This window comes from Pinus tabuliformis, chromosome 6 (assembly GCF_031772625.1).
Source record: "Pinus tabuliformis cultivar Carrire ecotype Pingquan chromosome 6, CPIR1, whole genome shotgun sequence".
In the NCBI taxonomy this organism is placed as follows: Eukaryota; Viridiplantae; Streptophyta; class Pinopsida; order Pinales; family Pinaceae; genus Pinus; species Pinus tabuliformis.
Genome location: NC_142292.1, coordinates 1,338,400,511 through 1,338,688,868, shown reverse-complemented (window position 1 = coordinate 1,338,688,868; position 288,358 = coordinate 1,338,400,511). Strand labels below are relative to the sequence as shown.

The window sequence follows — 288,358 nt, the reverse complement described above, 5'->3', positions numbered from 1 at the left end:
CTTTTATCTTCAAAGTTCAACAGAGAGAGAGAGAGAGATAATACAATTACAACAGAAGTCAACACTTTGACTTGTCTAGATCTAAGCATAGATCATCTTCTATAACAATGAGATCAGTTGAAGACATTCTGCTTCAACTGATTCTCTAAGGTGACTCCCTCACCTATCATCGTGCTGCATCTAGTTCTCTTGCTGTACCACTCATACTGCACCATACTTCACTAATCACGTTGCTCATGTCCATGATCTTATCCATCATCATGCTGCCCTTCATTTCCATGGTATCATGCTACCCATTATGCTGCATCTTCCATCATCATGCAGCCCTCTTCATCATCATGAATAACATGCCCATCATGCTGCATCTTCCTTCATCATTCCTTTCGCTGAGATCATCATGAGGCACATTCATATTAGTGTCATCGAGATCAAGTTTGTGAGATCATCTTTTGTATCACAAGTCAGCAAATCATGGCTTCCACAGGCTACTCAATAATTTGATTCAAAACTGGTCAACACATTGACCCAATACACAACAACCTTGCCTCCAAATCTGTTGTCCACACTTCCCTTGATTGTTCTTCGTTAGGGCACTTTAGCACACTGCAACAACCCTCAAACAATCCATGAACAGTCCTCAAATAGCCTTCAATACCTGCGGCCCACCTTAGTGTGATCCCTCTACTTCTACATTGGAGATTAGGGCACAATACAGCGCCAAAACAGACCCACGCAAGTGTTTAGCTGTGGTGGTATGGCCTGCGGCCTACCACACAGCCTACCTGTAACTTACATTCTGCCCAAACAGAGTTCTCTTGCCCTTTCAACGTGCCACAATAGACCTGCCCTTCTCCTTACCTAACTCGGCCTCCCAGAAAGTGTGAACAGACTTCAATACAGCTCCAAAAGGCTCCCACGCTGCCTCTTTCCCACGCTGAAGTTTCCTCTGCCTGCAGCCCAATCTAAGTTAAGAATTTTGAGTTCCTTTTCTGTGGATTAGGCCTCTTCTTAACAAAGATATGACCTGCGTATAAGAGTCTTCAAGAACTGCGTATAAGGTCTCCATGATCAACGTATGAGGTCTCACCATAAATAGCGTATAAGGTCTCTGTTTGCTGCGTGGATCATCCTTATAAGCCTGCGGCTTACTGTGGTTAGGGCATCACTGCAGTTAGGGCATCACCTTTTGCTGCGTATTAGGGTCTCCTCAATGGCTGTGGATCTAGCCTTACCCAAGCCTTCCTTTGTTACGGATAGGGCCTTCCCTTTAGCTGCGTATGAGGCCTCCTTTACTGCGGCCAGATCTTCTTCAACTACGTACAGGTGTCTCTCCCTTCAACTGCGGCTAAGTGTCCTTAGTTGACTGCATCTAGGGCTCTCTTAGAAGACCCTTTCCACTACGTCCTCCTTGAGAGAGGACAACCCAAACAAGTGGAGAAGAGAGATCATATGAAGAGTGTTACCAAATGACTTCAAATCCTCCTCTATTTATACTAAAAATGAGGAGGTTGAATAGACACGTCGGCTGGGCTTCTAGAGCCTACATAAGAGCTGGTTGGCTTGACTATAATTACATAAACAAAATAAATTCATATCTCCATAAATACCTATCAGAATTGGATGATCTTTAGATCAATCCTACACCTCGCGATGAGAGGGATCCAATAAAAATATCAGCTGCCATAAATAAGCCAACCCACATGGAGTTTTTCCCTAGTTTCCAATTTAACACACATTCATACTTGGTGTTAGGTAAAATTAAGCTAGGGTTAGAGTCAATATTGACTAGCTGAAATAGTGGTGGTTTTGGGGCACGTGGTATTGTGTACCCATGCTTTTCTGCCCATGGTATTTCTTAAAATGGAGCCTATAAAAGTTTGTGAAGAATTCATTGTAATAGAGGATAGGGAGGTGATTGGTGAAGGCTCACTTGTCTAGGTTGGCCATGGTTTTGGCCAAGGCTAATGGAATTTCATTGGGTTAGGTTTCTCCCCAGATTTAGGGTTTTCCCAAGACAAATATTTTTACTTTATGTGTGTGTTATTATTGTTGTTCTTTTATTATTCCTCTAGGTAAATCTCTATAAATAATTTAATGCTCTAGTTAATTTTCTTGATCTTGTATCATAGCCAAATATTGGCTTAAGAGCGATGACTCTATTGTTGAGGGCTTATTTGAATCTATGGATAGATGCATAATATGTTCATAATTTTGGGTGCAAGGAGCTTGATGGTGTAGTGAGTGTGGATTACCATGTACAGTTAGATGTTTGCTCAAGTGATCATGATGCAATAGAATGGTTTGAAAGGCACTATGGCTTTGTGTTGTTGAGAAAGTTTCATATGGATACAGTGATCTGATTTAGAATATTATATTGCATTGCTAAGATCCTCATCATGTTACAAAGAAAATGCTTTCATTGTGCTTAAGGATTCATGAATTTTTTCAAGTGAAATGAAGAGATTTTATGTTAATTTTATGAGCAATTTAACATAAATAAGAGATTGAACAACAATATAAACATGTATAGAACATCATGAAAAACACATTAGAATAAGAACCTGATAAAGGAGTTCACTCCTCTTGGGCTACTTCTCCTTGGTCTAGCTTCTAATGGATTGGGCCTTTCTATTATGCTAAAAAGTGTAAAAATATGTGTTTACAATGCTCTAATGCTTTTCAAACCTGCTCCAATGAGTCCAAAATGTTCAAAAATGGCTATCAAGTCTCTTTTTTTATCCAACTTGGCAACAAACGGAAAAATTTATGACACCCCCCCCTTGTTTTCCCATTATTTGCTCCACAAATTGCCCCATTTCTAGCATGATCCTACAAATTAGCCCTAAAATGCGCTAATTGGGGGAAACTTTCATTGCACGGTGAACCATATTCTATCAGCCGACTATTCATCGCAAATCAAAATCGACAAGGACCGGTGGGCTTAAGGTTTGTGTACATGGTGTGTGATTATGCGATTATGACGTAAAAGACCCAATGACACTATAAATTGGAACTGATAAACATCTCACATTCGGGAATGTATCAAAAATTATAGTTCAATGGTGAATCGATGGGTAATCTTAACGCGAGACTCTATTTTCCTGTGGTGTGTGATTGAGATCAATGATTTTTTTTATTGCATTGTAACTCGGTACGTTGATGCTAATTTTCCATAATGTCTTCCCTTCGCCACTCTACGATTGCGATCCATCACATTGCGCCTCCAACTGATTCTTGAATGCCTTCTCGCTAGGCTTATTGCATAGCACCTTGGCTATTATGTGGTTGATTTTTAACACCGACCCACCTGCGATTGTGATTTGCGACATATGACGGCCAATGGAGGCTTGCCACTTGGCTCCTCTTCATTCACTAAAGGACCTTGCCACATCATCCAATCCTTCCATGTGTCCAAGTCAAGCTTGAACTTTGACTTGCTTTAACTTTTTCATATCATCTTGGATTTGAGTGTCATTCACACCATTGGAATCAAAATGACGAGCTCTTCGATCTAAAACTAATTTGATCAAGATTTTGACACTTTTATTTTTGAGCCTAATTTTGAGCACTTGATCACTCCTCCCCACTAGAAGTCTTTTGGACCCCAAAAGATCACTTTTAGTTGACCAACAGGTGAGGGTAAAGTTCCCCCACCTTTCTAATCTCGATCCATTGATCACTGAATTGGGACTTGTGATGTCCATGATTCTTGTCATGCCTTTCTGTGTACTTCCCTTCAACCTTTTCAAGTTGTTCTTAAATTTTTTGATGTACCATTTAGAGTTTTCCAATGAACTCTTTGGCTTGGTCTATGTTACTGTTGGTGGTAACATCCTTCTTACCAAGATGATACAATACATTATGATGAAAATGGTCAACAAATTCCTCCACTTGATTCCTTTGACTCAAGCATGAATATACATCTTGAAAGTATGTATTCTTCTTGATCTAGGTGGATGTTTGTGGCAACCCACCTATCGCACTTGGACCTCCACAATTGTCACTTTTATTTTTTCAATTTCCTTAATTGTAGCACAATTTACTATTCTTAGCAGTTTTTCCAGTCCTGAACTTCCAGAGCCATTTTGAGGCTCTAAACGACGTTCGTTTTGGAAATATGGGAGAAAAATCGACCCATGGCCCTACGTTTGTCTTCCCAAAGTTGTATTCCTTAGGTGTATCTTTATAACGAGCTATTGTGCATGTCAAACAGAGCTTGTATGCCAAAGTTATGACCCCGAGAATTTGATGTACCAATTTACCCCAAATGGGGCCCACAGTTTGACATTTCATCTCCTAGGGTTAGGTTTTTGGATGTTTAGGGTTTTCCATTATTTCTAAACCATAAATAGGCCTTCAAGCTTCATTGTAACACACTTCAAAGGCATGTAGCCGCCACATCTCTTCTCAAAGATAAATTACCATCACCCTAGCTAGTTTATTTCCATTTCTGTTTGTAAGCATATTTCAACATTTTACATCAATGAAATGAAGTATTATTTCTATTGCATCTCTATGTTTATGGTTATTTCTATACTTTAATGCATTCCTATATAAATCTAGATCAGTGGTATCAAAGTGGTATGTTCTTTCTCTTTTTTCTTTGCATGTCCCCAACGAGGTTGGGATATAAGGAATTAGGGCTTGAACTAGTCGAACCTTTGGAAGAACAATATCGTAAATCCCAACGGCCTCCCATGGCAGATGAAAAGAAAGGTAATGGGGCAGGAGATCCTATCAAAATCTTTCTCGAAGAAACCCTCGAGTGACAAAGGAATGTGATAATGGAAAACTTTTCCCAGATCCTTCAACGACTACCCAAAGGCGACGCATCGAATTCCAATAGCTACTCTGGAAATGCCACACCCTTTAAGGTACATGTTAATTTTGAAATCCCCATATTTGAGGGTCAAATAGACACAAATGTCGTAGATAAATGGTTAAATATGCTAGAAGTGTATTTTTCTGTTCATGATTTTTCCAGTCAGAAAAAGATTATTTTCGCTCTTCTCAAAGTAGCCCCCCACGTCAAGGACTGGTGGGAAACCTACCACGAGAAGAAGAATGAAACTACGAGCTCACTATTTTCAGCCGCACCCACTTGGAATTCATTCCGGGATGCCATCAAGGAGCAGTACTATCCTGTCAAAATCTATGAGGAAAAATACATAAAGTGGACCACGCTGCGGCAGGGAAGGGACCAATATGTGTTGGAGTTCACAAACATTTTTCATACCCTGTGCACACAATTGGGTATTGAGGATTCTGAGCTGGATTCGGTACTCAAATACCGTGGCTGCCTACACATATACATCCTAGATGAGATGGAGTTCTTGAACATTTCCTCGCTTGGCATGGCATACCGATACACCATCAAGATCGAGAAAAATTTTAAACAAACCAAGCGAGACTTTAGATCTGCGAATCCGAAGAATAAAGAACAAAGCAAAGATGGGGTGACCCACGACAACCCGTTGAAGCCACAGGAAAAGAAAAACACCACAAAATCAAAGAAGGACATAGGAAAGTGGTGTGAGTTCCATAAGAGAACCACTGACAACAAAAGTGAGTGTGGACAAAGCAGTCATTGGTGGCCAAGCTAAATCCTTCAAAATTAGATGCATGTTTAGACCCTAAGTTAGAACTCGACAAGGGGAATCACAAAGGGAGGAGATCATTGGCATGGAGCTGAGCACCACTGTTGCCACCACCAAGATCCAGAAGAATGAGCTGAAGAACCAAAGGAGGGGGAGCATCTTTTCCACTCACAAATGTGGGTGAAGGGTTCACCGCTGCAATTCATTGTCGATAGTGGCAGCCAAAAGAACCTGATTTCAGCAGAGATCATGAAGCAGTTGGGCCTATCGACTACACAACATCTATAGCTGTACAGTATCAGATGGCTTCAACGAGGAGATCTTTGAGTTTTCCAGTAATGCTTCCTTCCCTACAGTATCAAGCCCTTTGCAGATGAGGTATTGTGTGATGTTGCACATCTTGATGTTTGTGATGTACTATTAGGCCAACCATACTTATGGAGGTGACATGATGTGTATGAGCCAAGGCCTCACAATGTTATCATTACTTTGGGTAATTCATTATACAGGATACCGGAGGTAGCCTCACCTACCACCACCTCTTTAATCACTACTAAGAAATTCAACAAGATCATCTCCCAGACTAGAAAATTCATTTTCTGTCTGGTTTGCTCCCAAAGTAAGGGGAAGATCGTCGCCACATCCATGAACCCTGCGAAGGGTTCCTCCATGTAGCAGCAGAAGAAGAGGGATTCAGTCATGAAAGGACATAGGAAAAACTTCTCCTCACCCATAGGGGTACCACACAAGTTTTAGGTGGGCAACAAAGTCTAGTTGCATCTGTAGAAAGAACTCCTTACAAGATCCAATCAGAAGCTTCGGCCACTCCAACATGGTCCTTACACCATTACCAATGCTATGGGAAACAATGCTTTGGATCACATCATTCCACCATTCCTTCGCTTGCACCGAGTGTTCAATGTGGGGTATCATCGACCATGCTTCCCATCATTACTCGAAACAATAGAGGTTGCAGAATAGCTCACCCAGGACCAAGTTTAGTAGAAGTTTCCTCAACTCATGGAGGAACTCAATGCAATGGGGACCATTGCTTCCTAAGGGGGGAGCAATGATCTAGGTGGATGTTGGTGGCCACCCACCTATCGCACTTAGACCCCCACAAATGTCTCTTTCAGTTTTTCAGTTTCCTTAGTTGTAGCACAATTTACTATTTTTAGCAGTCTTTCGGGTCCTGAATTTCCGGAGCCATTTTGAGGCCCTGAACGACATTTTTTGGGAAATATGGAGGCAACATGGGTCCATGGACCAATGTTTCTCTTCCCAGAGTTGTAGTCCTTGGATATATCTTTGTAACAAGGTATTGTGCGCATCAAACGGAGATCGTATGCCAAAGTTATGACCCCGGGAAGTTGATGTACCAATTTACCTGAAATAGGGCCACAGTTTGGCGTTTCATCTCCTACGATTAGGTTTTTGGATTTTTAGCGTTTTCCATTGTTTCTAGATAACAAATAGGCCTTCAAGCCTCATTGTAACACAGTTCAGAGGCATGTAGTTGCCACATCTCTTCTCAGAGATAAGCTACCATCGCCCTAGCTAGTTTATTTCCATTTCCGTTTGTAAGCATATTTCAGCATTTTACATTAATGAAATGAATTACTATTTCCACTGAATCTCCATTTTTATGGTTATTTCTATAGTTTATTGCACTCCTATATCTGGACCACTTCTGAACATAACTTTCATGTAAAACAACATTATGCTTGAGGAATAGTACATCAACAAACTTGTTGTTTATACCTTTCTTATACCTTTTTTCTGAGTGGAAGAGCAGAAGGAAACCCATCCAATGGAAGTGCCTCTGTTGCTGCAACTTATACACTTTATCTTTGAAAATTTTTGAATGAAAAAATGGGCTTACCACATTGCAAAAAGATCGTGCACATGGTATAGTCACATACAACGACCTATAACTTAAATGAATGTGTCAAGTGTGGAAAATCAAGTACTGGAGCTTACTGATATTTTGTTTTAAAGCATCAAATACATCTAGTTGTTTGCCTTCCCACTGGAAGACCTTTTGCAGAACTTCCAACGAATAAAAATGAACTACAATAGAAGAAAAATTAACAAAATTTATCCTCCAACATTGGGCTACTCCCAAAACACCTCTTATCCAAATGACTATTTGAGCCTGCCTACGTAAATTACGAGTAGAGAAAAGAATCTGCGGCTTCACGGGGATATATAATTCCTTCATCTGTGTGTGCAGAAATGGAGTCAATACCACCATAGATTGTTATGAATTCAATATTAGAGAGGTATAACTTTATCTCACCTCCTCCACGTCCCATGTTGATTGCTAAAAATCCCTTGGAAACCTTAACGTGCTTGGAAGAACCAATTTCACAGCTCAACTACATCAAAGAATTTGTATTCAACATATACTTTGACACCTTTAGAAAAAAATGTTCTAGACATACATCACGTAGTTTTCCTCATACATGACATGTTCATAATGAACTTTTCTGAAAATGAAAATGTCATCCAAATAGACTATCCTATCTAGAAATGACTTCAACACATCTCTCTTCATATGCGTAAAAGTAGTAGGAGTATGGAAAAGACCGAATACAATAACAATCCATTCAAACGAACCTTGTCTGGTTTTGAATGTCGTCTTCCCTATATCTCCTTCAACAACTCTACCTTGATGAAAACCACTTCTTGAATCCCATTCAAGGAAATTCTTACCATTCTTCTCGAGCGCAAAAACAAGAGGTGCACCACAGAATAAAGGAGTAGGCTGAATGATCCTTTTATTCAACAATCCCTGGATTTGTCTCTTAATTTCTATGCTTTCCATCACTGACATCCTGTACATGCCAATGTTTGGAAGAATACACTTTTGTTGCAACTGTAACTCATGTTGGATTCCCCTCTTGGGAAGTAATTCTTTTGATTCCTGAAGCATTCCATCATATTGGTTAACAACATCAACCAAGTCAGTTTTCAGGTTTGAATTACAACCATCAAATGCTTCATAATCAATATCATTCTTGATCATGAGAAGCACAAGATTCTTGCTCGAACTCACTAGACTTTTCATCTACCCTGCATTAACAAGTGAAGGATTTCTTTTCTTGTTCTGAGCTCTCACAATGTATTCTACATTTTTTAATAAATGATATTTTTTTCATGTCTATGGAAGGTATCTTTTCTGTCATAAAGGTACGGGCTACCCAAAACGATACGATAGATAACTGATGTCACAAAATCAAGATCCACTTCATCTCTGAAATTTGTAGTGATCGTGAATTTCAGTTTAGACTTTCTCGTAACCTACAATTTCACATTGTCACATACCCATCCAAGTGGATATGGTTTATGATGTGGAACAATTTCCAAGTTTAAACTTTTGACAATGTTTTTTGAGATAAGATTGGCTTGAGAGCTGCTATCAAACATCATATCAACCTTGTTATGTTTTTATATCACCCTTATGTGAAACAATTATATTCTCCTCTTTACATTTAGAGTTTCATTATGCGAGTTTGAATAATTAGTGTTAGCATTGCATTCCTTTCCTTGAAACCCCATGGATGTGATTTTTTTTCATCACCCAATTCGGTTCCAAATCCTATTCTTGAGTGATCGAAATTGTTTTCTCTTTTCCTTTGTTGTTCAATTTCTTTGGTTTAATTTTAGGATGAAGCTTCCAATAGTGAGCTTCATCGTGACCCTCTCTAGAACAATGTTTACAGATTATTTTCTCTCCTTCATTTTTAATGGATGCATTTATCTTTCCCTTGAAACCCTTTTCTTTCTCCTTACCCTTAAATGGATTTTACTACCTTCTTTTGGGGTTTTTTTCCCTCTTACCTCAAGATGAGTGGCTTGCACACACACATCATCTAGATTATTGGGATTAAACATTAAGATATTATGCCTAAGGTAATTATGTAAAACCCTATGTACTTGAGCAATGTGTCTTGTGATTGAAAATCTACACCCAACATCAAAGACCTTTTTCTGAATTCTTGGGTGTAATCTTACATATTTTGAGCTTTAAGTTGTCTTAAGTTCTACCAATTCATGATCCCTTTTTGCATATATGCTAGAGGGTAGAATTGTATTTTTATTGCATCAATGAAATCATTCCAAGAAATAGAGATCTTAACATGTTTTTTAATCTCCTCTTGGGTGTTTGATTCCCACCATACAAGTGTTGCACCCTCCATTCTCAAGGAAGCTAATTGAATCTTTATGTCATCCTATTGAATGTTTTGAATCATGCAATATACCTCCAACTAACAAATCCAATTATCAATCTTCTCTGCATTCACTTCACCATTGTACATAGGCAACTTGAATTCAACATCAAGTTTTAAAAAAGGTGATTTCCAATTCCTTCTAAAGTATGATGATGAGTATGACTAAGGGTTGTGTTAGTGGAAGACGATGAAGACGCATGTGAAGAAGAATATGAAGAACATGGTGGAGATGGTGGAGTTTTTCCCCCATTTCTATTACCTCCTCCTGAAGAGCCTTCTCCTTTGGGAGTTTTGGAACATTCCCCTTGCAACCTGGTATTCCCCTCTTCATAGAGGACCTACAACATCTCTCTCATATCAAAGAAATCCCTTATGAAGGTCTTCTCATCTTCTATAATTTTTGTAGGTTCTCCTTCATGAGAGATTATCTCTAGAGTCTCAACTGCAACTTAAGGCTGAACTAGTGTTGGAGATTATGGCAACCTTGCTCTTCTTCCCGTTGACCCAACTTCAGGGCTTCCAACCTGCTTTCCTTCACCTATTTTGAGTTTTAACCTTGTAAGCATGACATAAACTTGCAAACAATTAAATCCTTCTTTCACAAAACAAAACCTAGTGCTCCAATACCAAATTGATTTGGTTTAAAATATTAGATTGTAGTGCTAAGATCCTCCTCAGAATATAAACAAAAAATTTCATCATGCTTAAGGATTCATGAATTTTTGCAAGTCAAATGAAGAGTTTTTATGTTAAGTTTATGAGCAATTTAACATAAATAAGAGACTAAAAAATAGCATAAACATGTACAAAACATCATCAAAAACAAATTACAATAGGAAAATGATAATAGGAAATGATAAAGAAATTCACCCCTGCTATGCTATGACTCCTTGGTCCAGCTTGCAATGGCTTGGGCCTCTCTATTATGCTCAAAAGTATACAATTTTGTGTTTACAATGCTCAAATGCTTCTGAAACCTGCTCCAATAACTCCAGAATGTCCAAAAATAGCTACCTAGCATCGTTGTTTTATCCAATTTGGTGAAAAATAGAAGAAGTTATGAATTCCCCACGTTTTTCCATTATTCGCTCCACAAATTGCCCCATTTCCAACATGATCCTACAAATTAGCCCCAAAAACGTGTTAACTGGGTGAAAATTTCGTCACGCGGTAGGCCATATTCAATCGGTCGACTGTTCATTGAAAATCACAATCAACAACGACTAGCAAGCTTAAGGTTTGTGTATGTGGCAGGTGATTGTGCGATTGCAGTATGTCAAACCTGACGACACTATAAACTAGAATCGATAAACATCTCACATTCGATAACTTATCGCAAATTGTAGTTCGATAGTGAATCACCGGGTAATCATAATGTGGGACTCTATTTTCCGGTGGTGCGTGATTGAAATATGCAATTGTGTTTATAGCATCACAACCTGGGTGTGATGGGTCCGAATTTCCATAATGCCTTCCCTTCTCCTATCTGCGATTGTGATCCATCGCATCGTGGCTCCGACCAATTCTTCGGTGCCTTCCGACCCGCCTTATCACATCGCACCTTGGTTGTTCTGGGGCCGATTTTAATGCTGACTTACCTGTGATTGCGATTTATGACATGCAGGGTAAATGGCAGGTTTTCACTTGGCACCTCCTCATTCACTGAAGGAACTTGCCACATCATCCAATCCTGACATGTGTTCAAGTCTAAACTTTAACTTGCTCTAGCTTCTGCATATGAGCTCAGATTTCAGTGTCGTTCACACCATTGGAATCAGAATGATGAGCTCTTCAATTTGAAGCTAAGTTTATCAAGATTCTCACACTTTGATTTGTGAGCATAATTTTGAGTACCTGATCATACAAAAATAAGTTCCCAAGAGAGATGAATGCAGATTCAATTGGTAGATTTTGGCACAAGGAGCATGGATTTTCTATGAATGAGGTTGAATGTGGATTGAGTGGTAGAGTGCATAAAATACAGATGTATTGAAAAATGTTGAGATTTTTTGCTTGTTGTTACAATTATTAGAAGAAGAGAAGCATAATGGATGAGTAGAATGTTTTGGTGTTTTGGTGAATGCAAACCCCCACACTTCTAACCCTTTATTGAAAAAATGCATAGGAAAATTTCGAGACCTTCAAGAAAATATTGAGTTGAACATAAGACAGGTCACTTGCCCATCAAAAGATGCACCTAAAAAATCTGAGGCAGTGGTAATGAAGGAAGAAGAGGGAGTTCAATGAAATTGGGGAATGCCACCGAGAGTGACTTGGCACTGGAGTTATTTACAAGGAAATTGTTGGCCCTAGGTCAACCACCATCACTCACACAAGTCGTGGTCTTGTTGTCGAAACTCTGTGTGCAGGAAATCACATTATGCAGAGAAGGCACGTATGAAATGCTCACACACATAAGAGTATGTGAATGTGGTGATCTCTCATCCTAAAATTGATATCTCTAGAGATATCTATTTCAAGAAAGGAAGTGACCGTCATTTCTTGTGATCAATGGCCACAAGGTGAATGAAATCAAAGTTTCCATCACTACAGTTGTCAAGGAATTAGTCGATGAGGGTAATGGATCAGAGAATCAATGAGAGAGGATGGAAATATTAGGGTAAGGGTGCATAAATGATGTGTAAGCTAGAGGTTTGTGAAGTTTTCAAGTTGATGAGCTCGTACAGTTATGGAAGCAAGAATAGTGTTTTGGTGGTTTGTGCAAAGGTCACACAACTCTAGATGAAATAAAAACATGATCCTTCTGTTTTTTAATGTTTTAACCATTAACAAGAAACAATATAAGTTTCACCATTAGATAGTCCTGCAGTCAGTCACACTGAGCATATGTTATCTTGTGGTTTGGGGTGTCCTGTTGTCGAGTCATGTTGAGTGTCTATTTGCAAGGTGATTTATACATGAGTTAACTTTCTCACACACTTAGCCACTTTTTCTGAAGGTCTGTCGACTGGATCACCCTTCATTAGCTGGACCTGCACTAAGCTGCATTTTGCAGTCTTAGCCCTCAATGACCAAGAACTGTTGCCTAGAATTGCACAGAGCTTGAGGTTGCCTCCCAGGTAGTCTACCCTGCACAATCCTAGAGACAACCTCGCTGAACATGACCCAAAAAAACACAAAAGTTTTCCAAGAAGCTATCTCAATTCACACTTCCTGCAAGCCTATCCATTAAGCCTCCCGCTAGTCAACCATAGGATTTGACTTGGCGGTGACCCCGGGCTTCACCCCTCCCAAAATATGCATAGAATTTGTTAACTTCCTACCTACACTAACTGAAAAAATTATGCAGACAAGAGAGATAGGAATCCACTACCTGTCACTACACTAGCTTTGAAAATTGCAAAGTTTTATCAGTCAGTTCCCCTGCCAGCATACTTGCTACTCTTCCTAAAAATTGTGTAATTTTTATGGATAGTCCACCTACTGTGCAACACCCCTCTCAGCCTAGAAACTACACAGACATGTCTGTCATGTATGCCTCCCATATTTTCACAGCGCTGAACAGTAAGATCCCAACGCCCATTCTGGCCTTGTCTGAAAATATGATCAATTTTCATTGCCAGTGCCTCCTACTTTCCACACTACCTTACCCGAAAAAAATATGCAGTTAAATAAGCTAGATGGCTAAGAGGTCATTGTTATCCCAGACTGATCAACCTAGCCTCCCAATGACCTCTACCTATTTTTTCATGACAGTTTCCCATAGCCTTGCATCCCGACTAGACATGTGGTATGTGTTGTTTCAGAGCCTTGTCCTCTCTCCCGGTCACCTGCACCTAGAAATAAAGACAACACATCATGGTAGACTAATGTACATCTGGATTTTATGTCATCTCTTCATGAGTGATTGTAGAAACAGGGACATGGGTGAGACATGGCATGGTGAAGAATGGGATGAAGAAGGAAGCCATGCTAGAAGACTTTCTTACGATTGAACGAATACATGAAGCATACCAAGTAGAAAGAAAACGAGACACGTGCACATGCATGAACCATCAAGTGCAAAGCAAGACCATTAAAGACTCCATGCACTTTTCCATGCAGAGGTGAAGCTATGGTACACCACGAGCACACTTATCACTTAGCAGCACAATAACTCAACACTAACAGCACTACCAACATTTGCATACGAAGAGCGTCATGTTGAGTTGTGTGATGACTCGCTCCACCACATCACTACTTTGGGTCATAACTATGTAGCCAATGTATTATAACATGGAAGTCTAAGAGACCCACAGATGAATTCATAGAGTCATGTAAGTCGAATAATCATGAGGGAAGTCGAACAATCACAAGGGTTAGTTTCACCCTTGGCTATATATACCCCTCATTTGTACATGCAAAGGACTTTTCACCTTGGCTCCTCCCACATAGCCTGTAGAGTATGTAGTCTTTTCTTTGAGGAGTGAGCAGTGGATCCAACGCCAAGCTATCAAGGTTAGTGATGGATGGTGTATGGATGTGTCTTTAAACTTTCGCTTAATTTAGAAGCCTGTTAACAGACCAACACGTTTGCACACATGTATTGTATTTTTTTGTAAGAGTATTCTTTGGACACTTGTAATCCATGTGGTTTTAACCTGTACTAAGATAGTTGAACTATTTCAATTGTTTTAGTGCATATTTTGTTGGAAATGTGTTGTATTAGTCGTTAACGTTGTCTCGCCCATTTGGACTATTCCACCGGACACTCGATATATTCATTCTTGTATACTTGTTATAATGACCATCGCACTCGTGTGGACTATTCTGTTAGGTGTTGTACATACTATCTATTCACCTTGTGTTTGTGACCTCCACATTCGTGTGGAATACTCCACCGGAAGCTATGCAGATCTTGCTATGTTGTATGTCTTTAACTGAGTTGCGACTATTCCCTTTCGATATGAGACTCACTTTCACCCTCTCCCTCTACAGTGAAAGAGCTTTGCCACAAGCGACACTAAGCACTCACCAGGCACATGGACCCATTGTTTGAAGACTAAGTATACCACTCTCATGTGCTAACAAGAAAGAGCTCAGGCATATCTTTAATATAATGGAAACCGAGCGATCGTACCGGATGGGACTCCTACACCAAACGATGTGAGGTCTAGTTGAGACTTGATATTTGGTAGATCCCCTGAATGTTGGCGGGTCCAGCACCATCAAAATTTCTATTGCTAGAAGGAAGGCCAGATGAAAATTTGAGTCCTCCCTATCTATTTTGAATCTTTGCATACTTATAATGACTAAGCATGGAATTTATCTTCCCAAGTGTATGTCCTATTGAAACGGATTTGAAATCTCAAAATGTCTCTAGAATTACTTGTCACATAATACATATGATGGTGAAGGTGGAGCATCGATGCTTAGGCACTCATTTGGCATCATGGGCTCCTGTGACATACATTAAATCCATGAAAATTACGCGGCCTACGTGATGTTCGCATGCACGCTTGGAGGGAATCCCCTGTTATGGTGTGCCTCACTACCCAAAAAATCTATTCACTCTTTCCATCATTTCTTCATAGAGATAACCCATGCTTTCAATCATTTTGACCATAAAGCACTCAATAAAGAAATTCTGGAATTACAAAAAGTACCTGATGAATCTATTGAACAATTTCACATGCGCTTTCTTAATCTTGCATATCAATTTCCTGGAGATGAAATTGATTAGGAATTCCTCGATGTAATATTTAATTATCTTCTTTACATCTCCGAAAATATGAAATTCTGGGAAGTATTCGAACCCCTCCCAGCATATCTTGGTGTTATAGCTGCCAAATCTAAGACGAACAAGGTCACTGTCACAAGTGACTATCCATCCTCTTCTCATCAAACAACTCTAGCTCCACAGTGCAAGGTGGGAAATGGTATGTTCACATATATTGAGCTATCACATCCTCCTACCCCACCATCTATTGAAATTTGTCTATATTTGGATTGCAATCTTGTTGGTTGTCATGTGGACTTGTTACCTCAACCTCTGTCCATGCATTCTATTGATCCCATGGATTGTACTATCTTGTGTTCTTATGTTCTGGACTCCACACTTGTTGTGAATAAGGATCATGTTGTCAACAGAGTTGATGATGTCCAGCCGACCTATACTATCATTCATGATGCGTATGTGCGAGAATCTAAAGAATAACCTGTGGTGAAGGATGACTCCCTTCAATCTGTGCCTCATCCACTTTATCCTGACATATCTCTTGATTCTACCAGTTTTGAATTTCCCTATGAAAACTCATCTCCGAACGTTTCTACTTTATATTAATAGGACACGCCTCATGTCAGCATGGCATTACATTATGGAGAGGACACATCTTCCTTTGAAAATCAATCCCATCTGTCATCTGTCATTTCTGAAAACACAGAGGGTGAGCATGCTTGTGTCTTATCTACCCCTCTGTATGATTCATCAAATCATGAGGATGTCGACAAAAATCCCAAATTTTATGATCACAATTGTCATGATCTCTGTACTTCTTCATTGGATCACGATGTTGATTCACTCGCTCTTAATATTTCTAAGCCACTAGTATCAGATGATCTATCTATTGACGAAGTGGAAAGCCCACAAGATGTCGAGGCACTTCAGTCTAAGCTGATGATTATGTCAGACCCTCACTATCCTGAGGTTAGTTCCATTTCTAATCAAAAAAATTGTGAAACACCAAAGGCTCCTCATCAATCATCTATACACACTGAAGACCAATCCAACACACATATTTCACTTCGTCCACCAAAATCACATGATCCCATCACTTATGCACTAGAGGAATCATACACAATAATAACACTTGCAAATCATAAGTTGTCTCTCTTTCTCATGTTTTCTTGTTTGTCATAGTCAAAAGAGTATGCAAGCTCATAATTTACACGTAGTGTGTCATAACACCATGTTAAGTACACAGAGTGCTTGTCTCAAGTGCTTTCACTCTTTTTCTTCTTTGGACGTGTTTAAACTCAAAGTGTGTTGGTGTTCATTATTAAATATTTCTTGTTCACTGGTTTACATGCATATCTTTCTTGTTTAACATGCCTTCGCCAACATGGGCTAGCCAATGCTCTGGTGGCTGCATTGGAAATATTACTTCACGTGAGTAGGCCCATTCACTTTTTAGCGTAGGAGTAGGAGTCGTCTTTTCTTTCTTCCTTTGATTTTCTTTCTATTTTACATGTTTGTTTGCTTTCTTAGTTGGTTTGGTTTTCATGCTTTCTTACTTTGATTACTTGTTTTCTTTCTCTTTACTTCTATTTTTTTCTTTTTTCTTTCTTTTCTTGCAGGTTAGCCTCTCATGAAACTGTGTTCGGCTCTCGAGACAAGCCGAGAAAATCTAAGAGGACTTGTACATCTATCAACATTTGGTTATTTGTTGTCATCTCTCTTTATGAAGTACTTGTTATCATCAATCAATGATTCCTTGATGGAAAATACATTATGTTCATAGTGAGCCTTGGTGAAAACACAACACTTGCACTATTAACTAGTACCGCCTACTCTATTAGGTCCTTTGGGTTAACCCTTGTCAACTCGGTCAATTAGAGTAAGGTGAGGGGGGGAAATTTAATAAGTATGTCAGGTTTATATATAACATACTTCTCTAAACAAACAACCTCTTATGCTCTCAATAAGTCGGGATCCCTCTTCCACTTCTGAAATAAATAAGTTCATATGCACAGTTCTTTGGAAAAAAACAAATTGATGAAAAAATGAAAACTGAATAAGGCAAAAGAAGGGAAAGTCTTCCTACGCAGAGAGGTGATGTAGGTAACTCCTCTGAGGTACTGACCAGGCTCACTGGCAGCAGAGCGATGCTTGTCTTCCTACTTGACTCTGTCGGGGTACTGTCGAGGCCTGCTGGCAGCAGAGCAACACCAGAGATGAAACTTAAACTTTGATAGTTATGTTACTTGTTGACTTGGCTTAGAATGTGCGCTGACCGATTAAGAGAATGGTAGGGATTACATCTTTCACATAATCTAGTGCAGAAGCCATCACGATCAATGAACCGAATAATACTTATGGAAGGTTGACTCACTTTTCATGAAACAAGGTCCATACAGAGAGATGGAGTTCTACGAGTGCCTCGACAATGTTGTAGCATCTACAACCACCCTCCAAAAGTTTAGCTTGCACATAAATTTCAGAGCCCACCTTGGATCCTGCGATTGATCATCCTTGCTCACTTTTTGGTAAGCTCATGATTTCAAGCTCCCCTCCTTGATCTTAAGAGTTGACCATGTCTCATCTTTATGCAACATGTCATATTTGGGCATAGGAGTTGTTGTTTGTCATGCAAAGGGAATGTTGTTTCACTTGAAGGGAAATCTTGTGTGTAGAAGTTTTCTTCATTACATAGATATGTTCCACACTCAGTTCATGTGCTCTTGTCATGAAGGCTTTTTCATCACGCAGAGTATGGCTTATATATTTTGGATGGTCTACGTTGTATCACTAAGCATTTGTGTGTGATCATAGTTGAGTCCTATCATTGTTTACATATGTTTCACTGGTCTTGCACTTAGCTCATGGCCTAAGCAACCTAGCCTCATCCAGCTTCAGGACCTATTTACTTTTCTTCTGCAACTCTCAAGATTTCTCCCTTGCCTACTGAAACCCTGCAGTGCACAGAGACCACAGCCAACACTTCTCTCCAAAAATGCATAGAGCAGTGAGGTAGCCAACACTTCTATCCAGAAATGCACAAAGGAGTTCAACTACCCTGCACTCAGAAACTATACAGAGGTGTCCTCCTAGGACCACCATCCCACAATAGTGTCATGTGCATAAAAATGCACAGTGTTGACCAAGTTATCGTCTCTATCTTGCATCCAAAAACTGTTCAGATGAGTCTCCGAGGGCCTTATCTCAGCAACAGTCACTACCCACTAAATCCACGTTGATCTACCTCTAATTGACTACAGGAAAAGGTGACATGCTAATATCACCCCCAAGGAGTTGAGGAGAAGGACCAAGAGACAAAGTGATCATAAATGTTAGGACTGTATGCAAACTTCATGGAAGGGTAAGTATGGTAAATAAATAAAACCTTTCAAAGTACATCTCTTAGTTGAGTTTGCAAGACCATTTGTCATTGTCATATTATCATGTCTTCAGTAACATGCTTGTGTGCAAACACCAAAAATTCATTTCATGTGTTTCCTCTACATGTCTTGCTTCCATTTCGCTTGTTTGACCAGCTGTCATCTTCAGCATATTGATTGTTATGTCATGCTTGTGATCCTGTTCTGATGATGTTGAAGTTTTGTGTATGAGTTGTGTTCGCTATGTAAACATATATCACACTCACACATGATGTTGTAAGGATTGTCATGTAGGTGCTGTCACGATCATCAAAAGTTCTATCTGAGTGTCGCACTTGTCACTTTCACCATTAGACAGTCATGCAGTCAGCCACAATGAGCATATGTTGTCTTGTGGTTTGGGGTGTCCTGTCCTCGAGTCATGTTGAGTGTGTGTTCGCAAGTTCATGTATACACGAGTTCACTCACTCACACACTTTTCTGTTTTTCCCGAAAGCCTGTCGACTAGACCACCCTCCATCAGCCGAACCTCCACTGAGTTGCACTACACAATCTCATCCCTTAGTGACCAAGCACTGTTGTCCAGAATTGCATAAAGCTTGAGGCCACCTCCCAGGGAGTCTTCACTAGACAATCCTGGAATCAACCTGTGTGACTGTCACCTAGATGAGCGTAGAAGTTTCCCAAGAAGCAATCTCAATCCGTGCTTCTCATAAGCCTACCCATCAAGCCTCTCATTGGTCAACCAAAGGATTTGACTAGGTAGTGACCTTGGGCTTCACTCCTCCCAAAAATTGCATAGAAGTTGTCAGCCTGCCTGCCTACACTAACTAAAGAGATTGCGCAGACAAGAGGGATAGGCACCCACTACCTATCACTACATTGTCTTTGAAAATTGAAAATTTCTATCACTAAGTCTCCCTGTCGTCCTGCTTGATACTCCTCCTGAAAATTGCGTAGTATTCGTGGACAGTCCACCTACTTCCTGACACCCTGCTCAACCCAGAAACTGTTCAGACATGTACTAAATGACTGCCTCCTAGATCTACAGAATTCTGTCTAGGAAGCCCCTATAGCCTAATCCATACCTCCTTTAAAACTCTACATAGTTTTCACTACGAGTGCCTCCTTTTGCCCACACTGCCTTCTGCAGAAAAATTATGAAGTTCTGCCTCCTAGCTAAGCCAAATCGCGCAGAGGTCACTATTGTCCCGGACTTCTCAACCCAGCCTCTCAATGACCTCTCCACAATTTTTCCCAATAGTGTCCCATAGCCTCGCATCCTACACTTACATGTGCTTTGAGTTGTTTTAGGACCTTGTCCTCTCTCTCGGTCACTTGCACCAGGAAATGAAAGACAATGCATCATGGTAGACTAGTGTATTTCCAAATTTTATGTTTTCTCTTCATGAGTGATTGTAGAATCATGTACATGGATGAGATATGGTGCAACGATGAATGGGATGAATAAGGAGTGCATGCTAGAAGAATTTCTCATGGTTGGACGAACACACACAGCATACCAAAGCAAGAAAAGGATACACATGAACATGCATGAACCATCAAGAGACCACCAAGACCATTGAACACTCCGCACACTTTTCCATGTGAAGGTGAAGCTATGGTACACCATGAGCACACTCATCGCTCAACAACACAACATCTCGACATGAACAACAAAACCAACATGTGCATACTAGCAACGTCCTGTCGAATTACCCATTAGTCGCCTCGGTCACATCACTACTTTGGGTCATAACTGTGTAATAATTATAATGTAACATGGAAGTCTAAGAAACCCATCGATGAAGTCAAAGAGTCATGTAAGTTGGACATTCATGAGGGAATTCAAACAGCCATAAGAGTCAGTTTCACCCTTGGCTATATATACCCCTCATTTGTACATGCAAAGGGTTTTCACCTTGGCTCCTCCCAAATAGCCTTAAGAGTCTATAGTCTTTTCTTTTATGAGCGATTAATGGCTCCAATGCCCCGCTATCAGGTTTAGTGATGTATGGTGTAAAAATGTATCTTGGAACTTTCAATTAATTCAGAAGACTGTTAATCGGCTAGTGCATTTTCACACATGTATTTTTCTGTTTGTAGGACTATTCTTTGGACACTTCTAATGCATGTGGTTTTAACCTGTACTAAGATAGTTGAACTATTTTGGTTGTTTTAGTATGTATATTGTTGGAAATGTGCTTTATTAGTTGTTAACATTGCCTTGCCCATGTGGACTATTGCGCTAGACTCTTGACATATATGTTCTTGTATACTTGTTATAATGACCATCACACTCGTGTGGACTATTCTGCATAGTGTTTCACGTGCAATTTGTTCACTTTGGTTTGTGACTATCCCATCCGTGTGGACTACTCTACCGAAAGCTGTGCAGATCCTGTTGTGGTGTATGTCTCTAGCTGAGTTGGGACTATTCCCTTTCAACATGAGACACACTTTCACCCTCTCCCTATTCAATGAAAGAACATTGACACAAGTGACACTAAGCAATCACCAACACACGAACCTCGTTGTCCAAAGACTAAGTATATCATTGTCATGTGCTGACAAGAAAGAAATAAGTCATATATTTCAGATAATGGAAATTGGGCCATCGTACTCGATGGGAATCCTACACCAAATCCCCTGAATGTTGGGGAGATCCCCTGAATGTTGGTAAGTCCAGCACCATCAACAGGCTCTTATAATTTTTTAATTGGAAAATGATTCTTTATTGAATGCATGACATAATATATGTTATTGGAGCTACTATGGGAGGGCATTATACCTTCTTGATGATTCTCAGGTAAGTATCATACCCTTATGTTCATTTATGCATTCATGACCTGTAGATTACATATTCAAAATGTGTTTGATGAAATGTTTATCAAGGTTAGGCCTTGTTAGGCCAATTTCTTGTATAAGTTTTGTATAAATAGATTTTTCCTTATGGCATATATCATTCTTGAAAGCTATATCAATTTTTGGGTAGAGATCTAGATGCTAACCCTAAAAAAGTTGTTTAGATCTTAGGGTTGCATGGACATAACTGAGTAATTTAGACTGCACTTGTTGGGAGGCATGGTTATATGTGCGACTAGAGAATTACATTCGCGGGCGTTCCCTGTTTTGTAGGGGACTAGGAGTCTAGGTTAGTGAAAAAGCAAGTTACCTCAAGGTTTGGGCACCTGGAGTGGTTGTTTGGCTCTGAGGGGGTCTTGTAGCTCCTTAGGAAGGTCAGTAAAGTTTGAAGTTGTCGATTCCACTTCCTTAATTGAACCTAGGAGGATGATTCATATCATAGTAAATCTTCATCACATATTTACCCGATTGACCGATGAACTTGCGTAAGTGTGGGAGGAGGGTATTTACAGAGGGAGGGAGGGAGGGAGGAATATGCCATACCAAACTAACAACCCACTCCACATGATTATCACTATGACAGGTACCAATTGGAAAAGTGGCGACCTCCTAAATAGACCCCCTGACGTAGGATCACCTGATATTCACCAACAAGTCATCACCACCTTTCCCTTTCTTCCTAATTCATGTCTTCACATGCCAACTAAACGAGGGTCAATCATACCCATAATTTTCATAAATATGCCCCACCACATCGCAAGAAAAACAAAAAAATGGAAGGTGCAGACAATTTACCTTTTGGTTCCATAGATCGTCCACCATAACCAACTCCAAATTTGTGATTTTCCTATCTCTTACATCCACTTCAATTTTAACCCATGCCCATGTTTCATCATGACTCAATTCCCTATAGCTCCAAAGAAACAAAGGTAGAAAGTTTTCTCCTAATTAGGGAAAATTTTAAGCATGGAAATTTCTCCTAATGTTTAGAAACCTATGAAAATATCAATAGTCATTAATATGAAAATTACACAAAAACTAGCGATATCTTTGTAGGAATACTCAAATTCCTAATGATTTTACATATATTCTCTATAAATTTGTGGCGATTTTCAAGGAAAAATAATTTTATGCTATGAAGTTTGGGTGAATTATGTTTAGAAAAAATGGAAATTGGTTAATGTTTTTTTGGAAAAAGCATGAACAAGTAACTTAACTACTAATACTAGCCCCTCATTTTTCCCCATTCCCATTGACATCCAAAACCCCCTTCCTCCATAGAATAAGAGGGAGCCCCAGAAGAATGGCCCAAAATTTGATTATGGCCACTAGCTTCCTAACTAGATCAAAATATATCAACCAACTATGAAGGACTAGCCCAAAGGGCCCCTAACTCAAATTTTTTTTGTCATAATGATGCAGTATACTTCACTCTTGAAAAAGGAACCATCTAGCCACTGACCAGAATATGAAATATCGGGATGTAAACCATCACTGATTTCCATAAAGGATTCAAACCTTCTAGATAACAAGGTTTCATTTATGTATTTTCTGCAAAAGCGTCCAACCATGAAAAGCCAAAAAGTATAGTAAGATAATGTCTTTTACCACCACCATGTCAACAAAGCCTTCGCATTCCTTAATACACTCTTTACTCTTTTGCAATCCCTTACCTTCAAAATTCTCCCTCAAATCAAATACCACCGAGGCCCTATCATGCTTCACCTCTACAAAGCGCGGCACCTGTCATGTCATGATGGTATCTCCTAATGTTGATAAATTTTATTAAGAAAAACATCAATATATACAATATGAAGGGTGACCCTTGGGATTCACATTCTGGGGTATTTTCCTATTCTACTTTATTTACTTATTTACATGAATTCTACCAAGTCCTAGAGGTGTCCAACATTCCCCCCCTTAGTATGAAGGAGTGTTTGTTATAGACATATCTGGGCACTGTAACCCCAAACTCGTATGTACATAAACCAAGGGCTCTTTAACCCCTAAAAGTGTTGTTTCATACCCTAAAGGATCATGGTCAACTGATCACATCATTTCCCAGAAGTTCCACCTGAAAAACCACTCAGAACTGGCCAAAACTGGACCATACTAACTGCTCCATGGTCAAGGTGCGATGCATATTGGCTGCTACACTAGCCAGGTGCAATGCATACTGAAAGAGCCTTCTGTGGGGTGTGATGAGCGAGAATAGACAAATGGCAGAGATAGTTTGCTAAGTGGAGGATCATAGAATCTTCCAAAAACTTCTCATATGACACTTGCCTCTCTAAATTTGCTCAGGGATGAGTAAGAGATCAATGAAATCTCCAAGTGGAACCAAGAACTATCAGTGTAATGACACTAATAAAAAACCCAGAGCTGACTCACACCCTTTCAAGACATCTTTAAATGGATCCCTCATCTGAGAGATCGAGAGGGTGGAATTTTGTAATTTGTAAGGAAGTGTTGTTGGTTTATCTGTGAGAAGAGACATTGTATTGTCGGGTGATCTTTCTTTTCATGAGGTGAAGAGTGCTTATATGCTGGGAGGATGATGCTAGATCAGACAGCTAGGTTGTAATCCTCTCTTCTACTATTAATAATTTTTTTTGATTTTTCCTCCATATAATCGTGTGTTTGTGAATCTTATTGTTTATGAATGAAATTGTATGGTCAATGTGTTTCTGATTCTGTATTTTTTATGATGCTTTAGTTAGAGATGCTCTGATGGTTTTCTATTACTTTGACTCTACAGGTACTCTTTTAAGTGGGACAAGTAGGAGAGGAGTGGAAAATTCTATCAAGGGAGAGAGAAATCAGGCAAGGATACAAGCGGAAGATCTAGGTTGGCCCTCTTTTCTTCCCTCTTATCTATTACCCTTAAAGGAAATCTCGAATTTCTTTGATTGTTTGTTTCTAAGATAGCTACCCATCTTAGTGGGACTAGAAGATCGAATAGACATTAGTTTTCCCAAAAACAAAATGGCGACTCCATTGGGGAGTGAATAGTTTGTTTGTTTGTTATTCTTGTTCGCATTATAAACTACAGTCGGAGCCTGAAGTTAGCCAGCTAGCCTTCGAACCACCTTTTCTATGCAATTGCGAAGTAGATGAATGTTGTTTCATTCAATCTCCGGGTTGGTTTATGAACTGAACATCTGACTTACAAGCATTCTAAGCGCCCTTGTAGTAGCTCATAACCTCATAATATCATACCCCTATACTTTGTTTTTGCTGTCCATCATAACTCAGTCTAAATCACTAAACCTAGCTGCAAATTTTGGGAAAAAACCAAACTCAGTTTCGCTCCATGGTCCATCGCACTATCTGTAACTGGGCAGCCTGTATGCATCACACCTCCCATATTTTGCAGGTGAGATGCATCCCTATTTCTCTTAAGGACAGGTGCGATGATTGAGTGATACTGTTTCTCTCATTGAAAGTTGGTTTTTCCTTCTAATTTTCAACTTTATTCAGCAGTTTTGTTGTTCATGATCAGTATCTCATTGTTGAAGCCTCCTTCCTTTACATTATTTAGCCTCCATTCATTAGGATTTGTAAATGTTTTTATGTATTTTTCCATCATTTACTATCCTCCTTTGTCGAAAGTAGCTTAATCGAACTGTAATTTTTGATGCAAAAAGTGTCGTTACTGTCATTTTTGGGTCAAAAAAGAAGGGTGTCGTAAAGTCTTCCTCCTCTAGATAGTCAATTTTACCTTTTTCATTGTATTTGATTTGAATTGTTAATATTTGAAGTGTCAAAAATAGTTTTCCATTCAAAATTTAAAGCGTCGTTTTAGTGTTCCTTTCGTTTTGAAAAGAAATTATTGAAATGTCGCTTTGAAGAAAATAGTTAAAAATCTGTATCTAGTTTTCCTTTTGAGCATTCTCACATTAAGGAAATGAAAAACAAACACATGCATTTGTATTTTCATTTATATTGTGTGCGAAAGATGATTTAGGAAAATTGCATTTAGTGTGTGCTCTTTGCTCTATGTTGAAAGAAATCATACTCTTCTTTCCTTAGTAGATAGGATTTCATTGCTAAAACAAAATAAATGACTGTTTATCATGTTATATTGCATATTTAGGAATTTTACATCTACATCAGACGGTGAACCTTGAAAGACAAAATTCTAAGCAAGATCAACTCTAAAATAAATCTCAAAGAACATAAAAATGCTTCAGAACCTAACGCAACACATCTAGAAGTCTAGGCTAGAGACGTGTTCCAGCGTCATAAAACCTGGTAACTATCATTTTCATCGAAGGTTGGGGATTCCTCCTCTTTGATATGACAAGTGTTAGTACAGACTTGTGCTCCCCGTACCGTCGAGTATATATTGGGAGACCATAATAGGATAATAATAGTTATCCTTAGGAAGCCATGTCTGCCACCTTATCGATCGCAATGCACTGAACACAGCGTTTGGGAAGATTGACTGCCATACGTAAAGTCCTTCGTAATTTCTCTTTAATTTACCACCAAGGTGTATATTGCAGTTTTGTGATTGATTTGGTAATCCCTCTGTCTAGATTTCCAAAGCAGTCACTTTTGTTCCTTTTTTACTCCTTAAAATAAAAGGTACATCTGAGCACTTGTCACTTCAGGCTCATTAAAAATTGAAGGCAACTAGAGTCACCTTTAGCTTTTTCTCGACTCTTAAAAATTGAAAAATTAAAGTTTCGTCAAAGTGTCTTAAAATTTATTTAAATCGGAATAACATCCCCATTCCTTTGTTGATCTTAGGTTGAGATAATGGAGTCCACCAATCAAGGAATCCCTCTTGGAGGGAATCCTAGTCCTTTCTCCTCTTGGGGAGATATTGGTGCTCTGTATATCACTACATTGTCCCTTTTGAGAATCACAATCGGCCTACCAGTATGGCTATTCTTGACCTCTGTCGTTCAAAACATTGTAATTCCCCAGAAATCAAATCAGCAACCAGATGATACTGAACTTGTCCCTTCACCTTCTACTTTTCTTGTTTCTCCCTCCCCTTCTTCCTCTTTGCTTGGTGAAACTAGTGATACTAAAAACCAAGTAGCTGAGAAGAAGAAGAAAGGGAAGGAGAAGAAGAAGAAGAAGCCAGTTAAGGAAGTGGGCAACAATGAATCATCTAATGAAAATCCGCACATTAAATCTCCGAGATATCCTTGTCTAACTTGCAAAGAAACCCATTTTCATTGAGATTGTCCTTGCATTCTGTGGATCTTGAGATAATGGTCTCCCCGTTCGTACCATCCGGTGTCATCAACCTCTGACAATCAGATTGGTAGCACACCGTCAACTAGTGAAAATGAAAGTCTTGGACAAGAAAGAAAGGTCAAACCTCCATGTCTACTATGTGAGGGAGACCATCACCTTGCCCATTGTCCTTTTCTAGATGAGGCTGAAAGAATCTTGCATAATCGTCCTGATTCACCGCAACGATTTCCGCCTTGATAGAAGAAACTCTTGCTATGTCCTTTGCTAGTTGAGAACCCGACTGACATACCTCAATTGTTGGTCAAAATGCCTATGGTTGAAAGTGAACCTTCTGAGTCCATACTAGACCACAACCAATAGGTCAAGATGGAAATCGACCTAGTCTTTCCTTCAGAAGGTCCACCTTCAGATGATACAATTTCCAAAGAGAATTAGAATGACACCGTTCAAATTCTTTTTGTCAATACAGAGTCTGGTAAACTTGGGGGCAATTCACCCATTCCTTTACAATATGAGGAAGGCCCTCTAGTTCATGAGATTTATCTGGCCATTTATCTGGTACCTCCTCCAAGCAGTCTAGTCATTTTCTTTGATTAGAATCAACTAGCAAGACCCCGCCTTCCATCTAATGTACCATTCTAGATCATAATACAAGTTTACAAAATGATCGTATCTGGAACTATCATAGATGAAGGAGCTTCAGTGAGTATCCTTTCCTCAACTGCTTGGAAAGTGCTTGGTTCAACATCGCTTCTGCCTGAAACACAAAATTTGTCAGGCTTCAACAAAGGAACTAGTCGACCATTAGGGATCCTTCCGAAGTTGCCGATAACTTTGAAAAGGAAAACCATTCATTTGAACATGATGGTAGTCCAAGGGCCACTAGATTACAATCTACTCCTTGGATGTGACTATATATATAACATCGAAGCTATTATTTCCACACTATTTCGAGTGATGTGTTTTCCACATGAAGGAAAACTAGTGCAATTTGTTGACCAGATTTCATTTCCGGGTTCAAACACAACTACAAATCAACAGTCGTTCCTAAATGGTATCTTTGCGTAAACAATGTCTTTTTTGCCTTCATTTCATCCGCCTAATTACTGCGAGTAGTCTAGTGAATATAATGAATTTTAGGGGGCATGCACCCTCGTCTACTTCAGCAGGTGAACCCAGATGAAAAGAGAGATTTCCTTGAAGGTTATATGATTGGACTGAAAAACCATTTCCTTGTAGGTTATGCGATCGGTCTAAAATAACTATTTCCTTGTAAGTTATGTGATTGGAAGCTCACACCATTCACCTTCGTCTATTTCGATGGACAAATGTAAGGAAGTGTTTTTGTCTACCGCTGACAGAAACAATCCTGCCTAACTGCAGGGACTTCCATATGGTGACCTAGGATCTCTCCTTTTCACAAATACCTAGGGGCATGCAAACCTTTGTATGTAAGTGAAAAAGGACCGATTTCATTTTTTAGCTTTTTAGTGTTTTTTAGCTTTTTAGCTTTTTAGTGTAGTTAGCTTTGTAGTTTGGTCGTTTCTAGTTTACATAAAAAGGTAATGAGCACATGTTATAGTAGATTTCAATCTCATTAAAAGATAAACCTACCAATAAGGGACATCTTCAAATGACTGGCGATGAGTAATTTTTTCGCAAGGTTCAAGCTCGTTAAAAATTAAACTTGCCAATGAGCAATGTTTCCACAAGGTTCAAGCTCGTTAAAAAATAAACCCACCTATGAGCAATGTTTCCGCAAGGTACAAGCTCGTTATGAAATAAACCTACCACTGAGCATAGTTTCTTCCGATTCAAGCTCATTAAAAAATGAATCCACCCTTGGTAAATAACCTTCGTGATTGACCTACTATCAACCTTTTGAGCTTTGGTTGTGTTCTTGCCATCACCTCCGTTCTTTTGGCCGATCATACGCTTCCACTTGACTGTTTACCCTTTTGAGGAACAGCTACGATGAGTGGTTCTATTAGCCACCCTCTTCACACTGCCATGTTTTGAGAATTTCCAAACTTACCTAGAACCAGTTGCTACCCAAGAACACCACTCGTTCCTCAGAAACAAGTCTCTTTTAAACTCCTTTTAGACTCGTTAAATATAAAAATATTGTCGAGCTATTGGCCTTTCCAGCTCGTTAAATTAAGGGTAAGCACCATCCCTCCTATATATTTTAATCTTTTTGGAACCGAGGGATTATCAAACAAAAATATTGAGCGCTTTTCTTTTTCGGCTTGGTAAAGTGATCGAAAAGTCATCCCTTTTGTATTATTTTATGCTTTTCAGACTCAGGGGACTATGCTACGAGAAAGGACTATTGGAGTTTTCCTTTTCATCCCTTTTCAAACTCTCTAAACATGAAAATGACCGAGTTATGTTTGTCATTAAGCTCATTAAAACAATAGTGACAAACTTGTCCACCCAGACAAGAACAAGTCTCACTGACACTAGGCTCGCTAAAACATAGCGATAGGTTTGCTCGAAGGGAAAATTATAGACCAAGCATATGTTATCCTCCTCAAACTTGAGAAAAATAAAGAGGTACTGGTTAGGAATGACTGGGGAAAAAGGGAAGAAAACTTGAAGAATTTTATTGGTAGCAGGTCGCTCTTGAACATGAAACTTTCACTCCATCACCATGATTGAGTCGGGTTGGGTTATTCTGTTCATAGGTCATATCACCATTGGTCCTCCGTTCCATCCATATTTGGGGTTAACGCTCCCAATCCATCTCAGTCTCGCTGAAATGTTCAAGAGAAGTCATTCAGAGATTTCACCATCCAGAAAACGCCTCATCCACTGCAATACCTCCACACTTCATTTTTCATGACCGCCATTCCTGAACCTTATATCACCAGATCATTTTCACCTCCAGAAGATATTTTTGTTCTGTTTCATGTCATAGATGTAGGATAAATTAAGGCCCTCCTATGACAAGTCACTTCTTGACGAAATTACCTCATTATTCAAGAAGTTGACTTAGAAACAACCCTTTCAGTACTTTGAAGCTTGCATGCCTCAATGGCAAGTTTCTCACTTCCGGCGACAGGTTTACATCAATGGCCATTGACCGAAAGATTTTGCATGGTGTTCAACATCAGATCATATATTCACACCACGTGAATTGTACTGTAGTACCTTGAAGGTCATTATCATTATCAGTTATTCCTCTCGCGCCTATTAACAGCTTACATTATTGGCTGGTAATCAGGCAATGTCTTTCCATGTTTGAATTCAAAACATCTTTCAACATGGATCAACTTGTACATCGGGCAAAGATTGAACGAGTTTGAAGACCCCGGATCTAGTTTCATCCATCCGAGTTGCGATATATTCAGGAAAATAGAAACATCAATTGTACATAGAAGATGCACAGATAGTCATCTAAGCCATGGAAGATGACTCTTCATGCAAAGAATCACAAGTCTGCAATAGCGGATGATTGTCTGTCCTATGTACATGAAAATTAATTTATAAAGTTGAGCATGGGAATGCCCGCCTCAGCTAGATCATGAAAATAATATGATGATGATGTATTATATTATATCTTATATAGGTCACCTTCCAGTTCGAATACCTCGGATCCTCATGATAAAGCATTTCACCAAACATCGAAAGATTTATGACCTCATGCTTTAGGGGACAACTGTTATAGACATATTTGGGCACTGCAACCCCAAACTCATATGTCCATAAACCAAGGGCTTTTTAACCCCTAAAAGTGTTGTTTCATACCCTAAAGGATCATGGTCAACTGGTTACATCATTTCCCAGAAGTTCCACCTGAGAAACCACTCAAAACTGGCCAAAAATGGACCATACTGACTGCTCCATGGTCAAGGTGTGATGCATACTGGCTACTACACTAGCCAAGTGCAATGCATACTAAAAGAGTCTTCTGTGGGGTGTGATGAGCGAGAATAGACAAATGGCAGAGACAATTTGTTAAGTGGAGGATCATAGAATCTTCCAAAAACTTCTCATATGACGCTTGCCTCTCTGAATTCACCCAGGGATGAGTAAGAGATCAATGAAATCTCCAAGTGGAACCAAGAAATACCTGTGGAATGACAATAATAAAAAACCCAGAGCTAACTCACACCCTTGCAAGACATCTATAAATGCATCCCTCATCTGAGGGATCAAGAGGCTAGAATTTTGTAGTTTGTAAGGAAGTGTTGTTGGTTTATCAGTGAGAAGAGACATTGTATTGTTGGGTGATCTTGCTTTTCATGAGGTGAAGAGGGCTTCTATGATGGGAGGATGATGTTGGATCAGATAGCTGGGTTGCAATCATCTCTTCTACTATTAATAAAGTTCTTTGAGTTTTCCTCCATATAACCATGTGTTTGTGAATCTTATTGTTTATGAATGAAATTGTATGGTCAATGTGTTTCTGATTCTGCATTTTTTATGATGTTTTGGTTAGAGATGCTTTGATCGTTTTCTGTTACTTTGACTCTACAGGTACTCTTTAAAGCAAGACAAGTAGGAAAGGAGTGGAAAATTCTATCAAGGGAGAGAAAAATCAAGCAAGGATCCAAGCAAAAGATCCAGGTTGGTCCTCTTTTCTTCCCTCTTATCTATTACACTTAAAGGAAATCCCGAATTGCTTTGATTGTTTGTTTCTAAGATAACTACCTGTCTTAGTGGGACTAGTAGATCAAATAGACACTAGTTTTCCTAGAAATAGTGTTTGTAAGTCCTAGCATCATTCTGAATCTTTCATAATTTTCTTTACCAAGTGTTTTTGGTGAAGATACCTATAATTTGCTCATTTTTGGAACAATGTCAATGGTGAATGGTCTTGGCCTCTACATGATGTCGAATAAAACAATACTTTTTATTGATAATTTTGGTTCAAGCATGGAATTTTTATTCTTCTTAAATTATTTTAGAACTATTTTCAATTAGAATAGGAGTAGAGTGCATTTGCTTCTCCTGCAAATCTTCAAGAATTTTCATTATCTACACAATCTCTTTAGTTTCCTCTACAACTGCCACATATTCACCTCTGTTATGGAATATTTTGGAAGGGATTTTTTGCATGATCTACAAGAGACAACTCTTGAGATAAGACTCATAATGTAACCTAAATTAAATACTCCAGTTTCCTTATCTCCATCAAAATTTGACTAGAATATCCAAAAACGTTGAAGTCAATAACTTGTGTATATTTGAGTCGAAAGAGTTATGTTGAAGTAATTTATAACTTTCTTTTAGCACATCAATGACCCTTACAAAGCCTTTGCATCCTCAAATTCATTTCCTTCTTTAGATGTGATCTTCAAATTTTGCTCCATTGAAGTTGAAAAACAATTGCATTCAGCCATGGAAAATTTGTTCAAAAAATATTCATTGTACTTCTTTTAACATAGGAATATATATTTTTGATGTTTAGTCACTTAAATACCTAAGTAGTAGTGAATATGTCCCAAATTTTTCATCTCAAATCCTTTTTTCAATTCTTTCTCTGTGGATGTAGTATATTTTTTTTTATTCCCTATCATCAATAGATCATTTACATATAACACAAGATAAAAGACAATGTTTCCAACTTTCTTGAGAAATAAAGTTGCATCATCAAAATTAAAGTGTTTCAAATTTTATTTTACAAGATGCTCAATCAATTTTTCATACCAGGCTCAAGGTGCTTGTTTTAGGCCACACAAGGATTTGATAAGTTTACATACTTTATCTTCTCATCCCTTCCCAAAAAAACCTTATGGTTGAGATAATAAACATTTTTTTTGAGGTCCCCATTCAAGAAAGTAGTTCTTATGTCCATTTGATGGAATTTCCATCCATTCTAAGCTACTAAAGAAAAAAGATTCTCGGTGGTGCCCCATTTTGTTATGGGGGAAATGGTCTCCTAATAATTAACCCATTCTTTATATGAATATCCTTTTTGGATGAGTGTTTATTTATGCTTTTCAAATGATCCATCCGATTTATACTTGTTCTTTAAGACCTACTTGTATCCAATTTGTTTCATTGCAAATGGAGGATCCACCAACTTCCATGTTCCATTATTTATGAGAACATCATACTCTTTCTGTATTGTCTCTTTCCATTCATAATGACAATCATCTTGTTTAAAGGAATTTGGTTCATAATTAGTAGACAAATTTAGTTCACAAACATAAGAAGAATCCATATCAACAAGTGAATCAGAATCATCTATTCTACCTCCATTTTCAATGGTTCGACTTATAGTTCCTATCTTTCCAACCTCATTGGGATGAATAGTTTCAAGTGTTTTAGTGCACCATTTTTTAGGACCTTTAGGATATTGTTGAGGATGTTTTGTTGAATGATATGAGGCTACATCAATATTTATCCTACCAATCCTCTCAATCACATCAGTAAAAGTGTCTTCTTGATGTAAAGAAGTGGTTCGAGCTTCATGAGAGGGAGAGAAAACTTTAGAAGGATATTGCGTAGATTGATCAAGGATAGGGATCCTACCTTTAAGGTGTGGAATATCACTATCAAATTCCTAAAAAAAAATTCATGACTAAATATGTCGAAGCAATCAATCTGTCACTCAACAAGATTGTTAGCCTGGGAAGATTCAAGGAAAATGACATCTCCAGATAGTATAAACTTTTTATTTACCTCATCATAGATATTATATGCTTTGAAGGAATGTGAGTACCCCGAGAAGGTACACTTTAGACTCCTTGCACCAAGTTTTTTTCATTGTTGCTTAGGAATCAAGGCATAACAAGTGGAACTAAAGATCCTGATATGCCTTAATATTAAAGGAATGTGGTCATACCACATTTCATGAGGAGTCTTGTTTCTAAGAGCATGAAATGGACATCTATTTTTAATAGATATTGTGCATAGAACTACATCATCCCAAAACATTAGCCTTACATTTTTTTAAAATGTTGTTGGAAGCTTGACTATACTAAGAGGGGGAATGAATCACTATAGTTCACTCATGGTCATCAATTTACCATTTTTTTGTTTTCTTTCTAAAGGTTATTTGAAATATTATATGAGCAACATTAAATCATATTAATAGAAAGTTTAACATATAAACAACAATAAATTACAACATAAGAATCAACATATAAAAGAAAAACATGTAGACACCAAATATAAGTGGAAATCCATAACAGGGACAAAACATGACTTTTCGTGTTGTGATGTAAATGCAAGCACCAACTCCATTTTTACATATAGTTTTGTAGGAACCCACCTACATGAGGCTTAAACCACTCTTCCATTTTGTGAGCTAGAACTTTCTCAAGGCACCAACTCCCATTTCTTATATCGGTTTTTGTATTCTGCTACCTATAGGAGGATTCCACCTCACTCTTCTTCTGCAAGATACAACTTGATAGAAGGACCCACTTCCATTTACAAACTCTAACCTTTTCTTTTTTAGGGTACTTCTTGAAAGGAGACACCAATCCCCTAATACATTAATGTTCTAATATGTTGACTTGCCTCATCTTTAATTCTGAATACCTCCATCACATTGTCTCTCTTTTATACTTTGTTTCTACTCCTTTATAGTTTTTTATCACCTACTCTGCCTCTTCAATTCTGCTTCACATCTACTCTTCTTCCTCTTTCTCTCTTTTCCATGCAATCTGTGAGCTAGGTCTCATGACAGCTCAATCAAATCCCCAACTAGTTTACCAAACCAAAGCATTTATTTTTAAATAAATAACTTGATGGTTGTTTCTATTCTAGTGTGGGATTTTCAAATGAAAGGTAACCTCTTTGTATTCTAGTGCTGCTCTCTTTGTCGTCCATATGTTTTTTCCCAAATTCTTTCAAATTTTCATTATAAAAAAAAACTTACTGGTCCACAAAAATATTATTTGAAATACTGACATAGCCAACTATAAAGATTTCATAAACCAAAACGATGCCAATACAATGTAACTTCATTTGGAAAATATGAGGTTTTAATTTTGCAAATACTTTGAAAACATGAGCATAATAATTTCTTCTTCTTTGTTCTTCATATACATCACAACATGTTCAAAACCTCTACAACATTTCTGGCAAGGCCATACATCTGGAAAGCATCTTACTCACTCACAACATTACAATATCAACAATACATACATAGGAATACTAGCAACAATACAAACTCAACCATATATATCAACACATGAAACCTTCAACACCATTTTCCATCAATGACAATATTTCTAGCAATCTCCCCCTTTGGCATTGATGGCAACAATTATTTGGTCCAATTTTTGTCTCGAGAATCATGTTTCATTATTTCTCCTTACCTCAATGAGAATCATTTCTCCTTACCTTCCCATTTGATATTAATGGCAAGGGGGTTTTTAATTAAACTCGTCAAAAATGAAGATTTGCAACTTCTCCATAGCTTTTTGAAGAGTCTCATCATGGTGGTCAACGTGTAATAACAAGAACAATACATTTATTTCCACAATTCTTTCAATTGACCACATCTACATATCACACAACTATGTCAATTTTTATTAACCAATGGAAATCATAACTGAGTTCTCAACACCATCAAGTTGGGTTTATAGATCTGAACCATGTCTAATATCAATATCATTTCCCCTTTAACATACCATGATAGATCACATGGATCCATGTGCAAATCATAATCTTTGTTTATCTTTAACAATTTTTTTTCACCCACAATTTTCCTTGAAGGTTTCATAAGGTTATTCAATAGTAAGATTGTCCAAAGAAGAAATTTTATGAATATAACATCTTCATTCAAAATTTGACACATAATTCACAACATTTTTATGATAGTCACTATCATCACCAAAAAATTTATCATCTAGCCTTAATTTACTAGATGGGTCGAAGTACACCATGTAAGGCCAATTTTACCATAGTAAAATTGCTTTCACTGTGAGAAATTACTTAATAAACCACATTTGTTAAGTAATTTATAATTAAACCCATGAAGAATAATTAATTAAATCATGATTTATTTAATTATCTTCTAGGAATAATTAATCGAACAATTGCTTAATTAATATTCCTTTTCATATTTGACCCAATTATTAAAATAAACAAATAAATTATTAATTATCATATTTTTCTCTAGAAATAATTAATTAATCACTAATTAATTATTATTCATTGTGAAATTTGACTAAATCCCTCAAGAGTAATTAAATAAATCATTATTTTTTTATTATTCCTTAACCAATTTCTTGATATGATAAATAAATCATTTATTTATTTATTATCTCTATATAAAAGTTTAAATATTTTTTCCCTCCTAACAAAATATAATAAAATATTCCAAGCGGTTATTCCAAGAATGGGGTTAATAATATTTTACTATTGCTCATTATTCGAGGATAAATCAATATTTTGTTATAAATAGAAGGGTTCTCCATTCACTATTCACTTTTGATTATTTTCATTGCAGCACTCACTACTGTAACTCTGATTATTATCACGACCGCACACCATTTTTCTTCCATTTGAGTTCTCATTGAGCTCAAACCTTTTATTCGTTGGGTTTACACATTATAGAGGAGAAAGACTCTACACAAGTTGAGGACATTTAAGGATAGCCAAGAACCCATCCCATAGAAGGGGACTAGTAACATTTATTTGTTCCCCGCACATGTGTTATAATAAAATCTATTCTTTGTATATCTGGTTTCCATTGGATTATTGGAGTTATTATTATTGTTTCATTTTGTTGTTTAACTATTATTGTGGCATAGATTAGGACTTTGGTAGGTTTTGTTTCTATCAATTTCTACATATATACAATGTTTATCAGCCATTTATAATGTTGAGACTATTTTTCATCCACGGTCTTAGGTGATTTCTCTTTGTACACCTTTCAGAAGAAAACACTATAACAAAATTGGCGACTCCACTGGTTTTTTACTTCAAATCCAGAAACCTGGGTGACCTTCCATTTTCAACTTAGGGTTTCTTCTTTTTTCAGTCCCTTAATGTTGTTTACTATCTTTCTAACCCTAGATCTGTAAAATTTCTAACTTCCAGAAGTTTTTTAGTCTTTTCTACAGGTCACGAGAACCAGTAGCGACAAAGACAACAATTTTTTCTAAGACTTGCCGAGAAATAACCAAGGAGAAGAAATCACACTTTTCTACCCAAAAAGTGCGACCTGTAGGTCCAGAGAGCACCTTTCATCCCAAAAAGTGTGATCCCCTAGAAATCAGGTCAGTACCTACAATTTTTAGGGTTTCCGAGTTTTTGTCAGATCTCTTTCTGGGTTTTGTTGATACTTGTCTGGTGGGTTGGTTGACCTCCGTCTCATCCTACTTAGGCATTGATATAATCTGATTTAGTCATTGAAGTGGAATTTAGCCCCTTATGGCTTCTAGTACACATCCACCTTTATTGGAGGAGTTTAGCTAAGTAAGAAGTCTGAATTTTTGTAGCACTTTCAGCCTTATTTTCTAGATATGTACCCTATTATTTCAGATCCTTAGATATACGTTGTTTCCATCAATAGTATCATATTAAACCTTGTTTTTTCATTGGCCTTAGGGTCCCATCTGTCACCCTAGGTCTTACACCCATCTCCCTATCTTTTTGCAACGATCTTCCTCTCTAGTTTTTTGTTGTTGCTGCACCACTTTCCAATAGCCTAGTGTCATTTGATCCCAGTCACACCAACACTTAGATCTATTTACCGCTTTAGTGTGCTTTTAGTTGATTTCTCCACTAACTAGCACACTGTTTGCAAACCCAGTTTGGTTGGGGTTCAGTTAATTCATTTGTTGTTCATTTTCTGTTTTTAATTTTAGTTTGTTTTAAGGAATCTTTTTTCTTTTTTCAAACACAGTCTGGGCTTAATTAATAAACACACTTGCACACACAAGCACACTTGGTTTACACCACCAAGCCATGACTTAACATAATAAATGTATCTCCCCACACACAGAAAAATGAATATTTTTTTATATCCCTTCACCTTTTTCGCGTCACTTGTGTCTTACAATAATTTTTCCACCAAGTCAAATGCCGCAAAGACTCTTAGGTCTTCATCCCTAGTTTCCACTTCGGCATATTACTCCTCCCTATAGGGTTTGAGTTCATAGTCGCCCAAGTCCCCATAACGAATCTTCTCCTGGTTCATCTAATTCCTCATTTGATTTTGAACCTCCTTCACCACATACCGTCACCATGTCTAGACCCACAGCTGGTGCAAGAACCTAACTTGGTGTTGGCTCCAGTTCAAATCCAATGGTAACATCTAGTGGAACCATCTCAGGAGCTATTGTAATAGCCCCCGTGCTCCCTTTTATAGCAGGGTTAGGTCTATCAGAGTTTATCTAGTTGATGAATGATCCTATACACCACGATGTTGGTTGGCTTGCTATGTCGACTAAGATTCTCTCCGACATCCAAAAGTTTGAGGCTAATTCTAGAGAGGAACCTACCCATCATGTCCTCTCCTTCCCCATGTGGTTTTCATCCAATTCAATTACCGATCACTCCATTCTTCTTAAGCTGTTCCAACGCACGCTCACTGGAGATGCTACAGAATGGTATCTAAACTAGCCTGCTGTATCTCATCCCATTTTCGCAACTCTTGCTGAAGTGTTCCTTTCATATTATTAGTTGCCTCTTTGATATGACATTGGTACAGAGCTATTGAACTCATTTTTTTTCCTTCAAAAATCATCTTTCTGATCATGTTCAAGAGTGGCGTAGGAGGAGGAGCACATGTCATCCCCCGCCCTTCAGAGACAGTGTCTATCTAGATTGGTTTCTTAGGAGGATTTTATCACCGATCAGAAAATATGTTGCATCCCATTTTCCTCAAACATAGGGAGGAGCTCTCCAAACCACTGTGAGATATTACCCGATTTATGCACAATCCTGTTACATCTATATTTTTATTCCAAACCTCCCCTGTCCTAGAAGTTTCAATGAACTGGGGGCATCTCATGTCGCCAACGCAACCGTTGGAACCCTTTCACATCCTTCGCCATATACTAATCAAATTTATGGCTATCAGCAAGGGGGCATGATTTCCTCCAATGCTTGTGCCCCTCCTTCTAGAAGCATGCTTTTAGGGCTAGCCAATGCTCAACCTATCTACCAAACAATTGCTCGTCCCTATGCATAGCCGAGTGTTGTTGGGATCACGATTGTCATTACACCAAAACCCGCAGGTGTTAGTAAACGGACGCATCACCAGAGTTAACGGATCCTCGAGAGGTAGTTATTCCATGTCATGAAACACACAGAGAGTGCTAGATTATACAATGCCCAACAATCTCCCCCCCAGCACGAGCTGGGTGTGATTCGAACTCGAGACCTTTGGCTCTGATACCAAATGTAGGTTTTAACCCCGTACAGAAATTACCTACATACGAATTCTAAAACACAAAAAATAAACAATGCGAGATCATAACACATAAAGCACATAAACACACATGTTTATCTAGGAAAACCCCAAATCTGAGGAAAAACCCAACCTAATGATATCTCATTAGCATTGGCCAAAACCCTAGCCAATCCGACCATGTGAGCCTTCACCACTCACTTCTAGGCCTACATTACAATGAAGTCCTTCCAATGTTTTATAAGCTCCATTACATATAATACCACAGGCAGAATACTATGGGTGCACAATACCATGTTCCCCAAAACCATCAATCATAAATAATTACCGAAAGGAATAAATATAAAAATAACCAGCAACAACCATAATCACAGAAGCACACATGTTTATCCCGGAAAACCCCAAATTTGGGGAAAAACCCAAACTAAGGATATCTCATTAGCATTGGCCAAAACCCTGGCCAATCCGACCAAGTGAGCCTTCACCGCTCACCTTCAGGCCTACATTACAATGAAGTCCTTCCAGCCTTTTATAAACTCCATTACATATAATACCATGGGTAGAATACTATGGGTGCACAATACCATGTGCCCCAAAACCATCAATTTTATCTCGTCAAATTTGACTCTATCCCGAGTCAAGTTTACCTAACAATTCCCCCTTTAAACTTGACTTGGGGTTCCTCAACTAACTCCAAGAAAGTTTCTATGTGAGACAATGCCCCTCACTCTAGCCCTTACCCCCCTCAAAGTTTTTACCTAGGGTATTATTAACCTGACATCCCCCTATCACCTAGTTCTAGCCCAAACTTTACCGATGATTACCCAGGGGTATACATGCCTTACCAGGTCTTACAGTAGTATGCCCATTTACATGCAATAATTTGGACTTCATTATTTTATTTGTTTTGTTTATTTCTACTGCTATTCTGACCCATCCTTTCTCAATTTGATTTGCTCAAAAACTTCTATCAAACTCCTTGAATTCCCATCCAACATTACTGTAGAATTATCATCTACCATGAATTCCTTCATTCATGTGTCAACTTTGACTCTCATATTCTGTGCACAACCCAACATCACATGCTCAAGGGACTCACCCCAACGTTGGTCTGGCCTTGCGACAACTAAGGCTTCCAAAACCCTGGGATGACCATACAACACATTCTCCACCTCCACGCTGCTCATATTCTCCCGCCAGAGATAATGATGTCCTTCGACCGGTCCTTGATTTTGATATACCCATCTAGGTGCTTTATTGCTAGGTCACCGAAGTGATACTACCCACCATAGAAGCTCTCAACAATACACTTTTCCTTATTTTCTCATTCCAATGCTCACTCCAAGCTAATCAAATCAAAGACCATGTCACACCATTCCCAACATTGTTTTCATTTTGTGGTGCCTCTACTGACTCCTTCACACAACATATGCATCGATGGTCTGCTCTCACTTTGAGCACCTTACTAACATATCCATGATCCAACCCTTCCATTTCCAGCCCATTTAAACATTCAACTATAGTATTTGTGTGCCGCATACACTTATGTAGGGTTTCCATGCTCTTTTGAACCAGTCAAACAAGCATTGTACGCCTTCTCATCGTCAGGTGGAATGATGAAAACAACCACGCACTTCTTTTTTCATGGGAATCACACTGCTTTCCCTACATAACACACTTAAAAAACAATTTGGTTCGATGACGTCCCAACTGCTCCATCACCTCGAAAGTATCCTCGCCTCCTCAATGTTACTCTGTTTCAAGCCAGAAGCCTAAAGAACCCAACATTTCCCACTTTAAATGGCATTGGTCTTGTTTCCTACCAAATGCCCTCGGACATTTGCAGACCACCAATGTCTCTGCTTGCACATCTAGGTTTCATTTATGACCCTCTCAGACCAACATCTTATTACTGTTGATCACTAGGTCTGGGCAGTGTCACTAGTTTTATTCTCTTTATTCATGCTCAACTCTATGTGGGTAGGGTGCGAAGGTGATTGGGACCTAAAGAAAATGAGAGATCTTGGACAGAAGGAGGAACCCCGCCGATCTAATCCACAGATCCACATTAGATCTGACCAGATTCAACTTTTTTTCATATGCAAATACGTTAACAATCAAACTCTACATAGCAGATCCGTTATCTTCTCACGCAAATTTATCTATCCACCAGGTCTTCGACCAACATCACTGATCCAAATCCATACCAAATCTAAACTCAATTATTTCTTTAACCATTTTCAATGGTGATCTCATGAGCAATAACAACAAAATTCTGCGCTGATCATTTTATCCATTGGGCTAAAATAAATCCTTTACTGAAGGAATACATTCGAAGCCCAAACACTCAACCATGGCTCTGATACCAGTTGTTGGGATCATGATTGTTGTTACACCAAAACTCGTATGTGTTAGTAAACGAATGCATCACCAGAGTTAAAGGATCCTCAAGAGGAGGTTAGTCCATGTCACGAAACACACGGGGAGCGCTAGATTATCCAATACCCAACAAGTGTTGTAGCCCCTCAAGAATTAGCGCCACAGCCTCCGATGCATCCTCAACTCCAACAGCCACTGCCCCTCAGGGTTAAGAGTTTGCACAACAGAGTGCGACCAATCCCCAAAATTTTAAGAAAAATAATAAGGGGAAAGGTATCGATGGTAACAAGGGTAATAAAGGTTTTCAACGTAGTGAACCCCATGGGAACCAGCCTAACACTAAAAACCAGCAACAGGGCAGCCAACGTAAGCAAAACAAGGTTATTCATACAAACAAGCCTTGTCCATGTTGTGGTGTACATGGCCATTATACACATGAGTGTCCTCTCTTACCCCAGATTCACCAAATGTCGGAAGCTCAAGCATCTTCTATAGCTCAAGAATCGCCTCAGAATCCTGCACCATCTCAATGGGAAGTGCTTACAAATCCTTTCCCGCAGCAATGATTTGTTGATGCTCAACCTCAACAACGTCAAGCCCATCCCCCCCAACCTTCTAGCCTTGGTTACTACTAGATCCTCATGATGAATTCCGATGAGGTTAATCCCTCTGATATCAACTTGCAAACTCGGTCGCATCAATATGGCAAGCCATCGACTTCGCCTGCCACTGAGTCCAAAACCAAGGCATCTATTGAGCCTCTTACATCAATAAATGGTCCACTACATATCCCTCAACCAAAATTTTAGTGAATTTCCAAGATCCCAAAGGGACCATTATGCGTAACGCGACTTCTAACCAAGCTTCCCATACATACAGTATAGTAGACGACTTGGTGAAATCACCTACTGCCATGTCGATTCTAGAAGTCCTCTAGTAATTCCTATTTAAAAAGAAATCTCCACTAACTACTTTGGGCACAGTAGATCCTTATGAAAATCATTTGATTGTCTTCCTAGTTGAAACATCAGAACATCCCCTGTTACCTTCATCCGTTGTTTTCCAGATACTAGTCTGTGTCTGTAATGCCATCATCTCCTAATGGATTATTGACAAAGGCGCATCCACTTGTGTGATGTCCACTGTCATTTGGAAAAAAATTAAGTCACCTCAATTGTCCCCATCCACCATCACTTTGTGTTCTTGGGACAGACACTCCTCCCAACCTCTTGGCATATATAAAAATTTTCCTGTGACTCTTGTGGGCAAGACTCTCCATGTAGACATCAAGGTTATTGATACCCGTTTACATTAAAACATTCTCTTGGTCCCTAGTTACAAGTATTCCATGTCAGCCATCACATCTATGGTTTTTCGCAAGATGTGCTTCCCCCAGGAAGGGAAGATCCTCACCATAGATCAGTTGACATATTATGAGTCGAAATTCATGACCTCCCTTGAGTCCATTAGATCGTCAATCTCAGATAATAAGTATTCAACTCTTCTCACCGGTGTTTCACCTGGATCCTACAAATATTCCTCATTGTTTGGTGCTTTCTTGGTTCTCCCCCTCTCATCTCATAGCCTAGATCTTTGAGTTTTTTCATGTTACAAGCATCACGGGCTGCTCTCAAGCAGTCTAGTACATTTTATCAACAGCTAGCTCCTCAAAACCCTATTGTTACCCTCTCAAAATATCCATCTGGATCAACCCCCCCAAAACCTCCTCCGTTTGTGGGTGCCTCTCCCATGTTCCCATGAGGAGCTATTCCTCCAGGTCTCCACTATCGAGGAGTTGTTTCATAGTGACATTACCTAGTAGGATAGATATCTTTCTTGTCTCCTCCTTAAAGAATATATTTTGTCCCTATCATGGCTTTGTTGGTCCTCCATGACATGTCTTTGTGGATCCCAATATGATACATTGATCCCATTGCAAACACTTCGCTTGGTCAGCTAAGACCGTATCATGTTTTGACCCCAGTTCAACTGGTCCACACGGCCCCTCCCGCTACTCCTGTTCCATCACAACCTCAACAAGAACTCGCTCCTATTGAAAAATTATCTGGATAGGGCAGAAAATCCAAGAGGATAGAACCTAAGGACAAGGTTCCCCAAGCTCCTCTAGCCCCCAAGGCCCCAAATTCATCACCTTTGTGTGCCTTATGTAGATTTGTTGGACAGGCCACCAATAATTGTCCTGAACTCCCTCATCTTAAACCTTTGGTTCATGAAATGTTCCCTGAGTCAAATAAAAATGAGGTCCATGTTTCCTTACCAGGTCCAGCCAAGAAACTCATAATGTTATGAACAAATCACCCTTGTGCCTTATGCTATCATCATGGTCACTATTCCCATTGTTGCCCTCATCTTGACAAATTTCACGATTTCCTTGAGGTGCTTCGTGAATACGATACCACTCGTAGTGGATCACCTACTCCTCTACCCATGGATTCTTGTACCACTAGTAAACCATAATAAAGGGAGTCTGGTCCCACCATCGTGATCCCTCTCCCCGATGTCGAGATGATGGAACCCACGAGTCATATCCTTTACCTCTCCTCATCCTTGAGTCCCTCGTAGAAATTTGAGGTTTTTGCACATGCTTCTATCAAACCTCTTTCAACAGAAGCCTAGGTCTCAATATCCATAGATCCTCAATCTATTGGATCGTCATCTACAATTCCAGATGATGTGTATGTGAACCTTCTCTCTCAGGTTGATGCACTAGGTACCACCGCCGCATCATGTAGTCAGTCTTCCTCCCGTCCTCCCATCTTCCATTCTTATAAATACATCATGGAAGCTATGTCTACCCCTGATTACCCTTGCACTTAGGCAAGGGGGCCTACTTTTTGTAGTATTCTGAAGGAAATCTCCTTCCTAATTCTCCCAATGCACTCTACCTTAAGAATCTTTTGTCATAGCATATCCCTTTGATTTGCGTGTTTTTATTTTTGTAATGACGTTAGGTAGGGTGCATCATCTCATTCATTGTCTTTTTCACCTTTCACATGGATCCATCATCCACCCCATATATTGGTCATGCTGACTTTGTTAGTCACTTATCGAGGAATCTAGCCTCGACAGCCTGGGGTATTTTTACCCCCTTTCATACGTTAGTCCTTTTGAATGACGTGTGCATTATATATGCCACCAACAACCAAGTCGAATATGATGTAGTGATAGGTTTTTTATTTGATTCCCTCGCTCATTGGATCCTTCATATAAATGTTCATTTAGATTCCTTGCTACTTGTCATGCAATTGAATGGTGTTTAACATGTGCATAACGAAGTCCTATTTAAAAAAATTGTATGAGTTAAGCTGTTGGTACATGAATTTAAAACCATTTCTTTCAGTAATGTTCCTAGAGCCCAAAATAACTATGTAGATACCATTGAAAATAACATTCTAGATTGGCATTTATCACATGTATACCACAAAAGACAACCATAAACACAACACGTAGAAAACCATGATTGTCATGTAAAACTGCATAATCATATTATGTATCACATAAAACATATAAGTATTTGGAGTCCACCACTCTAAATACATCCAGTATGCCCATAGGATACTGGGGGGCACATAGGCCCCTACATATCCTTTGGAGGATGTCGTTCCAAGTTGGTCCAAGATTCTTGAATCCCTTTTTCGAGCACTTGGACCATAATGTTGCTCCACAAACTCCTCATGCTAGGGGGCATCATTCCCACCTTTTGATACCAAATCAGCCCCCCCATCACATATGCTTGTGGATAGTATCCCATGCTTGGGGGCATGATGGTTTTCCCTGACCATTTTCTCAATTGATTAACATAATTCTCAGCCTAGATCCCAATGGATCTAGGTATGGTCGATTATCCTCTCATTCCTTGGATATTTTGTCCTACCGGCCTCTCCGGTGAGCCATGTGCACATCGCATATTGTGGACATTTGATACCATATCTTCAAATATTCTACTTTATGTCCACATTGTCCCCATGTTTTACTTCATGGTTGAGGATGATTCTAGACCTCATATAGTAGTTCATCCTCGTTTTCCTCTTCCCTTAATTCTTCACCAGGAACCATCGTTCTAAGAAGCATTAAGGCCATCTTTAAACAAGTAAGGCCACTTAATTGAATGTCATAGATCCTGATTATCATGTTTGGTTTGTCTGCTATGATCTCCACAAGGTTTAGGGCCTCTTCATCCTCTCCAAATTCACCACAACTCGCTTAGCAAATGAATTGAAATTGGAGGGAAAACGTCCTTTCATAGAAAAATCCATAATTATTATGTCACACATTATGGCTAGACTATAGCTCAGTTTGATAAGCCATTAGCACGGTTGGAAATCTCTCATTGGTTATTATACTGGGTCATTGTCAGTTTTTTATGATTTGACACTTGACCTGGAAGCCATTTTTCCAGGAAGGGTCACTTCGCTACCTCTCAAAATCAAATTTATTCATATATGATGCTTTTACCTTAGAAACCACCTTCCCTTAATACTTCTCATCTCATGTCTCAATATTGATCATGAGTAACCATCATTCGTTCATGTTTTCATGGTCCCCATTGGGCCTATTCTGTGTGGCAACGTCATCGGGTCGCCCTTGTTTAGAGCATCAGTGATGCATCACCTTTGCATCCATGGAGTCTATTTTAGGTCCGATTATATCATGTCACAGTATTCCATCCATCTTTTCATATTTCTCATCTTGTACTTCCCATTTTGGCCTCGAGGCATACTGTCCCCCATCCCCTCCGAAGTTGAGTCAATCGCTGCCAGGTCAACCATGCACATTATGCTCTGATAAGGGAAGTCATCTATTTGTCCCTAAGTCACATTTCCCCATTGTCCCTGGTGTCAATCCATTACTCGCATTACTATTTTCCCTCATACCTTAGTTGAGGATCCTCATTGGCTCATCTATGGCAGGCCCTTTTCTGTCGACAAAAACACATTTATTGTAGAAGAACGACCTAGAAGGTGGTGTATCTTGGTTCAAGCTTCCATTCTTGTTCGGTACCTTAGTTCGAGTAGCAGGACTCATTATTTCCCTTTGACTTGGTTGTTTCATTCTCCTGATTCATACACTTGATGGTCTAGTGATGCAACAAATTGTACCATCGATTTTTGGGTGTGTGTGAGATGTTTTAGCCCTCATGAGGGGGTGGCCCTTCAGGTAGTCCCCCACATGCCTGATACCTTCATACTATGCTATAGCCTCATATGCAGTTCCGCAAAGTTGATGGTTCAGTTCTTACCGATCATAGTGTTCCTAGCATGCACGTCTCCTTCATATGATCCATTCAGTTTTGGAGAGCACTTCCCTATTCAGAAGGGCTTCTTTGGTTGTTCTACCCTCCCTTCCACCCATTTTTTGAGTGAAGGGCCATTATATCTCATGTACTCAGATATTATTGTATTCAGTCCTAGCTCATGTTTTTTCCAGGTGCATTATGTATATGGGACACATTGTATTATTTTCTGGCTCAGTTATGCTATCATGGCATGTACCATTCATCATGTACTTCATTGCTCAGTTTTATGTTTCTGGGCGCATCATTATTCTTGTACTAAGTTATCTTAGTGGGTATAGGTATGCCTCCCCTACCTCAATGAGATCCGGTACCACAACATAAATGGAGACTTGCATTGGTCTTGCCCCCTTTGTCCCTATTCTCTTTCGCTTTAGCTCTATTAGTTTCTCTCTCTCTCTGACTCCACTTTGTTGTCAAGTGACTGTGTCTTTACAACATACTTCGGTCATATGTTTTTCTCATAACAGTCATACGTTGGGGGGCAATTTGTTATCACCAAAACATTGATAATCTAGCCTTAATTTACTAGATGGATTGAAGTACACCATGTAAGGCCAATTTAAACATAGTAAAATTAGTTTCATTGTGAAAAATTACTTAATAAACCACATTTGTTAAGTCATTTATAATTAAACCCATGAAGAATAATTAAATAAATCACTATTTATTTAATTATCTTCTAGGAATAATTAATCAAACCATTGTTTAATTAATATTCATTTTCATATTTGACTCAATTATGAAAAATAAAAATAAAAATAAATTATTAATTATTTTTTTTCTCTAGGAATAATTAATTATTATTCCTGTAAAATTTGACTAAATCCCTCAAGAATATTATAGAGTTGATGCATTTCGAACCAACTAGTGTGGTTCATCGTCAGGACAAGTTGAAGATCGAACCTGAGCGATATGTTAAATAGGGAATGCAGGTCATTCCAATAACTATATTTTACCAGGCAACAGATAAAAAAGACTTCTAATTATTATTTGTTTATTATTCGTTAACAAATTTCGTGAGATGATAAATAAATCATTTATTTATTTATTATTTCTAAATAAAAGTTTAAATACTTTTTCCCTCCTGACCAACTATAATAAAATATTCTAAGTGGTTATTCCAAGAATGGGGTTATAAAAATTTTATTATTTCTCATATTCGAGGTGAACTCAATATTTTGTTATAAATAGAAGGGTTTTCCATTCATTATTCACTTTTGATTATTTTCATTGTTGCACTCACTACTGTAACTTTCATTATTATCACTGCCACACACCATTTTTATTCCATTTGAGTTTCCATTGAGCTCAAACCTTTTATTTGCTAGGTTTATGCATTATACAGGAGAGAGACTCTACATAAGCTGAAGACGTTTGAGGATAGCCAAAAACCCATCCCATAGAGGGGGACATGTAACATTTATTTTTTCCATTCACAGGTGTTATAATAAAATTCCTTCTTTGTATATTTAGTTTCCATTGGATTATTGGAGTTATTAATATTATTTCATTTTGTTGTTTAACTATGATTGTGGCATATATTAAGACATTGGCAGGTTTTGTTTCTATAAATTGTTGTAGATTTACAGTGTTTAGAAACCATCTATATTGCTGAGAATCTTTATCATCCACAGTCTTAGGTGATTTTGTTTTGTACACATTTGAGAAGAAAACACTATAACAAAGTTGGTGACTCCACTAGTTTTTTAATTAATATCTAGAAAGTCAGGTGCCCTTCAGTTTTCAGCTTAGACTTTCTTCTTTTTTCAGTGTCTTAATGTTGTTTCCTAGATTTGTCAAATTTTTAACTTTCAGAAGTTTTCTGGTATTTTTTGCAGGTCAGAGGAACTAGTCGCAACAGAGATGGAAATGTTTTCTGATACTTTTCGACCGGGAAACAATCAGAATAAATCACACTTTTCTACCCAAAACATGCAATCTAGATGTCCACAGCGCACCTTTCAGCCCAAAAAGTGTGATCCCCCTGAAATCAGGTCACTACCTGCAATTTTAGGGTTTTTGGGGTTTTGTCAGATCTATTTTTATGGGTTTTTCCTAGAGCTTTATATTGGGTTGGTTGACCTCTATCTCATCCCTCTTAGGCCCTGATCTACTATTATTTACTCATCGAAGTGGAATTTAGCCCCTTAGGGCTTCTAGTACACTTCCACCTTTATAGGAGGAGTTTATCTGAGTAAGAAGTTTGAGTTTCTGTAGCACTTTCAACCATATTTTCCATATCTGTACCCTGCTATTTTAGATCTGAAAAGGTAGTTTTCTTCCATCCATAGTTTCATATTAAACCTTGTTTGTTCATTGGCCTTAGGGTCCCATCGGTCATCCTAGGTCTTACACCCATCTCCCTATCTTTTTGCAGTGATCTTCCTCTCTGGTTTTTGTTGTTGCTGCATAACTTTCTAGTAGTGTAGTGTCATTTGATCCCAGTCACAGTGACCCTTACATCTCTTGACCCTTTTACTGTGTTTTCAGTTGATTTCACTACCAACCAACACAATTTTTGTAAACCCAGTTTGGGTGGGATTTAGTTAATTGATTTGTTGTTCATTTTCTATTTTTAATTTTAGTTTATTTTCAGCAATATTTTTTCAATTTTTCAAACACAATCTCATCTTAATTAATAAACAGACTTGCACACACAGAGCACACATTAAGAGAAGGGTGCTTGTTTTACACTACCAAGCCAAGGTTTAACATAATAAATTTATCTCCGCACATAGAGACAAAGACATATTATTGGTCTTCCTTAACAATTTCCATGTCACTTGTGTCTTACCACCATTGTGCCACCAAGGCATTTGTCACGGAGACTCTTAGGCCTTCATCCCTAGTTTCCGCCTGGGCATATTACTACTCTCCGCAAGGTTAAAGTTCATAGTCCCCCAAGTCCCCATACCGACTCTTCTCTTAGTTCATATGATTCCTCATGTAATTTTGAGCCTCCTTCACCGCATATCGTCACCATATCTAGACCCACATATGGCTCAGGATCCCAACCTAGTGTTGTCTCTGATTCTACCATGGTCATCACATCTAGCAAGACCATCTCAGGAACTCTTCTGGTAGCCCCCATGCTCCCTTTTATGGCTGGGTTAAGTCTACGGGATTTTAGCTAGTTTATAAATGATCCTATACACCATGATGCTGGTTGGCCTGATATGCCAACTAAGCTTACCTCTGACATCCAATGTTTGAGGCTAATTCTGGAGAGGACCCTACCAGTCATGTCTTGTCCTTCCACATGTGGTGTTCATCCAATTCCAATAACAATGACTCCATTCGTCTTCGGCTGTTCCAACGCACGCTCACTTGAGATGCTGCAAAACAGTATCTAGACTGGCCTGACGCATCTCATTCCATTTTTGCGATTCTTACTAAAGCGTTCCTTTCAAATTTTCAGTTACCTCTCTGATACAACACTAGTACAGATCAATTGACCTCATTCCATTAGTCCTTTGTCACTCGTCTTTCCAATCATGCTCAAGAGTGGCACAGAAGGAGGAGCACATGTCATGTCCCACCCTCCGAAGATCGTGTCTATCAAGATTGGTTTCTTAGGAGCCTTTTATTACCCATTGGAAATGATGTCGCATCCCATTTTACTCAGACATAGGAAGGAGCTCTCCAAAACACTCTAAGAGATGACCTGATTTATTCACAATCTGGTTATGCCTATACCATCATTGCATGCCTCCCCCATCCTAGAGGTGCCAATATACTAGGGGAAGCTCATGTTGCCAATAATACTGTTGGAACCGTTTCACATCCTTCGCCATATACTCAGAAAATTTATGGCTATCCATTGGAGGCACCAGTTCCTCCAACACTTATGCCCCTCCTACTAGCAACATGTTTTTAGGGCCATCCAATGCTCAACCTATCTACCAAATTGCTTCTCCTCCCTATGCACATTCGAGTGCTTGAGCCACTCAAGCATTCATCTCTAGCAGCCACCTCCCCTTTAGGGTCACGTGTTTGCATAGGAGAGTGTGACGAATCCCCAAAATTCGAAGAAAAATATTAAGCGGAAAGTTAACAAGGGTAAGCAAGGTAATCAAGGTAATCAATCTAGTGAACCCCCGGGAACTAGCCTAACACTAACAACTAGCAACATAGCAACCAGCCCAAGCAAGACAAGGCTCTTCATATAAACAAGTCTTGTGCATGTTGTGGTGTACATGGACATTATACACATGAGTGTCCTCTCTTATGCCAGATGCACCAAATGTGGGAAGCTCAAGAAACTTCTAAAGGTAAACAATCACCTCAGAATCCTGCGCCATCTCAACCGACAGTGCTTATAAATCCTTTCCCTCAACAAGGCTTTGTTGTTGCTCAACCTTGAAAAGGTCAAGAAGCCCATCCCCCCCAATCTTCTACTTTTGGTGACTACCATACCCTCATGATGAATTCTAATGAGGTTAATCCCTCTGATATTAACCTGCAAACTCAGACGCGTCAATATGACAAGCCATCAACTTCATCTACCACTGAGTCCAAAACCAAAGCATCTACTAAGCCTTTTACAACACCAATTTGTTTGCTACAGATCCCTCAACAAAAATTAGAGGAAAATATCCCAAAGGGACCATTATGCCATAACACGACTTCTAACCAAGCTGCCCATACATACAATATAGTAGACGACTTGGCACAGTCACCTGCGTCAATGTCAACGTTGGAGGTCCTCTAGTTGTGCCCATATCAAAAAAAAGTTCTACTAACTTCTTTGGGCATAGTAGATCCTTCTGACAATCGTCTAATTGTCTTCCCAGTTGATCCATCAGAACATTCCCCATTATCTTCATCCGTTGCTTTCCAGATACTAGTTTGAGTCTGTAATGCCATCATCTCCCTAGTATGCATTATTGGCGAAGGTGCATCCATCTGTTTGATGTTCGCTACTATTTGGAAACAACTTAAGTCACCTGAGTTGTCCCCATCGACCATCACTTTATGTGCTTGAGATAGACACTCCTCCCACCCTCTTGGCATGTATTGCAATGGTCCTATGACACTTGCGAGCAAGACTGTCCATGTAGACATTGAGGTTATCGATGCCCCTTTAGATTACAACATTATTTTTAGTCATACATATCCTAAAACCATATAATATAAACCAATTAGTCTTCGTGTTCAAATAAAGTATGTTCCATTCATTGCGAACAATTTTACTTAGTGGCATAAGATCAAGATAATTTAAATTATTCCATTCATTCCATTAAGAACACTAGACTAAGTTCTCTTTAATTATGATATTTTGGCTACAAATGCATTCCCTAAAGGGTATCCAACTCTACTCCCTTGGACACATCGATCCATATGCAGAGAGATGTATATAGATTGATATTTGGAAACATTTTCCAATGACTTATGTTCATTCAATCACTTTGACCATTTTGAAGTATAAATGGGAGTCAACTACCATAGGATTTTTCTTGTATTAATAGAACGTAGTTTTTGATCATCATTTTCAATAGTTGAATTAGAATCTTAGTCTAAGGCATGTAAGTTGATGATATCCATCTAAGCCCACTAACTTTTTGTCTCTAATTACTATAACAAAAATGTGTTTCTCTCTGTTTGATCGTATGTGCCTGTGAGATACACTTTTTGACTTTATCGAGAGAGAACGTGTTTTTAACCCTAAGTTCCTATCTAATTCATTGGACTCCATAAGAATTCTTAGAAATTACTATTATCCCTATCAGAGCTGAGATTTTTTCCTTTGTATTGATATGCATGCATTAATATATTAAATGTTCTCAACATTAGGACTCTAACACTTTGAAAATTCTCATAGAAATTTTCCATCATCCCAATAATACCATTTTTTCTGAAATTCGTCATGGTTGCATTCATTGTCCACATAATGGGCTTACAATCTTGGTCTTCTAATATCTTTGAAATGGCATCTTCTAATATCTTGATAGACAAAATATAATTTAAGGTCCTGATCTAGATCAATCACTCCAAGTCCCATGTTTATCATTATTATCAAAACAGAAGGGACTCAAAGAACATCCCAATCCTTATGAGAAATTCACTACCCATACTTAAAGGGGACTTAAGGAAAATCAATGAAGCTTGTAAATAAAAATCTAATCAAAGAAAACAAAAAGACTATTTACACGGTAGAAGAATAAAACATGAAGAAATAGTATTCAAGTACAAATCTCTTTCACTAGATGAGGACTCATGGGTGATAGTTTCACATGGCCTATGTATAAGATTATTACCAAACATATGAAGTCGGTCCCTAGCCACACCACTCACCATATATGATTATAAATTTAAGGGTCATGCTATGAAATTTTCCTCACCTTGGGACCTTTTCTTTCACTGTCATTTGGGAGCACCTAAAGGAGGTATTTTATGACACTCCCATACTTAAATTTAGGAAACTACATAAATTCATGTGATCTATTGTGAAGTTTTAATATTATACCCAATGTGATTACTTACATGGATTTTATATTAAATATGACTCACTCTTTAAGTTACATTTAGGACATTGATCATACTTCTCTCATGCTTCATCGATGATATTGTATACCCTTTACATGGAATTGGACTTGATGATGGACATTGTTGTAGTCAATTTTCTTTTGTTTAGATAAAATAAAAAAATAAAATAAAAAAGTCATATATGTGATATATATATATATATATATATATATATATATATATATATATATATATATATATATATATATATATATATATAATAAATATAAAATAATATATAAAAAGGAAAAAAAGAGAAAAAGGAAAAATATATAAAAGGTCATGAGACTCTTGTATGTAATACTTTTGAAAAGTTTAATTTTTTGGTGAAAGATAGCACATACTTGCTATAAGGGAGGAAATATTTAAATTGGAAATATTGTTCAGAATATAGTTCATTCGCGAAAGTGCACCAATCCCATCATGGTGTAATGGAGAATTGATTAAATAATGTCCAAATTTCCTGGTGCATTGTCATCACATGCATTGGGACCTCGCTCACAGCAAACCTAACAACAAAAATAAATTGGTTATTATGGGGGAGAGTGCCCACATAGTAAATTTAAGGGAAAATTGTTTTCAAGGAAATCTATGGTTGAGATTAACCCCGAAAACACTCCCTTGGGACAATTTGTACCGCCAAGCATGCACCCAGGAGTGGTAAGTGGTTTTCGCTACATCCATGGCAAGTAAGAGGGAATTCATGAGAGTGCATGCCCCATCACCAACTCCTCGTCACCACCACATAACTTCCCATTATGCCACCTCACCCAACCTTTCCAAATCTTCTACTGTGATTCTCTACCATGTCATGCTTCTATAATTTTTTTCCATATTCACATAACTCTGTTTTTCGTGCCCTCCATCTACAAAAATCTAGTTTTCACCCAAGTTGCTCATTTTAACTGTTGTTCTCATGGTGACCGCTACTTCCTCCAACAATGTTGAATTCATCACCATATCCTGTGAAAATTCAATAGGTATTTAATTAGTCCCATTACTCTGTGAATTTTTTAAAAGAAACTCACAATGACAAAGAAAGTTGTTCTTTTTGGTTCCACAACACACATTCCTCTCATGGACACTAAATGTGACATTTTTTACTAAATTTGTCTTGTTAACTTAAGGGAATTTCATTAAACTATCCTTGTTAATCCAAATGAGTTAGAAGTTTCCTCTAGATTGGTCAAGTTAGGCTTGATTTTAGCTATTATTCGTCAGATGTATATCTTCCCATAATTTATCACTTAGTTGACTTCCTCTTTGTATCCTCAATGGTGTTATGTCCTGAATCCTTTAGGAGAGAATACTTTTCAAGTCACCTCACCATTAATTCACCAAGCTCTGGATGTTTCACTTTCAGACCATTATGCCTCTTTTTATGATGAAACCCTCTTGTCAACCTATCATAATCTACGAGCAAAGGACATTAACAAATTATATACTTATATTATGCCTCCAAATGAAATTATTCCTTTAGAATTGACCTGATTTCCTATAACTTGTTTCGCTGAGAGTGTTAGATCTATTTTGCAAATAATTATGAAAATTTTGGGAAAGGTAGTTGATCGGCTGAAGTTGGAGAGAGCCACCTCCTGAGCTCTTCACACCCAAAATGAATAATTTGAGAAACTGATCATTAACCTTGAGGTGAATCTAAATGATAAGATAATTATTTGAGCATTAGTCTAGAGTATAGAATCTGAGATCTAATCATTAAAAAGAAAATTAAAGCTGTCTACCATAGAACATGTTATAGCTCTAGAGCTAGCTCACACTAAGAAAGAAAAGGCGATTTTAACTCAAGAACTAGTGGAAATGAATAAGGAGGTAGCAGTACTCAAATATTTCACTACACAGTTGAAGCAAGGCGATATACAAACCAGCCTCTAAGGATCCCACTAAGAAACTCACCAGAGTTATGACATAGTTGAAAATTTCAGAGGATGAGTTGAAGAAGATGCAAAATAATGTATATGATACTAAGGAGCAGTTAAAGAATAGAGAGACATTTGAACATGGATAGAGAAAACACTACCCAACATCATAATAACTATCAATCGTCTTGTGATGATGTAAAGGAATTGAAAGAGAAATTAAAGGGAAATATGTCTCTTATTCTAGCAAGAGAGAAAATATGGAATGACATCATTCAATAAGTCAAAGTAGTTTGGGATCATGTGATAGTCATGGCTAAGGAGAAATCAATGGTCAGAGATATTGAAACTATTATCTTCACTAACGAATCTCAGTCACAACAGAGTGCACAACTAGCAAAAGGAATGATTATTTTTTTAAAGGCCAAGTCTTCTCTAGAGATGAGGGCAATTGATATTGTAAATAGAACATCGATTCTCTAAAAAATAAGTGAAATGGTACAAAAAAACATAGATAGAAAACATGCAGAGAGCATATTAGGATAAGTCAAGGCATCAATGTTGACTTTAAATTTCAACTTTGGCAAGAGAGTACGAGCAGGGTTACCTTCATGTTGGGATCAACGGGAAAATATACTCCCTTGGGAAACATATGAAACCTTGCTGGTCGATGCAAGAAGTAAAATTAATGCTTCTCATGAAAGAACTGCAATTTTGAAAGTAACAACAATTGTGAACTATTTACAGAGGGATTTTCAATTGTTGTGGTTAAATGAAACTTTGTTTTCTCAGAATTCAACCTACATCGGGATAACAAATGTAAGAATGTCCTACAACATTCTAGTAGACTCTTCAACCCCTGACTTGGCATTGTGGAATAAATGTCAAAATTTGATGTCCCAACCAAAAGTTCGAGTTGTGGAACCTAGAGCTTCATCAAGTGAATCTCCATAGGAGTGTCAAGTTATTGAGTGATAATAATGAAATTATTTTCAATTTTGAGGAAATATGACACTTTATAATTTTAAAGTTAAAATAGTTTAGTTTCTAAGTTTACTTTTTTAAGTCCTCATAAGGACCGAATAAGATAGAGATCATTCTGAATTAGTTTGATAGTTAGTAGTTTTTGTAACTGTCTTCAACGTAAAATTCCTTAAAAAATACATGAAGGGACTAGTTTTCTGGTTCCGAATTTTGGCCTCAAAGAGAGAATTTTGGTTGTGTAATGTACAATATTTCTTTGGAGAAGTAATAAGAGTTTTTCTAGATGATTAAAACTATCGAATCAATATGATATGTTCTTTCGTTAACTGCTAAGAATTACATTTGTTCTTCTTTTTAAAAATTGTAAAGAAATTGTTGGTTATTTTGGATAAAACAAATTTAATTCTACTATAATAGCTTATAGTACCTATATAATTTTGTTAAACAAACCTCAAACTACACTCCACATTTTCATCATTCAACACCTATAGTCTTTGATGTTTTCTTTTAAGTTTCAGTGTAAAATATTATGTCACTACAGACTTATAAATTGAGACTTCCTCTTTTTCTTTATTTCACCCTTACCGCAACTTCAAAAATTCATATTCATAGATGGCATGACCATCTTAAGAGGATCTGTCATTTCTTCAAGAGTTACCCACACATCACATTTCTATAGGAAAACTCTGGGCAGGCATGTATGGGAGGTCAAACAAAGACTTTTTATCTTTTTCTAAATAGATGTCCTAGGCACTAACACTTTTTCATCCAGAGTTTGTCTTTAGGGTTACAATATCTTTTGGCACCATTGTCGGGGATCGATGAAAAAAAATATTTTCCCTGAGTTTTCTTGTAACCATTTCTTTGCGTAGTGGGAAAAAAAAGTGTGTTGGCTAAACTTTGTCACCAAGTGGGAAATTAAAAGTAGCAATCATGGCTCCAAGAAGACCCCACACAAGGTCAGATACTTTGCAGCAAAATTCCCAGCCTTATCTGATCCTGAGAAGCTTGTTTCCAGAAGGCTTTGAAGAGAAAAAAATATGTGTTCTAGAACCTAGATTCGTACCTCATCTACTATTGGTTCTAGTGATTTTTCCCAGGTTATTAAAGAAAAATACCTAGAAGAAGTTTCAAGAAATTTGAATTTTTCTTAAGGGAATTTTCATCCTCATTTCCCCTTTCTTGAACCAAAAATTCAAGAAAGATCCTTTGAATATAGTTCTTTTTCTTTCCCAGTTGTCCTAGAAGTTGAAGAAATAAATAATGTTGACATTTCCACTACATATCATATTATTCTTGTAATTTCTCGGCTTGTCCCAATCTCTATAATTCCTCCACCCCCTTTATATTTGAAGCAGGAAATCTGCACCTCCCACTAATCAAAACATGGCGATTTTAGGATTTCTATTGAGCATATACTCTCCTTTGAACTTTACTTAGCCCATGAACACAATGACTCAAGATTACTTGAAGTTATTGCCAAGATTCAGAGGGGAGGATGAACTTAGAACTGAGAAACATGTGGCTATTTTTTGTGCTTTGCGTAAAATATTAATGTTGAATATTTCAATGTGGTAATAAGGTTGTTTGTGCATTATTTGGATGGAGAGTGTAGAAAGTTGTTTAAAACCCTCCCAGTCAATTCCATTAATACCTTCTAAGAGTTGGGTAATGTTTTCATACAAAGGTGGGGAGAGAAAAAAGATCATGTTTATTTGTTGACAAAATTTAATGTTATTAAAAGGAAGCCTAATGAAGAAGTTGTTGAATTTATTAAAATATTCAATAAACTCTATAACAATCTTCCAACATAAATTAAACCGCCACTTGTAGGTGCAAAGGTGGTTTTTTTAGGAGCTCTTGAATTAGAATTTGGATTCACCTTCAAGGAAAGCTTATTTGCTGCTAGAAAGCTAAAACCAAAAATTGATCAAGCATAGAATAAAAGGGAAAAGAACAAGTTGGACCCACAAATCAGCAGAGAGGTTATCAAGAACAAAAATTGGATGAAATGACTAAAGTCATTAGAAATTTATCTAATATATCAGTGAAAATGGAACTGGAAAATAAGAATTTACCTAGGAAGATTCAATAAGAAACGAATGGGAATTTCAATTGTTAGTTCAAGATAACTCCTATGAAATTTATGAATAGGGAGAATAAGGATCAAGATAAAGTGTATCCTCATATATATCTTGAGGATGAACCAGACGAGTCAATTGAGGAGTCTTTAAAATCTCAAGAAAATGAATATGTCACTTTATCAAAAGGAGAAGAAGGTGGGGAAGTGTGTGGGGAGAATATTGATTTATATCCCCATGTTTCTCTAGATAGGAGGGAATTGATGATTAAATGAATAAGTTTGCACATATGATGGATGGTGAGTTGCATGAAAAATGTGATCTCAAATCAAGGAAGAGATCTAAAACGTAGGACTAGGGAGAGGAGCAGTCTCAACAACTTGTCCAAAACGTTGATGATAAGGGGAAGAGGCCAATCCAAACTATCCCAATCCAACAATGACGATCTTCCAAAAGTCAACAGGTCAAGGTAAATGAGGAGAAATAAGAAAACCATCCTATTCCATGTAAGAAAAGGGCTCAAAAAGATAAATTAGCAAAGGAGGAAGAAGAAAAAGAAAATAAGAGTGTGGATTATTTCAATTTTCAAAAGGAATTGGAGAAAGTGAAGATTCGGATACCATTTGTTGAGGTTTCCAAGAAACCTATTTACAAGAAGCATATTTCAGATTTTATCAATGACCGTTATTGCAGATATAATGAATTTGTAAGAAGAAAGGAGAGTGGTCATGTTTGGGCCTCATTTGTAGGAAAAAGACTCAACAAAACCTCCTTTTAACATTACTCTTCTAGTGAATAATCTCATACTACATAATTGCATGCTTGGCTCAGGGCTTTCCCATCATTTGATGCCTCTTACTATTATGAACGAACTGAATTTGCAGATCACTAAGCCATACAAATACCTATATTAATTTCAGCTATTATTCCTCATATGTATATCTTCCCATAATTTATCACCTAGTTGACTTCGTCTTTGTATCCTCAATGGTGTTATGTCCTGAATTCTTTAGGAGAGAATATTCTTCAAGTCACCTCATCATTATTTCACCAAGCTCTGGATGTTTCATTTTCAGACCATTATGCCCCTTTTTCTGATGAAACCCTCTTGTGAAGCTATCAGAATCTATCGGCAAAGGACATTAACAAATTATATACTTATATTATGCCTCGAAATGAAATTATTCCTTTAGAATCGATCCAATTTCCTATAACATGTTTTGCTAAGAGTGTTAGATCTATTTTGCAAATAATTATGAAAATTTTGGGAAAGGTAATTGATCATATAAAGTTGGAGAGAGGAACCTCCCGAGCTCTTCACACCCAAAATGAATAATTCAAGAAACTGATCATTAAGCTTGCGGTGAGTCTAGAGGATAAGATAATTGTTTGAGCATTAGTCTAGAGTATAGAATCTGAGATCTAATCATTAAGAAGAAAATTAAAGTTGTCTACCATAGAACATGTTCTATCTCTAGAGCTAGATCACACAAAGAAAGAAAAATATATTTTAACTCAAGAACTAGTGGAAATTAATAAGTAGGTAGTAGTACTCAAATATCTCACTACACAGTTGAAGCAAAAGATAGACAAACATGTCTACACAATTGTAGTGCAACCAAACTCTAAGGATCCCACTAAGAAACTCACCAGAGTTATGACAGAGTTGAAAATTTCAGAGGATGAGTTGAAAAAGATACAAAATAATATAGATGATACTAAGGAGCAGTTAGAGAATAAGGAGATACATTTAAACATGGATAGAGAAAACACTACCCAACATCACAATAACTATCAATCATCTTGTGATGATGTAAAGGAATTGAAAGAGAAATTAAAGGGCAATATGTCTCGTATTCTAGCAAGAGAGAAAATATGGAATGACATCATTCAATAAGTCAAATTAGTTTGGGATCATGTGATAGTCATGGCTAAGGAGAAAGCAATGGTCAGAGATCTTGAATCTATTATCTTCACTAACGAATCTCAGTCACAACAGAGTGCACAACTGCCAAAAAGAATGATTTTTTTTTAAAGGCCAAGTCTTCTCTGGAGCTGAGGGCAATGGATAACGTAGATAGAACATAGATTGTCTCAAAAATAAGTGAAATGGTACAAAAGAAACATAGATAGAAAGAATGCAAAGGGCATATTAGGATAAGTGAAGGCATAAATGTTGACTTTAAATTCCAACTTTGAAAATAGAGTACGAGCAGAGTTACCTTCATGTTGGGACCAACAGGGAAATATCCTCCCTTGGGAAACATATGAAACCTTGCTGGTAGATGCATGAAGTAAAATTAATGCTTCTCATGAAAGAACAGTAATTTTGAAAGGAACAAAAATTTTGAACTATTTACAGAGGGATTTTCAATTGTTGTGATTAAATAAAACGTTGTTTTCTGAGGATAACAATTCTAAGAATGTCCTACAAAAGACTATTAGACTCTTCAACCCTTGACTTAGCAGTGTGGAATAAATGTCTAAATTTGATGTCCCCACCAAAAGTTCGAGTTGTGGAACCTAGAGCTTCATCAAGCGAGCCTCCATTATTAGGAATGTCAGGTTATTGAGTGATAATAATGAACTTATTATCAATTTTGAGGAAACATGACATTTTATAATTTTAAAGTTAAAATAGTTTAGTTTCTGAGTTTAGTTTTTTAAGTCCTCATAAGGACCGAATAAGCTAGAGATCTTTTTCAATTAGTTTGACAGTTAGCAGTTTTTGTAACTTTCTTCAATGTAAAATTTCTTAAAAAATACATGAAGGGACTAGTTTTGTGGTTCCCAATTTTGGCCTTAGAGAGAGAATTTTGTTTGTGTAATGTACAATATTTCTTTGGAGAAGTAATAAGAGTTTTTCTAAATGATTCCAACTATTGAATAAGTATGATATGTTCTTTCTTTCACTATTAAGAATTACATTTGTTCTTCTTTTCAAAAACTGTAAAGAAATTGTTGGTTCTTTTTTATAAAACAGATTTACTTCTACTATAATAGCTTATAGTACCTGTATATTTTTATTAATTCAACCTCAAACTACACTCCACATTTTCATCATTCAACACTTACAGTCTTTGATGTTTTATTTTAAATTTTGGTGTAAAATATCATGTCACTATAGACTTATAAATTGAGACTTTCTCTTTTTCTTTCTTTCACCCTTACCACAACTTCAAAAATTCATATTCACAAAAAGCATGACCATCTTGAAAGGATTTGTCATTTCTTCAAGACTTACCCACACATCATGTTTCTATATGAAATCTCTCGGTAGGCATATACGGGATGTCAAACAAAGACTTTTTATCTATTTCTAGATAGGCGTCCTAGGCACTAACATATTTTCATCCAAAGTTTGTCTTTAGGGTTACAATATCTTTTGGCACCATTTCTGGGGATCGATGAAAAAAATTATTTTCCCCGAGTTTCGTTGTAACCATTTCTTTGCCTAGTGAGCAAAGAAAGTGTGTTGGCTGAACTTTGCCACCAAGTGGGGAATCAAAAGTAGCAATCATGGCCCCAAGAAGACCCCACACAAGGTCGGATGCTTTGTAGCAAAATCCGTAGCCTTATCTGATCCTGAGAAGCTCGTTTCCATAAGGATTTGAAGACAAAAAATATGTCTTCTAAAACCGATATTCCTACCTTATCTACCCCTGGTTCTAGTTATTTTTCCCAGGTTATTAAAGAAAAACACCTAGAAGGAGTTTCAAGAAATTTGAATTTTTCTAAGGGGAGTTTTCATCCTCATTTCCCTTTTCTTGAACCAACTATTCCAGAGAGGTCCTTTGAATACAGTTGTTTTTCTTTCCTAGTTGTCCTAGAAGTTAAAGAAACAAATAATTTTGACATTTCCACTACATATGAGATTATTCTTGCAATTTCTCAGCTTGTCCCAATCTCTGTAATTGCTCCACCCCTGTTATATTTAAAGTAGGAAATATGCACCTCCCCCTAATAAAAACATGGTGATTTCAAGATTTCTATTGAACATATATGCTCCTTTGAACACAATGACTCAAGTTTACTTGAAGTTAATGCCAAGATTCAGAGGGGAGGATGAACTTACAACTGAGAAACATGTGGTTATTTTTTGTACTTTTGCGTAAAATATTAATGTTGAATATTTCGATGTGGTAATGAGGTTATTTGTGCATTACTTGGATGGAGATGGTAGAAAGTGTTTTAAAACCCTTCCATATAATTCCATTAATACCTAGGAAGAGTTGGATACTGTTTTCATACAAAGGTGGGGAGAGAAAAAAGATCATGGTTATTTTTTGACAAAATTTAATGTTATTAAAAGGAAACCTAATGAAGAAGTTGTTGAAATTATTAAAAGGTTCAATAAACTCTACAAAAATCTTCCAACATAAATTAAACTGCCTCTTGCAGGTGCAAAGGGGGTTTTTGTAGGATGAATTAGACTTTGGATTCACCTTCAAGGAATGAAGATCTCCTACACTAGATCATATTCAAACTGATGCCTTGGAGATTGAGGCAAACTTATTTGCTGCTGGAAAGATAAAACCAAAAATTGATCATACATAGAATAAAATGGAAAAGAAGAAGTTGGACCCACAAATTAGCAGGGAGGTTCTCAAGAATAAAAATTGGATGAAATGACTAAGGTCATTAGAAATGTATCTGATAAATCAGTGAAAATTGAAGTGGAAAATAAGAATTTACGTAGGAAGATTCAGCGGAAATCAAATAGGAATTTCAATCCTCAGTTCAAGAGACCTCCTATGAAAATTATGAATAGGGAGAATAAGGATCAAGATCAAGTGTAGCCTCATCTATATCTTGAGGATGAACCAGAGGGGTCAATGGAGGAGACTTTAAAATTTCAAGAAAACGAATATGTCGCTTTATCAAAAGGAGAAGAAGGTGGGGAAGTGTGTGGGGAGAATATTGATTTGTATCCCCAAGTTCTAATGGATGAGGAGGAAATTGATGATTAAAGGAAGAAGTTTGCACATATGATGGAGGGTGAGTTGCATAGAAAATATGATCTCAAATCAAGGAAGAGATCTAGAATGTAGGACTAGGGAGAGGAGCAGTCTCAACAACCTGTCCAAAACGTTGATGATAATAGGAAGAAGCCAATCCAAACTATCCCAATCCAACAATGAGGATCTTCCAAAAGTCAATAGGTTAAGGTAAATGAGGAGAAACAAGAAAACCATGCTATTCCAAGTAAGAAAAGGACTCAAACAGACAAATCAACAAAGGAGGAACAAGAAAAAGAAAATAAGAGTGTGGATTATTTAAATTTTGAAAAGGAATTGGAGAAAGGAAGATTCCAATCCCATTTGTTCAGGTGGCCAAGAAACCTATTTACAAGAAGCATATTTCAAATTTTATCAGTGACCATTACTACAGATACAATGAATTTGTAAGAAGAAAGAAGAGTTGTCATGAATGGGCCTCATTTGTAGGAAAAAGACTCAATAACACCTCCTTTTAACATTACTCTTCTAGTGCATAATCTCATACTACATAATTGCATGCTTGACTTAGGGCCTTCCCATCATTTGATGCCACTTTTTGTTATGAACGAACCGGATTTGAAGATCACTAAGCCATACAAATACCTTTATTAATTTGACTCCAAAAGAGTAAAGTGTATTGTCCTAATAAAGGATCTTATAGTTTCTTTTCTTCGGATTCCAGTTAGGAGCATTATCATGGACATAGTGGTTGCAGACATCACAACAAGATTTGGAGTGTTTCTTTCCAAATCATAGGGCTCAATGATGGGAAGAGTTTTAAAATTGGATTTTAGTTATGCTATAATTCTAGTATTCAGTGGAGAATAAAAAAGGTTATATCAGGAGTCGAGATTTTTCAAGACAATAAAAAAGGATGGAAGTTCTAGGAATTCCCCCATTTATAGCCAAGACAAAGATTTTTCAAGTTTTATGTTGGAACTGATTGATGAAATTGCTATGGATACTTAGGTGCAAGTTCCTCCAGCAATTCAAAAACAAGAAGTACATAATTGCATTTGGAAGTTATATTTTGATGGTGCATATTAGAAAGAGGGAAATGGAACGAGGGTTTTACTTCTTTCCTGGAAGGGTGAAATTATGCCTCTCCCTTACAAATTGGAATTTGATTCCACAAACAAGATTACAGAATATGAAGCTCTCATTATTGGTTTGTAGGCTCCAAGGAATATGAATATTGATTTCCTCTCTATGTTTGGGGATTCAGAATTGGTGGTAAAATGGATAAGAGGGTGATGTTAGGCAAAGGACCCAAGGCTCAAGACTTACCAGAATGAAGTGTGGGACTTGGTGGATAATTTATTTTTAGCATTTAATATTTAGTTTTTTCCAAGGGAAGGAAACATATTGGTTGATTCACTTGTTGTGGTAGCAATTACCTTTCAAACTCCACAAAATCCATAATTAAGGTATGAAGTAGAGATAAAAAGTAAGCCTTCTATACATGAAAATATAAAGTACTGGTAGGTATTTGAATATTAGGAGCAGATAAAAATAACTTTGAAGGTAGTTGGATAATTTTCCAATTCAAAAATTGATCAGTAAGAAGAAACTGAGAATGCTAAATAAGAAGAAGAAGAAATTGAAGATGATTTACCTTGGAGAGATTCTATTGCATACCATTGTAACAACCCTAGTGAAAATTTCATGTTATAAAAGTTAATAAAGGCAAAATAAGACCACAATTAAGGGACACTTATTCCTAGTTGAACGTTGGGCAAAGATATCCTAGTGGGCATCACTAGATGTGTGTTTTGTAATAAGGAAAATTGGAAAAGGCTAAGGCACAGCCATTAAAAGGGAAAAAGGAATTTTTGGCTCATCCATTTATGAAAATAATGGAAAATGAAGAAATTAGAGGCCTCATTAAAAAAAATACTTTTGAGGATCAGTCGGTAACCTTTTTTCAATTCAGGTTTGGAGCTCTCTCGTTATTCTCTATCTCTCTCACTCACTCTTGGTTAAATAGAGTTTTCTTGCAGCACTCTAGATTTGGATGAACGAAGGAAAAGCAAGCAAAGGGAAAGGAAGGAAAGAAAATATCAATGAAGTAGAGAAGGATCAAGCATCTTCAACAGGAATACTTTGTAGGTAACCTTTTGCATGTGTGATTTCCTAGCTGGTTTGGAGATGCATGGTTGTGCATGTTGTTGTATGGTTCTCTTGTTATCAATAGCATGGTTTTGCTGGGTTATGACAATGTTTTTCACCCTAGCCTTGCATTTTTCCAGATGCCATAGTGTTGGGATGTTTATTTCAGTTTTGAGCTTTGGCTTTCTTGATGGATTTTGAAATCTGGGGTGGAGATGGTCTCAAGATTCATTCCCAAAGGCCTAGGAATCCCTTGACCAGTTTTGGCAGGATACATAGTAAAGCCTGAGGGAGAAGTCTCGGCTTAGGGCCTATGGATCTGGGTTTGTATTGTGGTAATGCCTAAGACAGTGGTCTTAGTTTAGGGCCTAGTGATCTGGGATTAGATTGCGGTAAATACTGAGAGAAAAGGAGATAAAAAATTCCTCAAGGATAGTGATGAAATCCATATGGCATTCCATGTTTAGTTCGGTTGTTATCGAAACACTGGTTTTGGCGTAATGATAGTTTGGTGAGGGTGGAGGTGGTTTAACCTCTTGATTCATTTATTTTTTCTTGGATTGGTTGTTCTATAAGATCCCACATTCATTCTTGGAATATGCCATGGGCATGACTAGCTAAAAGAGAGATTTGGTTCAACCATGTTTATGGTCGACTGGTACGTGGATGTCCCGAACCTAGTCAGATTTTCCTATGATTAATAAAATCTAAGTTCTCTTATTTTTTAACTAATTTATATGTCGATTTAATTCATATCATATCTCTGATATCTATATGGTTTTATGTTGGTTATAAGCATGGTTATATGACTGGTTCATGCCATGGTTATTTCATGTATTTACTTGTAATTTTTAAATGGATGGATGCAAGACCTAATTGATGATATAATAGTTCAATGGAGAAGGAGGTGATCCTTATGGTTATGTTTCATAAGTTATTTCAGTCATTCATTCTTTGTCTTGTATCCTAGACCTATAGGTTTCATTATTTCCAAGTGTCTGAGATAACCTCAGCCTCAGTTGGGGATGCTCAGGCCTAGTCCTGAAGTTGGTTTTGAGTATTCAATATTGCTATCATATATTTGATGGATTATGAAGTTTGTAGCAAAGTTCCAGGAAGAGGTCGAGATTCTGATCTAGAAAAGTGACTCAAATCTCAAGGTCATTCGCACAGGTCCACTGAGAAAAGTCCATAGTTTTTGGGACAGAGGCCTATGAGAGTAAATTTGAGTTGATGACCATTGTCTTGCCTATAGCATGAGAGTGACTATGGGTTAAAAGGCTTAAATCATCAGTGGGACTCAGGGACAAGCTGTCTAAGTGGCTGACATGTATTTTTAGGGTGTTTTGTTGATGTGGATGTGTTTGTTTGATATGTTCCGTCGATTCCATTTTCTTAAGGTCACCTAGGAGATTGAATCCCTTATTAACCTCTCTCATCATATGTTTTCCCGATTGGTTAGATGCTTGGGTGGAACTAGGAGGAGGGGGTGTTACAGATTGGTATTAGAGCATGGTTGCGCTCTCCTTGGGTGAAGGTGCTTGGTTATGCATTCATGTTAGTTGCATGTGTGTCTCTTACACTTGTATGCCATGTGATTTTTTCATTGCATCATGTTGATCATGATTGTAGTGAGGTTGTCATGAGGAGCTTGATGTGATTTTGTGGGATGCATCATCAAAATTTTATGAGTGGTTGCATATGGTTATATTTCACTTACATGTTGATTATATGTCATTTGACTACATCCTTGTATGTTGGGTGCATTCTTGAATGTTTGGATTACATGTATCAGTTTTGTATGTTGATTACAAGAATTGATCAGTTATGCTCAACTACATACTTTCATACGTATCTATATTTGATTGGGAATTTCTTATGCATGTTGATAGTTGCATGTGGAAATGTGTGCAATGGAGTAATGGTTGTTATCATGCATGAGGTCACACAATGCATTTTATATATAGCCTTGCATTGATGAATTGACCCTAGCTAGAATGGAGGTTATGCGTTGATACACTTATTTTATATATGTCTATTTTTTGTTATGATTATGTTATATATGCATCACCATGATTTGGCGATCTTGCATACAAGGTATTCTCCCCGAATTATGCTAAGTTACATTGGTTTATTGGGATTTGGTTTAGCTGATATAGTATACCTTGCTGAAAATAGATCAGATGGCTAGAAAGGTGGTAGACTACATAGAATCTCCCTATGCATCAGACGGGTAGTGTGGTGTGGGGCACTCTTCTAACCTATAAGAAACATTGAGAATCCTGAAGGAAGAGATAAGAAGTTTCAAAGTAGAAAATGAAAAAATCATGCAGGCACAAGAGAAACAAGAAGAGGTGAATGTGATACTACTTCAAAGCTTGTCAAATTTGTAGTGGACATGAGGACGGAACTAATGGGGCATATGAAAGTAGGTCTCCTAGTAGACACAGGTCAGATAGATATGACATGATTAGAGATGGCAGGCTCTTGGACACTCCAGATAGGAGAGATGTTTGACACGGATACTATTCCAGTTATGGTTCTGATAGACATTCTGATTGTCATTGTCATCATCCTTATAAGAGGAGTGATAGGGGATAATTGTTGGATGAGTTTAAGAAGGCAAAGCCATCTACCTTTGATTGAGAAATGAAGAAATCACAGGATGAAGAAGCATGGTTGCTCAGTATGAAGAAACTATTTTGATTGCAGGATTATTCAGAAAACATGAAAGCAAAGGTAGCCACTTTCAGTCTCAAAGGTAAAGAAAATATTTGGTGGTAAGAGATGAAGGATGTCAAAGGTGTTATAGTGTCTTCTTCTCAAAGGTGTACGCAAATAAATCACGTAAGACTGTGGATGAAAAATGGTCTCAAAAATATAAATGGCTACTCAATATTGTAGATCTGCAACAAATGATAGAAACAAAACCCACCAAAGTCCTTATTTATGCCACAATCATAGTTAAACAAAAAAATGAAATAGCAATAAATGTCAGTAACTCCAATAATCCAATGGAAACTAGATATATAAAGAATAGATTTTATTAAATAAAACCTGTGAAGGGAAAAAATAAATTTTACCAATCCCCCTCTATGGGAAGGTTCTTGGCTAGCTTCAAATGTCTTCATCTTTTGTAGAGTCTCTCTCCTATATACTGTGTAAAACCAGAAAATAAAATGTTTGAGGTCAATGGGAACTCAAATGGAATAAAAATGGTGTGCGGAAGTGATAATAATCAGAGTTACAATAGTGAGTGCAACAATGAAAATAATCAAAAGTGAATAATGAATGGAAAACCCTTCTATTTGTTATTGAGTTATCCTCAAATGATGAAAAATAATAAAATATTATTAACCCCATTCTAGGACTAATCACTTGGAATATTTTACTATATTTTGTTAGGAGGGAAAAACTATTTAAACTTTAATTCAGAAACAATAAATAAATAAATGATTTATTTATTATCTCAAGAAATATGGTTAAGGAATAATAAACAAATAATTATTTATTTAATTATTATTGAGATATTTAGTCAAAATTAACAAGGAATAATAATTAATTAGTGATTAATTAATTATTCCTAGAGAAAAATAAGATAAATAATAATTTATTTGTTTATTTTTCATAACTAGGTCAAATATGACAAGGAATATTAATTACTCAATGGTTTAATTAATTATTCCTAGAAGAAAACTAAATAAATAGTGATTTATTTAATTATTCTTCATGGGTTTAATTATAAATTACTTAACAAATGTGGTTTATTAAGTAATTTCTCACAGTGAAAGAAATTTTACTATTGTAAAATTGGCCATACATGATGTACTTTGATCCATCTAGTAAATTAGGCTAGATGATCAATTTTTTGGTAATAACAAATTTCCCCCCAATGTACGATTGTTAGGAGCAAAACGTATGACCGAAGTACGTTGTAAAGACACAATCACTAGACAACAAAGTGGAGTCAAAGAGAGAGAGAGAGACCAATAGAGTTGAAGCAAAAGAGGATAGGGACAGAGGGGGTGAGACCAGTGCAACTCTCGTTTTATGTTGTGGTACCAGATCTGAGTGAGGTGGGGGAGGCATACCTATACCCACCGAGATAACTTAGTACAAAAATAATGATGCGCCCCAAAATATAAAATTAAGCAATGAAGTACATGCTCAATAGTACATGAAACCCTCACATAACTAAGCCAAAAAATAATACAATGCGTCCTATATACATAATACACCTGGAAAAAAATGAGCCAGGACTGAATACAATAATATCTGAGTACATGAGAAATAATGTACCTTCCGTCAAAAAATGTTTGGGAGGGAGGGTAGAAAAACTGAAGAAGCCTTGCTGAATAGGGAAGGGCTCTGCAAAACTAAAGGGATCATATGAAGGAGACATGCATGCTATGAACACTACGATCGGTAGGAACCGCACCCATCAAATATGTGGAAATGCATATGAGTATGTAGCATAATATGAAGCCATAAGGGCATGTGGGGGGCTACCTAAGGGGCCACCCCCTCATGAGGATAGAACCATCTCATACACACCCGGAAATCACTGGTACGATTTGCTACATCACAGTAACATCAACTGTATGAATCAAAACCATGAAAAAACCAAGTAAAATGAAAATGATGAGTCCTTTTGCTTGATCCGAGGCACCAAACAATGGTGGAAGATGGAACCAAGATACACCACCCTCTAGGCCATTCTTCTGGAATAATTGAGTTGATGTCGACAAAATAGGGCCCGTGATAGGTGAGGCGATGAGGACCCTCAACTAAGGCACGAGGGAAAAATAGTAATGTGGCTAATGGACTGGCACCAGGGAAAATGGAAAGTGTGGGACTCAAGAATAAATAGACGAATTTTTCTTATCAAAGCATCAAGTGCATGCTTGACCTCGCAACAATTGAATTGACTCTGGAGGGCATGGGGAATAGTATGACTGGAGGTGAAAATTGGCACCACAGAATGAACGATATGAAAAAATGGATGGAATAATGTGACATGATATAATGGGATGTGAAACAGACTCCATAGATGCAAAGGCGACTCATCGTGGATGGTCTGAACAAGGGTGACTCGATGATGTTGCCACACAAAATAGGCCTAGTGGGAACCATGAAGGCATGAGAAAATGATGGTTACTCATGATGAAAATTAACACATGAGACAACAAGCACTAAGGGGAGGTGGTCCAAAAATTACAAGCATCGGATATGAAGAAATTCGATTTTGAGTGTCGATGAAGTGACCTTTCGTGGAAAAATAACTTCCTTGTGAAGTATCAAATTGTCAAAAACTGAGAAAGACCCATTATAATACTCAATGAGAGATTTCCAACAGTGTTGACGGTTCATCAAACTGGGCTACGGTTTGATCATAATGGGCGACAAAAAATTTGTGGGTTTTTCTATGATATGTCATTTTCCCTCTAATTTGAATCCATTTTCTAAGTGAGTTGTGGTGAATTTGGAGAGGACGAAGAGGCCCTAAATCTTATGGAGATCGTAGTGGAAAAACCGACCATTGGAATCAGGATTTGCGAATTCCAGATAGGTGGTTTTACTTGTCTCTTCAAATTCAATGGTTTATTTCTTAGTTTTTTGGCACACTTGAGCTCCCTCAGAGTCTCGTTCTCCTCTTCACGCTCGCATCACATGTTTTGTGCCCAGAAATATGATCTCGCTTGTAGGAAATAGGTGAAAACTTGCTAGCTCGCACTTTCTGGGAAAAAAACTGTGATTTGGAGTAGGAAAGATGGGTGATCTCTTGGGCAGGTGGGGGTTGTAGGTTGATCAGTGTAGGCCAATGTTTTCTTCTCTAAACTGACAAGACATGTGGTGTTTTGTAGGCATGGTAGAGTTAAAAATAAACTAGCATGAGTGATACTTGGATGCCCTTTGATCTAAGATTCAGAGGGATCAGGGGGTTCGAGGGGCATTGGCTCGCTACGACGTTCTCAAGTTGGTAGAGAACCCATTGATGAGGGCAGTTGAGCCCCTACTATTGAGGATTGTGAGCTATTGGGATTTGGACCAAGAGGTCTTTGTAGTTTACGGGCACACAAATTGAGCTCACCTTATAGGATATTTATTCCTTGACCAGACTCCCTCCCCTAGGGGTGGTGGGGAATATACATCTGGTGTTGCCTCATGGGAGGAACATTATAGATTTTTTGGAGCGCTATTGTCCACGGGATGTTCGTGTGAAGGGAACCACCATCACAATTAGTGATCTAGATAGGATAGAGACATAGGTTGGTACTGCAACAGTGCTATGGGTCTTGGGCAGTCAGGGGTTCCACAGCATCACTGGTGGGCAGATGATGTTGGTTGAGAGTGTTTTGGCTGGAACCTACTATGGGTGGGCCCAAATTATGTTGTCATCGATGAAATGATAGTTAAGTCTATCAAGGAGGAAGGTGGACTGTGAATGTTCTTTTGGTACAGTGTTGTGTGCATTCTTCTTTGGGAAGATACCCACCAATCGTCCTCATGTGTAGATCCGAGATGGGGGCCGACATGAGACCAGGATGTGTCGTTGGAGGCAACTACTATGGAGAGGAGGAGGGGGGGTGAGTCAGAAAGGTTTTCCACCTCAAATGTTTCTCACATAGGGATCAGATGCCCCTCTACATTGACGATTATCCGCATAGCGGGATGAACTATGAAGGTGATCCCGACTTACCACTTCCACTGGAGCAAGCATGGGAACCAGACAGTAAGTGTTAAGTTTCTATTTTTATGGTGCATTTCATATTTTTATGACATGTATCTGTGACCTGGAATTGATCTAAGACAATTAATAAGGTATTATAGACTCATGTGCATGGATGTGCCTATGTTATTTTATGCAGCGGATCGATAAGATTGTGAAATACACAGGCAATGAAGTAGTTAAAGAAAACATAATAGGCAAACATATAAACACAACATGTTTAATAAGGATTTCACACAATACCCTTGGGCTACGTCTCCCGATCCATCATTCAGTGGTGGCCTCTCTATTATGTTTTCAAGGCAGAGTTTTTACAACAATGAACTCAATTTGAGTCTCACTCAGCAGATACAAATCAATAAGACTGTACTTGGATTCCCCAAGTCTCTGGAGTACATAGACTCTCCTCACTAAACTCTTAACCTCTATTGGTCACAGTCGTATGAGCCGAATCTGAGACTCATACATGACAAGCATTACAGAGGAGTGCACTTGAACCTCTCAAGCCTTCTCTGCAGTACACAGACTCTCTGACTCTCTCTGTCTCTGTCTTAACTCTGGCTCAATTCTGCCTTTTCTTTTGTAGGTCAGCTCAGCTTCTTCTCTCTGCTTTTCACTTACTGCCTACTGCTCTCTTACTACTTGCTTCTCTCTCAGTTAGTTTGTGGCTTTAAAGCCAATTTGCTTCCTGACTGTTCATTTCCGCTTCTCGGCATTCTAGTTCCCCTGTCTCTATCCATTTAAATACCTCTGTCCTGCGTAATCAGTCACTGTATAACGCCTCACAGGGAGGTGGCCACCTAGTTCATAACAGATGAGTGTCAGTTCTCTTCGACATGTTCAAAATGACCGTTTTTCCATTAACTCCAAGAATGCCTGCAAAACACGACCTTCTGCCAATGCATCATCCATATTAGACTTCAAATCCTATGTGACCTTGCTTCGTAACCTTTTCAAATCCATTCATCCATCGGAATGCGTCTCCACTGTTTATTTGGGGTCCCAGATCCTACGGTTGTCGTTCATATGAGGCAACTAAGTAGCATGACATTTACCTGTCTAATTTTAGCAGTTTTCTCTCTCTTCCCCAAGATGTGCAGCACTTGTTGTACGACATCGGGCGGAACTCCATTGAAAGTGCTTACCACTCGAAGCCCCTCCGATATTCTACCAGTTTTTTGGAATCCCGCTCTGACAAAACCGAAACATTATTTTCCGTGTTTTATAGTTATTTTGGGTCTGGGCGCTAGGGGCTTCTCTTCACTGAGAGTTTTGCCCTACGATATGTGATTAGCAATTTGTCACTAATCACATATCAGAAACTACCTCCGCTGATTAAATTTGCCCTTGCATTTGTTGTTTGGTGTCAGCATGCATTACCATGGTTCGCCACTCTGTGTGCTAGATCGACGACCCTCGTTGATCCATGCTGATTGCCATTACAACTATCTAAGGATTCCTTCTGATATCTTGTTCTTTATAAGACATTGAATCTTTGCCATGATTTTTAAAGAGTTCATGAAAACTTAGAGAATGTTCTAGGATCCATTTTGGACCGCCAAAAGTTGATTTTTTAAGCATTAATCAAGTGAGGATATAGATTCCTCGCTTGCCCAATTTCTATCCATCTTGCACTGCTTGGTTTTGAACCTTTGAGTCTAATCCCGAGGTACTCAACATCCCTTCTAAATGTAGTTCTGACCTTCATGTCCAGAACTTTATCTTCATGCAATTCATTGAGATATTTAGGCAACAAATCATTAATAGAAGGCAATTGACTCTGCTCTTCGGGCCTTCAATCAATGAAGGTTCAAACAGTCTCAAGCTTTCTGCATTAACTACTGAATAGATGTGCATGTAAGCTAGAAAATCAAGGAGAAAAATATTCTCATCAATTTTCTCAAGTATCTTGAAAGGTCCATACCTTATCAGCTTCAGCTTCTTACCTTGACCTTGCATTCTATCTTTCCTGATATACAGCTAGACTTTATCACCAACTTGGAAACTATGCTCAATCTGATGCTTATCATGCCTTGCCTTGTACTTGGCTTGGCTCCTTTCCAGCTATTCCTGTACTTCCTGGTGAGTCTCTTGGATTTGTTCAATGAACTTGGTTGCCTTGTCAACATCACTATGTCCATCAATTGCTATGTCTTTACCAAAGACAAAATCCAAGGTAGACCTTGGTATGAAACCAAAATAGGTCTCAAAAGGAGATCTATGTGTAGAAGAATGTTTAGCCCGGTTGTAAGCATGTTGCAAATAACACAAATGTTCATCCCAAAGCTTAGGATGCTTGTTGCAATAGCCTCTGAGCAACTAGATCACCGTCCTATTGACCACCTCTATTTGGCCATCTATTTGTGGATGAAAGGTTGTGCTCTTCTTCAGTATGGTGTCAATCAATTCCCACATACTTGACCAAAGCTTCACAACAAATAGGGAATCTCGATTAGATACAATGGAAGTGGGTAATCCAATGTGAACCCATACATGCTGAAAGAACAACTTTGTTGTTTGTTCAGTTGTAATCTATTTGTTACAAGGTATTAGAATACACATTTTGCTGAACCTATCCACAATAACATATAAATAGTCATGACATTTTCTAGATTTAGGCATTCCCCCAACAAATTCCATGGAAATACTTTCCCAAGGATGAGAAGGAACCAATAGTGGAGTGTACAAGCCTATTTTTCTATTGTTGGTCTTGCTTTTAGCACACATGGTACACCCTCTTATATATCTAGAGATTGTCTCATTCATTTTGGGCCAATAACAAAATATTTGCCGCTGTGCAACTATTTTACTTACACCAAAGTGACCTGATATTAGAGAAGTGTGTGCTTCTCCAATTATCTTTACTCTTTCAGTTTGAGGAATGCATAACTTTCCAAAATGATACAAGAGTTGGTCCTTAAAATCATAATCCAATTCTTCTACTTGCTTTCCATGACTTAAAGTTGCATATACATATTTAAAATCTATATATTGAGCATATTGTTCAATGTAGCTTTCATGCAATACTAAATTATGCTTAAGTATAGTAGATGCATTTATGATTGGTCTGGACAACATATATGCATCTTTATTGTGTATGCCCTTTTTATATCTGATGACAAGATGAAACTGTTGTAGAAAACCCATCCACCTAAAGTGTCTTGATTGCTTCAACTTAGTTTGTGAGTGTAAATGTTGAAGTGTTTGATGATCAGTATGTATAACTGTATCTTTTCCCATTAAATAATGTTTCCGCTTTTTCACACTCTGTACTAATGCATACAATTCTTTATCATATGTGGGATAATTAACTACTGCAGAATTAAATGTCTCAGAATGATAACATATGGGTTTACCGTGCTGCATCAACACTGCTCCCATGGCATAATCATTAGCATTCGTTTCAATCTCATAGGGTCTTTGAAGATCGGGCAGTGCTAGTACTGGTGATGTACTAATCTTTTCTTTGAAGGTGTTGAAGGCTTTCTACTATTCGCCTCCCCACTGAAACACTTTTCTCAACCATGTTAAATCATGTAAGGGAGTTGCAATCAAGGAAAAGTTAGAAATAAACTTTCTCCAATATTGTGCTACTCTTAGAAAGCTTCTAACTTCTATAGAAAATTTGGGTTTAGGCCAGTTTAAAATGACTACAACCTTAGAGGGATCTATCTTCAATTCACCACGCCCTACAATATGACCCAAATAATTCAAATATGTTTTGTCAAAATCACACTTTCATAGCTTAACATAAAGATTTTATCTTTTCAAAGCATCTAGAGTCTGCTTTACATGCTTCAAATGTTCTTCCCATGTTTTACTAAATACAAGAATGTCATCTAGATATACAATGACAAAATCATCAATCAAAGGCATGAGTACGTCATTCATTACTCTCATGAAAATAGCAGGAGCATTAGTTAAGCAAAAAGGCATAACTAACCACTCATACAATCCTTGCTTTGTTTTGAAAGCAGTCTTCCATGCATCTTGCTCTAAAACCTCTGACTTGATGGTAGCCACTATGCAATTCCAACTTGGAAAAGTAAACAACTTCTTTCAACTGATCTAATAGATCATCTATAAGAGGAAGAGGATGACAATTTTCTATCGTTATCTTATTCAGTGCTTGGTAATCAATGGACATTCTCCATGAGCCATATTTCTTTCTCAGCAAGACAATTGGAGACCCACATGGCAATGTGATAGGTCTTATGGACCCTTTCTCGAGAAGCTCTTTTACCTGCTTCTTGATTTTTGCATTCTCTAAAGTGGACAACCTGTACATTCCAATGTTAGGAAACGGAGCATCTTGTTGCAAATTAATATCATGTAATATTTCCTTTTTGGGTGGCAGACCTTTAGGTTCTTGAAATATTGTATCATATTCTGAAACAACTTTTTCTAAATAAGCTTGGTGTTTAGCATTACAGCCTTCAAATACATTGGTTTTATCAAGTTTTTTTTCCTTTACAACCATAAGCAAAAATTGTTTGCATGAATTTACAATTCTTTTCATCTACCATGAGTTTATGAGAGTATAATTATTCTTGAGTTGATGAGCTCATACAATATATTCAATTACGTCTTTAACGAGTTGATACTTGTTTTCACCTCTATAGAAAATGGCTTTTCTATCATACAAGTAAGGACTTCCTAAAACAGTTCCACATATATCCAAGGGAACGATATCTAACTCAACCTCATCTACAAATGCTGACCCAAAAGAAAACCTAAGTTTACATTGTCTAGTCACTTGTAGCTTTGCTTTATCACATAACCAACCTAATGGATATGGCTTCTTGTGAGGTGTGGTTAGTAACCCAGTTTCTTTACAATTACTTCAGAAATTAAGTTTACTTTTGAGCCACTATCAAGCAAAGTATCAATCTTTTGGTGCTTGGAAATAACTCTAATATGAAAAATCTCATGTATTTTCCTCTCATTTTCTTCATTATCAGTAGATTATGCAGAATTACTAGTAGATGCTTTAGAATTTTTACCTTTTATACCTGTGGATGTGACTGTTGTTTCATCCCCTGTGTTTCACCCCAAATCCTTCTAAATAGCTACAACAGTCTTCTTCTTTTTACCATCGTACTTCTTGGGTTTCAGCTCCAGATGTAGAATCCAGCAGTGTTCATCATCATGCCCATCCTTCTTGCAGTGAGTGCATGAAGGTTTGGTATTTTGTACATCATTTGCCTTCCTCTCTTTCCATTTCTTCTTTCTCTTATCCTTTTTCTTGTTTGCAGTGGGCTTTGATGATCCCCCAACTTTTGGGTTCACATTCTTGCCTCTAGCCTCTAGAAGTGTAGCATGAACAGATACATCATCTATTCTAGTGGGATTAAACATGAGAATGATATGTCTCAAATAACTATGTAGACCAGCTATATGCTTCAACAAAGTTTCAAGTGAGTGTAAAGAAATGCCTATAATCAAAGATCTTTTTCTAAATTCTTGGGTGTAAATTTGTACACTTTTCCCTTTCAATTGGCGGAGAGTTTGCCAACTCATCATAGCTTGTTGCGTATAAATTAGTGGATAGAATTGTTTTTTAATTGCAAAAAAATATTCATTCCAGGTAGAAAGGATTTCACCAAGTTTCTTCAAATCATCTTGTGTCCCGCCTTCCCACCATACCAGGGCGGTGCCTCCAAGGCGTAGGCTAGCCAACTGAATCTTTCTCCTTTCTGAATCGACGTTCTACACTCTACAATATACATCAATCTATCTAATCCAGTTATCTAGCTTTTCTGAATTCAATTCTCCTTCATAAACTGACAAATCAAACTTCACATCTAATTTAATCAAAGAAGGTTTCTTCTTTTTCTTTTCAGGGCTTTCTTTGTGTGAAGAAGATGATGATGAAGGTGATGATGGGGGAGATGGTGGAGAGGAATTCTCTACTTTTCCTTTGCCTTCTGGGTGGGCAACTAGAAGAGGTTCTTCTACAACTTTATCTTATTTGGAGTTTGATGACTCTTCCCCTCTACCCCTCTTAAATTCTCTATACATTTCTTCTACCATGGCTTTCATGGTCATGAAACTGTCCATGAATTGGGAGTCTGATTCCAAGGGAATTTCTTTTGACATTTTCCTCTTAGGATAGACTCTTCCAATTTTTCGGGTTAGCTTCAACCAACTCACCTTCTCCTAATTTAAGCTTTGATCTAGTTATCATTCACAAACAATCCAGCACAAGTTTTTCTAACCTTAGCAACCTAAAGCTCTGATACCACTTGATCTTGAATTGATCTAAGACAATTAATAAGGTATTATAGACTCATGTGCATGGATTTGAATATGTTATTTTATGCAATGGATCGATAAGATTACGAAATACACAGGCAATGAATCAGTTAAAGAAAACATAACAAGCAAACATATAAACACACCAAGTTTAATAAGGAGTTCACCCAATAATCCTGGGCTACGTCTCCTGGCCTAGCCTTGAGTGGTGGCCTCTCTATTATGTTTTCAAAGCAAAGTTTTTACAATAGTGAGCTCAATTTGAGTCTCACTCAAAAAATACAAATCAGTAAGACTGTACTTATATTCCCCCAGTCTGTGGAGTACACAGACTCGCCTCACTAAACTCTTGACCTCTATTGGTCACAGTAGTATGAGCCCAATCTGACACTGATATATGACACGCATTACAGAGGAGTGCTCTTGAACCTCTCAAGCCTTCTCTAGAGTTCATAGACTATCTGACTTTCTCTATCTCTGTCTTAACTCTAGCTCGATGTTGCATTTTCTTCTGTAGGTCTGCTCAGATTTTCCTCTCTGCATTAGCTTACTACCTATTGTTCTCTTACTGCTTGACTCTCTCTCTATCAGTTTGTGGCTTTAAAGCCAATCTACTTCTCGACTGTTCATTTCCACTTCCCAGCTTTCTGGTTCCCCCACCTCTCTATGTTTGAATCACTCTGTCCTGCGTAATTAGTCACTATATAACGCCTCATAGGGAGGTGGCCACCTAGTTAATAATGGATGAGTGTCAGTTCTCTTGGACATGTTTGAAACAACCGTTCTTTCTATTAACTCCAAGAATTCCCACGAAACATGACCTTCTACCAATGCATTATCCATATCAGACTTCAAATCCTATGTGACCTTTCTTCATAACCTTGTCAAATTTGGTCATCCATCGAAACACGTCTCTGCCATTGATCTGGGGGCCCCATATCCTATGGTTATCGTTCATATCGGGCGGCTAAGTAGCATGATGTTTACCCATCCGATGTGAGCGGTTTTCTCTCTCTTCCCTAGGACGTGTGGAACTCGCTGTATGGCATCGGGCAGAACTTGGTTGAAACCGATTACTACTCGAAGCCCCTCCGATATTCTACCAGTTTTGTGGAATCCCACTCCGATGGAACCGAAACATTATTTTTCATGTTTTATAGTTATTTCAGGTCTGGGTGATCGGGGCTTCTCTTCAATGAGAGGTTTTCCCTGCAATATGCGATTAGCGACTTGTCGCTATTCGCATATCAGAAACTACCTCTGCTGTTTAAATTTGTCCTTGCATTTGCTGGTTGGTGTCAACGCGCGTTACCATGGTTCAGTGCTCTATGTGCTAGGTCGACAACCCTCGTTGATCCGCGCTGATCGCCATTGTAACTGTCTGAGGATTCCTTCCGATAGCTTGATCTTTATAAGACTTTGAATATTTGGCATGATTTTTAAAGAGCTCATGAAAACTTAGAGAGTGTTCTAGGATCCATTTTGGATCAATATGGTACTTAGTGTAAAATATGTGGTATGTAGACATAGAACAGGTAAAATTGGTCGAATATGCAGGATGAGCCATAGCACCAGGGCCTGCAGATCAAGGAACATCATCATCACGTGAGGGTCCAGAGGATTGTGCATTACTCGCTGATCTACACCATAGGTGTGAGGTATTGTTGATTAGATTTTCGAAGCACAGATTTCATGAGTTATAAGATTGATACACAGAAGAGTGTATAGGCCTTCCCTCAGAGTGGTGAGGGATCATGCGTTGCATGGCGATGGTTGGTCAAGAAGTACATGATATACATGAAAGTGGAGTAGAACCTTTAGCGTGGGATCTTCCAGATAGTGACTAGATATGGGGACATGTGGGTCCCTTCGGTTTTGGTTTTTGGAAGAAGCCATGGGCATGTCTTATGTATTTAGAGCTATGGGCTCAAAACACTTGTATGTTTTATGTGATACATAATATGATTATGCATTTTATATGACGATGATGTTTCACCATGTGTTGTGTTTTATAGTTGCCTTCTTTGGTACACATGTGATAAGTGCCAATCAAGAATGTTATTTGCAATGGTATCTACATAGTTATTTTGGGCTCTAGGAACATGATTGAAAGTAATGGTTTAAAATTCACCTACCAACAACTTAACTTGTAGGTATTTTATAAATAGGACTTGGTTATGCACATGATACACACCATTCAATTGCATGACAAGTAGCAAGGAATCTGAATGAACATTAAGATGAAGGATGCGATGACAGAGGGCATCGACTAACAAACATATCACTGCATCATATTTGGCCTGGTTATCGGTGGGAGATACAATGGATGCGTCATTCAAAGAGACTAATGTATGAAAAGGGGGTAAACATGGCCTAGGCTACCAAGGCTAGATTCCTGGAGAATCGACTCACATCGTCGACATGACCGATATATTGTGTGGATGATGGATTCTCCTGAGAGGTGAAAAAGACAACGGATGAGATGGTGCAACCTACCTCACTTCATGACTGAAATAACAACACATAAAGCAAAGGGATATTCCATGAGAAAAAATTCTTAAGGTAGAGTGCACTAGGCTAATTAGGAAGGAAATGGCCTTCAGAATCCTCTAAAAAATATGCCCCCTTGCCTAAGTGCAAGGGTAATCAAGGGTAGACATAGTCTCCATGATGTCCTTATTAGAATGGAAGATGGGTGGACAGGAGGAAGATAACTACATGGTGCGATGGTGGTACCTTGTGCATAAAATTGAGAGAGGAGGTTCACATATCAATCATCTGGAATGGTAGACAACAAGATAGTAGATGGAGGATCTACAGATGTTGAGACCTAGGATTCTATCGAAAGGGGTTCGATAGAAGCGTGCGTAGAAACCTCAGAAAGGTTCTCGTCTCAGGAACTCAAGGATGACAACAAGTAAAGAATATGGCCCATGGAGTCCATCATCTCGACATCGGGGGGAGGGTTCACGATGGTGCTGCTAGAGTTCCCCTATTTTGGTTGACTAGTGGTACCAAAATCCACAGGTAGAGGCGTAGGTGATCCACTATGAGTGGTCTCATGTTATGAAACAACCTCACAAAAAGATAGAAAAGATAGATCAACGCCTTATAAATAAGCCTCTTTGAGGGGGAAACCTCCTTTACATTACACAAATGAACAATTCTTAGATGATACAAATGACAAGACCTCCTTTCTATATATAGGAGTCTAAGGGATCATAATATGACTAGAGCCGGCATAAAAATACTAATGTAATGGCACAATAATAACAATAGTGGGCTTGTATGGGGCACAATAATAACAATATGGGGACTACATGGGTAGAAAAATATAATAAGGGGGTTGTACTAATAACAATAAGGGGTTACACTATAGGGACCTAACATGCCCTCTCCTTCAAAAAGTGTTGTCCTCAACACTTGAGTACTTCTTTATGCTTCCGTGTAAGATTATTGTCCTCCCATGTGAAATCTTTAGCGGGTAAGTTCTTGCACTTGATGAGATACTCTGAAATTGATCTATTTCATAGCTGTCGGGTTCTTGTTTCTGTGACTGATCCAAGCTCCAATATGATTTTTCCTTCCTCGTCAAGTTCTGGCAATATTGTTTGAACTAGAATCTTTTGCAAATTTTTAATGAGTGTCCACACTTCTTCTTCCTTCTTCCATTCATCCCTTACTTCATTTATCCAATCTCATTGGATAATAGAAATAGCACAAAACAATGCTTCCACATCCTCATCCTTTCTTGATAGTGAATCTACCACAACATTTTGCTTCCCTTTTTTGTAAATGATTTCAAAGTCATAACCCAACATCTTTGTGACCCATTTTTGTTTCTCTTTAGAGGATAATATTTGTTCTAAAAAGTATTTAATACTATCATGATCTGGTCTTACCTTGAAGTGTCTTCCCATTAGGTAGGGTCACCATTTCTTAAGTGCATGTAGTATTGCCAACATTTCCTTCTCATAAATAGCTTTGTGTAAATACTTTCCTTTGATTGGACGACTTTTGAAAGAAATGGGTCTTTCATCTTGCATTAAAACAACACCAATTCAATTTCCTAAAGCATCACATTCCACAATAAAGGTTTTTGTGAAGTCCAACGTAGCTAAAACTGGTGCTTGGCACATTTCCTATTTAGGATGTTCGAAGGCCTTTGTTTCTTCTAGAATCCATGAAAATGCATCCTTCTTCAACAATGTTGTTAGAGGTGCTGCTATTCTCCCATAATTCTTAACAAACTTGCGATAATACCCTGTCAACCCGATAAACCCTCACATATGCTTTATGGATGTGGGGATTTTCCATTCCTTAACGACTTTAATTTTTCTAAGGTCTACCTTAACACCTTCATGAGATACAATACGACCCATATATTCCACCTCTTGTACTCCAAAGAAACATTTGGAGCTTTTTCCATATAATTGTTTCTCCTCCAATAGTTTGAGCGCCTTGTCAACATGTTGAACATGATCCTTCCAAGACTTGTTGTAGATTAGTATAACATCAAAAAATACTAGAACAGATTTTCTAAGGAAGGGTTTGAAAATGTAATTCATCAGACCTTGAAATGTAGAAGGTGCATTGGTAAGGCCAAAAGGCATGACCAAAAATTCATAATGGCCCTCATGAGTTCTAAATGTTGTTTTCAAAATGTCTTCAATCTTCATTTGGATTTGATGATATCCTGAACGAAGATACAACTTGGTGAAGTAAATTGATCCATGCAATTCATCCAATAATTCATCAATGACAAGAATGGGAAATTTATATTTAATAGAGAGCTTGTTGAGCTCCCTAAAATCCAGACACATGTGCCATGACCCATCCTTCTTATGCATCAATACTATTGGAGCAAAGAAAGAACTTTGACTAGGTGATTTATACTAGCCTCTAGCATTTCTACAACCATATGTTCAATTTCTCTCTTTTGGGCATAGGAATATTTGTAAGGCCTGATGTTTGGAGGAACACTTCCTGGAATGAAATTAATAGAGTGATCATAATCATGAATAGGTGGGACGCCTTCGTGAGTCTCCAATACCTTGGAATGATTGTCCAAGACTTTTTGGAGATCTGGACAAATAGATGATTTCAATGTGGGAACCTCTAGTGAACATAATTGTGCAATTACGCCTCGTTTTTATTTCTTTATAAGCTTTGTAATTCCCTTAGAGCTAATTATTTTTCCTATTTTCCCTGTGATACCCCTTAATTCAACTTCCTTTCCTTTCGAAGAAAAATTCATGACAAGTTCCCGAAAATTAAAAGCTATTGTACCCAGGGATTGCAGCCATTGGACTCCTAGTACAACATCAACACCACCAATTGGAATGGAAAGCATTGGGCTATTCAATACATATTCTCCCATCGAGAACTTGATATTATGGCACTTTCGAGAGAAATTTATGGTTCCTCCACTTGCAGCCATCACTTGACACTTTCGTGCTAGATATAGGAAGAAAGTCAATTCCTTGGCTATCTTACAATGAATAAAATTATGCGTACTGCCTGAATCAATCAAGACTATTACTGCTTTCTTCTTGATATGTCCTTCTATATTGATAGTTTGAGGCATGATAATTCCCGTCAATGCATTATAAGATATGGTTGGATTCATTTCTTCTTTCTCGATGTGATCTTTCACTTCTTGAACCTTTTTCTTCTTGATATGTCCTTCTACCTTAAGAGTTTGAAGAGTGGTAATTCTTTCCAATTCTTTACAAGATATGTTTGGATACATTTCTTCTTTCTCCGGGGTTGGTTCCTGGTGTATATACTCTTATTTTGATGTTTCTTGATCCTTTTCTTCCTCCTCCTCACAATATATGTAAAATAATTTCTTCTTAGCACACTTATGACCTTTAGTGTATTTTCTATCACAAATGTAACAAAGCCCTTTTTCTCTTTCTTCCTCCAATTGTTGTCATGTAAACATTGCAGGTTCTCGAAGGCTAGAAGAAAAAGCACTTCCATATTTGTAGTTGTGAGTGGTAGGATTCCTTGTTTCCATAATTCTGCTTTCAATTTTTCTTGCCAAGCTGAATGCCTTCTCCAATGAATCAGGTTCCCAAAGACGAACCTCATGTTGAATGTTATCCTTTAAAGTCCCTATGAAGACATCAATCCTTTTCTACTCTAAAATATCATTTACCCTTATATTCAATTTTTTTGAAATCCTTAATGTGCTCTACCATTGAACCCTTTTGTTTGAGATTTGTCAATTGGCTAAAGGAGGTGTTACTCTTTGTATACTCATAATGTGCTATCATTCCTTCAATGAAATTTGACCAATTGTCAAGTGCTTTACGAGAACACAACCCTTTATACCATAAAAATTGATCTGGTTCTAAATATGAAGATGCAATACATACCTCTTGTAACAGTTGCACCTCATGTAGATCAAAATATTTCTCTATCTGTAGTATCCAATTTACGAGATCCTTGCCATGAAAATTCCTCATATTTCCTTTTCTTGATTTTAGGAGCTTGATCTTGAAACGAATGTAAAGCTGTAATTTCAGATTTTTCATTTCTAAAATCATGGCTTACATCATCCCTCTGTGTCCTCTTTCCAATATCACCAGTTTGATTGACATTGGATTCTCCAAGAAAGAGTTATGCACAATCTCCCAAGATGACTTGATTATATACCTTTTAAAAAGAGCGAACTTGTATGAATTTCCATGTGTCACTATTTTGACCTTCACATTTGGAAAATATAAAAATAAAAACTACAATCTGTCCTATTACTTTGACTTTTGACAAAATTTCAATATGATGCTCAGAGAGAAAGTTATGATGATTTTCCCAAGGTCACCTATTTAAGATGTAATCCGGGAGTTTGCAAAAACCCTAACTTCCTCAGATCATATATCCAAAAATATTGTGTGCCAAGATCTGAAATTTGGGCTCGAGGTTCAGACCAATGTCTTATCAAATGTGTTTTTATTTTATTTTCTGAAACATCGTGGCGAACATGTTATAGCGAAACTTCCACGATGGCCTATTTTAGATGAAATTTTGGAGCTTGCAAAAACCCTGACTTCCTTAGATCATATCTCTGAAAATATAGCGAGACGAGATCTGAAATTCAGACCCAAGGTTCATCATGATTCAGTCTCAAATGATTTTTTTTTATCTTCTAAAATGTCTCAGAAAGAAAGTTATAGTGAAACTTCCACAATGACCTGTTTGGAGCAGCGAAACCCTAGAATCCAAAGCTCTAATACCAAATGTTATGAAACTAGCCCACAAAAAGATAGAAAAGATAGATCAATGCCTTAGAAATAAGCCTCTTCAAGAGGGCAACCTCCTTTACATTTCACAAATGAACAATTCTTAGATGATACAAATGACAAGACCTCCTTTCTACATATAGGAGTCTAAGGGGTCATAATATAATCAGAGCCCACATAACAATACCAATGTAAGGGCACAATAATAACAATAGTGGGTTTCTATGGGGCACAATAATAACATTATGGGGACTACATAGGCACAAAAATATTACAAGTGGGTTGTACTAATAACAATAAGGGGTTACACTAGTAGTATAGGGACCTAACATCTCATATTCATAAAGCACCTCAAGACAATCACGAAATTCATTGAAACGAGGGAAACAATGGGAATAGTGACCATGATGATCGCAAAAGGCGCAACGGTGATTTGTGCATAATGTTTTGAGTTTCTTGGCTAGACCTGGTATGTTAACACAAAGTGCACAAAGGTGATAGCTTTGGGCCTTAGGGACTGGAGGATCTTGGAGAGTGTTTTGTTAAAGTATGAAACCATATATGATAATAAGAAAACATATTCATTAAACTGTAATATACTAACATACATGTTTGGAAAAAAGAAACAGAATTCTCTCTTCCTACAAACAATGTTCCAAGTTTCAACAGTTGTGTTTGTCAAGGTTCTTAGAATACACTCTTTCATATGCTTCTATTAGTTTTGATAATATTCCACAACAAAGTTCTTTTAGGTGTTGATATTGACAACATACATGTTTGGAAAAAAGAAACATAATTTTCTCTTCCTACAAATAATGTTCCAAGTTTCAGCAGCCATGTTTGTCAAGGTTCCTACAATACACTCTTTCATATGCTTCTATTAGTTTTGATAATATTCCACAACAAAGTTATTGTAGGTGTTGATATTGACAACGAGTTCTGTCAAGGTAGGAGAGATTAATCTTTTCTCTACAACTTTTGTCAAGCTACCACTTTTTTCAAGTTATCAAATTTCTTTGTTATTCCATAGACTTCGACTACGAAATAAAAAGAAACACATCAAGTTCGTTTACCCCAACAGGCCAACAAGTAGCAAGCCCCAACTATATTATATAAGAAAGTATTAGGTATCCCAAAGGCTTGAAGGGGACCTAATTGAAAGAAGTGACCATTGTGAGAATCCTTCGAATCAATATATGAATATATAAATGTAGATTTATTATTATTTTAATTGGAAATCTTCAATTAAATAATAAAATTTAATTACATCTCTCCCAATCTAAATTTCTTACTAGCATAATTCACTACCCTCATAGGTCTCGCATTTTTTAACAGTGTTTTAACATGTAGGTTAATTTCCTTTTTGGTGAAGTCCACCTTTAAGGAAAATATGGTGCAGTGGCTCCAACCCCTACAGATCATTAGGAAAAACTAAGAATAGCACGGAAGATGAAAGATTGTACAAACCAACTTATTTTTCAAACAACTAATCCAACATCAGTATCTAAAATTTTACATAAATATATCATATTGAGAATGTTTGAAAAATGGTGAGAAATCTTCTGCGAGGGTGATGCGAAAAGAGTGATAAGGTTTCATTGTTTTGAATTTTTTTATTAAATTAGAAAAAGTTAAAAACCAATATTAATGGAGATATTGGTATTTTTTACTAAATTTTGTGAAGTGACTAAATGTAGCTTTAACCATTCACCTTAAGATGTTTTTACAATATAATTTCCCGAGTCTATTTAATATCTTCATTATCATAAAAACCAACCTATATTCATCTTAACTACACATCTACCACTAAATAAAATCTATTTATCCCTCTGGCACTTGGTAGACCTAGAATTAAGATGGATCTAAGATGATAGAATTTCCCAGGTGATGCGAAAAGAGTGATAAGGTTTCATTGTTTTGAATTTTTTTTTTTAAATTAGAAAAAGTTAAAAACCAATATTAATGGAGATATTGGTATTTTTTACTAAATTTTGTGAAGTGACTAAATGTAGCTTTAACCATTCACCTTAAGATGTTTTTACAATATAATTTCCTGAGTCTATTTAATATCTTCATTATCATAAAAACCAACCTATATTCATCTTAACTACACATCTACCACTGAATAAAATCTATTTATCCCTCTGGCACTTGGTAGACCTAGAATTAAGATGGATCTAAGATGATAGAATTTCCCCTTTAAATAGTCTATGCTCACATGAATACCATGGTATTACCATGGGTCAATACCATGGGTTATCATAAACCTGGAGCTTAAAAATTACTATTAGTAATTTATAAAAATTAATGAAATTAATAATTGATTTTTATTTTATTTTTTATTTTAACCAAGTTAAAAAGTTTAACATACATTAAATTACAACATCCATTTTTACTCTTGATCCACCAAGTCCCGAGAGGGATCAAATACTTTTTCACTCTATGTTAGTTTGCATATCACGATATTTGATCCCTCCAGAGTAAAGATGGATCTATGCTAGTTTAATTCCCCCATTTAAATAGGCTACATTCCACGTGAATACCATGGGTCAATACCATGTGCTATTTTTATTTTTATTAATACTAATATTAGGGTTAATAATGTATTAAGGTTAATAATGTTTTTTTGCATGGTATTAATAATAATCTAGCCCATGGTATTTGGCCCATGGTATTTTGCCAATAGGTTTCACCTAAATATAACACATTTTTTGAGTGTTCATAAATATAAGGTGACTTATGGAGTAAATATAAAAAATGTTTTATTTTTTACCATACCTCTCGTTTATTTATATTTTATTAATTTACCATACCTCTTTTACAAATATGGTATTTGGCCCATAGGATTCACTTAAATAAAACCTCTTTTTTGAGCCTTCATAAATAGAAAGAGGGTTATGGACTAAATATAAAAACAAGTTTTATTTATTTACCATATGTCTAGTTTATTTGTATTTTTATTTATTTACCATACCTTTTGAGTAAGTATAAAAAGAGGTTTTATTTATTTACCATACCTCCACTTTATTTATATTTTTATTTGTTTACACCCTTGCATGTATATAAGGTGACTTATGGAGTAAATATAAAAAATGTTTTATTTATTTACGACGCCTCTCATTTATTTATATTTTTATTAATTTACCATGCCTCTTTAATAAATATGGTATTTGGCCCATAGGATTCACTTAAATAAAACCTATTCTTGAAAATTAGGGCGAATGCAAGGTTATAACTCCTAATTTCAAGGGCTAAATTTACCTTTTTTACCCTCTCCCTTAAAATAAGGTGGGCTATTTGAGGTGATTTGTAAAAATGTACTATGATACAAAATATTTTCCCACTAAAAATTTAAAACCCCTTAATTTCGCCTAAGGGCGAACATTTGCCCCTAAAATTTTCCATGCAGGGAAGCAATGATAGGGTAAGAAAATATTCCTGCTGGAGAAAATAAGAAATGTATCTAGCCTCTAGGGTAATGTCTCGGCGGAACAACTCCTTGATGGTTGGGACCTAGAGGAACAATTCCCAGTGGGAACATAGGAGAGGCACCCACAAACGGAGGAGGTCCTGGGCGGGTGAATCTTGATGGCTTAGCTGAGAGGGTAACAACAGGGTGCTAATGAGCTAGTTGATAATCAAATGTACCAGGCTGCTTGTGAGCAGCCCATGAAACTTGTAACATGCAAACACTCAAGGAGTTAGGCTCTGAGATGAGAGGGGGAGGACAAGGGAAAGCACCCAACAATGAGGAATCTTTTTAGACTCCGGGTGAAACAACGGTGAGAGGATTTGAAGACTTCGTATCTTATATTGACGAGATAATGGACTTAGGGGAGGTCACGGATGTCGGCTCATATTATGTCAACTGATTGATGGTGATGATCTTCCCTTCATGAGGGAAGCACATCCTGAGGAAAATTTCATATGCGACGGATGACATGGCATATGTGTAGCTACGACCAAAGAGAATGTTCTCATCTAAAGGGGCATCAATAACCTCAATGTCTACATGGACATTCTTGCATGTAAGTGTCATGGGACAATTGCGATACATCCCAAGAGGTCGGGAGGAATGGTTGTCCCAAGCACGTAAAGTGATGGTGGATGGGGATAGCTCAGGTGACTTAAGTTGTTTCCAAACGGTAGTAGACATCACACAAGTGGATGCACCTTTCTCAATAATGAATCAGGATATGATGGCATTATGGACTCAGACTGGTATCTGGAAAGAAACGAATGAAGATAATGGGGGATATTCTAATGTATCAACTGGGAGGATAATCAAATTATCATTAGAAGGATCTACTGTGCCCAAAGAAGTTAGTATGTCCTTCCTCTAAGATTACCATGACTCGAGCACTTCCAGCATCGATATGGCGGCAGGTGATTGTGCCAAGTCATCTACTATACTGTATGTATTGGTATCTCAGTTAGAAGTCACGTTGTGGTGTAATGGTCCCTTTGGGACCTTGGGAATTGCCTCAACATTAGGCTGAGGAATTTGTAGTAGACGATTTGGTGTCGTAAGAAGCTTAGTAAATGCTTTGGTTTTGGACTCAATGGCAGACGAAGTCGATGGCTTGTCATATTGACGTGACCGCGTTTACTGGTTGAGATCAGAGGGATTAACCCCATCATAATTCATCATAAGGGTCTGGTAGTCACCAGGACTAGAAGGTTTGGGGGTGGGGGATGGGCTCCTTGACCTGGCTGAGGTTGAGAAACAACAAATCCTTGTTGAGGGAAAGGATTTGTAAGCACTACCAGTTGTGATGGCACAAGATTCTAAGGTGATTGATGGATGGGCGGTTGACTTGTAGAAGTTGCTTGAGCTTCCCACATTTGTTGCATCTGGGGTAAGATAGGACACTCATGTGTATAACGGCCACATACACCACAACATGCACAAGGCTTGTTTGTATGAATGGCCTTTTTCCGCTTGGGTTGATTTCCCGATTGTTGGTTGTTGGTGTTAGGCTGCTTCTTCTGGGGTTCACTAGGTTGATTACCTTGATTACCCTAGTTACCCTTGTTACCTTTCCCCTTATTATTTTTCTTCGAATTTTGGGGATTGGTCGCACTCTGCTACACAAACACTTGACCCTGAGGGGGTAGTGGCTATTGGGGCAGAGGATGCATGGGAGGCTATGGTGCTAATGCTTGAGAGGCTAGAGCGTTGGGCTGTGCATAGGGATAAGATGGTGGAGGAGCTACAGTTTGGTAGAGAGGTTGAGCAGTGGCTAGCCATGAAAATATTTTGCTAGCAGGAGGGGCATACGTGCGAGAGGAACTCGCACCCCCTTACATGTAGCCATAATTTCGTTGAGTATATGGCAAAGGATGTTGAAGGGTTCCAATGAGAGTGTCGGTGGCGTGAGGTTCCGTTGATGCATTGGAACCTCCAGAAAAGGGGAGGTCAGGAATGACAGTATAGACATAACCAGATTGCACATAAATAAGGTGATATCTCAGAGTGGTTTGGACAAATTCTTACTATGTCTGAGGAAAATACGACGCGAAACCTTTGCCAATGGGTGATAATATGCTCCTAAGAAACCAATTAAGATAGACACGTCTTCTAGGGGGGGAATGGCATGTGCTCCAACTTCTACACCACTCCTGAACATGATCGGAAAGAAAAGTGATAGAGGACTAATGGAATGAGGTCAAAAGCTTTGTAACAGTGTCATATCAGAGAGGTAACTGAAAATATGAGAGGAACTCTTTAGCAAGCATTGCGAAAATGGAATGATATGGGTTAGGCTAATCTACATACCATTTTGCAACGTCTCCAGTGAGCGTGCATTGAAACAGTCGAAGACGAATGGAGTCATCAAGTGATGGAACTGGATGAACACCACATGTGGAAGGAGCGCACATGATTGGTAGCGTCCTCTCCAGGATTACCCTCAAACTTTGCGATGTCATAGGGAAGCTTAGTCATCATAGTAGGCCAACCAACATCATGGTTTATAGGATCATTAATCAACTGGCTAAAATCCAAGAGACTTAACCCAACCATTAAAGGGAGCATGGGGGTTGTCGAAATGGTTCTTGAGATGGTTCCTCTAGATGTGATCATCGAAGTAGAACCAGAGCCAACAATAGGTTAGGTTCCTACACCAAATGCGAGTCCAGACATGGTGATGATATGCGGTGAAGGAGGGTCGAAATCAGTTGAGGAATCAGATGAACTAGGAGAAGAGTCCGTATGGGGATTCAAGGGACTATGAAATCAAACTTTGCGGGGAGGAGTAATATGCCTAAGCAGAAATTGGGGATGAAGGCCTAAGAGCCTCCACGACAAACGCCTTAGTGGCACAATGGTGGTAAGACACAAGTGCACAAAAATGGTGAAGGGTGATCAATAATATGATTTTGTCTCTGTGTGGGAAGATAAATTAATTACGTTAAATCTTTGTTGGTGGTGTAAACCAAGCACCCTTCACTTAAGGTGCGCTTGTGTGTGAAAGTGTGTTTATTGATTAAGCCTAGATTGTTTTAAAAAGAAAAGAAGAAATATTGCTAAAAATAAACTGAAATTGAAAACAGAAAATGAACAACAAATCAATTAACTAAATCCCACCCAAACTAGGTTTGCAAAAACTTTGCTAGTTGGTAGTGAAATCAACTGAAAACACACTAAAAAGCTCAGTAGATCTAACTCTCAGTGTGATTGGGATCATAGGACACTAGGCTGTTGGAAAGTGGTGCAACAACAACCAAAAACTATAGAGGAAGATCATTGCAAAAAGATAAGGAGATGGGTGTAAAACCTAGGGCAACCAATGGGACCGTAAGGCCAATGACCAAACAAGGTTTAAGATGGAACTTTGGACGGAAACAACCTATCCTTGAAGATTTGAAACAAAAGGGTAAAGATCTAGAAAATATGGTTGAAAGTGCTGCAAAAACTCAAACTTATTACTGATCTAAACTCCTATAAAGGTGGAATCGTACTAGAAGCCCTAAGGGGCTAAATGCCACGTCAAATAGTAAAGCATATTAGATCAAGGCCTAACCGGGATAGGAGAGTGGTCAACCAACCCATCACATAGCTCTCGGTAAAAACCCAAAAAAAGATTTGACAAAATCCCAGAACCCTAAAAGTTGCAGGGACTGACCTGATCTCAGGGGGGTCACACTTTTTGGGCTCAAAGGTGCGTTGTGGACCTCCAGATTTCACTTTTTGGGAAAAAAGGTGTGATTTCTTCTCCTTGATTCCTGGTCAGGAAGTCTTAGAAAAAAATTTGTCTCTATTGCGGCTGGTTCTTGTGAACTGTGAAAAAGACCAGAAAACTTCTGAAAGTTAGAAATTTGATAGATCTAGGGTTAGAAAGCTAGTAAACAACATTAAGAGACTAAAAAAAGAAGAAAATCTAAGCTGAAAATTGAACGTCACCCACGTTTCTAGATCTGAAGTAAAAACCCAGTGGAGTCACCAATTTTGTTATACTGTTTTCTTCTCAAAGGTGTACGAAAAGAAATCACCTAAGACTGTGGATGACAAACTGTCTCAACAATATAAATGGATGCAAAACATTGTAGATCGACAGAAAATGATAGAAACAGAACATGCCAAAGTCCTAATCTATGCCGCAATCATAGTTAAACAACAAAATGAAATAGTAATAAATGCAGGTAACTCCAATAATCCAATGGAAACCAGATATACAAAGAATATATTTTATTAAATAACACCTGTGAAGGGAACAAATAAATTTTACTGATCCCCCTCTATGAGATGGGTTCTTGGCTATCCTCAAACATCTTAAGATTTTGTAGAAATTCTCTCCTATATAATGTGTAGACCTAGCAAACAATATGTTTGACCTCAATGGGAACTGAAATGGAAGAAAAATGGTGTGCGACAATGATAATAATCATAGTTACAGCAGTGAGTACAACAATGAAAATACTAAAAAGTGAATAATGAAAGGAAAACCCTTATATTTATAAGAAAATATTGATTTATCCTTGAATAATGAGCAATAATAAAATATTATTAACCACATTATAGGACTAACCACTTGGAATATTTTATTATATTTGTATTTGAACTTTTATTTAGAAATAATAAATAAATAAATGATTTATTTATTATCTCAAGATATATGGTTAAGGAATAATAAACAAATGATGATTATTTAATTATTCCTGAGAGATCTACTCAAACTTGACAATGAATAATTATTAATTAGAGATTAATTAATTATTCCTAGAGAAAAATAAGATAATTAATAATTTATCTGTTTATTTTTCATAACTGGGTCAAATATGACAAGGAATATTAATTACTGATTGGTTTAATTAATTATTCATACAAGAAAATTAAATAAATAATGATTTATTTAATTATTCTTCATGGGTTTAATTATAAATTACTTAACAAATGTGGTTTATTAAATAATTTCTCATAGTGAAAGCAATTTTACTATGGTAAAATTGGCCTTACATGGTGTAATTCAATCCATCTAGTAAATTAGGCTAGATGATCAATTTTTTGGTGATAACAAAAGGTATAGATTAGAAGGATTTGACATGGCATGCATTTGAAAGGCTCTTCAAGAAGAAGTACTTGTCGGAGACGTACTATGATGATAGAGCTAAGGCATTTTATGAGTTGTGGATGGGTCTATGATAGATGATGAGTATACTAGCATATTTTTGGATTTGTTGAGCTATGTGCCTTACCTCAAGGAGGAAAAGGCCAAGGTTCAGAGATTCATCGGTGGATTTCCATTTGCATACAGAGACCGAATTGAGTTTGATGAGCCTTGATGGTTGGAGGAGGCCATCTGTAAGTTGAAGTATTGTTATGAGAAGTCGAAGCACAAAGTTGAGCCTAAGCATGACTTGAAAATAAATGAGAAACTGAAAGGAAAATGGCCACCAAGGAGAGGAAGACCTCGAGAAGTGATAAATAAAATGCAGCTCCTTATAAGAAATTCAATACAATTGAGAAAGGACGTGGAGAGTAGCAAGCAACAGCTGGTGGTAGGGAACCATTGTAGTGTTGGATATGCGGTAAGGATCATCATAAGAGGGATTTTCTATAGTATCAGAGTGGTGGTAGACCCCCGGTATACAGTGCTCAGGAGGCGCATATAGTGGGTCATGTTGGTCATAGAATTCCTCGGATATATGAAGTTGTGTACAACAAGCAGGCAGATCATCAGGCATCGATCATTGAGATGGACAGAAAGTTTTGTGATCAAGTTGTTTCTATTTTTACTGATCGTAGATCTAACTATAGTTATATTAACCCGGAATTGCTAGATAAGTGTGGTTTGATAAAAGAAGTGCATGAAGAATCTTGTTTGGTATAATTGGCTACATGTATAAATAAGCGAGTTCACCATTGGGTAAGAGCTTGTGCATTTGAGTTAAATGATATGCTTACAACAACAAATTTGGATGTATTTCCATTGGGTTTGTATAGTATGATTTTAGTTATGGATTGGCTATACCTTTATAGAACCAAACTGGGTTGCTTCAACAAGGCCATTAAGAGTTTGGATGATAGTGGGGAAAGGAGGACTTTGTAAGGGAAGAATAATCCTATATCTGTGAGGACGGTTACTGCTATGCAAGCTAAATGTAGTTCCAGAAAAGGTTATATGATGTTTGCAGTACACATTTCTAGTGACAAGGGTAGGGAGGTTGAGGATGCAGATGTGTTAAGAAGATACCCAATTTTTCAGAAATTTCAAGATGTATTCCCTTACCTCAGAGGGAGGTATAATATTCTATCGAGTTGGTCCCAGGGGCAGCCCCAACATCAAAGGAAACTTACAGGATTATCACACCAAGGTTGGTTGAGTTAAAGTTCTAGCTGAAGGAAATGTTCGACAAGGGGTAAATTATGATAAGTGTATTGCTTTAGGGTGCACTAGTGTTGTTCATGAAGAAGAAAGATGGTACTCTAAGATTGTGCATTGACTACAAGCAGCTGAAAAAAGTAACGATCAAGAACGGGTACCCTTTGTCGAGGATTGATGATTTCTTTGATCAATTGAAGGGAGCAATAGTGTTCTCTAAGATCGACTTGAGATCAGGATACCATCAACTATGCATCAAGGAAGAGGATATCTTCAAGACTGTGTTCAGGACTAGGTATGGGCATTATGAGTTTTTTTTTGTTCCATATGGTTTGACTAAAGATCCAACTACATTTATGTGTTTGATGAATAGTGTGTTTCATCCTTATCTAGATACATTTGTTGTTGTATTCATTGATGACATATTGGTATATTCTAAGAATGAGGAGGAACATGTCAAGCATTTAACGCCAACACTGAGATTTCTAAGAGAGCATTAATTGCATGTTAAACTTAGCAAGTGTAGCTTATTTGAGACTGACATATATTATTTGGGGCATGTTGTCTCCAAGGATGACATAGTAGTGGATCCAAAAAAAATAATGGCTATCATGCAGTGGGAAGCTCCTAAGAATGTCGATGAGGTGAGATCATTTATGGGATTGGCAGGTTACCACAACATGTTCATCAATAATTTCTCACTCATTGCATATACTATCACATCATTACAACAGAAAGGTAAGAAGTTTGAATGGACAAAAGAATGTGAGGATATTTTTGAGCAGGTAAAGGAGTTGTTGACACATGCATCAATGCTAAAGATTATGGATCTAGACAAGGAGTTTGTAGTGTGTATAAATTCTTGCAAGAGAGGACTTTGTGGAGTTATCATGCAACAAGGGAAGATAGTGTGCTATGAGTCATGACACTTGAATGAGCATCAGCAGAACTGTTGAATGCATGATCTTGAGCTAGTAGTGACTATACATGCTAGTAGTGACTATACATTCCTTGAAGATGTGGAGGCACTATCTTCTTTCCAGGAGGTCTACATTGATGAGAGGTCATAGTGGGTTGAGTTATTTATCTGGTCAATCAAATCTAAATGTCAGGAAATATAGATGGTTAGCTACCCTTAGTGAGTTCAAATTTGAGATCAGATACATCAAAGGGAAGGAGAACTGGGCAGAGGATTCTCTTAGCAAGAAGGTATAGGTAAATCATATAGCAACTATGAGTTCTTACGGGACAAAGTTACAGGATAGGATCTTGCAGGCAAGATAGTAGGATGACAAATACATGGAGATTATGTATAGGTTACAATAGAGCACATGTAAAGGTGCAGGTATAGGTACAGGTAATGAGGATGCGGACTATGATCTCACAACAAATGGTTTGGTGAAATTTAGAGACATGATCTATGTGCCAAATTACGGTAAGCTCAGGAATCTTATCTTGAAGGAATTTCATGCCTAGCCATACTCGGGTCATCTAGGATGTTAGAAGATGTTTACGATGGTAAAGAAGTCCTACTATTGGTCAAATATGAAGAGCGAAGTGGCAGACATTGTGGCTAAATGTTTATATTTTCTCTAGGTCAAGGTGGCATGTAAGAATCCAAGTGGTTTACTATAGCCTATAGCGATTCCAAAATGGAAATGGGAGGTCATTTCCATGGATTTCATCAAAGGTATTCCAAGGAATGTGTTATCACAAAATCATGCCCCTGATAGGCTGCTGATCAGGAAGACCTTATGTAACTCTTTCAAACCAACTTTTGGCTGAGGCTTAGCCTCCTCAACCTGAGAGGGCTCTCTCAAAGGTTAATGATTTTGATAAAGATTAGATGGCTAACTCTATGAAACAAGTGAAAAATATGAATGGTTGAACATGATCAGTAAAAATCCATTGGGCTTATGGAGTCAACAACACCTCAATATAACAATGAACTCAACCTTACATGGAAGTCAGGGCATTCAGCATTTAAACATTCAGAACATAAACTCATATGGGACCACACAGTTCATAAATGTATACAGGAAGTCAGAGCACATTCAGTGAATTCTAAGTGATTATACATCCATACCACTGTAAGAATTAAGAAAAGGACAACATCACATATTCTGAACATAAAAAATCCTTCATGAATCCTGAGAAGTAAAGTCAAGGATGTATTACTGAAATGAGTCTTACATAGGCCTAATACAAGCTTTTCCATAAAATTTCCAACCCCTTGTACATCAGCTCTTCTGCTATATATAGAGCTCTTTAAACTACTTAGATTCCTCTTCTAGGATGAGGAAAATTCGAATTCTACCTGACCTGACACCTAATGACACTCAAAACTAACTATTTAATGCAAATGACATCTAACTAGCAGTCCTAGAGACCTAATACAACTAGGAGTGTATCTCCTTATCATGATTACAACAACCTTATCTAAGCATTAAAAACTCCTTTTGACAAACAAAAATCTATGAAGTCGAATTTGATGAAGCCCATAACCTTCCAGCTGGCCCTTGATGACTCATCCTTTTGGTGTTCCTAGAAACTAGGAGACTGTCCCTTGCTCTGTTCTGGCTGAAAAATAGGTCTTGGGACAGAGCTCATAACTTCTCGTACAAAATGTATTTGGAAAAACTGAAGGAGGCTTTTGTAAATAAATCCATGATGAAAAAAAACCTCTCTTGGTGTTTTGAAAAACCTTCCCTACCTCCCAGAATGTGTCTTTGAAAAACCTGTGTCAAACAGAGAAATATGCCTGTGAAAAACTTGCACCTACAGCAGTTTCGTAGCGAAATTTTTAGTCACCCGTTTCTCCCACCTCATAATCAATTTAAAGAAAATGAAAGAGGTTTTTCTATTTCAATGTGTTAGTAATAAAAACCTCTTTCAATTTCCAAAAATATTCTTTCAGTTTCTCTAGAGACCTCCTGGAATTTAACCACATTGCAACTATTCTCGCTGAAACATAGGTCTTGGGACAGAGTTCATATCTTCTCATAAAAGCTGTATTTGGAAAAATTGAAGGAGGCTTTTGTGAAGAAATCCATTCTTAACAAAAACCTCTCTTGGTTTTTTGAAAAATATTTCCTACTGCCCAGAATGTGTCTTTGCAAAACAGGTATAAAACAGGAGATGAAAAACTGCACCTACAACAGTTTCGTAGCGCAACTTTGGTCATTAATTTCTCTCAAATCATAATTTATTTGGAGAAAATGGAAGAGGTTTTTGTACTTAAGTATCTTAGGAATGAAAACCTCTTTCACTTTTTAGGGATGAGTTTTTTGACTACTCAGAAACGCTCCTAGAAGTTGACTGGTTAAAAACAAGGAGAGAAAGTTCCCCCTTTTTATGCTTTTCATTCTTATGCTTGTCTTCGAATCCTTCTGCTGACCATGTTGTCTCCTTTGCTTGATGTTTATACCTTGTAAGTAATCCCTTTCCTTGAATTGGGCAATCTCAAGGTTGGTAGACATCAATTTCTTTTCTGACTTCCTCAAAGCTACATTCTTCTTCTTGAGTGCTAATTGCCTTACTTGAGTTTAAATGGAAAACTCTGATGTATGTTGAACCTGAGCTTTGCCATGTGCTTCTTATGCATGAAAGGAGCATGAGAATAAACAAGACCAATTCTCCCTTACCTTACCCTTTTCCTTTGAAATCTTTTCAGTGATAACAGAATGTAAAGAAGCATGACTATATTATGGTCGTGGTTGATAGATTGAGCAAGGTAGATCAGTTCATTCTAGTAAAGACTACATATTCAGCTAGTGAGGTAGCACAGGTGTTCATCCAAGAGATAGTGAGACTGCATGGTGTTCCAAAGAATATTCTGTTATAAAGGGATGAAAAGTTCACTTCCAAGATTTGGAAGGAGCTATTTATATGCTTGGGGACAGAGTTGGCCTTCAACACAACTTATCATCTGTAGAAAAATGGATAGACAGAGAGGGTCAACAAGATCTTAGAGGATATGTTGAGGATGTACACGGTGCACAAGCAAAGTAAATGGGAGGAGTATTTTCCATTTCTTGAGTTCGCATATAACAATGGGTATCAGGAATAAATGAAGACGAGTCCTTTTGAGGCATTGTATGGACGAAGTTATAACACTCCCATCAACTGGAGTGATCCAGTGAATAAGGTAGTTATTGGACCAGACATGGAGCAGGAAATGTATGTTATAAAGAAGAATCTAAAGGCAGCACAGGATAGAAAAAAGATTTATGTAGATCAACATAGGGTGTTCAAGAAGTTTCAAGTTGGATAGCATGTGCATTTGTGCATCAAGCCTAAGAAAATCTATTTGAGGATTGGTTCATGTGCGTGTACCACGATATTGTGGGCCTTTTGAGATCCTTGAGAGGATTAAACTAGTGGCATATTGACTTGCACTGCCTACAATAGTGAATTTCCATGATTTTTTCCATATTTCATTTCTTAAGAAGTATATAAAGGATGTTTATCATGTTATTGATTCGTCTATATTGCAGGTGGAGCAAGAAGGAGAGTTCCAACCAAAACCTTAGTGCATATCGTAGTGGAAACATCTCATCCTCACGAACAGAGCCATAGAGCAAGTTAAAGTGTAGTGGAATCACTTTAGACATGAAAAAACTACATGGGAGATGGAAGATGAGATGCAAGCCCTGTATCCTTCATTGTTTGTCAGTTGAGGCAAAGCAGTTTTGGTTTGATGTTGGTATATGTTTGGAATATGTCTTGCTGATGTTTAGGTATATGTATATATATATATGTATAAGGATGCAAATATTTCCTGGAGATAAGTTACAAAGCTCCAAAGAAGTATGGGTGACATATTATTATGGTTTTTATATTGTCATGTTGTCATGATGTTTTACTTTAAGTAGGTCTTCCATTGTAAATGCTGCAATGAGCTAAGTTATAAACCTTCATGGGTAGTATGTTTTCTTTTTAGCAGTTTTGTTGAGGTCATGGTGTGGTTTAACACTGAGGATGGTGTTCCCAAAGGGGGAGGGTTCTATAATAACCCTAGTGAAAATTTCATGTAATAAAAGCTAATAAAGGAAAAATAAGACCATGGTTAAGAGACACTTATTCGAAGCTGAATGTTGGGAAAAGATATCCTAGTGGGCATCACTAAATGTATGTTTTGGCTAAGGAAAATTGGCAAAGGCTAAGGCTAAGGAATTAAAAGGAAAAAAGGTATTTTCAGCCCATTTATTTATGAAAATAAATGAAATTAGGAGAAAGGTAAGGTGAAAGATCACAATTTTCATGTGAGGAGGAAATTAAAGGAAAAATAATGGAAAATGAAGAAATTAGAGGCCTCATTAATAAAAAGGTTTCAGAGGATCAGTTGCTAACCTTTTTTTTAGTTCAAGTTTGGATATCTCTCATTATTCTGTCTCTCTCTCTCTCTCTCACTCTTAGTCACGTAGAGTTTTCTTGGACCACTCTAGATTTGGATCAAGGAAGGAAATCAAGGATCAAGGAAGAGGAGTAGGATCAAGAAGCTTCAACATGAATACTTGCACGTAACATTTTTCCTATGTGGCTTCCTAGCTCATTCTGACATGCATGGATTTGCGTGTTGGTGTATGGTTCTCTTGCTATCAGTGGCCTTGTTTGGCCAGGTTATGACATTATTTCTCAGCATATCCTTGGCTTTTTCTGGATGCCATGGTGTTGGGATGTTTGTTTCAGTTTTGAGCTTTGATTTTCCGGATGGATTTTCGAATCTGGGTCAAAGTTGGTCTCAAGGTTATTCCTAAAGGCCTACGAATCCCTTGACTAGTTTTGTTGAGATACATGGTAAAGCCTGAGGGAGAAGTCTCAATTTAGGTCCTAGTGATCTAGGTTTGGATTGTGGTAAAGTGTGAGAGACTGGTCTCAGTTTAGGGCCTAGTGATACAGGATTGGATTACGGTAAAGCCTGCAAGACAAGGAGATGAAAAATTCTTCAAGGATAGTGATGATTTTGAATGGCATTCCAAGTTCAGTTTGGTTGTGATCGGAGCACTGATTTTGGTTTCATCACGATTTGGTGAGGGTGGAGGTGGCTTAACCTATGGATTTCCTTTCTTGTTCTTGGATTGGTTGTGTTGTAAGATCCCACATTCATGCTTAGAATATGGCATGTGGGTGACTGGATGAAAGAGAGATTTGGTTTAGCCATGTCTATGGTCAGGTGGTACGTGGAAGTCCCAACCCTGGTCGGATTTTCCTATGGTTAATAAAAGATACTTTCTCTTACTTTTTCACTGATTTATATGTGGATTTAATGGTTTCCATATCTCTGGTATTTATATGGTTTTATGTTTGTTATAAGCATGGTTATATGACTGTTTCATGTCATTGTTATTTCATGTATTTACTTGTAATTGTTAAATGTATGGATGCAACACCTAATTGATGATATAATAGTTCAATAGAGAAATAGGTGATCTCTCTCTTTATGTTTCATAAGTTCTTTTAGTTATTTATGCTCTATTTTGTATCCTAGACCTATAGGTTTCATTGATGCCAAGTGTTTGACATAATGTCAGTCCCTGTTGGGGAAGCTCAGGCCTATTCCCAAGCTTGATTTTAAGTTTTAAGTATTGTTATCATTTCTTTGATGGATTTTGAAGCTTGTAGCGAGTTCTGGGCAGAGGCTAGGATTTTGGGCTAGGAAACTGGCTCTAATCTTGAGGTCGTTGGCATAGGTCTGTTGAGAAAAGTCCATAGTCTCTAATCCAGAGGCCTATGAGAGCGAATTTGAGTTTATGGTCATTCTCTTGCATATAGCATGAGATCTAGTCTGGGTTCAAAGGCTTAAATCATCAGTGCGACTCAGGGAAAGTCTGTCTGAGTGGCTGGCATGTCTCCTGAGGGTGTTTTCAGAATGTGGATGGGTTTGTTTGATATGTTCCATCTATTCCATTTCCTTAAGGCCAACTAGGAGATTGAATCCCTTAGAAATCTCTCTCATCACTTATTTTCCAGGTTGATTGGTTGCTTGGGTGGAACTGGGAGGAGGGGGTGTTACAACCACAAAATTTTGTATATGGAAGGTAATGTGTTTCCTAAAGGTATGGTTCCATTGGAGATATTTTTCGATGAAAATGATGTTCCTCTAAATGTTAGTAATTAAAATTTGGAGGATGATGTTGAAGAATGCAACAGTAGCACTGAACAAGAGTTGAAGCTTATAAAATTGGCAAAGGGTATTTCAAAAGATTATAAACCCAAGTATGTTGATCTGTTTAAGAAATATTCTGATACTTTTTCTTGGTCTTATGAAGACTTAAAAACATATGATAAAGATATTATACAACATGATTTTCCACTAATCTCTGGGCTCAATCCATGTAACAAAAACTTAGATATATAAATCCTTTGTGGTTGTCTTCAATTGAAAAAGAAGTGAAGAAACTTCTTTAGGCTGAATTTGTTGTGCCTTTAAGATATTTAGATTCGATAGAAAATTTGGTGACTGAGAGGAAGAAAAATGGGGAGATTAGATTGTGTATAGAATTCTAGAATGTGAACTGGGAATCATTAAAAGAAAACAACCCTCTTCCCAAAATGGAATACATTTTGCATAAAGTTACAGGATCTTCAAGATGATCAATGATTGATGGGTTTTCTAGATACAGCCAAATAGCATTCCATACAGATGATTAAAAGAAGGAACCCTTCACAATGTTGTGGGGGGGATGTTTATGTATAGAAGGATTCCTTTTGGTTTAATGAGCACTAGAGATACATTTTAGAGGGCTATGGATATAACCTTTTTTTGAGAAAAGGAAAAATTTGTGGTGATATAACTTCATGTTATTACATTATTTTATAAATATGACGATGACCACTTGAAACACTTGCCACAGACTTTTGAGAAATGTAGAAAATATGGATTGTTTCTCATTTTCCTCTTAGAGAAGGAAAATTATTGGGAGATATTGTATCGAAAGAAGGAGTTAGAAATTATCCAAAAGGTGTGGAATAAATCAATAACATACCTTTACCTAGAAACAAATAGGAAATACATATTTTCCTAAGTGGAATAAATTTTTTGAGAAGATTTATTCTGAATTATGTAGAAGTTATAAAGGAAATGACATATATGTCGCAGAGAGATGCAGAATTGATGGAATCAAGCAACCAGAGAATATTTTGCAAGGACTAAGAAGGCTTTTGGAGAAGCTCTTATTTTGGTAAGTCCTCATTATCAAAAACCTTTTCAAGTTTTCTCTCTTGCCTCTCCTTCTACAATTGTAGTAGTGCTTTTGCAAAAGAATGAAGATAACAAGGAGCATCTTGTCGCATTTTTAAATTAGGTATTAAGGGATGCAGCACTAAAATAAAATATGTTAGAGAAGAAAGCTTATGCCCCTATCAAGGCCTTGAAAACATTCAAAATATATATTTTACATTCTCATATTACTGCATACGTACCAAATTCAACTATCAAAGATGCACTGACGCGGGGGGAAAGTGAAGCGAGAATAGGCAAATGGAAAGCCAAGATATAGGAGTATGAAATGGATATTAAGCCAATAAAACTAATAAAAGGCCATGGGTTTGCCTATATTTTTGGAGAAGACAAATACCAAAAAATGGGGATAAATTAACTAAATGAAATACTTGAACCAAATATTGTTGGTAAAGAAGGTAAATCAAATGAATGCGATAACAATGTTGCCTATAATTATCTATGCTCGGATTGGTATAAAAATATTATCCATTACTCTTTATTTCTTAGTTGTCCACCACATTTGATAGAGAAAAATATAAGGCCTTGAGAATGAAAGGTCAAAAATATGTTATATTAAATTGTTAATTATACTGGAAAGATCATGTTGGTGTTTTGTTGTTGTGTCTAACACAGGAAGAAATGGATGAAATTTTTAAAGAATATCATGGGTGTTCCTGTGGGGATCATTATATTTGGAGAGTTACAACACAAAAAATCTTCAAGGTTGGATTTTACTAGCCTACCCTATTTTCTGATGTATATAAGTTGGTTAAATGTTGAAAATAATGTCATCTTGTTACTAAAAAGAAGCAGTTGTCACCACTACAATTAATTTCAATATTTGTAGAAGAACCTTTTAGGAAGTGGGGGTTGGATTTCATAGGGGAAGTTAAACAACCTTCTAATGGATGGCACAATTGGATCATAACAACCACTAATTATTTCACTAAATGGGTGGAAGTCATTCCAACTTAAAATGCGATGGATTCAGTGGTGATCTAGTTCCTAGAAGAGAATATATTTGCTAGATTCGTTACCCCAAAACGTTGGTGATAGATAATGGTCAAGTATTTAAGCCCGCAAAGTTAATTAGCTTTTTCTAGAAATATAATGTAATAATCTCTCACTGTAATTATTATCCACAAGGGAATGGGTTGGCAGAGTCCTCAAATAAAACTCAGGTTAGAATATTGAAGAATACAATCGCAAAAAATAAAAAGAACTGGGATTCTGAACTTGAGTTTGCCTTATGGGTAAACAGGCTGAAAACCAAAAGGTCTACTGGGAAATCACTTTTTGAGATAGTTTATGGAATGACAACTTTATTTCCTAGTCAAATATCTAAGATAGTAGCCACCATGATTCAGGATGTTGAGGAAGAACAAAATACATTGACTAGGGGTGTAAACCAGCTGGTGGAATTGAATGAAAGTAGGGAATCCATAACACAAAATTTGATAATTTATCCAGAGAAGAAGAAAGCTATATTTTACAAGAAGAACAAGGATAGACTCTTTTAGCTTGGAGATCTTGTTCTAAGGTGGGATGTTAGAAGGGATGACAAGGGAAACATGGAAATTTTGACCCCTTATGGTTTGTAACTTTTAAAGTAGCAGAAGTCTAAGGGAACAAAACCTTCATTCTCGAAAATATTGATGGAGAATTATTGCAAATTCTTGTCAATGCACAGCTTCTAAAACATTACATCCAACATTGGGCATGTTTTATTTTCTCATTGTAAATACCTTTGCGCCCACTGTAAGTTTCTAGTGTGATTAATCATTGCAATCTGTTAAGCTACAATATGGATCCATGCCTAAAGTGAGGGCACTAATCTGTGGTTCTTAGTGTTTTATCCCAAAATACTATCCCCACGTGGAGTCAGTGTTGTAGTCAGTGTTCTTTTGTTTTAGAAAATAAAATCATATATGAAAGAAAATAATATATATATATATATATATATATATATATATATATATATATATATAGATGAAAATAAGAAAACAAAAGAAGAAAACAAGAGAAAAATACAAAAAATATATAAAATTTCATGGGACTCTTGTATGTAATATTTTTGAAAAGTCTAATGTTTTAGTGATAGATAGCGTAGGCCCGCCACAAGGGAGGGAAGGTTTAAATTGGAAATAATATTCAAAATATATTTCATTCATAAAAGTGGGCCAGCCCATCACAATGTAATCGAGAAGGGATTAAATAATGTGAAACTTTCTTGGCGCATTCTTGTCACATGCATCGAGACCTTGCTCATAGCGAACCCAATAACACAAATAAATCGGTTCTTATGGGGGAGAGTTCCCCCATAGGAAATTTGAAGGAAAATTGATTTCGGGGCAATCTATGATTGAGTTTAACTCCAACAACACTCCCTTGGGACATTGGTTACTATGAAGGTTGCCCTGGGGAGTGGTAAGCCATTTTCGCTACATCCATGACAAGCGAGCAAGAATTCAAGAAAGCTTGTTCCCCATCACTAACTCCTCGTCACAACCGCGTCACTTCCCTTCACACCACCTCACCCAAATTTTCCATGTCATTTTCTGCAATTATCTACCATGTCATGCTTCCGTACATTTTTTCAATATTCACATAACTCCATTTTTCCCACCCTGCATCTAAAAAAAAAAAAAATTTCATCCAAATCACTCATTTTAACTGTTGTTGTCACGGCGATCACTACTGGATCAATAAATGTCAACTTCATCATGGTATCCCTTGAAAGCTCACCAAGTATCTAAGTAGTCCCATTACTCTATAATGTTTTTAAAAGAAACTCACGATGAAAAAGAAAGTTGTTATTTTTGGTTCCACAACCCACATTTCTCTCATGGAGACAGAATGTGACATTTTCGACTCTAATTTTCTTGTTAATTTGATGGAATTTCATCAGACTATCCTTGTTAATCAAACTAAGTCAAAGGTATCCTATAGATTGGTCAAGTCAGGCATGCTTTCTATTATTCCTCAAATGTATCTCTTCCCAAAATTTATTACCTAGTTGACTTCCTCTCTATATCTTCAACAGTTTTATGTTATGAATAATTTAGGAGAGAACAGTTTTCAAGCCACCTCACTATTAATTCATGACGCTCTCTATATTCCACATTCAAACAATTATTCCTCTTTTTATGATGAAACTGTCTTGTCAAATTATCAAAATCTATCAACAAAAGAAATTAAAAAATTACGTACTTATATTATGCCTCGAAATGTAATTCTTCCTTTAGAATTGGCCCAATTTCCTATAACTTATTTTGCTGAGAGTTCCAAGTCTATTTTGCAAATAATTATGAGAATTTTTGGAAAGGTAATTGGTGAGTTGAAGTTGGAGAGAGCCAACTCTCAAGCTCTTTATACTCAAAATGAACAATTTAATAAACTTATCAGTAAGCCTCGGGTGAATCCGAAGGATAAGACAATTGTTCAAGCAACATTCCAAAGTGCAGAATCTGAGATCCAATCATTAAGAAGAAAAATGTTTTTTCCTACCACAAAACATGCTTTAGCTCTAGAGCTATCTCATACTAAGAAATAAAAGAATATTTTAACTCATGAAATAGTGGAAAGGAATAAGGAGATAGTAGTACTCAAAGATCTCAAAGTAGAGTTGCAGCAGAAGATAGTTAAACATGTCTATACGATTATAGTGTAGCCAGACTTTGAGGATCCCACTGAGAAAATCACCATATTTATGATAGAGTTGACAATTTCAGAGGATGAGTTGAAGAAGATACAAAATAATATAGATGATACTAAGGCATGGTTAAAGCATAAGGAGAGATAATTGAACATCGCTAGAGAAAACACAACCCAACATCACAAGAACTACCAATTAACGTTTGTTGAAGTAAAGGAATTCAAAGAGAGATTAAAGGGAAATATGTCTCTTATTTAGGAAAGAGATATCATCTGGACTCATATCATTCAACAACCCAAAGAAGTTTGGGATCAAATGATAGTCATGGCTAAGGAGAAATAAATGGTGAGATATCTTGAATCTATTATCCTCACTAACAAAGCTCAATCACAACAGAGTTCACAACTAGGAAAAGGAATGATTGATTTTTCAAATGTCAAGTCTTATCTAAAGCTGAGGGAAATGGATATTGTAGATAGAACATCCGTTGTCTCATAAATATGTAAAATGGTACAAAAAAAATATATAGGAAGAATGCAGAGAGCAGACTAGGAGAAGTCGAGGAATCAATGTTGACTTTCAATTCGAACTTTGAAAAGAGATTATGACCAGGTTTACCTTCATGTTGGGACCAACAGGGAAATATCCTCCTTTGGGAAACATAGGAAACCTTGTTGGTAGAGGCCAAAATTAAAATTAATGCTTCTCATGAAAGAACTATAATTCTGAAAGGAACAACAATTGTGAACTATTTATAGAGGGATTTTCAATTGTTGTGGTTAATTAAAACCATGTTTTATGAGAATCCAACCTAAAACAGGTTAACAAATCTAAGAATGGCCTACAATAGACTAGTACATTCTTCAACCCCTGACTTAGAAGTGTAGAAGAAATGTTGTAATTAAAAGTTTGAGTTGCGGAACCTGGAGCTTCATCAAGCAAGTCTGCACAGGTGTCTCAAGTTATTTAGTGATAACAATGCATTGATTTTAAGTTTTGAGGAAATATGACATTTGGTAATTTTAAAGTTAAAATAGTTTAGTTTTTTAGTTTAATCTCTTAAGTCCTCATAAGGACCAAATAAGTTAGATATAGTTTTGAATTACTTTGATAGTTAATCGTTTTTTTAACTTTATTTAGTATAAATTTTCTTTAAAAAGACATGAAGGGACCAATTTTGGTGTTCTAAATTTTGTCCTCGGAGAGAGAATTTTGGTTGTGTAACGTACAAGGTTTCCTTGGAGAAGCAATGAGAGATTTTTTGGATGATTCCAACTATCTACTAAGCATGATATGTTATTTCTTTCACTGTTAATCATTTTATGTTGTTCTTCTTTTGAAAATGTGTAAAGAAGTTGTTGGTTCCTTCTAATAAAAAAATTTAGTTTTTCTATAATAGCTTAGAGTACCTGTATATGTTTGTTGGCCACAAGATCCCCTAAGGGGAATTTTCGGGATTAAAGCCCAAATTTTGACTAAATGCGATGTAAAGACTCTGTGTTTTGTGGGCGTGGAGTGCAAGATTGTAAATGAGTCACATGGTTGTCGCCCTCATTTTTGTAATGTAATGTAGGCTTTAGATATCTACCCATGGTCCGTAGACCATGGGATTGTATAAATAGAGCGAGGCTCTAAGTTGTAAAAAAGAGAGAAGGAAGTCATGAATGAAGGATGAAGAATTGAGTCTCATCTAAGTGTAGAGTCCAGTCTTGGGTCATAGAGTAGGAGAAGGCTCTGCAGCCATGTGTTCAGAGGCCTAGTAGTCCACAACTGAGTGCGCAGACCCCTGCAGCTAAGTGCACAGGGTGAGTAGAGTCTATAACCATTGGGGAAGTAATAAAGAGAAGTTTATCTTTATCCTGTTTTCCGCATCAAATGTATTGGGTATAAATTGCATTTTCACTATTTATATGGTCCAGGAACTTATATGATTATGTTGATTAAGTAAATGTGAGATAAGGTATCTGTTACACAAATTTCACTAACAATTGTAAGAATATAAGTAAGAAACATGGTGTAACTTGGGGAAATAGTGCAGATTGCTACCCTAGCAAACGCAAAATCATCTCAGCCCCTGGTTAGGGCTATGAGAAGGCGGTTATAACTGATCGTGAAGGTCTCGCAGGTCAGGATAGTATGCAAAGTAACCTACACAAAGGTATTCACAATTGGACTAAATCGATCCCTCAGACATCTCCAAGGTGTGGAAACTTGGTTCTAGCATCCCCCCATACTACTTTGGGTGAGACTTCAGTCTGTGCACCACGAGCTAATGCCGAAAGGGCCAGTAGTGTAGGGATTTGTTTGGCTAATTAACTTTGAACCTAGGTCAGGCCCCATCAAGCCAACAAATGGTTATGTTGCCAGGACCAGAATCTGTATAGATATGTCTCATGTTGCATCATTAGAATCCAACTAAGAAGGAAATTGAAGGTTGGTTGGATACGATGATTCATGAGTTTGTGGCATAGGAGAACAAGAATCCATGACTGAGAAAAGAAGAGTGGTTAGATTGCTACCTGTACACAGAAATCCACGAGATATTTTTCACATCTTTCCCTACTAAGTTTTACGAGTGGATCACAAATCTAGCAGATAGCCAAGGAAGGTGGAAGCTCGATGATCCTATTGTGTGGACACTAGAGTTGGTGCACAAATTGGAAGCATCAGAGGATAAGGTCGTGTGTGCTATTGATCACTTGCTCAATGAGATTATAGGAGGATTCATTATTGAGTTCGCGGTAGATAGTTGAGTTAGCTACAGTGAGGCAGAGCAACACTTTCTCAAAGGACCATAAGGTAAGTACATAAAGTCTCTGAATACTTGGATTAAAATGCTATTGTGTGAAAATAGGGTTATGCAATTACCTTGATGTTCGGAGCTATGGGAAGTGAAAAACCTACAGAAACGAAGGAAGTAAGGGACCAGAAAATAGCCCTTTGATTTCACCTCCACGAGGGGATGAGGAAGAGCTCGCGAAAGTCTCTCCGCAAAGTGCAACCCATCTGATAAGGAAAATAATTCCATGCACACTACCCCCACCAACACTGCCACCAGCTTCATCGCCTTCACCTCCATCTTCACCCATACCACCTCTGCCACCATCGCGAGTCAATATGGCAAGCACGATAAAGTTTCCTGTGTTCAAGGGAGTAGGAAATGAGGATCCGGACCAATTTTGGTTTGTCATAAAAGCTGTATGGGAAGTGCAAGGAGTTACAAATGACAATATAAAAAAAGTGACACTGGTTAGCGCCCTGTAGGACCACGTGTTGACCTTGTATATTAAGCATTCCGATGATAATCCAAATGCAGGAATCGCAGATATCCAAGCAGCACTAAACAAAGAATTTATCAGGATGATGTCTGAAGCATAGTCACTCATTGGGTTCAAAGAAATCATGATCCTACCAGGCGAAACTCCTTGGGAGTTGGATCAGAGATTGAAGTGCATGATTCGCAAAGCTAATATGAATCTAACAGAAGGACAACATCGCAAATGGTTTGTAGCATTGTTAATGCCACATTTAAGTAGCGCACGATCGCAGCAGAAGTTAACAGCTCAGGCAAAGGCCTTAGAGATTTAAATGAGGCTACATGAGACCCCGATGCAGGATCCTAACTTGGGAGTTCAGCGGATCCACATGTAGTTGAAAAACTTATGCCTTGAGATGCAGAGCCTGAAACAGGACATGACAGCTCGACCAGAAGTGTGCAAAGAGGTGTGGTGTGTAAAATGAATGGGCTAGGGTCATGATAAGGACCATTACCTAGTGTTTGCAAGTTACCTCGCACGAGGAGGACTGATGTCGTTAAGGCCAGAAGCAAAAGCAGGACCTACTACAACACCTACTTTGTTCTACGCAATTTGTCAAATAGGAGGGAAACACGGTATGGACAACTGCCATTTGTTATAGAAGTATACAGAAAATTCGCAGCAATTGTTCTATAATTTTTGTTGGTCAGTGGGGCACGATGAGCACACTTGTAGAAGCTATGAGCTAATGATGGATAGAAAAACCACTTACAGAGTTCAAACCAAAATGCAACACCTAGACTAGAATGCTAGAGTGGTGCGAATAGGATTTCAGGGGCACAAACGAGGCTGAGGTGGAGGAGGACCTGCAAGAGGCCGCAGACAGCTAATACGCTACAATTTTGGAGGGCCAACACATTATGCCCATGACTGTACGAACCCAATGTGTCCATCATGTCCGTATTGTACCTTGTTTGATATGAGATGGAATATTGTCCTACGCTGATAATTAGGATATGCAACAAGGGAGCACTACCGCGTCCCTCGAATCAAAACTTGTAGATGATGAGGTTTTACCCACGTGACGAAGATCTAAATGTGAACATTTTTCTTCAAAGTGGGATCGCGATGGGAGATGATAAAGGAAAACAACTCGAAGATAGTACTTGGGTTCGCAAGGCTCTGACGAAAGAAGCGAAGTATGATTTGGAGCACGTTAAGGAAACCTTCATGGAAGCTAAGAAGAGCTTCGCTGATGCCTCCACTTCAAGAAGCAAAGATTGACCAGAGCTGAAAATGGGCCCATTTATGCTTAGGATGTTCCTGGAAACATGCATGAAGCTACTGCGTGATAGTAAGGCTATAAAGGGACTACAGGAACTCATTAACAGATGCGCTGGGACTGCGCTAGGAGAACCGCACGTATTTAGGAAGATTGGAAAGAATAAGATGAGGACGGGAAGAGAAATGAGGTTAACTGTGCAAATTGGAGAATATGAGATGGACCAAGTAATTCTAGATTTAGGATCAGACGTGAATGTTCTGCCGAAGCAGACATGGAAGCACATGGGGAAACCTACGCTACAATGGTCCCTATTCAGCTGTGAATGGCGAATGAGAAGAAAATAATACCAATGGGGCGATTAAAAGGAATCACTATGGATATTGAGGGAGCAAGCACGCTAGTAGACTCTGAAGTAATAGAGATTGTTGATGACAGCAATCCCTACCCTGCACTCTTAGGAATTGATGGGGCCAGTGACATGAACAAGGTGATTTATCTGAAGAGGCGCAAGATGATTTTCGAGAAGAAGTCTCTGCGCGTAGTTATACCCTACGACCCCGTTGAAGGATCGCGCTATACAAAGCCAGTGCGCAACTATGAAAGTGATGATGATTTGTACTACATCTATAAAATAACCACACAAGAGCAAGATTGTGTAAATCCCACCATGGATGGACGGATCTCATGGGAGTGCGAAAGCTCTTGTACGTCAGATTTTGATGAGGAGATAGAGCGATGGAAGAACCAGATACACATGGTAACCACCCTGAACTGTAATATGATGACAAGATAGCTACGCTACGTATCGGCGAAAGTGATGGATCTGCCTACTTATGATGGGTTAACTAAGGTAGATAACTTCCTAGATAATTTTGAAAGGGAGGTGTCAGAAAAGCAACATTTCCAGGCCTTGAATTGGGTATTATGCTCTACGCTTGCGAGGTGGTGGGGTACGCACAAAGGCAGCTTTGACGACTGGCACGAATGCAAGAGAATGATGCCCACATGGTTTGGGAAGCCTAAGATGCAACTAACAGACGAGTATGATGGACGGGATAATCTACACGCACACTTGGGCAAGTGGATGAAGGTCTATGGAGAAAAGCCACAACCTGAGTGGGTGCACCTGTTCTGTCATACCCTAGATGTTGTACCCATGAATTGGTATATAGAAACGGAGCTCTGCCATGCGACAAGTGAATGTGACATCCTACGTGAATGGTTCATGATGACCTTTAATTTTGAGGATAGATGGTGGGAAAACATTAATGAAGTGCTACATGAGGTAAAAGCAACTATCTTTAGGATACCATAGGAGCCGGTAGAATCGATTCAACCTGAATGGGATACTTAACTAAGCTGCATGTTGGAATGTTATAATGAAATTGCTGAACAAGAAGATGAAGATCCGAGGAAAATTAACATTCCAAAAATTGAAGGCCATCATGAGGTTCAAGGACCATAGATTGAGAACCTTGACATAACCGTGCCGATAAAAATGAAGTAGGTGAACATTGGTACAAAGTCTGAACCTAAGTTTGTAACGCTCGGTGACTACTAGGATGATGCGATGGTGGATAAGGTCGCTGAGTTACTCCATGAGTACCAGGACTTATTCCCAACCAAGTTTACAGATTTAGAGGGAATCATCGAAGATTTAGGAATGATGAGGATCACTTTAAAACCCAACGTGAAGCCAGTTAAACAAACTCCTTAGCACATAAATTTGAAATACGAGGAGAAGGTCTTCATAGAACTATACAAAATACTCGCAGCAGGAATCATTGTGCTAGTGGAAGAATCTGATTGGGTAAGTCCAATGGTGGTGTAGGAAAAGGAGCAGAAGGATGAAATAAGAATATGCGTGGATCTCATAAAATTGAATGACTCTTGTGTACATTATCCATTCCAAACTCTGTTCACAGATGGGGTGTTGGACAATGTCATTGGGCAGGAAGCATATTCTTTTAGTGATGGGTTCTCAGGGTACCACCAGATCAAAATAGCGCCCGAGGATAGGAGAAATACAACCTTCGCGGCTGAGTGGGGTTTCTTTCAATACACTGTCATGCCGTTTGGGTTAAAAAATGCACCAGCCATCTTTCCGTGCGTGGTTGTTGCAGCGTTGAAGGAATATATTCACAAGTTACTTGAGGTTTATTTTGATGATTGGACTGTATTTGGGCTAGTTAAGCACCATGTAGCAAGCTTTCTCTTGATGCTGGATAACTTTCGAAGATACCAAATTGCACTTAACCTCAAGAAGTGTACATTCCTCATTCCTTTTGGGAACCTCTTGGGACATGTGGTTTGCAGACAGGGACTAATGGTAGATCCTATGAAGATTACAGTGATTCTGAATTTGGAAGTGTCGCGAAGTGTGAAATAGTTGCACACTACTCTAGGACATACGAGGTACTACATGAAGTTCATCAAAAGTTATGCCTAGATCACCACACCAATGGAAATTCTGTTGAAAAAATATGTCATGTTTCGCTGGAACGATGATTGTAAGAAAAGCTTGGATGTATTGAAAGAAAAGATGGTCACTGCACCAATCTTGGTCTTCCCAAACTGGGAGGAAGAGTTTCATGTCCATGTTGATGCGTCGAGTATATCCATAGGTGCAGTATTAACACAGGAGGGTGGAGAAGGCTTAGATCACCCTATAGCATTCGCAAGTCGCAAATTATCTAAAGAAAAGAAGAATTATTTCACCACTGGACACGAGGGACTAGCTATGGTGTATGCACTAATATCGACACTACTTGCTAGGGGGACACTTCAAAATGTATACAAATCATTCTGCATTGAAATACTTGATCAATAAGACTATGTTGCGGAGCCGCATATGTAGATGGCTCTTATTGTTCCAAGAATATGATTTTGAAGATGTTGTGAAACTTGGATGATTGAACGCAGGACCAGATCACTTGACGTGAATTGAGACAGGAGAGGAACTTACTAGTCTGGAGGAAGGATTACCTGATACACAACTCTTTGTTGTGCACATAGCAGATGGACATTTTGAAGATATAATCCACTTTCTTACGACTGGAACTACGCCAAAAGAGTACTCCATCCAGCAGAAGAAGGAACTAGTGGTGCGCGCAACAAATTTCTTTGTCATTGTGGGGCACCTATATAAGATGGGGAATGATGAGATACTACGAAGGTATGTACCTAAATTTGAACGAAGCAATATCGTCCCGGACGCTCATGGGGGCACTGCGGGAGGACATTATATAGGGAGAGCGACCGTACAGAAGATTCTCTGCGTAGGGTTGTGGTGGTCGACCATTCATCAGGATTCAAAATCACAATGCAAGGCATGTGATGTATGTCAAAGAATAGGTAAACCATCGCGGAGGGACAAGATGCCTTTTAACCGGCAAATGATGCTGCAGCCCTTTGAAAAGTGGGCAATCTAATTTGTAGGATCTATCAAACCTCAAGGAAAAACGGGCGCAAGATATATTATCACTGTGACAAAGTACCTGACTCGTTGGATAGAAGTGCAACCGGTAAAGTATTGCATAGCCACGACGACCGCAAATTTTCTATTTGAACATGTATTGACATGACTTGGATGTTCAAAGATATTGATGAGCGATCATGGTACAAATTTCCTGAACGAGATGATCAGCGCGCTGACAGAAGAGTTTCATTTGTATCATCAAAAAAGCACACTGTAACACCCACAACCTAATGGGAGAGTAGAAGCATTTAACAAAGTACTGAAGACTGCGCTGACCAAAGTATGCAACACGTAGCAAAGTGATTAGGACTTGCACGTACCTGCAATATTATGGGCTTATAGGATGACATGCAAAAAAATAACGGGCAGACACCTTTCCGGCCAGTTTATGGAGCGGAAGCCGTAATGCTGATGGAATACATCGTGCCTAGTCTACGCATAACAACACTCACAGGTGTGATAGACTGTGGATCCCTAGAGAAGAGGCTTGCATAGTTGGAGGAACTCAAGGAAGAACAATTTTTGTCTCACTTTCACCAACAGGTACAAAAACAAAGCGAAAAGGCCTGGCACGATCGACATATTAAGTTGTGCACCTTCAAGGTGAATGATTTTGTGTTAATGTATGATAGTAAGTTTGATAGATTCCATGGAAAAGTCAGAGTTCATTGGCTATGACCGTATGTTATTAAGGAGGTCACAGACAGAGGTGCAGTGTAGTTGGGAAAGTTAAATGGAGAACCTTTCCCAGGAAACATGAATGGCAGTCAGTTGAAGCCATACACAGGTGGCCCGACTATCTGACTAGCTAACCGAATCACAGTATTAGTGCTCCAAGCAACTGAAAGGAGGCGTGGGACTATAACCAGGTGCAGGGAAGAAGTTCAAGTACAACAGTCTCTGAACAATGCATCTAGAAGGTACAACAGGCAGTCGCTCAATGCGTTGCCGATGTTGCAACGGCCCGAGCAGAGTTGGGAGGTCTCCGCACGAAGATCTCCACACTGACATGGTGACTTGAGGGCCAGTCATGATGTTTGTGTTGGGGGCCTGGTGGGCATGAGATCCCCCAAGGGAAATTTTTGGGCTTAAAGCCCAGATTTTTAACTAAATCTGATGTAAAGACTCTGTGTTTTGTGGCGAGCTTGTAAATGAGTGATAGGGTTGTCTACCCTCATTTTTAAAATGTGATGTTGCCTTTAGAGACTCTACCGATGGTCTATGGACCATGGGATTGTATAAATAGAGTAAGGCTCTAATTTGTAAAAAAGAGAGAATGAAGTCATGAATGAAGGATGAAGAATTGAGTCTTATCTAAGTGTAGAGTCAACTCTTGGGTTGTAGAGTAGGAGAAGGCTCTGCAGCTGAGTCCGCAAAGGTCTAGTAGTCTGTAGCTGAGAGCGCAGACCCCTGTAGCTGAGTGCGTAGGGCGAGTTGAGTTTGTAATTGTTGGAGAAGTAATAAAGAGACGTTTCATATCTTTTCTGTGTGTCTTCTTCCTGTTTTGTGCATTGAATGTATTGGGTATAAATTGCATTTTCACTATTTATATGGTGCGTGAACTTATATGATTGTGGTTATCAAGTAAATGTGAGATAAGGTATCTATTACACGAAATTAACTAACAATTGTAAGAAGATAAGTAAGAAATGCAGTGTAACTTAGAAACTTGGTTCCAGCATTCCCCCATACTGCTTTGGGTGAGACTTCAGTCCGCGCACCACGGGCTGATGCCGAAAGGGCCAGTAGTGTAGGGATCTGTTTGGCTAATTAACTTTGAACCTGGGTCACACCCCTTTAAGAAAACAATTTTTATTAAAGAAACCTCAAATTACACTCAAAATTTTCATCATTCAGCTTCTTGAGCCTTTCATGATTTATTCTAAGTTTTGGTGTGAAATATTTTGTCACTACAACCTTACACATTGAGACTTCCTCTTTCTCTTTCTTTCACCCTTACTGCAACTTCAAAAAGTCATATTCGCAAATAGCATGGCCATCTTGAGCGGATATATCATTTCGTCAATAGTTACCCACACATTAAATTTATATGAGAAATCTCTCGGAAACCATATATAGGATGACAAACAAAGATTTTTTATGCTTTTCTGCATAGGTTTCCTAGGCACTGACCTCTTTTTAGCTAGAGGTTTTCTCTAAGGTTACAAGAAAAAGTATAGCCTTGATAATTAGTGTCTGAAAATGAGAGAACTTGCCACACTTCATGATGCATTTTTTTACACATTGGACAAGGGACATGACATTTTTGGAGCTAGGATGTTGCATACATGATGGGATATCAAATTTGATGTTGATTAGACACTTGTTTGAGCCAACGTAGAATGTTTAATGATGAGGAATACCTTTTTGATGATGATACATTGCACCTGTTTGGGAGAGACATGAATTTTGGATAATTTACACCCCTTTGGACATTGTTGTCTCCTGGAGATAGTGATCAACTGCAAGAACCAATGCCCATGAAATCTAAAAACTAAATTTTGCAAACTTTTAAAAGTTAGTTGCAGAATAATCATATGAGATTCAATGGATCTCTCTAATTTAGAAACCTTTCAATTTCCACCAGAATGGCCAACATTATGAGATTTTCAAACCTACCAATGTAAAGTTATGAGGATGAAAATGAAAGAAACAAGATTTAACACCTAGGAAATCAAGAATCTAATTTTGAACCTTTTAGGAAGAATAATCGAATGAATAGCCAACAAATAAGGTTAATGAATGTTTGAAATAAGTGGAGCACCCTAAGAAAAATAATAAAATCATAGTCGAAGTTATGAAATAAGAACTATCAATTTTTAAATGAAAATAATGAAAATTACTCTTTTTAATTGTATTTCTGACTTGTTTCATTATCCGTTTACTCAAATTCCAAGTGTGGGTACTCTATAGATGAAAAATATGATCTCCATCTAATGAGAACACACTTGAAATCCATTTATGTAGACACACGCTAGAAAAATGTAATATACATGACAAAAAACGTTTTTTCATGTATCTTCAATTTTGCTTTCTGTGGGTCTGCTCAAAAGTACATAGAGTGAGTAATTATTGGATGTGGAATCTAATCCTACTTCCAATTAGTGCCCACATTTTAAATTTGAGTAAACCTATAAGGCGATCAGTCAAAAATATGACTAAAAAATATATATATTTCTTCTTTTCACTCCAAATATATTTACCCTTGGGGATGACAACATCATCCTAAATCCTACTAGTTCTTTTAAATTTGATTTTTTTAGTATATTTTATATTTTCGTGATCATTTTTTAACTTGAAATTCTCCTAATATTTCATGTTTTGTCATTACATGTTCATTTTGAATGATTTTTTTGGGGTTGGAATAAGACTTATCCATTATGATTTTCAATATAGAGGTAAATCACTTAGTTTACTGTAGATAAAGTGTAAAATCCCTTGTCAAAATCCATGTAATAAAGTTAATAAAGGAAAAATAATAACCAACGTCATGGGACACATATTCTAAGCTGAATGTTGTGTAAAAAAACAAACTGATGGGGATCACTTGTGATTAATTAATGGCTATGTAAATTGGCAAAGGCAATCGCAAAGGTTTTGGAAATGTGTAAGGCATTTATTGGAATTTTGTTTATGAAAATAATGGAAAATAAGGGAAAAGGAAGGTGAAAGTTCATGGGTTGCATGTGAGGAGGAAAATGAAGGAAAATAATGGAAAAAATGAAGAAAATAGAGGTCTCAATGATAAAAGGGGTTTTGAGGATCAGTTCGTAGGATTTTTTTTGGTTCAATGTTTTGTCAATTTTAGCTTGGAGCTGTCTCTTCTATTCTCTCTCTCATACTCTTATACATTTAGAGCTTTCTTGGAGCACTCTTGAAGGAATGGGGCATACCTGACATTTGGAGTGAAGAGGAAAAGGAAAGCACAAGAGGACATTGAGATCATCAACTACAACAGGTTTTTATTGCAAGTACTGAATTTCATATATGAGTTCCTTTCTAGTTTCGACATGCATGGCTCATGCATGTGGTTTCTTGGTCATGATTTGTCATTGGAATGGAGGATTGACTCTATTGAAAGTGGTTTTTCCTACTTGTCATTTCCTAGACAGCCTTGGTGTTGTGTGTTTAATATTTGATTCCTAGTTGGTTCTCATGCTCCTATGGTTGTGGGTTGAGTTACTAGTTCCTGGAGCCTTCACTGGAAAAATGCTCTGGAATCCCTGTAACAAGTTGAGTTGAGTTAATAGTCATAGAATCCTTGGTTGGAAAAATGATCAGGAGCCTTTGGTGGGTAAAATTACTAGTCCTGGAAGCCCTAGTTGGACAATCGCTCTGGATCCCAACAACAGTTGTGCGTTGAGCTACTAGTCCGGGAAGCCTTAGTTGGAAAAACACTCTAGATCCTTAGATAGCTTGGGTAGAGACTGATTCGGTGATGGTCAATGATGTTCGACAATGAAACAAAATCAATGGTTGACATGTTGAGGTGGTTTAGCCTCTCGAAGCCCTGGTTGGGTGTTCTTGGTTTATTCCATGAGTTCCCAAATTCATGCTTGGAATATGGTGTGAGGTTGATTGGCTGAAAGAGATATTTGGTTCAATGCAATCTATGGTCAAGTGGTAAGTGGAAGTTTATTAGTTGGTTTGATTTGCATATGTTAATAAGAACATATTCTCATTTTGTATTTCATGATTAAATTTGTTTTTTATTATGTGGATTTAATATTTGTTTCATTATTGATATATATCTGGTTATTTCATGGTTATGAGCATGTTTTATGATAATATTGATGTATGTTTCTCATCATGTTTTGGTTATTATATGAAATAACGATGAATTGATGAACTAATAGATAATAATTCATTTATTGGGAGGAGATACCAATCCTGCTTGATGATTCTTAGATAAGTATGAGATCCCTATGTTCATATCTATTGTTATGACCTATAGATTTCATGTTTACGATATGTTTTACAAATGCATTCCATGGCTAGTAGGGGTTAGATCAAGTCCTTGGTCAATTTTTTTGCATTATTAACCTTGTCTTAGTGTTAATTATCTTTTCTGGGATTTTCATGAAGTTTTGGGTAGTGGCTTGAGTCCTACCCCTAAAAAAGTGGCACAGAATCTATGGCTGCTAGCACAGAACTACCTAAAAAAGGCCACAATCACATGGATGCCTTGTTGTGGTAGCAACTAGATGGTATTAGTTTCATGCAAGGCTTATCATGGGAGTGAATAGGGGTCTAGATCAGCAAAACATCAAGTTGTCTTAGGGGTTGGGCACCTGGAAGGATTGGTTGTCTCCTGAAGATTTTGTAGCTCCAGAGGAAGGTCAGATTGGTCTTGTCTTGGTCTTCGTCACATGTTTACCCTGGTGGACCAGTTAGCATGTGTAAATGTGGGAGGAGGATATTAAGAGTGGTATCAGAGCATGGTTGCGTTCTCTTTGGGTGATATCTGATACTATAGAGTAGTATCAAAGACACAGTTATGTTCTCTTTGGGTGATATCCCATACCATAGAGTGGTATTGAAGCATGGTTACATTCTCCTTGGTTGATGTCTAGTTTCCATTCTCCTTTGGTGATGTCTGGTTTCCATTTTCCTTGGATGAAATTTTTTTTGTGTGTACATGTCGGTTGCATACTTGTCCTTGTGCTTTTGGTCTATGTGCTTCTTGTGTATGCATGGTGGTGGTGATGGTTGCCATTTTGATGTCATGTCGAAGTTGATGATGTTGTTTTTAATATGTGTTTTCATGAATGTATGTTGATTGTGTATGTATTGTTATGCATTTATGTCATACATATGTTCGTTATGCATGCATGGTACCTAGTCGGTGTTGTAGTGTTAGGATCAGGCATGGTAGCTAGGATGCTGATTGAGATTATGTCTATATAATATGATGATTATGATTATACATGTATTTGATAATCTGGTTGATCTAACATACGAGATATCCTCCCATGAACTAAACTGAAGTATGTTGGTTTGTTTATGTTTTGGGTTATATGACATGATATACCTTGTAGGAAGAGAAAATCAAAGATGACTAGAAAGATGGTAGATTACAGTTCACAAGATTGTCCCTATAGATTAGATGAACAAGATGGTGAGAGTACTTCCCTCACTTAGAAGAAAATATGATAAGTTTGAAGGTAGATAAAAGAAGTTACAAAGAAGATAATGACCGAATCATTCAATCAAAAGAGAGAATTTCTAGAGCATAAGAGAAACAAGTTGTTGGGTCCCTATAATACTAGTGATTACCCCATTACTATTGTAGTTATACCCCTTATTTATATTGTTGTGCCCCTATTACCCCCATATTGTTATTTCTGTGCCCCATAGAATCCCTCTATTGTTATTTTTGTGGCTTTATATTATTATTGTTAGGTCGGCTGGATTATATTGTGACTCCTTAGACTCCTATATATAGAAAGGAGGTTTTGTCATTTGTATCATCCAAGAATTGTTCATTTATGTAATGTAAAGGAGGTTGCCCCCTTGAAGAGGCTGAATTCTAAGGCGTGGATCTCTCTTTTCTATCTTTTTGTGAGCTGGTTTCATAACATTTGGTATCAGAGCTTTGGATTCTAGGGTTTCGCTGCTCCAAACAGGTCATCGTCGCATTTTCGCTATAACTTTTTGTCTGTGACATTTCAGAAGTCGCAAAAAAAACCCATTTGAGAAGAGATCGCGCTGAACCTTGGGTCCGAATTTCAGAGCCTTTCGCGTGATATTTGCGGAGATATTATCTGAGGAAGTTGGTCTTTTTGCAGACTCTTGAATTACATTCAAAACAAGTGACCTGGGGAAAATCGTCATAACTTTCTCTTTGGGGATCGGATTGAAATTTCATAAAAAGGTACAGAAAGAGGACGGACTGTAGTTTCTTGTGCGTGTGTTTCAGATTCAAAGGTTGAAACAGTGACTCGTGGCACGTCATACAAGTTCGCTCTACTGAACCAGTCTAAAAGAAAGTCATTGTGGGAGATTTCACATAACTCTTCCTTGGAGAATCCAATTTGGCTCAGACTTGTGGCATTGGAAAGAGGACGAAGAAGGCTACTACAGGTAGCAATTTCAAAACTGGATGATCCGAAATTACAGAGATACATCAGATTCAATATCAGGCTTCTATAAAGTGAAAAAAGGTGTGTAGTTTTTTTTTAAATTTTTGTGTAAGCTTGGTTTAACGGAATTCAAAGGGCATAGTAAAGCATTATTATCGGTAACTGATGCCCCGAGGAAAGAAAATGCAAACACCTAGTAAGGAACCTGAAAGCTCTAGCATGACTCATGAAGAAGAGGAAGAAATGCTACATGATATATCAAAATTACAAGAACAAGTGCAACAAATGTCACGCTCACAAAAGCTAACAGAAGCTAAGATAAGTGGTGTGGAATCTAAGATAAATGGCGTGGAATCTAAGATAAAGGGCATGGAAGCTAAGATGGAGGATTCGATGGCAGATTTGAAGATAGATTTGAAGACAGACATGGAAGAATTGAAGAAGTTGCTACAAGAAAGGGTCACTAATGGTGAAAAGGTAGTAAAGGAAACTCATGATGAGAACAAAAGAAATGTTAATCATGATTCCATAGACGCTAATGTTGGATCGAAGAATCACCATATTCCAAAAATCGATATGAGGAAGTTTGATGGCAAGGATCCCGCCACATGGATATTACAGATGGAGCAATTCTTCGATCTCAATAATGTGCAAAACACACAAAAGGTACGTATGGCAACTGTATATTTGGAACCAAATCAGTTTGTATGGTATCAATGGCTTTGCTCTCGTAAACAATTTATCACTTGGGCAATTTTTACGGAAGAATTGATAGCACATTATGAAGATACAAAAAGCAACACTTTTTTTAGCCAATTGATAAGTCTCAAACAAAAGGGTTCAGTAATGGAGCACATTGAGGAGTTCCAAAAATTGAACATAAGGGTAAAAGATATTCCAGAGGAGCATAGGATTGATGTGTTCATAGGGTCTTTAAAGGATAATATCCAACATGATGTTCGCCTTTGGGAACCTGATTCATTAGAGAAGGCATTCAGGTTAGCAAGAAAAATGGAAAGCAAAATTATGGCAACCAGGAAGCATACCACTCACAACTATAAAGACGGAAGTGTTGTTGCCCTAGTCTTCCACAACCTATAAGGTTGACACCACAACAATTGGAAGAAAAAAGAGCAAAAGGGCTTTGTTACAGTTGTGATAGCAAATACACTAAAGGTCATAAGTGTGCTGAGAAGAAATTATTCTACATAGATTGTGAAGAGGAAGAAGAAAAGGAGCAAGAAAGGTCAAAAGAAGAAGATATACTCCAGGAACAAAGCCTAGATGAAGAACAAATAAATCCGACCATATCTTGTAATGCATTGGCGGGAATTACCACTCCTCAAACCATCAAGATAGAAGGACAAATCAAGAAGAAAAAGGTAATAGTGTTGATTGATTCAGGAAGCACCCACAATTTTATTCATTGTAGGGTAGCAAAAGAATTGAATTGCTTCCTATATCCAGCACCAGAGTGTCAAGTGATGATTGCAAATGGAGGAACAATAAATTGCTCTGGAAAGTGCCATAATATCAAGCTATCCATGGGAGAATATGTATTGACTAGCCCAATGCTTTCCATTCCAATGGGAGGTGCTGATGTTGTACTAGGAGTCCAATGGCTACAATCCTTGGGTACAATAGCTTTTAATTTTCAAGAACTTTTCATCAAATTTTCTACGGAAGGAAAGGAAGTTGAATTAAGGGGTATTGCAGGGAAACCAGGAAAGATAATCAGCTCTAATGGCATGACAAAGCTTCTTAAAAAGGAGCAAAGAGGTGTAATTGCACAATTATGTTCGCTAGATGTTTCCACATTGGAATCATCTATTTCTCCAGATCTCCAAAAGTCCTGGACAATCATTCCAAGGTATTTGAGACTCCCAAAGGTCTCCCACCTATGCGTGATCATGATCATGCTATTCATCTGATTCCAGGAAGTGTTCCTCCAAACATCAGGCCGTACAGATATCCCTATGTCCAAAAAAGTGAAATTGAACGTATGGTTGCAGAAATGCTAGAGGCTGGTATAATTCAACCGAGTCAAAGTTCTTTCTCAGCTCCAGTAGTATTGGTGCACAAGAAGGATGGATCATGGCGCATGTGTCCGGATTATAGGGAGCTCAACAAGCTCACTATTAAAGATAAGTTCCCCATTCCTGTTATTGATGAATTACTGGATGAATTGCATGGATCAATTTACTTCACCAAGTTGGATCTTCGTTCGGGATATCATCAAATCAGAATGAAGATTGAAGACATTCCGAAAACGGCATTTAGAACTCATGAGGGTCATTATGAATTTTTGGTCATGCCTTTTGGCCTTACCAATGCACCTTCAACATTTCAAGGTTTGATGAATTCAATTTTCAAACCATTCCTTAGAAAATTTGTGTTAGTATTTTTTGATGATATACTAATCTACAGCAAGTCTTGGAAGGATCATGTTGAACATGTTGACAGGGTGCTACAACTATTGGAGGAGAAACAATTATATGCAAAAAGATCCAAATGTTTCTTTGGAGTCCAGGAGGTGGAATATTTGGGTCATATTGTATCTCATGAAGGAGTTAAGGTAGACCCTAGCAAAATTAAAGCCATTAAGGAATGGAAAATCCCCACATCCATAAAGCATCTGCGAGGATTTCTTGGGTTGACAGGGTATTATCGCAAGTTTGTTAAGAATTATGGGAGAATAGCAGCACCTCTAACAACATTATTGAAGAAAGATTCATTTTCATGGACTCCGGAAGCAACAAAGGCCTTTGAACATCTTAAAGAGGCAATGTGCCAAGCACCGGTCTTAGCTACACCGGACTTCACAAAAACCTTTATTGTGGAATGTGATGCTTCAGGAAATGGAATTGGTGTTGTTCTAATGCAAGATGAAAGACCCATTGCTTTTGAAAGTCGTCCAATCAAGGGAAAGTTTTTAAGCAAAGCTATTTATGAGAAGGAAATGTTGGCAATACTCCATGCACTTAAGAAATGGCGACCTACCTAATGGGAAGACACTTCAAGGTAAAAACGGATCATGATAGCCTTAAATACTTTTTAGAACAAAGATTATCCTCTGAAGAGCAACAAAAGTGGGTCACAAAGATGTTGGGTTATGACTTTGAAATCATCTACAAAAAAGGGAAGCAAAATGTGGTGGCAGATGCACTCTCAAGAAAGGATGAGGATGTGGAAGCATTGTTGTGTGCCATTTCTATTATCCAACCAGATTGGATAAACGAAGCAAGGGAGGAATGGAAGAATGACGAAGAAGTGTGGGCACTTATTCGAAAGCTACAACAAGATTCCAGTACTTCTGATACATTTAGCTGGAAAAATGATTCGTTATGGTACAAAGATCGCTTATACCTCTGTAAGAATTCCCAGCTAAAACAAAAGATTCTTATGGAATTGCACACTTCTCCCTTAGGAGGGCACTCAGGATTTTTAAAAACTTACCACAGGGTTAAGAAGGAATTTTTTTGGGATGGCCTTAAATCAGATATTCAAAAGTTTGTGGCAGAATGTTTGGTTTGCCAACAAAATAAAGTTGAAAAATTAAGACACCGGGTCTATTACAACCTTTATCCATTCCAAGCCAACGTTGGGAGGAGGTTTCAATGGATTTTATCACAGGTTTACCCAAGTCTGAGGGAAAGAGTGTCATCATGGTGGTAGTTGACAGACTTACCAAGTATGCACACTTTTGTGCATTATCACATCCATTTAAAGCCAGTACAGTTTCTACTGCATTTATGGAAACAGTTCAAAAGCTACATGGAAACCCAAAGATTATTGTAAGTGACAGAGATCCCATTTTCACTGGAAATTTTTGGACAGAATTATTTTCTTGTCTTGGTACTCAGTTAGCTCATAGCTCATCTTATCATCCTCAATCTGATGGGCAAACTGAGATAGTAAACAAATGTTTGGAAGGATATCTTCGTTGCTTTGTATCTGATAAACAGACACAATGGGTCAAATGGTTGCCTCTGGCTGAATGGTGGTATAACACTTCCTTCCATACAGCAACAAAAATGACCCCATTTATGGCACTTTATGGGTATCAACCACCATCCATCACATCATATTTAAGAGAAAATTCTAAGGTTCAGGCAGTGGAACATCACATCGAACATCAACAACAAGTCCTCCAACTCTTAAAGGATAACCTCGTGTTGGCACAAAATAGAATGAAACAACAGGCAGATCAACATCGCAGTGAAAGAAGTTTTGATGTAGGTGATTGGGTATTCCTACGGCTACAACCATATAAGCAAATGTCCCTAAAGCAAGCTAAGAAGGATAATAAATTATCACCAAAGTATTATGGTCCGTACAAGGTGTTGCAAAAGATTGGTACTATGGCATACAAATTGGAGCTTCCTGCAGCTTCTCGATTGCACCCAGTTTTCCATGTTTCATGTTTAAAGAAGGTTATAGGTGACAAGCTCCCAATTCAAACAATATTGCCAGAACTTGACGAGGAAGGAAAAATTATATTGGAACCGGAAGCAGTCACAGAAACAAGAACTCGACAGCTACGAAATCGATCAATTTCAGAGTATCTTATCAAGTGGAAGAACTTATCCGCTGAAGATTCCACATGGGAGGATGAGAATTTTATGCAGAAGTATCCAGAACTACTCAAGCGTTGAGGAAAACACTTTTTTGAAGGAGAGGGGCATGTTGGGTCCCTATAATACTAGTGATTACCCCATTACTATTGTAGTTATACCCCTTATTTATATTGTTGTGCCCCTATTACCCCCATATTGTTATTTATGTGCCCCATAGAATCCCTCTATTGTTATTTTTGTGGCTTTATATTATTATTGTTAGGTCGGCTTGATTATATTGTGACTCCTTAGACTCCTATATATAGAAAGGAGGTTTTTTCATTTGTATCATCCAAGAATTGTTCATTTATGTAATGTAAAGGAGGTTGCCCCCTCGAAGAGGCTGAATTCTAAGGCGTGGATCTCTCTTTTCTATCTTTTTGTGAGCTGGTTTCATAACACAAGCAGAGGTTAATGTAGGTATTATTCAGAGCTTGTCATATTTGCAGAGACAAGGACCACTTAGAATCAGTCATGGGCACGAGGATATGACTAATGGAGCATGTGGTAGCAGGTCACATGGTGGGCATAGGCTAGATCGAGATGACATGGTTAGAGATGGAAAATTATTGGATACACCTGATAGGCGAGGCAGTGGACATAGTCTTTACTCTAGTTCTGGTTTAGACATGTATCATGGTCCTCATCATTATCATCCATATAAGAGTGATAGGGGATATTTTCCAGATTAGTTCAAAAAATAAAAGCCACCTACATTTGATGGGGAAATGAAGAAGTCACGAGATGCAAAAGCATGGTTTCTTGAGATGAATAAGTTCTTTAGATTTCGTGATTACTCAGAGAGCTGAAGGCCGAAATAAATACATTCACCTTAAAGGTAAATAAGACATCTCATGGGAAGATGTAAAGGATGTCAGAGGTTTTCATCTAATAGGAGTTAACTTGGAGTGACTTTAGGAGACTTTTTCGGAAGAAGTATTTATCAGAGAGATACTATGATGAAAGGGAAAATGATTTCTATGAGCTGAAGATGGGATCTATGAATGATGTGGAGTAGAATAGTATATTCTTGTAGTTATTGAGGTATGTACGTTATCTCAAGGAGGAGAAAGCAAAGATTCAAATATTCATCAGTGGGTTACAGGTATAATTCAAGGATAGGGTTGAGTTTGATGAGCCTATATCATTGGAGGAATCCTTGAGGAAGTTAAAGCATTTATGAGAAATCAAAGTGTAGATATGAGGCTGAGAAGATTTTGAATGGTAATGAGAAGAATAAAGGAAAATGGGATAAGAAGCAAACAAGACCTCTAGACACAGGTAACAAAGAGAATGAAACATTGCCTAAGAATTTCAATGCATATGATAGAGGATAGGGATTTCGGTCTCAGGACTTGTGGAGGAGAGCATCACCGAAGAGATTGTTCATAGAATCACGGTGGTAGGCCTCAGATTTATAGTGCACAGGACACGTAGACAGTTAGGGATGTTGGACAAAGTATTCTTCAGACCAATGCAATGCTAGACAATAGGAAGGAATATCACCAGGCGTCTATTATTGATATGGAAGGTTAGCTTTGTGATGAATTTATTTTATTTTGATTGACCCGGGATCTAATTATAGTTATGTTAATTGTGACGTAGTGGATAAGTATGGTTTGAATAAAGAAGTGCATGTAGAGTCTTGGTTAGTGCAGTTGACTATAAGTACTAACAAGAGAGTTCATCGTTGGGTAAGACCTCATGCATTTTAGTTGAATGGTATGCCTACATCAACACATCTAATTGTACTTCCGTTGGGATCATATATTATGTTCTTGTGTATGGATTGGCTATATCTTCATAGGAATAAGGTGGATTTATATGACAAGGCTATCGAGTGCTTGGTTGAAAATGGGGAACAAATAATTTTGCAGGGTAAGAAGAAATCTACATCGATTAGAATGGTGACAGCTATGCAGCCAAAGCACAATCATATAAAAGGGTGTGTGTTGTTTGCAGTTCATATTTCTAGTGATAAAGGGAAGGAAATTAAGGACATGGATTCCTTGAGGAGGTATCTGATTTTACAGCAGCTTCAGGATGTGTTCTCGGTAGGGATTTCAGAGTTGTCACCTCACAAGGAAGTGGAATTTTATATTGATTTGGTACTAGGGGCAATACCAACATCAAAGTAACCATACAGGATGACCACACTAGAGTTAGTAGATCTTAAGTTCCATCTAAAGCAAATGTTTGACAAGGGATACATTAGGCGAAGTGTGTTTCATTGGGGTGCACTAGTGTTGTCTATGAATAAGAAAGATGGTACTCTCATGTTATGCATTGATTATAGGAATTTTAACAAGGTAACAAACAAGGATAAGTGTCTGTTTCCAATGATTGATAATTTATTTGACCAACTGAAGGAAGTAGTAGTGTTTTTGAAGATTGACTTGAGATACAGATATCATCATGTACGTATTAGAGAAGACGACATCTACAAGATTTCTTTCCGAACAAGGTATGGGAATTATGAGCTTGTTGTAGTTCCATTTGGTTTTACTAATTCTCCAACTAGTTTTATATGCTTCATGAATTGTGTATTGCATCCTTATCTGGAAAAGTTTGTTATTGTATTCATTGATGATATATTGGTATACTCCAAGAATGAGGAAAATCATGTTGAAAACTTAGCAGCAATATTGAGATTCCTAAGAGAGCATCAATTGTATGCCAAGATTAGAAAATGAAATTTCTTTTAGAAAAAGGTACATTACTTGGGACATGTTGTTTCCAAGGAAGGCATAGCAGTGGATCTAGAAAACATAAAAGCTATGAGGGAATGAGAAGCTCCTAGAAATGTGGATGAGGTAAGATCATTCATGGGGTTAGAAGGTTATTATAGGAGGTTCATCAGGAAATTATCTTGGATTGCCTATCCCATTACACCATTGTAGAGGAAAGGTAAGAAATTTTCATCGACAGAAGTGTAGCTAGTTTTGAGTAGTTCAAGTACTTATGGGAAAATGATCCAATTTTAAAGATTGCAGATCTGGACAAATATTTTTTGGTAAGTACAGATGATTGAAAGAGAGGACTTGGCAGAGTCCTAATTCAGGAAGGATAAGTAGTATCCTATGAATAAAGGAAACCGAATGAGCATGAGGAGAATAATGTTACACGTGACCATGAGTTGGCAGCAATTGTTCATGCCTTGAGGATGTGGAGGCACTATCTTCTTGGCAGGAGGTTTGTATTGATGAGCGATCAAAATGAATTGAGATATCTATTTTAGCAACCAAATATGAATGTCAAGCAACCAATATGGTTGGCCACCATAAGTGAGCTGGACTTCAAAATCGGGTATATTAATGGTAAAGAGAATAGTGTTGCAAATTCTCTTAGCAAGAGAGTACAAGTAAATCACATTATAGCTACAAGTTCTTATGGGACATATTTACAAGACCAGATACTACAGGAAGGTCAGAAGGATGATAGGTACATGGATATTATGCACAGGTTACAACAAGGTACATGTGATCAGGATGTGAACTATCATCTCATAGTGGATGGATTGGTGAGATTTAGAGACATGATCTATGTGTTGAATGAAAGTGAGCTCAAGAAGAGTATCATATGATAATTCCATGCAAAGCCATATTTATGCCACCCAGGATATCAAAAGACATTGACAATGGTGAAGAAATTTTATTATTGGTGGAATTTGAAGAAGAAAATGGCAAATTTTGAGGCTATATGCCTAGATTGTTAACAGGTAAAATAAAAATGTAAGCATCCAGTTGGATTACTACATCCGATTCCAATTCCAAAGTGGAAATGGGAGGCCATTTCCATGGATTTCACTACAAGTTTACCAAGGAAATCTGAACAGCATGATTCCATCATGGTTGTGGTGGACAAGTTGACAAAGGTAACACACTTTATCCAATAAAGACTACTTATTCAATTAATGATGTAGCATAGGTATTCAACTAAGATACACTGAGGTTGAATGGTGTTACAAGGAATATTATGCCAGGCAGGGATGCTAAGTTCAATTCCATGTTTTGGAAGGACTTATTTGCAGGTTTAGGTAAAGATTTGGCCTTCAACAAAGTTTATCATCTGTAGACAGATGGATGGACAGAGATGGTCAACAATATTGGAGAACATGCTAAGGATGTACATGATGCATTAGCAGAGGATATGGGAGGAGTAACTTCCATTGGTTGAGTTTTGTTACAAAAATGTGTATCAAGAATATTTGAGGACGAGTCTGTTTGAGGCACTCTATGGGTGGACTTTTAACACTACCATCAGTTGGAGTGATCCAGTGAACAAGGTGTTGATAGGACCGGACATGTTGGAAAATATGGAACAGGAAATGTAAGAAATCAAGAAGAATCTAAATGCAGAACATGATAAACAAAGGAGTTATGTAGATTAGAATAATTTGTTTAAGGAGTTTCAGGTTGGGGAACAAGTGTAATTTTCCATCAAGCCCAAGAAGAGATCCTTGAGGATTGGTTCATGTGCCAAGCTGTCACCTCGGTTTTGTGGACCTTTCAAGATTCTTGAGAGGATTGGACAACTAGCCTGTCAACTTGCACTACCTCTCACAATGAATCTCCATGATATTTTCCATGTGTCATTTCTTAAGAGGTATCTTAAATATGTTGATCATGATTAACTAGTATATATTGGAGGTGGAGCTCAAAGGAGAATTCTAGCCTGAACCTCAGTGCATTTTTTAGAGAAAAATGCTCATGCTTTGGAACCAAGAGATCAAGAAAGTTAAAGTGCAATGGAAGCACTTTGAGCCCAATGAAGCTCCATGGGAGATGGTTGATCATATGTGGGCTATGTATCATTCTCTATTTTCTAGTTGAGCAAATGTTTTTGGTATATATTTTTGTGTGGTTTCTTAGTATATGTATATGGATGTAAATATCACCATAAGGTGTTATAAGGATCAAATAAGTGGTATGTTTGTCATGTCCTTATGATTGTTATCTTGGTTAGGTGGGTTTAACACTGAGCAAGTTTATCTTTGTAAATACTGCAACGATATCAATTATAAAGGTCCATGGGCAGTATATTTTACTTTTAAGAAATCTTGCTAGTTGTAGGTGGCATTGAACACCAAGGTCGGTGTTCCCCAAGATGGAGGGTTCCATAATCACCCTAACCAAGTTTTGTGTAATAAAGTTATTAAACAAAAAATAATAACTAAGGTAATGGGACCTGTAGTCCAATTTGAATGTTGGGAAAAAAAAGTGATGGTGATCACTTGTGATTACTTAATGGCTATGGAAATTGGCAAAGGCAATGGTAAAGGTTTTGGAAAGGCATGAGGCATTTATTGGCATTTTATTTATGAAAATAATGGAAAATGGGAGAAAAGGAAGGTGAAAGGTCACATGTTGCATGTGAGGAGAAAAATGAAGGAAAATAATGGAAAAATGAAGAAAATAGAGGCATCATTGGTAAAAAGGCTTCTGAAGATCAGTTCATAGAATTTTTGTGAGTTCAAATTTTTGTCAGTTTTAGCTTGGATCTCTTTTCTATTCTCTCTCTCTCATATTCTTGGAAACTTATAGTTTTCTTGGAGCACTCTTGGAGGAGTGTGGCATACTTGGGATTTGGAGCAAGGAGGAAAAGGAAAAGAAGGAAAGAATGGGAGGACATCAGGATCAGCAACTACAATGAGGTTTTCTTGCAGGTGTCAAGTTTCATATATGGTTTCCTTGTTATTTTTGAAATACATGGCACATGAATGTGTTTTCTTGGTCATGATCTATCATTGGCATGGAGGATTGCCTAGATTGATAGTAGTTTTCCATAGCCTTTCCATTTCCTAGACAACCATGGTGTGGTGGATTTTATCTTTGTTTTCTGGTTGGTTCTCATGTTCCTTTGGTTGTCAATTGAGTTACTAGTTACTAGAGCCTTGGTGGGACAAATGATCTGGAAGCCCTGTAACAAATTAGGTTTAATTACCAATCCTAGAATCAATGGTCAGAAAAATGCTTTGTAGCCCTTGGTGGATTGAGTTACTAGTCCAAGAAGCCCTGGTTGGGAAAACACTCTAAATCCTTACAACAACTATGGGTTGAGTTACTGTTACTGGAAGTGTTGGTTGGAACAAACGCTCGAGAGCCCTAGACAACTTAGGTAGAGACTTATATGATGATGGTTAGTGATGTTCGACCATGAGGTGGAAGCACTGGTTGAGGGTTGAGGTGGTTTAGCCTCTACAAGCCCTGGTTTTGTGTTCTTGGTTTATTCCATGAAATCCCACATTCATGCTTGAAATATGGCGTGGGAGTGAATAGCTAAAAGAGATATTTGGTTCAGCCCAATCTATGGTCGGTTAGTACGGGGAAGTCCCTGGCTTGGTTGGATTTGCATATGTTAATATCGACTCATTTTCCTTTGGTATTTCATGAGCAAATGTGCTTGTCATTATGTGGATTTAATAGTTGCTTCATCATTGATATATGTTTGGTTATTTTCTAGTTATGAGCATGATTTATGATAATCTTGATGTATGGTTCTGATCATGTTTTGATTAGTATATAAAATAATGATGAATGAATGACCTAATATATAACAATGTAGCTATTGGGAGGAGATATGAACCTTCCTTGAAAATTATTAGATAAGTATGATATCCTCAGATATGTTCTTATGATCTGTAGATTTCAAGTTTATGATATGTTTTATGAAATCCCTGTCATGACCAGTAGGGTTCATATCAAGTCCTTGGCCAATTTTTTGCATTATTAACCTTGTCTCAGTGTTAATTATCTTTTCTGGAAGTTTCATGAAGTTTTGGGAAGTGACCTAAGCCCTGGCCCCAAAAAGGTGGCACAAAATCTGTGGTCGCTGGCACGGAAATGCCTGGAAAAGGCCACAGTCACATGGATTCCTTGTTGTGGGAGAAACTGAAGGGTCTCAGTCACATGCATGGCTTGTCATGGGAGAGAATAAGGGCCTAGATCAACAAAACATCAAGTTGTCTCAGGGGTTGGGCGCCTGGAGCAGTTAGTTTTCTCCTGAAGGTTATGTAGCTCCTAATGAAGGTCAGATTGGTCTTGTCTTGCCAGTTCCACTTCCTTATCTATACTTGGGGTTTTTAATCATATCACAGTAAGTCTTTGTCACATGTTTACCCCAATGGATCGGTTATATTGAGTAAATGTGGGAGGAGGATGTTACATAAAAATGATGAATAGTCATCTCATTTCACTCTTTTCAACTAATGGAGATACATTTTTTCTTTAAATACTACATTTTCTCTGTAGTTAACTATGGATTCCTAAATATGGCAACTTCTTCAGAGGACTTCTTGATTTGGATGGTTTCTCTTTTCATGGAATATTATAGGTAAGGTTTGATGGATACATGCTAATTAATTTATTATCCTTGGTCTTGTTTATATTGATTGATAAGGGCTATTAAGTATCACGAATGTTTTCTTAATATTTTTATCTCATTATCTTCCTTAGACAATTTTTCTTCATCAAATTCTCTGAAGTGGCATCAATGAATCTCCCTCCCCTAATTATCATTAAGGTTTATGTGGAACCTAGGGTAAAATTCAAGGAGTGGATGTAAAATATTGAATTTTCTAATCAAGGGACACTAAATTTTTCAACCTCATTGAGCTCAACTAGTTGAAGGCTTTCATTACTTTGGTGGTGGAGAAGGAAATACCTAACAACAAACAATTCTGCATAAGCAATATACCTCGAACAAAAAAAGTATGCCACTTGTACAATAGTTTATAGAATTGATATCACAACAAATAGTCATATGAATTCCCAAGAAATTGACCTAAGTTCAATCCTCTCCTTTCAATATACAGTGACACTAAGGCTTAGTTATTCATGCATTATTGGCAAAATCAAGAACTTGATCCAAAATTCTAGCCACCCATATTTATCTTTGACAAAGCTCACATATCCTGTTTTGGATGATTAATAAGATAACCACACACTGTAAGATCTACGATATTAGATATTCAAATAATTGCCAACATTTTTAAAGTGAAAAATGAAAATTTTAAGTTAATTGGTTCATATTCTTAAATGATAAATCATATACAAGGCTCTTAACATATTAAAATTAGCTAGTTTAAAAGAATAAAAGTTTAAATTTTCATTAATTAAAAAATATTTAAGATAAATTTATAACAATTTATTAATTTTATTAAATACAAATTTAATTCATTGAAAATGGGAAAATATTTTAAGAGAAATTAATATTTTAAAAAAATAATTATTGAATATTTCTTTTTCAATTGTTTGGGAACTCAATTGAGTAGATTTTATGAAAAAAATTAAATTCAAATTAAAAAAAAAAAAAACAAAATATATTTTAAAATATAAATTAAATTAAAATCATATAAAAAAATAAATTATTATTATTATTATTTAATAATCCTATACTAAATTAAAATCCGACTATCCTAAAACAGTAGTAGTTGTTATTATTATGATTATATTAAAACCAAACTATCCTAAATCTGTTTTACACCCATTTAAAGTGGAGATGCTCAACTGTTTTACACACATTTGAAGTGGAGATGCTCTGGGATAAAAATAAGTGTTGTTTCATCTTATGCATGCATTAAGTCAAAGGTTCATAGATTGACCATATGGTTTTCCAAGTGTAGATTGTATGGAGTGAACGGTTCATAGTTTTACTGTATGGTTTTTCAAATGTAGGTTGGTGGGAACACTGCTGGATTTATAATAAACTCCATTAATATATTGCAGATGACTTCAATACTTGCAGCGTACGGCAGGCAAAAGAGCATTATACAAACAAATGCACAAAACAGGAATAATATTATATTTTCAGATCGATTAGGTAACAACGTGTAAGATAGAGAATATCCAAACAGAAAAGTAATTTCTTTTTCTTTTCGAAATACCTTACTCTCAATAAGGATCCCTGTTTTCCTACGTCTCTTCGAAATCTTGCTCCTTATGTCATTGCTGCTATCATCGTGCTGTGGAAGAATCATGACCGAACTACTGACTCTACCAACCTGACATCATATCCACGCAACATAACAAGAAACATTAGGGCGGCGCCTGTATAGACGTCTAATAGTTAAATTGCTCCACATATATATATAAAAGAGTATGCAGCAGCAAGCACGAGGAAGAGAGTAATTTCTCAGTAGTATATCAGAGAGGCAGTTAAGAAACCCATCATGGGACGCCCACCTTGCTGCGGTGATCATGGAGGACTGAGAAGAGGACCCTGGACGACGGAGGAGGATCAGAAGCTCAGCTACCATGTCCAACGCCATGGCCTTGGCAACTGGCGCACGCTTCCCAAACTTGCAGGTATTCTGTTGTTTGGTACTGTAAGTTTATTTAGATTCAATATTAAGGTATGAGGTTCAGCAAGTTTTTTGTGGTAAGAGTCAAACTTTTTCTCTGAACTTTTATCGATCTCGAACTTTTATATACAATTTTCTTTGATCACAATTTCATCCATAGAATGGGAAGAAAATCCGTAAAGAGAAAGTTTAAATAGATCGTTACATCAGGGAAATCAAGCATATTTATTACCGAAAGGTGGTAAAATTAGTATAGATTTATTCCGTCAATGTGAATTTAGGGGATTTAATTTTTAGTTCGTAAATTTTTTTTATGAACTTATATTATTTGAATGTTTTGTATAGTTATTTAATTTTTTTTCTATTTTTGATAGATATGAGTAAAATTTCAACTTTAATAACAACCAACAAGTTTACACATCATGAGATGTAAAATAAACTTATCCACTTAATAATATTTTCCTCAATCATAAATTTAAATCTTATGATAAAATATATCTATTTATTAATTTTATCTATACAATTGGAAGGAAATGGATACAAAGATTGTTACAGGAAGGAGATGAAAGACATTATTTCAAGGCGGTAAAATAATTTTTTATTGGGTTGAAAATACAAATTTTATTCGATTAAAAATTTAAATAAATTAAAAATGTTGATATATTTGGCTTAGGTTCTCTTTAAATTTCCAATATTAATTTTCTTATATTCTTAAATTTATATATTTATCATTATTAAATCAATTTAATTTTTCATATTTATGTAATACTATTATACAATCATAGTGTTATGCTATCAAATAGCAAATGATATATAGTGATTAGGGAGTTGGATCCAGTTCAAATGACAACGGATTCTCTCACTGTCAAATGACATGGATAGTGAGGGGAAAGGAACTTGGTTCAGCTTATGGTAAGTATCCTCACTATTTTTTTAGCAACTTAATTTGTAGCTGTGCTAGTTATATAAAATGTGCTAATTATACAAAGAGATGTGCAGTTATGCTAATAATATAAAAATAAAGTATTTTTATGTTAAAAAAATAAAATTAAAAAATTAATCAAAATAAACCATAAAATATATGAGAAATCTGAACTCTTTTTTAAATTATATTTCAGATTTCTTCACTTTCTCTCTATATAAAAGATGCCTTTGAAATTCCGTTCAATTTCTCTCCATAAATAAAAGATGCCTTCGAAATTCTGCAAAATTTATTTAAAAGATGCCTAATTAGGTTAAATTTTTGGTGGGGTGCAGGATTATCCAGATGTGGCAAAAGCTGTAGGCTGAGATGGGCCAACTATTTACGGCCTGACATCAAGCGCGGAACCTTCTCCGTTCATGAGGATCTCAATATCCTTCGTCTTCATGGGATCCTTGGAAATAAGTAATACCTTAATCTTCTAATACTAGCATTTTGTAATGTTCTTCTGTTTTTCTTGGATTACTGTTTAGTACGGTAGATTGCAGATTAACAATATCAATTTTTGTCTTAGTTTGTACTTATTAGACTTTCAAAAATTGCTAAAGTTGTCATGAAATTATGTTCATGTCATTCACACTTATAAATTCTTCTCCCAACAATGATTTAGCATGTGCTGTTTTCGAATTTTAGATGGTCGGCTATCGCTTCGCATCTTCCTGGAAGAACGGATAGCGAGATAAAGAATCACTGGAATACTAAACTGAGCAAACGGCTTCTTTTAATGGGAATCGATCCATTAACCCACAGGTCACTACCTACACCACATATGCTGTCATCTTTCATGGCGTCGTTTTCAACTGCCATAGCTGCAAGATTGAATAGTGCGTTGGTTGAAGCTCAGTTAAAGCGACTGGCCAGAGACTATGTGAATATTTCTAATGTCTCTGTGGGTAGTGCTGATCATCAGTACCTGACGCAGCTATCCCAAATCGTGAAGCTCTTGGGCACGCATAACAACCCGGTGTGGGCACATGCACCGGGGCCATTGTCTTCTATTTCAAGAGATCAATTATTCCAACCCGATGCATTAAAATGGGTTCATGGATTCCAGAACCAGATCAATCAGGGATTCGTTTCAAGCCAGCAGAATGATTCTACGGAGTATAATGCGATTTCACAAGAATCTTTCCAATTCTCAGACCCGGTACAGAAATCAGAAGAAAATAACTTAACCATCAGTACTGGTCATGGGACTGAACATAGCAATTCATCGTCCTCGGTAGAGTACGAGCGGTCAACACTTGACACAGACATTACAGATTGGAATTCAATGCCCACGCTAATGCCATCCATAAGCCCCTGAAAGAATGGTCATTTCTACTATTACAGTGATAAGAAATCTTCAACTGCAAATTCCTACGAAGGAGGATCAGAACTTTCAGATAACAACATTCACTCTCACGAGGACGAACCGTTCGAATCAGCGATAAGGACTTCAGACACCATGTCAACAAGGGCAGATCTACAGGAAGATGAAAGTAACTACTGGGCTGACTTGTTAAATTCAATTGAGGACATCAATCCTGATCCTAATTATATCAGCTTATCATTACCTAGTCTGTAACAAGTGTTTTGGAAATCTTTTTCGATGGCGACATGTCTCGGGGCATTAGACAGACTGCATGCGGAGTGGCTATTCACTTGGATGGTGTGTCATAATTGTTTGTGCATTAATTCATGGGGACTGTATCCATTCATTTATTGTTAATTAATATTCATATAAAATAGCAATTGGCAATGAAGTTTGTGGGCATGGCTCCTGTCACAGTAAATTTATAGAGAACCACTTTATGTATACTTGTTGCCTTCAGTGTTATTTTTTTGAGTTTTTTTATGGGTTTTTCTGATCTAATTTCTGTAAAATCTAGCAGGAATTCATTGAAATCACAAGTTTAATGGGTAAGCCAGCACAATCTAAATGTACTGAAGATTTTTCAGAATGCTGAACTCATATTTACAGTCAAAAAACCAATTTAAATAATCCAAATCAAAATTTAACTTCAAATTATTCCACAAAATTCCCACAAAAAATGTCCAAAAAAATCACACTAAAAACAACTACCTTGCCTATCTTGTATAGACAATGCCAGGATTGACCTTCCTCTTCTGTACTCTTCTGTTGTTTAAAATTTTAAATTGGTTCCCAAGGTGTCCCGAACTTCAAAAGAGATGATAAAGATTGGGCACGTGCGTGTGGATATATGCCTTCGAGATTAAAATTTATTAATCCCTGCGATGTGAGGGATTATAGTTTTAGCTGCGAGGTTGTTTTGAGTTTGTATTAATCATTCATGTTCCTAAATATCCATTTAGTTTAAATAATATTAATAAAGTTTTAACATTATTTGACTGATGTATCAATAGGGTATTGGAAGTCCTTACATCATAACTATGTTCACTCCCAATCCAGCTACTTTTAGCCTAAGTTCACTTTCATCTTCATATATTTGCCATTTTTCTTTTAGGATACTATAAGGGAAGGCCCATCCAAATTCTCCAAAGCACTCACCTAGTTGAAACCCCTTCTAGTAGTATGTCTTTAAGGTACTTTAATTATAGTTAAATCCCAAAAACTGAAATAGAAAGAAATACGACAAACAATAGATTTCAAGGTGAGGGATTGATCCTTTCTCTCCATAACTGACATAAAATTAAAGCTCCAATAATTATGCTTACTCTATTGGAAATATGACATGTACTAAATTTTAATTCTAACATATTCGCAGCATTTATTTTTCTTAAGGACTTGCATTCACACGTAGGTAGGGGAAAAAGTTTTGCAGATTTCATCGAGTGAGTTGAAGCATGAAGTTATGTTGTTTCTTGTATTAATTGATGTGAACTTAGGGAATCACTGTGAAATGGGTATTCTTATTTTGCTATAATATATATTTGATCTGAATTAGATATTTGGAGTTGCTTTGTTCTCGAAATGCTCTTATTATTTGTGTCTATTGGGCGTACATGGATGCATTATAGTCTAACTTAAAGTAGAAGCTGTTGAATAAAAAAGTACCAAAGAATTGTTTCTTAGTATATTTAGCTTTTTGCGTGCTTTGTTCTCGAAATGTTCTTATTATTTGTGTCCATTGGGTGTACATGGATGCATTATAGTCTAACTTAAAGCTGTGGAATAAAAAAGTACCAAAAAAGTTTATAATACTTTTTTAGCATGTGATTTTATGTGTTATATTAAAGTCACGTGACAAAGTCACTTTATGTGATATACTATGTACTTTCTAATATTAAAGTTATTTTGTATTTTTAAGTGAATTTTACTTGGAGAAAAGTTTAAGGTATAGATATAAAGTTATAAAATGATTCAGAGTCATTAATGAGGGGCCCAGATGAAAGGGGTCAAGTGAGGGAACGATTTCCATAATTGATCGAGAGGGTTATGATCTAATCTTAGCTTTTGATCAAAAGGGTTAGGGAGCTAAAAAAGAAGAAAATATGAGAAACTCCCTATTCTTCATGAGCATTTTGGAGAAGAGAAGCAATGAGGAAGAGGAGACTTTAAAGCAAAGATTGCAAGCTTTTTGTAAGATCGCAGTGGTTCTTAGAAGGGAAATACACTACAACCGTGAAAGAAATAACCCCTTGGTTGAGTTTCTAGTGAGCTCAAAAATTTTGGTATGAATTTATTGGAAGCTTAGGTCCACATTTTAAGGTGGTTTAGGTGTGCAAAATTATGGAAAATTTCAGCTCGAGTTTGAAAGTGAGTGACACACAAAAATGCAAGGAGATGCCATTAGTCTAAAGCTTCTAACTCGAGGTTGAAAGTGTGCTTTCAAAGAGACCATTTCAAAGGTATTTAATATTGTGTTGTGGATCAAATTACAAGGAGCTAGCAAATATACACAATGTTGAATTCAAGGGAAGAAGTTTCAGTGTAGAGGTTCAAATTTTTTACCGAATAAACTTGAGAAAATGAGATTGATAACACCTTGGATAGTGGCTTAATCTACAAGACAGAAGTCTAGACTTGTTGCAAACTATGGCCCAAATTCAAGGGAGATAAGTACCTTATGTGTTAAAAGTTGTGTAATTATTTTCTCTAATATAAACTAATATAAACTAATATAATCCTCTCCTTACTATTGGTTTTCACCATTGTGGGGTTTTTCCAGGGTCAAGTTAGGCCAAAAATCACTATGTAAAATTTTTGTGTATGCTTGTGTTTATTTCTCTTACCAACTGAAAAGTCAAATGAAGTAGAGTAGTCCTGAAATGTTTCTCTCAAAATTGCAATAAAGTTGTATATCAACTAACATGTGGGGCTGTGGGCTTTAAACTCTATGCAGAATATTTGAAATTGGGTTGGGGCTACAAATATATAAAAATTCTACAAAAGTATCAAAGCCTATGAACCTACAATGAAACCTTGAAGTGACAAGAAAATCTACAACGAGAAACCTTATGATAAAACAATGAACAATGAACTGAAATTTCCTTCAGATACCTAGAGACTTGTGGTTGAAAGGGAGACTAGTTGCTAAGTTAGATATCTGAAAAATTATGTTGGTTGTGGGTGTTAGATGGCTACTAGTTTGAGGGTGGGATATGGGATTAGTGGGGCTGAAATTTTTTCCCATAGAAGGAGAGATTGATGCTACTACTTGAGGAAGTTGAGGTGTAGGACATTATGGAGAGTCCAATGCAGCCTCCCACCAATAAAACTGAATTGGTTGACTTCAACAAGAAGAATGTGAATGCAAGTAGAATCATTCTTGATGCTATTAAAGACCATCTATTACCTCACCTGATAAGGAAGAGTTTTCCTAAGAGATAAGAAATCCCTAGTCAAACTACACCCGAGTTTCAATGAGAATGGGAAAGTGAAAGTGGTGTTGTGTAAAAAGATAACTAACACCAAGAATACCAAGACTGACATGATGACCTCTAACCTCACCATAATCACATAGGTGAGAGATGAGTTGGTTGCAGTGGGAGAGGCTATCCTTGAGGACCATTTGGTCAGGATGAAAATAGATGGTTTTCCCAAATAGTGGAATGGATATATAGATGATATTGTTGCTAGAGAGAATTTTCCAGAGTGGAGGAGGATGTGGGATGATTTCATCCAAGAGGAGACCAAGAGGAGTGTCAAGAGTGGTAGATAACATGGTGGGGTAGGTAAGGAGGAGAATGTTACTCTCATAGCTAAGGGTAAGAAGAACGAAAAGAAGGGGTCTGTTAGTGGGGCAAAGCAGCAGAATGGCTAGAAAAATCACAAGGAGAAGGGCATGAGGAAAGTGAAATGATTTTCTTGTGGGATGTGTTAGCACGACGATGTTCAGTGTCCCAATAAGAAGGGTAAGAAGAAGGTGGTGTAGCTTCGAAAGAGGTGGATGATATTTCCACCAAGTTTGACACATATTTTTCCTTTGTGGCGAGTCTTGCCACTAGTATGAAATGTTGGAAATAATACTGAGAGGGGGGGATGAATCAGTATTATCAGATCAATCAAACTTTTCAATTTCATACTCAGAAACATATACGCTACTTCAATTAAGTGAACCCGCGTGTACACGCTACTGTGTCTAATGAAACTCGCGTATATCCAGAGATCTTATAATTCAGTTAGCTTAATCTTCAGTAAATGCATCAGATCATTATTAAGCATATTAACAGTAAACAGGTGCAGAATAACAGAACAGAACATCACACAAGAGCCACACACATGAACACAAAGATATAAGGTGGAAACCCAATGTGGGTGAAAACCACCTGCTGCAAGTCATCTCAATCTTCTTCTTAATAAGAAAATCCTTTTACAATATTTGTACTGGTGCAGTCTTATACGAGTACGGGAGCTACAACCCCCTTTGCTCTTGTACTAGCCGATCCATTTACTAGTACGCAGGCTACTACCTGCTACAATGCTCCAAAGATCTCCTTTAGCTTTTGTACTAGCTTAGATACTAGTACATAGGTGCTTGCCTACAATCTTCTCATCTCCAGGTACCACGTTTCATACATTTTCAGACTGGATATTCCTGAAGCACAACATTACAATCTGAAGGCCACAATTCATTCAATTTTCATACTGGACCCATAACTATCATTGAAGCTCAAAACAATCATCAAACTCTGAATCACTGAAACCCTGTTAACAACAGTCACCAGAACACAGAGCAGACACAGAACTCTGTAATAATCATCAGATCCATCTGCAACTTCAAATATTAAGATTTACAATGTATACGCTACTTCGATGAATCCAACCCGCGTGTATACGCGCTTTCTCCAAGGACAACCCGCGTACAGATCTAAAAATAATTTCTCATAACTTGCAGCTGTACCAGACATCAATCATACTCATAATACTTATAGAACAATACATGCGTCAGTATGTAGATCTAGAATAAGCATCATAAAGATAGTTCATTTCAAACCATTTGATCCCGATCTCTCCTTAGATCTAGTTCTCCATCAATCGGTGAGATCTCTCCTTAGCTCAGATCAAGCAATGCATCATCAACCCATAACCCTGCATACTGGATCTAATGCTTCATCAGATATTCAAGACATTTCAGATACACCTGCCTAATGATTTCCTTCTCCTTATATAGCCTTAGGCCTTGCTCAATACCAAGAGCCAAAACCATAGTAACACAATACCATCAACTTCAAAACTAGGGATCGACACGCCCGTCGAGACACAATGGTCCGAAACCATAGGCACAACTTCCAAGGAATAACCGCCATGGACCAAAGGTACTTTTCCACATACACGCGCTTTTGCTGAAGCCAACCTGCGTGTACACGCGACTTGGGCTTAACGAACCTGCGTGTATGAACTTTCTCTTCTTCTTATAGTCTGATCATCAATTCCTTGCTGCTGACCTTCTGTACTATGATTTGTCATCAGTGAGGTTTGCCATCAAGGACAACACTTATCTCATAATGCCAACAATCTCCCCCTTTGGACTTGATGGCAAAGCTAACTTGTCACACTTAGAACTATCATCTGATTCCTTTGAGTTGTCCTCCATCAGTCACATCTGATATCTCTTCTGAAGATTCATCATCTGATTCCTTTGAGCTGTCCTCCATCAGTCACATCTGATATCTCTTCTGAAGATTCATCATCTGATTCCTTTGAGCTGTCCTCCATCAGTCACATCTGATATCTCTTCTGAAGATTCATCATCTGATTCCTTTGAGCTGTCCTCCATCAATCACATCTGATATCTCTTCTGAAGATTCATCATCTGATTCCTTTGAGCTGTCCTCCATCAGTCACATCTGATATCTCTTCTGAAGATTCATCATCTGATTCCTTTGAGCTGTCCTCCATCAATCACATCTGATATCTCTTCTGAAGATTCACCCAGTTATACATAAGTGAGATATTCTTCTATGAGAGGGTTGCCATCAAGTACAACACATGCATCATAATGCCAACAATCTCCCCCTTTGGACTTGATGGCAACAACACCAAATCACTCTCCCCCTTTGACATCAAGGGCAAAGGGTGGACCAAGATATTCTCTTCCTTTGTTGAATCATTCCACTGTCCATACTCCCCCTGAGTACCTGCTGAAATCTCTGAATAATCTCCCCCTTTGTATATGCCAAGGTGTACCAATCTGTCAATGCTCCCCCTGAGTACATGCCAAGTCTCTGTACTGCTGAAGTGTGCTGTTCATGCTCTTCCTGACTGTAGGCAAGATCTGCAAAAGATGTTCTTCAAGAAGAACATGACTCTATACATCATAAAAGACCTTCCTATCACCAAAGACTCATACATACATCCATCTCTCAACTAAGTGAGGATATACAAAAATTGACTCATCCACCCGACCAAGTGGGGATACATCAAAAGTTTACATATGACAACCAATCATATTGCATCAATCATCCCAGGCATAGTGGGGAAACCAAAATAGGCCGTTACATGACCTTGACACCATGAAAGAGATACCACAAAAGAGATGTATGACATAGAGACGAAATAACTAGACCAAGACTTATGAAAGTCACTAGCAGCATCTGATAATCACCATTCAGATCAGCAACCAAGAGATCCTTCTGTTCTCCTTTCGCCTTTGTTCCTCCTGAAATCAACACCAAATGTGAACTAGAACCAAAAGCTTTAAGATAATGCCAACAATGCATCATTGGAAGATTATCTGCTCCCCCTGAACCTGTGCCAGATGATCTCTGTCAGACCTATATCAGACTTTCTGCAACCAACATCTGTCCCTGCTGATTTCCTTCAAATCTCCATATACGCGTCTGTATACACATAAACAGGCGTATATACGCAGATATCCCTTACGCAACACGCGTACACCATATACGCGACTATCCCCTTGTAAAACGGCGTATGCACGCGGATATCCTTTAAACAACACGCGTACACAAATTTCCATATCAGCAACCTGTAAATGTCCTGTAGAGAATAGGTCATCAACCTATAACAAGGTATGTCTGCATCAATTCATCCCTTTGAACAGAATTCAGAGTCATTCACATTGTATCATGTGTGAAACCACCATAGCCATTTCATCAAGCTCTACATGATCCAAGTATCATTACTTGGGAACATCTGCATCAATTAACATATGTAAGTATAAACCTATCATCATATAGATAAGAACTCATCACCATGTCTCCAATAAAGCAACTTTGAGTAGTCATCCATGTATCAGCATTATGTATCTTGAGCTCAAGCTCATTTGACAAAACTTCTTGATATCATCAACAGCAACAATCCTTATCCACAAGAGTGCCTGCATCATAACTGTATGATTTTTATGCATATGACAACAGCAGTATATGAGTGACCCATCATCAAGTGAAGATGTATATTCAAGCTTTGTACTTCTCCTTGTCCTTATGAAGATCACCATGTAAGCACCATATATGCATCATCAAAGAATCAACCATAAATCTGATCTGATCATCAACTATGTAACCTCAAGAATCATATGAGATTTTATCATAGACAACTCACAACCACATCATAGCAAGATATATCATTTAGCCATATAAGAATCATCACCAAGAATTATAAGCCATAATGCCAACAATGAATTACTAAAGGCATATGCTCCCCCTCAATCTGTGCCATCTGTTAGATTTGATCATGCATATATCAGCAGTAAGCATCAAGACATCATCATCATCATCATCAAGTTAGGATCAAAACACTTCTAGACATCTTACAAGTATCAAAACATTTTTCACACATCCTCAGCCGATTGTAACTATTAACCAATAGAGCAAATAATGGACTGAATCATATCAGATCCCTTTTCTGAGCCTGTCCCCACTGCTTTTCCTCAGACTGACATATACGCGACTTTGCAGTGTCTAACTCGCGTATATACGCGACTTCCCTTTAAGGAACTTGCGTATGAGATTCAGGATACTGAAGGTTTACACTTTCGGCTCCCCTTGAGTCTGATATGTCTGTGCTGTGCTGTGTCTCAGTACATTTTGCTGATTGTACTTCCTTCTTCCTCCATATCTTCAAGTGTGATGAGGTTTTCTCCTTTTGGTGTGATGTCCATCCTTTGTTCCTGCATTCCTTTGCTATATGTCCAAGCTTGTTACATGCATAACATCTTACATGTTTCATATTCCTCCTGTAGCAATCAGTAGCTTTGTGACCATACATATTGCAAGCAAAGCAATATCCATTAAAGTACCTTGATTGAGATGACCTGTCCGCATAATAGTCTTGAACTCTTCTTCTTCTACTTCTAGCTGCAACATGTCCAAGATTATAACATTCAATATTATTCATAGGAGGAGTAAAAGATTTTCTTTGAAGACTTTCTTTCCTTGGTTGATGATGAGATTGACCTTTCATCTCCTTGTTGATCATTTTGGATTTCTCTTTAGAGTTCCTTGCCTCACCTTGTGAACTAGATTCACCTTCAACAGATTCATGGAAACCAAGACCAGTCTTGATAGCAGGAGACCTTTGACTACTAAGAATATCATCCAAGACTTTAGAGCTATCTTGAAATCGTAAAAGCTTATCCTTTTCTTCTATTTTACCTTTCAAGATATTTACCTCAACTTGAAGTTGTTCCTCCTTTTCTAGACATTGCTTCTTCATGTCTTCTCCATCTTTCCTTCCTTCTTCCAACTGATGCCTTAGTTTGAGAATCTCCTTTTCTTGTTCTTCATTCAGATCCTGCTGCATTTGACGAACTCGGAAGGCACATTCTAGTTGAGATTTTAAGCTGGTGACTTCGTTTTCTTGTTTTGCAATAGCTTGGAGTAGATCTGTATTCTGCTTCTTTGATTCTTCAAGATCTCCTTTTAGTGAGGGGATTGTAGCTTCAAGATTTTCATAGTAGCTGGATCTATCTTTGAGTTTCTTGATGGTTGTGCTTCTTTCGTTGACTTCTTTTCTTAATGATGTCACTTCATGCTGCAATTTTTGACATTGGTCTTCCTTGTCCTTGAGTAGCTTTCTTACCTTGTTTCCTTCTTCTATTTGGGCCTTTAGTTTGGTAACTTCTTCTTTGAAAGCACATTCCCTTTTGTTCAATAGATCTTGTTGATCTTTAACTTTGTCTGCAAGCCTTCTAAACACTGCCTCTATTTGACACTTTTCTTGCTCACCCATAAAAGCATGTTCAGTAGTTTCACTATCACTTCCATCACTTTCACAAGGAAATATAGCAGGAACATCAGAGGATAACACATTCATACCTGATAATGATTCTGAATCTGATTCTGAATCTGAAGAGCTTCTTATACCTAATCCCCAATCGACTCTCCCACTGTCATAGTCCTTTTGAGATGTCTTCTTCTTCTTATGAGCTTTCTTCTTAAGCTTCTTTCCCATTGTTCCACGGATCTCCTTCAAGCGATCAAGCTTCTACCAAAGGACCTGCTCCGATACCAATTGTTGGAAATAATACTGAGAGGGGGGGGTGAATCAGTATTATCAGATCAATCAAACTTTTCAATTTCATACTCAGAAACATATACGCTACTTCAATTAAGTGAACCCGCGTGTACACGCTACTGTGTCTAATGAAACTCGCGTATATCCAGAGATCTTATAATTCAGTTAGCTTAATCTTCAGTAAATGCATCAGATCATTATTAAGCATATTAACAGTAAACAGGTGCAGAATAACAGAACAGAACATCACACAAGAGCCACACACATGAACACAAAGATATAAGGTGGAAACCCAATGTGGGTGAAAACCACCTGCTGCAAGTCATCTCAATCTTCTTCTTAATAAGAAAATCCTTTTACAATATTTGTACTGGTGCAGTCTTATACCAGTACAGGAGCTACAACCCCCTTTGCTCTTGTACTAGCCGATCCATTTACTAGTACGCAGGCTACTACCTGCTACAATGCTCCAAAGATCTCCTTTAGCTTTTGTACTAGCCTAGATACTAGTACGTAGGTGCTTGCCTACAATCTTCTCATCTCCAGGTACCACGTTTCATACATTTTCAGACTGGATATTCCTGAAGCACAACATTACAATCTGAAGGCCACAATTCATTCAATTTTCATACTGGACCCATAACTATCATTGAAGCTCAAAACAATCATCAAACTCTGAATCACTGAAACCCTATTAACAACAGTCACCAGAACACAGAGCAGACACAGAACTCTGTAATAATCATCAGATCCATCTACAACTTCAAATATTAAGATTTACAATGTATACGCTACATCGATGAATCCAACCCGCGTGTATACGCGCTTTCTCCAAGGACAACCCGCGTACATATCTAAAAATAATTTCTCATAACTTGCAGCTGTACCAGACATCAATCATACTCATAATACTTATAGAACAATACATGCGTCAGTATGTAGATCTAGAATAAGCATCATAAAGATAGTTCATTTCAAACCATTTGATCCCGATCTCTCCTTAGATCTAGTTCTCCATCAATCGGTGAGATCTCTCCTTAGCTCAGATCAAGCAATGCATCATCAACCCATAACCCTGCATACTGGATCTAATGCTTCATCAGATATTCAAGACATTTCAGATACACCTGCCTAATGATTTCCTTCTCCTTATATAGCCTTAGGCCTTGCTCAATACCAAGAGCCAAAACCATAGTAACACAATACCATCAACTTCAAAACTAGGGATCGACACGCCCGTCGAGACACAATGGTCCGAAACCATAGGCACAACTTCCAAGGAATAACCGCCATGGACCAAAGGTACTTTTCCACATACACGCGCTTTTGCTGAAGCCAACCTGCGTGTACACGCGACTTGGGCTTAACGAACCTGCGTGTATGAACTTTCTCTTCTTCTTATAGTCTGATCATCAATTCCTTGCTGCTGACCTTCTGTACTATGACTTGTCATCAGTGAAGTTTGCCATCAAGGACAACACTTATCTCATAATGCCAACATGAAATCTTTTGATGTGTGGTTTTTAGACAATGGAGCTTCCTGCCATATGACTGGAGTGCAAGAGCACTTCACGAGTCTTGCGAAGGATGATATTGACTTAGATGTTGTTCTTGGAGATAAATCTAAGGACATAGCATTAGGAATGGGGACAATATCCTTTCAGAAGCAATCATCACCAACTTTGAATGTGACAGGTGTTCTTTATATTTAAGGGTTAAATAAGAACTTGATTTCAATCTCTAGTATTGAGGACATGGGGTATGAGGTGGTGTTCCGAGGAGGACAAGTGCTTATCTATCCCACGAGATCCAATACCAATTCTAATAGAGTTATTTTCATCTGCAATGGGAGGCTTTATAAGTTTAAGTTTCAACCTATTGGTGCCTTAGTGGCATAGACCAAAAGGAGTGATTTGTGTGAGATATAGCAAAGGAAAATGGCCCACTTGCACCATGGAGTATTAAGTATGTTGAGGGAGATGGTTACAGGTTTACCTAAATTCAATACTAACATCATGATGTCTATAGGGGGCGTGCTTTGGAAAAGCACACTGAGAGAACTTTCCCAAGCATTGACAATAAGGTAGCAGGTAATTTGGATTTGATACACTCTAATGTGTGTGGTCCTATGTCTCACATATTGTTGGGTGGAGACAAGTACTATGTGACTTTCGTTGATGACTATTCTAAGAAGACCTAGATTTTATTTCTAAAGACCAAGGAACAAGTCTTCAGGAGGTTCTGAGAGTTTAAGACTCTTGTGGAGAACCAGATGGGGAAGAGTATCAACATGTTAAGATATAACAATCGAGGTGAGTATACCTCCAAGGAGAAGGAGTTATATATGAGTGTGGGCATTAGGAGGGAGTACATAGTGCCTTATAACCCCTAACAAAAATGTGGTGGCAGAGAGGAAGAACATGTCATATTGGGTGCAACTAAAGTTATGTTTCATGATCAAAGGATACCTTTCTTTTTATGGGTCGAGACATGTAACACTGCAGTGCATCTAAAGAATAGAAGTCCACATAGAGTATTTGGCAGTAAGACCCCTGAGGACGTTTTTTCTGGGAAGAAGCCTCAGAATGGGCACATTATGATTTTTGGGTGCCTTACATATTCACATGTGCTTGATGATAACAGGACAAAGCTATAAGCCATTGCAGAGAAGGGTATATTTTTAGGTTATATTGAGACCAACAAGGCCTACCGCATATACATTCCTACACAAAAGAAAGTTGTCCTTAGGTAGGATGTGAGACTTGACGAGGGGAGGGCCATGAGGAGGTCTCAAGAGGTCAATCGAGTATATCAATAGGCTCTTGATTAAGGGGAAACACCACAAGTATCAGGATCTTCATGTGGAACACTAGGGTCAGGAGGATCACCTACTTTTGAGGTGACAAATTCACAAAGTCTAGGATCACTGGACACAAGATCTGAGAGGTAGAGTATGTACACTTATTTATATACTTTGAGAGGGTAAAATTAAATGGCTAGAAAATTAGATATATATAAATAGGCATCTAAAGAGTTGCTTTGGACATTCTTTACTTTTATTTAAATATTTAACCTCCTTCTAATTCTAAAATATAAACCTTATTAATATTCTTATTCTTAATTATGGAGATTCATCCTATTTTATCATAAAAAATTAATAAACTTTATTACAATAAAACCATATACACAAAAATCTATAAATAATTTCATAATCAAACTATTTTACACTTATTTTATTTTAATTTAATTTAAAAATATATTTTTTTTTAAATTAAATTTAAAAATTCGTAACTACTTTTGAAGACAATCTCAACTCATATCCTGGACTATTTACTAAAAGGTCTTTAACAGATAGTTCATCAAAATTAAATTTCGAAAATAAACATACCTCCAAACTTAACATTATTATGCATTGATCATTTATCAAGTTCAAATCACATTACCCAAAAACTGTTTAACGCAAATTTAAAGTGGAGATGCTCTTGGCTATTAAGTTCAAATCACATTACCCAAAAACTGTTTAACGCAAATTTAAAGTGGAGATGCTCTTGGTTATTTTCATCCTATGTGCCCATTCAGTCAATGGTTCATAGTTTTAATATATGGTTTTGGTTTTTTAGTTATAGATTGCATGGAGTCAACGGGTCATGGTTTTATACTTGTTTTATAACTAACTCCATTAATATATGGAAATCGGTAAGAAAGGAAAAAGAGCAAGAAACAAACAAATGCATAAAACACGAATAAAAATATTTTCAGTTTATTAGGGTCGTACAACGTGTAAGATAAACACTGTCCCACCACAAAAGTCTTATTTTGAGAAAAAAACTTTGAAAGATCTTACTCTCAATAACGATTCCCGCTTTCCTGTGTCGCTTCGAAATCTTCCTGGTCATGTCATTGCTGCTATCATCATGACCGGACAACTGTTCAGATTCAACTCTACCAACCTGACATCAATACATTAAAATCTTGCTCCTTATGTCATTGCTGCTATCATCATGCCGTGGAAGAATCATGACCGAACTACTGTTCAGATTCGACCCTAGCAACATGACATCACCTCCACGCAACATAACATCAGTAGATTAAGGTGGCGCCTGTGTAAACCTGCTCCCCAACACAGACGCACGTGTATATATATATATATATATATATATATATATATATATATATATATATATATATTTATATTTATGCCCCCTCAGTCGGCAACCAAGAGAGAGAATAAATTATCAGTAGTATATCAGAGAGGCAGTCAAGAAACTGATCATGGACGCCCCCCTTGCTGTGGTGATCATGGATGACTGAGTAGAGGACCCTGAACGACTGAAGAGGATTAGAAGCTCATCCATCATGTTGAACGCCATGGCCTTAGCAATTGGCGTACCCTTCCCTAACTTGCAGGTATTCTGTAGTTTAGTACTGTAATATTATTTATGTATTAATGTATGATGTTTAGCAAGGTTTTGTGGTAACAGTCAAACTTTTTCTGAGTTTTGATCGAACTCTAATTTTTATTAAATTTTGGCCATAGAATTGGAAGAAAGCCCATAAAGAAATCGTTACAGGACGGAGATGAAATACATCTATTACTGAAAGGCGGCAGAATAATCTAATCGTGTCTTATCATTTATTGGTGTACATTATTATAAATTTCTTAAATTTATGTTTCAAATAAGTGTACACTTTTAATGTTGATATTAGATAGTGTTTTAATATTAATTTTAAATTATAATATTAACTAGATAAAAGTTATTTCAAAGATTTTTTTAATATTATCTTAACAAATACAAAAACAAATTGATATCAATGAAAGTAAAAGTCCTATGGTTCTTGTTAATATTTATAACACGAATGATGTGATTTGTTCTTATGATTTCGCATCTCAATCTTACTGTATTGGTAAGTTTTTTTATAATCAAGCCTTCTTCTGTTGAATAGTGAAGATAAAATGTATTTAGTAGGTGAGAATTGGAATTAGTGCAGAGTAGAGGAATGATGAAATTTACATATTGCGAAAACCTCTTGAGATAATAGTGTAAGAATAAAGTCAGTGCATAAATAAAACTATGTACCAATATAATAATGGAACATGTTATTATAAATAATAATAAACTCATAAAAACAAGTATTATACATAAGCTTCAATGGTATATAACTTTATTTTTTTTAATTTATATTTTGTATGTCATTTTTATATCAAATAATTCAGAAATAAATCACATAAAAATAGTTTAATCAATGCTATGAAGTTTCTAGGGTGTTGTGAGAGAAATTATAGAGAATCACAATAACATTTAGTATATTGAATAAACTATTACAACCAAAGTGATTAATTTGGTTGATATAAGTTGATATGCCTATATAAAACATATATATAATCATATTAGTGAATGTGGTTGATATAACGCATAGTAATTTATCAATCATCTTAATAATTAGTAATTATTAGATGTATAATGTTGATATGGCCAATATCATTTATACCTAATAATATATTTATGAACCAATCCAACATAACAATATTAAACTCTAATATTAAATCAATTATTATAAGCCTTTATATTGTATGTGTTTATGGACCTTCTTTGAAGTTACATTACGTAACTAAAGTCTTTATAATAGCCAAAAGAATCCTTTGAAATAAAATATGAAACTTACCTTCTCAATCCACCGTAAACCCTAACTGTTTATTCTTTTTGAGTGGTGATAATAGAAGTATATTCCTTAGAGGAATCATGAATTGGTTTGATGTGCCATTAGATCCCTAAGATATACTGGGAAAGCATGCCTTATGTTTGAATGCATCTATCACTAAAATGGGGGAATAATTTTCTAAGGTGACATTTGGGATTCTCTCATGTTATTCATTGTCTTTGTCACCTATGGTGCAAGTTTTTTCTATAACATGTAGAATAGATTCTCTACTTATTTTGAAAGATATTCTCCTTCTCAACAATTTGCTCAACGCAATACTAGAGCTTAAGTGGAGTATATCAAAGATGTTGCATATTTCTATTAAATATTCTCCATTGAAAAAACTTCAAGATTTCCCATATTGTGCAAGAAATTAAATACAAAAGGACAAAACTTTGAAGGGCTAATTGGAGGTAAAATTCAAAGATTTTGTGCCAAATATTGAACATTCTAAAATAAAGGGACAGTAAAGTATTCAAACTCATTAAGCTCAAATAGTTGAAGAGGGCCTTTATTACTCAAGTGGTGGAGAAGAAAAGTACCAAAAAAAAACATTCTATATAAGTTAGGCCTAATGGACAAAAAGGTTGATGCCACTATTATAGTAGTTTATAACATTGGCATCACAAAAAATGATCATATGAATTCTCCGTACAACAAAATTGAAGAAATAAACCAACTCAGGAATCTTCAATCCAATTCTAATATAGAATGTTATTGAGCCTTAGCTAGACATCCAATTCTAATATAGAATGTTATTGAGCCTTAGCTAGACATGCATTTTTGGCCTGATGTGCAGTGCTAGCCACCCATGTTTATCTTTGACAAAAGAAAAGAAAAGATTTGTCCATAGGCTCATGCTATTTTTTTTAATAATTAATGAAATAATTTAATAATGTATAAGATCGTAGACATTCCAAAATTTGTTTACATTGTTAAGTGAAAACAATGCATTTTTGAATTAATATGTTATTATTGCTAGATGATAAATCCTACACAATCCTATGTACACTATTTTGCCAAAATTAACTAAATAAAAGAAGTTAAATTTAAATTACATTAAAATAAATTTATTTAATACTCATTCATAGCAATTTATTAAATTAAATGATATTAAATTTAAATTTAATTTATTAAAACTAAAATAATATTTAATATATATATATATATATATATATATATATATATATAATTTATTAATTTCAACTTAAACTTAAACACACATATATCATTTAATAAAAAAAACAAAGTATTCTTTTAAAGAGAAGTAAGTATTGAATATGAGGCTTATACACTATACCTATCAATTCAATGGGTTTAATGATGAAGGGCATACATTTCCTTGTAAGATGTTACAAGTTCAAGTACAGAGGAGGTAGAGTATGTACACTTATTTATATACTTGGAGAGGTAAAATTAAATGGCTAGAAAATTAGATAAATATAAATAGGCATGTAAGAGTTGTTTTGGACATTCTTTACTTTTATTTAAATATTTAACTTCCTTCTAATTCCAAAATATAAACTGTATTAATATTCTTATTCTTAATTATGGAAGTTCACCCTATTTTACTATTAAAATTTAATAAACTTTATTACAATAAAGCCATATACTCAAAAGTCTATAAATAATTTCATAATCAAAATATTTTACACTTATTTTAATTTAATTTAATTTAATTCAAAAATAATTGTTTTAAATTAAATTTAAAAACTGATAACTACCTTTTTGAAGACCATCCAATCCATATCCTAATCTAGACTGTTTACTAAAAAGCCTTTAATAGATAGTTCATCAAAATTAAATTCTATCATCTTCCTATTATTAAAGAAAATGTTAAAAATTCTCTTCGAAAATAAACCTACCTCGAAACTTAACATTATTATGCATTGATCATTTATCAAGTTCAAATCACATTACCCAAAAACTGCTTAACGCAAATTTAAAGTGGAGAAGCTCTTGGTTATTTTCATCCTATGCGCCCATTCAGTCAATGGTTCATAGTTTTAGTATATGGTTTTGGTTTTTAATTATAGATTGCATGGAGTCAACGGGTCATGGTTTTAGAATATGGTTTTCAAATTTAAGTTAGTTAGAGTAAATACTTGTTTTATAACCAACTCCATGAATATATAGCAAGAAACAAACAAATGCATAAAACAGGAATAAAAATATAGTAAGATAAAGAATGTCCCAGCACAAAAGTCTTATTTTGAGAAAAAACTTTGAAGGATCTTACTCTCAATAACGATCCCTGCTTTCCGGGTCGCTTCGAAATCTTCCTCGTCATGTCATTGCTGCTATCATCATGACCGAACTACTGTTCAGAATCGACTCTACCAACCTGACATCACCTCCACGCAATATAATATCAAAACATTAAGGTGGCGCATATGTAAACCTGCTCCCCAACACAGACACACGTGTGTGTATATATATCTATATATATATATAACCTGCTCCCCAACACAGACACACGTGTGTATATATATATATATATATATATATATATATATATATATATACCCTCAGGCAGCAACCAAGAGAGTGAATAAATTATCAGTAGTATATCAGAAAGGCAGTCAAGAAACTGATCATGGACGCCCTCTTGATGTGGTGATCATGGATGACTGAGTAGGGGACCCTGAACGACAGAAGAGGAAGCTCATCCATCATCTCCGACGCCATGGACTTAGCAATGGGTGCACCCTTCCCTAACTTGCATGTATTCTGTAGTTTAGTACTGTAATACTATTTATATATAATGTATGATGTTTAGCAAGATTTTGTGGTAACAGTCAAACTTTATCTGAGTTTTGATTGATCTCGAATTTTTATTAAATTTTAGCCATAGAACTGGAAGAAAGGCCATAAGAAATCGTTACAGTAAGGAGATGAAATACATGTATTACTGAAAGGTGGCAGAATAATCTAATCTTGTCTTATCCTTTATTGGTGTATATTATTGTAAATTTCTTAAATTTATGGGGCAACTAAGTGTATACTTTTAATTGATATTAAATTAGTGTTTTAATATTAATTTTTAATTATAGTATTAACTAGATAAAAGTCATTTTTGTTGGAGTTATGATTGTAATTACACCAAAACTCGCAGGTATTAGTAAATATAGACATCGTTAGATTTAAACACATTCCATGAAACAACATGGGGAGCATTGAATTATCCTTCTACACCGCCGTTAATGAGAAGCATTGGATTATCTTTCTACATGGCCATTAACAAAGAGCCTCAGATTATGCTTCTACATCGCTATTAATGAGAGCGCAAAAATTTCAAATATTTTCTTAATATTATCTTTAACCCAATAAATTGATATCAAAGAAAATAAAAGTCTTATGATTTTCTTAATATTTATAAAGGAATGATTTCGCATGTCAATCTTACTGTGTCGGTAAGTAATGAACCCTGCTTCTGCCCAATACTGAAGATCAAATGTATTTAGTAGGTGAAAATTGGAATGAGTGCAGACTACAGGAATGATGAAATATAAATATTGTGGAAACCTCTTTATAATAGTTTACGAATAAAGTCACTGCATGAATAAAACAATGTACCAATATAATAATGGAGCGTGTTATTATAAATAATAATAAATTAATACAAACAAGTATTATACATGAGATTCAATGTATTTTTTTTTTAATTTATATTTTATATCTCATTTTTATATCAAACAATTTAGAAATAAATCACATAAAAATAGTTTAATCAATGTTTTTGTGGCAAATAAAAAATAAAATTTTCATTTTCAGAAATTTAAAAATAAATTTATTTTTATTATATCAAATTTAACATAAAGAATTTTATAAAATTTGAATTATTTTTTTTGGCATTGTCTAATTGGTAGAAGGAATGGTATTATTCACTTGATTTTGGCAATATATTTTCAAGAAAGATTATGATTTTTTTATTGTTTAAAATAGATTTTTGAATGCATAAATGGATTCAATACACTAAAAAACTTTGGGGCATTTCTATTCTACATATCAATCAACTTAAATTGGACTATCTAAAAATCCCTACTGAATTTTAGTTAAAATTAAGTAGAAAAGATGCCCTAGAAGATGTCATTTCTATCAAAATAATTGGTGAGCCCTGGTATTGCACCAAGAATGTTGAAACTCTCAAGGGCTCCTCAGCTCAAATTATCAACCCAGGGTTCATACAAACTTTGAGGTGACAATGCCATATGCACAACAGATAGGATTCCACTCAGCTACCCTTAGTTATGACATTAGATCAAAAGTGCTCATATACCCTTCCTCCTATTGTATTAGAATGAAAGCTTGCTGATAAACGTACAATTGGAAATTGCTTCTAGCTATAAAAGTAGAAATGCCATTGAATCAACTTGTAAATGCTAACTAGTTAATTCATGAACGGACAAAGGCTAATCTACTTGCAAAAATAATGTTATGTTATCTTGAGGAATTAATCAAATTACCATATCTACTTGCAGAAAGGAAGCTAATTTATCTTGTATAATTCATCAAACTATCAATCAAAATTGCATGTACCATCTACCTAGTCCACAGTTGCTTATAAATTATTAACAGACTTTCATGATAAAGAAACTAACTCTACTTCATTTTTGTAGTGAAGAAAAGGAAGCAGTGAAGTGGCCTAGGGGCTTCCCCTAATCCTAAAATCACAAATGGGGGTCATTGTGCATCTGTGCTAAGTCAAAGTTGCAGTGGGGATCAAAATTGATGAAGGAAAATGCTTCTAAATGTTTGCTAAAGGTAAATGCTACAAAAAGGCCCATAATGCTACAGGAGGGCGTTCAAGTGGTTTTTGAAGGTGAAAACGTTGTCTTGACAAGATGGAAATGTGGAAGGAAGTTGAAGCAAATGAGGAGATGTTGGTTTGAGCCCCTAGCTAAGCTCAATACCTCTTAGAGATTTCTCTTGCACTAGGATGAGTGCTCTCGGTGTACTAGGCAGAATGGCTTATAAAACAATGTTTTGGGACATAGTTTGGAAGTGGAAGGAGAAGATGAAGGAGCTCAAGATGGAAGTGGTAAAGGTGCCCTTCCATGTAGGTCAACCAACCCTACGATCAATCATATGCATCCATCCATTTATCATTAACAAAATGAAATAACTTATGGTGGAAAAGATGAGTTGAATTTAAATAACATCTAATTCATGCAATCCCATTGACTTAATCACTAAACTAAATTTTAAGCTATAGAATGAAAATGTAAAACAAGACAACTACCACTAATCTATTTCCAAGAAATCATAAACACATTATTTTTAGACTATGGTTGTTAATCCTTCCACTCAATCTCCCACAAGAGAGGTGATGTAGAGGTTGCGACCACAAGATTTTATAGATTAATCTCTACTCAAATGCAAGAAACTATGAACTACTTAGAATTAAGAAGAAACATAAGTATAAGAAGAGGGACCAAAGCCTCTGGGTTGGGCCCCAACACTCTGAAACCAACGCAGATGCAACTTAAAATCCAACTTCTCATTATCAAAAGTGTAGGTCTAATACATCACGTAAAATTTTAAAATAACAATGCTAAGCTTGAAGCTCAATAGCTACACCTAGCTGAACAAAAACATAAAATCCTAATGAGATCTTCTTGTAGTTTATTTATACAAAATGGAAACTAAAGCAAATCCCTCGAAAGTAGGAATGGTTCCCTACCTGATCTCGAAAATGGTGTATATTCTCCCTCTTGATCTTCACTTCGACTAGGAGTCACTCGGCCGCCAATGAAATCGAACCAGTGAGAGAGGATATTTTGATCCAAAAATCACGTTTATGGAGTTACAAAGGTGGACAAACCCCATAGATTATCTTTGAGTTATCTCCATCAAGCCCCTGCATAGTCATAGCCTAAAAAATGCTTCATTTTCCTAAAATTAAACCAAATTAGGCCGCATACTATGATAAACATCTTTTAATCCTCTTACTAAGCATAATATAAAAAAATGTGAATTAATGTAAGGGAAGGATAGTTTTAAGGCTAGAGGACGGAATATTGATATTCAAAATGTACCTGTTGATGGGACTCATCATCACCCCCGTGCAAAAGGTGTTGTTCAACCTCTCAACAACTCAGTAATCCATGTTCAGCTCTTTCATGGCCCTGGTGGCTTCCATGACATCCCAAGGCTCCTTAGATGGTGTTCCCTCTTAGGGGTAAAAACGTGCATTTATCTCTATCTTTTTCCACTCCTTCTACTCTCCTACTTCATCTCTTCCTTCTTGTATGCATAGCAAAAAGGGTGGAGTGAGCTAGAGTCCTATGCACTTGACTTTTATCCTATGCATGATCCTCTTTTACAATGGTGTTCTCTCCAAGGCATTCCTTTGCCTTTCAGGAGAGTGATATTCTATTATCTGTAGACTTTGGGGTAAGACATGCAATCTCCTCTGGAAAACTTGCATGCTTTCAGTTCCCAACATCCTAAATGTGTCTTCAAAGTATAGAATGGCTTGATCCTGGGTAGAAATGTATTTGGTTAATAAAGAAACATCATTGGAGATAAGGCCATGATTGTTATTGGCAGCCTTTCGACCCACTAGCTTTGTGCTCATATAGAATGGTTCATTTTCCTCCTTTTCCATTAACCTTTTCATCTCCTTGGCTCTTGTCTCTTCATGAGTCATCCAGGATGCTAAAACCTTTAGCCACATATCTCCCAATCTTCAATTAGGATCCCAAAAATTCACATTTGTCAAAGTGATGTCGTGCATATACAACTCAGCCAATTTTTCTCTATGTTCATTGTCAGTTTGGTTTCAAAATTCAATGAATCGCCTATAGTCCTGAAAAGGCAGAGATCCATATTGTGCCAAAGATTTGATTTGGAACTAAAACCACTGTTCTTTGAGAAAGATGGTATAAGACTTTGATGGTTGTCTCCATTGTAGTTTGTCCATGAAGAGATGACATAGTGGCAAGTTATATTTCTTTCTCCGGTAGCATCTCTCTCAACTTCATGTTTTCTGCATGTGGTTTCTCCTTCATCATAGACTCTCTCATTCTCAAATCACTTAACTCTTTTCCCATTTCAATGGCATTTTCTTCCACAAGGCCTACATCCTCTACCTTCTTAGATTTAGAAATTTGCATCCACCTATGGGCTCTACCTCTCTCTGTATCCAACTCATAAAAGATTGGGATTCCAAATTTTTCAGGGATAATCCTTCCTCCTTTAATGAATTTTTATTGGGAGCTCAAGCTAGGTTAGGGTCTAGGTTATTGGAGCTCTTACAGGTATTTTCCAACAATATTTGAAGTGGTGGCCTCCTCTTGTAACTCTTTCTTGTGCTCGTGTAGCTTTCCCTATCCTGCATGTCGCAAACTCTTCCCCTCCTATAGGAAACCTTGTCTTTCCTGTAGCAAACCATGATCCTCCTGTATCTTCTTTTTCTATTCTTCCTCAAAGGCAGATTGTGTTCTTCAATTCTTGAAGGTGATAGACCTAGTGGTAAGCCTACTTATAGGTGTTATGGGTTACTCGGTTTTGGTTTTAGGAGGAGTGACCTCCTCAATTTTTCCTTTATCGGGTCCTATTTCTTCCTTTTTGTTGGTGAGTCACCAATAATTATAGGAACTCTTGTAGGAGTTTTTGGCTTCCCTTGGCTAATTCTAGTGCTCTTCTTGGTTTTGAAATACACTTGACTTGGTCTTGATTTCTTCGTCTTGGGATTGGTAGGAGTGCCCAATGTGACTAAGGTTGCAACTACTTCCTTTTCAACGAATTATACTACTTGGGGTGGAGAAATCTCCTTAGGGCTTATTATTTCTTCTCCTTTCATCTCTGCTTCTCCTTCCTCTGGCTTTTCTACGTATTTTTCCTATGCATTTCTTTCTTGTTCTTGTGTTCTTGCTTCCTCTTCCTCCTATATATTTTCTCCTACTTCTTCCTTTTTTTTTCCTTCTCTTCCTCCGATACTAGAGGTCGAAGTCTCTCCTGCTGTGAGCGCTTGTGTTTCTATGAAAGTCTCCCTATTCATGTCCAAAAATTTGTTCCATATGATAGGGATTCTCAAGTTGTTCATAGTATCTGCCACTATCAACTTGATGAGGCCATGGTGAGCTAAATGCTGGTTTTTTCCTTCCCTTACCTTCTGACTCATCTCCATGATTGACCGCAGAAGGAAATGAGGGACACTAAGTCTTTGAGAAAAGGGTAATTCAACCTTGAATCTTAGCTCCTGGAGTAGCCTAAAGTGGTAGGCATAAACAACACTTAATTTCCCTTCGCAAGATATATATTTAAGGATATGGTAAGCTACCTCATCCCAAGGGTAAGGCATAAATTCTCTTCTCACCCCATTCTTATCTTCTAAATGATTATCTTTTTAAATGAAGATATTTTTCCTAGCTGTGACACTTACTCGCTTGTCTTCTTTTCTTCATATAATTCCTATATGCAAGGTGATCATTCTACTGATGTTTTCAGGACTGAGAGAGATGGCCAACCCTTCTGTTAAATCCTCCCCTCATCTCTTCTCTATTACTGCTTTATTATATGTAGGTGTGGAATTAAAAATAAATCAAACAGTCTCAGTGGTGAAACAATGGCACAAAAAGTGGTGAAACAATGACACAATGCTTGGTAATAGTGAGGAAGAACAGTGCTCAAATTGATATCAACGAAACTATTTCCTCTTCTGTTAACCACAAAAAACTTCCAAAAGGACCCCCTATTGATCAATTGACTTCTATAGGCTCTTAATTTCAAGCATCCTGCTCATCAAATTAGGTGTAGAAACAAAGAAGGAGGGTATCACTTACTTATTATTAGAGAAATTTTGGGTGTGCATGAATGTTTGGAGACAATATAGAGCCACTATGACTCCATTTTCTCATGTCAGCACATCTTGTAGCTCCTCTCAACCATCCTGTAGCAATTGCAGGCCTGCTTGTAGATTTCTCCTGTAGCATTTTGCATGCAGGGTTCAAAGCTCCTTAGTGGCACTCTAGGCTAGTTGGTGCACTAGCTCATCCTTCCTCTAACTATTTTTGGAATGATTGATGGTGCAAATGAAGTCACACAAACACATAATATCCTATTTTGGTTAAAATCTTGGAGCACTCTTATGGTTTGGAATTAACACGAATTTCTTCTTTTGGACTGTTGTCCCCACTAATTGTAATCATTTCTCCCTCATGATTATTACCCCACTCTTTGAGGACACCACTTCGTTTTGAGATGATATTTCCACATTGCATGGGTGAATTAACTCGCAATTGAGTTTACTAGTCGAGTGTGGCTAATTTTACTTGCCACCTCAGCCTATTAAAACACATTTTCTCTCTTAAAACACATTTTTGTCATTTTTATGCAGAGGGAGGAGGTTAGGGTTTCCATTCCTAAGCCTACTTGTGGATCAAACTCCTGCAGCAGTTTTCATGTTGGAGTTGGACCATATATCATTATGATCAAGGAAGTTAGCCTCTTTGACTTATTTCATGTGCATGTCTTCATTCTTCATACTACATTGACTATTTCATTAGCTGTGTGTTTGCAGGTGGCTCTTTTGATATCCATGTTGGTTTAAAGCCTCCCTAAGAATGAGGTGTCTCTTCATGGTTGCAAACAAATATTCATGATCCCCTCCAATCGTGGAAAAAAATAATATTAGTGATTGTTGTGTGCCTGCTCAGGCTATTACAAGAGGAGTTTCTTCCTATAACAGTGTTTTGTTCTCCCCATGAAGTCTTCAGTTTGCATGAGGGAGATGATGATAAACTATGAGAATAGGGTTAGATTGATGGAGGATTAGTGTAGACACCATACAAATGGAAAATAATAGTTTATGTGTTTTTTTCTTAGGGTAGGACAAAGTCGAGAATTTGAGCAATTTTTTGGTGAACTGATTGGATGATGGAAAAGTGATAGGAGGACCTTCTTTACCATTTCTTAGAGTCAGGATGGCTTTTGTATTTTTTTCCTCCTCGGATATCCCTCCTATAGCTCCACATGCTGCTCCTGTAGCATTATAGGACCTTGATGTCACAATAGAGATCCTTCCTGTACAATCACAAAGAGGAGGTGAAATTTGGATTTACTGATGATGGGATAGTGGAAAAAGATAGTAATATGAATGGAGAGTATGGATATGAGGTGTATGGATGGAGGAATCGATGATATCTTGTAGGTATTGGCCAGTAGTCATGAAATCTTACCCTATGTAAAATTCTGCAAAATAATAGAAATGTTAGCAAAATATGATATAAGCTTCTTCCTTATTCTCTTTTTCTTATTTTTTTTCCTTTTTATTGAGACACACAAGCTACCTCAAAGGAGATTTTCAACTTGCATGCCTTCCCTAGGTGCCTCATGGGAGATTTTCACATAAGATATTTATTAGTTTTCTCCCTTTTTTTTTCCTTCTGGGCTACCTAACAGAGGTTTTCAACACTGGATTTGGCCATAGATGCCTCATAGAGGTTTTCATACATGTATTTTATTTATTTATTTATTTATATTTATTTTTTTAATTTCTAGAAATGTTGTGGACTAGAATCCATGAAACTCCCAATCACATTTAGTTATTTTCTTATTGAATTGATAAATTCCTCCTTGGACAGAGATCTTCTATATAACTTCAAGCTATAACCATTTACAAGCAAGGGAATTCCTTCCCCATCAATGGTAATGATATGGAAATATCCATTTTCATGACACTTTTCCACTATATATGGACCCAACCATCTTGTCATTAGCTTCCCTTTAAAATCTTTGAACCTAGAATCATATAACAGGGCCCAATCCCTTTCTTGAAAATTCCTTTCCTTGATATGATTGTCATGTTAGACCTTCCTTTGCAGTTGTATGACTTATTTGTGTAAGAGAGCTTTCATTCTGAGTTCATTTAAGCCATTCAGTTGGAGCAAGATTTCTTGTTGTGTTGTGGTGACATCTAAATCCAACTAAGCTACCATTATCAAAGTGTTATATTCAAACTCAATAGAAAGTAGAGATTTCTTCCCATAAACCAAATCATATGGAGTGAATCCAGTGGTGGTTTTCCAAGTGGTAATGTAGGCCCAAGTGGCCTCTATTAGTCTATCTGCCTAATCTTTCCTACTATTGCTAATAACCTTGGTGAGGATGCTCTCCAATGCTCTATTTGTGACCTCTACTTGCTCATTTCCTTGAGAATGATAGGAAGTGGATGTATTTTGCTTGATATGGTGCTGCCTCATGAGATATTCAATCAAATTGGATGTGGATTGTGATAGTTGATCAGTGACTACCTCTGTTGGATACCCAAACTTGTAGAAGATGTTCTCTCTTAAAAATACATTCACTTTATGCTCATTCGCTCATTTGACTACCTTTGTGTTGGCCCACTTTGTCAAGTAATTAGTGCACACGATGATGTACTTTTTCTGTCCTGATGGTCGATCAATTAGCCCACTGAAATCCATGCCCCACTTGTCAAATGGCTTTAAGGCCACTCAAGGTTGTAGGGGAATTTAATCACTACGTGTGGGTTTTCCCATCGTATGGCACTGATCACATCTAGTGGTATAACTCCTTGCATCTTGATGTAAAGTGGGCCAATAGTAACCAACCTATAAAACTTTAAAGGTTTTCCCTTTTGCATCAAAACAATTTTCACAAGTACCCTCATGACATGATGAGAGAATGTCAAAGACCTCCTCTTCTCTTACACATCTCCTCAAGATTTGATCTCGTCCCAATCTAAAAAGATTGCCCCCAATCCAAGTGAAAGGGAAGTTGTACCTTACAATATTGTTTTTCTCCCTGGATGATAGATTAGGAAGGAACCTCCCAACATCCAAGTAGTTTTCTATGTCAGTGAACCAAGGAGAAAGCAACAAGATGGCGAAGGGGTGCTCATTTGGAAGTTGATCATCCACCATATCTTCATTACTTGTAGGCAAGGTTAACTTGGACAAAAAATTTGCAACCACATTTTCTTTCCCTGGTTTGTCAATAATAGCCAAATCAAACTATTGTAACAATAATAAACATCTAATTATCCTAGCATTAACATCAGGCTTGTTCATCAAATATTTAATGGCTGCAGGATCAGTATGAGCAAAACTCTGGTGCACAATGATATAGTGCCTAAATTTGTTTAAAGAATGTACTACAACTAAGAGCTCTTTTTCAGTGACAATGTAGTTTAGCTTAGCTTTAGACAAAATATTACTAGAATGGAGTAAATATCATAAGGAAACTTATATTGTACTTATCCAAAGGCTCCCCCCACATCTTTATCTTAGGCATCAATATGTATATGGAAAGGAAATGCATAGTTGCGACCTCTGAGGATGGGTGAAGTGGTTAACTTTTCTTTCAACACTTTAAGGGCCTCTTAACAACTATTGTTCCAACAAAAATTTGAATCTTTAGCCAATAAACTAAATAAAGGTGAAGCCACTTTACTAAATTCTTGGATGAATCTCCTATAATACCCAGCTAGTCCCAAGAAGCTCTTAACATCTCTTTGCTTCTTAGGGGTAGGGAACCTTTTGATGATGGAAATTTTGTTTGGGTCTACCTATATCCCTTCCTTAAATATGCAATGGTCGAGGATATTCCCCTCATTCATCAAGAACTCACATTTCTTAGGGCTTAGAGAGAGATTCATTTCAATGCATTTCTTCAAAACCTTCCATACATTGGAGAGAGATTTCTGGAAGTTACATCCATAAGGAGTGAAATCATCCATGTATATTTCAACAGAGTCATGAACCAATTCAGAAAAAATACGAAAAACGTCCCTCTGGAAAGTAGCAGGGGCATTGCACAAACCAAATGGAATAACTCTGTAAGAAAAGGCACCCCAAAGACATGTGAATGTGGTATTATCTTGGTCTTTGGTACTGATCTAGATTCGATTTTATCCACTAAATACATCTAGGAAGAAGAATAATTTCTTCCCTATAAGGCCATCTAGGATGTGGTCAATGAAGGGCAAGGGAAAATGGTCCTTCTTTATAGCCTTGTTGACTTCTCAGTAATCTACATAGATTCTCCACTTCCCATCATTTTTAGGAACTAACATAAGAGGTCACACCCACTCACTATCTAAAATGGGGTATATGAGCCTTGCATCTATTTGTTTATGTAGTTCTTCTTTCATAATGTCCTTAAGACATGGTTTCATCCTCCTCTAGGGTTGGTGCATGGAATTTTACCCCTTCTTGATGTAAATACGGTGAGTAAAAACTAAGGGATGCACACATTAATTTTCTTATAGTCCCAAGAAAAATAATCTAGGTGTTGCCTCAACACTTTGCACAAGTGTTCTTCTTGTTTGGCCAAGAGAGAAGGGTTGATATTTAAGGTTCTGGATGGTCCAAACTGTATAATATTGACATGGTTTGGACTTGAGTTACTAGGGCATAATTCAGCCCAAGGATTACTCACAGATTCTTTCATCAACACATCAATTGGTATGGGAATGGGAGGTTGATTCTGAAGGATATGCTCAATGGGATCATCTTCATCAAGTTTCCCCCCTCTTGTAATAATTTCCAGAGTACAGATTGGGTGGCGGGTGGTGTGATACAATTCATATTCTTCCTCCACTTCTAACCACAAGGGTAAGTCATGCTCAATATAAGGATGAGCAGGAAGATACAATACAAATTGTTTAGACACATTTCCATTCTCAATGGTGATGTTCCCAACCCTACAACTAGTGTAAGCATCAACAATGGCTAACCATGGTATTCCAAAGATGAAAGGATAGTCATTAAAAAATTTTATGGGCTAGAGAACTAGGAAATCAATAAGATACTCCCAATAGTCAATAGAGGCCATAAGATCTTCAACAACTCCCTCAGGAGTTACTGTGGATCTATCTACAAGCTGCAACACTATGGTGGTCTTTCTCAAAGCTCCTTGGAGGTTTAGCTTTAACATGGTTTCCTTAGTCATCACATTGATTGCAGCCCCAAGATCAATCAGGGTGTTAGGGACTATAAGGCCATCAATGTGCACATCTACTATAGGGCTTCGAGGCTCTAGATATTTTGGGAAGATCACCCTCCCAAGAATCAAATCAAATAATTTCCCAATAACATTTATACGGGGGGTGGGGGGCAGGGGGGGGGGTGTATCCTTTTCTTCTCTTGTGATTTTTGAAACATTTCTCCTTGATGAGCTTATTATAGATGGGAACATTTTTAATATCCCGAAGAAGGGGTATTTTAACACACAAATTATTTAATTCTCCCAGAAGTTCAACCTGTTCTAGGGTGTGTTTGATAGGGTGGATCAACCTCTCAAGAAACATAGGTGGATTTACTTGAGGAAGACACTCTTCCTTCTCTTCTTCAAGCTCTTCAGGTGGAGAATGTCGGTGGTTATCTAGAAGCACTCTCCTAGACCAGAGGTTGATGTCCTAGATTTACAAAGCATACGAAAGATAATATGTCTCTCCATTGTAGATATGTTGTGCTTTCTTTTTGTTGGGGTTCGTATTTGGTTGAACAGGAATTCAAGGATGCTTAGGTAGAGTAGGATGAGTGAGATGTGGTTGAGATATGGGTGGAGGTAGTAAAGTAGGAGGATGCTTAACTTGAGGCCTCCACCCTTCTGATGGGTTGTCCCATTGAAAAGATTGGGGTGGATATGGCTAAAAAGGATGGTTGATAGGTTGAGGAGGATATGGAAGAGCATAAGCCCAAGAAAGAGGTATGGACTAGGATGTATGAACAAAAAAGTGCCAAGGTTGTAAGGTTGCATTCTTATTTGGATTATAATAAGAGTAGTGTGAACCTTGCATGCCTTGTTGATATGGCTGAGGTCCTTGAGGTCTTCTTTGATTAATGAATCAAAATTTCTCTAACCCTCCTTCTGCCTCTTGATATACAATTTTTAGTCTTGGAAAAGAAGGGAATTTGTTTATTTCGCGATTTTCTTCATAGACTAGGAAAACCTTTATGACATTCAGTGGGAAATCATTCCTAGAATGTGTTTTGGTGCATCTATGGCAGAAAATAGCTATTGCCCTTTCTGGTTCCTCCTACATTCTTTTGATTTGCATGGTATCCATTTGTAGTGCAAAGGTATGAAACATTTCCCTCTTGAAATCCTCCAAAATGTTATCTATCTCATTCTTAATGGATGTTGTGGAGGGAAAGGAATTGAGCAATCCTTGACTAGCCCTACCCTTCTTCCTAGCAGCCCTAGAGTGATTCTTGAACATAGTTTCGATGTCATCATAGGATAATTGATAGATATATCCTCCAGAAAACATGTTGATGTTTTTCAACATATCTTCCTTGATCCCTTGTAGAAGAACTAGTTTAAGTGATTCAGGATCAAGGGTGCAGTTGGCTCTCCTATCACTGAGTTGAAATCTATACTCATAGTCTTTTAGAAATTCACGAAGCTTAAGTTTCATCCTAAAGATTTCTTCGTTGCTTTCTTTGGACCCACAATAGTCCTTGTTCTTGCTATTGAAGGCTTGTTGCATTTGGGAGTAGGTAGTGACACTACCCCAAGGCAGACCCATAAATCAGCGTAAGGCTACATCTTTAAGGGTACAAGGGAATAACTTCAACTTCTTCTCATCATAGGCATATTCATAGGTCCTACAGGTAATATAAAATTCAAACATGAAGATCTCAAGATCCTCAATGGTTAATCCATGGAAGTGTGGAAGGGAAGTATAGCTTATGCTCTTCATTCTAGCCTCTCCATTAGTCTCTCTGATAGGGAAAACCTTGTTGTCCCTGTTTTCAACCATAGCTTGGGTAGGTGAAGTGGGTTCTTCTTCTTCCCCGATAGATTCTTCAAAAATTTCAGGTTTCTCACCTAGAGGGTCTTCTAACTCCCCTGTCGACAGAGAGGGAAGCTCACAATCACCGAAGAGGAGTGAAGGTTGACTATTTGAGGGTGTCGGGGATTTGGGTAAGAATTTTCCCTGATTATCCCTACTCCTACGAGGCATGAATTTTTTTTTCTCTTTTTTTCCTTTTTCAAAAAATGTATGCGAAACGAAAAATAATTCTTAAGTAGAAACAACATCTACTTAGACACCTCCCTAGAAACAACTTCCACAATTGGTGAGACCTAGTATTGCACCAAGAATGTTGCAACTCCAAAGGGCTACTCAACTCAAATTATCAACTCGGGGTTCGTACAAGCTTCGAGGTGATAGTTTTATATGAACATCATATAGGATGTTTGCGAGAGATTTTTTGGCAAAAATCACATGAGAAACCATTTGTAGACGCGTTTCGAACCAACCATTGTGGTTAATTGTTAGGACAAGTTGAAGAAACAGATCCAGCTTAGCATGTTAAATAGTTAGAGCAGAGCCACCAACGGTTAAATTGACCAATGGCTAATATTGACTTAAGGACCATGGTCAAAATTAGTTATATTGGGTGTAAAATATATAAATATATATAAAGTAATTATAATTGGTATTAATAGTTAGTTAAAAGATATTATTTAATAATTAAAATTATAAGTTATTTAGTAATCAAAGGGAAGTAGGACCTTTTGTGATATTATAAGACTAAATTACATGTATATTAATATATAAATAAATTAATGGGTTGTTAAAATGAAAGTTAGTTAGAAATAATAAATAAAACAGAACGAGAAAATAAAATTAAGTTAACATTAAAAACCTAAATGATAATATATATATATATATATATATATATATATATATAAAGAAATAATAAGAGGCAGAAAAAAAAAAAAAAAAAAAAAAAAAGGAGTGGGCAGAAAAAACGACTAAGAAGAGATAGCTGGGATCCAGCACTTACTGATTTTCCAGCCATCCTCTCTATTGAGATTGCTCGGCCTCTTTTCAATCTCAAGAGCTTCCCTAAGTTTTTGATGATGGAAGCGCGAAACCTTAGCAATAACACTAGCCTCCTCTACTCTAACTATTTAACATGCTAAGCTGGATTTGTTTCTTCAACTTGTCCTGACGATGAACCACATTGGTTGGTTTGAAACGCATTGACAAATGGTTTCTCATGTGATTTTCGCCGAAAAATCTCTCGCAAACTTGTTATGGATCACAGAAGCCTTAGCTCTACAATCATATAGGATTCCACTCATTCCCCCCTCAGTCATGACATTAGATAAAAAGTGCTCAGAGACCCTTCCTCCTACTGAATTAGAATGTATGCTTGTGGATAAAGGTACAATTGAAAATTTCTTCTAGATATGAAAATAGAAATTCCATTGACTCAGCTTGTAAATGCTAACTACTCAATTCATGAAAGGACAAAGGTTAATCTACTTGCGGAAACAAAGTTATCTTATCTTGTAGAATTCATCAAATTACCATATCTACTTGTAGAAAGGAAGCTAATAAATCTTGCATAATTCATAAAACTACCCATAAGAATTGCATGAACCATCTACATAGTTCACACTTGCTTATCAATTAGTAACCTACTTGCATGATAAATAAAATAAATCTACTCTATTTTTGTAGTGAAGAAAAGGAAGGGTTGGAGTGGCCTAGGAACTTTCCTTGATCATAAAATCATAGATGGGAGTCATTATGCGTCTATGCTAAGTCAAATTTGTAGTGGGGATTAAAAATAATGAAGGAAAATTCTATTATAGGTTTGCTATATGTGATTGCTACATGAGGTCTGTAATGCTAGAGGGAGGCCTGTAATGTTACTGCAGGGAATCCGAGTGGTTTTTGAAGGTCAAATCGTTGTCTTGAGGGTATGGAGAGGTGGACGGAAGTTGGAGAAAATGGTGGGAGCTTGTTTTGAGCCCCCAACAAAGGTCATGACCTCTTAAAGGCCTATCTTGCACTAGGATGAGTTCTCTTAGTGTACTAGGGAGAAAGGCTTATAAAATGGGGTTTTGGGACAGATTTTGGAAGTGGAAGAAGAAGATAAAGGAACTCAAGATGGAAGTGTTAGAGGTAGCCTTCCTTGTAGGTCAACCATACGTACAATAAATCTCATGCATTCATCCATTTATCATTAACAAAATGAAATAACTTATGATGAAAAAGATGAGTTGAAATTAAATAACATCTAATCCGTGCAATACCACTGATCTAATCAGTAAACTAACTTCTAAGCTACAACAAAAAAGTGTAAAATAAGATAACTAACACTAATCTATTTCCAATAATTCATAAACACAATCTTTTTGGACTATGGTTGTGAATCCTTCCACTAATTCTCCCACAAGAGAGGTGATGTAAAGGCTGCAACCATAGGATTTTATAGATTAATCTCTATTCAAATGCAAGAAACTATGAACTACTTGGAATAAAGAAGAAACATAAGTACAAGAAGAGGGACCAAAGCCTCTATGTTGGGCCCAAACCCAAGGGTCTCAGCCCTCTGAAACTAACTCAGGCACAGTTTAAAATCCAACTTCTCATTATCAAAAAGTACAGGTCTAATAAATCACATAAAAGTTTAAAATAACAATGTCAAGCCTGAAGCTTAATAGCTACACCTAGTTGAACAAAAACAGTGAATCCTAATGAGCTCTTATTCTAGTTTATTTATACAAAAGGGAAGCTAAATCCAATCCCTTGAAAGTAGTAGTGGTTCCCTCCCTAATCTCAAAAATGGTGGATCTTGTCCCTCTTGATCTTCACTTGGACTAGGAGTCACTCGGCTGCCAATGAACTCGAACTAGTGAGAGAGAATATTATGATCCTAAGCCAAGTTTAGGGAGTTAGGAAGGTGGATAAACCCCCTAGATTCTCTCCTTGTTGTCTCCATCAAGCCCCTGCATAGTAATAGCCTAAAAATGCTTCATTCTCCTGCAATTAAGACAAATTAGGCCACATACTATGACAAACACCTTTTACTCCTCTTACTAAGTGATTTGAATTGGATCCATAAACGATTGTCAAAGGACCATGACTAAATCAGGTTGAACAAATCTCAAATGAAATCCAAAACAATAATCGGAAACACCTTGAACCAGTGGCCATGGCAGCCGGCATGGAACAACGAGGACCTCGGTCAAAGTGCACTGACTGAGGCCCATGGAGACTGCACAGGAGGTCGATGTAGCCCCTAGCGCTAATCGCACATCGTTGGGGAAACAGGGCCAAAATGGAGGGATCTTAAGCCCTTGGTCATGTTGGGAGCCAAAGGACCACAGGCGGAAAAAGGAAAAAGGGCTAACATACAAAGGTGGGACCTGCACTCTGGAAAACCGATGGTTTTAATCAGGGCGCCCTTGAATGGTAAGCGATTTTGGAGGAAAGCGGAGTGATCCCACTCAGCGATCGATGCGTGGCAGCGGAGGTGAGAGAAAAACCGTCATTGATTGTGCATTATCAGTCGAGCAAGTCAACCACGCTCGACGTGCGTATGATGTTGGATCTGGAGGAGCCTAGATCGGACAACTGAGATTGCGCTCGATAGAAAGAAGTGGAATCGATAGGAAATTAAGTCGCGTCTAAAGGGATTTGGAATCCATTTGACCGCCATGGTGGAGAAAGAATGCATACGTGATGTAACGGAAGAAATGAATCGACGAGCAGGCTAGCACCATCCCAATGGGGACACATGGCTACTTCTCGAGCGTTCACACTGACACCGAAGAGGGAACTCCTAGCACGCAGGTGGTAGGTGAATTGACGTAGGCGAGAGAGGAACTGAACAGGCATGGAAATCGAATAGCTAAAGCCATGATCAGAGATAGTCGAATGGAGATTCAGAGAGGAGGAATGGAGAGGAGTCTAAGCGACCAAGAGAGACAGAGAATAGTGAACCCTGAGAGGAGGACTGAACACAGAGAATAGTAAAGCCAAGCAGAGGTGACAGAGGGCTGCACTGACCACAGGCAGCGTCGAGCACCAGAGAGCTTGAAGATTCAATCCTTTCCCTAGAGGAATCTGTCCGGACTGAACATCACATTTGGCTCTTTCCACTGTAGACCAAGGGTCACAGAGCTGGTAGGAAGAAAAAGAGTCTGTGAACTCCGAATGGCTTGGGGAATCCAAGAACCGCCCTACCAAGCAAAATCTGCTTCAGGAGAACTCACATTGAGTCCCTGTATTGTAGTTTCTCTGTTGTAAGACACAACAAAAGAATGCCACCACTGAAGCTGGACTGGAGACGTAGCCATGGAGAATAGGGTGAACTCCTTATTAAAAATTGTTTGTCTTTGTGTTGCTTACTGTATTTCTCTGCAGTCTTTCCACTTATTTTCTGTGCATTGGCAATCTGATCGATCCGTTGCTTAAGTAACACAGAACACACACACCATGACATCAATCTATAATACCTTTTGTTTAATAAATCTTTAACTAAGGTCACTCATAGGGTGATTATCATATCAAGTGGTATTAGAGATCTAGGCTGTAAGGTCAGACAAGCTTGTGTTGTTTTAGTTTTGAATTCTCATCAGATCAAAGCTCAAATTAGGAGGAGAGTTGGTGGAAACTAATCCTGAAATTGGGAGAGTCTATTCTTGAAAGACAATGTCAGAAGAAGGTTCTATAGTGCCAGACCCTCAATTCATAGAAAGCTTCCTAGCTATAAAGTCTATGGTAGAAAAAATGTATAGGGACTTTAGAAAGCATAAGGATGAAGATTCATCAGGCTCTAAGCAAGATAAAGAAGAAGATGAATCTCATTCCCATGACCACTCCAAAGGGAAGGGGAAAGAGGAAAGCTTTCTCACACCTCCTAATAGCCTTGTGCATAACAAAGAAGCATCTTTGATTAAACTAGATGTTAAATTTGATTTGCCTATATATGATGGAGAGCTAAATGTTGAGAAGTTGGACAATTGGATTAGACAAATTGATGTGTATTGCAAGGTACAAAACATAGACTCAAACAAGAGTAAGATTCAGCTGGCAAGCCTACGCCTAGGAGGCACTGGCTTGGTTTGTTGGGAAGGTAGAACCCAAGCTGATATGAAGAAGCATGGTAAGGCCATATTTGTCTAGAGTGAATTTGTTGCTGCAATCAAAAAGTAGTTCTATCCATTGGCCTACATGCAACAGGCCATGATGAGTTGGCAAACTCTTCGGCAGTTGAAAGGGAAAAGTTTACAAGGGTATACTCAAGAATTTAGAAAGAGAGCATTGATGTTGGGTATCTCATTAGACTCACCAGAGACTCTTTTGAAGTACATTGGTGGTCTACACAACTACATGAGGCATACCATCCTCATGTTTAATCCCACTAGTATAGATGAGGTATCTGTACAAGCTACTCATCTAGAAGCTAGAGGAAAGAATGGAAATCCAGAAGTTTGGGGACCATCCCAACCCACTGTAAGCAAGAGCAAGGAGAAAAGGAAGCAGAAGTGGAAAGCAAGGAAGGCTAACACTGCACAAAAAGGCAAAGCTTCATGCACCCACTGTAAAAAGGAGGGGCATGATGATGAGCACTGTTGGATTCTGCATCCAGAGCTGAGACCCAAGAAGTTCGAGGGCAAGAAGAAGAAGACTGCTGCAGCTATTTAGAAAGATTTGGGGTCAGACTCGGGAGATGAAACAATCATTGTAGCCACAGGTATAAAAGGTAAGAATTCTGAAGCATCTACTAGTAATTCTGCTCAATCTGTTATTGATGAAGAACATGAGAGAAAAAAACATGTGATTTTCCATATTCGAGTTGTTTCCAAAAATCAAAATATTGATACTTTGTTTGATAGTGGCTCACAAGTAAATCTGATTTCTGAAGCAATTGTAAAGAAATTGGGATTAGCATCTACACCTCATAAGAAACCATACCCATTAGGATGGTTGAATGTTAAAGCACAACTCCAAGTGACTAGACAGTGCAAACTCAAGTTTTCTTTTGGGTTAGCATTTGTAGATGAGGTTGAGTTAGAAGTAATTTCTTTGGATATATGTGGAATTGTTTTAGGAAGTCCTTACTTGTATGATAGAAAATCTATTTTCTATAGAGCTGAGAACAAGTATCTAATTGTTAAAGAGGGAATCGAATAATTTGTAAGAGCAAATAAGCTCAAGAATAATTATACTCTCATAAACTCAGGACAGATGAAAAGAATGATAAATTCCTGCAAACAGTTCTTACTAATGGTTGTAAAGGAAAGGAAAATTGATACAACCAATGTATTTGAGGGCTGTAATTCTGATCAACAAGCTGATATAGAAAAGATTGTTTCTGAGTATGATGTTTTGTTTCAAGAACCTCAAGGTCTACCACCCAAAAAGGGAATAGTACATGATATTATTTTGCAACAAGATGTTCCTTTGCCTAACATTGGGATGTACAGGTTATCTGCTTTAGAGAATACTGAAATCAAGAATCAGGTGTAGGAGTTGCTCGAGAAAGGGTTCATCAGGCCTAGCACATCACCATGTGGGTCACCAATCGTTTTGGTGAGAAAGAAAGATGGCTCATGCATAATGTGCATTGACTACCGAGCACTAAATAAGATAACAAACAAAAATCATTATCCCCTTCCTCGCATAGATGATCTTTTAGATCAATTGAAGGAAGCTGTTTATTTCACCAAGCTGGATTTGCACAGTGGATACCATCAGGTCAGAGTTGTAGAGCAAGATGCATGGAAGACTGCTTTCAAAACAAATCATGGATTGTATGAATGGATGGTTATGCCTTTTGGCTTGACCAATGCCCCTGCTACTTTCATGAAATTATTGAATGATGTACTCAGACCTTTTCTTGATGATTTTGTTATTGTGTATCTGGATGACGTTTTTATTTTTAGTAAAACGTGGGAAGAACATTTAAAGCATGTTAAGAAGGCATTAGATGTTTTTAAAAAAGAAAAACTTCATGTTAAAATCTCCAAATTTGAATTTGGCAAAACCTCTCTAAATTATTTGTGTCATATAGTAGGGGGAGGTGAATTGAAAATAGATCCCTAAACCCAAGTCTGCTACAGAAGTGAGAAGCTTCTTAGGAGCAGCACAATATTGGAGGAAGTTCATTTCAAATTTTTCCTCAATTGCAGCTCCCTTACATGCTTTGATAGGATTGAACAAGGTGTTTCAGTGGGGAGGCAAACAGTAGAAAGCCTTTGACACCTTGAAAGAAAAGATTAATGCAACACCTGTACTAGCACTTCCAGATCTACAAAGACCATTTGAGATCCAAACTGATCCCAGTGACTATGCCATGGGAGCAGTGTTGACACAGCACGGTAAACCCATATGTTATCATTCTGAGACTTTTAATCCTGCAATAGTTGACTATCCTACCTATGATAAGGAATTGTATGCATTAGTGCAGAGTGTGAAAAAGTGGAAACATTACTTAATGGGCAAAGAAATAGTGATACATACTAATGATCAACCACTTCAATACCTGCACTCCCAAACTAAGTTACAACAATCAAGACATTATAGATGGATGGGTTTTCTACAACAGTTTCATTTAGTCATCAGATATAAAAAGGTCATACATAACAAGGTTGCAGACATGTTATCTAGGCCCATTATAAATGCATCTACCATACTTAAGAATAATTTTGTGCTACATGAAAGCTACATAGAACAGTATGCTCAGGACATGGACTTTAAAGATGTAAATGTAACTTTGAGTCAAGGCAAAAGAGTAGAAGAATTGGACTATCATGTGAAGGACTGAATCTTATATCATTGTGGGAAACTTTGCATTCCACAAACTGAGAGAGAAAAGATAATTAGGGAAGCACACACTTCTCTGATATCAGGTCACTTTGGGGTAAGTAAAACAGTTGCATAGCTACAAAGGTTCTGCTATTGGCCGAGAATGAGTGAGATAGTTTCTAGATATGTAAAGGGGTGTGCTATGTGTGCTAAAAGCAAGCCTAGCAACAGAAAACTAGGCTTATACACTCCATTACCAGTTCCTTCTCATCCTTGGGAAAGCATTTCCATGGATTTTGTTGGGGGACTGCATAAATCAAAGAAAGGTCATGATTATCTGTATGTTGTTGTGGATAGATTCAGCAAAATGTGTATTTTGATACCCTGTAGTAAACATATTACAGCTGAACGAACTGCAAAATTATTCTTTAAATATGTATGGGTTCATTTTGGATTACCCACTTCTATTATATCTGATCGAGACACCCGATTTGTGGGAAAGTTTTGGTCTAGTCTGTGGGAACTAATGGACACCAAATTAAAGAAAAGCACAGCTTTTCATCCACAAATAGATGGCCAGACAGAAGTAGTTAACAGGACAACGATCCAATTACTGAGACGATATTGCAGCAAACATCCTAAGCTTTGGGATGAGCACTTGTGCTATCTGCAGCATGCTTACAATACAACTAAACACTCTTCTACACAGAGAGCTCCTTTTGAGACTTGTTTTGGTTTCATACCAACGTCTCCTTTGGATTTTGTCTTTGGTGAAGATACCATGGTTGATAAACACAACGATGTGGACAAGGCAACTAGGCTCATTGAACAGATCCAGGAGATCCACCAGGTAGTACAGGAACAACTAGAAAAGAGCCAGACCAAGTACAAGGCTATGCATGATAAGCATCAGATGGAGCATAGTTTTCAAGTTGGAGACCAAGTTTGGCTGTATATCAGTAAGGACAGGATGCAAGGTGAAGGTAAAAGGCTAAAAACTATCAGCTATGGACCCTTCAGGATACTTGAGAAGATTGGTGGAAATGCTTTTCGTCTTTAACTGCCAGATTACATGCACATCTACTTAGTCATGAATGTAGATTGCTTAAGGTTGTTTGAACCTTCAATGATTGAGGACCCTAAAGAGCAGAGTCAATTACCTTCTGTTGCTGACCTGCTACCTGGATATCGTAATGAGCTGCAGGAAGATACAATGCTGGAGAGGAAGGTAAGGATGACGCACAGTGGACAAGTGGAATACCTCAGGATTGGGCTTAAAGGTTTGAAGCTGAGCAGTGCAAAGTGGATTGAGATTGGACAAGTGAGACAACAATTTCCTCAATTAGTCGATGCTTGAAGAAAATCAACTTTTGGTGGTCCAAAAGCTTTTTAGTAGGGAGGTTGTGATCCGAATTGGATCCATAAACGATTGTCAAAGAACTGTGACTATATCAGGTCGAACAAATCTCGAATGAAATCCAAAACAGCAATTGAAAACACCCTTAACCAGTGGCCATGGCAGCCAGCATAGAACAACGAGGACCTTGGTCAAAGCACACTGACCGAGGCCCATGGAGACTGCGCAGGAGGTCAATGTAGCCCCTGCGAGCCCCGGAATGGGAAAAGGAGCTGATTTTCAATGAGTGATTAGCGCCCTAGTGCTAATCGTGCATTGTTGGGCAAACATGGCCAAAATGGAGGGGTCTTAAGCCATTGGTCATGTTGGGAGCCAGAGGACCGTGGGCGAAAAAGGGAAAAAGGGCTAATGTACGAAGGCGAGACCTGCACTCTGGAAAACCGGTGGTTTTGATTGGGGCGCCCTTAAACGGTAAGCAATTTTGGAGGAAAGCAGCACGATCCCACTCAGCGATCGACGCATGGCAGCCAAGGTGAGCGAAAAACCGCTGTCGATCACGCATTATCGGTTGAGCAAGCCAACCGCACTCGACGTGCGTATGACGTTGGATCTGGAGGAGCCCAGATTGGAAGGCAGAGATTGCGCCTGATAGAAGAAGTAGAATTGACAGGAAATTAAGCCATGTCTAAAGGGATTTGGAATCCATTTGACCACCACGGTGTAGAAAGAATGCATACGTGACGTAACAAAATAAATGAATTGACGAGAAAGCTAATGCTGTCCCAATGTGGACACGTGGCTGCTTCCCGAGCGTTCATGCTGATGCCAAACAGGGAACTCCAAGCATGCAGGCGGTAGGCGAATCGACGTAGGTGAGAGAGGAACCGAACAGGCATGGAGATCGAATAGCTAAAGCCATGAACAGAGGCTGTCGAATGGAGATTCAGAGAGGAGTAATAGAGAGGAGTCCAAGCGACCAAGAGAGGCAGAGAATAGTGAACCCTGAGAGGAGGACTGAACATAGAGAATAGTAAAGCCAAGTAGAGGAGACAGAGGGCCGAGCTGACCATAGGCAACGTCGAGCACTAGAGATCTTGAAGATTCAAGCCTTTCCCTAGAGGAATCTGTCCGGACTAAGCATCACATTTGGCTCTTTCCACTGTAGACCAAGGATCACAAAGCTGGTAGGAAGAAAAAGAGTCTGTGAACTCTGAATGGCTTGGGGAATCCAAGAACCACCCTACCAAGCAAAATCTGCTTTAGGAGAACTGACATTGAGTCCCTGTATTGTAATTTCTCTACTGTATGACACATTAAAACAAGGCCACCACTGAAGTTGGACCGGAGACGTAGCCTTGGAGAATATGGTGAACTCCTTATTAAAAATTGTTTGTGTCTTTGTGTTGCTTATTGTATTTCTCTGTTGTCTTTCCACTTATTTTCTGTGTATTGGCAATCTGATCGATCCATTGCTTAAATAGCATAGAACACACACACCATCACATGAGTCTGTAATACCTTTTGTTTAATAAATCTTTAACTGAGGTCACTCATAGAGTGATTATCAGATCAGTAAGCATAATATAACAAAAACTATCAATTAATATAAGAGAATGATAATTTTAAGGTTGGAGGATTGCATATTGATATTAAAAATGTACCTATTGAGGGGACTCATCAATAATAATCACGAAAAGTATTCAATAATTGACTTAGTACAAATTCTAGATAGTTTGTAATTAATAATCGGCTAGATTCAATGACCATCGGTAAACTCACTGTAGATTCTACGATCAGACCTATGTATAAATTCTTTAATTTTGAATATAATCAATAAGCTTTCATGTAGACTGTTATCTCTGATATGGCAGTAGAGATGAGCATTTCAACTTAGTTTCAAAGCTCAAGGTACATGTTGGGTTTTCGATAGAAGTGTGACTGAGTGGTGAGTAGGTGTTAAGAGTTGGGTGGAGAAGATGTACTAATTTGCGTATAAGAGAGGTCAGGTGAGATGTCATCCGAGATTCTACTGACTATGATAAGGTCATATATCTCATGATATTTTGTAACAAGTAATATAATCTTAGTAGTTGTATTCGTGGAGGAGCTGCGACATATGGATAACCCAACGAAGACCTATGCATCTAGAAGATGAGAATTTTGATGAACAAGCCATGTGGAGGAAAGACCCGACCAGTGTGGCACCCTATTATTTCAGCCTTTTTTTAGTGCCTGGTTCAAGAGATTTTGTGTACATTGTGGGATTAGCCAACCAATTGGTAAGTGTTGTTAATGTTGTGTGTGGTATTTTTGCGGAGGGAACTGACAAATTTGATTGTGATGTAGCGTTGGAATTGTACATTGCAATGTATCGATATTATGGAGCTACCTGTGAGATGTGAAGTTGTTGAATATATTGAATTTATATTGGTATATGTTGAAGTGAAGTTCGTTGTGAATCAATGCTGAGATATGGATGCATTTAAGGTATCGTTGTATTGGGAATATGTGAGGTTATGTGAATTGGGGAGGAACCATTGTAGTCATAATGATCTATTGTTTTGTCATCAAATTTCTTTGAGGGTGTGATATCCATCACCGAGCCATGATCTAAGAAGTTGAATTTGTGCTCTTCTTTAACCCGCACTCGTGGTGTGAAAGAAGGAGATTGTCCTCTCCAATACAGGTAGAATGTTGCTCTAGTGAATCTGAGCATGAGGTTCGTTGCCTAACCCGGTGTCAGAAGGTTGCTACTCTACTATGATTTTTGAACAATAGCGTTGTAACTTTGTTCGAGGCTCACTGGTGTGAATATCTCTATGTTGGTGTAGTCACAAAGACATAGTCAAACTGTGGGAGCATGTGTCTTGTTTTTGTGGCCGTGTGTCTTATTTTTGTGGTCGTGTGCATTTTTGAATGACCGTGTAGAGTAATGCTATGACCCATAGCACTAGCATGAGAAGGAGCCATGACTTGGAATGTTGGTTGTTGAGAGTGATTATAGTCTTGATTCATAGATCTTGTTTTCAGCCGAGTGTATACCCTAGGAAGACTATCCCTCCTGGTTGCACAGTCCAAAGGCTAGTGGGCCCCCAAAGCTAAAAATAGGTTAAAATTGCCTTGTAAAATATTATAATTTCGTAGTCAATCTGGGTCGTTCATTGGGCGATTATCTGACAATAGAAGTTATGTTAATTTAGGGTTTTTTTCCGTGGAAGAAAACCCTAGGTTTGTATGAGGGAATTGTATTGTGATCGTGTATTATTATTTTGAGCGAGAAAGAGAGAGAAGACTATGTGAGAGTGAATATGAAATTACATAGGATCTGCTGTAGGTTGTATCTCTTCATTTTGCTAGATAATATAAAAGGAAGCACTGGTTGTTTCTCCGTGGACATAGCCCTAGTTAGGTGAACCACGTAAATATGTGTCTTTTGTTTTATTTGTTTTTATGTTTTTTCTCAATAATATTTTATGTGTTCCACTGCTATGTAATTTAATTTTCTAACATGGATGACTGTGAAGAGTGGTGGATTATTTTCCACCTGGATGAGAATAGCAATGGATCTATCTAGCGATTAAAGACTCTATGAAAGAGGTGTAGAAGAGAATATCAACGAGAGGAGGAGTAGACCTCTATTCAGACAGGGTCAAGTTTTAACAGTGCAACTAGTGCAGGCTAGATGTGTTGAAGGAGGGAAAACATTTAGTGATTAAGCTTCGTTAATTCTTTCAACGAGCACATTTTTCGGAGCATTTTGAAGTTGTGCGTTGTCGTGAGACTATTGGGTCTCGACTAGAAAAGTATGGTGTAAAGGGAAAGCGACTAGTTTTTGCTCCCTCCCATTGACATTCAATCTCTCCATGGACTATGATGGAATCAATGCTAGCGGGATGTATGCATGGCAGTGTAGAAAAATATAAATAAAATTGTAGTCTGAGACGTGTTTTCAAATAAAACATCATATGTTTACGCTTATTTATCGTCCTTAGTCAACAATTTAATGGGACAAGAAGATGAAAGGTGTATATTGTTGGTGTGAATGTTGAGGAATTGCTATGCCTGAGTTTGAGGTTGTGTGGATGTATCACGTTAACAAGTGTGGTATTTTTATTTTTGCAACCCGTGTATTGGAATTATTGGACAATGATAACTTAGGTGTTATTTATAGTGGGTGGTTGTTGTTTTCAAGTTGGTTTAATTTTTGTATGTGTCTTTCCTCCACACTGTATGTTGTATAAGCAGCTATGTTGAAAGTAAAAGAAACAATGTATATTTGAATCCGTGGTAGCATATTTGTATAGATATGTGTTTAATTCATGTGTGAATATGCTTTGTTGGTTGTTGTGTTCGAAGATAGGAAGAGATGTGGATGAACAACCTTGAGAAGCAGCGTATAGAATTCATAGCTCATGGACAAGCATGTGGTAAAACTCGCGGATGATTAGAAAGGTCAGTGGTTGTTTATTCAATCATGAATCATTGGTGACATGTTTAACTTGAGTGTTATTGTTGCGTGCCTTTCGAAAAGAAGAAATTACTAATTGTGTTTAACCTAAGTGTTATTGTTGTTCGCCATTTGAAAAGAAGAAATTACTAATTGTCTCATCATTGGCCTAAGGGAGTTCGAGGCAATGGTGTAACTCTAATCACAGGAGACTGAGTTGTAAGAAGTCTTATAATTGAGTTAAACTATGGGTCAGCAAAGGAAAATTAAACAGTTCCACAAAGAACTGAAAAATATAAAGAGAAAGAATCAAAGGGAAGAAGCCACAGAAAAATATGAAATGTTTCTAGTAGAAGAATCCATATTTGAGGATCCCATACTTAAGGATAAGCATTAAGAACTAGACCAAACCAATGAATAATTTGAAAAAATAGATGAAATTTTGAAATGCTTAAAGTTGATTATGCCATATTTTTCTGGTACGAATTATGAAACTTGGACAAATTAAATGGTAGAATTACTTTTTTCAACTAATTTATTTCGTCATGTTCAAGAATAATTTGTTAATTTCCATGATAAGAGGAAATAGGTAGTTGGATTATATCTTATTATATCAACAATGGATGAACATATTCTTTCAAGCATTTTAAATGAATTTGGTGAAGTAAAAAGTGAAAAAGTATTTTGGGATATTCTAGAGATGAAGTATGGTGTAAGGGAGAGTAAGTTGTTTGAAGAGTCATCGGAAGAAATTATAGAGAAAGTTACAGAAAAAGAGAGCAAAGGAATTGAAGAACTTAAAGTGAAATATGATAATGAACAACTTTCAAGAGAAATCCGGTTCCAAATGTTGGAGGAAAAGAAACTCATAGATAAACTACTCGATGGAGTGATAAGCCGGGTTGAAGATCAATTCGATGAGAAAGACTAAATTGAGTACAAAGATTATAATGTAGAAAAGAACGAAGATTTGGGAGAAGAATACAAAGTTGGAAAGAATCTATGTTTTGATGATTTTATAAATCTCACTAATGTTTGCTAGTGTGATATCGATAGCGGCCACCAAGAAGCAACAAAAAAAGAAGAATATAACTTGGTTGTAATGTCTATCTACTATCAAGACTTGGACTTTGATGAAAACAATAGGAATGAGTCAATTTCACAATACTTGAAAACGGTCAATAATGGAAGTGAACTTGTTGAAAAAGGAGTTGAAATGAGTTGGCATCATCCTAGTTGTAACAAGAAGCATTATCCAATGTTCATTATATGGTGTAAGAAGAAGAAGAAGAAAAAAGTTGAACACATCAAAGTTTGGAGCAACAAGATCAAGAAAAAGTTTCATCAATATACTATAACAAAAAAAGTCAAAATGAAATATTTGAATAATGTTTGTAAGCCTAGTTGAAACTTTAGACGAGGAGAACAATTAACATATAAATCATGATTAAAGAGAACTACCAAAATAATAGTCACTAGAACTATTCAATAATATGTTCACTACTAATTCTAAATAATTTATAATTAATAACTGAGATATGTGCAGTTTGTAATTAATAATGAGCTAGAATCTGCCACAATAGGTGAAGTCACTGTAAATTCTAAAACCAGCTTTAGGTATAAATCGTATATAGTGTTATCTCTCACTATACTCTTTTTTTTAACTAAAAATTAAAAATAATAATATAACATGGGGACAGGGATTTATACTAAACCTACCTCTCAATTTAATATTATTATTTATTAATCATTTAATAAGTTCCAACCATATTAAAGTGGAGATGCTCTTGGTATTCTTTCCTCCTATACTCGCATTCAGTCAAATTTCATAGTTTTACTATATGGTTTTTCAACTGTAGATTGGACGGAGTCAACGGTTCATAGTTTTAGAGTATAGTTTTTTAAATGTGGGTTGGTTGCAGTAATACTGGTTCTATAACAAACTCCATTAATATATTGAAATCAGAAACAAAGGCAAAAGAGCAAGAAACAAACAAATGAGCAAAACATGAATAATATTAATATATTGAAATCAGTAAGAAAGGCAAAAGAGGTGGAAACAAACAAATGTGCAAAACATGAATAAAATTATTTTCAGATCGATTAGGTAATAACGTGTAAGATGAAGAATGTCCCACCGCACCACAAACGTCGTATTTTGAGAAGAATCTTACCCTAAATAAGGATCCCTGTTTTCCTACGTCTTTTCGAACTACTGTTCAGATTCGAGTCACCTCCACGCAATACATTAAGGCGGCGCCTGTTTAAAACTGCGCATAAAGTGTGCAGCAGCAAGTACCAGAAAAATGAATAAACAATGTAGTTGTTTTTAGTATGTTTTTTTGGGTGAGTTTTTCTTCAATTTTTTTTAAAATTTAGTTGGAATTTATTGAAATTATAATTTTGATGGTAATTTTTGTACAATCCAAGTGTTTTAAGATTTTTTGGGGTGCCGAATCTATATATAGTCAAAACCTCAACTTAAATAACACAAATCAATATTTCACCTAATCTAGATCCGACACCTAGAAATCCAAAAAATCACACTAAAAACATCCCCATAAATTATCAATAATATATCAGAGAGGCTATGAGTAATATGTCTGAGAGGCAATCAAGAAATTGGGAAAAAGGCCACAAAAAGATCGTTATAGCAAGATTAAAAACTAAATAAAAACCTTAAAAATTTATAATAAGAAATCAAACATATTGTTATATTTTTGTCATATTTTCTACATTAATTGCTTTTCTACGTCTCTAAATTTATTTACTCAATCAATTTAATTTTTCATATTTATTTAATACTATTATAAAGTTAAAGTGCTTTATTATCAAATAGCAAATGATGTATACAGTGGTTAGGAAGTTGAATCCACTTCGTGATAAGGGATCCTCTGACTATGAAATGACATAGATAGTGAGTGCATAAGAATTTAGTAGGTATTTATATTGATTTTTATACCAATTTATGAAATTGTAGTTGTATTAAAAAATTAATGTATTACAATATAAATTATATTTAAATTAAGTTAGAATTTTAATCTAGATGGCATTTTATTTAAAACATAAAAAAAATGTAAACCATTCTTTAAATCATATTTAAAATTTTTTCAATTCTTTATCAAAATTCTAATCATATTTAAAATTTCTACAATTCCTTATCAAAATTCTATCAAATATATAAAAAAGATTTGTAAAATTTTGCTACAAAAGTAGGTTTCTTTTTTGAGGTAGTTTTGACAACCTGATGAGATTTTTCTTGTGTGTTGTAGGATTATCCATATGTGGCAAACAGTGTAGGTTAAGATGGGCCAACTATTTTATGACCTGACATCCAGCATGGAACTTTATACATTCATGAAAATCTCAATATAATTCATCTTCATGACAACCTTGCAAAAAAGTAATACATTAATCTCGTGATTCTAGCTTTTTGAAATATTCCTCCCTTATTCTCAGAGTAGTAGTGTTTTTCTATAGTAGTGTTTGATAAATATTTTAGTGTGGATTTTGAAATATTTCGCAAATATTATCAATCGAGGACATCAATCTTGATCCTAATTATATTAGGTTACCATTACCTAGTCCGTAACGATTGGCTACCTATTTCAGGGCATTAGACATCCTCTGGGTGGACTCGCTAATCACTGGATGTTGACTGAGGCATATCATAAATGTTTGTGCATTAACTCGTTGATATTGTATTCATTCATTTATTGTTAATTACTATTCATATAAATAACAAAGGGTTATGAATTTTCTGGGCATGGGTGTTGTGAGAGCAATTGCAAAGAATCACAATCACATTTCATATATTGTATAAACTATCACAACCATAGTGATTAATTTTGTTGATATAACTTGATAGGACTATATGAAGCATATATATAATCATATTAGTGAACGTGGTTGATATATGCCCATAGTCATTTATCAATCATATTAATAATTATTAGATGTATAGATATATTAATAATAATTATCAAGAGCATGCATATAAACATAAACAAAACTAATGAACAATAATAAGGGAAGTCTCATTCTCAATCCATGAGTTGAACTCTTATTGGAATCTCATATATCCATAGGAGAAATGAATACATTATTATATAGCCGACATATTTCCAATTTGATTATCCATTATTTCACTAATCTATTGCCCCTAATAATTTGTTGAATGATATTTGACTACATCTATCAATTTGCTGCCCTAATTCTAATAACTTAGAACACAAAATTTGTTGGCTAATTTGTCAGCAATTACATAGCTTAGTTTAAGCATTATCCACAACACTCCCCCTTAAAGCTTAATGAGGTTGTTGGCATTATGATGCATGTGTTGTACTTGATGGCAACCCCCCTCATAGAAGACCATCTCACTTATATACATTCAGAAGAGATATCAGATGTAACATAATACATAGATGCAGGACAGCTCAAAGGAATCAAATGGCAAGTTCTTAATAAGCTTTGCCATCAAGTCCAAAGGGGGAGATTGTTGGCATTATGGCTAAAGTGTTGTCCTTGATGGCAACCCTTTCAGGTGGTAGTTCACTATTCTTCAAGTCAGCAGCAGAAGTTAATGATCAGCTCTCATTTTATTGAAAAATTATGAAGGACGCAGGAAGCCAGTTCAGAAAGTGTGTCCCCGCAGGTATACCATGCAGAACCCGCGTCCAAGGACGCAGGCCAGCCATTCAAGGGGTGCGTCCACCCAGTGCACACATTTCAAGGAAGAGAAAAGCACGTGGGGGTTTCTTGTGTGGTATCTAGCCGACGGTTTTGTGTTTCTATGGTGTCGGCTCGTGGTATTGTTCCTTGATTTGAGGAGGAGATTGCCTATATAAAGCAAAGGAGATCATTTGGTTTGAGTAAGTCTTGGGTTGAATATCTTATGAGGGCTAGATCTGGTCTAGATCTAAACAAGGCGAATCTACTGATGGACCGAGATCTCTTCGGCGCATGTTCAGATCTGTGGATCTGATTGTCTGGGTTACTTCTAAAGTCTTGAAATCATCTATGCCCGGAGGGACGCAGGTGCAGTAAGGGTTCAGGTGCGTCCGGGACGCAGGAGCGAAGAGTTTCAGGTGCGCCGGACGCAGGCGCAGAAGGGTTCAGGTGCGCCGGGACGCAGGCAGTTCAGTAGACTCAGTGCGACGGACTCAGGCTAGCAGTTGAGCAGAGTGCGTCCGGGACGCAGGCCAGCAGTTGAGCAGGGTGCGTCCAGGGACTCAGGCCAGCAGTTGAGCAGGGTGAGTCTGGGACTCAGGCTAGCAGTTGAGCAGGGTGAGTCCGGACTCAGGCTAGCAGTTGAGCAGGGTGCTTCCTTCTCTTAAAATCTTTGTTTATCATTGTTGTGTTCTGGGTTTTGTCCTATTATTGTTGATCTGGTTACTTCAGTTGATTGGGTGTTTCAGAAGGTTGTTTGAGCTTCAATGTTGTTGTTGGGTCCAGTATGAAAATTGGATGAAATGTGGCCTTTCAGTTTATGGGTTGTGCTTCAGTGTATCCAGTATGAAAATTGATGAAACGTGGTACATGAAGGAGAGAAGATTGTAGGCCGGTGCCTACGTACTAGTATCTAAGCTAGTACAAGAGCTAAAGGAAATCTTTGGAGTATTGTAGCAGGTAGTAGCCTGCGTACTAGTAAATGGATCGGCTAGTACAAGAGCAAAGGGGGTTGTAGCTCCCGTACTGGTATAAGGCTGCACCAGTACAAATATTGTAAAAGAATTTTCTTATTAAGAAGAAGATTGAGATGACTTGCAGCAGGTGGTTTTCTCCCGCATTGGGTTTCCACCTTACATCATTGTGTTCATATGTGTGCCTTATGTGTGATGATCTACTTTATGTTACTGCATCTGTTAACTGATAATATGGTTGATAATGTTCTAATGCACTCATTGAAGATCGATTAACTTAATCATAAGAAGTTGTGGAAGTAGCATATATGAATCTGATTATGGAAATGAAAAAGTTTTATTAATATGATAATACTGATTCACCCCCCCTCTCAGTATTATTTCCAACAATTGGTATCAGAGCAGGTCCTTTGATAGAAGCTTGATCGCTTGAAGGAGATCCGTGGAACAATGGGAAAGAAGCTTAAGAAGAAAGCTAATAAGAAAAAGAAGTCATCTCAGAAGAACTATGACAGTGGAAGAATCGATTGGGGATTAGGCATAAGAAGCTCTTCAGATTCAGAATCAGATTCAGAGTCATTATCAGGTATGAATGTGTTATCCTCTGATGTTCCAGCTATATTTCCTTGTGAAAGAGATGAAAGTGATAGCGAAACTACTGAATTTGCTCTTATGGGTGAACAAGAAAGATATCAAATAGAGGCAGAATTTAAAAGGCTGACAGACAAAATTAGAGATCAACAAGATCTATTGAACAAAAAGGAATGTGATTTCAAAGAAGTAGCTACCAAACTAAGGGCACAACTAGAAGAAGGAAACAAGGTAAGAAAGCTACTCAAGGACAAGGAAGACCAATGTCAAAAATTGCAGCATGAAGTGACATCATTAAGAAAAGAAGTCAACGATAGAAGCACAACCATCAAGAAACTCAAAGATAGATCCAGCTACTATGAAAATCTTGAAGCTACAATCCTCTCACTAAAAGGAGATCTTGAAGAATCAAAGAAGCAGAATACAGATCTACTCCAAGCTATTGCAAAACAAGAAAACGAAGTCACCAGCTTAAAATCTCAACTGGAATGTGCCTTCCGAGTTCGTCAAATGCAGCAGGATCTGTATGAAGAACAAGAAAAAGAGATTCTCAAACTAAGGGAACAAATGGAAGAAGGAAGGAACGCTGAAGAAGTTTTGAGAGAGAAATCTCTTGAAAAGGAAGAACAGCTTCAGGTTGAGGTAAATATCTTGAAAGGTAAACTAGAAGAAAAGGATAAGCTTTTACGATTTCAAGATAGCTCTAAAGTATTGGATGATATTCTTAGTAGTCAAAGGTCCCCTGCTATAAAGACTGGTCTTGGTTTCCATGAATCTGTTGAAGGTGAATCTAGTTCACAAGGTGAGGCAAGAAACTCTAAAAGGAAATCTAAAGTGATCAACGAAGAAGTGAAAGATCAATCTCATCATCAACCAAGGAAAGAGATTCCTCAAAGAAAATCCTTTACTCCTCCTATGAATAATGTTGAATGTTATGTATGTCATAATCTTGGACATGTTGCAGCTAGATGTAGAAGAAGAAGATTTCAAGACCATTATGCAGAAAGGTCATCTCAATCAAGGTACTTTTATGGATATTGCTTTGCTTGCAATATGTTTGGTCACAAAGCTACTGATTGTTACAGGAGGAATATGAAACATGTAAGATGTTATGCATGTAACAAGCTTGGACATATAGCCAAGGAATGCAGGAACAAAGTTTGGGCACCATATCAAAAGGAGAAAATGTCATCATCACGCTTGAAGATATGGAGGAAAAAGGAAGTACAGCCAGAAAAGGATGGCACAGTACAATGTACAGACGTACCAGAATCAGAGGAAGCTGAAAGTACAGGACGCAGTGCAGTAACAGGAGTCCTGCGTGCGGACGCAGGCCAGACCAAGTCCAGGTGCGTCCAGGACGCAGTTCAGTAACTGAAGATCTGCGTGAGGACGCAGAGCGATGGAGGATCAGGTGCGTCCCTGAAGCAAAAGGACGCGACGCGATAGTAATTTTGGGTGCGTCCCTGAGTAAAAGTACGCGGCGCGATAGTGTTTTTGGGTGCGTCCCTGCAGCAACAGGACGCAGCGTAGCAGAAGATGAAGTGCGTACCTGTCTCAAAGCATTTATTAGCTGATTCTTCTTGATATGCATGATCAGATTTAACAGATGGCACTAGTTCAGGGGGAGCATATGTCCTAAATGCATTGTTGGCATTATGGTCCTTGGTGACAATGCTTATGATTCATCTTGCTATTATGAGTTGGTCACATGATCAGATAATGATGCTTGCATGAAGTCTTTATTATCCTTGGCACATATATGGATGAGGTTGGCTGATTTCGTGGATGATTACTCAAAGTCGCATTGTTGGAGACATGATGATGATGAGTTACTCATACGCATTTCATGATGATGTTGACATGAGCATGATGCATGAATTCTTTCTTGGCACAAATGAATGAGGATTGTTGGCTGGATACAGGGATGATTATTCATACATATGTTGATTGATGCTGATGCTTTCATTTGATGGCTCTTGATTCATGTAGATCTGGATGGTTATGAGTTGATGTTGACAGATACTATGGAGCAGATTATACAGTGCTGTTGTTTGTCATGATCTTTAGATGTTTGGAAGGTCTTTTATGATATATATAGAGTCATGTTCTTCTTGTAGAACATCTTTTTGCAGACCTTGCTTACAGTCAGGGGGAGCTTGACCATGAACAAACACCATACAGCAGAGCAGACATCTCAGCCGGTTCTCAGAAAGACCATTATCAGATTGGAGCACCATGACATATACAAAGGAGGAGCTCATTCAGAGACTTCAGCATATCTGGTTCATAGTCAAAGGGAGCATGTTCTTAGGGGGAGCATAACCCTTTGCCCTTGATGTCAAAGGGGGAGAGTGATCTGGTGTTGTTGCCATCAAGTCCAAAGGGGGAGATTGTTGGCATTATGATGCATGTGTTGTACTTGATGGCAACCCCCCTCATAGAAGACCATCTCACTTATATACATTCAGAAGAGATATCAGATGTAACATAATACATAGATGCAGGACAGCTCAAAGGAATCAAATGGCAAGTTCTTAATAAGCTTTTCCATCAAGTCCAAAGGGGGAGATTGTTGGCATTATGGCTAAAGTGTTGTCCTTGATGGCAACCCTTTCAGGTGGTAGTTCACTATTCTTCAAGTCAGCAGTAGAAGTTAATGATCAGCTCTCATTTTATTGAAAAATTATGAAGGACGCAGGAAGCCAGTTCAGAAAGTGCGTCCCCGCAGGTATACCATGCAGAACCCGCGTCCAAGGACGCAGGCCAGCCATTCAAGGGGTGCGTCCACCCAGTGCACACATTTCAAGGAAGAGAAAAGCACGTGGGGGTTTCTTGTGTGGTATCTAGCCGACGGTTTTGTGTTTCTATGGTGTCGGCTCGTGGTATTGTTCCTTGATTTGAGGAGGAGATTGCCTATATAAAGCAAAGGAGATCATTTGGTTTGAGTAAGTCTTGGGTTGAATATCTTATGAGGGCTAGATCTGGTCTAGATCTAAACAAGGCGAATCTACTGATGGACCGAGATCTCTTCGGCGCATGTTCAGATCTGTGGATCTGATTGTCTGGGTTACTTCTAAAGTCTTGAAATCATCTATGCCCGGAGGGATGCAGGTGCAGTAAGGGTTCAGGTGCGTCCAGGACGCAGGAGCGAAGAGTTTCAGGTGCGCCGGACGCAGGCGCAGAAGGGTTCAGGTGCGCCGGGACGCAGGCAGTTCAGTAGACTCAGTGCGACGGACTCAGGCTAGCAGTTGAGCAGAGTGCGTTCGGGACGCAGGCCAGCAGTTGAGCAGGGTGCGTCCAGGGACTCAGGCCAGCAGTTGAGCAGGGTGAGTCCGGGACTCAGGCTAGCAGTTGAGCAGGGTGAGTCCGGACTCAGGCTAGCAGTTGAGCAGGGTGCTTCCTTCTCTTAAAATCTTTGTTTATCATTGTTGTGTTCTGGGTTTTGTCCTATTATTGTTGATCTGGTTACTTCAGTTGATTGGGTGTTTCAGAAGGTTGTTTGAGCTTCAATGTTGTTGTTGGGTCCAGTATGAAAATTGGATGAAATGTGGCCTTTCAGTTTATGGGTTGTGCTTCAGTGTATCCAGTATGAAAATTGATGAAATGTGGTACATGAAGGAGAGAAGATTGTAGGCCGGGGCCTACGTACTAGTATCTAAGCTAGTACAAGAGCTAAAGGAAATCTTTAGAGTATTGTAGCAGGTAGTAGCCTGCGTACTAGTAAATGGATCGGCTAGTACAAGAGCAAAGGGGGTTGTAGCTCCCGTACTGGTATAAGGCTGCACCAGTACAAATATTGTAAAAGAATTTTCTTATTAAGAAGAAGATTGAGATGACTTGCAGCAGGTGGTTTTCTCCTGCATTGGGTTTCCTCCTTACATCATTGTGTTCATATGTGTGCCTTATGTGTGATGATCTACTTTATGTTACTGCATCTGTTAACTGATAATATGGTTGATAATGTTCTAATGCACTCATTGAAGATCGATTAACTTAATCATAAGAAGTTGTGGAAGTAGCATATATGAATCTGATTATGGAAATGAAAAAGTTTTATTAATATGATAATACTGATTCACCCCCCCTCTCAGTATTATTTCCAACAGAGGTGATCCCAAGCATATCCCTCATGTATTGGAACTTTCTTTTTGGTAGTGCTTTGGTAAATATATCTGCTAGCTGATCATTTGTTGTACAAAACTTTATTTCAATTTCTCCTTTTTCCATGTAGTCACTTATGAAATGATATTTGATATCAATGTGTTTGTTGCGATTATGAAACATCATATTTCCAGTTATGGAAATGGTAGACAAGTTAGCACAATAAATAGTTGTGGCATATTTTTTTTCTTGTTTTATATCTAACAATACTTTCTTCAACCAAATTGCTTCACATGCTACTATTGTTGCTGTAATATACTCTACCTCTGTAGAAGACAATGAAATAGTTGGTTTCTTCTTTGAGCACCATAATACTGCACCTGATCCAAGGCTAAATACATAACCTGAAGTGCTTTTTCCTATTATCAAAAGATCTATCCCAATCACTATCTATATAACAAAAAAACCCAAAATTATTTGATCAAGTAGACCAAATCCCATAATTTCTTGTTCCAGAGAGACACCTCAAAATTCTTTTTGTTGCTCCAAAATGAATCTTACTTGGACTTTGCATGAATCTAGAAATCAAGCCTATTGCATGCATAATATCAGGCCAAGTGGTAGTAAGATACGAAATACTTCCTACAAGACTCCTATAGGATTGAGCATCTACCTTTTCAACTCCATCTTCTACAGGTAATTATTCATTTGTATTCATGGGTGTGCTCATGGGTTTACAATTTCCCATTTTCCATTTTTTAAGAGATTTGAAACATAATTTTCTTGTGAAATAAAAATTCCATCATTCATTTGTGCCACTTCTATGCCAAAAAAATAATGCAGCAAACCCAAATCGATCATTTCAAATTCAGTCGTCATAGCCTGCTTGAACTCTTCCACTAACAAATCACTTGAAGATGTGTATATCAAGTCATCTACATATAAGCACATAATTATTACAACATTACCATTTGACTTGATATATAATGTGTGTTCACTTTCACTTATATTAAACCCCTTTTTCAAAAGATAAGTGTCGATTCGACTGTACGATGCTCTTGGAGCCTGTTTAAGCCCATGAAGATCCTTTATCAGTTTGTAGACTTTGTGTTTATTTCTTTCTTCTTCATATCCCTCGGGCTGGTGAACATGTACATCTTCTTTCAACCCACCATTTAGAAAGGTTGATTTAACATCAAATTGATAAACTAACCATTTATATTGTGGTGCCAATGCCAAAACAGTTCTAATTGTATAAAATCTTGCAACATGAGCATATGTTTCATTGTAGTGAATAACTGGTTGTTGAGCATATCCCTTTGCTACTAACCTTTCTTTGTGCCTTCGTATTGATTGATCGGCTGCATACTTGGTTTTATATAACCATTTCACCCCAATGAATTATTTTCTAGTAGGAGGATCCACAAGCTCCCATGTATCATTGTTTTTAATCGTTGCCATCTATTCATCCATTCGTTTGCACCAAACTAACTCTTTTACTACATATTCAAAACATCTTGGCTCTGCTTCAATCTGAGACATCAAAGAAAAATTAGTATAACCATTAATTTCATTTACAAATATTTTCTTTTTCAGAGGAGGACTTGGACTTGAAATAGGAATTGAAGTAGTAGACAATGATTGAGTGGATGTGGCCTCTTAAGTATTTTGATTACTAGATTGATTTCAGAAACAAAAGACACATCTTCTTGTACAACAATACTTGGATTTTGTTATTGCACATCATGATTCCACTGCCATTCTTATTTCTCATCAAAGAACACATCACAACTAATCATTAATTTTTTAGTTTTTGGATTTTACAATATATAACCTTTGGGTTCCTCACAATATCCAATAAAAATGCATTTCACACTTTTATCATCAAGCTTTCTTCTCTTTTTAATAGGAACATGAGCATAAGAAATGCAACCAAAGACTCTTAAATGAGAAATATTGGGTTTTCTTCCACACCATGCTTCATAAGGGGTAATATTTTTCACACTTCTTGTTTGGAATCTATTAAGAAAATAAACAAATGTAGCTAAAACTTCCACCCAAAATTTTTTTAGAAGGTTTTTAAGTTTCATCATGCTCCTAGCCATCTCTTTACGTTTAGCAATGCCATTCTTTTGGGGAGTATAAATAGCTTTCAATTTCCTTTGAATTCCATTCATTTTACAATAAGAATTAGACTTATTAGAAGTGAATTCTCCCCCTCTATCTATGCGTAATGTTTTTAGACAATAACTACTTTTCTTTCCCACAACAAATTTAAATTGCTGAAATATGAAAAATGCATCAGATTTTTCTTTAAATAAATATACCCATGTTCTTCTACTAAAATCATCCACAAAAATAATGAAATACTTATTTTTGTTGATAGACAAAGTTTCCATAGGACCACATATATCTGCATGCACTAGGTCCTGTGGTTTACTTGCTCTTAATGATTTTCCTACTGGAAATGAATCTCTATGTTTCTTACCAAGAATAAACCCTTCACAGACTTTATGAATATTACCCATAAGTGGTAACCCTTTGACCATTTGCTTGTTATATAACAATTTAAAGCCTTTCAGATTCAAATCTCCATACCTTATGTTCCATAGACAAGAACTATCATCATAAGCAACATTCAATGTTGTATTTTCTTTACAAGGGAGATTGAAAGAAAAAATTATGTTTTGCAACATATTAGTCTTATTAATAGTTTTACCGTGATCATCTTTATCATAGATTATGGATTGCTTGTCCATGAAAACAATTAAATATCGCATTTGAAGGAGTTTCTCCACACTCAACAAATTATGTGCTACACCAAGAACATATAAAACATCATTAATGTGATTTCGTTTTCCTTGTTTTGTCTTCACGACAATTGTTCCCTTACCTTTAACTTCAACTCACTTGTCATCCCCAAATAGTACATCAGATTTTGTAGATTCATCTATCTACAAAAATTCATATTTGTTTCCTATCATGTGATTTTTGCAACCACTATCCAGAAGCCACACCTCTTTCAAAACATTATTAGTTGAATCAAAAGCCAAGAATAATGTGCCAACCTCTTCTTTTTCTTAGGAAAAATAGCTTCTTGTTTTTATTTTTTCCAACAATTTCATTCATAATGGCCAAATCTTCTACAATAAAAACACTGAACTTGGGATTTATTAAATCTTTTACCTCCATCACTGCCATCATTACCTCTTCCTTTGTTGTTTGCAAAAAAAAATCTTCCCCGAACTCTGCCTCCTCTGTATGTTTGTCCTCTTCCTCTTCCTCTTCCAAAAGTGTTCTCGCTTTCTTCATGAGAGGAACCAATTTTTTCTTCGAAAATATTTGCTCTTGCTGGAAAAGCTTGCTCAATAGAATTTTCATAAGATATATTGATTCTTTGCTTATGAGATTGAAGAGACCCCATTAGCTCATTGATAGAAAACAAAATTATATCCTTAGACTCCTCAGTAGCAACAACAACCACATCAAATTTTGCAGGTAAACTTCTTAAAATCTTCTCAACAATTTTTTGATATTTTAAACTCCATAAGACCTAATTTCATTCACTATACCTCTAACTCTAGGGAGAAAATCATATGATGATGGATGGGTGGAAAATATCACCAAGAAGTCGATGGAAAAGTCAAATAATAACAACTGTAATATTATTCTAGGTGAGCTCAAATTAAAAAATGAGAGGTTAGATGATGAGGGTTAACACTCCAATGAAATCATGACAACAACTTCGAGCAACAACGTTATTTTTACAGGTGAACATGGTTTCAAGAACGAGAGCAGATTAGATGGTGGTGCTTCACACCAATACAATAAAACTATGATAACGACATCGAATATAAACAAACATATAGTGAACCTCTCCAACACACAGATTGATAATGTCACACTTGGACTCCTTGAAATAGGCCTGAATTTCACCATTTCCCCTCGCACCATACCCAAAGAGGACATTTTATGTAGCATTGAATATGGGATTAAGGATTTACCTGATAATATTAAAGAAACTGTTAGACAGTATTGCTCTATCACCCTTAGAAAATCCCAACCTCCCACAAGCAACATCTCCAAACAAGAATATATGGCTCTCAAAGCCCTAAACCAAAACCCTAACATTGTGGTTTTGAAAGCTGACAAAGGTGGAGCCACTGTCATAATGAACACTAATGATTATAATGAGAAAATGCTAGATCACCTGACCAATAGTGGTTGTTACATTAAATTAAAAAATAACCCCATAAGAAAGATCTCCAAGATTGTAAATAACTTAATAAAATCCAACAAAGATCTCAACATTAAAAAACTCATTGAAACCAATCCCTACACACCAAGGATTTATGGAGCCCCAAAAATTCACAAAGAAGACATCACCGTAAGACCCATTGTCAACACCATTTGGGATCCTACTTACCATATCACGAAATATCTATTTAAAAAACTCAAACCCATGGTAGGGAACACCGACTCCTTTATAAAAGATTCCAATCACTTCATCAATGAGATCAAACAAATAAAACTAGACCAACATTACATCTTAGTTAGCTTTGATGTAAAATCTCTCTATACTAACATTCCCATAGATGAAGCCATGGAAGTCGTCCATAAAATCACTGATCCTAACACAGCTAAATTGGTAGAAATCTATCTAAAATCTACCTTTTTCAGTTTTAAAGATGATATATATGAACAGATGTGTGGTGTAGCTATGGGATCACCTATATCTCCCATCATTGCCAATCTATTTATGGAAGACTTTGAAACAAAAGCCATTTATTCATCCCCATTAAAACCTAAACTTTGGAAAAGATTTGTTGACGACACCTACATTATCTAGCCTCATGGAAAAGAAAGCTTAGATAAATTCTTGAAGCAGCTCAACAGTCAATCACATTCTATCAAGTTTACTATGGAAGTGGAAGAAAATGGAAGCCTGCCTTTCTCGACATCCTTATCGAAAGAAACCAATATGGCACCATATATCACCAGGTCCATCGTAAGAAGACCCACACGAAACATTACCTTCATGCCAGCTCTCACCATCATCCTGCTCAAAAACTTGGGGTTCTCAACATGCTAGCAACCAAGGTTGTTTGCATTTCAGATGATGATCATTTTAAACAAGATAAGGAACATCTCATGAACATTTTTGAGAAGAATGGATATAGACAACACCAAGGAATCAAAGCATTCAAAAAGGCAGAGAATCCTAAAAACAAACAACCAAGGAATGATTATGCAGGTAAGGTCAACCCACCCTGCATATTGGGGACCACTGATAAAATTGCAAACATTCTAAAGAAAAACAATATAAAAACCACATTGAAGCCTAGGAACACCATTATTCGTTGCCTCAAATTGGTGAAAGATCCTATTGATCCTAAATTCCATAAAGGGGTTTATCTAGTTACTTGCTCTTGTGGCAAAACATACATCAATGAAACAAGTTGATCTATTTTAAGTAGAATTCAAGAGCATGCCGCTGACATTAAACAAAACAGGTCCAAGTCCTCAGCATTAGCTGAGTGCTCAAGCAAAACCAATCATCATATTTGTATAGAAAACTCCTGTGTGGTGGCCAAGATTGATCATTATCACCATAGGAAATTTAGACAAGCCATCGAAATAGGAAAGCACCCTAACAACCTTAACTGCAATCAAGGTTGGAAATCAGTGATAATTGGATTCCTGCTCTAACCCATTATTCTACCTTCTCCTAGTTGCTACCTGCCCTCTTATCGATGAATTTGACCTTTTTAGCCTTCCCCATAATTCACCGTCCCTAAAATTTATTAAAAATACTTTTAATAAACATATCGTTAATATTACTAAAATTTATTAAAATACCCTAATATTGCTTGAATTTATTAAAATACTCTAATATTAATAAATAATACTATAATATTCAGTAAAATACTCTAATATTACTAAAAAGATTTATTAAAATACTACAAGATTACTAACATTTATATACATACTGTATCTCAAATTAAAATGAATTAAAATTTAGTTTAATTTTAAATAAATAAATGAGTATATATATATATATATATATATATATATATATATATATATATATATATATATAAAACAATTTCAAAATTAAAATTAAAATGAGTTGAATAAATAAATAAATAAATAAATAAATTATATATATATATATATATATATATATATATATAAATTAAAATTAATTTAGTAAAATTGTAATTCTATTTAACCCAAAAATAATTAAAAGAGATAAAAGCAAACAATAAATTTAGATCTCCATCCCAAATATAAAATTATTTAATTAAAAATTAAAAGTTATATTATTTGTATTTTATATTAACCATTATTCTACCAAACATAAGTTACATTAAAAATTAGGTCCAAAACTAATACCTCAGTGTCAGTTCACTACCAAAATTGGTCGGCTGCCATTCATTCCCAACTGAACCCTCACCTTTATTTATTGACACTAGTGAGTCTTGACTTCTTCACTCATGGATATATCCTAACGATGAACCACGGAGGATGGTTCGAAACATCGATTCCAATAATTTGTATGCAATGACTCCGGAAGACAACACTACAAATATTAATACTAATAACGAATATTGAAATTAATATTAATATTAAAAATAAAAATAAAAATAAAATTAAAAATACAATAAGTTAAAACATAAATTTATATTATATTTTACAACTTATAATGAATATTCAATTCAAACTTGGTTTATATTGAAGAGGGCGCGAGTTTCCTGGAAGTGCTAGGGTTTGCAAGAGTTTGTAGGAGTATCCATGGAAGCGCGCAGGGGAGGGAGTTCCACTCCCTCCTATAGGCAAGCTATAGCTAGTCATGGCAAGAAACCATTAGAGAGTGTCGGAAGTCCTTCAGGAGAGAGATTGAGGATTATAGAGGAATTCCAAGATTCAAACAAGACAAAGGAGAATAACAACAACAAGGATAATGATCAAGAAGACAAGGAATAGGAAGTGAAAAACAAAGCACAAAAAGGGCCATGTAAACCCAAAGCTGAGGTCACTCCCAGAGTAGTTTTAAATGATCCTGCTCTGCAGGCACACAGAGACCACATGAGGACATATGCTATGAATTTCAAATTCATTGGAGTCTGGCCCACTGAAAAGGCTTTATAGTCATGGATTAAATATAACTGGAAACCAAGAGGGAGCATTGACCTACATCTTGGGTCTAAGGATTTCTTTACGGTAGTCTTCACAAATATTGAGGACAAAGACAAAGTGTTTGAAGGAGGGCCCTACTTCTATGCAGTAGCAAGCCTTTACATGCGACCGTGGATGATGAATTTTGTCCTTGAGAGGGAAACATTCACTGTTGTCCCGATCTGGGTAAGACTCTACTCATTACCCTTGGATTACTAGCAACTAGAATTGTTATCTACTATAGGAAATAAGTCAGGGCATTTTGTCAAAACTGCTGAAGCCACCAAAAGAGGTAAGTACACTTCCTTTGGAAGAATATGTGTGGAGATGGATCTCTCTAGAGCTCTTCTAGATGAGGTCATATTAGAAGTTCTGGATGAAGAATGGGTGCAAACCATAGACTATGAGCATATTCCTTTCAGATGTTGGAAATGCCATGAGCATGGGCACCTATTTGGAGACTCCCCTCTCAGTAAGATAGAGAACAGAAGTAAGATGAATATAATGAAAGATACTGAAGGCTTTCACAAAGTCGTTGACAGAGGAAGAGGGGGCAAGAGGGGAACAAAGTAGCAGCAAACAGAAGAACGACAGACTAATCTGAATAGGTTCCAACTTCTCGAAGAGGAAGAAGAGATAACAAAGGTAGATCAGGTAATGGAAGGAAGCCCAGGGGAAAAGGAGAAAGAGAAAGATACAACTCAAATTTTGGATGGTAGAAAACAAAAGGAGACTATGATGAGCGATGTAGAATTGGAGAGGGACCAAGAAATGACCCAAAGTGAGATGGAAACGGAAGATCATGAACTGCAGGAGATTCTTGATAGGGAACACCTAGATCTGGAAAGATTCTTGAAATAGGGGACCATGAGTGGGGTAGATTCTTTACCACCAAAAGAATTTAATAGGGTGCAGCAGCTGTTCCAATGGAAAACTCAGGCTATAGGGCTATACAGACAAGGAAAAAGTGAAAGGCAGGGTAGTGAAGGTGTGAAAACCATTAAAAACACACCAGGACTAGCTCCCAAAATTCCACGAAAGAAGAGAGGTAGGAAAAAGCAGAACGAGTTACTGATGGAATGTGGAAGGCTAATGATAGATTCAGGTAAGATGAACGATCTAACCAGCTACTCCTTTACAAATATTTAATAATGAAGTTTACATCTTGGAATATTAGAGGTCTAGGTAGCGAAAGAAAACAAAGAATTATTAGCTATAGAATGAAACAAGAAGCTCTGGATATGATCTTTATCCAGGAAACTAAATGTTCCATACAAAAAGTAAGAGAAATTCATAACAAATGGCTCAATAGATTTGAGTTTCTAGAAGTAAAATCAGATAACATAGCAAGGGGTATTCTCACTCTTTGGAATCCCCAAAAGATTGGGATAAGAGATGCTGAGGCATCCAGAAATTATTTATCAGTAGTCATTCAGCCATTGGGAGATAGGGAGACCTATATGGTTACAAATATATATGGCCCCCAAAAAATAGATGACAAAATCAGGTTTCTCGATTCCATGATGGAGCTCAAGCACAGACATGTAGATGTATCTTGGATCTTGTGTGGGGACTTCAACATGATCAAATCTCTTCAGAGAAAAAAGGAGGAACTAGAACTTTAAGTAGAGACTCCAAAACTTTTCAAACTTTCATTGATAGTATGAAACTAGTCGTCACTAACATGAGTAATGGTCAATCTACTTGGAAGAATAAAAGAGGAGGTGAGTCTCAAGGAGCCTCAAAGTTAGACAGATTCATAATCTTAGAAGAGCTCATGCTCACCAACAAGGAAATGATAGCTAGAATTATACCCCTTGGAGGCTCAGATCATTGGCCAGTTCAATTGGACGTTCAGAGCATTGGCACCCCCAGAAACAGACCTTTTAGATTTGAGAATATCTGGCTCTCCCACCCGGACTTATTCAACAACATTTCAAAATGGTGGACAGAAAAATTGCATATTCAAGGTACAAATATGTTCTTGCTTCACAAATGACTTAAGCACATCAAGCTTAGACTTAAAGATTGGAACAAGAATGGATTTGGGGACATTTTTACAACAAAAAAAGTTGTGGAGGAGGAGATGTAGGAACTCAATCAAAAACCTATCACAAATGACTTTGATATCGAGAGAAATGACCAAGTCACCAAATACCATCAAGATTGGGAAAATTTATGTCAACGAGAGGATATATTTTGGAGGAAAAAATCCAGGGTTCAATGGCTGAAAGAAGGGGAGCGTAACACCAGATTTTTCCACAGATATACCATAGAAAATAGATCTCATAATAGAATCTCCTGGATCAAGGACGAAGATGGCAATCTACATAACTCACATGAAGAAATAGAAGAAGTGCTAGTCCAACACTTTCATGGAATAGCACGGGAAACTATTTCAGACAGAGAGCATTTAATCAGGGATTTAATAGCGCACATTCCTAAACTGGTTAAGGGAGAGGATAACATTAATCTCAATAGGCCAGTAATAGAAAAGGAGGTTAGTGAGGTCATTCAAGAGATGCAAAATGGTAAAGCACCAGGCCCTAATGGTTTCAATGTGGATTTCTTCAGAGCATGTTGGGATATAGTTAAATAGGATATTTTGAACATTATGGAAGACTCCAGGAGGAATAGAACTATTTTGAAGGCACTCAACACTTCCTTCATTGCTCTAATCCCTAAACAAGAAAATGCTCAGAATCCTGGTAGGTATAGACCCATATCCTTGTGCAATGTGGTTTACAAGATAATATCCAAGGTTGTGACCAACAGACTCAAACCACTTCTTCCTTCTCTAGTTTCAGTGGAGCAATCTGGATATGTGGAAGGCAAGAAAATTCTTAATAACATCATTCATGCTCATGAGGTGGTGCACTCTTTGACCAATAATAAGAAGGCTGGTATGATTATGCAATTGGATCTTACCAAAGCTTATGATAAGCTGCACTGAACCTATATTAGGAAAGTCGTTATTGCTTTTGGGTTTGATCATAACTAGGTTAGATGGGTCATGGCCCTGGTTACTTCATCCAGCTTCTCAATTCTGGTCAATGGTTCTCCATCCAAAACTTTCTCTCCTTCCAGAGGCCTCAGGCAGGGTGATCCTCTCTCACCCTTTCTCTTCATACTCATGATGGAAGGGTTGGGTCGGCTTATCAAGCATGTCAAAGAGACGGGTAATATCAAAGGCCTCCAACTTTTAGAGCATGGTCAGGCCTTGATCCATCAACAATTTTTTGATGATACTATGCTGCAAAGAATACCTATGGTTAAAGAAGCTTTAGCGTACACGCACATCCTCTCTGTCTTTCTCTTAGCTACATGTATGGAAGTTAATCTCTCCAAATCTAAGATTTTTTTATTTAATACCAATATATCCATTCAAGAAAATATCTCCAGGATTCTAGGATTTCAAAGGGATGTCCTCCCTTCCAAATATTTGGGAGTTCCGATTACTGATAGGCCTCTGAATAAGGGCATCTGGGAATCGGTGATCAATAAGATGCAGGATAAAACCAGAAAATGGACCTATAGATTTTTAAACTCGGCTGGTCGGTTAGTTCTTATAAAAGTTGTTCTCCAAGCAATTCCTGTCTTTATGCTATCTGCCCTTCTAGCACCAAAAGGAGTGCTGCATCACTTTAGAAACATTCAAAGAGATTATCTTTGGGGCAAGGGGGACGAAAGAAAGAAGTAGGCCTTAGTAGCCTAGGAGAAGATCTGCATACCTAAAAAATATGGGGGTCTTGGATTGGATGATCCGAAAAAATAGAGTAAAGTTTTAGGGGTGAAGTTATGGTGGCGCTGGGTAAAAGAACTGAAGGCACAATGGGCTAGAATATGGAAAGAAAAATATGCTAGTAATTGGCAAGATATATATCTTATTAGAATGTCTGGCATCATTAAGGGCTCACACATCTGGAACAGAGCCTGGGGAAATAGAGAGTTAGTACAAAAAATAGCTTTTGGGAAATAAGAGATGGTGAGCTTGCTTTGTTTAGGGAGGATAAATGGCAACAAGAACCTATACTGGTCAGAGAGAACCTAATGGACCTCAAGGAAGATACTGACTCCAAAAGATTATTCAAGGTAAGATATTTCTGGGATCAAACCAACAGTGAAGATAAATGGAGAACCTGGAAAAAGCTGGAATACAGGGAAGATAGCCTATTAAAAGCCAAAGCGGAAGCACTTCTCAGAATGTTAGAAAAAAGGAATATTTTAGTGACAAGGGGGGAAAGACCTTCTCAGATGGGGAAATAAAGCTGCAGGCAACTTCAATCTCAAGGAGGCAAAACACTTACTCCTTGAGCTAGATTTTAATGATCAGGATAGGATTTGGTAGAACATATGGAGAGAGCAAGGATGGATGAAGATCAAGCTCTTCATGTGGTTGGTGCATCATAGGAAAATTCTGACTTGGGACAACATTCGGAAGAGGGGTGTTATAGGCCCCTCCAGATGCCAGCTATGTGAAGACCAGGAGGAATCAATGGAGCATCTTCTTAATAGTTGTATTTTCACCTCTTGGCTGTGGGATACTTTTGATACTATCTTCCAGTAGATAGACAGGGACAAAGGAAGCATTATTAAGACCCTGATCAATTGGAGACAAAACTTCTCTGATCTGGAACTTCTAGGCTCTGCCTAGGCGTTAACACCAGATTTCATTATATGATCAGTCTAGAAAGAAAGGAATAACAGAATATTTAAGAATGTGAAAAAATCCTCTCAACTCCTGGTTGAACAAATGTTACGGCAAATTAAGGAAACTGTAAGCACCATAGTGCACACAAAGACTAAGAATCCTCCTTCTATAGTGGAAATGAAGATTCTTCTTAAGTTAGGTATGTAGGGGTTTACTAGACAAGGCCTGGACAGAAAAGTTTTGAGGATGGATTCTAAGCTAGATTATTGGTGTCCTCGCCCTCAGGGTTTCCTGAAATTCAATATAGATGGGGCATCCAAAGATAACCCGGGTAGTGCTGGTTGTGGCAGAGTACTCAGGGATAATAATGCCACTAACAATATGGTGGAACTTATGGCTCTTGAGAAATGCTTAGAACTTCTAAAGCAAGATAATCTACAAAACGTTATAGTAGAGGCAGACTCTGAGTTAATTATAAACTCAGTGAAAAGAATAAGCTATGGCACAGAGCCGAAAAAAGTCTCTAAACATTGGAGACTGCTCCACGACTATCAGAGAATCTAGCTACATCTCCAAGAAGTCTACACGGTGAGTTTCAACCATGTGAGAATAACAGCTAACAAATTAGCACATATTTTGGCCAATCAAGGAGTTTACACTACTAAAAATAGGGTGGTACTAAAGTGGACTAAGATGCCTCTGTCTAGATTGAAGACGCAATGTCGCGACTAGGCAGACGAGGATACAATGGTGGGTCATTACAAAGACATGGGGACAGTGTCTTGTTGATATAGTATATTTATGCAGCTTTTTATCTATATTAGGATCTTTAAGGGATTGAAGGTTACTGTTAGCCACCCCAACCTTCAATAACACAGTCTCAACAGGGTCAGATGGGTCAGTTGGAAACTAATGTGTAGTTATAGTTCCACAGACTGTGGGATGAACAATGGGGCTCTCATTGGTCATCGTTATTTTTGCCCACGAAGGATGGATGACGTTAAGGACTAGATTTCCAACTTTCCTGGTAGCCGGTATACTTCCGTTTTCCTTTTGGCATTTACTTTTCAACCTGGGAGATGGTTTGGCGTCCATCGCACGCCCTTAGCGCAGGAAGCAATTTTGTGGAATTGGGAGAAATCCCACTCACCACACAACATGTGGCATGGCGCAGGGTGGGAATACTTCCCTCATCGCGCATTATTCTTCAATGAGTTAGGCTCATGTGAAATGTTCTTGGGCCGTCGAATCTTGAGGGACAGATCCACGGTCAGGAACAAGTGGACTTATCTGTGGGTCATGAGTGGCGGGGTACTCAAAGATAATAATGGGGACTTTCTTGGCAACCGGTATACTACAGTTTTCCTTTCGAAGATTACTTTTTAGCCCGAGAGATGGTTTGGCGTCCATCGCACGCCCTCAGCGCAGGAAGTAGTTTTGGGGAGTTGGGAACGATCCCACTCACTGCACACCATGTGGCATGGCGCGGGGTGGGAATACCACCCTCATTGCGTGTTATTCTCTAGTGAGTTAGACTTCTGTGATATGTACCTGAGCTGTCGGATCTTGAGGGACAAATCCACGGTCAGGAACAAGCGGGATTATCTGTGGGTCCCAGGTGGCCACCGTGTGCTTATCATGCGGGATACTTGGCAGTGTGACATTTTCCAATGGCAGAGAGAATCAATGGTCAATGTTAGTTACACGGATCAATGGTCAATGGTTGCCTACGCGTTCCTGATGCTCGAGAGTTTCCACCCCTTCCAAACTCGAAATTCATCTAGGGGTTTCCCTAGATATTCTCCAAGTCCGTCTCCGAGTTATTTTGTTTATTTTTTGTGGGCTTAGCAGTTTTGTGGTTAATGTAGGCTAAGCCTTTTTTTCGGGGCCTTCAGCTTGTAGAGTCTGTTTGTTCTTTGGCCCTCAGTCCACTTTGGAAACGTGTACACATATTTTTTTGGTTCATTTCCGAGAAATCAAAACCATGTTAATATTCATTAAATGACTATTATAAGTTTTTTCTCTTCATTCCGAAGAAATAAAAATCATATTATTATATTAATATTGATAAAAGGTAAAATGATTATTAATTTTTTTTAGTCAGGTAGACTCTTTTAAAATTGGTTTTAAAGGCATGTTAATATATTGGCAGTTTTATCAGATTGCAATCAACTAGGTTTAATGAATCGCATTCGATTTTTGAAACACACATATTTACAAATTTAACACTAATTAATATATTGTTTTATTGCAACCATGTTTCAATAATATAGCTTTTAACATTTTTATTTTTAATTTAATTTTTCTAATTATCATAAACTGTGGTAAATCATTTGTACAATGAATTCTTAATAGTGTTTTGTAAAAAAATAATTTAAGTATAGCTTAAATATATAATTTAGATCTGAAAAAAATTAATGGTGTGAATTTCATCGATTGATATAATAGTGAACATGAAAATACACTCACATCTTTAAATTTATACCGTTTGATCAAAAAATTTAATTAAAAGAATCGTTAAAGTACCTAATTCCAATATAGAGAACAGGGCCAAAATTAGCCTTTCTCTTACATAATTTTTCTAACATCGATTGTTTGAATTGGTTCACAAAATGTCTCAAGAAATTCAAAAAAGGCAATAAATATTGGGCAAGTGGATATATGTATTGAAGATTAAAATTTATGTATCCCTCCTGTCGTGTGAGGTATTATAGCTTTAGGTACGAGATTGTGTTGATTTTGTATTAATCATTTATATTCTTAAATATTTTTAAAAAATTTAAGATCCTTGATGTTAAATCAATTTAAAAAAAAATATGCAATTAATTAAATTTTATTGATAATTTTTTTTATTGTTTTGAAATTCGGTAATATAACATTAACTTACTAAAATTTATTTATTTCATTAGTTTTCATTTAATTTTTTGACTTAATTGTGTTTTTTTCTTCCAAAAACATACTTACTTTCATTAATATAAAAAGTAGTTACATTTGCTTGAAATTTTTTCCTCTATTTTGTTGTGAAACAAGTGTCCATCCCACATATTTAACTCTCAAATCTTATCCTCTATTTCATCATTTCTTGCACTAGTTTTGTTACAATTTTCAATTTAGGCTAACAAAACAAAAAAAACATGATTCTTTGTTCTTCAAGGATGTCTAATATATCTACAAAAAAGAGATAATATAAATAGGTTAATTATAAGAAAACATTCCTAAAATGCCTCATAAGGTAAAACTCTAATATTATCCTTGATATTTTGATAAATCCTGACTGTTGAAAGACGACCATTTCTAAAAACTTGATCTTACTCATTTCATGATGCATCCTTCTTTTGGAAGACCATCAACAACAAGATTTTGTTCTCTGTAAATATGAGAGAAAGATATCCTCTTCAAAATCTTGATCAACAATCTAATCCAATACATCCAATTAGAAAGTTATGATGACTCGAAGATAGATCTTATCTCAACATGCTTTATAATCACTTAGGAATCCCCATAAACATCTATCTCTTCAATGGAGATCCATTTAGCACAAAATGAGACTCCACATAGAGTAAGGAGTTCCAGTCTAATGCTTTTTCTAGTGCCACTTAACGAGCTAAAAAAAATCCCTAGTTTCATAACTATAAACGCCATGATGCCACATGGATTAAAAGATGAGGCCCTGTTAGCTCTGCTACATGCATGGACATTTCAAAGGTCGGAAGCAGGCCTAGCCATGTTGATGCTGTGAGAAGAAAATCCATATCGGCCATCCCACCCATTCCCCTTCACTCTGCTTACACTCTTATTAACTCCGCCACCTCCATTTTGCCTCTAAAGCCCTGTGTAAGCCTTTGTTCCAGCAAGCCCCTTAGTGCTAAAGTCTAAACCCATATGACTATATTCACATGATCGCGTGCTTTCTCCAGCTTTCCCTGTCACATCAATCAATAAACATGTGCGTTTATCCTCCACCGTCCGATCGTCTGCTGCACGATCCGACGACATTCGCTCCTCTTGCCGCCGAAACATGCACGCTCGTTAACCAACGAGGAAAGTGGTTTCCCGCCGGTCCCATCTACCACATGTCACTGTTATATTGGATCGCGTGGCTGTGTATGCTTATCGCTCCCCTCCCATAAGCGGTGCGGGGAATACCGCCCCTCTCTAAAACCGCCGCCCCCATGCATTATCTCCTTCGTGCTTTCGCCTCACGACCACTATCGGATCTGCCCGTATAAGATATGGCGGCGCTCGTCTATCTTGATCGTCCATCTCTCGATTCCTCCTATCAAATAATCTCAACCATCCATCTGTTTCATCCAAAGGCTCACATTTGTTGGTCCCACTTCCTCCCGATAGCCATTGCAAAGCACTCTCCGTCGTAGATCCACGCTCTCCAATGGTGGATCTTCCTCCATGTTGCCTGCGCTCACAGCCTACACTATGCTCTTGAAGGACAGAAACAACCATTTCTAAGTGTTTGGCACATTTACTCTCCAATGACCGCATTCAAGGAGCAATATGGCCGAAGAAGGAAAGGAAATGCCTTGAGTAGTTGAATTCATTCAGCAGTTATGCAGCTTTCATTCATACGACAGTCCACCCATTCAAGAAGGATAGTAGAGTACCTCAAAAGGCTAATTTTGTTCATTAAGGCATGCAGTTTGCAGTAGAGACCCATATTAGATAGTTAATGTGGTTGGTGGTCCATTATGACCCCTCCACGCATAGGATAGCAGATATTTTTGTAATCAACCTCTCTATATACGAAGAAAACAGATGTAATGAGGGTTGATGGTTGTAGTTCTGGTGTAAGGTTCAACTTTTTGAGACTGTAACTACTGTGATACCTGCAGTGTCTGGTCTTCATTTTCAGCTAATACAAGCTTCTTTTGTTGTTAATTGTTCACTTTCCACTTCTTCTTTGTTCCAGGCTATGCCTACTATGCATTTCTCATGTGCTCTTGATGTTTAGCATTAGAGGGACTGTCATCCCACCTCTGTGTTGGAATCTAGTATGTATCATTGAATGTGTATGCAGGTTTCTATTATTTTGCAGCCGACCATCACAGGGTCCTGTGCATCTGCTGGTGTGGTCAGTACTCTCCATCTTCACCTATTCCTTAAACTGTGAGTGATTGGTGGTCTAAAGCCTTGTAGTTTTGGGGTGTTCACCCATGTCTGGGGTTAAGCACAGTAGAAGTGGTTATCTCTCTTGAATATGCATCATCCCTTCCACTCATCCACTCATTTCCAACATTTTTCTTGATGTTGTAATGTTCATGAGCATCTCTGAGATACAATCTAGAAGAGTTTCTTGGGGTGATAACATTAATTGGCGCCGTTGTTGGGGACAGGAGATTGAAGCTCAGCTTCCCTGGGAAAAAGACACAGTTCCAAGCTTTGATGATAAACAAGTTTTGGACACATATTCTGGTTGTAATCATCTATCTAGTGACTGCACTGGAGGAAGAACAACTTTTGGCGACTCCACATTAAAGACTGGCTTAGTTTGTGAGGCATACTCGAAGAAATCCTCAGGAATCACTAGCTGATCCAGTGCCTGACCCTGAGAGGATTGTCAAATCGAAGAAAACATCACATAAAGGGGCATCAAGATCAGGTAAGCATAAGAAAACTCATGCATCTCTGAAAGATAAAGTTATAGCTGAAGATATACAGTTTGAAGATTTAGAGCCCAGCACTGTTAGTAAAGAAATTCCTTCGGAGATTAATACAACCCCTTGTTCAGTTAGTTCGCCTTTGAATCTCAGTCCAAAGAAAACTTCCCATACAGTCCATAACATCCCTTTGTCTCTGTCATCTATTCCATTATTTCATACTGCTCAATCTGCCAGTGTCCTTCCACATACCCCAGTCATGGCAGGCCAGCAAGCACCTACGAAGATAGAAAGAATTGTAGCTACCAGGTATGGACCTTTGGTCTTGCTTATTCCTTTGAATCCTATGCCTGTGGGAGAATATCAGAAATATATACCCAAATTCACCGGTACAGAGGGAGTAACAACAGAAGAACACCTTGAGGCTTTTTATAGTTATGCTGATAACTTAGACATAAGTGAAAATGATGTGTGGATGAGAGTTTTCATACAGAGCCTTGATGGAGAGGCAAGAAAGTGGTATAGAGAACTAGCCCCTAGATCTATTGCTAATATTGAAGCCTTATATGAAGAATTTTTGAAGCACTGGGGGATAAAAAGGATTTGCTATATTATCATACTGAGTTTGGAAACCTAAAGAGGGAAAATGGGGAATCATTGGCTGATTTTAATAAAAGATTCAATTGTATGTATAGTAAGATACAAGCTAAGGTAAAGCATACCCCCACCTCTACCAAAATCACTTATGCCAATGCTTTTGATTCTAATTTTTGCCTATTTTTGAGAGAAAGAAGATGTGCCACTCTGACTGACATGCAAGAAACCCTAGAGGTGGAATCCAATATTATGGCTGCAGAAAAGCTAAAGAGTGATGCTGATAGAAGGAGGCAGAGAGGTGAGGCTTCTACTTCCTTTGCTTCATTTTCAAAACCCAAAATTGGAAAAAATGACTAAGATGATAGAGTCATTGGCTGCTGAAATATCTAAGCTGAAGGTTGAGCAGAATTCAGGAAAGACAAGGTAGCAGAACACATTTGCTCCTAGAAATCAGAATCCATTCAGAAGAGAAAATGAACAGTTACAAATAATTCAGAGTGGTAAAGAACCAAATGAAGAACAGAAGGTTAAAGCTCCTTTTCAGAATGTAGTCATGGAGGAGGAACAATTTGAGGATGAGGATGAAATTCACTACGTGGAAGATAAAGGCAGTGTTGCATTTTTGACATTGGCTGAGTATGAAGAATCATTGCTGTAGGAACAAGAAAGTCAAGATTGGGACAGAGAGGTTGTTCTACAAACTGGTGAACAGCAAAGATATGATCTGAGGTCAAATGCAAAAATGTCAAGGAGAATCCTGCCCAAAGAGCTGTTGTCCAAACAAAGTCATAGAAAATCAGGCAGAGAAGACCAACAGCTGATCCAGTCATCCTTAAAGCTCTAGTTCAAGAGGTAAGAGGTTTTGATAGGTTACCTTCCTCTTTCAGCTTTGAGTCAGAAGTCCAGAAGTTGAAAATACCTGTTCCTCTAGTAGAACTGGTAAAGAGTGAAGCATTTAGAAAGCCTATCCTTGAAGCTCTTGAGCTGGAAACCACACAAACCTCCACTGACTCTATCAATTTGCAAGATGATAAGCTTGATGTTGTTCTTAGTCCCATGATTGAACCTACTGATAATAATTCTCTATATTTTTATGTCTCCTTGACCATTCATGACAAAATCCTCCACAATTGCCTGCTAGACACAGGGGCTAGCCACAATTTGATGCCTAAAGCTGTCATGGAAGAGTTAGGCCTTGATATCACTAGACCATATCATGATTTATTCTCTTTTGATTCAAGGAAAGTGAAATGCCTAGGATTAATCAAAGACCTGGCCATTACCTTAACTCAGCTACCCATGAAGAGTATGATGATGGATATTGTGGTAGTAGATGTCCCTCCTAAGTTTGCCATGCTGCTATCGAGAGGATGGATTAATAGATTAGGTGGGACATTACAGAATGATCTATCTTATGCCACGATCCTGGTTTTTGGAGGAGAAAGTAGGAGATTGTACAGAGAATCACATTTTTCATACATCGTCAGTGATGAGAAGAATCCTACTAATCATCCCATATATGCCGTGCACAACGATTTTGGAGCATGCATCCTACAAATAGAAGAATCTCAGAAGGCCTCAATGCAGATCAGGAAACCAATGAATCAGGTCGAGGGAGAGCAAGGAAGTCAAGTTTGGGAGATGTTCTTTGATGGAGCATGTACCAGGGAGACTGTAGGAATAGGGGTGGTGCTGGTATCTCTAGAGCAAAAAAGCACACAACTGTCTTACAAGCTGGCTTTTCAAGTCATAAATAATATAGCAAAGTATGAGGCTTTTCTATTGGGCCTGAACGCAGCAAAAGACAGAGGAATCAAGAACATAAAGGTATTTGGAGATGCCGATCTGATCATTCAACAAGCAAATAAAACATTTCAGGCAAAGCACCCAAGGCTGAAAGAGTATAGAGATGAGGTATGGAGAACAAGAGATTTGTTTGATTATTTCTGTATTTCATATATCCCTAGAGCCAAAAATCAGCTTGTTGATTCCCTTACTGTGTCTACTAGTTTGTTTATCCCTCCTATGCCTCCCAGAATAGTTTATGAAATTCAAATGAAATATAGACCCTCCTTGCCTGATAATGTCCATCATTGGAAATTATTTGATGATGATGAATAATTAAATAGGTTCCTACAAGTCATTGATGAATTTTCCGAAATGAAAATTGACCAAGAAAATAAAGCATTGCAATAAAGTCCTCAATCCCAGCTTAGAAACAAAATTCGCAAAGATAGCATTGTCCAGCTTCCCAACAATCATATTCCTAAGTGTTTAATTCCTCTAGAAAGATTGTTTGACCAAAATGATGTACCTTACAAGGCTGCCCAGAGAGAAGACCAATCTGCAGTTTGTAAGCATGACAGGAAGTCCAGGTCAGCCTAGATACGTAAATTTGTCTTCCCATCTGTCTGCTGACCAAAGTTCTAAGTATTGCAATTTAATGAAACAACTTGCTGATGTGTTTGCCTGGGAGTATAGTGACCTGAAAGCCTATGATAAAAAGATTATTCAACATAAAATCCCTCTGGAGAAAGATACCATACCTTTCAAGCAGAAGCTGAGAGCAATAAATCCTATGCGTCTTTGTCTTATTGAAAAGGAAATTAATAAGATGATGGTGGCTAAAATCATAATCCCTCTCAGATATTCAAAATGGGTAGCCAACTTGGTGGTAGTGAGGAAGGAAAGTGGAGAAATCAGACTTTGTGTTGATTTCAGAAACTTGAATAGGTGCTCCAAGAAAGACAACTATCCTCTACCCAAGATGGAGCATTTGTTGCAGAAGGTCTCAGGTGCCAAAGTAATGTCTTTCTTGGATAGATTTTCAGGCTTTAATCAGATTTCTATGCATCCAGATGACCAAGAGAAGACTGCATTAACCACTCCTTGGGGCACTTTTATGTATGCCAAGATGCCTTTTGGGTTGATCAATGCTGGAGAAACCTTTTAGAGAGCTATGGATATAGCATTTGTGGGAGAGAAGGATAAATTTGTTCTGATCTACCTTGATGACATAACAGTATACTCCAGCAACCATCAAGACCATTTGCAGCATTTAATGAAAGTGTTTTTGAAGTGCAGGAGGTTTGGGATTTCAGTCAATCCTAAAAAATCTCAATTTGCTTTAGAAGAAGACAAGCTGTTAGGACATGTTATTTCTGCTGCAGGTGTCTGAATTGACCTAGAAAGAGTCAAAGAAATACAGACTTTGTCTATCCCAAGATCAAAGAAGGAGATCCAGTCCTTTTTGGGCAAGATTAATTTTGTGAGGAGGTTTATACCAAATTTTGCAGAATTAGTGAAGCATATTACCTCCATGTTGAAGAAGGGTTTAGAGACAAAATGGACTGATGCAGCAAGAAAATATTTCGATTCTATTAAAAAAGCCATTATGGAAGCTCCCAATTTAATAAGTCCAGATTACGACAAAGAGTTCCACATATTTTCATTTTTCTCTGAAGACACCATTGCATTTGTTTTATTGCAAGCAAATGAAGAAGGCTCAGAGCATCCGATGGCATTTTTCAACAAAAACTTAAGGGATGCTGAGCTGAAGTATGATATTATTGAAAAACAAGCATATGCCCTTATCAAATCCTTCAAAGCTTTCAGATTTTACATTCTGCATTCAAAAATAATTGCATATGTGCCCTCTGCTGTAATAAAAGATGTCTTGACGCAACCTGATGCTGATGGAAGAAGGGCTAAATGGATTGCAAAATTAATTGAATTTAATATAGAGCTGAAGCCCTCCAAGCTGGTCAGAGGTCAGGGTCTTGCCAGTTTGTTAGTTGAAGAAAATTGCAAAACATTGGATATTGATTTCCTATGCACAATTGCAGAAAGTTTTCAAACGGAAGAAGAAGAAGTAGCTGAACGAGAGAGAAAGTAGTCAGTGGAAGAAATTCTAGCTTCATGTGATTGGTATTCTGAAATAATTAAATTCTTGCTGAAGCTAGAAATCCCTTCAAGCCTGACTCAAAGTCAAGCCAGAACTATTAAGCTTAGAGCAACTAAATATTGTATCTATCAAAATCTGCTCTATTGGAGGGATCCATGTGGAATGCTTTTGAGGTGTCTGGACAAAGAACAGTCAATGGATGTTAGGCAGCAATTTCATTCCAGCATGTGTGGAGGACACCATTAGTGGAAAACCACTGCCCATAAGATCCTTAGAGATAGATATTATTGGCCCATCTTATTTTCGGATGTGTTTTCATTTGTTAAATCTTGTGACAGGTGCCAAAGATTTGAAGGAAAGTAGCAGTTGAAGTCCCTGCCCTTAAAACCAATACATGCAAAGGACCTTTTCAGCAGTGGGGCTTCGATTTCATTGGAGAAATCAATCCACATTCCAGCGGCCAGCACAGATGGATATTAATAGCTATTGATTATTTCACTAAGTGGATTGAAGTAGTCCCTACTAAGAAGGTTGATCATAATGTGGTCATGACGTTTTTAGTTGAAAATATCTTTACCAGAGTTGGTTGTCCACATAAATTAGTCACAGATAATGCTGCAGCCTTCAGGGCAAAAGAATTGGTGGAAATGTGTGATTCAATGGGTATTAAACTTGTTCATTCCACCTCATATTATCCTCAAGGTAATGGTCTAGTAGAATCCTCGAATAAAATTTTGATAAGGATAATCAAAAAGCTGTTAGAGGACAACAAAAAGAATTGGGATTCTAAGCTCAAGTATGCACTGTGGGTTGACAGAGTGACCATTAAAAGATCCACATATAATTCTCCTTTTAAGCTGGTATATGGCACTAAAGTTGTATTCCCAATTCAGCTAACTCTCCCTGTGGCAAAATTCCTTCAAGAAGAGAAGAATGAGGAAGAAGACATGGCAAGAAGGATCACCAATTTAGTAGAGGTACATCAGATTAGAGAACAGTTGGTTGAAAAGGCTGCAACACATTAGAAAAAGATCAAGAAAGCCTTTGAAAAAGGGACAAAAGCAGATAATTTTCAAGTTGGAGATTTGCTCCTGAAGTGGGATCCACTAAAGGAAAAGAAAGGAAATCATGGGAAGTTTGATGCTTTCTGGACAGGGCCTTTCATCATTTCTCAGATTCAAGGGAACAACACCTTCATACTGAAAAGTATGGGAGGAGAAGCAATTTCTGATGGCCCAGTTAATGGGCATTTTCTAAAAATTTATGTGATTTAAGGCCTTTTGGCCTTAAAAGTTGTAAATATTTTGCTTTATCAGCTTTAGTGTAGGTTCAGTAGACTCCATGCCCAATGGAACACTAGGAATTTTGTCAATTTGTTTTTCATCAGAAAGGCATTGATCTGCAGGTTCTTGAGACCACATAGGGAGGATCTCATCCCCAGAAGGAGCTAGTGTTAGCCCTGCTACATGCATGGACATTTCAAGGGTCGGAAGTAGGCCTAGTCGTGTTGATGCTGTGAGAAGAAAATCCATATTTCCCATCCCACCCATTCCCCTTCATTCTCCTTACACTCTTATTAACTCCGCCACCTCCATTTTGCCTCTAAAGCCCTGTGTAAACCTTTGTTCCAGCAAGCTCCTCAGCGCTAAAGTCTAAACCCATATGACTATATTCGCATGATTGCACGCTTTATCCAACTTTCCCTGTCACATCAATCAATAAACATGTGCATTTATCCTCCACCGTCCGATTGTCTGCTGCATGATCCGACGACATTCGCTCCTCTCACCACTGAAACATGCATGCTCGTTAACCAGCGGGGAAAGCGGTTTCCTGCCGGTCCCATCTGCCACGCGTCGCTGTTATATTGGATCGCACGGTCATGTATGTTTACCGCTCCCCTCTCATAAGCAGTGTGGGGAATATCGCCCACCCCCAAAACCGCCACCCCCGCGTGTTATCTCCCACATGTTTTCACCTCCCGATCACCGTCAGATCTGCCCGTATAAGATCCGACGGCCCTCATCTATCCCAATCGTCCATCTCTTGATTCCTCCTATCAAATGATCTCAGCCGTCCATCTATTTCATCCAACGGCTCACATTTGTTGTTCCCGCTTCCTCCCGATAGCCATTGCAAAGCGCTCTCTACCGTAGATCCACACTCTCCAATAGTGGATCTTCCTCCATGCTGCCTGCGCTCACAACCTACACCATGCTCCTGAAGGACAGAAATGGCCATCTATAAGTGTTTGGAACATTTACTCTTCAATGACTGCATTCAAGGAGCAGTATGGCCGAAGAGGGAAAGGACATGCCTCGAGCAGTTGAATTCATTCAGCAGTTATGGAGCTTTCATTCATACGATAGTCCACCCATTCAAGAAGGATAGTAGAGTACCTCAAAAGGCCAATTTTGTTCATTAAGGCACGCAGTTTGCAGCAGAGACCCATATTAGATAGTTAATGTGGTTGGTAGTCCATTATGACCCCTCCACGCATAGGAGAGCAAATATTTTTGTAATCAACCTCTATATATACGGAAAACAAAGATGTAATGAGGGTTGATGGTTGTAGTTCTGGTGTAAGGATCAACTTCTGGAGACTATAACTATTGTGATACCTGCAACATCTAGTCTTCATTTTCAGCTAATACAAGCTTCTTTTGTTGTTAATTGCTCACTTTCCACTTATTCTTTGTTCCAGGCTGTGCCTGCTATGCATTTCTCATGTGCTCTTGATGTTTAGCATTAAAGGGGCTGTCATCCCACCTCTGTGTTTGAATCTAGTATGTATCATTGAATGTGTATGCAGGTTTCTGTTATTTTAATGCCAGAGAGCTGTCATCCTGTCTGTGCATTAGGAAATAGATTTGCAGACCTCATTATTGGTTGCAGCGGGCCATCATAGGGTCCAGTGCATCTGCTGGTGTGGTCAGTATTCTCCATCTTCACCTATTCCTTAAACTGTGAGTGATTGGTGGTATAAAGCCTTGTAGTCTGGGGGTGTTCACCCATGTCTGGGGTTAAGCATAGTAGAAGTGGTTATCTGACTTGAATATGCATCATTCCTTCCACTCATCCACTCATTTCCAACATTTTTGTTGAGGTTGTAATGTTCCCGAGCATCTCTGAGATACAACCGAGGAGAGTTTCTTGGGGTGATAACAAGCCCCATCAAAGAATCCCAAAGGCTATTTAGGCCTTATTTCCTTAATTTGACAACATCCTCTTATTAACTTTTTCTCTTTCAGCCCTATCTCCAAAAAATAGAACGAAACCTTTAGGGAGGTTCCCCTTATGTCTGGAACATATGTTCAAACATCCAAGCATCCTTGGATCTCCAAATTCCCCACATGATGTAGAAAGGAAGGCCTTAGTAATCTTTAAATTATCAAAACCATTATGAAATACACTCTCTAATGGATGACTTGTCTGAAAGGGAAATTATATATAACAATTGTAAAACCCCAAGAGAAAATAAAACAACAAATGGGCAAGTGAGAAAGAGATGCACTACATCCTCTAAATTATTTCTACATAGTGTGCACCTCATTTGGCCCCGAAAGCACTTTCTAAGAAAATTTTCCCATGATAATACCTTATTATGTATAACCAACCATAGAAAGCATTTTGATTTGTGATGGATCTCTCACTTTCATTTCTTTTGGAACCATAAATTTTGAATTTCCGAGCTTCTTCCTTGGGAAATATGGGTGTAAATAACTTTGACCGATATCTATCCTTTCAATATACTATTTTCCCATGTCATCATGTCCTCCTTCTTTGTCAAAGGAATACCTGCTATACTCAAATAAATGATGTATTGTTCCCACTCCTCAACTAAAGGACATGATATATGAATATCATAGGTATCTAACCACGAGTTCGAAACCAGGTTGTGATTGCAGATGACATAAAAATATTTCAGGAAAAAGAGACCATTGTTTCTAAATAATTAAGCATATGGATAAATACAGAATTATTAACAACCATACCTTTAATGTATGTTAGACCAATCTTCACCCTCATTCCCATACCAACTTCCCTCGTTAGGTTACCATGAAGCCAATGCTTAATATTCATCGTCCTCCTCCATATGTGAGTTTCCCCCTTCTTTTCTAGAGCCCTTGTTTTGATCCAACTTTTCATCTGCTTATTTTCGAGGTATCTAACTTTAATAATTTTTTATCACATTTCATATCCTCTCAATGCCCTCCACATATTCTTAACAACAAGAACCATATTGAAACATTATGTATCTTTAATATCCCGTCCGCATGCATCTACCTGCCTTGATAGCTCCTCTATGTGGACTAAATAGAATTCGTATGAATTTCCTGCATTGGCCTAAATAAGTTTAGCAATGGTAAACTTTATATTGTTGATAATATTTTTAGGCAACTTGTAGATGTGCATTGAGTATATGGAAATACTTTGTAACACCAATTTAATCAGGAGAAGACTCCCTCCCAACGATATCCATTTGTGAGACCATAGAGATATATTTTTCTCAAAATTCCTTATTACCCATTCCCTATCCTTGATTTCATATTTGTTTGGCTTCAGGAAAAAACACTAGATATCTAAAACCTCCTTCCATTGATATTGATTGTACCTCAAAGATTTTGGCTATCTCCAACATCAAAGCATCCTCATACATTGTCGAAATCAAGGAAAATTTTTCCTTACTCAAATATAAATGTAAGGCATCCCCAAACCATGATAATATCTGATGAAAGGCTCACCATTCAAATATTTTGGCCTCTTCCATAAAGATGACATCATCTACGAACATTAAATGAGTTAAATAATTTTCCTAGACATCTTGTAACTGGAAGTAATGCCCATTGATCGAGCTTCCATGATCCTTCTACTTAAACCATCAATGAAAAGCATAAAAAACCAGAGGTGAAAGCGTACACCCATTTCTAAGACCTCTTGTTACCTTTAAAATACCTTTAGGGATCCCATTATTTATTACAACAAAGTTTACTAATGAAATATATACCGTGATCCAATCCACTAACTTGACCCAAAATCCAATCTTATGTAGGGTCATCCTTAAAAATTCCCAGTCCTAACTGTCATAAGATTTGATCAAGTCTATATTCATGATACATGCATCCATTGATGGGTTTTAGTATAGAATATGCACTCTTATGTAATGGTAATTGTGTCATGCATATATCTATTGCCTAAAAATCCAAATTGTTCCAAGATAACATGCCTTGACAATGTAGATTTAATCTTATTGGAAATGATTTTAGAGATCATTTTATAAATTTTATTACATAAATAGATAGGATGATAATTTACAAAGTTTGAAGGCTTCACTATCTTAAGGATACTATCTATGAACATTGCATTAATCGATCCTGAAATTGAACATATGTGTTATAATTCCTCAACCAAATCTAGAATTTCTTCAATATTAATGTCCTTAAAATGTATAAAGAGCTCCATACTCTAGCCATCTCGTCATGGACTCTTGTCTCTGGCCAAGTATTTCAAAATATCAATGAAATCTTCTTTGGTAATTGACCTCCTCAAATGGTAATTCCTTCACATTGACCATGTTAGGAAATAGGTTTATAATCTCCATATGTTTTTCGAAGTTATTACCTTCTCTTTCATTGTATAAGGTACTAAAAAAATGTATCGATTCCCTTTATATATCCTTTTGGGATGTATATATTTTTCCCTCTCCATCTTTAGTGAACTAGATGGAATTTTGTTTCCTTCTAAATGGTGAATGATTATGAAAGAAAAGAGTTCTTTTTATCTCCTTTTGCCACAAAAATATCCCTACTCTTAAGGTGCAACTCCCCTTCTTGGACCTTCAGAATCTAATTTTTCCTTTCCTCCAGTTTTAATAACTTCTTTTTGGTGTTGACAGGGAAATATTTCGGGACCGATGAATCATCCAATGCCTTAGTCAAATTCTCTATCGAAATCAGTTCCATAACTAAAGCATTTTTATTTTCCCCAACCCATAGTTTGAATCCTTGCTTCATCAATTTTAGTTTGTGGCAGACAACTTCCATACAAGAGAGTCCTTGAGCAGGGATAGAATTTTGTTACGTGACCTAAACAAAATCTTCAAACCCTTTATCTAGCCAGGAATGGTTGAAATTGGAAGGGTAAGATTTATTCTAGATTTCCCTAGATCATTCCAGAAAGATCATATTATGATCTAATATATAGGAATTGTATATCCCAGAAACTAGATAACCAAATTTAGTAAAAGATATGCTTGAAAAAAAAAAAGAGGTCCAGCCTTTTAGATATCCCCTCAATCCTTGAATGGTCATTCCTCCAAGTTCGACTTATTGAAATAGGGTTTATATCCAATAAAGACTTTTGAGAAAATATATGTTTAAAATATCACCTCATATTATCCTCGCTTTTAAATCCCCACACCTCATTTATCTCCATAGAAAAATTGAAATCACCACCAAAATAAGTTAGCTCAAATCCAACGAATTGTTGGAATTATGAATTATGTGTTGTCGTTAATAGAAACCTACCTGGTGAATTCTCCTTGATTACAACTGACCTGATGAGTTTTCCTTGATGACAACGTACTTGATGAGTTATTCTTTGATGGAAACCTACTTGATGAGGATGTAAACAGAATGTGTCTACAGATCTGACAAAGTGTTTTGGCAAAGTCATACGAGCTCAGAGGCAAAGGAATGACAAAGTTGAAAGTTCAAGAAGTATACATGGGTTCTATTAAGAAAATTCATGTACACACATTAGTATGAAGAAGAAAAATCGCATACACTTTCCGCAGTATGTTATTCTAAATACAAAGGGTCCTTACCATGGTATTAACCTGTGGTATTGAGCCCACTACCAGATGTTTTGATCCCTTCTAAGAAAACCATCAACTAGAGTATGGTTTTAACGTGTGGTATTACATAAGGGCTAAGCTATATAAGGGGATGAATATTAAAGTGACAATAGGTGTGTAAGTGATGAATTTTTCATGAATAATTAGATCTATAGAAAATATGCATGTTATGGGACATTGATGGTTTTGCTTGATCTAAAACTACGTATACACTCAGGTATTTGATGATGGATCAGATCCAATAGATCTAAGATGACAATATTGATTATGAGGTGAGTTTATTTGTGTTGATAGTGTCTTAACATATGATTTTTATGTGTATGCCGAGCTTTGGGTATGTCTGAAGTTTTGTGTTGCAGCGATGCTTTGAATCAGAAATCATAGATCTATACATGGGTTTTATAGCCTGCAAGGCCCGTACACACATGTACGATACTGGTAAGTCATGTACATGTGGTTTTATCTTCTTAAAAGGGTGTATACACATGGATATGGTTTGAGGAAAGCGTGTATGGAAATCGGGGTTTTGATGAAAAGATTGTCTGGCCAGTTTTATCAGGCTTGTTGTGTTTTCTCTTGTTTGTCAATGAAGTCTTCTTGACGATCTGGGCTTAACAGTAATGTTTAAAATATGAATTGACTAATTGAAGAATGTTGAAGTTACTTGATGTTTGTGATTAAATATCAGTGAAGGTTTTGTGGTTGTTTCAGAATGATGCAGTGAATCTGTATATGCTTCAGTATTTATTTCAATGTAACAGTGATTCTGTTTTCAGAAATTAGTTATTTAAGATTTGTATGTGGGTATGATTCATGAAAATCACGTTCACATGGAGGTTTTCTACTATGAAGTAGCATATATATTTTGATATATGGTTGATCAGGGTTTGAAGTAACAAAATCCGTTTTCTGTGATGTGTAGTATGTTGATTGGTATTCTGCTTATAATGATATGACTATTCTAGTTGTTTTGGATTTCAGTTGATTCATTGAGTTTCATTTGATTCGGTGATTGGTTGATTTTCTTGGGTCATATATTGATGATTAAGTTACAGTGATAAGTTTCAGTTTTGATGATTGGTTTTTGGGCTTAAATGTTGGTAGTGGGTCTAATTTGAAATTTTAAAGAAATGTGACCTACAAGTTGTGATGTGTTGTAGCAGGTGGATCCAATATGAAAATTTATGAAACATGATCCCAAAAAGTGTTGAGGGTTGGAGCCTTCAATGAGGGAGTGGAGCACCTTTTATCAGTGGGTGCCTCCATACTAGTATAAGTCTGCGCCAATACAGGATTGTAAAAGTTTTTCTTTATATTAAAAAGAAGATAGAGATGACAAAAACACGTGGTTTTTTCTCACATTGGGTTCTCACCATAAATGTTCATGCTCATATGTGTTTCTTACGTGTGATGGTTTATTTTGTTCTTAATGGACATGGTGATTGTCTATTTAATCTTTAATGAAGTATTGATGCACTGGCTCAAGATAAATAGAAGATTAATTAACTGAAAAGTAATTTTACAAGATATATGCTACTTGTATTAATAAAAGTCACGTAAACACGCAAGTTCCCTTCTGTAATGTCGCAGACATAAATTAGGATATGAACTTGAAAATTTTAAATATTTGAAATTACTAATTCACCCACCCCCTTGGTATTTTTCCCAAAAATTTGTATTAGTGGAGGTCCTTTGGTAGAAGCTTGATCTCTTGAAGGGGTCTATTAAGATGAGTAGTCATGAAGGAGTATTTCTATCATACTCCTATATTTGATAGAACTAACTTTGCATTATGGAAAGTTAGGATGAGATCATACTTGCAGGCACTAGGAGCTGATGTATGGGAATGAAAGTGGATATCAATATCCAACCTCTATTCCTTTAGATATTGCAGGAAATAAACAATATGAAACAAATAAAAGAGTTGTAAATTCCATCTTGGGATGCCTGGATGATTCAGAGTTTGTGAAGGTAATGCAGCTAAACACAGTGAAGGGAATGATGATATATTTGGCTTATATTCTCTTTAAATTTCCAATATTAATTTTCTTATATTCTTAAATTTATCTATTTATCATTATTAAATCAATTTAATTTTTCATATTTATGTAATACTATTATACAATCATATTGTTGTGCTATCAAATAACAAATGACTATTATACAATCATATTGTTGTGCTATCAAATAACAAATGGCATATAGTGATTATGGAGTTGGATCCAGTTCAAATGACAATGGATTCTCTCACTGTCAAATGACATGGATAGTGACTGGAAAGGAACTTAGTTCAGCTGAGGGTAGGTATTCTCACTAACTTTTATGCATATTTTTTAGCAACTTAATTTGTAGCTGTGCTAGTTATATAAAAAGATTTGTAGCTATGCTAGTTATATAAAAAGATGTGCAGTTAGGGTAGTTATATAAGAAGAAAGTATTTTTATATTAAAAATATTAAAATTAAAAGGTTAATCAAAATAAACCATAAAATATATGAGAAATCTGAAGTATTTTTTAAATTATATTTCAAAGTTCTTCAATTTCTCTCTCGCCTTTGAAATTTTGCAAAAATTATTTAAAATATGCCCAATTAGGTTAAATTTTTGGTGGGGTGCAGGATTATCCAGATGTGGCAGAAGCTGTAGGCTGAGATGGGCCAAGTATTTACGGCCTGACATCAAGCGTGGAACCTTCGCCGGTCATGAGGATCTCAATATCATTCGTTTTTATGGGATCCTTGGAAATAAGTAATACCTTAATCTTCTAATCCTAGCATTTTGTAATGTTCTTCTGTTTTTCTTGGATTACTGTTTAGTACGGTAGATTGCAGATTAACAATATCAATTTTTGTCTTAGTTTGTATTTATTAGATTTTCAATAATTGCTAAAGTTGTAATGAAATTATGTTCATGTCATTTACACTTATAAATTCTTCTCCTAACAATGATTTATACTTGAACGCTTTCGCTAACAAGTTTGCATGTGCTGTTTTCGAATTTTAGATGGTCGGCTATGGCTTCGCATCTTCCTGGAAGAACGGATAGCGAGATAAAGAATCACTGGAATACTAAACTGAGAAAACGGCTTCTTTTAAAGGGAATCGATCTAGTAACCCACAGGTCACTACCTACACCAGATATGCTGTCATCTTTCATGGCGTCGTTTTCAACTGCCATAGCTGCGAGATTGAATAGTGCGTTGGTTGAAGCTCAGTTAAAGCGACTGGCTGGAGAGTATGTGAATATTTCTCATATCTCTGTGGGTAGTGCTGATCATCAGAATCAAGAATCTTTCCAATTCTCAGACCCGGTACATAAATCAGAAGAAAAGAAGTTAACCATCAGTACTGATCATGGGACTGAACATAGCAATTCATCGTGCTCGGCAGAGTACCAGCGCTCAACACTCGACGCAGAAAGTACAGATTGGAATTCCATGCCCACGCTAATGCCATCCACAGCCCCGAAAGAATGATCATTTCTACCATTACAGTGATAATAAATCTTCATCGGCAAATTCCTACGAGGGAGGAGCAGAATTTTCAGATAACAAGATTCCTCTCACGAGGACGAACCGTTCGAATCAGCGATAAGGACTTCAGACACCATGTCAACAAGGGCAGATATACAGGAAGATGAAAGTAACTACTGGGCTAACTTGTTAAATTCAATTGAGGACATCAATCCTGATCCTAATCATGTCAGGTTACCATTACCTAGTCTGTAAAAACACGTGTTTTGGAAACCCTTTTCGATAGCGACATGTCTCGCGGCATTAGACAGCCTGCATGCGGAGTGGCTATTCACTTGGATGGCGTGTCATAATTGTTTGTGCATTAATTCATTCGGACTGTATCCATTCATTTATTGTTAATTAATATTCATATAAAATAGCAATCTAGCTGGAGGAGTTGTCTGAAAAGTTATGGAAATTCCTGTCATATCTTTAGAAAATTTAGCAAAGATTTTTGTAAATACAAGTTATAATTGTTAAACTTCAAAATTTTAGGTGTCTTAGAAGTTTTTGATGGTGCTGAATCCATTTCCACCATCAAAAACACATGATTCAAACACTAGCTTTACAAGATTTTTTGAAATTTTTTTGAAACACTCGCTCTACAAGATTTTTTGAAAATTTTGAAATTTTTTTACCCGAATTCAGGCCACTTTTGACCATGTGGGCAATTCCTCCTCCTCTAATAGCAATTGGCCATGAAGTTTCTGGGCATGGTTCCTCTGACAACAAATTGCTAGATAACCACTTTGGATACACCAGTGGTTTTTAGTGCGATTTTTTTATAGAAGTTTTTCTGATGGGTTTTTTCTGATCTAATTTCTCTAAAATCTGGCAAGAATTTATTGAAATCACAAATTTGATGGGTAAGCCTGCACAATCGAAGTGTCCTAGGATTTTTCAGCATCCTGAATCCATATTTATATTCAAAAAAACAATTTAAATAATCTAACCAAAATTTACCATCAAATTTTTCAACAAAATTCTGATACTAAAAAATCCAAAAAAATCACACTAAAAACAACTCGCTTAAGTGTGTTTAAAGTGTGTGGTATAAACAAGGCAAAAATTGACCTTTCTCTTCTATACTTTTCGGTTTAAAATTTTAAATTGGTTCACGTGCGTGTGGATATATGCCTTCGAGATTAAAATTTATTAATCGCTGCGATGTGAGGGATTATAGTTTTAGCTACGAGGTTGTTTTGAGTTTGTATTAATCATTCATGTTCTTAAATATCCATTTAGTTTGAAATAATAATAATAAGTTTTCATATAACGTTATTTCAGTGATGTGAAAATCATTTGTTTTTATTGTTTTATATTTAATTCTTTGACACATTGATCTATACATCAATACTACATTGTAACTAGGGTATTGGAAGTCCTTAGATCACAACTAGTTTCACCCCAATCCAGCTACTTTTAGCTTAAGTTCACTTTCATCTTCATATATTTGCCATCTTTCTTTTAGGATGCTATAACGAAAGACCCATCCAAATTCTCCAAAGCACTCACCTAGTTGAAACCCCTTCTCACCTAGTTGAAACCCCTTCTAGTAGTATGTCTTTAAGGTGCTTTAATTATGAATCCCAAAAACTGAAATAGAAACAAATACGACAAACAATAGATTTCAAGGTGAGGGATTGATCCTTTCTCTCCATCACTGACATAAAATTAAAGCTCCAATAATCATGCTTACTCTATTGGAAATATGACATGTACTGAATTTTAATCCTAACATATTTGTGGCATTTCTTTTTCTTAAGCACTTGCATTCACACGTAGGTAGGGGGCAAATGTTTTGAAGATTTCATCGAGTGAGTTGAAGCATGAATTTATATTGTGTCTCGCATTAATTTATGTGAATTACCGTTTTGAAGATTTCATCGAGTGAGTTGAAGCATGAATTTATATTGTGTCTCGCATTAATTTATGTGAATTACCGTGAAATGGGTATTCTTATTATGCTATAATATATATTGACCTGAATTAGGTATTTGGAGTTGCTTTGTTCTCGAAATGCTCTTATTATTGTGTCCATTGGGCGTACATGGATGCATTATAGTCTAACTTAAAGTAGAAGTTGTTGAGTAAAAAGGTACCAAAGAAGTGTTTCTTAGTATATTTACCTTTTTGCGTGCGTTGTTTTCGAAATGTCGTTATTATTTGTTTCCATTATGGATGCATTATAGTCTAACTTAAAGTAGAAGCTGTTGAATAAAAAAGTACCAAAGAAGTTTATAATACTTTTTTAGCATGTGATTTTATGTGTTATGTTAAAGTCACGTGATAAAGTCACTTTATGTGGTATACTATGTACCTTCTAATATTAAAGTTACTTTGCATCTTTTAGTTAATTTTTCGTGGAGAAAAAGTTTAAGGTATAAGTATAAAGTTATAAAGTGATTAGGAATTATTAATGGAGGGAATGATTTCCATCATTGATCAAGAGGGTTATGATGTAATTTTAGTTTTTGATCAAAAGGGTTAGGATTCACTTATCTAATGAGAACTAAAAAAGAAGAAAATATGAGAAACTCCCTATTCTTCATGAGCATTTTGGAGAAGAGAAGCGATGAGGAAGAGGAGACTTTAAAGCAAAGATTGGAAGTTTGTTGTAAGATTGCAGTGGTTGTTAGAAGGGAAATACACTACAACTATGAAATAAATAACCCCTTGGTTGAGTTTCTACTAAGCTCGAACATTTTGGTATCAATTTCTAGGAAGCTCAGGTCCACATTTTAATGTGGTTTAGGTGTACGAAATTTTGGAAAATTTCAGCTCGAGTTTGAAAGTGAGTGACACACCAAAATGCAAGGAGATGTCGTGAATCTAAAGCTTCTAACTCAAGGTTGAAAGTGTGCTTTCAAAGAGACCATTTCAAAGGTATTTAATATTGTGTTGTGGATCAAATTACAAGGAGCTAGCAAAGATACGCAATGTTGAATTCAAGGGAAGAAGTTTCAATGTAGAGGTTCAAATTTTTTACCAAAGAAACTGGAGAAAAGGAGGTTGATAACACCTTGGACAATGGCTCAATCTACAAGACAGAAGTCTAGACTTGTTGCAAACTATGGCCCAAATTGAAGGGAGGTAAGTACCTTGATTTGTTAAAAGTTGTGTAATTATTTTCTCTAATATAAACTAATATAATCCTCTCCTTACTATTGGTTTTCACCATTGTGGGGTTTTTCCAGGGTCAAGTTAGACTAAAAATCGCCATGTAATTTTTTTTTGTATGCTTGTGTTTATTTCTCTTACCAGCTGAAAAGTCAAATGAAGTAGAGTAGTCCTAAATTTTTCTCTCAAAATTGCATTAAATTTGTATATCAACTAACATGTGGGGTTGTGGGCATTAAACTCTATGCAAAATATTTGAAATTTGGTTGGGGCTACAAATTTATAAAATTTCTACAAAAGTATCAAAGCCTATGAACATACAATGAAACCTTGAACTGACAAGAAAACCTACAACAAGAGACCTTGTGATAAAACAACGAACAATGAACTAAAATTTCCTTCAGATACCTAGAGACTTGTGGTTGAGAGGGAGACTAGTTGTTGAGTTAGATATCTGAGAAGTTATGTTGGTTGTGGGGTTTAGATGGCTACTAGTTTGAGGGTGGAATATGGGATTAGTGGGGTTGAAATTTTTTCCCCTAGAAGGAGAGAATGATGCTACTACTTGAGGAGGTTGAGGTGTGGGACATTATGGAGAGTCCAGTGCAGGCTCCCACCGATAAAACTGAGTTAGCTGACTTCAATAAGCAGAATGTGAAGGCAATCAGAATCATTCTTGATGCTATTAAAGACCATCTATTACCTTATGCGATAGGGAAGAGGTTTCCTAAGAGATGTGGAAATCCCTAGTCAAACTACACTAGAGTTTCAATGAGAATAGGAAATTGAAAGTGGTGTGGTGTAAAAAGATAACTAACACCAAGAATACCAAGACTAACATGATGACCTCTAACCTCACCATAATAACATAGGTGAGAGATGAGTTAGTTGAAGTGGAGAGGGTATCCCTGAGGACCATTTGGTCAGGACGAAAATAGATGTTTTTCTCAAATAGTGGAATTGATTTATAGATGATATTGTTGCTAGAGAGAATTGTCCAAAGTGGAGGAGGATGGGGGATGATTTCATCCAAGAGGAGTGTCAAGAGTGGTATCTAGCATGGTGGGGTAGGTAAGGAGGAGAATGTTACTCTCATAGCTAAGGGTAAGAAGAAGGCCAAGAAGGGGTCTGCTAGTGGGGCCAAGTAGCAGAATGAAAAGAAAAAGCCCAAGGAGAAGGGCATGAGGAAAGTGAAATGATTTGCTTGTGGGATGTGTTATCATGATGATGTTCGGTGTCCCAACAAGAAGGGCAAGAAGAAGGTGTTGTAGCTTGGAAAGAGGTGCATGAGATTTCCATGAGGATTGACACATATTTTTCCTTTATGGTGAGTCTTCCCCCTAGTGTTGCATCTTTTGGTGTGTGGTTTTTAGACAATGGAGCTTCCTGCCCTATGACTAGAGTGCGAGAGCACATCACGAGTCTCACAGAGGATGATATTGACTTGGATGTTGTGCTTGGAGATAAATCCAAGGATAGAGCATCAGGAATGGAGACAATATCCTTTCAGTGGGAGTCATCATGACCATTGAAAGTGACAAATGTTCTTTCTATTTAAGGGTTGAAAAAGAACTTGATTTCAATCTCCAGTATTGAGGACATGGGGTATGAGGTGGTGTTTCGAGGAGGACAAGTGCTTATGTATCCCGTGAGATCCAATAGAAATTCTAATCGAGTGATTGGAGTTCGAAATGGGAGGACTTATAGGTTTAATTTTCAAACTACTGGTGCCTTAGTGGCATAGACCGAAAGTAGTGAGTTGTGGGAGATATGGCACAAGAAAATGGCTCACTTTCACCATGGAGTATTAAGAATGTTGAGGGAGATGGTTACAGGTTTACCTAGGTTCAATAGTAACATCATGATGTCTATAGGGGGCATGCTTTGGAAAAGTACAGTCAAACAACTTTCCCAAGCAGTGACAATAAGGTAGCAGGTACTTTGGATTTGATACACTCTAATGTGTGTGGTCATGTGTCTCATGTATTGTTGAGTGGATACGAGTACTATGTGACTTTCGTTGATGACAATTCAAAGAAAACCTAGATTTTCTTTTTGAAGACCAAGGAACAGGTCTTCAAGAGGTTCCAATAGTTCAAGACTCTTGTGGAGAACCAGATGGGGAAGAGGATGAACATGTTGAGATATGACAAAGAAGGTGAGTATACCTACAAGGAGAAGGAGTTATATATGAGTACGGGCATCAGGAGGGAATGTATAGTGCCTTATAACCCCTACCAAAAATGTGGTGGCAGAGAGGAAGAACATGTCATATTGGGTGTAGCTAAAGCTACGTTTCATGATCAAAGGATACCTTTCTTTTTATGGGCCGAAACATGTAACAGTGCAGTGTATTTAAAGAATAGGAGTCCACATAGAGTACTGAGCAGTAAGACTCCTGAGGATGTTTTTTCTGGGAAGAAGCCTTAGAATGGGCACATTATGATTTTTGGGTGCCTTACATATTCACATGTCCTTGATGATAACAGGAATAAGCTATAACCCATTGTAGAGTAGGGTATATTTGTGGATTATAGTGAGACCAACAAGGTATATCGCATATACATTGCAAAACAAAAGGAAGTTGTCCTTAGGCGGGATGTGAGACTTGATGAGGAGAGGGCCATGAGGAGGTCTCAAGAGGTCGATCGAGTATATCAATAGGCTCTTGAGTAAGGAGAAACACCACAGGTATCAGGATCTTCATGTGGAACACCAGGGTCAGGAGGATCACCTACTTTTGAGGTGAAAAATTCACAGAGTCCAAGATGACTGGACACAATATTTGAGAGGACAGGTTCACCACAGGCAACAAGAGGGGCTTCCTCATCAAGAGGAGAGGCTTTAGGGAGGATTTAACCATAGCAATCAAGGAGGCTACTACAAGGTAGAGGAATCCAAAATGGCTTTGTTAGACTCTGAAGGAAGCACAAGAGATAGTGGGGAAGCCGAAGTGGCCAGTGAGGGAGAGAAGACCACTAGAGAGGTTGGGTGCCTATGTGGTGGATGTTGTGGAGACGGAGTTAGCTAGATGCAAGGAGGCTTCTAGTCAATTTATCTGAAGGGATGCCATGGTGGAGGAGTATTCCTTGATTATGAAGAATGATATATGGGAAATAATACCAGTAATGGAGGGAAATTCAGTGGTGACTTCTAGGTGGCTTTGCAAGATCAAACATGCTACAGATGGCAACATGGAGAAGTTAAAAGCATATTTTATGGAAGGAGGGTTCTCATAGGGAGAGGGAGTTGACTATGAGGAGACGTTTTCACGAGTTGATCGTTATAATTTTATTAGAGAAATGATCTCCATAAAAGTTGTGATGGGTTGAAAGATTCGCTAGATGGGTGTGAATACTATCTTTCTCAATGGGGCATATAGGAGGAGGTTTACATTGAGTAGACACACAACTTTTACGTGTGTGGGAGAAAGTATCATGTGTGTAGGATTAAGAAATCCTTCTATGGACTGAAGGAAGTGCTGGGAGCATGGTAGAAGAGGATTGATGCCTACATGTAGCATATAGTTTTCTACAAGAGTGATGTAGATGTGAACCTATATTTCATTATGGCTGGTGATGATCCACTCTTTCTAGTTTTGTATGTGGATGACTTGTTTTTTACAAGAGAGAATAAACCCATCCAAAACTGCAAGAGGGACCTTGGTTCAGAGTCTGACATGACTCATATGCGATTGATGCACTAATTTTTGGGGTTGGAGGTTTGGCATGAGGATGGCCATATATTCATGGGCTAGGGAAAATATGCGAGGGACATACTAAAGATATTCTCTATGGGAAATTATAGGCCTATGGCTACTCTCATGATCACCAACAGGGAGAAATTTCATGCTTCAGATTCTGACTTGGTGAACCCCATTTTGTACCATGAGTTGATTGGTTCATTGATGTATCTAGTCAACACTAGGTCAAATATTTGTTTCGTGGTCAACACATTGAGTCAGTTTATGATGGATACGAGGATAGTGAACTCAATAGTTGTGAAGCATATTTTATTGTAGACTATGTCTGTGGAGATAGAGTCAGGCTAATAAGTTATACAAACTTTGGTTGGGAAGGAGATGCTAGTGAATGAAAGAGTACTTATGAATGTTGTTTCATGTCGAGTTTTGACAATGGTGTTGTGGTAGAGCAGGAGGAAGATATGAATGATACCAAACTCAATAGAAGTTGAGTATATTATAGCTAGCCAGACCATTTGCGAGGCTATTTGGATTTGCAACATGATATGTCGCTGCTTTTTCCAGAGGCTAAGAATAACTATGATATACTTTGATAATCAAACTTCCATTAAACATATAGAGAATCTAGTATTTCATGACTGGTCAAAGCACATATAGTTGAAGTACCACTTCATTAGGGATTTGGTTGAGAGAGAAGTTGTGAAGCTTCAATGTATATCCAGTAATGAACATTTTGCATATATTATCACCAAGTCATTTCCAAGGATCAAGCATATATACCTCAAATATAGGAAGGAAGTGGTGAGAAACGCCTTCATTGATAAGAGGCAGTGTTGAAGAAAATTGGTACCAAGGAGGTGTTTCCTAGTGCATTTGCCTTTTTTACTAGGAAAACAATTTATAACACATGTTTAATATGTGTCTTTATGTGTTATATTAAATTCATGTTATATAGTTGCTTTATGTGGTTCTAAATACTGTGTACTTTCTAATATTAAATTCACTTTAGATTTTTAAGTTCAGTTTATGTGGAGAAAAAGCACAAGTTATAAATATAAAGTTATAAAGTGACCAGGAGTCATTAATTAGGCACACAACTTGATAAAGGGGCCAAGTGAGTGAATGATCTCCACCATTGATCTAGAGCGTTGAGATCTAATCTCAGCCCTTGAACAAAAGGGTTAGGGTTCACCTATCTAATGAGAGCTAAAGAGGGAGAAAAAGGTGAGAACCACCAAATTGTTCATGAGCATTTTGGAGAAGAGTAGCAAGCAGGAAGAGGATATTCTGAAGAAAATATTGTAGGTTTGTTTTGATAGAGAAGTGGCTATTAGAAGGGAAATGTGCTACATTTGTGAGATAAATCACCTCAGGGTCAAGTTTCTTAGGAACCCAAAAGTTTTGGACTGAGTTTATAATGAGCTTCAAAATTTCAGGCCAAGTCTTTAGGGATCCTAAGTCCATCTTTTATGGTGATTTAGGCCTACAAAATTCTGGTAAATTATAGCTCGATTTTGGCAGTGAGTAAGTGGTCAAATTGCAAGGAGATGCAATCAAGCTAAAGATGTTATCTCGAGGATGAAAGTGTGCTTCTAGAGGGACTATTTTAGAAGTATTTAATATTGTGTCGTGGATCGAATTACAAGGAGGTAGCAGAGATACACAATTTTGAATTCAAGGTCATAAGTTTTTGTGTAAAGGTTCAAATTTGTCATTAAAGAAAATTGAGAAAAGAGATTGATAATACCTTAGATGGTGGCTTCAGTTACAACGCAAAAGTCTAGACTTGTTGCAAATTGTTGCCCGAATACAAGGGTGATGAGTATCTTGATGTGTTAAAATATGTTTAATTGTTTTCTCTAAGATAAGCTAATATAATCCCCTCCTTAGTATTGTTTTACCCCATTGTGGGGTTTTTCTAGGGTTAAGTTAGACAAAAAATCATTGTGTAATTTTTTTGTAGATGCTTGTGTTTACTTTCTTACTAGTTGGTATGCAAAATCTTTGAAACTAGGTTGAGGCTAACACGAGGCTAAAGATCTCTAAAAATTCTATAGAAGACAAAGAAGACATGGGAGGGAGGTAATCCAATCTTGGTGCCCATTCATTTTACATTTGTTTAATAATATAATTTAACTTCCCAAGTGTTCTATGGTGAATGAGGGCTAACTTCTTTATGTTTTTGAATATAAAAAATGTGAGTTCCTTCAATGTTTTAGATAACTATGAGGAACATCAAACAAGCTTTAGATTACTTATTTTTGTCAATTTATAAGGTTATTTTCAACTAAAGAAAGGGAGTGAAATTAATAATACGATAGAATAGAACTTACTCCATTTCAATCACATCTCAAAATATAATATGAGAAAATAGAGAGAACCTTGCTCAAAATTGTCTCAAGTGGTGGCCTTTGGATTATGTGTTAATTTTGTTACATTCCTTCTTTAATGTTGATAAGAGTGTCTCCTTCCATTCAGGAATGAACAGAAGTGAAGGATTTAATTCAAATTATTATCACATAATGTTAAAAATTTTAAACATATATTGTGAAATCTAAAGTGTCACTTTTTCTGCAATTTTCAGCAACTTTCTAAGGATTACATTTAGGGTATTAATTGTTGTTATATTTATCTATACTGTAGAAATTTTCTCATAATTAATGTATTATTTTACTCATATTATAAACTTTATTTTACACTTTATTACCATAAATTGTGTGGATGTTTATTTCTTCTATTATAGACTATTGCATTGCTTCAATTTTTCATTTTCCAATATGATTTGTTACAACCTTGTGTAATCTCTGGATTGTATGTGTTTAGGGACCTTCTTTGAAGTTACATTACCTAATTAAAGTCTTTATAATAGCGGTAGAACCCTTGGAAATAAAATATGAAAATTACCTTCTCAATCCATTGCTAACCCTAATTGTTTATTATTTTTTGAGTGGTGATAATAGAAGTAGATTCCTTAGGGGAATCATCACTTGGTTTGATGTTCCATTAGATCCCTAAGATATACTAGTAAAGCATCCCTTATGTTTGATTGCATTTATCACTAAAATGGGGGAAGAATTTTCTAAGGTGACATTTGGGATTCTCTCATGTTACTCATTCTCTTTGTCACCTACTAACGATTTGCACTAAGGTGCAAGATTTTTCTATAACATGTAGAATAGATTTTCTACCTATTTTGAGAGATCTTCCCCTTCTCAACAATTTCCTCAATGCAATAATAGAGCTTAAGTGGAGTATATGAAAGATGTTGCATAATTCCATTAAATATTCTCCATTGAAAAAATTCAAGATTTCCCATATTGAGCAAGAAGTTAAATACAAGAGGAAAAAACTTTGAAGGGCTAATTAGAAGTAAAATTCAAAGATTGTGTGTCAAATATTGAGTATTCTAAAATAAAGGGACACTAAATTATTGAAGCTCATTAACCTCAAATAGTTGAAGAAGGCCTTCATTACAAGCAGTGGAGAAGAAAAGTACCGAAGAAAAAAATCATTTTACATATGTTAGGCCTAATGGGCAAAAAAATTGATGTCACTTTTATAGTAGTTTATAACATTGGCATCACAAGAAATGATCATATGAATTCTCAGTATAACAAAAATGAAGAATTCAATCAAGCTCAGGAATCTTCAATCCCATTCTAATAGAGAATGTTATTGAGGCTTAGCTAGACATGCGATTTTGACTTGATCTAGCCACCCATGTTTATCTTTGACAAAAGAAAAGAAAAGCAATGCCCATAGGCTCATGTTAATCTTTTTTCAATAATTAATGAAATAATTTATAATGTATAGGATTTTAGACATTCGAAAATTTATTAACATTGTCCAATGAAAACAATGCCTCTTTGAATTAATATGTTATTATTGCTAGATGACAAATCCTACACAATTATAGCTACACTAGTTTGCCACATGTTAATATTGAAAATAACTAACTAAAAATTTAAATTTAAATTACATTAAAGTAATTGTTTTTAATACACATTCATAACAATTTATTAAATGATAATAAATATAAAATAAATTGATATAAATTTAATTTATTAAAACTAAAATAATATTTAAAAATTATATTTATATATATATATATATATATATATATATAAACTCTACTAATTTCAACTTAAGCGGACATACATCATTAAAAAAGAAGAAGCAAAGTATGCTTTTAAACAGAAGTAAGTATTGAATATGAGTTTTATAGCCTTGCCCTATCAATTCAGTGATTGTAATGATCAAAGACATACATTTCTTTGTAAGTTGTTCCAAGTTCAAGTCCAAAGGAGATAGAGTATGTACACCTATTTATATATTTGGAGAAAGTAAAATTAAACAGCTAGAAAATTATATATATATATAGATAGATAGATAAAGAGTTGTTTTGGACATTCTTTACCTTTATTTAGATATTTCACTTCCTTCTAATTCCAAAATATAAACGGTATTAATATTCTTATTCTTAATCATGAAAATTCGCCTCATTTTACCACGAAAATTGATAAACTTTATTACAATAATACCATATACTCAAAAATTTATAAATAATTTCATAATCAAAATATTTTATACTTATTTTATTTCAATTTAATTTAAAAATGTATATTTTTTAAAATTTAATTTAAAAACTCATAACTACCTTTTTGAAGACCATCTCAACGCATATCCTAATCTTGGCTATTTACTAATAGATAGTTCATCAAAATTAAATTATATAATCTTCCTATTATTTATTGATAATTAAATAAAATGTTAAAAATTCTGTTCGAAAATAAACATACCTCAAAACATAACATTATTATGCAGTGATCATTTATTAAGTTCAAATCAAATTACCCAAAAACTGTTTAACGCAAATTTAAAGTGGAGATGCTCTTGGCTATTTTCATCCTATCGTTTTACTATATGGTTTTGGCTTTTCAATTATAGATTGCGTGGAGTCGACGGGTCATGGTTTTAGAATATGGGTTTTCAAATGTAAGTTGGTTGGAGTAAATACTTGTTTTATGACCAACTCCATTAATATATCCATAAAACAGGAATAAAAATATTTTCAGTTACGAGAAAAAACTTTGAAGGATCTTACTCTCAATAACGATCCTCGTCATGTCATTGTTGCTGTCATCATGACCGAATTACTGTTCAGATTCGACTCTACCAACCTGACATCACCTCCACGCAACATAACATCACTACATTAAGGTAGCGCCTCTGTAAACCTGCTCCCCAGCATATATATATATATTAGAGAGGGAGTCAAGCAACTGATCATGGACGCCCCCCTTGCTATGGTGATCCTGGATGACTGAGTAGAGTACTGAAAGGGATTAGAAGCTCATCCATCATGTTCGACGCCATGGCCTTAGCAACTTGCAGGTATTCTGTAGTTTACTACTGTAATATTATTAGTCCCTGCCCTCAGGCATGGACTATAGTAATCGTTCGCCGCTGATATAGCATTAGTTGACCTGCTATTTGTCCCTGGTCATCAGCAATTACCCAAAGTTTTATTCCCGAGCCTGCTTTTTGATCTTATTTAGCCTCTTTCCAAAAAACCCAAGCTACATGCCGAAAACCAAAGCTGATGTGAGGCAAAAAGCATAGGTTATAGGAGGAGTACAGGTAATTACAACAAGCTGCTGTTCACTCGTGCATGAAGTAATGCTAGCATTAATCCTCTAGCGTTTAATGTTAGAGATTAATACCACTGCTATTGTATGTACCCTGCTACAGCACGCTGTATGCTTGCCACCTCATGTAGCACCGCCGTACACCTGCAAGCTCATGCGCCATCGTTACATGTACGCCTGCCACGGTATTTTGCTCATTGTGGCTTCTATAGTACCTAAGCTCATCGGCCCTGCGCTCCAGGCATAAATAAATGAAAGGGTAAGACTCGTTCCCTCCGATCAACCTGGGGCTGGCTATTAATGTAAGCATTCTTCCTTCGTGACAACCTGTCGCCTGCGCAGGGAAGCTTTGACGTACAGTTCTCAGGCGGCATAGCTCCACCATAGGTCAGTTAGTACCGACAGTGTGCTTCCTTCTGTCTATGGAATGCTTTTGTATCAGATGACAAGCTGCACATGAATCAGCAGTAAATTTATGAATTAACAGTAAATTTATATCTTTATTTTGATGCTAGATTTTAGAAATATATAATCTCACACTGTGATTGCATCTATTACGAAACTTTAAGAAGTCTGCTTGCATTATTAATATTACCATGAATCACTGTTTCTCATGGCTGCTTTGATTTCTGTACAGCTTGGTTGCCACTTCTGTCATGCTGTCTTTGCAACTCTTCATATTTGCAAGAAACGCTTCAAAGCCTTTCATTAAAGGTGATCCTCATCTTTTTCTAAGGCTTATTAAATATTTGTTCTGACAGATTTTACTAAGCACTTAAATGATTCTTTTCAAAGATTTTTAATACAGATAAAGAGATTCATATGTCAATTTAGGTCTAGTTAAAATCATAATCTTAGGATTAACATTAGATCATTTTTGTTTATAAGGATCATTGCCTGATTTAAATACTGAAAAACTGTCGCAGAGGTGAGAGTGGATAAGGTTAGTTTGGGAGGCCTTGGAGGAGTCGTCAGGCGACAGAAGGGGGCCGTAGCAATAACCTTAATATACAAAGGCTGTTCATTTCTTTTCATTGACTGTTAGGTAACGGATAACAGAGTCCTAATTAATTACCTGTGAATGCTTTGATAATGTCAGTGGGACGCCAAAGGCGACTTCCACGCCCAGGAAAATGCTTGACCCTACTTTGCTACCGAAAGGGGCTAAATGGCAACAAAGGAGATAAAAGGGAGATAAATGACTCACCGAATTGCACACACGCAACAAAAACAGACTGTGTTTCCTTCGATGGTTGCTTCTTCAACTAGCAGCTCTCGCCTCCAACGCCGAGACAAGATCCCTCCACTTTGGAAGTATCTATACACATGCAGTCTCCTCCGGTTTCTCCATGCCTTCGAAAATTCTTTCATGATCCAATCATCATGGAAGCAGTTACTCTTTCCTACATTGTTTCATTTCTGAGCCAGCGAACCAGTCACCTATAGCTGCTATTGTTTCATTTCTGAGCATTCTTGCAGTTAAGCCAAGTATTACCCAGCTCAATAATATAGTATGGCTCTCTTCCTGTTTAATGATTTGCAGGTAATGAGAATGCACCACCGCTAGTCGTAGCACGGTACCAGAAGCCCTGACACAAAGGCATGGAACAACTCCTTGTTCTGAAACCGAACCCTAATGATTTGCCAAGAGGGAAATAGGCTGTCCAGAATTGCCAAAGCCGGGTCGCCTCAAAATGTCAAACTTTCCGGCAAAAGAAGGGGTTGCCGGAACCATTTGTGCGCCACCGCCAGTCGCTGAACTGGGCATAGCCATTGCTCGTTTTCGTTTTCACTTTTTTTCTTCATAGCTTGTGGCACAAGCTGTTCGACCAGCGAACAGAGTGAAGCACAGTACCTGGTTCCGCCTGTGTCTGCTCTATTTCCTTCAATCAACTGGGCGCGAATAGATTCTAGAGACGGTTCGCAATGTCGTTGGGGCATATGTATGTATCTTATGCCTTCAAAGGGAGTAATGTCACGTGTCAGGCTAAAGACATGAGCATATGTGTGCCATGACCACGATATAACCCAAACAATGGACATTCATTTCTGGGAACTAAATACAATGTTTTACTGTCAGCAATGGGAACAAGAGCTCCGAAACAAATATTATCAAAACCTCTGGCTTCAGACGTTGTCTTGTATATCGTTGTGCCCCCATCGACCAATCTCAGAAGCAACCCTCCGGAGTTGAAGAACTAAGTTCCAACCCATCGCCTTAATTATGTTGGTATTAGTTAGGAATATGCTTATTGTACGCTATTTCTCACGAGTTTACTAACTTATGAATATTTATATAGTATTCAAATTTCAAAGCATAGATATCAAAGTACATATAAGTATAATCAATGCATGTTATTTCATGAATATTGCTCATTACAGTTTTTCGAAGTGACTCGAGTTCTGTTCATTATGGTCAGAAATCAAAATAAAAAATATATTTAAATATAATAGTTATTAATTAAATTAATATTTAATTACTTTGTAATGTGTCACTTATATGATACGAATCCATATTACATGTACGAGACATGGAGGCATGCATGCATTACACGTGCAAATATATTAGCCCGGTATTGTCATATGGCATGGCTTCCCCTTGGCTTATCGTATGGTCATGTAAGTATAATCAATGCATGCTATTTCATGAATATTGCTCATTACAGTTTTTCGAAGTGACTCGAGTTCTGTTCATTATGGTCAGAAATTATATTTGCAAGAGTGGGAAACAATTTGCATATGCGAGATGTGAGGTGTGTGGAAGCTTTTATTGTGTGCAAGCCCTCATCTCCAAACTCTTCCACACTTCAAGGAAGAGTTAACATAATTAAGTAAACCATACAACTCCAGAAATACTCAAATACTTAGTATTGTATTGTATTAATTTTTTTTTCTATATCTGCCAATACCATATCTTTCATAAGACTCGAGATAAGGGATTTCGTCATTTCTATCGATTTTATGACCCTAAGCAATGATGGCTATAATGGCTATAATCTTTTGTGTTTTATTTCTCGTGGATAACACGTTTATATTGATTAATCTTGATATAAAATCCTATATAAGAACATGACGGCCTTCTTCAGTCCTAAAAAGGCTACAACAATAGTCTCCAACACGATTATATTGAATTATATTGAATAATCTTGATAAAAAATTCTATATAACACTATGCCGCCCTCTTCAGTCTTGAAAAGGCTACAACAAAATATGAATGCAAGCTACAACTAAAAAAACCATATACTAAAGCTAAAGGCCATATACTAAAGCTACACGAGGGTACAAGGTGACAACTGAAGGCTCCAACAGAAAGTCATTTAATGAAGGTCTACAAATGATTTATAAATGACCAGAAATCTCCCTATCCTATACTCTTAGAAAAGATAAAGCAGCGGCGAGGCAACTACTCATATACTTGGAGGATCGAGAAGACGGTTTGAACGAAGGTGAGCACAGGCGCAATTATTGACCCCGCCAGAGCTAGAACTTTCCAAGACGATGAGAAATAGTCTTCAGCAAACTGGGCAAACCACACCTTAAACCTACTTTCGTAGTGCTCCATCATATCATCATTCAGTTTCTTGAAGTTGTCTTGTTGTGGCAGGGTGACTCCCCCGCATAGACCATTGAAGAGCTTCGCAACCTATCATCATTCAGTTTCTTGAAGATGTCTTGTCGTGGCAGGGTGACTCCCCTGGATAGACCATTGAAGAGCTCTGCAACCTCTGCGTCAGGCTGAACTTGATGCAGGGACTCGCTGCGTCGCAGCTCCCCTTGTTTATATATTAATGGATGATGTTTAGCAAGGTTTTCTCGTAACAGTCAAACTTTTTCTGAGATTTGATCGATCTCGAATTTTTATTAAATTTTAGCCATAGAATTAGAAGAAAGCCCATAAAGAAATCGTTACAGGATGGAGATGAAATACATCTATTACCGAAAGGTGGCAGAATAATCTAATCTTGTCTTATGCTTTATTGGTGTATATTATTGTAAATTTCTTAAATTTATGTTTCAAATAAGTGTACACTTCTAATGTTGATATTAAGTTAGTGTTTTAATATTAATTTTTAATTATAATATTAACTAGATAAAAGTCATTTCAAAGATTTTCTTAATATTACCTTAACAAAAACAAATCGATATCAAGGAAAGTAAAAGTCCTATGATTCTTCTCAATATTTATAAAGGAATGATGTGATTTGTTATTATGATTTCGCATCTCCATCTTACTGTGTTGGTAAGTTTTTCTGTAATCAACCCTTCTTCTGCTACTGAAGATCAAATATATTTAGTAGGTGAGAATTGGAATTAGTGCAGAGTACAGGAATGATGAAATTTAGATATTGTGGAAACCTCTTTATAATAGTGTACGAATAAAGTCAGTGCATGAATAAAACAATGTACCAATATAATAATGGAGCATGTTATTATAAATAATAATAAACTAATAAAAAGAAGTATTATACATAAGTTTCAATGGTATTTTTTTTTTAAAATTTATATTTCATTTCTCATTTTTATATCAAACAATTTAGAAATAAATCACATAAAAATAGTTTAATCAATGTTTTTTTAGCAAATAAAAATAAAATTTTTATTTTCAGAAATTCAAAAAATATATTTTTTTTATTAAATCAAACTTAACGTAAAGGATTTTATAAAATTTGAATCAATTTTTTTTGGCATAGTCTAACTTGTGGACAGAATAGTATTTTTCACTCGATTTTGGCAATATAATTTCAAGAAAGATTATGATTTTTTGTTATTAAAATAGATTTTTGAATGCATAAATGGATTCAACACAGTTAAAAACTTCGGGGCACTTCAATTCTACATATCGATCAACTTAAATTTCACTTTCGAAAAATCTCTGCCGAATTTGGGTTAAAATTAACAAGAAAAGATGCTCTAGAAAAGGTCACTTCTATCAAAATAATTGGTCAGCCTTTGTATTGCACCAAGAATATTGCAACTCTCAAGGGCTCATGAGCTCAAATTATCAACCCGGGGTTTATACAAACTTCGAGGTGATAGTGCTATATGCACAACATATAGTATTCCACTCATGCTACCCTATGACATTAGATCAAAAGTGCTCAGATACCCTTCCTCCTACTATATTAGAATGAAATCTCGCTAATAAAGATACAATTGGAAATTTCTTCTAGCTATGAAAATAGAAATGCCATTGAATCAACTTGTAAATGTTAACTATTTAATTCTTGAAAGGAAAAAGGCTAATCTACTTGCAGAAAGAATGTTATGTTATCTTGAGGAATTAATAAAATTACCATATCTACTTGCAGAAAGGAAGCCAATTTATCTTGTATAATTCATCAAACTACCAATCAAAATTGCATGTACCATCTACCTAGTTCACACTTGCTTATAAATGACTAACGGACTTGCATGATAAAGAAACTAAGTCTACTTCATTTTTGTAGTGAAGAAAAGGAATCAACGGAGTGACCTAGGGGCTTTCGCTAATCCTAAAATCACAAATGGGGGTCATTATGCATCTATGCTAAGTCAAATTTGCTGTGGGGATCAAAACTATTGAAGGAAAATGCTTCTAAAGGTTTGCTACAGGTGAATGCTACAAAAAGGCATATAATGGTACATGAGGGCATTCGAGTGGTTTTTGAAGGTGAAAACGTAGTCTTGACAATATGGAGAGGTGCAACGAAGTTGAAGCAAATGAAGAGACGTTGGTATGAGTCCCTAGCTAAGCTCAATACCCCTTAGAGACTTGTCTTGCACTAGGATGAGTGCTCTCGGTGTACTAGGCAGAATGGCTTATAAAAGAGTGTTTTGGGACATAGTTTGGAAGTGGAAGGAGAAGATGAAGGAGCTCAAGATGGAAGTAGTAAAGGTGCCCTTCCCTGCAGGTCAACCAACCCTGCGATCAATCACATGCATCCATCCATTTATCATTAAAAAAATGAAATAACTTATGGTGGAAAAGATGCGTTGAATTTAAATAACATCTAATTCATGGAATCCCATTGACTTAATCACTAAACTGAATTTTAAGCTACAGAAAGAAAATGTAAAACAAGACAACTACCACTAATCTATTTCCAAGAAATCATAAACACACTATTTTTATACTGTGTTTGTGAATCCTTCCACTCAATCCCCCACAAGATAGGTGATGTAGAGGTTGCAACCACAAGATTTTATAGATTAATGTCTACTCAAATGCAAGAAACTATGAACTACTTAGAATCAAGAAGAAACATATGTATAAGAAGAGGGACGAAAGCCTCTGGGTTGGGCCCCAATGCTCTAAAACTAACTCAGATGCAACTTAAAATCCAACTTCTCGTTATCAAACGTGCAGGTCTAATACATCAAGTAAAAGTTTAAAATAACAATGTCAAGCTTGAAGCTCAATATCTACACCTAGCTAAACAAAAACTTTAAATCCTAATGAGATCTTCTCCTAGTTTATTTATACAAAATGGCAACTGAAGCAAATCCCTCGAAAGTAGGAGTGGTTCCCTACTTGATCTCAAAAATGGTGGATCTTCTCCCTCTTGATCTTCACTTCGACTAGGAGTCACTCGGCTTCCAGTGAACTCGAGCCGGTGAGAGAGGATATTTTGATCCAAAACCAAGTTTATGGAGTTACAAAGGTGGACAAACCCCCTAGATTATCTTTGAGTTGTCGCCATCAAGCCCTTGCATAGTAATAGCCTAAAAAATGCTTCATTTTCCTAAAATTAAACCACATTAGGCCACATACTATGACAAACATCTTTTAATCCTCTTACTAAGCATAATATAAAAAAAATGTGAATTAATGTAAGAGAAAGATAGTTTTAAGGCTAGAGGATGGAATATTGATTTTCAAAATGTACCTATTGATGGGACTCATCATCACTCTCCTGTGAAAGGTCTTGTTCATCCTATCAACAACTCAGTCATCCATGTTCAGCTCTTCCGTGGCCCTGGTGGCTTCCATGACATCCCAAGGATCGTTAGATGGTGTGCCCTCTTGGGGGTAAAAACGTGCATTTCTATCTATCGTTTTCCACTCCTTCTACTCTCCTGCTTCATCTCTTCCTTCTTGTATGCATAGCAGAAAAGGTGGAGTGAGCTAGAGTCCTATCCACTTGATTTTTATCCTATGCATGATCCTCTTTTACAATGGTGTTCTCTCCAAGGCATTCCTTTGCCTTTCACGAGAGTGATATTCTATGATCCGTAGACTCTGGGGTAAGGCATGCAATATCCTCTGGAAAAATTGTATACTTTTTGTTCCCAACATCCTAAATGTATCTTCAAAGTATAAAATGGCTTGCTCCTAGGTAGAAATGTATTTGTTTAATAAATAAACATCGTTGGAGATGAGGCCATGATTGTTATTGACAGCCTTTCGGCTCACTAGCTCTGCGCTCATATAGAATGGTTCATTTTCCTCCTTTTCCATTACCCTTTTCACCTCATCAGCTCTTGTCTCCTCATGAGTCATCCAGGATGCTAAAGCCTTTAGCTACATATCTCCCAATCTTGAATTGGGATCCCAAAAATTCGCATTTGTAAAAGTGAGGTTGTGCATGTACAATTTAGCCAATTTTGCCTTGTCTTCATTGTTAGTTTGGTTGCGAAATTCAACGAACTACCTGTAGTCCTGAAAAGATAGAGATCCATATTATGCCAAAGATTTGATTTGCAACTACAACCAGTGTTCTTTGCAAAAGATGGCATAAGACTTTGATGGTTGTCTCCATTCCAGTTCTTCCATGAAGAGACGACATGGTGGCAAGTTCTGTTTCTTTCTCCTGTAGCATGTCTCTCAACTGCATGTTTTATTCTTGTGGTTTCTCCTTCATCATAGACTCTCTCATTCTAAAATCACTTAACTCTTTTCCCATTTCAATGAAATTTTCTTCCACGAGGCCTACATCCTCTACCTTCTTAGATTTAGAAATTTGCATCCACCTGTGGGTTCTACCTCTCTCTGTATCCAACTCATAAAAGATTGGGATTGCAAATTTTTCAGGGATAATCCTCCCTCCTTTAATGAATTTTTATTAGGAGCTCAAGCTAGGTTCGGGTCTAGGTTCTTGTAGCTCTTATAGGTATTTTCCAACAATCTTTGAAGTGGTGGCCTCCTCTTGTAACTCTTTCTTGTGCTCCTGTAGCTTTCCCTATCGTACATGTCGTAGACTCTTCCCCTCCTGTAGCAAACATTGTCTCTCCTGTAGCAATCCCGGATGCTCCTGTAGCTTCTCTTTTTATTCTTACTCAAAGGCAGATCGTGTCCTTGGCTTCTTGAAGGTGATAGACCTAGTCATAGGCCTACTCACAGGTGCTATGGGTTACTTGATTTTGGTTTTAGGAGGAGTGAACTCCTCAAATTTTCCTTTATCGGGTCCTATTTCTTCCTTTTTGTTGGTGGCTCATCAATAATTATAGGAACCCTTGTAGGGGTTTTTGGCTTCCCTTGGCTAATTCTAGTGCTCTTCTTGGTTTTGAAATACACTTGAAATGGTCTTGATTTCTTCCACTTGGGATTGGTAGGAATGCCCAATGTGACTAAGGTTGCAACTACTTCCTTTTCAACGAATTCTACTACTTGGGGTGGAGAAATCTCCTCAGGGCTTATTATTTCTTCTCCTTTCTTCTCCTCTTCTTCTCCTTTCATCTCTGCTTCTCCTTCCTCTGGCTTTGCTTCCTCTTTTTCCTACGCATTTCTATCTTCTTCTTATGTTCTTGCTGCCTCTTCCTCCTATATATTTTCTCCTTCTTCCTCCTTTGTTTTTCCTTCTCTTCATCCAATACTAGAGGCTGAAGTCTCTCCTGGTGTGAGGGCTTGTGTTTCTATGAAAGTCTCCCTATCCATGTCCACAAATTTGTTCCATATGGTAGGGATTCTCAAGTGGTTCATAGCATCCACCATTATCAACTTGATGAGGCCATGGTCAGCTAAATGCTAGTTTTTTCCTTCCCTTACCTTCTGACTCATCTCCATGATTGACCATAGAAGGAATTGAGGGACAATAAGTCTTTGAGAAAAGGGTAATTCTACCTTGAATGTCAACTCCTGGAGTAACCTAAAGTGGTAGGCATGAACAACACTTAATCTCCCTCCACAAGATATATATTTAAGGATATGGTAAGCTAGCTCATCCCAAGGGAAGGCATACTTTCTCTTCTCACCCCATTCTTGTCTTCTACATGATTATATTTTTAAATTAAGATGTTCTTCCTAGCTGTGAAACTTACTCACTTGTCTTCTTTGCTCCATATAATTTCTAGAGGCAAGGTGATCACTCTGTTGATGGTTTCAGGACTGAGAGATATGGCCAACCCTTATGTTAAATCCTCCCCCCATCTCTTCTCTATTACTCCTTTATTATATGTAGGTGTGGAATTAAAAAGAAATCAAACAGTCTCAGTGGTGAAACAATGGAACAATGCTTGGTAATAGTGAGGAAGAAGGGTGCTCAAATTGATATCAACCAAATTATTTTCTCTTCTCTTAACCACAAAAAAATCCAAAAGGACCCCTTATTGATCAATTGACTTCTATAGGCTCTTAATTTCAAGCATCCTACTCATGAAATTAGTTGTATAAACCAAGAAGGAGGGTATCACTTACTTCTTATTAGACCAATTCTGGGTGTGCATGAAGGTTTGGAGACAATATCGAGCCACTATGACTCATTTTTCTCCTGTCAACACCTCCTGTAGCTCCTCTCGACCATCCTGTAGCAATTGCAGGCCTGCCTATAGCTTTCTCCTGTAGCACTTTACATGTAGGGTTCAAAGCTCCTCGGTGGCACTATAGGATAGTTTATGCACTAGCTGATCCTTCCGCTACCTATTTTTGAAATGAGTGATGGTGCAAACGAACTCACGCCAACACATAATATCCTCTTTTGGTTAAAATATTGGAGCACTCTTATGATTTGGAATTAACACGAATTTCCTCTTTTGGATAGTTGTCCCCACTAATTGTAATCATTTATCCCTCCCTGTGATTATCACCCCACTCTCCACGTTGCATGGGTCAATTAACTCACAAATGAGTTTACTAGTCAAGGGTGGCCAATTTTACTAGCCACCTCAGCATATTAAAACACATTTTCTCACTTAAAACACATTTTTTTCATTTTTATGCAGAGGGAGGAGGTTAGGGTTTCTATTCTTGAGCCTACTTGTGGATTGAACTACTATAGCAGTTTTCATGTTGGAATTGGACCATATATCATTATGATCAAGGAAGTTGACCTCTTTGACTTATTTCATGTGCATGTCTTCATTCTTGATACTACATTGACTATTTCTTTTGTTATGTGTTTGCATGTGCCTCTTCTTATATCCAAGTTTTTGTTGATAGTTCAAAACCTCCCTAAGAATGAGGTGTCTCTTCATGGTTGCGAACAAAGCTTCATTATCCCCTCCAACTGTGGAGAAAAATAATATTAGTGATTGTTGTGTGTCTGCTCAGGCTATTACAGGAAGAGTTTCTTCCTATAGCAGTCTTTTGTTCTCCCCTTGAAGTATTTAGTTTGCATGAGGGAGATGATGATAAGCTATGAGAATAGGGTTATATACATGGAGGATTAGTGTAGACACCATACAGACAGAAAATAGTAGTTTCTAGGTTTTTTTCTTAAGGTAGGACAAAGTCAAGAATTTGAGCAATTTTTTGGTGAACTAACTGGATGCGTGATGGATGGATGATGGAAAAGTCATAGGAGGACCTTCTTTACCATTCCTCAGAGTCAAGATGGTCTTTTTGACTTTTTCCTCTTCAAATATCCCTCCTGTAGCTCCACAGGCTCCCCCTGTAGCATTACAGGACCTTCGTGTCGCAATACAGATCCTTCCTGTAACATCACAAAGAGGAGGTGAAATTTGGATTTATCGATGATGGGATAGTGGAAAGAGATAGTGATATGAATGGAGAGTACGGATATGAGGTGTATGGATGGAGGAATGTATGATAGCTTGTAGGTCTTGGCCAGTAGTCACGAAATCTTCCCTTGTGTACAATTTTGCAAATCAATAGAAAGGTTAGCAAATATGATATAAGATTCTTCCTTATTCTCTTTTTCTTTATCTTCTTATTTTTTTTTCTTTTTTATTGAGACACACAAGCTACCTCAAAGGAGGTTTTCAACTTGCATGTCTTCCCTAGGTGCCTCAAGGGAGGTTTTCACCTAGGATCATTATTATTTCTTTGCCTTTTTTTTTTCTTCTGGGCTACCTAAGAGAGGTTTTCAACCCTCGATTTGGCCTTAGATGCCTCATAGAGGTTTTCATACATGTATTTTATTTATTTATTTATTTATATTTATTTTTTTAATTTCTAGGAATGTTGTGGACTAGAAGCCATGAAACTCCCAATCACATTTAGTTATTTTTTGATTGAACTTCTAACTTCCTCCTTGGACAAAGATCTTCTATATAACTTCAACCTATAACCATTTACAAGCAAGGGAATGACTTCACCATCAATGGTTCTGATATGGACATATCCATTTTCATGACACTTTTCGACTATATATGGACCCAACCATCTTGTCATTAGGTTCCCTTTAAAATATTTGAACCTAGAATCATATAACAGGGCCCAATCCCTTTCTTGAAAATTCATTTCCTTGATATGATTTTCATGCCAGACCTTCCTTTGCAGTTGTATGACTTATGTGTGTAAGAGAGCTTGCATTCTGAGCTCATCTAAGCCATTCAGTTGGAGCAACCTTTCTTGCTATGTTGTGGTGAGATCTAAATCCAACTAAGCTACCATTATCAAAGTGTTATATTCAAACTCAATAGAAAGTAGAGATTTCTTCCCATAAACCAAATCATATGGAGTAAATCCAATGATGGTTTTCCAAGTGGTAATGGAGGCCCAAGTGGCCTCTACTAGTCTCTCTACAAAATATTTCTTACTATTGCTAATAACCTTGGTGAGGATGCTCTCCAATTCTCTGTTTGTGACCTCTACTTGCCCATTTCCTTGAGGATGATAGGAAGTGGATGTATTGTGATTGATAAGGTGCTCTCTCATGAGATATTCAATAAAATTGGATTTGGATTGTGATCCTTGATCAATGACTACCTTCGTTGGATACCCTAACTTGTAAAAGATGTTTTCTCTTAAAAATACATGCACTTTATGCTCAGTTGCTTATTTGACTACATTTGTCCCAGCCCACTTTTTCAGGTAATTAGTGCACATGATGATGTAATTTTCTATCCTGATGGTCGATCAATTGGCCCAATGAAATCCATGCCCACTTGTCAAATGGCTCTAAGGCCACTTGAGGTTGTAGGGAAATTTCATCCCTGGGTGTGGGTTTTCCCATCCTATGGAAATGATCACATCTAGTGGTATAAATCCTTGCATCTTGATGTAATGTGGGCCAATAGTAACCAACCTATAAAAATTTAAAGGGTTTGCTTTTTGCATCAAAATGATTGTTATGAAACCAGCTCACAAAAATATAGAAAAGAGAGATCAACGCCTTAGAATTTAGCCTCTTCGAGGGGAAAACCTCCTTTACATTACACAAATGAACAATTCTTCGATGATTCAAATGAAGAAACCTCCTTTCTATATATAGGAGTCTAAGGAGTCACAATATAACCTAGTCGACCTAACAATAATAATATAAAGCCACAAAAATAACAATAGAGGGATTCTATGGGGCACAGTAATAACAATACGGGGACAATAGGGGCACAACAATATTAATAAGGGATACAACTACAATAGTAATGGGGTAATCATTAGTATTATAGGGACCCAACATTCCTCTCTCCTTCAAAAAGGTGTTGTCCTCAATGCTTGAGTCGTTCTGGATGCTTTTGTATAAAATTCTCATCCTCCCATGTGGAATCTTCAGCAGATAAGTTCTTCCACTTGATAAGATACTATGAAATTGATCGATTTCGTAACTGTCGAGTTATTGTTTCTGTGATTGCTTCTAGTTCCAATATAATTTTTCCTTCCTCATTAAGTTCTGGCAATATTGTTGTAACTGGGAGCTTGTCACCTATAACCTTCTTTAAGCATGAAACATGGAAAACTGGGTGCAATTGAGAAGCTGCATGAAGCTCCAATTTGTATGCCATAGTACCAATCTTTTGCAACACCTTGTACAGACCATAATACTTTGGTGATAATTTATTACCCTTTTTAGCTTACTGGAGGGACATTTGCTTATATGGTTGTAGCTGTAGGAATACCCAATCACCTACATCAAAACTTCTTTCGCTGTGATGTTGATCTGTCTATTGTTTCATTCTATTCTGTGCCAACAAGAGGTTATCCTTTAAGAGTTGGAGGACTTGTTGTTGATGTTTGATGTGATGTTCCACTGCTTGAACCTTAGAATTTTCTCTTAAATATGATGTGATGGATGGTGGTTGATACCCATAAAGTGCCATAAATGGGGTCATTTTTGTTGTTGTATGGAAGGAAGTGTTATACCACCATTCAGCGAGAGGAAACCATTTGACCCATTGTGTCTGTTTATCAGATACAAAGCAACGAGGATATCCTTCCAAACATTGGTTTACTATCTCAGTTTTCCCAACAGATTGAGGATGATAAGATGAGCTATGTGCTAACTAAGTACCAAGACATGAAAATAATTCTGTCCAAAAATTTCCAGTGAAAATGGGATCTCTGTCACTTACAATAATCTTTGGGTTTCCATGTAGCTTTTGAATTGTTTCCATAAATGCAGTAGAAATTGTACTGGCTTTAAATAGATGTGATAATGCACAAAAGTGTGCATACTTGTTAAGTCTGTCAACTACCACCATGATGACACTCTTTCCCTCAGACTTGGGAAAACCTGTGATAAAATCCATTGAAACCTCCTCCCAACATTGGCTTGGAATGGATAAAGGTTGTAATAGACCCGGTGTCTTAATTGTTTCAACTTTATTTTGTTGGAAAACCAAACATTCCACCACAAACTATTGAATATTTTATTTAAGGCCCTCCCAAAAAAATTCCTTCTTAACCTTGTGGTAAGTTTTTAAAAATCCTAAGTGCCCTCCTAAAGGCGAAGTGTGCAATTCCATAAGAATCTTTTGTTTTAGCTGGAAATTGTTACAGAGGTATAAGAAATCTTTGTACCATAACGAATCATTTTCCCAGCTAAATGTATCAGAAGTACTGGAGTCTTGTTGTAACTTTCGAATAAGTGCCCACACTTCTTCGCCATTTTTCCATTCCTCCCTTGCTTCGTTTATCCAATCTGGTTGGATAATAGAAATGGCACACAACAATGCTTCCACATCCTCATCCTTTCCTGAGAGTGCATCTACCACCACATTTTTCTTCCCTTTTTGTAGATGATTTCAAAGTCATAACCCAACATCTTTGTGACCCACTTTTGTTGCTCTTCAGAGGATAATCTTTGTTCTAAAAAGTATTTAAGGCTATCATGATCCGTTTTTACCTTGAAGTGTCTTCGCATTAGGTAGGGTCACCATTTCTTAAGTGCATGGAGTATTGCCAACATTTCCTTCTCATAAATAGCTTTGTGTAAAAACTTTCCCCTTATTGGACGACTTTCAAAAGCAATGGGTCTTTCATCTTGCATTAAAACAACACCAATTCCATTTCTTGAAGCATCACATTCCACAATAAAGGTTTTTGTGAAGTCTAGTGTAGCTAAGGCCGGTGCTTGGCACATTGCCTCTTTTAGATTCTCGAAGGCCTTTGTTGCTTCTGGAGTCCATGAAGATGCATATTTCTTCAATAATGTTGTTAGAGGTGTTGTTATTCTCCCATAATTCTTAACAAACTTGCGATAATACCCTGTCAACCTGAGAAATCCTCGCAGATGCTTTATGGATGTGGGGATTTTCCATTCCTTAATGGCTTTAATTTTGCTAGGGTCTACCTTAACTCCTTCATGAGATACAATATGACCTAGATATTCCACCTCTTGTACTCCAAAGAAACATCTGGATCTTTTTGCATATAATTGTTTCTCCTCCAATAGTTGTAGCACCCTATGAACATGTTCAACATGATCCTTCCAAGACTTGTTGTATATTAGTATATCATCAAAAAATACTAACATGAATTTTCTAAGGAATGGTTTGAAAATGGAATTCATCAAACCTTGAAATGTTGAAGGTGCATTGGTAAGGCCAAAAGGCATGACCAAAAATTCATAATGACCCTTATGAGTTCTAAATGTTGTTTTCAGAATGTCTTCAGTCTTTATTCTGATTTTATGATATCCTAAACAAAGATCCAACTTGGTGAAGTAAATTGATTCATGCAATTCATCCATTAATTCATCAATGATAGGAATGGGAAACTTATCTTTAATAGTGAGCTTGTTGAGCTCCCTATAATCTCGACACATGTGCCATGATCCATCCTTCTTGTGCACCAATAATACTGGAGCAGAGAGAGAACTTTGACTCAGTTGAATTATACCAGCCTCTAGCATCTCTATAACCATATGTTCAATTTCACTCTTTTGGGCATAGGGATATCTGTACGGCCTGATGTTTGGAGGAACACTTCCTGAAATCATATGATTAGCATGATCATGATCACGAATAGGTTGGAGACCTTTGGGAGTCTCAAATATCTTGGAATGATTGTCCAAGACTTTTTAGCGATCTGGAGAAATAGATGATTCCAACGTGGAAACATCTAGCGAACATAATTGTGCAATTACACCTCTTTGTTCCTTTTTTAGAAGCTTTATCATACCGTTAGACCTGATTATCTTTCCCAGTTTCCCTACAATACCCCTTAATTCAACTTCCTTTCCCTCCACAGAAAATTTCATGAAAAGTTCTTGAAAATTAGAAGCTATTGTACCCAAGGATTGTAGTCGTTGGACACCTAGTACAACATCAGCACCTCCCATTGGAATGGAAAGCATTGGGCTAGTCAATACATATTCTCCCATGGATAGCTTGATATTATGCCACTTTCCAAAGCAATTTATTGTTCCTCCATTTGCAACCATCACTTGACACTCTGGTGCTGGATATAAGAAGCAATTCAATTCTTTTGATACCTTACAATGAATAAAATTGTGGGTACTTCCTGAATCAATCAACACTATTACCTTTTTCTTCTTGATTTGTTCTTCTATCTCGATGGTTTGAGGAGTGGTAATTCCCGCCAATGCATTACAAGATATGGTTGGATTCATTTCTTCTTTATCTAGGCTTTGTTTCTAGAGTATATCCTCTTCTTTTGACCTTTCTTGCTCCTTTTCTTCTTCCTCTTCACAATCTATGTAGAATAATTTCTTCTCAGCACACTTATGACCTTTAGTGTATTTGATATCACAACTGTAACAAAGCCCTTTTGCCCTTTTTCCTCCAATTGTTGTGGTGTCAACCTTATAGGTTCTGGAAGACTAGGAGCAACAACACTTCCATATTTATAGTTGTGAGTGGTATGCTTCCCCGTTGCCATAATTTTGCTTTCCATTTTTCTTGCTAACCTAAATGCCTTCTCTAATGAAGTAGGTTCCCAAAGGCGAACATCATGTTGGATATTATCCTTTAAAGTCCCTATGAACACATCAATATTATGCTCCTCTGGAATATTTTTTACCCTTATGTTCAATTTTTAGAACTCCTCAATGTGCTCCATTATTGAACCCTTTTGTTTGAGACTTATCAATTGGCTAAAAAAAGTGTTTCTTTTTGTATCCTCATAATATGCTGCCAATTCTTCCATAAAAATTGGCCAAGTGATAATTTGTTTATGAGAGAAAAGCCATTGATACCATACAAACTAATTTCGTTCCAAATATAAAGTTGCAATACGTACCTTTTGTGTGTTTTGCACATTATTGAGATCGAAAAATTGCTCCATCTCTAATATCCATGTTGCGGGATCCTTGCCATCAAACTTCTTCATATCGATTTTTGGAATATGGTGGGTCTTCGATCCAACATTAGAGTCTATGGAATCATGATTAACATTTCTTTCGTTCTCATCATGAGTTTCATTTACTACCCTTTCACCATTAGTGACCATTTCTTGTAGCAACTTATTCATACTTATCTTCAATTCTTCCATCCTATCATCCATGCCATCAATTTTAGCGTCCATGCCATTCATCTTAGCTTCCATGCAATCCATCTTAGCTTCTACGCCTTTATTTAAACAATCCATCTTATCTTCTACACCTTTCTTTAAACCATCTATCTTAGCTTCTACATCTTTCCTTAAACCATCCATCTTAGATTCTGTTGCTTTTTGTGCAAGTGACACTTGTTGCACTTGGTCTTGTAATTTTGATATATCATGTTGCATTTCTTCCTCTTCCTCATGAGTCATGCTAGAGCTTTCAGGTTGCTTACTAGGTGTTTGCATTTTCTTTCCTCAGGGCTTCAATTACCGATTCAAACTAATTTTTCAAACCAAGATTATGTAAAAATTTAAAAAAACTACACACCTTTTTTCACTTTGTAGAAGCTTGATATTGAATCTAATGTATCTCTGTAATTTCAGATCATCTAGTTCTAACATTGCAACCTGTAGTAGCCCTTTGTGTCCTCTTTCCAATGCCACCAATTTGATCCAAAGTGGATTCTCCAAGGAAGAGTTATGCACAATCTCCCAAGATGACCTGATTATAGACTAGTTCAGTAGAGCGAACTTGTACGACGTGCCACGAGTCACTGTTTTGACCTTTGGCTCTGAAAAATATGTACAAGAAACTACAGTCCGTCCTCTTTTTGCACCTTTTTATGAAATTTCAATCCAATGCTCAGCGAGAAAGTTATGATGAATTTTCCCAACTCACCTGTTTGGAATGTAATTCAGGAGTCTACAAAAGGACCATTCCTCATATCATATCTCTGCAAATATAGCGCGAAAAGCTCTAAAATTTTGGACCCGAGATTCAGCGTGATTCTTCTCAAATGGGTTTTTTTAAGCCTCTGAAACGTTGCAGAAAAGAAGTTATAGCGAAAATGCCACGATGACCTATTTGGAGCAGCGAAACCCTAGAATCCAAAGCTCTGATACCAAATGTTATGAAACCAGCTCACAAAAAGATAGAAAAGAGAGATCAACGCCTCAGAATTCAGCCTCTTCGAGGGGGCAACCTCCTTTACATTACACAAATGAACAATTCTTGGATGATTCAAATGACAAAACCTCCTTTCTATATATAGGAGTCTAAGGAGTCACAATATAACCGAGCCGACCTAACAATAATAATATAAAGCCACACAAATAACAATAGAGGGATTCTATGGGGCATAGTAATAACAATATGGGGACAATAGGGGCACAACAATATTAATAAGGGATACAACTACAATAGTAATGGGGTAATCACTAGTATTATAGGGACCCAACAATGATTTTCACAAGTACCATCATGACATGATGACAGGATGTCAAAGATCTCCTCTTTTCTTACACATATCCTCAAGATTTGATCTAGTCCCAATCTAAAAAGATTGCCCCTAATCCAAGTGAAATTGGAGTTGTTCCTTACAATATTGTTTTTCTCGCTAGATGATAGATTAGGAAGGAACCTCCCACCAACCATGTAATTTTCTATGTTAGCGAACCAAGGAGAAAGCAACAAGATGGCAAAGAAGTGTTCATTTGGAGTTTGATCATCCACCATCTCTTCATTACTTGTAGGCGAGGTTAACTTGGACAAAAAATTTGCAACCAAATTTTCTTTCCCTGGTCTTTCAATAATAGCCAAATCAAACTATTGTAACAATAACAACCATCTAATTATCCCAGCATTAACATCAGGCTTGTTCATCAAATATTTAATGGTTGCATGATCAGTATGAACAAAACTTTGGTACACAATGATATAATTCCTAAATTTGATTAAAGAATGTACTACAGCTAAGAGCTATTTTTCACTGACAGTGTAATTCAGCTCATCTTTAGACAAATTATTACTAATGAAGTAAATATCATAAGGCAATTTATCGTATACTTTTCTGAAGGCTCCCCCCAGATCTTTATCTGAGGCATCAATATGTATATGGAAAGAAAATACCTAGTTGGGACCTCTTAGGATGGGTGAAGTGGTTAAATTTTCTTTCAACACTTTAAGGGCCTCTTGACAACCATTGTTCCAACAAAAATTTGAATCTTTAGCCAATAAACTAAATAAAGGTGAAGCCACTTTCCTAAATTCTTGGATGAATCTCCTATAATACCTAGCTAGTCAGAAGAAGCTCTTAACATCTCTTTTCTTCTTAGGGGTAGGCAACCTTTTGATGATGGAAATTTTGTTTGGGTCTACCTATATCCATTCCTTAAATATGGAATGGTTGAGGATAGTCCCCTCATTCATCAGGAACTCACATTTTTTAGGGCTTAGAGAGATATTCATTTCAATGCATTTCTTCAAAACCTTCCATAGATTGGAGAGAAATTCATGGAAGTTACATCCATAAGGAGTGAAATCATCCATGTATATTTCAACAGAGTCATGAACCAATTCAGCAAAAATACTCAAAACTTCCCTCTGGAAAGTAGCAGGGGCATTGCACAAACCAAATGGAATAACTCTATAAGAAAAGGTACCCCAAGGACATGTGAATGTGGTATTATCTTGGTCTTTGGGGCTGATCTAGATTTGATTGTATCCACTAAATCCATCCAGGAAGGAGAATAATTTCTTCCTTGCAAGGCCATCTAGGACTTGGTCAATGAAGGGCAAGGGAAAATGGTCCTTCTTTGTAGCCTTGTTGAGTTCCCAGTAATCCACACAAATTCTCCACTTCCCATTCTTTTTAGGAACTAAAACAAGAGGTGACACCCACTCACTATCTAAAATGGGGTATATGATCCCTACATCCAATTGTTTTTGCAATTCTTCCTTAATAATGTCCTTAAGAGATGGATTCATCCTTCTCTAGGGTTGGTGCACATGATTTTATCCCTCCTTTATGTAAATATGGTGAGTAAAAACTAAGGGATGCACACCTTAATTTTCTTATAGTCCCAAGCATAAGAATCTAGGTGTTGCCTCAACACTTTTCACAATTGTTCTTCCTGTTTGGCCCAGAGAGAAGGGCTGATATTTAAGGTTATTGATGGTCCAGACTGTATAATATTGACATGGTCTGAACTTGAGTTACTAGGGAATAATTCTGCCCAAGGATTACTCCCATATTCTTTCATCAACTCATCAATTGGTATGGGAGTGGGAGGTTGATTCTGAAGGATATGCTCAACGGGATCATCTTCATCAAGTTGTCCCCATCTTTTAATAATTTCTAGAGTACAAATTGTGTAGAGGGTGGTGTGATACAATTCATATTCTTCCTCCACTTCTAACCACAAGGGTAAGTCATGCTAAATATAAGGATGAGCAGGAGGATACAATACCAATTGTTTAGACACATGTCCATTATTAATGGTCATGTTCCCAACCCTACAACTAATGTAAGCATCAACAGTGGCTAACCATGGGATTCCCAAGATGAGAGGATAGTGATTAAAGTTTGTTTTGGGCTGGAGAACTAGGAAATCAACAAGATACTCCCAAGAGTCAATAGAGGCCATAAGCTCTTCAACAACTCCCTCGGCAGCTACTATGGATCTGTCTGCAACCTACAACACTGTGGTGGTCTTTCTCAAAGCTCCTTGGAGGTTTAGATTTAACATGGTTTCCTTAGTCATCACATTGATTACAGCCGCAAGATCAATCAAGGTGTTAGGGACTATAAGGCCATCAATGTGCACATCTACTATAGGGCTTTGAGGCTCTAGATATTTTGGGAAGATCACCCTCCCAACAATCAAATCAGATAATTTACCAATAACATTTATGGAGGGGTGTCTCTTTTTCTTCTCCTGTGATTTTTGAAACATTTCTCCTTGATGAGCTTATTATAGATGGGAACATTTTTAATATCCTGGAGAAGGGATATTCTAACACACAAATTATTCAATTCTCCCAGAAGTTCATCCTGTTCTGGGGTGTGTTGGATAGGGTGGATCAACCTCTCAAGAAACATAGGTGGATTTACTTGAGGAACACACTCTTCCTTCTCTTCTTCAAGATCCTCAGGTGGAGAAGGTGGGTGGTTATCTAGAAGCACTCTCCCAGACCATAGGTTGATCTCCTAGATTTACAAAGCATAAGAAGGATAATACGTCTCTCCACTGTAGACTTGTAGTGCTTGCTTGTTGCTGGTGTTCATATTTGGTTGAGCAGGAATTTGAGGATTCTTAGGTGGAGTAGGATGAGTGAGATGTGGTTGTGCTATGGGTGGAGGTAGTAAAGCAGGAGGATGCTTAACTTGAGGTCTCCACCCTTCTGATGGATTGGCCAATTGAGAAGATTGTGGTGTATATGGCTAGAAAGGATGGTTGACAGGTTGAGGAGGATATGGAAGAGAATAAGCCCAAGAAAGAGGTATGGAATAGGATAGATGAATAGAAGAGTGCCAACGTTGTAAGGTTGCATTCTGATTTGGATTATAATAAGAGTAGTGTGCACCTTGCATGCCTTGTTGATATGGATGAGGTCCTTGAGGTCTTCTTTAATTAATGAAACAAAGTTTCTCTGAGCCTCCTTCTACCTCTTGATATACAATTTTTGGTCCTGGAAAAGAAGGGAATTGGTTTGTTTCGCGATTTTCTTCATAGACTAGGCAAACATTTATGACATTCAATGGGAACTCATTCCTAGCATGTGTTTTGGTGCATCTATGGTAGAAAATAGCTAGCGCCATTTCTGGTTCCTCCTACTTTGTTTTGATTTGCATGGTCTTCATATGTAGTGCAAAGGTATGAAACATTTCACTCTTGAAATCCTCCAACATGTTATCTATCTCATTCTTAATGGATGTTGTGGAGGGAAAGGAATTGGCCAAGCCTTGACTAGCCCTACCCTTCTTCCTAGCAGCCCTAGAGTGATTCTTGAACATAGTTTTGATGTCATCATAGGATAATTGATAGGTATCTCCTCCAGAAAAGATGTTGAGGTTTTCCAACATATCTTCCATGATCCCTTGGAGAAGAACTAGTTTGAGTGATTCAAGATCAAGGGTGCAGTTTGCCCTCCTATCACCATGTTGAAATCTATCCTCATAGTCTTTTAGAAATTCATCAAGCTTAAGTTTCATCCTAAAGATTTCTTCCTTGCTTTCTTTGGACCTACAATAGTGCTTGTACTTTCTATTGAAGGCTTGTTGCCTTTGGGTGCAGGTAGTGATGCTACCCCAAGGTAGACCCATATATCAGCGCAAGGCTACATCTTTAAGGGTAGAGGGGAATAACTTTAGCTTATTCTCATCATAGGAATATTCATAGGTCCTACAGACAATATAAAATTCAAACATGAAGATCTCAATATCCTCAAAGGTTAATCCATGGAAGTGTGGAAGGGAAGTAGAGCTTATGTTCTTCACTGTAGCCTCTCCATTAGTCTCTCTGATAGGGAAAACCTCGTTGTCCTTGTTTTCAACCATAGTTTGGGTTGGTGAAGTGGGTTCTTCTTCTTCCCCAATAGGTTCTTCAAAAATTTCAGGTTTCTCACCTAGAGGGTCTTCTAACTCCCCTGTAGTCAAAGAGGGAAGCTCACAATCACCGAATAAGAGTGAAGGTTGACTATTTGAGGGTGTGAGGGTTTTTGGTAAGAATTTTCCTTGATTATCCCTACTCCTAGGACGCATGATTTTTTTTTTCTCTTTTTTTACTTTTTCAAAAGCTATATGAAAAAAAGAAAATAATTATTAAGTAGAAACAACATCTACTTAGACACCTCCTTAGAAACAACTCCAAAAATTGGTGAGACCTAGTATTGCACCAAAAATGTTGCAACTCCAAAGGGCTACCCAACTCAAATTATCAACTCGGGGTTCGTGCAACCTTCGAGGTGATAGTGTTATATCAACATCATATAGGATTCCACTCATTCCACCATTAGTTATGACATTAGATAAAAAGTGCTTAGAGACCCTTCCTCGTACTGAATTAGAATGTAAGATTTCTAATAAAGGTACAATTGAAAATTGCTTCTAGATATGAAAATAGAAATTCCATTGACTCAACTTGTAAATGATAACTAATCAATTTATGAAAGGACAAAGGTTAATCTACTTGTAGAAAGAAAGTTATGTTATCTTGAAGAATTCATCAAATTACCTTATTTACTTGCACAAAGGAAGCTAATAAATCTTGCATAATTCATCAAACTACCCATCAGAATTGCATGTATCATCTACATAGTTCACACCTGCTTATCAATTAGGAACCTTCTTGCATGATAAAGAAAATAACTCTACTTTGTTTTTGCAGTGAACAAAAGGAAGGGTTGGAGTGGCCTAGGAGCTTTCCCTGATCATAAAATCATAGATGGGGATCATTATGTGTCTATGCTAAGTCAAATCTGTAGTGGGGATCAAAAATAATGAAGGAAAATTATACTATAGTTTGCTATAGGTGATTGCTACATGAGGTTTGTAATGCTACACGAAGGCCTGTAATGCTATTGCAGGGAATCCGAGTGGTTTTCGAAGGTCAAATCATTGTCTTGAGGGTATGGAGAGGTGGATGGAAGTTGAAGAAAATGGTGGGAGGTTTTTTTGAGCCCCTAGCCAGGGTCATGACCTCTTGGAGGCCTCTCTTGCACTAGGATGAGTGCTCTCAGTGTACTAGGCAGAAAGACTTATAAAATGGGGTTTTGGGACAGAGTTTGGAAGTGGAAAAAGAAGATGAAGGAACTGAAGATGGAAGTGTTAAAGGTAGCCTTCCTTCTAGGTCAACCATACCGGCAATAAATTTCATGCATTAGTCCATTTATCATTAACAAAACGAAATAACTTATGATGGAAAAGATGAGTTGAATTTAAATAACATCTAATTCATGCAATACCACTGATCTAATCAATAAACTGACCTCTAAGCTACAGAACAAAAAAAAAAATGTACAATAAGACAACTAACACTAATCTATTTCCAATAAATCATAAACACAATCTTTTTGGACTATGGTTGTAAATCCTTCCACTCATTCTCATGCAAGAGAGGTGATGTAAAGGCTACAACCATGGGAGTTTATAGATTCATCTCTACTCAAATTCAAGAAACTATGAACTGCTTGGAATAAAGAAGAAAAATAAGTACAAGAAGAGGGACCAAAGCGTCTGGGTTGGGCCCAAACCCAAGGGTCTCAACCCTTTGAAACTAACTCAGGTGCAGAGTAAAATCCAACCTCTCGTTATCAAAAAGTTCTAGCCTAATACATCACACAAAAGTTTAAAATAATAATGTCAAGCTTGAAGCTCAATAGCTACACCTAGCTGAACAAAAACAGTGAATCCTAATGAGCTCTTATTCCAGTTTATTTATACAAAATGGAAGCTAAATCCAATCCCTTGAAGGTAGGAGTGGTTCCCTCTCTAATATTGAAAATGGTGGATCTTGTCCCTCTTGATCTTCACTTGGACTAGGAGTCAATTAGCTTCCAATGAACTCGAGCTGGTGAGAGACGATATTATGATCCCAAGCCATGTTTAGGGAGTTAAGGAGGTGGATAACCCCCTAGATTCTCTCCTAGTTGTCTCCATCAAGCCCCTGCATAGTAATAGCCTTAAAAATGCTTCATTTTGCTGCAATTGAGCCACATTAGGCCACATACTATGACAAACACCTTTTACTCCTCTTACTAAGCATAGTATAAGAAAAACTATCAATTAATGTAAGAGAATGATAATTTTAAGGCTGGAGGATTGCATATTGATATTAAAAATGTACCTATTGAGGGGACTCATCAATAATAATCATGAAAAGTATTCAATAATTGACGCAGTACAAATTCTAGATAGTTTGTAATTAATAGTCGCTAGAGTCGGTGACCATCGGTGAACTCACCATAGATTCTATGATCAGACCTATGTATAGATTGTTTTATTTTGAATCTAATCATAGGCTTTCATGTAGACTGTTATCTCTGATATGGCACTAGAGATGAGCGTTTCAGCTTAGTTTCAAAGCTCAATGTACATGTTGGGTTTATGATAGAGGTGTGACTGAGTGGTGAGTAGGCATTAAGAGTTGGGTGGAGAAGTTGTAGTAATTTGTGTATAGGAGAGGTCAGGTGAGATGTCATCCGAGCTTCTACTGACTATGATAACGTCAGAGATCTCATGATATTTTGTAACAAGTAATATAATCTTGCTAGTTGTATTCGTGGAAGAGTTGCTACTTATGGATAACCTAGTGAGGACCTTTGCATGTAGAAGACTAGCAATTCAATGAACAAGGCATGTGGAAGAAAGACCCGACTAGTGTGGCACCCTATTATTTTAGCATTTTTTTTAGCGCCTGGTTCAACAGAGTTTGTGTTACATTGAGGGGTTAGCCAACTGATTGGTAAGTGTTGTTAATGTTGTGTGAGGCATTTTTGCGGAGGGAACTGATACGTTTGACTGTGATGTAGTGTTGGAATTGTACATTGCAATGTATCGATATTGTGGAGCTAGCTGTGAGATGTAAGGTTGTTGAATGTATTGAATTTATATTGGTATATGTTGAAGTGAAGTTCGTTGTGAACCAATGTCGAGCTATGGATGGATTTAATGTATCGTTGTATTAGGGATTTGTGAGGTTATGTGAATTGGGGATGAACCATTATAGTCATAACGATCTATTGTTTTGTTGTCATATTTCTATGAGGGTGTGATATCCATCACCGAGCCATGATCTAAGAAGTTGAATTTGTGCTCTTCTTTAACCTGCACTCGTGGTATGAAAGAAGGAGATTGTAGATTGTTTCTCTAGTGAATCTGAGCGTGAGGTTCGTTGCCTAACCCGGTGTTAGAAGGTTGCTACTCTGCTATGATTTCTGAGCCATAGTGTTGTAGCTTTGTTCGAGGCTCGCTTGTGTGAATATCTCTATGTTGGTGAAGTTGCAGAGACATAGTCAAAGTGTGGGAGCATGTGTCCTGTTTTTGTGGTCATGTGTCTTATTTTTGTGGTCGTGTGCATTTGAATGACCATGTAGAGCAGTGATATGACCCGCAACACTAGCTAGAGAAGGAGCCATGACTTGGATTGTTGGGTGTCGAGCCTGATTATCATCTTGATTTAGAGGTCTTGTTTTCAGCTGGGTGTATACCATAGGAATACTATCCCTTCTTGTTGCATGGTCTAACCCTCGAAGCTAAAAATAGATTAAAATTTCCTTGTAAAATATTGTAATTTCATAGCCAGTTTAGGTCGTTCATTGGGCGGATTATTGGACAATAGAAGTTATGTTAATCTAGGGTTTTTTTCCCTAGAATAAAACCCTTGGTTTATATGAAGGAATTGTATTGTGACGTATTTCTAAGTGGAGGTAGCCCCAGTTGGGTGTGAACCAGTATATCTGTGTCTCTTGTTTTATTTGTTTCTATGTTTTTTCGCCACAATATTTTATGTGTTCCATTGCTATGTAATTTAATTTTCTAACATGGATTACCATGAAGAGTGGTGGATTATTTGCCACCTGGACAAGAATAGCAATGGATCTATCTAGCTATAAGAGACTCTGTGAAAGAGGTGCAGAAGAGAATATCAAGGAGAGGAGGAGTAGACCTCTATAGGATCAAGTTTTAAAAGTGCAACTGGTGGAGGCCAGATGTGTTGAAGGAGGGCGAACATTTAGTGATTAAGCTTAGTTAAGTCTTTCAAAGAGCACATTTTTGGGAGCATTTTGAAGTTGTGTATTGTGGTGAGACTATTGGGTCTCGACTAGAAAAGCATGGTGTAAAGGGCAAGCGACTAGGTTTCGCTCCCTCTCATTGATATCCAATCTCTCCATGGACTGTGATGGACTCAACGCTAGTGGGATGTATGCATGATAGTGTAGAAAAATATAAATAAAATTGTAGTTTGAGACCTGCTTTCAAATAAAACATCACATGTTTACGCTTATTTGTCGTCCTCAATCAACAGTGTAATGAGACAAGAAGATCAAAGGTGTATATTGCTGGTGTGAACGTTGAGGAATTGCTATGCCTCAGTTTGAGGTTCTGTGGACGTATCAAGTTTACAAGTGTGGCATTTTTATTTTGGCAGCCGGCGTATTGGAATTATTGGACAGCGATAACCTAGGTGTTATTGATAGTGGGTGGTTGTTGTTTTCAAGTTGGTTTCATTTTTGTATGCGTCTTTCCTCCACGCTGTATGTTGTATAAGGAGCTATGTTGAAAGTAAAAGAAACGATGTATATTTTAATGCGTGGTCGCATATTTGTATAGATGTGTGTTTAATTCGTGTGTGAATATGCTTTGTTGGTCGTTGTGTTCCAAGATAGGAAGAGACGTGGATGAACAACCTTGAGAAGCGGCGTATAGAATTCATAGCTCGTGGACAAGCATGTGGTAAAACTCGTGGATGATTAGAAAGGTCAGTGGTTGTTTATTCAATCATGAATCACTGGTGACATGTTTCACCTGAGTGTTATTGTTGCCCGCCATTTGAAAAGAAGAAATTACTAATTGTGTTTAACCTGAGTGTTATAGCTGCCCGCCATTTGAAAAGAAGAAATTACTAATTGTCTCACCATTGGCCTGAGGGAGTTCAAGGCAGTGGTGTAATTCTAATCACAGGAGATTGAGTTGTAAGAAATCTTATAATTTAATTAAACTATTGGCCAGCAAAGGAAAATTAAACAGTTCTACAGAGAACTGAAAAATATAAAGAGAAAGAATCAAAGGGAAGAAGCCGCAGAAAAATATGAAATGCTTCTAGTAGAAGAATCCATATTTGAGGATCCCATACTTAAGGATAAGAATGAAGAACTGGACCAGACCAATGATTAATTTGAAGAAGTAGATGAAATTTTGAAATGCTTAAAGTGGATTATGCCATATTTTTCTAGTATGAATTATGAAATTTGGACAAATGAAATGGTAGAATTACTTTGTTCAATTAATTTATTTCATCATGTTCAAGAAGAATTTGTTAATTTCCATGATAAGAGGAAAGGAGCAATTGAATTATATCTTATTATATCAACAATGGATGAAAATATTCTTTCAAACATTTTAAATGAATTTGATGAACGCAAAAGTGAAAAAGTATTTTGGGATATTCTAGATATGAAGTATGGTGTAAGGGAGAGTAAGATGTCTTCACACGAAGAAATTACAGAGGAAGTTAAAGAAAAAGAGAGCGAAGGAATTGAAGGACTTAAAAGTGAAATATGATAATGAACAACTTTCAAGAGAAAGTTGGTTCCAAATGTTGGGGGAAAAGAAACTCATAGATAAACTGCTCAATGGAGTGATAAGCCAGGTTGAAGATCAATTGGATGAGCAAGACAAAACTGAGCACAAAGATTATAATGTAAAAAAGAATGAGGATTTGGCAGAAGAATACAAAGTTGGAAAGAACCTAAATTTTGATGATTCTATAAATCTCACTAATGTTTGCTAGTGTGGTATTGGTAGCAACAATGAAGAAGCAACAGAAAAAGAAGAATATAACTCAGTGGTAATGTCTATCTACAATCAAGACTTGGACATTGATGAAAACAATACAAATGAGTCAATTTAACTATACTTAAAAAGGGTCAATAATGGAAGTGAACTTGTTGAAAAAAGAGTTGAAATGAGTTGGCATCATCCTTGTAACAAAAAGCATTATCCAATATTCATTATATGGTGTAAGAAGAAAAGAAAAAAATTGAACACATAAAAGTTTGGAACAACAAGATCAATAAAAAGTTTCATTAATATACTATAACAAAAAAAGTCAAAATGAAATATTTGAATAATGTTTATAAACCTAGTTGAAGCTTTAGACGAGGAGACCAGTTAACATGTAAGTGATTAAAAAAAACTACCAAAAGAATAATCACTTCAACTATTCAATAATATGTGCACTACTAATTCTAGATAGTTTGTAATTAATAGTGAGCTAAAGTCTGCCACAATAAGTGAAGTCACTGTAAATTCTAGAACCAGCTCTATGTATAAATTGCAATACATAAAATACAATCGATAAATTTTCATATATAGTGTTATCTCTCACTATACTTTTTTTTACTAAAAATTAAAAATAATAATATAGCATGGTGACACGCAGTTATAATAAACATACCTCTCGATTTAGTATTATTATTTATTAATCAGTAATCATTTAATAAGCTCAAACCATATTAAAGTGGAGATGCTCTTGGTATTCTTTCCTCCTATACTCGCATTCAGTCAAAATTTCATAGTTTTACTATATCGTTTTCCAACTGTAGATTGGATGGAGTCAACGGTTCATAGTTTTAGAGTATAGTTTTTCAAATGTAGGTTGGTTGGAGTAATACTGGTTCTATAACAAACTCCATTAATATATTGAAATCAGTAACAAAGGCAAAAGAGCAAGAAACAAACAAATGAGCAAAACATGAATAATACTAATAAATTGAAATAAGTAAGAAAGGCAAAAGAGAAAGAAACAAACGAGCAAAACATGAATAAAATTATTTTCAGATCGATTAGGGAATAACGTGTAAGATGAAGAATGTCCCACCACAGAAGTCGTATTTTGAGAACAATCTTATTCTAAATAAGGATCCCTGTTTTCCTGCTATCATCATGTTGTGGGAGGATCATGACCGAACTGCTGTTCAGATTTGAGTCACCTCCACACAATACATTAAGGCCGCGCCTGTTTAAACCTGCGGATATTTTCGAAGAGTGTGCAGGCAGCAAGTAACAGAAAAATAAATAAAGGCAGCAAGTAACAGAAAAATAAATAAACTATGTTGTGCGTTTCTTTGGATGTGTTTTGGGTGAATTTTTTGTTTAATTTTTCTAAAATTTAACTGGAATTTATTGAAATCACAAGTTTCATGGTAATTTCTATACAATCCAAGTGCCTTATGAATTTTTAGACTTGCTGAATTTATATATAGTCAAAACCTCAATTAAAATAACACATATCAATATTTCACCTCAAAATTTTCAACTAGATCTGACACCTGAAAATCCAGAAAATTACACTAAAAACATCTCCATAAATTATCAGTAATATATCAGAGAAGCAATCAGTAGTATATCAGAGAGGCAATCAAGAAACTGATAATAGGAGCTCCTTTCTGTGCTGATCATGGATGACTGAGTAGAGGACCCTGAACGACTGAAGAGGATCAGAAGCTCATCGATCATTTTCAACGCCATGGCCTTAGCAATTGGTGCACCCTTCCCTAACTGGCAGGTATTCTGTAGTTTAGTACTGCAATACTATTTATATATTAATGTATGATGTTTATCAAGGTTTTGTGGTAACAGTCAAACTTTTTTTGAGTTTTTATCGATCTCGAATTTCTATTAAATTCCCCCCGTATAATTCGGAGGAAGTCCATAAAGAAATCGTTACAGGAAGGAGATGGAATGAAAGGTGGCAGAATAATTAAATCGTGTAGTAAGAAATCTAGAATTCCAATTCTGTAAACTTTTAGCCATAGAAATCTAGAATTCCAAATCGTGTTAAATTTTATCCATAGGAATCTAGAATTCCAATTCTTGTTAAATTTTATCTATAAAATCGGGTGAAAGGCCACAAAAAGATCGTTATAGTAAATTAAAGCTAAATAAGAACCTTAAAAATTTATAATAAGAAATCAAACATGTTGGTATATTTTTGTCATATTTTCTACATTAATTGCTTTTTTACGTCTCTAAATGTATTTACTCAATCAATTTGTTTTTTCGTATTTATTTAATACTATTATAAAATTAAAGTGCTTTATTATAAAATTAAAGTGCTTTATTATCTAATAGCAACTGATATATACAAGTAGTTAGAAAGTTGAATCCACTTCATGATAAGGGATCCTTTCACTATGAAATGACATGGATAGTGGGTGCATTTAGGTATTTATATTGAATTTTATACAAATTTATCATCAATTTAAATTGTAGCTATATTAAAAAATTAATGTTATTATAATATAAATTTTAAATCAAGTTAGAATTTTAATATAGATGACATTTTATTTAAAACATTAAAAAATCTAAACCACTCTTTAAATCATATTTAAAATTTCTTCAATTCTTTATCAAAATTATGTCAAATATATAAAAAAGATTTGTAAAAATTATTGAAAAGATGCTCCTTGGGACAAAAGTAGGTTTCTCTTTTGAGGTAGTTTGGACAACCTGATGGATTTTTCTTGTGAGGTGTAGGATTATCCAGATGTGGCAAACATTGTAGGTTAAGATGGGCCAACTATTTAATATAATTCATCTTCATGACATCCTTGATATTAGGTTACCATTACCTATTTTCTTGTGAGGTGTAGGATTATCAAGATGTGGCAAACATTGTAGGTTAAGATGGGCCAACTATTTAACATAATTCATCTTCATGACATCCTTGATATTAGGTTACCATTACCTAGTCCGTAACAATCGACTACTTATTTCAAGGCATTAGACAACCTCTAGGTGGACTCGCTAATCACTGGATGTTGAATTAGGCATATCATATATGTTTGTGCATTAACTCGTTGATATTGTATTCATTCATTTATTGTTAATTACTATTCATATAAATAGCAAAGTGCTATGAAGTTTCTGGGCATGGGTGCTGTGAGAGCAATTGCAGAGAATCGCAATCACATTTCGTATATTGTATAAACTATCACAACCACAATGATTAATTTGGTTGATATAAGTTGATAGGCCTATATGAAGCATATATATAATCATATTAGTGAATTTGGTTGATATACACCCATAGTCATTTATCAATCATATTAATAATCATTAGATGTATAGATATATTAATAATAATTATCATGAAAACATAAACAAAACTAATGAACAAAAATAAGAGAAGTCTGATTCTCAATCCATGAGCTGAACTCTTATTGGAATCTCATATATCCAAAGGAGAAATGAATACATTATTATATAGCCGACATATTTCCAATTTGATTATCCGTTATCTGACTAATCTACTTCCCCTAATAATTTGTTGAATGATAATTGACTACATCTATTAATTTGCTACCCTAATTCTAATAACTCAGAACAGAAAATTTGCTTTCTAATTTGTTAGCAATTACATAGCTTAGTTTAAGCATTATCCTCAACAATCGCCCTTAATTCTTAATGAGGTGATCCCAAGCATATCACTCATGTATTGAAACTTCATTTTTGGTAGTGGTTTGGTAAATATATCTGCAAGCTGATCATTTGTTGTACAAAGCTTTATTTCACTTTCTCCTTTTGCCACATAGTCACTTATGAAATGATATTTGATATCAATGTGTTTGATGCAACTATGAAACACCGAATTTTTAGTTATGGCAATTGTAGACAAGTTAGCATAGTAAATAGTTGTGGCATATTTTTTTCTTGTTTTAGATCTAACAATACTTTCTTCAACCAAATTGCTTCACATGTTACTGTTCCTGCTGCAATATATTCTACCTCTGTAGAAGACAATGAAATAGTTGGTTTATTTTTTGAGCACCATAATATTGCACCTGATTCAAGGCTGAATACATAACTCGAAGTGATTTTTCTATCATCGAAAGATCCATCCCAATCATTATATGTATAACAAAACAATCCAAAATTATTTGATGAATTATACCAAATTCCATAATTTCTTGTTCCAGAGAGATACCTCAAAATTCTTTTTGCTGCTCCAAAACGAATCTTACTTGGACTTTGCATGAATCTATAAATCAAGCCTACTACATGCATAATATCAGGCCTACTGGTAGTAATATACAAAAGGCTTCCTACCAAACTCCTATAGGGTTGAACTTCTACCTTTTCAGCTCCATCTTCTGCAAATAATTTTTCATTTGTATTCATGGGTACGCTCATGGGTTTACAATTTCCCATTTTCCATTTTTGAAGAAGATTTGAAACATATTTTTCTTGTGAAATAAAAATTCCATCATTCATTTGTGCCACTTCTATGCCAAAAAAATGATGGAGCAAACCCAAATCAATCATTTCAAATTTAGTCATCATAGCCTGCCTGAACTCTTCCACTAACAAATCACTTGAAGATGTGTATATCAAGTCATCTACATATAAGCACATAATTATTATATTATTACTTTTTGACTTGATATATAATGTGTGTTCACTTTCACTTCTATTAAACCCCTTTTACAAAAAATAAGTGTCAATTCGACTGTACCATGCTCTTGGAGCTTGTTTAAGCCCATAAAGATCCTTTTCTAGTTTGTAGACTTTGTGTTTATTTCTTCCTTCTTCATATCCTTGAGGTTGGTGAACATATACATCTTCTTTCAACTCACAATTTAGAAAGTTTGATTTAACATCAAATTGATAAACTAACCATTTATATTGTGTTGCCAATGCCGAAACAGTTATGATTGTATAACATCTTGCAACAAGAGAATATGTTTCATTGTAGTCAATACCTGGTTGTTGAGCATATCCCTTTGCTACTAACCTTGCTTTGTGCCTTTGTATTGATGCATCGGCTGCATACTTGGCTTTATACAACCATTTCACCCCAATGACTTATTTTCTACTAGGAGGATCCACAAGCTCCCGTGTTTCATTCTTTTTAATCACTGCCATCTCTTCATCCGTTGGTTTGCACCAAAATAACTCTTTTACTACATCTTCAAAACATCTTGGCTCTGCTTCAATCCAAGACATCAAAGAAAAATTAGTATAACCATAAATTTAATTTAAAGATTTTGTCTTTTTGAGAGGACGACTTGGACTTGAAGTAGTAGACGATGATTGAGTGGATGTGGCCTTTGAAGCATTTTGATTACTGGATTGATTTTTAGAAACAAAAGATGCATCTTCTTCTACAAAAATACTTGGATTTTGTTGTTGCACATCGTGATTCCACTGCCATTCTTATTTCTAATCAAAGAACACATCGCATCTAATCCTTAGTTTTCTAGTTTGTGGATTGTACAATCTATAACCTTTGGTTTCCTCACAATATCCAATAAAAATGCATTTCACACTTTTATCATCAAGCTTTCTTCTCTTTTTAGTAGGAACATGAGCATAGGCAATGCAACCAAAGACTCTTAAATGAGAAATATTGGGTTTTCTTCCACACCATGCTTCATAAGGGGTAATATTTTGCACACTTCTTGTTGGGAATCTATTAAGAAAATAAACACATGTAGCTACAGCTTCAGCCCAAAAAAAATTGGAAGGTTTTTACCTTTCATCATGCTCCTAGCCATCTCAACAATTGTTCTATTCTTACGTTTAGCAATGCCATTATTTTGGAGAGTATAACTAGCTGTAAATTTCCTTTGAATTCCATTCATTTTACAATAAGAATCAAACTTATTAGAAGTAATTTCTCCCCCTCTATCTATGGGTAATGTTTTTAGACAATAACCACTTTACTTTTCCAGAAGAGATTTAAATTGTTGAAATATGACAAATGCATCATATTTTTCTTTAATGAAATATACCCATTTCTTCTACTAAAATCATCCAAAAAATAATGAAATAATTATTTTTGTTGATAGACAAAGTTTCCATAGGACCACATATATCTGCATGCACTAGCTCTAATGGTTTACTTGCTCTCCATGATTTTCCTACTCGAAATGAATCTCTATGTTTCTTACCAAGAATACACCCTTCACAGACTTTATCAATATTACCAATAAGTGGTAACCCTGTGACCATTTGATTGTTATATAAAAATTTAAAGCCTTTCAGATTCAAATGTCCATACCTTATGTTCCATAGCCAAGAACTATCATCACAAACAACATTCAATGTTGTACTTGCTTCACAAGCGAGATTGAAAGCAAAAATTTTGTTTTGCATCATATTAGTCTTATCAATAATTTTATTGTGATCATCTTTATCATAGATTATGGATTGCTTGTCCTTGAAAACAATTAAATATCCCTTTTCAAGGAGTTTCCCCACACTCAACAAATTATGTGCTAGACCAGGAACATATAAAAAATCATTAATTTGCTTTGGCTTTCCTTGTTTTCTCATCACAACAATTGTTCTCTTAGCTTTAACTTCAACTCGCTTGTCATCCCCCAATAGTACATCAGATTTTGTAAATTCATGTGATTACTGCAACCACTATCCATAAGCCACACCTCTTTCGAAACATTATTAGTTGAATCACAAGCCAAGAATAAAGTGCCAACCTCTTCTTTTTCTTAAAAAAATAGCTTGTTGTTTTTGTTTTTTCCAACAATTTCGTTCATAATGGCCAAATCGTTTACAATAAAAACACTGAACTTGGGATTTATTAAGTCTTTTACCTCCATCACTTTCCTCATTACCTCTTCCTTTGTTGTTTGCAGAAAAAAAAATCTTCACCGACCTCTGCCTCCTCTATATGTTTTTCCTCTTCCTCTTCCTCTTCCAGAAGTGTTCTGGCTTTCCTCATGAGAGGAACCACTTTTGTCCTTGAAAATATTTCCTCTTTCTTGGAAAGCTTGCTCAATAGATTTTTCATAAGATATATTGATTCTTTTCTCATGAGATTGAAGAGACCCCATTAGCTCATTCACAGAAAACTGAGATATATCCTTAGATTCCTCAGCAGCAAAAACAACCCCATCAAATTTTGCAGGTAAACTTCTTAAAATCTTATCAACAATTTTTTGATATTTTAAGCTCCATAAGACCTAATTTCATTCACTATACCCATAACTCTAGTGAGAAAATCTTCAATAGTTTCATAGTTTTTCATGCACAAAGTTTGAAATTATCTTCTTAAGCACTGCAACTTAACAATTTTTACCTTATCGGTTCCTTGATATGCTTGTTGCAAAGCATCCCATGCCTCCTTTGATTTTGTTACTCCAACTAGTCTTGGAAAAATAGAAGCATGCATTGCTTGTTGTATTAGGAAGAGAGCCTTTTAACTTTTTTTATGATTTTCCTTTAGCTTTGTTCTTTGGTCTTGAGTCAAGTGGGCAAGTTTTCGTGCATTTGGTTCTGTATATCCATTTTCTATGAAATCCCACAAATCTTGTGAGAGAAACAATCTTTTCATCTTAATTCTCCAAAAACCAAAGTTGTCACCATTATACACTGGTATTTGTGGCTGAGAAATATTCATATTGTTGGCCATTGCTCCTAACTGCTAAGCACTCCCACCAATAACTTGAATCTAGACACTCTTCACAAAATTATGAAAACTCTTGCGAATGGCTTTCACAAACATTTGAAACCTCCTCCCAACAACATAGACTTTACATATAAATCAACTCACTTAACCTAGTTCCAATACCATATGTTAAATCTATCAAGATCATACATATGAAAGCATAAAGCAGAGTAATGATTAAAAATGAGAGAAGTCTGATTCTCAATCCATAAGCTAAACTCTTATTGGAATATCATATATCCATAGGAGTAATGAATACATTATTATATAACTGACATATTTCTAATTTGATTATCCATTATCAGACTAATCTACTGCCCCTAATAATTTGTTGAATGATAACTCACTACATCTATTAATTTTCTACCCTAATTCTAATCAATTAGAACAAAAAATGTGTTGGCTAATTTGTGAGTAATTACATAGCTTAGTTTAAGCATTATCCTCAACATTATTCTCAGAGTAGTAGTGTTTTTTTATGGTAGTGTTTGATAACTATTTTAGTGTAGATTTTGAAATATTTCACAAATATCATATCTCAAGGAGATCAATCCTTATCCTAATTATATTATATTACCATTACCTAGTCCGTAATGACCGGCTACTTGTTTTAGGGCATTAGACAGCCTGCAGGTGGAATGGCTAATTAGTGGATGTTGACTTGGCATATCATAACAGTTTGTGGATTAATTGGTTGATATCGTATTCATTCATTTATTGTTAATTACTATTCATATAAAATAGCAAAGGGCTATGAAGATTGTGGGCATGGGTGGTGTGAGAGAAATTGTAGAGAATCACAATAAAACTTCGTATATTATATAAACTATCACAACCACAGGCCTATATGAAGCATATATATAATGATATTAGTGAATGTGTTTGATATATGCGCATAGTCATTTATCATTTATATTTATAATTGTTATATGTATAGTGCTAATATGGCCAATATCTTTTATATGTAATGATAGATTTATGAACCATTCCAACATAATGATACTAAATACAATATTATAAACCCAAAATTAAAAACTGCGATATCACAAATCCAAGGGATTAATATTATAAACCCAAGGGGAAATAAATGAAGGGTTTAATTGTATAAGCTTAAGAGATTAACATTGTAAACCCAAGTGAGAATAGATTAGATGGAAAAACACTAAACCATAGGATTAAAATACTACATTATTAATAAGAACAATGTGATACACCATGATATTAAATTTTAATATTAAACTAAATATTATAAACCCTAACATCATCAAATCAAAAATTATAAACCCTAAGATTAGTATTATAAACCCTAAAGTAACAAACCCTAAGATTAATATTATAAACTCCAATAATAAGCCCAAGATATTAATGATATAAACCGAAGTGATTAATTTTATAAACCCTTGGGAATAATAGACCCAATGGGTTAATATTATAAACCCTTAGGATTAATAAACCTAAGGGATTAATATTAATATTAATATTATAAACCATAAAATTATAAAACCTAATATTATAAATCTGAATACTAAAATCTTAACATTTGAAACCCTTATACTAAATGTGATATTATAAACCCAATGGATGAATATTATAAACCCAGCGGATTATTCATATTAAACACCAAAGAGATAAAAAAATCAAGGGATTAATATTAAAATCCTAGGGGATTAATAAACCAAATCAATTAACATTACAAAACCAGGGGATTAATAAACACAAGGAATTCTTGATATTATAAACCGAAGGATTAATATTCTAAACTTTGGGGATTAAAAACCCAAGGGATTTATATTATAAACCCAAGGGATTAATGAACCCAAGTAATTATTAATATTCTAAACCCAAGATATTAAAAACCCTAGGGATTAATGAACCCAACTAATTAGTAGTATTATAAACTTAAGTGATTAATAAACCCAACAGATTAATATTATAAACTCAAGAGATCGGTAAACCTGATAAATTAGTATTATAAACCTCATGGATTAATATTATAAACCCTAATATTACAAATTATAAATCCAAGAGATTAATATTAATATTAAACCCAAGATATTAATATTCTGAACCAAGTGATTAATAAACTCAATGAATTTGTATTATAAACTCAATGATTATAAACCCAAGAAATTTAAATTAAACCATAGGATTAATATTATAAACCTTATGAATAATATTATATGCTAGGAGTCAAGTCCCACTAACACAACCGGTTGAGGACGGCTCTCATTAGCAAAGCGACCGGGATCAAACCTCATGGAAGTTGTTGCACCTGTGGTAGGGGAGGAGACATGCTAAAATCAAGTCACCTTAGGGCTAGTGTGGCCCAAGCTGAGTGCGATCTCCAAGTGACTTTGATGGCTTAGATGCCTTTGGTTCATGGTTTCTCAAGCCATAGGTCAGGCCTAGAAGAACACATTCAACTTGAAAAAAGAAAAGAAACATTATATTCTAGGAATATGAACCCTTAGATTAATAAACCCAAGTGATTGATATCATAAATGCAAGAGACTAATAAACCCAAGGGATTATAAACTCATGGGAATAATATTAAACACACATAGTTAATATTATAAACCCAAGGGGTATAAACCCTAAGATAAATATTATAAACTCTAAAATAAACATTAAACCCTCAATTTAATATTATAAACCTTAGGATCAAGATTATAAACCGATCTAAATAATAAATCGAAGAGATTAATATTAAAAACCTAATGGATTTTAAACCCAAGGGAATAACATTAAACGTTAGGATTAATATTAAATCCTAGGAACATAAACCCTAATATTAATAAACCCAAGAGATTATGAACTAAAGTGATTAATATTAAACCCTAAGATTAATATTATAAACCCGAGGGATTGCTAAACCCATTGGATTAATATTAAAAACCTCAGGGATTATAAACCCAAGGGAATAACATTAAACCCTAGTATTAATATTAAGGCCTAGGAATATAAACTCTAATATTAATATTATAAACATTAGGATTAATATTATAAACCCAAGATATTAATACTATAAATCCAAGGAATATATAAACCTAAGGGATTAATATTATAAACTCGATGGATTATAAACTGAGGGGAATAATTTTAAACCCCAAGGACTAATAATTTAAACCTAAGGGATTGGTAAACCCAAAATATTAATATCAAAAATCTAAGGGATTGATAAACCCAAGGGATTGATATTAAACCCTAAGATTAATATTATGACCTCTAATACTACAAAATATAAACCCAATATTAAACTTTAATATTATAAACTAAATATTAAAATGCCCTAATATTATAAACCTTGTATTAAACCCAAGTTTTGTAATGTAACAATGCGACATTGAATAAATTACAATGTAATGTAACATTGTGATAATGATTGTTAGAATTATTTTTATATTGAGATAATGTTTGTCATAATGTGATGTTGGATACATTTTTGTACCATTGCAATTTTGCACTATTAAATCGTTGATATTATAAGCCAAAGGTGCTAATAAACCCAAGGGAATAATATTAAACCCAAGGGATTAATATTATAAACCCAACGAATATATACCCTAAGATAAATATTATAAACTCTAAAATAAACATTATACCCTAAGATTCATATCACGGGCCTTATAATTAATCTGGTAAACCCAAGGGATTAATAAACCCAAAGGATTAATGTTAAAAATTGAAGGGAATAACATTAAACCTTAGGATGAATATTAAACCCTCGAATATAAACCATAAAAGTAATAAACCCAAAAAATTAATGTTGTAAATGCAAGGCTTAATATTAAACCCTAGGAATATAAACCCTATGGTTAATATTATAAACCCAAGGAATTAACATTATAAACCAAATGGATTATAAACCCAAGGGATATATATTAAACCATGGGATTAATATTATAAACCCTATCAATAATATTATACCCTAGGAATATGAACCGTTAGATTAGTAAACCTAAGGAACTAATAAAAACAAGGGATTGCTACTAAAACCCTAAAAAGCCCAAAGGATTAATATTGTAAACCCAAGTTATATAAAACCTAAGATAAATATTATAAAACCTAAAACAAACATGGTTGACCATGGTTGATATCCATATTGGGACAATATTTGTCACAATGTGATGTTGGACCATGGTTGAGCATGGTTGACCATGATTGATTTTCATATTGAGAGAAACTTTGTCACAATGTTATGTTGGACCATGGTTGATTTTCATATTGATAATCTGTCACAATACGACATTCGACCATGGTTGGCCATGGGTGGCCATGAATGGCCATGGTTGTGACAATGTGACATTGGACCTTGAGAAAATCATTGTCACAATGTGACCATGGCTATTAACAATCATTGACCATGATTGACCATGGTTGATTTTCTTATCCACACAATCTTTATCACAATGTAATGTTGGACCATGGTTGATAATGGTTGACGATAGTTGATAATGGCTGATTTTTATATTGAGAGAATCTTTGTTACAATGTGACGTTGGACCATGGTTGACCATGATTGACCATGTTTTTATGTTCATTTTGAGACAATATTTGTTACAATGCAACATTTGACCATTCTTGACTATGATTAAAGATGGTTGACCATGGTTGATTTTCATATTGGTACAATCTTTGTTATAATGTGACATTGGACCATGGTTGACAATGGTTGAATATGGTTGGTTTTCATATCGTGAAAATTTCTGTCACAATGTGACATTAGACCATGGTTGACCATAATTATAAACTCAAGGGATTGATATTATAAACCCAAATGATTCATATTATAAACCAAAGAGATTAATATTAAAAACCCAAGGGAATATAAACCTAAGGGAAAAATATTAAACCTAAGGGTTTAATATTATAAATCCAAGGTATATGAACCCTAAGATAAATATTATAAACCCTAAAATATACATGGTTACCCATCGTTGACCACTGTTGATTTTCATGTTGACAAAATATTAGTCATAATGTGACGTTGGACCATGGTTGACCATGGATGACCATGGTTGTCATAATGTGATGTTGGATCAAGAGACAATCTTCGTCAAAATGTGACCATGAATATTGACCATGTTAAACAATGGTTGATTTTCATATTGAGACAATCTTTATCAAAATGCCATGTTGGACCATGGTTGACCATGGTTGATTTTCATATTGAGACAATCTTTGTCACAATGTTGACTTTCATATTGGACTATGGTTGACTATGATTGACCATGATTAATGATGGTTGACCATAACTGACCATAGTTGAACATGATTGATTTTCATATTAAGACAATCTTTGTGACAAAGCGACATTTGAATAGATATTATAAACCCTAAAATAAACATGGTTGACCATTGTTGACCATGGTTGATTTCCATATTGACACAATCTTTGTCACAATGTGATGTTGGACCATGATTGGCCATGATTTATTTTCATATTGAGACAATATTTGTCGTAATGCGACATTAGACCATGCTTTTCATAACATGACGTTGGACCGATAAACAATCATTGTCACAATATAGCTATGATAATATAATTTAATATTATTAATATTAATAACTAATGTTAAAATTAATATTTATAAGCCGAGAGAGGTTTGGTCTCGTGGCCAGCGGACGATATGCTAAGTCATCCATGCCACTGTGCAGGTCACGAGTTCGAGTCTCGTCTTAACCGAGGGCCATTTTTCCGGGTTGGGCGGTTCCTCCTAGAGGTTATAGTGGCAGCCGGTGGGATTCGACCCTGTGTAACATGAGTATCATGCCATCACCATCACCAATTCCGCTAGTCAACAAAAAAAAAGTAATATTTATGAATATTAATAATAATAATAATCCTATTCATATTAATTAATATTAATATTAATAATATATATATATATATATATATATATTGTAAGTAAGCACCCACGGGGGATTTGAATCAGTGACCTATCACAAGGAGTGCCTTAACAGTACACCAATTCACCGTCAATCCAAAACCCCGTGAGTTATAAATATTCAAATTAATATTAATATTAATATTTTTTTTTTCTCGGTAAAAAACTAATCTATTAAAATATGTACAGAGGTCGAAAATACATCATGGCGAAACTAGTGTGAGACAGGCTCTGGGCATCACACCTGAGAGCCGATAATGTACCAAACACGAAAGCAAGCTCTCGCCCACGCAGGGGCACCAAACCCAAGACCGAGACTGACCACCGCTGCAAGCCCGCGCAGGGGCAACAAACTAAAAACCAAGGCTGACCATAAATGCAAGCCCACGCAGGGGTATCAGACAAAAAGGAGATTGACCACCAGAGTCGGCCCCTACAGGGGCGCCATCCATTTCCCCCCTCGCAGGGGAGACTGTTCTTGCCCAATTCATTAGCAAAAATTACAAAACAGAGATGACAAAACAGAAAATGCCAAAGACCATAACTGAACCAAAGACAAAGTGCCGATAAGACCAGTAGACCAGGCGAAAAGCCAATATAACCTTGAGCGCGGGCGCCTTCATTCGTCCAATTGCTCTTCCTCAATTTGGCACCACCCATAGGTTTCTCGTTCAGCATCAGTTGGAAAAGTCGCTGCCTCTTCCCCAGTTTCCGCCTTTTGAACATTCTGAGTATGCTTAGCATTTTCCGAGTCTGTGGCCGATACCTTTGCTTTCTGCTCCATATCAGCTTCTGGAGCCTGCACTGCTTGCCCTGGGTTGACTTGCATCCGTTGCCCTTGTTCATCCATGGAGTCGTCATCATCTTGAGCATTTTCAATAAACAGTATAGAAACATGCGCGCTGATCCTTGGGTTATTTGTTGAGCTAGTAAAATTGAAGATGGTGGAGCCAAAGGCTGGCAGGGTAGCCGAGCCTGATGCCCCTGCATCCATGAATTGACTGGAATGTAGGGGGTTGGCTCCAATAGAGCTAGCAAGATTGCAGTGACAGCAATGGCCAACACTATCCCCTTCATGACTGCGTGAGACCCCTCCTCTGGAAGAGCCTCGACGGTTGAGCATACGCTGTCGAGGTCTCACCATTGAGGGACGAGAATTCCAACAAGCCGTGAAATGAACCAGACTTTCTGCTACCAGAGTCGACCGCGTGATGAACCCGTCCGTCTGAGAAGGGATCTCAACAAAGACAGAGAGGCCAGTCGTCTGCATAACTACCAACATTCCCTGCTCATACCCTGTTTTATTCCCAACCTCCTCACCTACCCTGCTCAGGATCACATCCGCCATTACTGCTGCCATCCGCTGGGTCGAATACGTTCTCCAGGCATCAACTATCCCATGCCCCCTTGCCTTAAACTGCCCTCGTCCTTTCCTTCTGTTCGCTGTGGGTGCCACGTGATGGCTGAAGGGCAGCATGTGTCCAGCCACCCACGCCTGTCCCGTCTCACATATCACCCGCATCCGGGGGAGTTGCATCTTTTTGGACCAGTCGAGAACATTCTTGAGCTTCCACATGCGTTAATATAGTATTTAGTTGTCCTGTGATCAGAGAGTGATTACTCCCCACCCCTACATTGGCCATGAAGTCCGCAACCTTGTTGCCCTCCTGCCTTGTGTGTGTGAAGGTGATGGCTCTATTGCTGTGAAGCTTCTGTTCTATTGCTTCCAATCTTGCTTCAAGCCTCCAACTGGTGGCTATTTTTTTAGCCTGAGATCCATTTAGGATTTTTTTGGCCATGTTGATGAGGATTTGGGAGTCTCCTTCTACCTCCAGAGGGTGGAAGTTGAGCTCCCCAGCAAGTTGAAGTCCCTGCCATAGCCCTTCCAATTCAGCTGAGTTGTTGGTGTCCCAGCCAATGTTTCCGAAGTAAAGTGTCATGGGAGCACCTTCATGATTCCTAATTATTCCACCAAAGCCTGCTAACCCGGGATTCCCTTTTGAGGCACCATCAAAGTTGAGTTTGAATGTGTGCTTTGGCGGAGGCTTCCATGCGACTTGATTTTCAATGTTGGCTGCAGAGTGGTCCTGCTGGTGCATGCTTTTAGTGCAGCTGATTTGCCAATTATCCATGATAGTTTTCTCGTTGGCTAGTGTAGGCCAATCCTCCTCCTTCCAGGGTCTTAGCATCAAAGTCTCTTGAATATTTTTGCATAGCATATTCCAAATATTGTCCAGCGAAGAGTGTTGATTTTTAAAAATGCGCTTATTTCACTCCTTCCATATGCCCCATAGAATTAGCCCGGGAATCAATTGCCATAGATGATTGAGGATGTTGCTCTTGTACGGGTCCTTTTGCCACTGACGTATGGAATTCGTGATTTCATTTTCAAGTCTGCATATTCTTTGACATCGAAAGCTTGCCTTCTCCCATAGCTGATTGGCTAGGGGGCAAGAGTCCAGCAGATGTTGGAGCGTTTCCTCATGGGCATTGCAGTTGAAACAGATGGAGGGACCATGGAAATTTCTTCTTCTAAGCTTGTCCCATGTTAGGATTCTCTGATGCCCTACCAACCAGAGAAAATGATAGATCTTGGGCCAGGAGCCAGAGTTCCATATTTGGCCCCAAATTGGATCCTGGGGAGCAGAGTCGTTGCAGATTATCTTGTATGCTTCAGACGTAGTGAACACTCCTTTTGGTTGATATCCCCACCTTAGGATATCTCCCCTTTCATCACACCTGATTTTTCTTTTGCTGAGCTCCGTTTCCAATGCTATGGAAACTTGGTGATTTTCATTTGTGAGGATTTGGTTACCCGGTTTCCAGATTCTGAAGCCTTTCTCCATTTCCTGGGTCCAATATTGCCTGGTCTTGACTTGCTGTGTCTCCTCCGCATTGTTGTTTAGAGGCAGGTTCAGAACATTGCTGAGGGTAGGCATTTGATTCCATGCATCCATCCAGAATCTAGTGTTATGGCCATTTCTTACCTCCCAGAAACTATGCTGCTGGATCATTTTATAATGTTCTTTGGCTGCATTCCAAATTAGTGATCCTTTGTCACTGGGCTCTAATCTGATAAGCTCTTCCTGGGGTTGCTGATTGGCATACTTTGCTGTCCATAATGTGACCCATGGCTTACCTGTGTTGGTGAGCCACTGCCACCAGATCTTGGCTCCCATGATGGCATTGCTGTGCTCCGGATCTCTTAGACCAATTCCTCATTTTTCCTTCGGTTTGCATACTGTGCTCCATTTTACCAGAGCCCATTTGCGATTGGTTGCATTGCTTCCCCAAAGGAAATCTCTCTGAATTTTCCTTAGTCTTTTTAGGACCCATTTTGGCACTGCCAAGATGGAGAAAAGGTACAGCGGCATTGCTTGAAGAACAGCTTTTATAAGTACCGCCCGGCTGACTAAATTCAAAGTTCTGTGAGTCCATTGGTTGAGACGTGATTCAAGTTTTTCAATTAAATTGCGCCAAGAGGAATGGTTGATGGCCGAGGTAGTGAGGGGAGCTCTGAGATACTTAGAGGGAAGGGTGGCTATGGGGAACCCCAGAATGCGGACTATGGCAAACTTGACGACTGGGGGGGTATTGAAGAAGAAGATCTGCGATTTGGAGCAGTTGATGCTAGTTCCAGAGGCTTCGGTAAAATCATTTAGCACTGCTTTAAATATGGAGGCTTCTTGAACAGATGGATATCCAAACAGCATCGTGTCATCAACAAATTGCTGATGGGAAGTAGCTGGCAGATGGTGGATGGAGATACCCTTAAGCTGGTGTGAGTGGAGGGCGTTTTTAATGTGACGTCCCAGGCCCTCAGCCATTAAAACAAAAAGGAAGGGGGAAAGGGGGTCACCTTGCCTGATACCACGGGAGGGGGAGAAGGGGCGAGAGGGGATCCCATTCACTAGGATGGAGAAGCTGGTGGAGGAGATAAGGCTCATAATCCATCGAATCCAGGTGGGGCTGAATCCAAAAGCAGATAACATTTGCTGTATATAATCCCAGCTGAGTTTGTCAAAAGCCTTGGAAAGATCAAGTTTAAGGAGCATACCTGCCTGCTTTGAATGCTTGAGAGTGTGGGTGATCTCATGCGTGTGGATGATTCCGTCCAAAATCTGTCTTCCCTCCACATATCCTGACTGTTCCGGAGAGATGAGCATTGGCAAGAGGGGCTTTAGCCTGTTTGCAATGACTTTAGAGATGACTTTGTATATAACATTGCAAAGTGCGATTGGCCGGAATTTGTCCGGTTTGAGCGCGTCCTCCTCTTTTGGAATTAGGGCTATGAAGGTGGTGTTGAGCGAGGGAAGCAGCCAGTGAGAAACTCGCGACTCCTCCACCACTTCCCAGACTTCCAGCTTTATTAAATCCCAAAACTTGTGAAAGAAAGTAGTGGTAAATCCATCCGGGCCGGGAGCTTTTCCTTCTTTAAGCTGAGTCATTGCATTGTCCACTTCCTGAATTTGAATTGGGCTGAGGAGGAGTTCATTATGCTCCGCTGTGATTAATTTTGGTATATTGCGAGTGATTCTTTCAATTGCAGGATGTCTATTGATGTCAGGTTCTTGATGGACCTGCTTAAAGTGTTCGAGGAGTTCCTTCTCAATTTCCTCATGTTGTTCCACCCTTTCTCCTCCTGATTTTTGAATGTAAGGGATATTGTTGCCCATTCTGCGTTGCACTGTGGTTCTATGGAAGAATTTGGTATTTCTTTCTCCCTCTTTCAGCCATCTGATTCTAGATTTCTGTTTCCAGTATATCTCCTCCTGCTTTCTTCTTTCTTCAAGCTGATTGTGGATGCGCTGCTCCTGTTCGAGGGTTCTCTCTGTATGGCCGCCTGTACTTATTTCTCTCTGCAGATCCTCCAGGGCTTTTTGAAGATCATTTTGCGCCTTGAAGATGTTTCCGAAGGTCTCTCTGTTCCATCTCTTGAGGCTAAGCTTTAGATGTTTGAGTTTCTGTTGAAACTGGAACATCTTGGATCCTTCTGGAGGGCTGAAGGATGTCCACGTGGAGTTAACGAAGTCTCTGAGTGAGGGATGAGTGAACCAAAACTCCTCAAAGCGAAAAGGTCTTCTTATGTTATTGCCTGGACGTTGCCATTGAAGGGCAACCAACCAATGATCAGATCCAGAGTGTGGAAGAATGGCCGCTGAGAAATCTCCCCCCAAGTGGACCGAGTTATCTGAGATGAGAAAGCAATCCAGCTTGGATGCTATTTGATGTATGCCTACTCTACGGTTGCTCCACGTAAAAGTGCCATTGCAGAACTGTAAGTCTATCAGGGATGCATTCTGAATAAAGTTTTTGAAGTGGGTGTTTTCCTGTTCCAACCTGTTTCTGCCTCCAATCTTCTCCTCTAATTTTGTTATCATGTTATAATCCCCTCCAGCTATCTAAAGTGGGTGCCTTCTATTGGCGTTAAGAGCTTCTAGGGTATGGAGGAGAGAAATCTTTTCCCTAGCTTCCTGAGGGAAATAGACATTCGAGAGATTCCCATGAATATTTGTGCCAATTATGTGGAAGGTAGCCTGTATTAGATTGTGTGAAGCATGAAAGTCTGACAGAGTGAGTGCTTGAGAGTTCCATGCAATGGCTAATCCCCCAGAAGCGCCGGATGCATCTACAACAACTAATTGACATCCTGGCCAGGCTTTAGAGAGGATCATTTCTAGAGTTGTACTATTACATTTTGTCTCTTGGAAAAAGCATATTTGCGGCTTTTCCATTTTTACCATATTTTTAAGCATTCTGAGTTTTCCTGGGCCGTTGAGCCCTCTTAGGTTCCATGAAATGAGCTTCATGAGTCACTATTGGTGGAGGGCTTGTAGTACTTCGTAAGCTTAGCATACCTATCGGAGTCTACCAGAATCTTCCCGACCGCTATTGTTCTTTGGAGGTCAGTTCTTCTTCCCCTTTTTTTGGAATCTTTTGGGGTTTGGCTTAAATCCCATTGACTTCCTGGCTGGATGCCAAGCTGATTTTGATGGTAGGCCCTGGAGATGACCATTTCCAGTTTGTCAAGCTGTAGCTCTGGGATGCTTTCATATGCTTTCTTCTTGCATGCTGCTTCTAGTTCGAGTATGTCTAATCCATTTAGATCTATACTTTCCGGTTCTTCCTCCATTTGTTGCACCTGATTATCTCCTTCCGTGGGTATGTCTGGACCCTGGAAGGGGCCTGAGGATCCATCAACCTCCATTTCATTGTCTTTTTCCCGCTGCTTTTCTTTGCTTTCCGTGTTGTGGTCTGGGGGATCTTTGGAAGGAAGGGGATTGGATGGAGGGGCCGCGGGAGGTGGCTGGGAAGAGGATGAGGGGAGATCAGTGTTTGGAGGAGAGGAAGTGGTATGCTCGTCCGTGACATGAGCCAGGATTCCAAAGCTGTTCCTGACTGCATGATCAGAGGCGATGTTCTGTTTGGGTTTCTTCCCTGTTGATGGTTTTTTATGCGCTCGCTTACGGGTAGGGGCTTTGGTGAAGCCATCATGGGTCTGAGAATCGGTGGGGGAGGGGGCTTTAGCTTGAACATTCAGGGGGCAGTCTCTAAAAAGATGCCCTATGGCATGGCATTTACGGCAGCGAAACGGAACATGTTCATAGTCTAAAGGCTGGATCCACTCATAGTCACGGTGAGAGAGACTTACCGATTCTGGCAGGGCTTTGTCTAGGCGCATGAAGACGCAGATGCGGGCGTAAGATGTATATCTTCGTAGTTTCGTTTCTTCAACAGTCCTTATGTATTCCCCCAAACCATTTCCAATGTTTTTCAGAATATCCTCATCCCAGTATTCATCTGGCAGTGAGTATAGTCTTATCCAGACTGGTGCCCATGTGAGATCCTCCTGATCCGGGTTGAATCTGGGAGCCCAGTCCCGTAAGTATAGGCCAGCTGAGTTGAAGAAGTAAGGTCCCTCAACCAGGATTCTGTATTTGTCTTCCAGACAAAAAAAGATCGCTGTGAAGAATCCTTTTGGGCCTAACTGCAGAGACACATCTCCCTTAGGTTTCCATTTCGCTGCGATCCAACTGTGGAGGGCTTTTTCCGTCGGCCAAAACCCTATGAATTTCCCAATGAGCGCATGATCCATCATATATTGGATTCTTGCTTCTATTTTTTCCCCCGGCAGTTCGATTCTGGGTCGATCTGTAGCTATAGGTTTGCAGGTGGTCGAAGAGACCCTCTGGGTACCATCTGTTTGGTTTTGCTTCCCATTCTCTCCATTTACCTTAGCTTCCAGGTTTTCTTTTCCCTTGCGCTCATTCTGGCGCGGGATTTCTTGATTGATGTCGTTCTCATGGATCGATCCAAATCGTATTGTTCTCTCGTTTTGGTGTTGTACTTTGTGTGCGATGGGGGAGGTTGCCGAGGCCCCCCCCTGGGGGTCGCCCATGTGCCCTGCGACCTCTTACAACACTGTTGAGAGATGCCTGTTCGTGTAGTCAGGTCCTTGTTGGTTGTCTGCGCAGATCAGTCTGCGCCGTCTGAGCGTGGTGCAGAACCCTAGCAGCTATCTCCAGAGCGAATCAAGATCTGATCGAGGGAGAAACAATTAGTCATTATCACTATTGATCAAAATTAATATTAATATTACTATTAATATTAAAATTAAAATTAAAAATAAAATAACTTATAATGAACATTCATTTCAAACTTACCTCAGATATATATTATATATTATAACATAAAACTACTATTAATACCAATATTATATTTTCAATTCAAATTTACGTGAGTTATATATTATATATTATAACATAAAACTACTATTAAATTTAAAACTTATAACCAGTATTCTATTTTCAAAGACAAAATTATTATCATAATTTTTTTTTGGTTCATTTCCGAGAA

The 288,358-nt window shown here is 37.1% G+C and overlaps 1 protein-coding gene across 1 annotated transcript; it reads left to right on the top strand.

Moving 5' to 3' along the window:
* Positions 1–136,348: 136,348 nt before the first annotated feature.
* Positions 136,349–139,190, top strand: LOC149263547 (transcription factor MYB41-like). Its single transcript, XM_089388077.1, has 3 exons — positions 136,349–136,523; positions 137,777–137,906; positions 138,135–139,190. The coding sequence occupies exons 1-3, from the start codon at positions 136,388–136,390 to the stop codon at positions 138,805–138,807; spliced, it is 939 nt and encodes a 312-aa protein (XP_089244203.1). The 5' UTR covers positions 136,349–136,387; the 3' UTR covers positions 138,808–139,190.
* The last annotated feature ends 149,168 nt before the right edge of the window (positions 139,191–288,358 follow it).

Excerpts from the sequence above, each read along its gene's own strand:
- LOC149263547 (XM_089388077.1), top strand. The coding sequence starts at position 136,388 with ATGGGACGCCCACCTTGCTGCGGTGATCATGGAGGACTGAGAAGAGGA. Across the intron at positions 136,524-137,776 it reads CACGCTTCCCAAACTTGCAG|GATTATCCAGATGTGGCAAA; the intron begins GTATTCTGTTGT and ends GGTGGGGTGCAG. Across the intron at positions 137,907-138,134 it reads CATGGGATCCTTGGAAATAA|ATGGTCGGCTATCGCTTCGC; the intron begins GTAATACCTTAA and ends TTCGAATTTTAG.